The following is a 282,946-nucleotide window of genomic DNA, read 5'->3' on the forward strand; positions in this document are numbered from 1 at the left end:
TGTCAGCACAGAGCCCAACGTAGGGCTCAAACCCACGAACCATGAGATCATGACCTGAGCTGAAGTCAGACGCTTAACCGACTGAGCCACCCAGGCACCCCACTTTGAATGCCTTCCAAAGACCTCTTGGAGGTAGAAGCTCTGAGGTCCAGCATCGGTCCTGTTCCCTGAGAGGGCATGTGGGGTGCGGGCCTCTGAAGTCCCTAGATGCCTTACCAAACACTCAGACACAAAATCTGGGCCCTCCTTAGAGCCAAGAGCTGCAAGCAAAGCAGACCGCCCTGGAAGGGGAATTGCAGGAGCAAATTCTACTTGCTTTGCTGCCTCAGGGATACTTTTTAGACCTTTGAGAAAAGAGGAAAGGCCGGGGAAGGCCTTGAATGGATCGTGAAAGGATCAATATGGCAGTTGGGGGAGGGAGGGTATCAGCTCCTCATTCCCATGCCATGATTTCTCCTGCCCACATTACTATGATATAGTTCCTGGCTTAGCTGGGGGTAGCTGCTTTGGTTTAATTTGCTATTAATGCAGGGCGCCTGGGTGGCTCAGGTCATGATCTTGTGGTCCGTGAGATCAAGCCCTGCATCGGGCTCTGTACTGATGCCTCAGAGGCTGGAGCCTGCTTTGATTTTATGTGTATGTGTCTCTTTCTCTGCCCCTCTCCCGCTCTCACTCTGTCTCTCTCTTTCATAAACAGTAAAAATTAAAAAATATATATTAAAATAATTTGCTATTAATGCTTTCCTATTTCTCAGACTTCCGTAGCATATACGTGGCTTACCCTGGTAGGGATTTTCTGCCACCCTCCCATGTTGGAGATTCCTTCTGAAACCTCTCTTTGTTTCTAGTAGACAGTTCCATTAGGTGCTGTGTCTTTCAATGACAAATTTGCTATATGAAACAGACTTGTCACCAATCTTCCTGAGGTCCTTCTGAGCAGCTGTAGACTGATGTCCCACTTGTTTAAAAAAAAAAAAAAAACAAGAAGAACGTGTCTTCTGGTGCCCTTTGTTCTGGGGATACTTGGTGAATATTTACCAATGAGGGGGAAAGTAGGTCAGTAGTCATTAATGCCTACAAACGGGCACTATTTTCCCTGTGTGGATGCAGCGCATGTTTGCAGTTTGAAAAGTAAGTTTGATGTGCCTCCTGACCCCCTCTTGAAGGGGGCAATTTACCCCCAGTTGGAGTGTCCAGACCTGTGTACCTGCTAATCCTGGGAAGTAGATGTTATCCATGTGTTTGCAAATGAGAAAGTATGGCTCAGAAAGGTTACCCACTTAGCAAAGCCAGAACCAGAGCCAGGGAAAACACCAGCGGAAGCTCTGGCTTCTTCCTGCCACCAGCTGCCCCTGCTTTTCTACAGGGTGTTTTCTTGGTTTACAAACCTTTCTTCCTCTTTCTTACATTACACATTCTTGTTAGTTCCGTGGCGAATTTTTCTTCTCTGTTTGCTGCTATTCTTTTGTGTTTTTTATTTTATTATTTTTTTTTAATGTTTATTTTTTTGAGAGCGAGGTCGGGTGCAAGTGGGGGAGGGGCAGAGCGAGGATCTGAAGGGGGCTCCACCCTGACAGCGGCCAGCAGCATGCTGCAGGCCTCCAACTCACAAACCAGGAAATCACAACCTGAACAGAAGTCAACGCTCAACCGACTAAGCCACCTAGGTGCGCTCCCCCCTTTTTTTTTGAACAATAGCTTTATTGAGATAAGTTCACATACTATTAAAATACATACTCTAATTTTTTATTTTTTAAGCAATCTCTACCCTCCATGTGGGGCTCAAACTCATGAGCTCTCCGAGATCAAGAATTGCTTGCTCTACTGAAGGAACCAGCCAAGTGCCCCCAAATAAGTACTTTTAAAGCGTACAGTCCAGTGGGTTTTTGTGTATATACAAAGTTGTGCGGCCATCACCACTATTCCAGAGTTGTTTTTTCCACTTCAAGAAGCAACCCCGTACTCCTTAGCAATCTATCCTTTGCTATGTTTCCTCAGGCCCCACTAATCTACTTTATCTCTCTGGATTTACCTATTCTGGGTGCTTCATAGAGGTGGTGCCTTTTGTGCCTGGCTTGTTTCACTTAGCATAAGTGTTAGCACTTGTTTCTAAGGCTTCTCCGTGTTGTGGCATGTGTCTGTGCTTCATTCTTTATAGCGGAATGATATAGTCCATTGCATGTATATATCATATTTGTTTATCCATTTATCATGTGATGAATGTTTTATCTTCTTTTCATGCTGTATATCTTAGTCCGTGATTCCTACATCGTCTTTTGGAGGTTTGCTGGACTATGAAATTTTGTGGCAAATGAAAACATTTCTTACAACACGTGTATAATTTCCTTTGCTTTTCTTGACTACATTGTGCAGAATTGCTCTTTTCAAAGCATAAGAGGAATCAACCACAAATGAAAAATAAGGCAAACAGCTACATAATCTCACCAGGATTCCACAATACTTTTTTTTCTGCCCACATCTGATTTGTTTTTTTAATAAGCTTTGGATTTCAGCAGGGCTGGGACTAGGGTGAGGCGATTGAGGCCCTTGCCTCAGGTACAGAATTAAAGGGGTCATCATGCAGCGCCCGGATGGCTCAGTCAGTTAAGCATTCGACTTCGGTTCAGGTCATGATCTCATGGTTTGTGAGTTCAGGCCTTGCGTCGGGCTCTGTGCTGATGGCTTGGAGCCTGGAGACTGCTTTGGATTCTGTGTCTCCCTTATTCTCTCTGCCCCTCTCCTGCTCATGCTCTGTCTGTCAGAAATGAATAAGCATTAAAAAGGGGGGGGGATCACCAAAAATTCTAGATAATATTTTAATGTATTATATTTTTTAAAAATCAAAATGATGCAAACATCTATGATGAACAAAAAATACTAAAAATGTAAATATAGTATATCTGGGTACCATACAGAATGAGTAAGTTTATTATTGGAAATAGACTACTTCTGAGTAGTAATCCTATCTTAAAGAACTTTGAGTCTAGAATGCAATGTCTTGATACTTCTGTGCTGGTGAGGCCCCGGTTCTGTGAAGGCCAGGATGTAAGCAAGAATATTTGAAAAATACAGTTTGGCATGTTGGGATTGGGTAGAAAGAAGAAAGGGGGACTCTGTTGGTTGTGTCTAAGAAAAAAGATGGGAAAAGAGCATTGCAATAGTTAAAACAGGTGAGAGTTTATTTCTTTGGGAAAACAACCAGTATAATTAGCCTTGGAATCATCAGAAACCTATCAAAACCAAACCAGGGACCAAAAGAAAGAATGGTTTCATGTATATATACATATATATATATACACACACACATATATATATTTACTATATATATATTTATATATTAATGTATATATAGAAAGAACCATTTTTATATATATAACCATTTTTTGTTTATATATAAATTATATATATATATGTATTTTTTTTTAATGTTAAAACCTATTGCAAGAATAAGAAAAGTGTGGGGCACTTGGTGGCTCAGTTGGTTAATTAAGCATCTGGCTCTTGATTTCAGCTCAGGTCATGATCTCACAGTTCAGGGGATTAAGTCCTGAGTCAGACTCTGTACTGACAGTGAGGAGTCTGCTTGGGATTCTCTCTCTCTCTCTGCCCCTCCCCCACTCGTGCTCACCTGCTCTCTCTCTATTAAAATAAATAAGTATTTAAAAAAAGAATAAGAAAGTACAAGAATTAGAATAGTACAAAGAAATACCCCTATACTCTTTACCCAGATTCACCTATTGGTTTTTTAAACGTTTTTTCATTTTTGAGAGGCAGGGGAGGGGCAGAGAGAAAGGGAGACACAGAATCTGAAGCGGGCTCCAGGCTCCAAGCTGTCAGCCCAGAGCCTGATGTGGGGCTCGAACTCACAAACCAGGAGATCATGACCTGAACCAAAGTCAGACACTTAACTGACTGAGCCACCCAGGCACCTGGGGATTCACCTATTGTTAACTGCTTGTCTTATTTGCTTTCTCATTTGTGCTCTCTTTGCCCCTGAATCACTCGCTTTCTGGCATTTTCCCTGTCCGTGCAGGATCCAGTCTAGGGTCAGGTAGTACATTCAGTTGTCAAGTCTCTACCTTCTTTCTTTTTTCCCGTTTTCCTTCTTTGCCCCCTCTAGCCTCTTTTAACTGGAACTTCTTCTATCTTTAAAATACTGCTATTTTGGAAGAATACAGTCCCTCTCACTCCATTTTATTAATAGAACATTCCTCGTATTGTGCTTGTTCCCTCACGATCCAGTTCCGGCCGCGCGTTCGTGGCCACAGTACCGCAGAGGTGATGGTTCCTCCTTCCTAGGGGACACCGCCTGGAGGCTCACAGTGTTCATTTGCCCCTCACTGGTGATGCCAACTTTTGACACCCGTGGAGGTTGTCTGATTTCTCCATTGTATACTTACCATCTTCCTCCTTTCTGTTAATCTGCTATCTGTGGGAGGATACCTTTCACCTCATGGAGATTTTCCCTTGAATTCCATATTCTTTGAGGATTCTAGCTTGATCCAGTCTTTTCTAAGGTGGTTGTGAAATGCCGGTTTAATCTTTAAGTTGCCCAAAGGCAATGGAACAGAAAATGGTGGGGAGGGGGTTGAAGTTTTTGTTTTGATTCTGTCAGGACCTGCTAAGGGAGAGCCACCATGCTTTGCTAGGATCCAGCACAGTGGTCAAGAATACTGGCTTCCAGGGGCGCCTGGGTGGCTTAGTCGGTTAAGCGTCCGACTTTCGCTTAGGTCATGATCTCGCGGTTCGTGGGTTCTGGCCCCGCGTAGGGCTCTGTGCTGACTGCCAGCTCAGAGCCTGGAGCCTGTTTCAGAGTCTGTGTCTCCCTCTCTCTCTGACCCTCCCCTGCTCACGCTGTCTCTCTCTCTCTCCTAGAAATAAATAAAAATATTAAAAAAGAATACTGGCTTCCAGGTCTGCCTGCTAACACCACTTACTAGCTGTGTGACCTTGGGCAAGTTACTTGGTTTCTCAGATCTATAGCTTGCCCCACTACAAACGAAGTTGTTAGTATTTGACTCAGAGGATTCTAATGAAGTGTGACCATTAATTTGATGTCTCGACTTGCCTAGGCTAAGGAATGCCCCAATAACTGGTAAAACAGTAATTTCTGGGTGCATCTGTATGGATGTTTCCAGAAGAGATTAGCCTTTGAGTTGGTAGACTGAGTACAGTGGGCCTCATGTGATCCATTGAGGGCCTGAGGAGAACAAAGAGGCAGAGGGAAGGTGACTTGCTCTTTGTGGTTGAGCTGGAACATCTATCTTCTCCTGCCGCGGGTAATGGTGTTCTGGCTCTTGGGACTTCAGGCTCACATTAGGACGTACACCATCAGCCCCTGGTTCTCAGGCCTTGGACTGAATTACACCACCAGCTTTCCTGGGTCTCCAGAGCACAGATGGAAGGTCAAGGGACTTCTTGGTCCCCAAAATAGCATAAGCCAATTTCCATAATCTCTTACTTACATATATATCGTTTGGGTTCTGTTTCTCTTGAGAATGGTGAATAATAAACACATAAGGGTAGAACTACCCTATGACCCAGCAATTTCTCTACTAGGTATTTATCCAAAGGACTCAAAACTGCTGATTCACACTTGTGGGGATGAGCACTGGGTGTTAAATGGAAACCAACTTGACAATAAACTATTTTTTAAAATGCTGATTCAAAGGAACACATGCACCCCGATGTTTATAGCAGCACTATCAACAATAGCCAAAGTATGGAAAGAGCCCAAATGTCCATTGACAGATGAATGGATAAAGAAGATGTGGTATATATATATAATGGAATATTACTCGGCCATCAAAAAGAATGAAATCTTGCAACAACATGATGGAACAGGAATGTATTATGCTAAGCAAAATACTGTCAGTCAGAGAAAGACAAATATCCTATGATTTCACTCATGTGTGGAATTTAAGATATAGAATAGAAGAACATAAGGGAAGGTAAGCAAAAATAATATAAACACAGAGAGGGAGACAAACCATAAGAGACTCTTAAATACAGAAAACAAACTGAGGGTTGCAGGCAGGGTGTTGGGTGGGGGGATGGGCTAAATGGGTGATGGGTACTAAGGAGGGCACTTGCTGGGATGAGCACTGGGTGTTCTATGCAAGCGATGAATCACAAAATTGTACTCCTGAAACCATTATTACACTATATGTTAACTAATTTAGATTTCAAGTTTTAAAAAATAAGGGTTAAGTGCAGAAAAGGTATATACATCGCTTGGCACATAGCGGGCACCTAGTAAGATAGCAGTTGTTGTTGGCGTACATCCCAAATAGAAAAATCCTGTTTTTTAAACCACCTAAACATAATTCCAGGAAATTATGGATGCATCAGATGAAACCAAATGTTATCGTCTTTCTGTCTTACGTTATGCTATCTTAAATTTGGATAACAGTAACGTTGGAAAGAAGAGGGCTTACTGGTATCTATGTCAAAATGCTTAGAAATTCGCATCTTGAAAATGGGACGTTTGTAATACCTGCAGGGCAGATGCAGGCTGTGATGTGTGACACAGCCCATGCCCCTGGCACCAGGCGTCTCAATAAGATCTTTGTTGTTTTTACCGCTTGACATTCTTCTAGTGACATACTTAGGCAGGAAACATAACACGGGATGATCACACCCATGCACTTCCAGTGAACACAAATCTTCTGGAATAAATCAGAAATGTAGCGTTGACCCATTTTATGGATTTAAGGTAGTTTTAGGTATCAGACCAGATGAATGGCATTTACTTGTTCCTCAAATCCTTATAAAGCCGTGTATCTAAAATAGTGTAAAGAGAAACTCTACGTCCATATTGCTAAAGGACCCAGACCATGGTGAATGCAGGTAAACTGTGTAAACAGTAAGCAGTTCCTGGGTTACCTGTGCTATCTTCAATGGTTACTTGGCATCTAAGGTTTAGGAAGCATAGTTGTGATTGGACATGACCCTGACAGCTGTGACGTGGCTTGAGCATGTTGGATATTAATTTTTGTTTCTTCTTCCAACGTAATCTGCTTCAAGTCCATCTGTTCCTTGTTTTCCCTCTTCCTTCCCCTCATCTATCACCTCCTTTCTTCCACCCTCCTCCTTTCTTCAAACATATTTAAATTGTAAGTAGCAGGGTGGGGGCTGGGGTGGGAGGGTGCTAAGGATCCTTTACAGGTAGAGGGGCTCAGAAGACTATTTTATCTGAGCTTCACAGTGGCCAAGTACCACATGGTTAGACTTTGGATGTCCTCTCCCAGTGAAGATAGCTGTATACTCACACAGAAAAGTCAACAGGACTGAAAAAAGACAAAGGTTCAGTTTACGATATTTTCACTTATCGGGTACCAAGAACTGGTAGATGATAAAACCTGAAATTATCAGTGGAATAGCATACTTACATTACTTTGTGTTTGGTTTGTTCATTTAAAGTTATAATTTACTTCGGACACCTGGGTGGCTCAGTCGGTTGATCCGACTTCGACTCAGGTCATGATCTCATAGTTAGTGAGTTCAAGTCCCACAGTGGGCTCTGTGTTGACAGCCCAGCTCCTAGGAGCCTGCTTTCAATTTTGTGTCTCCCTCTGTCTGCCCCTCCTCCACTCGGGCCAGGTGCCTCTTGGGCCTTTTATCCTAAAACTTTTCCTGATCTCTTGAAATGAGTTGGGTAACACTGTGTTCACATGTGCGCATGCGTGTACATGTGTGTGTATGGGGGGGAACAACCGTGTTCCTGCCATAGTGCTTCTGTTCATAGGAGGCTTTCAAAGTCTTATATCTTTTTCCTTAAAAGAGTGTTCAAAGCACCTCATGGTTTCTTGTGTCAATTTTTAGGGGGAGGAGAGAGGAGGAAGAAGGGCTTACTATTAATAAGTTAACATTCTCACCTGAATCCATTGTCCCTTCAAAGATGAGAGCATTTAGTGTAAGGAAGGCCTTGATGAACAAAATCCCAAACCATCGAGGAACAGACTTCGAATCAAATTTAGCTATATTCAAATAGAAAACAAATCTTGAAACATCCTACGTGAAAAAGAACAAGGAACAAACGGAGATAATTAGGGTCAATTACTTTAAGGTATAAAGTGTTCTTAGAAGTCCATCAGAAAAATCCATAATCCAAAAAGGGGTTGTGGGGAAGGGGGACATGTGAAGAGAGGCTTAGCTTTTCTTACAATTAAAGAAATGCTCCTGTTTATCCCTCAGCGAGGTGAGCAGCAAGGCTTTTGGTAACACAGAGTGCTAGCCAGCAAGTCATTCTGTAACGGAAGGAACGTGCATCTTTGGGCGCTGCTGGAAATGTAAATTTGTGCGTCCTTGATGCAGGGCAGTGTGGCCGTGTTGAGCAAAGACACTAATAGCACATCTGTGTCCTACAGTTTGCCATATATTTGTGCCTCACAGTCAGATGTACGGCATTATTTAAAGTAGCAGAAAAACTTAGAACAGCCTAAATACTCACCTCTGGGGTCTTGTTCAATATTTGATAGTCATTCAACACAATAGGAACCCACAGAGCCAATGAAAAAGAACACTAGATTGGGCTCTTCGGTGGCTCAGCTGGTTTAGTGTCTGACTTCGGCTCAGGTCATGATCTCACAGTTTGCAGGTTTGAGCCCTGCGTCAGGCTCTGTGCTGACAGCTCAGAACCTGGAGCCTGCTTCAGATTCTGTATTTCTCTCTCTCTCTGCCCCTCCCCCACTTGCACTCTGTCTCTCTCTCAAAAATAAATACACATTAAAAAAAAAAACACTAGGCAATCTAAGCACACTTCTGGAGTATCTGGCACCTACAGAGGTCACTTTTAACGTCTTCCTTTTCTACACGACAAAATTATTTTCTGTAATAATCATGAAACGAAACAAATTACAAAGAGTTGTTGGAAAATAAATGCAGTGCAATTTGTTTTGTTGAACTTTGTATATATAAAATCATGCCAGGAAAACATTTCAAAATTATAATATTATAATTATATCATATTAAATGTATATAACTATAAAATAATTATTATAATGTAATTTACTTAATTATATAAGATAGTTATATAATTAAATATTATAGCACAAAATAGGGAAAGGAGTAGTGGCTGGTCCTTCATAATTACATTACTATACCTTTTGACCAAAGGGGGAAAATGTTCTACCTGCACATTTATCTGTCACAGCGTCAACAAAAACTTGATATGTCTTTAAGCCTTCTGCATAATGTGTCAGTGACTCCAATAATGATCCTTTTTTCTTTTGGCATATGTATGTTGAATAGACATGAAGCAATAGATATACAAGCAAGAAAATCTTTATTTTATTTTATTTTTGAGTAATCTCTACACCCAACATGGGGCTCGAACTCACAAGCCAAGATCCACAGTCATGAGCCCACGAGTGCCCTAAAGCAGGATAAATTTGGTAGAGACTCACAAAAATTCCTTTTTGCAGCACATTCCAGAAATGGCAGTATTGTTATTGATGTTTTTCTATCTTCAGATTAATTCTTGGAGCTTTCAGATGTCTCCATAGCCAAAAATTTCCACTGAAACAACTTCATTTGAGAGTTCACTACATTTAGTAAGCATTGCTCAAGTTTTTCTTCGAACAAAATTAGTTTATGGCTGATGGTTTCCATTTTGTTGGTCTTTGTATCTTTCCAATCAAAGGCTGTTCATTCAAGGCTTGCTGGATGTAACAAGGGCATCTACCTCCATCACCCATGTCGAGGCATGAGAATCTAAGGTAGACAGAGAAGTGGAAAAGCTTTGTAGGGCAGGTGGGGAGAAAGGAGGGCTTCGGGTAAGCTCAGAGTGGAGGCTAGTGGCACCAGAAGCTGGAGTGAGCTAACTAGAAGCAGGACCTTCCATGTGATCGGTTAGGGGGCTTATCTGACTTTCTCTGGCTGGTCTTCAGTTGGAAATGAGAACGAAAATGAGAGAAGCTTGGCAGCTGTGAATCTAGTCCTGGCCGTTTTGTGCCGATGGTGCCAGGGGGTGGTTGCTTGGCTTTCCTGGATTGTTACTAGAGATGGATAGCGGTCTGGCTCCTGGCAGGTCTGACGCAGCAGGCCAGCTTCCTGGGCTGCAGATTAGTCCATTTCCTGGGCGGATGGCTGCACGGTTGTAGGTCAGGGCTCTGTTTTTATATACGAGCTGGTCATTGTCTGTGTAAGTCAGTCTCTCATGATACCTTATTACATCCTTTGCTTCATTTTATTTTTTTAAATATAATTTATTGTCAAGTCAGCTAACATACAGTATATACTGTGTGCTCTTGGCTTTGGGAGTAGATTCCCATGATTCATCACTTCCATACAACACCCAATGCTCATCCCAACTCTATGCCCTCCTCTATGCCCATCACCCATTTCTCCCCCATTCCCCCATCAACCCTCAGTTTGTTCTCTGTATTTAAGAGTCTCTTAGGGTTTGCCTCCCTCTCTGTTTCAAACTATATTTCCCCCCTTCCCTTCCCCCATGGTCTTCTGATAAGTTTCTCAAATTCCACATATGAATGAAAACATGACATCTGTCTTTCTCTGACTGCCTTATTTCACTTAGCATAATACCCTCCCGTTCCATCCATATTGTTGCAAATGACAAGATTTTATTCTTTCTCAAGGCTAGTAGTATTCCATTGTATAGATAAACCACATCTTCTTTATCTGTTCATCAGTTGATGGACACTTAGGCTCTTTCCATGTTTTGGCTATTGTTGAGATTGCTGCAGAGAACATTGGGGTACATGTGCCCCTATGCATCAGCACTCCTATATCCCTTGGGTAAATTCCTAGCAGTGCTATTGCTGGGTCATAGGGGAGTTCTATTGTTAATTTTTTGAGGAACCTCCACATTGTTTTCCAGAGGGACTGCACCAGTTTGCATTCCCACCAACAGTGCAAGAGGGTTCCCCTTTCTCCACATCCTCACCAGCATCTGTTGTTTGCTGAGTTGTTAATTTTAGCCACTCTGACCGGTGTGAGGTGATATCTCAATGTGGTTTTGATTTGTATTTCCCTGATGATGAGCGATGTTGAGCATCTTTTCATGTGTCTATAAGCCATCTGGATGTCCTCTTTGGAGAAGTGTCTATTTCAGTCTTCTGCCCACATCTTCATTGGATTATTTTTCAGGTGTTGAGTTTGGTAACTTCTTTATAGATTTTGACATCCTTTGCTTTAAAACAAGCCTCTAGTTGGTGAAAATGGTAGAGGCATTTAAACCTATCATTTTGATTTCTACCAGCAAAACCAGCATCTTTCTTCTTTTAAAAAATTTTTTTTAATGTTTTATTTATTTCTGAGAGAGAGAGACACAGCGTGAGCAGGGGAGGGTCAGAGAGAGAGGGAGACACAGAATCCGAAGTAGGCTCCAGGCTCTGAGCTGTCAGCACAGAGACCGACACGGGGCTTGAACTCACAAACTGTGAGATCATGACCTGAGCTGAAATCAGACGCTTAACTGACTGAGCTACCAGGTGCCCCTCTGGGAGGGATCTTCAAGGGACAGTTGTAAAGGCTGATTCTGGCTCTTAATATTTTTTTTTTTTTTATGATTGATGAACTTCATTTAAAACTTCTATGAGAAAAAGAACTCCGAAAAGGAAAAAAAATACATATAGCTACCATTATTTCCAATCTATTGTTTAAGTCCAGAAACAGGTACAAAATACGACAGGGGCTGGACACACAGACCAGTGCCCAAAGTGAGCACAACCCTAATTCAACATGATCTTACTGTGAATAGGAACACAGGTGGCGGAGCCTGTGTGGTCTAGGAAGACCACGTAACTAGGAAATCCCCAAGTTCTACATAGAATTCAATGCCTTCTAAAAGAGAGTCCGCAAAACGTGCTAATTGGAAGCTTACGCATTCATTATTGAAACGCAATAGAAATAGTTGAGCTATAATCATTTAACACTTTGACGAACAAAAGATTCCTGTCCTGGTGGAGTATTTTACCCCTGACACTGTCTGGAATTGCTGGTGCCCGATGATGATATAAAGCAGACTGACTTGTAGTTGGTCCTTTTTTTTTTTTTTTTTTAATGTTTATTTTTGAGGGAGAGAGAGAGAGTGAGCGAGCGCCCGCAAGCAGGGAGGGGCAGAGAGAGAAGAATTAGAAGCAGGTTCCAGGTTCCGAGCTGGAACAGCTCCAGAGCCCAACACGGGGCTCAGACTCACGAACCATGAGATCATGAGCTGAGCTGAAGTCGGCTGCTTAACCCATTGAGCCACCCAAACACCCCTAGTTGGGTCTTCTTATGATTTGTAAATTCTCTGCAGACAGCTGGGTGCCCCTGTCATTCCCAGTGCCCCACCAGTATGCCTCTGGAAGCGTACCAACACCATGGAGTGATCACCAGGTGCGAGGAAGGAGAACCCCAAAAGGAAGGAGTACAGTGTGCATACGCCGTATGCTCTTGCTTGTGTATTTTAAGTGATGCACGCACTTCCATATACACGCGTATTCGAGCATGACCCAACTTGGGAAGATCATAGAAGACATTGTTCAAATGACTCTTTCAAGATGTCTAGGAAGGGGCGCCTGGGTGGCTCAGTCAGTTAAACGTCTGACTCTTGACTTTGGCTCAGGTCATGATCTCAGGTTCGTGAGTTCGAGCACTGCATTGGGATCCTGTCTCCCTCTCTCTCTGGCCCTCCCCCTCTTGCTCTCTATCTCTCTCTCTCAAAATAAATTAAACTAAACTAAAAAAAAAAAAGGTCTGTGAAACTAAGGGGTGGAGTGGGAGTTGGGAGTTCGTCTCTGTCTAGTTGATTCTCTGGTGACAGCTTCTGTTCGCTGAGGACAGAAGCTGGATCAGCTGAGAAGTCAGGAGCATCTTTACTTTTCCTTTAGTACCGCTCACTGAGGGTCCTGACTTTGATATTCGGGGACTGGTCAGGAATGTAGGTGACTAATCAGAGATCAGCAGTGGCTGTAACGTAATCTTGAGGGAGGTCCGGTTTCCAGTTCTTATCGGTTGCAAGCAGCCCCGTGTGCCACAGGTGGGCGGCCGTAGGGTGCAGTCACCACCTCCCGGAATGAATTATTAATACCGCCCTGCCCTGTGAGCTAGAATCGCATCAGACCTCACTGCTATGCATCTTGGGCTCAAGGATCATACAGCAACGGGGAGCAAGTTTTGAGCTCAGCAGAATAGCTGTTAACACCAGTGCCCTCTCCCCGCAGCATGGCACCCAAGGTAATGTGACTGGGACGTGGCCTCATTTTGGCACCTTCTCTTCTATCAGGAGCTGTTTAACCAACAGTAACAGCTGGGCCTCCGGGAGGGATGGAGCAAGAACTGGGATCCCGGATAAGATTCCGCATGTATTTGGTGAAAGTTTTATTTGAGATGATTGTTTGATGCCCCTCCCCCTTTTATTTGTTGGGGGATGTGATCCTTTGGGACAGAAGTTGTGGCGTGTTACCAGTGCATGTCGGATTGCCCTAGAGGCGTGCTGTCGACCAACCTTTCTGCGATTAGGGAAACGGTCTATAGTCTCCATGTCCAATACAGGAGCTGCTGGCCTTACGTGACTACGGGGTGCCTGCAATGTGGCTGGTGCCTGGGAACTCAACTGTCGATTTTACTTTTAATTAATTTGACGAGCCACATGGGGGGACAGGTCGCTGTGTTGGGCAACATGAGTAGGACCTTAAGTAATAGGCAAGTACCTCATCTTGAAGAAAATTGTGGGTAGCGATTGCCCTCACATTCGAGACCGTTTGTAAATTTATCCCACATGCACCATGTTTATACTTTTAGATGTGGTAACACCAAATTGTCCCAGGGAAAGATCACCTTAAGAAGTTAAAACTGAGCTACGTTCTGAGGCACGTAGACAATGGCGACAATTCTCCTGGCGCAGGGCAAGCTAGAATTCGAGCGTCAGACCTACTGGCTTTTTCCAGGAGTCCAGTAAAAGTATAAAGGTTTAGAAGGACAATTCTTTTTTTCCTGGCCTCTCTCTTTTCTCTTGCATGACCATGTCTGTTTAGAAAACAGGATCTGTTGGAGGATAATTTTCCTTCTCTAGACAGCCGGAAAGGTGACGGAAGCATTTATATATGTAGTGGGAATAATTTAGTAGCCAGCCACATAATCCTCACGCCCAGTGAAGAAACTCTAGCTCTGGCCTGTCACCGATCCATTCAGTCAATGATCCATTTCTATTGCACCTAATACTGTCGCCTTGGCAACTGGTAACTCAAAATGGCACTGTCCTTGACTGAAAGTGTATCTGAACTTCCACAAGGTCCAGGCTTTACTTAACATTCCCACATCGTGTCTCAGAATAGTAACTCAAGGAAGCACGATTCGCGGGGAAGAGTGACGTGGTTCATTGGAGAGGATTATTTCCTGTGGGGCAGGTCTTGCAGAAGAAATGGAGCAGGCCTATCCTTAGGCAAAGTGTCATGTAGTGTTTTCTTTTTTTTTTTTTTTTAATTTTTAATGTTTTATTTATTTCTGAGAGAGAGAGAAAGCGTGATCAGGGGAGGGGCAGAGAGAGAGGGAGACACAGAATCTGAAACAGGCTCCAGGCTCTGAGCTGTCAGCACAGAACCCGACACGGGGCTCGAACCCACAAACCGTGAGATCATGACCTGAGCTGAAGTCAGACGCTTAACCCACTGAGCCACCCAGGTGCCCCTTGATTGTCTTCTTTATGATTATAAAATGCCCCCCCTTTTTTGACACACCACCTTTCAAATACTAAGTACTTTGCCATAGTTCAAATATATTTTTGTGACTGTATATTTTTATGACTTTGTAGCCCCATCAGAGTCAAATAATTTTTTTTAAAACTTTATTTTAAAATAATAACAGACTCCCAAAGTTGCAAACGTAGCACATGGAGGTCCTGTGTCCCTCAGTAGTTACGTCTTACATAACTGCCATGCGATTTTAAACCGAGACAAGTGGTGTTGGCATGAGGGGTGTGAGGAGTGGCTCGCCGTTCTAACACATCTGGAGATTTGCGGAACATCTACCACCACGACCGTTGCCCTGCTTATCTTACGTCCTGATTCAATAAGCTCCTTATGCCTTTGGTGGACTCATTTTCCTGTCTGGGTAGGAGGCGGTTTCATTAGAAAGCAGGTGAAGTGACATCCAAGTAATACGTTGAATTCAGAGAGTAATTGGGTTCAGGAAGCTCTTTCCTCATATTTCTGATGCCTTCATTTAAATTGCAACTCATGTTGGTGTGGTGTATTTTTTTAAATAGTTTGTTGTCAAGTCGGTTTCCATGTAACACCCAGTGTTCATCCCCACAAGTGCCCTCCTCCATGCCCATCACCCCCCTTCCCCGCTCCCCCACCCCATCAGCTATGGCGTATCTTTAAAGCAAAGCTTCATCTAAACCAGAATGGTGGTGGTGGTGTATTTCTGTGTATACGTCTGTGTCTGTATTACTATAAAAACTCTTTTGAACATTTGCCTTCCATCAACTCCCACTATCCCATATCTTATTTTTTGATTAACAAAGTAAGCATTTTATATTGAAATCTTGAAGAAAAGCAAATTCACACACAGTTTGACAGCAGGAACTTATACTATTTTAAGTAACTTCCTAATTAGCCAATTTTTATTGGAAGCTGAGTAAGGGCCATTTAAAAGACTAGATAATCAGTCTGTAGTGTTGTTGTCTTTTTTTAATAATATAAAATTATTTATTTATTTTACTTTATTTTATTTTTGAGAGAGAGAGAGAACACAAGCAGGGGTGGGGCAGAGAGAGAGGGAGCCACAGAATCCGAATCCGGCTTCAGGTTCTGAGCTGTCAGCACAGAGCCTGGACTGGGCTCGAACTTGGGAATGTGAGATCATGACCTGAGTCAAAGTCGGTCACTTAACCAACTGAGCCACCCAGGCATCCCCAGGGTTGTCGCCTTCACTGTTCCTATAATTGTGTTTTTATTTCTAAAGAGATTGTAAGTTCCTGGGGACCAAGTCCTTCCCATGATGCCTGACACACATAAGCTGCTCAGAAAGTGGTTGATCAGGTGCCGTGCTCACATAGTTAGGATTTTGATTGTGCTCCTAGTTCCTATGTATTAGAACCACTCAACTTTTGGTGTGCCTGGCTGGCTTGGTCAGTAAAGCATGAGATTCTTGATCTCAGGATTGTAAATTCAAGCCCCACACTGGATGTAGAGATTGCTTATAATGAAAATCTTAAAACATAAACCTCTAAACTTTCTAACCACTCAACTAATCTAATCTAACTTTCAGATTAGAAAGATACAAAACCATTTGTAAAGGTACAAAACCACTCATTGACTTCTTAAGTTGACAATACAGATTCTATATGCAACATCTCCAATTGTTTTAGCTGGTTCAAGAAAGTTATTTCATTTTGTCTCTGCTTGAATCACACATCATTTAATGCAGAGTATCCCATGGTGGTCAGATAAGCTCGTTCTAATTATGATGTTTTCATCACTGTCAGAGAAGGTGAAACTCCGTTTTCCCTCTCATACAGTTTCCTAGATACTTAGGATTCTGTCAGATGAGCTTTGCTCTCTTTCTTTGGTGAAGAATTTGTTTTACTACTGAAGGAACAAGAAGGTTCTCTCCATATGTTACAGGAAATGAAGGGTTCTTTTTTTCATCTTCTCAGGAGTAGATCTCTTGTTACAGAAGCCTGGCTCTGTTCATTATTCCATTTTGAGTCTTTAAAAGATTATACTTATTGATTAGAATAAGCCTAGTTATTAGTATTGGGTACTTGACCAGAAGACTCATAAATAATACCATAAATTCTATGGAGAACAATCAGGAAATTAACTGTTGCCTGAATTTTGATTCTAATGTTGTCATTCTCACTGCTTCAAATCCAGATCACTTCACACTACATGGTGTTTCAACCATGTTATTCTTAATGTATAAGGATCAACCATGTTATTCTTTTTTTTTTTAATTTTTTTTTTTTTTATTTCTAGGAGAGAGACAGCGTAAGCAAGGGAGGGTCAGAGAGAGAGGGAGATACAGACTCTGAAATGGGCTCCAGGCTCTGAGCTGGCAGTCAGCACAGAGCCCGACACAGGGTTCAAACCCACGAACCGCGAGATCATGACCTTAGCGAAAGTCGGACGCTTAACCGACTAAGCCACCCAGGTGCCCCTCAACCATGTTATTCTTAAAAGATATAAAACATTATCCCAGTGGGGCACCTGGGGTGCTCAGTCGGTTAAGTGACTGACTCTTGATTTCAGCTCAGGTCATGATCTCACAGTTTATGGCACAAGCCCTGCATCAGGCTATGCCCTGACAGCATGGAGGGGATTCTCTCTCTCTCTTTCTGCCCCTCCCCCACTTATGTGCATGTGTGCACACTCTCTCTTGCTCTCTCTCTCTCTTTCTCAAAATAAATGATTAAACATGAAAATAACTTAAAAACATTATCCCAGTATTTTTATATACACCTATGCCTGGGATGAGGAAGACTAGGAAGGAGCATTTCAAAATGAAAACAGTGATAATTTCTGAATGGTGATGATTTTTTTTTTTGAGAGAGAGAGAGAGAAAGGGAGAGCATGCTGGGGGGGGGAGGGAGGAGCAGAGGGAAGAGGGAGAGAGAAAACCCCAAGGAGGCTGCATGCCCATCGCACAGCCTCATATGGGCTCAATCTCAGAACCATGAGATCATGACCTGAGCCAAAATCAAGAGTCGGGTGCTCAACTGACTGGGCCACCTGGGCGCCCCTAAATGGTGATGATTTTTACTCTCTTTATTGTGTTTTTCCAAAGTGTCTAAAATGAATATGTACTTCTTTAATAATCAGACAGCAACAAGATACCATTTTAAAAAGCTGATCTCCATGGGGGGCTTTTACACTTGATCTTAGCCAAAAGGCCGAGAAGCATTTTCCATGGGGGGCTTTAGTAGATATTTATTTAACATACTTGTCCTTCTCCTTTCCTTCTTTAATCTCATCATAAACCAGGGTTGACAGCAAAATCCAGAAAAGTCTTTTTTTTTTCTTTTAGTATAGCTCACACAGTGTTACATTAGTTTCAGGTGTAGGACATAGTGGTTGGACAAGTGTATACATTATGCTCTGCTCACCATGCGCCGCTACCATCTGTCCTATATATCACCATCACAATATCATTGACTATATTCCTTACGCTGCATCTTTTCTTCCCCTGATTGATTCATTCCATAACTGGAAGCCTGCATCTCTCCAGAAAAGTAAATTTTTAAAAAACTGTATATATTTGTCTTTATTTCACACATATTTGTCCTCAAGGGATCCTGTTCCATGGTGTCTTTCTCCTCCCTTCCCAGAAGCCCCAGAAATCCCAGCTCAAGATGCCCAGGGTATAAGTTTTTGGGGTATGTGCGTAAGAATTCTATCCTTTGTGGAATGAACGTTTCCAGAAATTTATCCAGCCCATGCTGAAGGGCTTGTACATTTTGTTTTCTCATTAAAAGTTAGGGGTGAGTTGCTCAGTCAGTTGAACGTCTGACTTCAGCTCAGGTCATGATCTCACGGTTCATGGGTTCAAGCCTTGCGTTACGTTCTGTGCTGAGAGCTCAGAGCCTGCAGCCTGCTTCAGATTCTGTGTGTGTTTGACTCTCAATCTCTCTCTCTCTCTCTGTCCATCCTCCACTCACGCGCTCTTTCTCTCTCAAATATTTAAAAAAAAAAAGAATTAAAAAAATTTGGGACGGAAAAGGTATGCTTCTTCAGAAAGAGGAATCTGAGAGACTGGAGGTATCTTTTTGGTTTGGGGTCTACCTACCCTTTTAGAGATTTGAGATGAGACCTTTTAGAACTTCCCCCTCCCCACAAGAAAATAAAGGGGTGGGGTGCGGTCTGGCATGCCTGGCAAGTCCTGGTAATATCACAAAAGGAAAAAAAACCTGGCTGGCATCGAGGAAAAAGGATTAGAAAATCTCGAATGAATTCCAGGCGCAGCCAAAGAGAGACCGTTGAACTTGAAATCTGCATAGGCTGAAATAAGCTTCTCAGGTGATGTTGACACTGCAGGCCTACCAACTGGCTTTGAAGAATGGGGTTCCAAGTATGGCCCTGGGCTACCCGGACCCATTCATTGGAATGGCCTGGGGTACCTGAGAAACACCTAGATTCCTGGGCCCGTACTCTGCAATTTCCCAGACTTCTCCAGGTGATCCGCTGCCATATTCAAGTTTGAGAACCACTGTCTCCAGTGGTTTCTAAATCTGCCAGAAGTCTTAGCTGTTTTCACCAGAGTGTTACTTAAGCACAGGTGTCTGAATGGGGAATAGTTAAAAAGCCACGTAGAAAGCTGTCTACTGTGTGACATCTATTAATTTCTCTATTGTCGCCAAAGTGTCATAGACTGAGAAGGAGGGGGAAGGAAATCCTGGGAAAGTTCCAAGCCACACTTTTGTATTTGTTGATCCAAATAGGTTTCAGTGTAATCCATGGTTTACACTGAAATCAGAATATCCAATTTCTCCTGAGTGTTTGTAAGGCTCCCAGACCATGAAATATCTTCTGTTCCAGGGAAAGCTAGCTGAGGATGCCGGGAAGATCCTCCTTAAGGCAAGACAATGACTCTTGTACAATATCATCTATAATCTCAAGGGAACGGGATTTCTGGGAATTTCCATGGACTTCTGGAAAGGCAGAAAGTAACTCAGAAAAATGTCCTCCACTTAAAACTGCCCTGATGAACCCCTGTGTTCACTGCAGCATTAACAATAGCCAAAATGTGGAAGCAACCTAAGTGTTGATCGATGCATGAATGGATAGTGTGTGTGTGTGTGTGTGTGTGTGTAATTATTCAACCATAAGAAGGAGGTTTTACCATTTATGACAACACTGACAGCATTACGCCAAGTGAAACAAGCCAAAGAAAGGCAAATACTGTCTGATGTAGACTCTTACAACAAACACAAAACAACAGAAAACAAGCATATAGATACAGAGAACATATTGTTGATTGCCAGAGGAGGAGGGTAGGCAAAATGGGTGAATGGGGTCAAAACATATAGACTTGCTGTGGTAAAATAAATAGATCCTGCAGATGTAATATACAAGCATGCCGACTATGGTTAATAATCTTGTACATTTGAAAGTCGCTAAGAGAGCAAATCTTTAAAAATTCTCATCACACAAAAAAAGAAAACTTTGTAACTGTGGTGATAGGTATTAACTAGACTTTCCATGATCCTTTCATAAGGTATACAAATATTGAACTACATTTGAGTTTACTATAATGTTACATGTCCATTACATCTCAATTAAGAAATGTGTGCAAAGGAGGGGTGCCTGGGTGGCTTAGTCGGTTAAGCATCCGACTTTTGCTTAGGTCATGATCTCTCGGTTCGTGGGTTCGAGCCCCCTGTCGGGCTCTGTGCTGACTGCCAGCTCAGAGCCTGGAGCCTGTTTCAGATTCTGTGTCTCCCTCTCTCTCTGACCCTCCCCTGCTCATGCTGTCTCTCTCTCTCTCCTAAAAATAAATAAAAACTTTAAAAAAAAAAAAGAAATGTGTGTAAAGGAAAAAGACTGCTATGAATCAATGAATTTCCCAAGATCTTTTTTCTTTTTTGAACATGTATTTAAGGTATAGTTGGAAGTTAGTGAGTTACCTTTAGGTCTTGCATTTGATATTTTTTTATTTCCTGCTTAGGCTGAAAAATACAGCCATATACTGTATCTGCAAATGTTTTTTCCCCCTGGGACTGCCACAGGACAATTAAGAACCCATGAACTGCTCTATTTTTTTTTTTTTAACATGAGGGGACCATCTAATCCCTAAGGTAATTTCGGAGCACTCTTCTTTTTGCTGATATTCATAATTATACTCATTCAGTAGTGATTAAGAGGCTGTAGCTGGATAATAAAACACCAACAGTCCCCTTGTTGTGAGATGAAAAGATGGTCCCTCATTTCAACCGCTGAGCTGTCATTGTTGAGCAAATCAGATACATAAAAACCGGCAGTATTACAGTGCTTTCATCGCTCAGGTTCGATCCTTGTCAGTCCCACAGCTAAGATCCTTTGAATCAAAATATCAGACCATGCTCTCTTGATGTACGTCTGATTTAAATTTTAGCTGCCACTGAGAACGACCATTCAGAAGTGGGGACGGCACCTTCTGAAGGGTTTCTTTGAGAGCCAGAGGTCAGTTTCTGGTGGTGGAACAGACACCATTGAGTTCTATGCTTGAAATTGCTACCTGCCGTTTGCCATTAATTTCTGGTTCCCGTTTGGACAAGTAAGAGACCAATGGGTCTGGGAAGGTAACAGTCTCCCCTTCAGAGTTCTAAGTGATGTTAATTTGCCAAGATTGTTAGGCGCTGGGAGTACAGAAAAGCTGAACTAAGAAGTATCACGCCTCCAAATTTGAGGGAGGTATCAAAAAACCATTGAACGCTTTTTTGGAAAACGTTATATTTGAAATTCCACTTGGCTTGTCTTTTTAAGAATTTTTCCACCTTTTTAAACTATTGTTGATTCAGAAGTCTGGTTCCTAAGGAAAAAAGGAATGTGGACTAACCAAGATGCAGAGCGGGGATCCGTAAGCTTATTCGGGGAAGATCCAGATGGTAAATACTTTAGGTTTCATGGATACAGCCTCTGTAGCAACTGCTCATTCCTGTTGTGGTGTCAAACCAGCCACAGACCTACGTAAACAATAAGCGTGGCCAATAAATGACACTGAGATTTGAATTTCATACAGTTTTCTCAGGTCATGAAATATTATCCTCTTGATTCCCCATCACCCATCCCCCGATCATTTAAACATGTAAAAACCATTCACAGCGCGTGACAAAAATAGGCAGCTGTCCGAATTTGGCCCACAGGACATAGTTTGCTATTGCCTGACCTAGAGCCCCCAAAACTGTTTTGTTTTTAGGATTTCATTGACCACTGGCCAAGCTTCTACAACCGGCTTCATTATGAATTTTGCTTTCTCCCTAAGTCCCCACTGATAATATCCGTCACATTTTTGCTGTTGGACTGTGGCCAGCGGCAGTTTCTAAAGCACGTCATGATGATCAGAAGCAAGTGTATGTTCAAACATCAGGATTGCTTTGATAGGCAGAAGAACGATACAGTGATCGGAGTCGTTTGTGATGATCTAGGAAAGCCAGTGCCTATTTGTGCCTGCTCTTTCCTTACAGAAACCCACAATAAGAATAGGAAAAGGTGGTAGAGCCCCTGCTCTCTGGAAACATCAGTAGGTCTTGTATACCCCATAAGCAGCAGCTTAGAAACCATAGTAGTGGTGTTTAGGTCTGTACGTATCCCCGTACGATTAGCTACATCCGTTAATCTGATGAGAGTTTCCAGAGAGCTAGAATTACACCCCCACCGTTTTAGGAAAGGATCCTCTGGTGTTAAACTATTTTGCCCCATCGAGAATGTCTTTTAAAAAAATGGCTCTCAGGTGGAGATTTCCCAACCTTTTCCACTAACAGGCTTCTAGGTCTTTTGGTCTGAGTTTACAGTTACATTTGTAAATATGGATATTACAAGAATATGCACCTCGCCCGTCAAGGGTTGGCACGTGATCCCTCCGTGATGGAGCACATGTTTGAAACTGAGGTTATTAAAGATGGCTTTTGGTGGCCGCCTGGGAGATGGCCCTTCACGACGGGGGCGGCCCTGCTGACTAACCGAACTGCAGGCCGGATTTCTGGCCTGAACCCAGACGTTTGAGCGCCTCATAGCTCATGGGGAACCTGACAGGCAATTGTATTATGAAAGCTGACGTGCTGAATGGCCCGCTTTTAACGATATTCTTTACCTGTCTCCTTGTGTTAAAGTGGGGACAAGCAAAGGAGCAGAGTTAGAAGGTCGGTGAAGGCGGGTGGGGGATGGCAGGTGGAATAAAATATCGGGTGGTTTCATGTGTGGAGCTGATGTAGACTGTGTCACAAGAAAGGGTCGCACAGAACAAATCTCTTTTGTTCCCTGTCATCTTTAAATGAGTGTCAAAGTAGGCAGGGGGGCTTTGACCGTTAACTGCACAATTTAGCCGGCCCGTTGTGTCCTGCGGGCCCCACCTCCTTGGAGTTTCTCAGATTAGAAAAGAAGGCCCCAGCCCCTTATAAATGGGCCATCTCTTCTTCTTTGTGTCCAGACTGCCCAGTGTGAAATCCACAGTGACGTTAAATGTTTTCTAATGAATAATTCCTGAAAGGAAATGGAGGACTATATGTGTAATGGATTGTAGCGCATTAAAATGTTTTATTTGGCGCACAAAAATGTTGTCCTTCACAAGCACCACGATTGTTGCCAAAAGGCCTTTGTGACGGACCTGTTTCAATGGATTATCTGCAAGCGTTTCCATCCCAAATGGGAATCAAAGGCCGCCTTTGGCAAACTAATGTTTTTCAAGATGGCAGCCATGAAACACATTTAGTATTTAAAGTTGCGGGTTTTAAAGGAATGTTTGAACTCAAGAGATTTTCTCACTTACTTTCTCCCCTTTTGATTTGAGAAAGTGAAGCGGCTCCCCCCGACCTCTGTCCTGTTCTGGCGGCCGAATGGTCAGCCTTTACAAGATTCTCGGAGCCTATTTCCTAGAGACAAGCAAGAGGTCCCAGGAATGGGTGGTGGGTGCTTTCTCTGCGGCTAAACTTCATATCTTTTTTCCCTCTTCTTCTTCTTCTGGATGGGCGTGGATAAATAGGAGACTGCAGGGAATTTCAAATGACACCTTGTTGTGAACTTGAGAAGTTCCCGGTGGGTTTCACTGGGAAAATGGTCGGGATCTCAGTGGCTCTTCGGTGTCTCACTACAGAGACGCTTGGGTTTATGCGCCAGCTCTGATCGGTTGATGACAAAACTAATGGGACTGTCTGTGCTTCTTGAAGCCGTGTAATGTCAGCTTCAGAGTTTCGCTGCTCTTAAGTTGCCAGTGAGCCAACCTCCGTGGCGAGGGTCTTCTCTGTGCCTGACTCTGTCTCTGGGACTTTACTAATAGTGAGGGAGCTAAAGACAGAACAGCCGTGGTTTGCTGATGCCGGCAGACTCAACTTCTGTGAAAGGTATAGTTTTCCAACTCTATGGTTATCAGCCTTTATAGGAGAGAGAGTCGATGTGTGTGTTCGCCAGAAAATGTCTGCTTGGCCCTCATGGAGGACGTGTGAAGTGTGGCCGAAAACATCGGTTTGAGTGGATTATCTGGAAGCATTCCCATCCCAAATGGGAATCAAAGGCCGCCTTTGGCAAACCAGTGTTTTTCAACATGGCGGCCATGAAACACATTTAGTATTTAAAGTCACGGGAGCTGATGTAGCCACCATGTAGCTTTCCTCCATGGGAATGATCATAATGAAGTATCGTCGGAGGAAAGAAACAAACATTCCTCTCCTGTGAGTTACAGACGTCAACAGAAGAAGGTCTTAATGCCAAAAGACTGCCTCACATCCTTGCTGATTGTTGAACTTTCGACATGGAACTACCACAGGGCTCCATGTTAGAGGAGAAATAGAAACAAAAGCCAACGCTTCTGGAAAGTACCACAGAGAGCAGATAGATTCTCTTTTCCAACACACGAATGTAATTCCGGTCCCCGAGGTGTCCTCTTTCGATTTCTCCTATTTGCCATCTCCACAAGCTTAAATGAATTTCCATATGAAACAAGACCTCTCAGCAATTTGGCTTCCCCACCTACAAATTTTTAAAGAATAAGTGAAAGCATGGAGTTCATCATAGAGACTGCTATGTCATATTCTTTTCCTTGAGAGGAAACAGCAGAATTAGGACGTGTGAGGTTTGAAAAAGGCTTTTTCTTGTGGGAAATAACCCACATACCGAAACGTGCAAAGCATAAACGTGCAGCTTAATTATTATAAGGTACAAACCTAGGCAACCACCACCTGGGTCAAGACCTAGAGCACGCTAGCACTCCAGAAACCCTTCACGTGCCTCTTTCACTCAATTTCCTTCATACCCACTAAAGATAAGCAACACTGGGATTTTCCTGATTTGCTTTTGAATCGTTTGCTGAGCACTTGCAAAAAAATGACAGCTTTAAAAAAAATTCAGACTGGTTTTACAAAGCAAAAGCCTCTAGATGAGTCTAGCTGGCACAGAGATTAATGTAGTTATGTCTTAGTGTGTATTATAAAAAATAACCAGCAAACCCAGTGCATCACTGTTTAGATACAATCACTTAGGACAAGATAAAAGTAGACTCTGTTCTTAATCCTGGCTCAGTGCATCCGCACAAGCAAAAATCCAAACTGGAATGAAAATAGAAAAGGTGAGACTTGGACACAGCAAATATCACAACTGAAACATACAAGATTCACTAGTAATTGTGGAGGGTTTTTTTTTGGGGGGGTGCATGTTGGATTGCTTTCCGTTTGAGGTTGGAAAGAGAAAGCAGTCATCCGATGGCGTTTATTGCTCAGCTACCAAAGATTTTGTAATTCCGTCAGCAAACATGAGAGCTTTTGCCCACAAAGTGCAAGTTGTGAAATAATCTTTGGGGAACATCAGGGTAAGTGGTGTCTTTGGTTATTTGGTGGAGGGAGGGTGGGGCTCTATTGTAAGATTTACCGAACAGACCTATCCCTATACTAAACGTATGGTTTTACAGTCTGAGCTCTAGTTAAAGCCAAAACATCCTCCTTTTTTCTTCTGAATTTAAATTTTATTATTAAGAAAACAAACAAACCCTGTATCCACTATGCTGTGTTTGATTTCATTGGTTGCAAACAATAGAAACGATCCTTACTCATTCCGAAAAAGAATTGCTTTTTTTTCCTTTTGATGTTAGATGCAGGCGGTGAAGATGGTGTGTCCCCCGTTCACATCACACAGTCACTGTGGTCTTTGTAAAACTGCTCTCCTGGTTTGTTTCACTTTATTCGCCTCCCCATTTAGAGATTCCCCAGCCCCAGTGCGTTTCGTATGCATCCTGAACTACGGCTACATCCATTTGCAACATGTAGCTTCGTTTTGCGGGGGAAATAACTGCACGTGAGTTAACGGGCACGTTTCTTTTTCCTTCATAATGCACCTGACCTCTCGCCACGATGCTGTGACACTGTCCCCCAGGGTGCCTCTCCCCTGCCTGGTCCCTAGCCATAGATCCTGAAGTTGCTTCCGAACCAAGACGTTGGCAATGGTTCTTTTCCTCCTTCACACGCCTGTGATTAAGATCTAAGTGCCTGGAGAGCAGAAACGGGAAGTCCGAGCTGTCTTCCACCTCCTCCTGGCTAGAGATGGGGACATCTCGTTGGACTGTCCCGCCTGAGACCTTCCAAGTCGGTAGGAGGACGGACCTCCAGGGGGGAGTCCGGGGAGGAGATACGGGTGCTGGGAGGACAAACACAGCTATCCAGCACCACAGTGGGAAAAGGAACTAAGGATTCTCTCGGGCCCAGTGTCTGCTCAGTCACTGGGGAAAGTAGATGCTAGAAACAGGAGTCCAGTATCTGCACCTGTCACTCCTGTAACTGCATCTGGCCCACGTCCCGGTCCAGTCTGGGTCTACAAGCATCCATATGCAGACATATTTTGTACTCAAAAGGCACAGGCCCATTTGTATTCTGTTGGCCTCACTTAAAAGGGAGAAGCATTGGTCATATAACCCTCATGGGCATTATTCCAACTTATGGCAATGTTGCCTTTCTAAGGGATGGCCGAAATGTATAAGGCTACTTGTACATTCGGTTGCAATCTCACCTCAGCCTTGCCAGCATTGTGTATTATTCTTTCCCTTTCTTGTCATTTTATGGTAATAAACATGGTGCTGTTGGAGTTTTGCTCTGTAGGCACGTAATTGATGCCGATGTTGAGACCAAAAGGCAATCTTTGGCCAGCAGGCCGGGAGCTGAACTGGCAGGAGCAATAATACAGCTCAACAGGGGGCATGCTCCCTTATTCTAATTTTATTGCAAAACTGAAGCTATTTCTCAGGGCGGGTGGTGGTATATAGGCAAAACCAAAGTAGATCAAGTTTCTTTTTTTTTTAAATTTTTTATAGTTTATTATTTTTGCGACAGATAGAGACAGAGTATGAGTGGTGGAGGGGCAGAGAGAGGGAGACACAGAATCCAAAACAGGCTTCAGGCTCTGAGCTGTCAGCACAGAGCCTGACGCGGGGCTTGAACTCACGGACCTGGAGATCATGACCTGGGCCGAAGTCAGACACTCAACTGACTGAGCCACCCAGGCACCCCTAGATCAAGTTTCTAGATAGAAAAGGGGCTTCAGGATTTTCTCCAGAGTCCTTTTCTTCCAACTCTTCTGTCCCTGAGGCATCCGGAGCCTCTCTGGAGATGGTGAGCTTGGAGCTGGGTGCAGGGGGTCCAGGAGTCCGGCTGTGGGCATGAATCCTGCCTCCCTCCCTCACCTCCTCTGCATCTTGGAGAGTTTAGCACAAGTTTTCCTTTTTGAAAAATCAAGGTGATAGTCATTACCTCACAGGGGCTTTCTGAGGATTTAATGAGGATTAAATGAAATGAGACATAATTGAGACCAACACACGGGGTGCATCTGTGGCCCATCAGCCATGATCGAAAGAGGGTGAGCTGCTTCTCTGTGAGCCCCCCGTCACCCAGATGTGCCTTCCCCAGAACTTCTCAGGCTTTTTCTTTTCATTTCGCTTCCTTTGCCAAAACTTCTTAAAACTGTGTCCCAGAAGCAGCCATTGTGGCCAATTTCTTAGGCTCTTTCAGGGAGATGTCATGAATGTGTAAGTATGGATGTATGTACATGTATATTTCTTAAAGTGGTAGCAACCTTTTCAGAAGATTGTTTACTTCTATAGTATCTTATTGTATAGCCTGTATCATAATTTAATTTACTTGTTCCTTATTAGTGGATATTTATATGCTGTCTAATGAAAAGGTTAGAGAGCATATCTATAGGATAAATATCTAGAACTGAAATATTGCCTTAAAGAATAGATTTAAAAATATATTATCAAATTATATTTCATAGAGTTTCAATAATGTATATAACCTCTCACAATAAATGCCAGTACTTCTTTGCCATATTCTCACCAAGTATGTTCTCAAACTTTTATTTGTCAGACTGCCAAAAATGAAAAACAGTAGCCCAATGTACTTTAGGAGCATTTTTCTTGAAAGCTGAGAATTTTTCTTGTGTTTGAAAGATAAATCTTCGGGGCACCTGGGTGGCTTAGTCGGTTAAGCGTCCGACTTTCGCTTAGGTCATGATCTCGCGGCTCGTGGGTTCGAGCCCCGCGTCGGGGTCTGTGCTGACTGCCAGCTCAGAGCCTGGAGCCTGTTTCAGAATCTGTGTCTCCCTCTCTCTCTGACCCTCCCCTGCTTACCCTGTCTCTCTCTCTCTGTCCTAGAAATAAATAAAAATATTTAAAAAAAAAAAAAAGAAAGATAAATCTTCATTTTCTTTGCTGTGAATTGTTTTTTAAGCTTTGTCTACTTTTGGTGTGTATATAAGTAGGGGTGTTGGACTTTTCTTATTGATTTATAGAAGCTCTTTATATATTAAGGAATGCAGCCATTGGTCTAGAATGTGAGTTGCAAATATTTTTTCCCCAAAATTCTTTTTGCCATTTGATTTTGCTTACATTTTTTTTTCTAGGCAGACATTTTTCTGTGTAGTTGAACTCATCATTTTTTTTCTGTGTGTCTGTGTGTGTGTAGCTTACTGGAATTTTTTTCCTCAGAAAGCTTTTCTTCATTGTGATTTTTTAAAGTTATTTTAAAATTTACATGCAAGTTAGTTAGCACATAGTGCCGTAATGATTTCAGGAGTGGATTCCAGGGATCCGTCCCCTACATAGAACACCCAGTGCTCATCCCAACAGACGTCCTCCTTAATGCCCATCATGCATTTAGCCCATCCGCCCACCCACAATACCCCGGCAACCCTCAGTTTTTTCTCTGTATTTAAGAATCTCTTATGTTTTGTCCCCCTCGTTGTTTTTATCTTATCTTTGCTTTCCTTCCCTTATGTTCACTTGTTTTGTATCTTAAATTCCTCAGATGAGTGAAGTCATATGGTATTTTTCTTTCTCTGACTAACTTCGCTTAGCATAATACACATTAGTTCTATCCATGTTGTTGCAAATGGCAAGATTTCATTCTTTTTGATTGCTAAGTACTACTCCACTGTATATACATATCACATCTTCTTTATCCATTCATCCATCAATGGACATTTGGGCTTTTTCCATACTTTGGCTATTGTCGATAGTGCTGCTATAAACATTGGGGAGCATGTGCACCTTTGAAACAGCACACCTGTGTCCCTGGGATAAACACCTAGTAGTACAATTGCTGGGTCGTAGAATAGCTCTATTTTTAATTTTTTGGGGAACCTCCATACCATTTTCCAGAGTGGCTGCACCCGTTTGCATTCCCTCCAGCAGTGCAAAAGAGACCCCCTTTCTCTGCAATCTCACTAACATCTGTTATGGACTGAGTTGCTAATGTTAGCCACTCTGACTGCTTCCTGAGTTTTTAAAAATCATACTTAGAAGAATACTTCTTACTTTACCTATATTTTCTTCTAGTACTTTTCTTTTTTAATTTTAGTTTTTAACGTTTGAATCTTTAACTCATCTGGAATTTGTTTTGGCATAAAGTACAAGACAGATATCCAAACTTTTTTGTTAAATAGAACTATTCAATGCCTTAATGCTAATTTTGAAAGTTAGACTAATAAAGGTATGATTTGTGTAGAGTAAAATTCATCCTTCTTAGATGAGCAGCTCTCTGAGTTTTCACAATTGTAAAATGCCATTTATTGAATAATTCATTTTCTCACCACAAAGCTAATGCTACCTTAATCATTTAATAAGCTCACCTATCAGTCTGGGACAAGCTCTACTTCTCTACTCAGTGACATTGCATTGGTTGTCCGTTCATGCGCAGTCATACACCATTGGATTAAGGTAGCTTTGTGTTTTAATATCTGTTTAGGCTGGTACCTTCCCATTGATCTTTTGTTTATTTCAGAAATTTCCTGGATAGTCTCACTTTTTCAAGATGAACTTTAGACTCAAATTTAGTGCCCAAAAAATCATGGCAGAAATTTTTAAATAATCTCTATGCCCAATATAGGACTTGAACTCATGACCCCGAGATCAAGAGTCTCATGCTCTACGGATTGAGCCAGCCAGGTGCCCCTCAGCAGTAATTTAAATGGGATTTATTTAGGGGTGCCTGAGTGGCTCAGTCAGTTAAGCATCCAGCTTTGGCTCAAGTCATGATCTCATGGTTCATGGGTTCTAGCCCCGTGTCAGGCTCTGTGCTGACAGCTCAGAACCTGGAGCCTGCTTTAGATTCTGTGTCTCCCTCTAACTTGCCCCTCTCCCACTCATGCTGCTCTGTTTCTCTCTCTTTCTTTCAAAAATAAACATTTAAAAAATTTATTTAATAAATGGGATTTACTTATTTTTTATATGAACTTGGTGGAACTGATACTGTGATGTTGAATCCTCCTGTACAAAAACATGGTATGTTTTTCTCTTTGTTTAGATCTTCCTTTGTGGTTCTCAGGAAGGTGTTAAAATTATTTTTATATAAACTTGACACATTTGTTGGTAAGATTATTTCTGTATTTCATCTCTCTTGTGATATTTTAAGTAGTTCCTTCTTTGGTTACAATTTCTTTTTTTATTATTATTTTTAAGTTTATTTATTTTTGAGAGAGAGAGAGAGAGAGCACGAGCATGAGTGGGGAGGGGCAGAGAGAGAGGAGACACAGAATCTGAAGCAGGCTCCAGGCTCTGAGCTGTCAGCACAGAGCCTGATGTGGGGCTCGCAGGAACCGTGAGATCATGACCTGAGCCGAAGTCGGACGCTTAACCAACTGAGGCACCCAGGTGCCCCCTTTGGTTACAACTTCTAACTAATAATTATCTGGGTATCTAAACCTATTTATTTCTGATGATTAACTTTGTATTTGGCCTGAATTAAATATCGTATATAATTTCTGGTTGATTTTCTTGGATTTTCCATAGAAGCACTCAATCTGCAAATGCTTTTATTTCTTTTTCCCCAATATTTCTATTTCTTATTTACTTCTCGCATCTAATTGCACTGGCTGGTACTTCCAGAACAATGTTAAATAGGATGATAAAGGACACACATGTCTTATTCCTTATTTATTTATTTATTTATTTGGAGAGAGCGAGCGAGCATTTGCATGAATTGGGGAGAGGGGCGGAGGGAGAGAGAAAATCTTAAACAGGCTCCGTGCTCAGTGTGGAGCCCAATGCAGGGCTCTATTTCCCAACCCTGGGATCATGACCTGAGCCTAAATCAAGAGTCAAGACACCAACCAACTGAGCCACCCAGGTGCCCCTTGTTCCTTATTTTAATCGGTATGCTTCTATACTTACGTACACTTCTGCATTTATTATCATGTATGGTGCTAGCTTTTTTTTTTTATGTTAAATATCTATATTTTTCTCTCAAGTTTTTATTTAAAGTCCATCTATTGTTTTTGGTAAATGTAATTATAAAAAATGAAAGTTGAATTTCATCAGGTGTCTTTTCCAAATCTTTATATAGGTATAATTTTTCACTTTTTAAAAATGTATTTATTTTTTAAATTTACATTCCAGTTAGTTAGCATATAGTGCAATACTGATTTCAGGAGTAGAATCCAGTGATTCACCCCCTAGGTATAACACTCAGTGCTCATCCCAGCAAGTGTCCTCCTTAATGCCCCTTACCCATCTAGCCCATCCCCCACTCACAATCCCTCCAGCAACCCTCAGTTTGTTCTCTGTGTCTAAGAGTCTCCTATGTTTTGTCTCCCTGTTTAATGAGTGAAGCCAGATGACATTTGTCTCTCTGTGACTGACTTATTTCGCTTAGCATAATACCCTCTAGTTCTATTCACGTTGTTGCAAATGGCAGGATTTCGTTCTTTTTTTTTTTTTTTTTAATTTTTAATGTTTGTTTTTGAGAGAGACAGAGTGTGAGAGGGGGAGGGGCAGAGAGAGAGGGAGACACAGAATCCAAAGCAGCTCCAGGCTCTGAACTGTCAGCACAGAGCCCGACGCAGGGCTCGAACTCACAGAGTGTGAGATCATGACCTGAGCCAAAGTTGGATACTCAACCAACTGAGCCACCCAGGCACCCCAAGATTTCATTCTTTTTAATTAGCTGTAATTTTTCGCTCTTGATCTACTGATATGGTAAATCTATTATATATCTTTTTAATTTCTCTATAACCTATTATAAATCTATTACCTTTTTTATTCATAGATTTTCTAATATTGATTCTTATGATAATTGATTTTATTAATAAATTAATACTGAATTTCTGAGCTAAATTCCACTGGGTCATGTTTTACTCTTCCTTTATTATTTTATTAGATTTTGTTTACTAATCATTTACTGGGGAAGTTAGTATTGATGTACCGAAGTGAGGTTGGTCTAGTTTCTTTTATAGTTTCATTAGAAAATAAACATTGAGAAGGGATATACAATATATGAATAAGTTAAGGAGTATTAAACACCTGCTTGCCTCCATCCAGGGTTAAGATACGATACAGAATCCTTGGTTTTCCTGATAGTTTTACCACCTGGGCATGCATCCTCAAACAATATAGTTCTTAATTTTGCTTGTTTGGGACAGTTGTTAAAATAGAATCAACCCATATATATACTCTAATATGACTTGCTTTCTTTGAACAAGGTTTGTTTTAGCTTAAACCATGTTGGTGAGCATAGCGGTGATTCGCTCACTTTCAGTGCTGTGTACAGCATAGCGGTTGGATTACACATCTTTGTTGAATCTTCCTGCCCAGGATTTGGCGTGTATTTCTATTTCTTTTGCATCCTTCTGGAGGGTGCTAAAATTAGCATGGATTTTGAAGTCGGACTCTCTAGGTTTGAATCTTGATTGACCTATACTAGTTATCTGGCGAGTTATTTAATCTCTCTGTACCTCAGCTTCACCACCTACAAGATGAGAGCCAAAATGCCTGTTGTCTCCTCCGTTCATTGACAGGTTTCAAGTGAATTTGTATATGAAAATATATGGCGGTTTTGACTTGCATTTTCCTCTTTCACTTCTTTTATTTAAACTTATTTTTTTTTTATTGGACTCCTGGGTGGCTCAGTCATTAAGCATCTGACTTTGGCTCGGGTCATAATCTCCTGGTTCATGAGCATGAGTGCCACTTAGAGTAACCATGAGCCCCACTTCCAGTCTCTCTCTCTCTCTCTCTCTCTCCCTCTGCCCCTCCTCGGTCTCCCTCTCTCTCTGCCCATTGCTCACTTGTTCCCTCTCTCTCTCAAAAAAAAAAAAGTTAAATTTTTTTCTGGAAATGTAGTTAACACATTGTCACATTAGCTTAAGGTATATGACGTAGTGATTCGATAAGTCTATACATTCTGATCTGCTCACCACAAGTGCCGATACCATCTGTCAGGATATAACGCGATTTCGGTACCATTGACTGTATCCCCTGTGCTGAGCCTTTGAGCCCCATGACCCCCCTCCCCCTCCCCCATTTTGCCCATCTCCTCATCCCCTCTCTTTCATCTCTTTTAATATACTGCTTCCCTTGCTCTTTTCTGGAGAAAAGTGTTGAAGAGACTGGTTAGTTTGTCCTGTAGAATCTCCCAGTCGGATTTAGGTGATTGTACATGGCAGCATTGCTTAAAATGTTTCTCATTCTTGGGGATGCCTGGATGGCTCAAGCGGTTAAGCATCCAACTCTCGATTTCTGCCAGGTCAGGATCTCACGGTTTGTGGGTTCAAGCCCCGCATCGGGCTCTGCTCTGACAGCTCAGAGATTGCTTGGGATTCTCTCTGCCCCTCCCCAGCTGGTGCTTGCTCACTCACTCACTCTTTCTTTCTCTCTCTCTCAAAATAAATAAACTTAAAAAAAAAGTGTTTCTCATTCTTTGTTATCCTTCAAATGGGAAGTTAGTCTAGGCCTTTGCTGCCTATTCAGGTTAATTGAAATTAAAATATCAATTCCTCAGTCTTACTCATCGTATTTCAAATGCTGGGGTGGGGCCAGGGACTGCTGGAGGAGACCAGGAAGCTACAGAACATTATCATCATCTCAGAAGGTTCTACGGGAGTGTTGACCTAGATGCTTGACCAGACTCAGCTTGGTATAACGGAAATCCTTTGAGATTTGCCTTATGAGCTTTGACCTTATGACCCTTATGTGGTCAACTTCTTGTAAATATTCTATGTGCTTTTGAAACAAAACATATATTCTGCAATGGTGGACTGCAGTGTTCTACTTGTGTTAGTTAATTCTGTTTAGATTTTCTGTGTCCTACTGATTTTTTGGCCATTCTTTTCTTTCAGTTTCTGAGAAAGGTTAGTTACGATCTTTCTCCGTGTGACTATTTGAATATAGTGGAGCACACACACAGTGGAGTACTTTGCAACTCTAAGAAAGGAATGAGGAATGTCATTATAAACAGCTTTGAAGCGGGAGAGAGTTCCCAGAGAAAGACAAGTTGGAAAAACAGAATATAGAATTTGCAAATATATGCCTAAGAAAGGAGGGAAACAAATTTACACATTTGCTAATATTTAAGAAACAATTTTAGCAGGGCGCCTGGGTGGCTCAGTTGGTTAAGCATCCGACTTCGGCTCAGGGCATGATCTCATGGTTTGTGGGTTCGAGCCCCGTGTCGGGCTCTGTGCTGACAGCCAGCTCAGAGCCTGGAGCCTGCTTCAGATCCTGTGTCTCCCTCTCTCTCTGACCCTCCCCTGCTCACGGTGTCTCTCTCTCTCTCTCAGAAATAAATAAAACATTTAAAAAAAGAAACAATTTTAGCATTTTAATAATTTAAAAAGTTTTTAAAATGTTTGTTTTAAAACAACCTGAGCCACCCAGGCGCCCCTAATAATTTTTAAACGGACATTACGGAACTAGAAAGGAATAGAGCTCAAGACACAGGGGTAGGAGCTAGTTCTGTGGATATGCCTTATTTTGTTCTTTGGAACCATTAACATGTTTACATAATTATAGAGTAAAATAACATTTAAAAAGTAATCTCAAGCAAGGAATAAAACAAAGGAAATAAACCCAAGAGTGTATTTAATTGTTGGCATAGCCACATAGTGATCAGCTATTTCAAAGGGACTTAAAAACACAGTAATGTGCCTGTACAACCCCAGCAAAATACACTCCAACACAAATAACTGAAAAAGCTTCAAATCATTTTATGGAAAAAAGCCAGTGAAAAATTGTGTCCTTGAATGAGGATTTTGGATAGAAAAAAGGGGAAGTAATATAAGAAAGGTAAGATGAAGTACAAACCCCTTAGTTACATATTTGAATTGCTATAATCAACTCTGCATGCATTTTGAGAAATACTTTGTTGCTTCCTTTTTTCTTTTTTTTTTAATTTTTTTTAATGTTTTTATTTATTTCTAGGAGAGAGAGAGAGAGAGACAGCGTGAGCAGGGGAGGGTCAGAGAGAGGGAGACACAGACTCAGAAACAGGCTCCAGGCTCTGAGCTGGCAGTCAGCACAGAGCCCGACGCGGGGCTCGAACCCACGAACCGTGAGATCATGACCCAAGCGAAAGTCGGATGCTCAACCGACTAAGCCACCCAGGCGCCCCACTTTGTTGCTTCCTTTAAGATGGGGAACAAGCCCAGGTGTCCACTGTCACCACTCATATTCAACATGATACTGGAAGTTCTAGCCAGAGCAGTTGGGCACTAAGAAGAAAGAAAAGCATCAGGATTGGAAAAGAAGAAGTAAAATGGGCTCTATTTGCAGGTGGCATGATTTTACATATAGAAAATCCTAAAAAACTGTTAGATCTAATCAGTGAATCCTGTAAAGTGGCAGGATACACAGTTGACCCACAGAAAATCAGTAGCATTTCTATACCTGATTGGTGAATTATCTGGAAGGGAAATAAAACCATCCCATAAAGAACACTTTCTCGGGGCATCTGGTGGCTCAGTCTGTTAAGTGTCCAACTCTTGGTTTTAGCTCAGGTCGTCATGATCTCCTGGTTCATGAGTTCGAGCCCTGCTTCAGGGTCTGTGCTGACAGTGCAGAGCCTGCTTGTGATCCTCCCTCTCCCTCTCTCTCTCTGCCCCTTCCCTGCTTATGTGCTTGCTCGCTTGCTCTCTCTCTAAATAAATACATAAATAAACAAGCTTAAAAGAATTCTTTCACATGCTCTCTACTGAGAAGACAGAAATTATGACCAACCCAGTTGCAGTGAACACCCCTAACGTCAGATTATGGTACCTACCACTTTCCCACAAAGAAACCATGCAAGGTCAGGGTTGAGAACATACAAGGTAAACCTGACACATCTTGGCATCCTGATAAGCAAGGGAGCTATCAAAGACCATGTCAAAAGGACACACCAGCCCACTTACTAGGTTCCCATTAGCTAAAACTAGGATACTCTGAACGTCAATAAAGATAATAATTCCCGTAGGATGAAACATTTCAAATACAGTTAAATCTGTGAGCTCAAAATGATCTTAAAAATTGTCCCCTTTGGAGGACACTATAGAACTGATTCATTATTCTGAAAACTGATAAATCAAGCTTTTATCCTGCCTTTCCAATTTAAATGGTACCTCGGGACATCCAAATAGTTTATCGAACTAATAAATGAAGAAGAAGCAGAACTAGAATATTACCATTTTTTGCAAACTCCTACAATAATGACCTGGATGGGAACATTGATTCCTTGAGAAAGACAACCAGACCTTATATATCTTATGCTGGAAGTACAATTTCCTGCCTATAAAGTCCTTTTGCCAAAGCAAATGAGTCCTGTATCTGATTGGGCCCCCAGATTAGGCTACCAGTTTTCAGGAAATGCAGGAGAAAGAGGAACATCTTAAATGAACTCAGAAGAAGACAATCAATATCCAGAATGTGAACAAACTCTCTAATTCCTTCAAGTGGCAAGAAAATCAAGGGGGGCAGGGGACCCTCTAGAACAAGAAACTTGGCAGACACATCAACTAAATGCAGTATGTGGACCTTGTTTGGATACTGATTTGAGCGAGCCAGTAGTAGAAAATAGAGAAATTTGAACCCTGGGTGTGATAATTAAGGAGTTTTGTGTAGTCCTTTCTGTATGACACTGATGTTTTGTACAGATATTTTGAAATAATTCTTTTAGAGCACTAAAATATCTATATTTATATTGATATTGATATTGATATTTATAAAGCGATGTGAGGTTTGTGACTTTGAACGAATCCATTGTTGAGAGGAGAAATGGGGAGGAGATGAAATATCAGAGGTGCTAGGTTGGTATTTATTGAAGCTGGGTACTTGATACATTGGCTTTGTTGTGCTTTTGATACTTTCTGTGTGTGAACACTTTTAAAAAATATTTATTACGGGGAGAGTGCAAGCTGGGTAGGGGCAGAGAGAGGAGGGAGCAGAGGATCTGAGGTGGGCTCTGTGCTGGCAGCAGTGAGCCCAATGTGGGGCTCAAACTCATGAACCTCAAGACCATGACCTGAGCCAAAGTCAGATGCTTAACTGACTGAGCCACCCAGGTGCCCCAAAGGGGAGTTTTGTTTTTTTAATAGTTATTGTCAAGTTGGTTTCCATATAACACCCAGTGCTCATCCCCACAAGTGCCCTCCTCCATGCCCATCACCCCCTTCCCTGCTCCCCCACCCCCAATCAGCCCTTTTGTTTGTTCTCAGCATTCAAGAGTCTCCCATGGTTTGCCTCCCTCCCTGGGGGAGATTTTTTTTAAGGGGAGAAAATAAGCCCTAGAGTTGCAGCTTTCAAAATTTTATGCTTCAGGACACTTTTCTCAAGGGAAGTCCTAAAAAAAAAAAAACCTCAATATATAAAATTAAGGAAAGCAAAGCCTTTCTATTTAAGGGAAGATCTCACCAGGCTACCCACGGACATGTGGGAGAGAGTCAGGGAACTCCCAGGGCAGAGGAGAGTTGGTAAAACCCTCTCTATCCCCTAAATCATGTTCGCCAGGCTCCCGTATTTAAGTACTTCCTTCAAACTTACAGTTGTACCTGTGCATCACTCCATATTATTCTTTAACTTCATAATTTCTTTAGTTTTTTTTTATCCTGCAAATATATATGGTTATAGCTTTTATTATGAAAAATGTTCACACACAGGAACCACTCATGGTTCGGGAGTTCGAGCCCCATGTTGGGCTCTGTGCTGACAGTATGGAGCCCGCTTCAGATCTTCTGTCTGTCTCTCTCTCTGCCCATCCGCCACTCACTTTTGCTCCCTTGTGCTCTCTCTCTCTCTCTCTCAAAAAGAAATAAGCATTTTTAAAAAATTTCCATTTCTTGGGGCACCCGCGTGGCTCTGTCAGTTAAGTGTCCAACTTTGGCTCAGCCATGATCTCGCAGTTTGTGGGTTCGAGCCCTGCATCGGGCTCTGTGCTGACAGCTAGCTCAGAGCCTGGAGCCTGTTTCAGATTCTGTGCCTCCCTCTCTCTCTGACCCTCCCTTGTTCATGTTGTGTGTCTCTCTCTCAGAAATAAATAAAACATTAAAAAAAAATTTTTTTTAAATCCCATTTCTCACCTTCCAAACCTTAGAGTTATAGCCAGGACAGTTGGTGGAGCTTAACATTCAAGAGCTGTGACTCACTTTCAAAGTGTTTTTATCCCTGTGGAAAAGCCCTTTTCTGCAGGTGTATGAGTCAGCATGAACAGCCTTCAGCTACAGTAACAAACAGGTCCCAGTCCTCAAAAGTTGGCCACAGCAGGAGTTTATTCTTGCTTACACAAAGCGTACTGTGGGTCTAGATGATTCTTTAGACCATCTCTCCTCCCTGTGAGGACTCAGGGACCTAGGCTCTATCAATTTTGTGACTCATCCATTCAGCCAGAACTTCCCAGTCACTGCGGCCTTGAAGGAGTCCAGATAACCCAATGGAGGAGCTGGTACAACGGTCACTTCTATTCACAGGCTGTTGGCCCAAAATAGTCATGTGACTCCACCTAACTGCAGGGGGAAATGTCAGGACATGTATGGAATGTGTGTCAGGCATTTCAGTCTCTGTCACAGCATCTGGCCACCTTGATATACCCTGTGCCTCTCCCCTACCCCCACCCCACTCACCTAGATGCACACACAGGGTCCAGCACGAGGTTATGTAGAAGGTGATATGGTCAGGTCGGCGCTGATTATATGTCGATGCTTCCAAAATCATGGTCCTCGTGGGGGCACCTCCTTGAATCTCCTGCCTACCGATAAGTGAATTATCTAAACCATTCAAGACAAAGGGTGACCAGCTCTCTTTTGACTAGTGCCCCCAGGCTATGTATGTGCGACAGGACTTTCCATAAAATTCTAAGTTTCTGACTTTTCTTGAGTAACTGGAAGGTCTGGCAACACGAGGCAAACATTCACACCTGGAGTCAGCAGAGCCAAGTTGGGGTGGCCCAGCTTCGGTGACCGTTCCTTCTCTGAACGAGTCCCCACCACCTATCAGCTTGACTCAACCCTAGTACCTGCCCAGGTCCCTGCCGGCAGCTGGGTTTGTGATCCCTCCTCTGCGGGTTTGCACGGCAGCATCCTCTACAAAAGTTTTATCACCCCAAAGATGTTCATTCGTAGCTGCCCTGCAAATTTCTCTCTTGAATTTCTTCCCTCTTATTTGGTCATTTCCGGATTTGATATTCTCTTCCTGATAAAATCTTTCAGCCCTCTTCTTTTGGGGCCAAGCCAAACTACTTGAATTGCTTTACTCCCCTGTCCCCTTCTACCCTGATACCCATCCCTTTGACTGTTTGCATCAATCTCCTTTGCTCATGCCCTTTCAAGATATTTGGAAATCAACTCGATAAAAGGAACCCAGCTATGGGAACTGAAATATTGCAGCAAAGAGAACTCCAGTCCGAAGTGGCCCTTGTGAGTTAAAATCACCGTCCCATCTCTTAATCTTTGAGGTTTATGCAAATTCCGTTCAGGCTGCCGGTCACAAAAAGCCCGAGGTACTACTGACTGCAAGGCTCACTCCGGTAAGCACACATCTATCGAACGGGGATAAGCAGCTTTGTAATTTCTGCGCCCTCCACCTGCAGAGATCTGACGGCAGCGACATTTGTGGGCACAGCTCCTGATATTTCAGACTCCAGCCCCCTCCCAATTCAACAGGGACTCGCCGACTACACACCGGCCCATTTTCTGCTTTGTTTTCTCGTTTCTAATCATTACTAATACAGTAATACTAATGAGGATAGAAGAAAGTGCTCACAGAGCTGACATTGTGTCTGGCACTGGGCCAAGTGCTTTCCATGGTCTGTTCAAGCCAACAACCCTGCCAAGTAGGTACAATCATGTTTCATTTTACAGACCTGAAATAGGTCCTTGCAGAGCAAAGGAGACTTTGCCAAGATTGTACTGTCAGGAGGCCACAGAGACTGGATTTATACTTGGGCAGGCTTGTGTTCCAGAGTCCTTGGACTGCCTGCCTCTCTTATACACACAGACACACTTTTTAAAATAATATTTGAGAGAGAGAAGAAAGGGTGAGCAGGGGAGCCTCAGAGAAAGACAGGGAGAGAGACAGAATCCCAAGCAAGCTCCAAGCTGTCTGTGCAAAGCCCAGTGCAGGGTCAAACCCACCAACCGTAAGATCGCGACCTGAGCCGAAATCAAGAGTCAGGTGCTTAATCGACTGAGCCACCCAGATGCCCCACCCACACTTTAAAATGGGGATATTTGAAATCACCAAAATACTCTTTTAAGATTCTTTTACAATTTAAATGCATGGCTTTCATCCTTGGAGAGCAGTATTCTAGCTCCATTTGACTAGTGTAGGGAGACACCTGGTGGCCATTCTGGTTTCTAAAACATTTTATTATGCAACATTGCAAATAATTACAAACAGATTAGTATAATCAATCCCCCTTATGCGCATCACCCAGCTTCAACAATTATTACCATTCTGCTCTCCGTTTCCATGTATGCCTCCACCCTCTCTCCATCCCCTGCACACTTATTTTTTTGGTGGTTCTTTTTAGAATAAAATTTGCATATGTGGAAATCTACCAAATCTTAACAAGGTATCTCGACAAACAGATACACCCACATAACACACAGCCCTATCAAGGCAGGGAATGTTTCCATCACTCCAGAAATGTCCTCTGCCAGACAATCCCCCTACCCGGGCAACAATTGTTCTGATTTTTTCACTGCAGATTAGTTTTGCTTCTAGAATTTCAGATAAATGGAATCATAGGGCATGCGCTCTTTTGTGTCTGAGTTCTTTCACTCAGCATAATGTCTGTGGGAGTCATCCGTGTCGTGCACACCAGTCCTTTCTCTTCTGTTGCTGTAACCTTTCTATTGTATGGATTCCGCATCCATTCTCCGGCTGATGGAAATTTGGATTGTTTCCAGTTTGGGGCCATTATGAATAAAGTTGCTGTAAACCTTTATGTTGGAGTCCTTTTGTGGCTATGTGTTTACACTTCTCCAATGTAAATACTTGGGAAAGGGGCTGTGGGACCAAAGAGCGGAGGTTAACTTTATTAGAAACTGCCAGACCTTTCCCCAAAGTGATTCTATCACTTCACATTGCACCCAGCAACGCAGGAGCGATCCGTCTGTTCCACGCTCTCGCTCATGGTTGATGCTGTCAGTCTTTTTCATTCAAGCTGCTCTGGGGCTATCTCGACGCCATTCTAACTTGCATTTCCCTGATGACTAATGACATTGAGTGGTTTCCTATGGGCTCATTGACCGTTTGTTTTATCTTCCTTTGTGAAGTGTCCGTTCAAGTCTTCTGCCCAATTTTTACTGGGTTTGGCTTTTCGTTGCTGAGGTCTATGAATCTTTTATCCTGGATACAAATCCTTCGCAGGTATATATTTTGTGAACACTTTCTGCCAGTATGTGGCTTGCCTATTTGTTTTCCTAATGGTGTCTTCTGAAAAAGTTTTTGATGAAGTCATATTTCTTATTTTTTTTCTTTTTCTTTTTAATTTTTTAAAATATGTATTTATTTTTGAGAGTGAGGCAGAGCATGAGTTGGGGAGAAGCAGAGAAAGCAGGAGACACAGAATCAGAAGCAGGCTCCAGGCTCTGAGCTGTCAGCACAGAGACCAGTGCAGGGCTGGGACTCATGGACCACGAGATCATGGCCTGAGCTGAGGTCAGATGCTCAACCGACTGAGCCACCCAGGCGCCTCATATTTTTTTCTCTTTTATAGTTCTTTCTTTCTTTGTCATAAGGAAACATTACCTTTCTCTCTTCTGTTTTCTCCCTGTAGCTTTACAGATGATGCATTTACAGCTAGGTCTAAGGTTCATTTCAAGCTTTTTTATATATATTAATTAAATGTTATAAAATAATAGGTACAACATATCATGTTTTTATAAATTTATATCTTTATATATTATGAGATAAGGACTGTTTATGTATAAAGTTCATATATAATAAAAGTTTTCTCTATGTAGTTTCATGTGTAAGTTTATATAACATATGGATGAATTTAAAAGGTTTGTTTTTAATTAATTTCTTTTGAGAAAGAGCACGCAAGCAGGGGAGACAAGCAGAGGGAGAGAGGGAGAGAGAGAGAGAGAGAGAGAGAGAATCTCAAGCAGACTCTGTGCTGTCAGTCCAGAGCCCTACACAGGGCTTGATCCCATGAACCTGGGATCATGACCTGAGCTGAAATCAAGAGTTGGGCACTCAACTGACTGAGCCACCCAGGTGCCCTGATACATGAAAAAAAACTTATATAGAGTCTTGTATATATGTTTATATATTATATAGATATGTCTTGTATATAGTCTTATATATAAATGCATATATATGCATAACATATAGATATATAGAAGTATTATACATAAAGTTTACATACTATATAGACAGATGTAAAAGTGTTACACATATAAAAGTTTAATATATAGATAGAAATTTATTAACATATGAACATGTGTTTTATAAATGTTATTAAAATACACTATTTTATTTTATTTTATTTTACATTTTTTAAAGTTTATTTTTGAGACAATGAGGAGGGGAGGGGCAGAGAGCGAGGGAGACACAGAATCTGAAGCAGACTCCAGGCTCTGAGCTGTCGGCACAGAGCTTGACATGGGGCTCGAACTCACAGACTGCGAGATCATGACCTGAGCTGAGGTTGGATGCTCAATCGACTGAGCCACCCAGGCGCCCCATAAAATACATTATTTTATAATATATAAGTATATATATTATGAAGTGGGGTTGATATGGACTTACTTCATTACAATACCTAGTTATTCCTGTGCTATTAGTTGAAAAGATTTTCCTTTTCGGCACTGACTTGTTTTTGGTATCTTTGTTAAAATCAATTGACACGTGGTCTTGATTACTTCCAGCGAGAATGCTGGAGTCCTCTAGTTTTGTTTGCCTTTTTCACGTTTCTTGTTTCAGCTATTCTAGAGCCTCTACACGTCCAAAGGCTCAGTTGTCAATTTACTGTCTCTTGTACCCGGATTCATCCTTCAGGACCTGCTCTGTGATAACAAACGGACCTCCTTGAATCTTGGTCACTAGAGGGCGCTGGAGGGACACTGCAATAGCTAGAGGTGTCTCTTCCAGGTTCCCTTTGCTAGGTTTTGCTTGTTCTTTTCAGCTGCGGCCACCTGCGCAGTGGAACGTGGTGGGACGTGCACTAACCGTGTGCTCAGAGCACAGTCCCTCAGTGCCCTTGCAGCCTGGGCCTGGTAATCACCCTGGGGCAATCCTCCCACCGCAGAGCTCATTCTCCAGGCCACCTCCCATGGCAGTGCCCCCAACTCTCTGTCTACAGGCTCCAGCCTCCAGCCTCAGCTTGGCCCAGACCTGGAGAGCTGTTCCCCACAGCCCTCCTGACTCACACGGTGCTGCACCAGGTCTCCTGCCCAGCGCCCATCTGACTCCCTTTGCTCAGCCGTGTCCATGAGGGTCGTTTTGCTGGCTAGTGACGGTGGACAAGCTCTGCCCCCTGGTATCCCGCTGAGATTCTCCACCTTCCAGTGGAGTGCAACTACTCCTTTTCCAGGGAGGTCTGAAGCCCAGTCTTGGAAGGAGGACCCTCCAGAGGTGTCCTTCCTTGAGAATTCCTCTGTAACAAGAAATTCCCATTATAACCAAACTCCTCATTCATCTCGGAATTACACAGCAAGTTTAGGTAACTAATGTTTAGTAAGTGATGGTCAAGAAAGCTGGCTCTGGGCTGGGCTGTCTAGGTTCATATCCTGCTTCTGCCCTTTGACAGAATTCAGACATGTTTTATAATGTCTCTGTCCTTAGTTCCTCGTCTGGTAAATGGGCACGATAATAGCATTTACTTCCTAGCATCAGAACGAGGGCTAAAGAAAATACAAGTCAAGTATTTAGCATAGTACCTGGCACGGTCACTGCTCAGTTGCCCTCAGTTGCTGCTGTTACTATTTCTGCTTTTATTACCATCTCCTTGTATCCCTAACCAGATTGTAGACTCTTAATGAAGAGAACATCATCTGACCTCAGCACTCCACTGTCCCCAGGGTACCTCGCTGTTTCCATATTAGATGAGCAACAGGAACTACAGAGTAAGCGAGCTGCTGAGTAATGTTCTGTTTGCTGCAGAAAGAAGAAGTGAGGAGGAGGCACATTCGTCTGCACATGGAAAGCGCGCTGACCGCCCGGGACAAGGTCGGGGTGCAGGATTTTGTGCTCTTGGATGCCTACACCAGCGAATCTGCGTTTCTGGACAACCTTCGAAAGCGTTTCAGCGAGAACCTCATCTATGTAACGTAACCGTTCCTCGGCTGTTTTCCTGGCGGGTGGCTCCCCTCCTGCCTGCCTTCACAGCCTTGAGGATGGTGAACACTATCTCTCTGTTAGGTCAGCCTTTAAAGGGAGGTGTGAAGGAACCACTGCCCGATGTACCCCAATTCTGGCTTCCAGGGACAGAGAGCCAGCTTAAATGGGCACAAGCCCCAAGACAGAATCTATTGACCCATGTCCCTTAAGGGTCCAGAAATAGATCTAGGGTCTAGCGTGATGATTCTCGCAGAGCCTTGAGGGCTCTTTCCCACCTCTCTGCTCGATTTTGCAAAGGTCTCTTTCTGGGGCGGACTTGCAAGGTGGCAAGGTGGCGAGGTCCGTGTTGGTAGACAAGAGAGTAATTCATCCCGGAGACACAGACATTGGTTAGCTCTGATTGGCCCATCTTGGGTCATGTGCTTACCTCTGAACCAATCCCCATAGCTAAAATGAGGAATATTCTGATTGGCCAGGCTATTTACCCAGGCCCCGCCCCGGAGGCAAGGATTTAGGCCAGTGCGCACCTTCCCATTTGATAAGACTGCGGTCCTCAAAGGAACCTGCTGGAAGAAGGGGATCCAGATGCCAGACAGGCAAACATAATGGATGTCCACCACATCCCATGAATCTTCAAGGGGCAGGGTTGCAACACACGGCCAGACTGTTCTTAGGGTGGTCCACTTGCTCCTAGTGGTGGTTAGTATTTATTAAGTTCCCCGTTTATCAGCCCACCTGGATTTGATGGGTCACATTTCAGGTAGATTCTTTTCGGGTAAACTCCACAGTGTCTCTGTGTGCTATTAAATTAACTTTCTTGAGATTTTATTCGCTACTGCTAAGAGTAGATTAGACAATGAAAAGCCATCTAACAATATTTATCTTATAGCTATTTTGTTTTTAACGGTACCATGACTTAATCTGCTTGTTGAAACCAAGGCTACTAGGAGAAATAAACATATAAGAAGTAAATATACTTCTTAGAGTATCTATTTTTAATTGTGGAAATAGATTTTATGCATAAGCAAAGGAGAAAGAGTGTGGTATGGAGCAGTGTACGTGCGATGATAGGACCATCATGAATAAACCATTTCTGGTTTGAACAGATAGATGTCAGCAACTATATTCTTCTACCCTGGGAGATTTCTAGGAATGGAAGCCATTGCAGAATTTTAGACAAAATACGGTGTTATCATCTGTTCTAGTTCTCTGTTTGACTTTGTTCTAGAGATTAGAAACATTCATTAGAATGATTTTTGCCTAATTTAGCAGTGACTTGAGAACCTCCGATATTGAGGCTCTGAAATGAAAACCAGTAACAAACTCAGAATTCGAAAATTCCAGATGTATTTTCAAAGGAGTCCAAACATTTCTTTTTTCTTCTATTTAAGAGGGTTAGAGCTTTGGTTATTCATAAGCCTATTCCAAGAAGCTTTTACATTAGCGGTTCTGTTACAATCATAAGTATTTGAGAAACTCGACCACTCATAGATTCCAACATTGCAATCCAGGGAAATACATGCCAATCCAGGGAAATCCAGGTGGGACTGTTTGCCCAGCTGGAGACAGCTGGGATGCCCACCTGCCCTGCTTTCACCCAGTGGCCGGAGAGACCTCCATGAAACATCAATGTAAATCAGATTGTGGTGCTTCCTTCTTAAAGCTATCCATTTTACATTTACAGTTTAAGGCAAATATTACTTACCAGCAGGGAGAGTGGTGTCCCCACCATGCACTGCATTTGGAATAAACCCTGGGTTCTTCATGTCCTGGGGAATCTGAACTTCCTTCATCTAGGACTTTATGTCTTACCATCTTCCCTTCCCCCTCCCTCGCTGGCCTCCAGGGCAGCCACCCTGCCCACACTTGGCCTCTCCGCCTGACCTGCCCTTTCCTGCCTACTTTTTTTCATCATTCAAGTCTCAGCTCAGAGCCTCCTCCTTAAAGAAGACTTCCCTAAGCCCACAGGCTAAGGTGGCCTTCTTTGGTCACTCTCTCTCTCTCTCATTACCCTTTGTACCCCTTTCTTAGCATTCTGATTGAAGCAGTCTGGAACCCTTGGGCTGGTTGTCTGCCCCTCTCCCCAGACGTGTGCACACACATGTAAGCTCCATGACAGCAGATACACCGCCCATCTTATTTACTGTTTTATATCCCCAGCACAAAATGAGCACATGGAGATCACAGCATGGGATGCTCTTTCACTGTAGCCATTTGCACCTGCAGTTCCTCACTAGTGCTTTTGTCCATTCTTCTAGACCTATATTGGGACCCTCCTTGTATCTGTGAATCCATACCAGGAGCTGGGAATCTACACTGTGAGCCAGATGGGACTTTATCAAGGGGTCAATTTCTTTGAACTGCCACCACATCTGTAAGTAGCACGTAGAGGGGTCATCAGTAGTGTTTCTCTCTCCCTCTTCTTTCCTCTTCCTTCTCTCCCTCTTTCCCACCCACCCATCCACCCACCCATCCATCCACCCACCCATCCATCCATCCACCCATCCACCCACCCATCCATCCATCCATCCATCCAGTCACCCCATCCATCCATCCAAATCCTTGATGCATCCTTATTAGGTTCTGTACCTCACTTAAACTTCTGCCTTCTTGGTAAATTCTTTCAACACGATAGAAATAATCAGATCATTGTCAAGGCTCAGTTTAAATATCAGGAGAGGTGGAATCTTTTATAACTGTTAACAGCTCCAAGAGTGTGGCTCCAGAGGGGTCTTTTCTGGGAAGAGGTTTGCTATAGCGCCATCTGCTGTTGTCTGAGTATCATGGCGGCAAAGGAGCATCCGTAGGACCAGCAATTTCCTGTGTGACCCATATGTCACTAGGGCTCTGCTGAATTTCTCAGTTCTCCCTGGTTGACTTCTGGGCTAATATTTAGGCTCTCCCTCCATTTTTATTGGTGACTTATCTATTCACCTCCTTTAAGTCATTTCTAAACCCTTCTGCACCATTACCACTACCACTAGTGGTATCCAAAATAGCCAGCTTTCAAACTCAGCCACATAGGAAGATTATACTCTTGGGAGACTTTCATGCTTTGGTTTCTGATCTTGAAGGTAAAGCCCTTATAATAGTTTTACCTCGTGTCCTATAGATATCACAGAGCTTTTAAGATTTTTTTGCTTTCTCATCTTGGTACTTTTACTAGGCTACGTTTTGAAGGAAAGAGGAAACTTGAGATCTTATTATAGCTATTAAGTGCTTAAAATATTTAGACAAGATTTTATTTCTACCTACAGTTAATAGAACGTCTCTTGGGGATATAATTTAGTGTCTGGTTTATTCTCATAAGAAATGTTGATGGGGGTGCCTTGGTGGCTTAGTCGGTTGAGTATCTGACTCATGATTTTGGCTCAGTCCATGATCTCACAGTTCATGGTACGAGCCCCATGTTGGGCTCTACAGTGACAGCCTGGAGCCTGCTTGGGATTCTCTCCCTCTTTCTCTGCCCTCTCCCAGCTCGCAAACACATGTGCTCTCCCTTTCTCAAAATAATAAACTAAAAAAAAAAAAAAGAAAGAAAGAAAGAAAGAAAGAGAAAGAAAAAAGAAATGTTGATGGATTTTTCAAAATAAATTCGTTACATTAAAAAAAATGTCCATTATTGGCATGTCTGGCTGACTCAGTCAGTTGCGGACCCAACTCTTGATTTTGGCTCAGGTCATGATCTCGTGGTTTGTGGGATCGAACCCTGAGTCAGGCCCTGAGCTGACAGCACAGAGCCTGCTTGGGATTCAATCTCCCCCTCTCTCTCTGCCCCTCCTCTGCACGTGCATGCTCTCTATCAGTCTCTCTCAAAATAAATAAACTTTTAAAAATGTCCATTGTTGCTCAACTTGTCCACCTTAACTCTGTTATCTGAGTTTTGATTTCTGGTACGTTTTATCTGTGATCAGTCAATGGATCTTGGTGAGAGTTTGACACCTGAGCTCAGTGTCCTTGTACCACAGCCTGGATATGGTTTCCTGGAGGCGGGGTACTTGGTCCTTCCGCTCCGGTGGGCATTGTGTACAGCCCCTTCCCACTCCTCCTCCAGCTACGCCATAGCTGACAACGCTTATCGCATGATGTGCTCCCAGCTAACTAACCACTTCATCCTCATTTCTGGAGAGAGCGGGGCAGGGAAGACGGAGGCCTCCAAGAAGATTCTCCAGTATTTTGCCGTGACCTGCCCAATGACCGAGTCACTACAAATAGCCCGTGACAGACTGCTGCTCTCCAATCCAGTGCTGGAGGTAAGTGATCCATGAGGACCTGTGGAGGGGAATTCTAGGGAGGTCATTAAGTAAGAAGAAACTTCTGCCTGCGAGGGCGGTCAAAATGGGCAGGTCGCCATCTGGGCGTTAAGCAGAAAGGACTCAAGGGAGATACTGTGGTTAAGGGGATAACCTTGAAGTCCAGCAGGCGTGGACACTAATCCCAGGGCAGCCACGTGCCAGCAGGCTTTAGCAAATCACTCCAGATCCAGATCCTGTTTCCCTATCTGTGGAATGGGTCTACTCATAGTTCCTACCTCTTAGGAGTTTCTGAGGATAAAACAAGATGAATGCATAAAAAGCACACAGCAGAATTAGTAAGCACTGAAGTCATGCTCTATTTTTAATTACCTTTCTAATTTAATTGAAATTATTTTGATCATTACCCCTGCTATTGCAATTCACTGATTTGTGGGATGATTTTGAACAAGTAATTTTATTCTGTGTTTTTGTTGCCCTTCATGTAAAAGGTGTTTGTGGTTGAAGGAATTTTCCCTGTAGCCCTATGGGCTGAACAGTTTGCCTCTTTGATAGAAAAAGGGGTCTGGTAATGGGTGCCATCAACTCTAGAACAGCAAGGGGCTAGGGGCCTCTATAGCTCTCCCTAGTCAGTCCTAGATTGGATGCTAGAGAGATCTATTTTTCCTTTTTTCTTGCTCCATCCTTGGTATTTGGTATCAAATCCTCTGAATTTCATCATTCCTTCTTAAGAAGATAAAGTATGGCTTTCATCTCTGGCTTCCCCTCCCTCCTCCATTTTCATAATCATTGCATTTGGGGTTAGGAATTTGATGAGCATAAATGACCGGGTACAACAGTTTGATTCAGTCTGTCCTTGTCTCCCTCGCTTTGTATTGCAAGGCTTTTGGAAATGCCAAAACACTCCGGAATGACAACTCCAGCAGATTCGGAAAATACATGGACATCCAGTTTGACTATAAGGTACACTGAAGTTCCTATTACTGGGTCATGGGGACCCCTCAGCCTGCCAGTGACAGAAACCTGACCCAAGTTCCCTTAAGGGAGAAAAGGCTTTATTGGCTCAAATAATTAAAAAACCCAGAATTAGTGGCATTTTGGGAAATGCAAACAAAGACCACAATGAGATACCATTGTATACTTTCTGAGTGAGCAAAAATTAAGAAGTCTGATCACACCAGCTGTTGGTGAAGATGTGGATAATTAGGAACTCTTCCACATTGCCGGTGGAGCTCACACTGGTGCAACCCACTTGGAAAACGATATTATTATCTTGTGAAGTTGAAATCACAGCATCTAAGGTGGAGCCATTCTGCTCTTGGAGACTTGCAAGGCTGCCCACAAGAGCCCTGCTCATGATGGTAAAAGGTCTGGAAACAGTCAACATCTGGAGAGGACTGAGTGTCCATCGACAGGAAAATGGTTAAATGGTGGGATGTTCACCCAATGAAAAGTCACATAACAGCAAGAGCATGTGAATGAAGCTAACACATAACATGGTCAAGTCTTAGGAAGGAATGTCCTGTGGGTCAGTATGATGACATTTCTTATAAAGCTTGAGAACAATCACATGGAAATGATTGTTTGGGTATACATAATCATATGGCATGGGTCGGCAAACTTTTTTGTTGTTGTTGTTAGGGACAGATAGCCAATATTTTATACTTTGTGGACCGTATGGTTTCCATCACAACTGTTCAGCTCTGACCCTGGAGGCGACCGGAGACAATATATAAGAGTATTGTCTGTTTACAGAATTTAAATGGGGCCAATGCAAGTGGGAAGGATTGATAGAGTTCTCAAGGACATAGAATTTCAGATGACAAAGTATCACTTAAACTAGAGAACAGTTGTTGGCTGAGTGTTGAGTGTAGTGATAACAGACTGGCTCAGGGTTTTCCAGAGACTGGTGCATGGACTTCTGGCGAAGTGTGCACAGACTCTGAAGAAAAGTTGAATAGTTATGTCTGTTTTTAAACTTCTTATTGAAATTCAACACATCTACTGAAAAGGAAGCATGACATGAGTCCAGTTTAATGAATTTTTACATGTGTATCTTCCTGTGATAACCGGCACTCAGATCAAAATATAACAATTTCTAGCACCTAGAAGATTCTCCTGCCCTTCTCTGACAGTACGTTGCCCTCCCAAAGGTTACCAACTGCTCATACCTCTATAATCAGATTAATTTTGCTGGTTCTTGGGCCTCATGTATGGAATTATATGTCCTATTTTTTTGTCTGGCTCTCTTTAATCAACACTCTGTCAGATTCATTAATGTCACTCCATGTTGGTCATTTTTTGCTTATGTGACCTCATCACGATTTTTCTGTTCTCCTGTTGATGGACATTTGGGTTTCCAGTTTGGGGCTGTTGCAAACAGTGCTCTGAACATCCTTGTAACGTGTCTTCGAGTAGATATTAACATCCACTTATGTTGGGCACACACCGGAAGTGGCATTGTTGGGTTCTTATCAAGAATGTTATGATAACTAATGATGGTTCCAGTTACCAGCAGGGTTCTCTGAACCCTTGAGAGCATCAGGTATTGTCAGTCCTTTTAGGTTTGAGGCATTCTGATGGACTAGAGTGGTTTCCCACTGTGATTGATGTTTGTATTTCCCTGAGGATTAGTGAAGTCTTGATAACTGGCCAACTAAAAAGTTTGTGGTAAAGCCTTTTACCCACTTTTAATTAGGCTGTTTTTCTCATATTGATTTGCAGGAGTTCTATATATGTTCTGGAATGCAAATCCCTTACTGGCTCTATTCTTAAACATAAAACCATGTGATACTGCCACAAAGATATAGAAACAGGCCAGTGGACCGGAATGGAGTCTACAAAGGCCTCCAAGTATGATAGAATTGCCTGACTTATGACCAAAGCACCACTGTGATCCAATAGGGAAAGGATTGCCTTTCTAGCAAATGGTGCTGATCAATCTAAAATCCATGTGACTAAAAAGCCCTTTGACCCCCTACCTCCCTCCGTACCCAAAAATTCAATAGTGATCGACCACAGTCCTAAATGTAAATGGCAAAATGATTACCCTTCTAGGCAGAAGCATAGAAAATCCTTCTCATGACCTCAGGGCAGGCAAAAATATTTTTAAACAGAAGACCCTAAGCGTAGAAGAAGAATCATTTGGAGTTCAGATTTTTCTGTTCCTCAGAAGACACCAGTAAGAGAGGGGCTCTGTTCTCATTGTGTGTTTTTTGTTCTGTTCTGAAGGGCATCCCCGTAGGCGGGCATATCATCAGTTACCTGATAGAAAAGTCTCGAGTTGTCTATCAAAACCAGGGCGAGAGGAACTTCCACATCTTCTACCAGCTGCTGGAGGGAGGCGAAGAGAAACTCCTTGCTTACCTTGGACTTGAACGGGACCCCCAGCTGTATAAATACCTCTCACAGGTCGGAAGGACCAGCCCTTGGCTTGGTGGCCCTTTGGGGGCAGGGATGAAGGGTGTTAGTAGGGGCTTCTATGGGATGGCCAAGAACTTCCTCATTACCGTTCTGGAGATATCCTATGGACTGGCTTCTTGACACCTATAACCCCTTTCTTTATGCCTGGCAGGCAGATCATCTCAGTAAAGTAACCAATCTCTGGGTGAGTGGTTCTCAGCCCTGGCTGAAATTAGAATCACCTGAGGAGGTTTTTCAACACACACAGACACACACATACACACACAGACACACACACACACACACACACACACTTGCACGCACATGCCATCTAAAGATTCAGATCTAGTTGGTCTGAGGTGGACATCAAGGCTGTGTTAAACACTTGCACACTCGCTGTGACTCTGGATAATTAAATGAATCCCTGGTGATTCTAATGCACAGCAGAAGTGAGAACTGCGGATCTGGGTGTGATATTAACTCACCGTCCATCTGTGTCCACAATCCGTGCTGCTCCCTTCTGTTTTCCAAAACTAGTTTGGAGAAGACTCTTCACCTTGCCTCCCATTCTGACAGTTGTTAACTGCAAAATTAATGGACCTCCTTACAGAAAGAGTTCAGGCCATTCCCATAAGCAACCGGTGTTGTAAAATGGACTTGGAGAATTTGACTCCCCACCATTAGTTTTTCTGCAGCCAGCACTGAGGTTCTAGAGGGTCCAGACTGTCTAGCACCTATCAATATATGAGGTCACTAGCACCTTTTTTCGCCCCAAGATTTTCAGATTTTTCACTTCTCTGCTGGGTCTGGCTTTGAATGGAGGTCACTTGGCAGAGTGCAATTGGGCTATCATTTGAGAAAGAGAATGAGGTCTTAGGAAGTGAATCTTGTAAGAGAAGGACCATCATTTCACAGTCACGGTGAAAGAGTAGACATGACCGAAATTTATCTTGAAATTGAAGCTAAATAATGAAGGTAAAAGAATCTCAATTGCCTTTTACAAACTTTGTGCTAACTGTGAGAATGAAGAGTAATTTAAATATGACATATCTTTTTCCTTTTAGAGAACCGAATTTTTCCGACAGAGCTGTATGGTAGCCTCACATTTGGCTCCTCGTGGCATGATCAGAGAGGGTCGATTTATAAAAATATTAAAGAGCTTCAGTCCTTTTCCCAAGGGCTTCTCCTAACCCTTTGATAATTCAAATCATTCCCTTTTGGAATGTATCTTGTCTTTATCTTTGCAGATTTTTTTTTCTGGCCGGATCTTCATGCCACAGTGGTTCAAACCATTCGCCAATACTATTTTGTTCAATTTCGTGTTCTCCCATAACTGTGGCAAACTCTGTGGCTTTACTTTGCAGTTTATCTGCACTGTGTCCCAGCCTCTGGGTGCTCTGGAAGGACTGACTTAAGCTGGCCCCACCCTTGGTGGGGGTGGGAGCAGATGTAATTGGTTGAAACGGGAGGGATATTTGGGAGGTTGCACATTGAACACTGGCCAGTTTGCCAGTGGATCTTTCCCTGGTATAGCCCCTCTGGTTTCCCCAGGCAACAAGGAAATCTTTTAACGTGACGGATCTTCAGATAGCCAGGAATCTAGGAACACCCTGTACTACAAAAGCAAAATCATAAAAACAAAAAGCAAAAACAAAAAAAAACCCTTCATCTAGACTATCTTCCCTTTCAATTGTGACCCTTGGTGGTATGTATCTTATTTAAAAGACAACTTCTAGGGACGCCTGGGGGACTCAGACGGTTAAGCATCGTGATCTCACAGTTTGTGAGTTCAGGCCCCCTGTCGGGCTCTGTGCTGACAGCTCAGAGCCTGGAACCTGGTTTGGATTCAGTGTCCCCGACTCGCTCTGCCCCTCGCCCACTCATGCTCTGTCTCTGTCTTTCTGGCTCTCTCTCAAGAATAAATAAAACATTTAAAAACATTTTTTTTAATTTTTTTTAATGTTTTATTTATTTCTAGGAGAGAGAGAGAGACAGCGTGAGCAGGGGAGGGTCAGAGAGAGAGGGAGTCACAGACTGAAACAGGCTCCAGGCTCTGAGCCGGCAGTCAGCACAGAGCCCGACGCGGGGCTTGAACCCACGAACCGCGAGATCATGACCCAAGCGAAAGTCGGACGCTTAACCGACTAAGCCACCCAGGCGCCCCTTAAAAACATTTTTTGAAGACAACTTCTAGAGTTAGTGGGAAGTCTCATCACATCTCTGCTGGTGCTTGTACCCACATAACCTTCATTTCTCTAAATGCCAAACTTTTCTTGTGTGACTGTCTCCTACGCAGGCCCTCACTGCAGTTTCTTCTGGAGGCTATAAGTGCGTTGAGACGGTTTTCTGAATTTCAGGGCTGTCCTCTCCCCACATATTTTAGCAGATGGTTACTGAGACAAACGTCTTCAGTTTATTTGGCAAATATGACAAGGAAAACAATTTTTAAAAAAAACGCATTCGAAGAGACATACCACTAATGCGTTCCTTTGAAAGTCTTCGCAGAGCAGAGCTCGAATTCCAAATAAATTTGAAGAAAGCAACAGTTGACCAATCATCCTCTGCTAGACGATAAGCTAAAACCTGCCTCTTTACAATTCAGAATATTCTAGAACTCACTGTTGCGTGTTTGTAGAGAAAACCATTTCGATTCGAGAATGGTTGGGTGTGCCTAACAATCCCTGTAAAAATGACACGAAGCAACTCAATTCTGTGTTAACAGGGCCATTGTGCCAAAGAGTCGTCTATTAATGACAAGAACGACTGGAAAACTGTTTCCAGTGCCTTTTCTGTCATCGATTTTACCGAAGATGACCTCAAGGTAGGAGCCCTGTGGTCACAACTGCCGGTGTGGTCTGGGATTGACAAAACAAACCTGGTGTCTTGGGGACCACCTGGTAGGGTTGCCAGACCCCGAAAATAAAAATACAGGACACCTGTCATTTTGGAGTTTCAGATAAGCGTGTCCTGATGAGACAAACTTCTACCAAAACACTAGTCCTTGCTTGTCTGAAATTCAGATATTACTTGGGCATATTCTGCATTTCATCCAGCTAAGATTTCCCAACTCTGTGAGCAAGGAGGACATCTTGTTTCTTCTTCCTCTCAAGTCCAATCTCAAATATATTTTTAATATTTTTATTTATTTTTGAGAGAGAGCAGGGGAGGGACAGAAAGAGAGGGACAGAGGATCTGAAGCAGATTCTGTGCTGACAGCAGAAAGACCCATGCAGGGCTCGAACTCTGAACTGTGAGACCATGACCTGAGCTGAAGTCAGACGCTTAACCGACTGAGCTGAAGTCAGACGCTTAACCGACTGAGCCATCCAGGTGCCCCACATCCAATCTCAAATATTTACATGCTCTGGAACTACAGGATTACTGTTTATTTACACTTCTGTTTTGAACAAACTGGAGAAAACTGTAGAATTTATGAACATGGTGTTTTTACATCTTCTTTTTTTTTCCCTTTTTGATGGTTAAAACTATTGCTTTTTCAAGGACTAGAATCATAATTTAAAATATTACATATTATAAATAAATAAATAAATAAATAAATAAATAAAATATTACATATTTAGGGGTGACTGGGTGGCTCAGTCAGTTGAGCATTTAACTTCGGCTCGGGTCGTGATCTCATGGCTCGTGGGTTCGAGCCCCATGTGGGGTTCGCCGCTGTCAGCACGGAGCCTGCTCTGCATTCTCTGTCCCCCTCTCTCTCTCTGACCCTCCCCCACTTGCACTCTCTCAAAAATAAATAATACATAAAAAGTAAAATAAAATATTATATATTTATATTAAATTAAATATAATTTTCATATGCGAATGCCATGATCCTATAGGCCATGATCCTATATATCTATATAGAATCATATATATATATATATATATATATATAGGATCATGGCATTCGCATATGAAATGCTTTATTGGTGGGAAGGGGGTGCGGAGGATCTAAAAAGAGAAGTGTCCTGCGCTGGAGACTGAAGGAGGCTCTTTCATCCCTCTGCCCTTAACATGTGAGGGGGGTGAAAAGCTGATTCCTGGGGAAGGGGAAGCTCGGAGCTTCGGGGCTGGAGTTGGGAAGAGGGAGGTTTTCCTTGGGCATCTCCCGTGACGACATTCATCGGTTTGGCGGCTGCCCTTCTCTCCCTGTCCTCCTCACCCTTTCCCACGTTTCTAGAATCTCTTTGAAATTCTTGCCAGCGTCCTACACCTGGGGAACATCTGTTTCGAAGAGAACCACCAAGGCTGCGCCACCATACCGGACACCCACGAGATCAAATGGATCGCCAAGGTGCTGCTCCACTCTTGAAGGGCGCAGGGAAGGCCCAGCCCCTCTCGGAGGCGGAGGGGCGGGAGGGGTGAGCTCAAGGCAGCTGGATGTCCAGGTCCCAAGCGGCTGACACCATGTCTTTCTGGCTGATACTGGCTGGGAGATTTAAAGCGCATGGGGGCAGGTGAAGGAGTGGGTAAAAGTAAGATGGGTAAAATCGGATTTGGCCCCTTTTCGCATTTAGGCAGGGTGGTCAGTCAGGGTGTATAATCCTGGGCCTGGAAATTGCGCCAACTCTTTGCAAGTCGGCAAAAATCAAAACCGATTCGCTGAATGGCATTTTGGTTTCCATTTGTTCAGCTCTTGGGGGTCCACCCACCCACCCTCCTGGAGGCTCTCACCCACAGAAAGATCGAAGCCAAAACTGAAGAGGTAAAAATGACACGAGGTGGAGATGGGCCTGCCCTCCCTGCTGTTTCCTGCCTCGTAGAAGAGCAGGGCGGTGACCCTAGAGGAGGCCGGACTCCTGCCTTCCAGCTCCTGCCTCACCCTCCCCACCCCCACCACTGCACCGTCACTAGCTTCCCACGCCTCCCATCTCGCCATGCCTTTCCCCCTTGAGGTCTTCGCACATGCTGTTCCCTCTACTGGAATACTGTTCCCTGTGCTTCTCTAATTAATGCTTTCTCAGCCTTCAGTTCCTGGGGTCACATCCTCAAAGAGTCTCCCTGACCATCCCACCCCGATGCTAACGCACCACAGCTATCCCCTCATACCGCTCTCAGCCCGCAGCACGACTGTATGATGTGTGAGTGTCCCGGCCCCCAACCTTGAACCCACAAAGGCTGGAACTGTGTGCCTTGGTCACGGCTGTGTCTCAGCAGCTCCAGGTGGTGCCTGGCATGTAGCGGGCACTCAAGAAAGAGCTACTGCCTGAACGTGTGCAGGTGGGGGTGGAGTCAACCCCCAGCACATAGCCCTTACTGGCCATCCTTACAGGCTAATTTGAAAGCTCAGGAGGAAATGGGCTTTTTTAATTTTTATTTATTTATTTATTTATTTTTTTGAGAGACGGCATGCGGCAGAGAGAGGAGAGAGAGAATCCCAAGCAGCTTCTGTGTTCAGTACAGAGCTCGACAAGGGGCTCAATCTCATAAGCATGAGACTATGACCTGAACCAAAATCAAGAGTTGGACCCTTAACCGACTGAGCCACCCAGGCGCCCCGTGGCTTTTTGTTTGTTTTTTAACTTCTCTAATGATGCCCCTGTTGTTCTCAGGTAATATGCCCACTGACACTGGAGCTCTCTGTCTACGCCAGAGATGCGATGGCGAAGGCCGTGTACGGACGAACGTTTACTTGGCTGGTCAACAAAATCAACTCCTCCTTAGTGAACAAGGTGAGGCCACCTGTTTTTGGATGACTCACTCTCACTAACGTGGTGACGTTTTATAACCAACCTCGTCATTTGAAAGAACTTGTGAGAATTGGCTGTTGGCCCCTGATGCCCAGGGACAATATCCTCCCACACAGTAGGCTCACAGTAGGCTCACAAAAAACGCATGCTGAGTGATTTTTGCAGTGTGTCCCAAAGTGTGGGAGACGCAGTAATTGAAGTATGCTGGGTGGCTTTCAGTGTCCGTGGAATTAGGTTTAACAGTAAGCATGTTTCAATATGTATAAGAAAAAAAAAATACAACAAATCCTTCAGATTCACCCTGGGCGTTTCCTCCAAACTAGAAAGTAAGGAAATGACCCCAATGTACAAGATATGTAGACATAAAACTCAAGGAGGTAGTATGTGAAGGACAAATTTGGAAGGCATCAGCCCAGGACACTGAACGGAATGCTAAAGTGTGGCCCTTTCAAAAAAAATACAGATTTTCTCTTGAAATAGTCATCTTTGTCTGACTGCACTGGTCCTCTATTTTTTTTTTTAATTTTTGTAAATGTTTATTTTTGAGAGAGAGAGACAGAGACAGAGCATGAGTGCAGGAGGGGCAGAGAGAGAGGGAGACACAGAATCCTAAGCAGGCTCCAAGCTGTGAGCCCAGAGCTGTGAGCCCAGAGCCTGACACGGGGCTCGAACTCATGAACTGTTAGATCATGATCTGAGCTGAAGTCAGATCCTTAACTGACTAAGCCACCCAGGCACCTGTGTCCTCTATTTAAAATAATATTTGTATCCCCACTCCTCTCTCCTGGATAAACATCTCCTTTGATGTGGACTTGGGAGGCTGAGAAGGCTTGAAGGAGGGCAGTGAATCAGAAGGGGAAAGTCACACTTCTCAGGTGATAGCTGTGGAACCTTCCATGGGATCCCGATGGGCTGCAGGCCAGAGGAGCGGGCTGGGAAATTTGTTTCCACCCTATGATTTCTCTATGAGCCAATGTGGGAGACAGAGAAGGTGTGAGCTTTATAAGCAAGTCCCAGCTTTGGGGGCAGCTCCCAGGTTTGAAGAGTCATTAAGTAAAAGACCTACCAATGAGCAGTGTGCATTACTTTGCCTAGGATCTCACCAAGAAGACTGTGATTGGATTGCTGGATATCTACGGGTTTGAGGTCTTCGACAAGAATGGGTGAGTTCGTCATTACTTCCTGGTCCTCTGTTCTTCTTTAAGAACATTGGGTGCATCTGGCTTGAGGCATCTCTGATGTTGTTGGAATTGGTTTTCCCATCTTTAGAAATTCTCTGAATTTCCGTAGTCACTAACTCATAGACTATTCCAGAATTGGAATAACCGTTAAACAATGTAAACATCTTCTAGCTTGGCTCTTGGGATCTAGTTAGTAAATTGTGTGATTAATAAGGACTTTCCTTTTTCTGTATTAAAAAGCATCTTTAAAAAATAACTAAATGCGGGGCACCTGGGTGGCTTAGTCAGTTAAGCGTCCGACTTTCGCTTAGGTCATGATCTCGCGGTTCATGGGTTCGAGCCCTGCGTCGGGCTCTGTGCTGACTGCCAGCTCAGAGCCTGGAGCCTGTTTCAGTCTGTGACTCCCTCTCTCTCTGACCCTACCCTGCTCACGCTGTCTCTCTCTCCTAGAAATAAATAAAACATTAAAAAATTAAAAAAAAATAACTAAATGCAGGGATGCCTGCGTGGCTCAGCCAGTTAAGCGTCAACTATTGATTTCGGTCCAGATCATGATCTCACAGTTTCGTGAGTAAGCCCTGCATTGGGCTCCATGCTGACAGCACAGAGCCTGCTTGGGATTCTATCTCCTGCTCTCTCTGCCCCTCCCCTACTCACGCTGTCTCTGTCTCTCTTTCAAAAATGAACATTAAAAAAATTTTTTGAGTAAATACAATTTTTTAATTGGTCTACTCGTGTAGCTTTAGTTATTTAAATTTTTGGCTTCTCTAGTTTTGAACAGTTCTGCATCAATTACTGCAATGAGAAACTCCAGCAGCTGTTAATTGAGAGAACTCTTAAGGCGGAACAGGCGGAATATGAAATGGAAGGTATAGAGGTAAACGTCTTAATGTTCCCTCCTCATTTGATTTCTTAATCTAGCAAAAGAGATCTGCTTGAGAAATAATGTTTCCCTGGAGAATTTTGTCCTCCTTAGTACTAAGAATTATTTTTCACTCCCGCCCAGCTTTTTTCCTGGGAAATTACTTGGACATTCAGAAAGTTTCTTTTTGTTTTTTAATGTTAGAGATTAAAAAATCAGATTTTGGAAAAATAATGTTGGAAAAATCAATTTAGAAGAGATCTATTTTCACCTAAATCCCCCGTGGAGAATTGTTTTCTCTCTGTCATTTTAGTGGGAGCCAATTCAGTATTTCAACAACAAGATCATCTGCGATTTGGTGGAAGAGACACACAAGGGGATAATTTCCATCCTGGTGAGAAAATTAATGTTTACTTGGAGTCCATTCCTACGGTGTCGCCACCATGCAGAATTTTTCCCCCAGGCTTAAAATGGGTTGCTTAGCACGAGCGAAAGCCAGAAACTACAAAGGGAGGTTTTACAAAGAATGTGCATTGATCCAGAGTTGAGACTCCTTGGGGTGCACCTGTGACTTTATCTTGACCTGTTAGAACTTCTGAGAACATCTATGCCCAATTGTTCCAGTTCAAACATCACTATTTTTTTTTTTAATGTTTATTTATTTTTGAGAGAGACAGAGAGGGAGCAGGGAAGGGGCAGAGAGAGAGAGGAGACGCAGAATCCACAGCAGCTCTGGGCTCAGAGCTGTCAGCACAGAGCCTAACGCAGAGCTCGAACCCACGAACCGCGAGACCATGACCTGAGCCGAAGTCGGACACCTAACTGACTGAGCTCCCCCGGCGCCCCCAAACATCACTTTGTAAAAATCTAAAGTGAATGAGAAAGTGTCTCTTTGCCTTTGGGATCTTTTCCCTTATAATGAAAATGACTGGTCTCTCTCCTGCCTGCCTGCTGCCCTCCCCCACCGAACTGTTGTGTGAACAAGGTTCTAAAGTACAGCAGGGAACGGAGGGTAACTGGTTGCCAGGAACATGAGCACGACCCAGATTCAGACACCAGCCCCATTGCTTGCTAGCTATGTAAACTTGGGTGCGTGTCATACCCTCTCTGAGCTCCAATCTCCTGGTCTTTAGATGGACACAGTGATTGTAGCATTTATCTCGAGGAACTGTAAGGACAGGTTGAGATTGTACATGCACAAGGCTTAGAATTATGCTGGTATGTGGGTCAGCATTCAGACTCTATCCATTCAACAAATATTTACCAAATGCTTACTTGGTGCCAACGATTGTGCCCTGTGCTTTGGGGCACAGTAGTGGGCAAAACAGGTCAAAACCACTACATTTGTGAGGCTTTAAATTCTAGCACCACAAACAGGTTCATGGGCAGAATAAATAGGTTGTACGATGAAGAAAAAAGCTCAAAAGATGCGATGTGCTGGGGAGGACGATTCGATTGTAGCCAAGGTGGTCTGGGAAGGGTCGTGTGGACATCTGGGGAAGCAAGTTCCAGGAAGCACAGACTAGTGTGAGCTCTTCTCTGTGCACTCGATACTCACGTGGATGGCTAGACTAGTGTTTTTAAATATTTTTTTGTAATAAATACTTGTTTCTATCTGGTTTTCCATAAATGGAATCTGAAAGGATAGACATGCTCCTTCAGAAGAGTTGTCTCACCAGCCTTAACCCCGGTTTTTTCTTGTCGTTTTCATAAAAGCTGAAGGGTTGATTTTAAAGATGGTCTCTTAAATGTTACCGATGTGAAGGACCCGAAATAAGAAGTAGAAAGACACAGCTGGAGAAATGTGAGAAGTTAGCTGCCCGGGGCTTTATAGCTTTCTTTCCACGAAGATTCTGCTCCTAGTCAGAGGGGATATGGTCTTGGTCAAGAGTGTCCGGTTAAGAGAAAACAAGGTGGCGTGTTCAAGTAAGCTGGCCACGGGAGCCGAAGAGCGTCCTTGGGAAGCCTTTGGAAACATGGCAGTCGGAAGGGTGGGAGAGGAGACTTTTCATGGAATTTCCAATCCCTCTGAGAAGCTAAGCACACGTGAGGGATCACTGCCCTCCCACCCCAAAGGTTCACCTGAACTTGTGTTGAGGCGACGGCATTTTAGTCCAGTACATTCTGCCACAGCTGGCAAAGGCATGTAAACTTGGAATTGGTGGTGTAAGATGCTGTGGATCAAGGCTTCTCTTTTTCTCTGGAAGGATGAAGAATGTATCCGTCCCGGTCCTGCTACAGACTTGAGTTTCCTGGAGAAATTGGAAGAGAAAGTAGGCAAGCATGCACACTTCCAAACGTATGTATCTCGCTTGACAAGCCGTTGGTTGGGGAAGCTCATCATTTATCCACTTTCTTGGGTGTGTGGGCAGTGGACCCCAAGAGTAAAGGTACCTTCTATCCAGAAACGTGATGCACCATAATGATACATCAACTCCTCGATGTGTGTACCTTTTGTTAGTAGAAATTAAACTCAAATTCCAGGAAGAATGTTCTAAGATTTTGTATTTTTTTTAATGTTTGTTTATTTTTGAGAGCAAGAGAGACTTGAGCGCAAGCAGGGCAGGGGCAGAGAGAGACACAGGGAGACACAGAATCTGAAACTGGCTCTAGGCTCTGAGCTGTCAGCACAGAGCCCAACAAGGGGCCTGAACTCACAAAACATGAGATCATAACCTGAGCTGAAGTCAGACACTTAACTGACTGAGCCACCCAGGCGCCCCTAAGATTTTGTATCTTTATGATCATTACATTGTGGATAGGGTCACATGCATGAAATAGTCTTCTTTTTGAAATAGTCTTCTTTTTATTTTTAAAAAATGTTTATTTTGAGGGAGAGCATGCAAGCAGGGGAGGGACAGGGATAGAGGGAGAGAGCCACCCAGGCTCAGTGCAGTCAGCACTACATGGGGCTCTACCTCCCAAACAATGAGAATCATGTCAGGAACTGAAATCAGGAATCAGACACTTAATGGACTAGGCCACCCAGGAAACCCAGAAATTATCTTTTTTTTTTTTTTAAGTTAGATATCAGATATAAAATACACACAGTGCTATGTGTGGATCTGAAGTGTACAACCCGGCGAATCTTCACGTTCGTGTGTGCTCCAACACTACCACGCAATGCAGAGAAGGAGTGTTTATATCATCCCAGAAAATCGACTAGAAATTTAACTTAGTCTTTGAGGCAAAGAGGAAAGAATCTAATCTCTCATGCTCTGGAATCCTAAAACCCTGGTTTTGAATCACAGCTTGGCCACTTATAAGACATGTGGCCAATCAGTATACCTGGTGTGTGGCATTGTAAGTGACTCCATAAGTCAATTTGTGGCTGTGGCAAAGGCCAGGTAAATGGTAGTAGCTTTATCAGAGCTTTTGCAGAATATTGCAAGAATAAGGAAATGAGTCAAAAATGGAAAACTGAGGGACACCTAGGTGGCTCAGAGTCAGTTAAACATCCTGCTTCAGCTCAGGCCACTCTCTCACGGTCCATGAGTTCAAACCCCACATCGGACTCTGCGCTGACAGTGCAGAGCCTGCTTAGGATTCTCCCTCTTTCTCTCTGTCTCTCTCTCTCTGACCCTCCCCTACTTGCATCCTCTCTCTCAAAATAAATAAACTTAAGTTTTTTTTAAATCTGCAAAAAAAAAAATGGAAAATTGCATTGCGTTACATTCACAAATGGAATAATTCATAGTGACGAGAATAAACAATCTGTAACTACGTGCAGTGATGCAGATAAGTCACAGAACATGCCAGCAAGAGGAATCAGACACAGGGACACCCAGGTGGCTCAGTTAAGCATCCAGCTTGAGCTCAGGTCTTGATCTCACGGTGCGTGAGTTCGACCCTCGCATTGGGCCCTCGCTGTCAGCACAGAGCCTGCTCCATATCCTCTCTCCCTCTGACTGCTTGTCCCCCATTCATGCTCTCTCTCAGAATTAAACATTTTTTAATTAAAGAGAGGAATCAGACACAAAAAGGTATCCACTATACAATTGCATTTCTATAAAGTATAAAAGAAGTGGAAAGGGCTCAAGGTGGGGGTGGGGTGGTTCTCAGGGAACCGTAATGTTCTGTTTCTGATCTGGGTGCCCGTTACCTGATGTTCATGGTGCCAAAATTCTCTGAACTGTATGCTTAGCATATCTGCGTCATCAGTATATATGCATATACATTTCAAGAAAGGTTATAAAAAATTAGGAATCCCCAGAATCTGTAAAATGATGTTTTATGACTCTTTTAGTCACTTAACATCACAAAAATGTAGTAAAATTGTTTCTTATTCATCACCTGGAAAAAGTAGGAGTTCTTTCATTGTACAAATCAGTGTGGCTCACATGTGGTTTTTAGTTCCTCAGTTCTCAGGGGAAGGGTCACATTTTATTGTTAAGTTTTTATTTCAATTCCAGTTAGTTAACATACAGTGTTATGTGAGTTTCAGGTGTACAGTATAGTGATTCAACACTTCCATACAATGTCCGGTGCTCATCACAAGTACAGTCCTCAGTCCCCATCACCCATTTCCCCCATGTCCCCACCCCAGTCCTTTCTGGTAGCCATCAGTTTGTTCTTTATAGTTTAGAGTTTGTTTCTTGGTTTGTCTCTTTTTCCCCCCTTTATTCATTTGTTTCTTAAATTCCATACATGAATGAAACCGCATGGTACTTGTCTTTCTCTGACTGACTGCTTAGCATTATATGATCTAGATCCATCCATGTCATTGCAAATGGCAAGATGTCATCCTTTTTCGTGGCTGGGTAATATTCCATTGTGTATATATACCACATTCTCTTAATCTATTCATCATTCAATGGACACTTGAGCTGCTTCCATAATTTGGCTATTATAAATAATGCTGTAATAGACATAGGGGTGGATATATCCTTTCACTATCTTTTAAAAAATTTTTTTAATGTTTTTATTTATTTCTGAGAGAGACAGTGTGAACAGGGGAGGGTCAGAGAGAGAGGGAGACACAGAATCCAAAACAGTCTTCAGGCTCTGAGCTGGCTGTCAGCACAGAGCCCAATATGGGACTCAAACCCACGAACCGTGAGATCATGACCTGAGCTGAAGTCGGATGCTTAACCGACTAAGCCACCCAGTCGCCCCTGGATATATCCTTTCAACTTAGTGTTTTATATTCTTTGGTATTGTATTCTAGTAGTGCAATTGCTAGATCGAAGAGTAGTTCTACTTTAACGTTTGGAGGAACCTCCCTACTGTTTCCCACGGTGGCTGCACCAGTTTGGGTTCCCACCAGCCATGCAAGGGGGTCCCCTTTTCTGCACAGAGAAAGATCTGATTTTAGAGAGACCTCAGTCTGTATGCAGATGAGCTAGGGAGCAAGGCTAGCATGTGTGTTTGTTTCCAGGGCGGGCCTCCAGCCGATTGTCACGTTCCTAAATGACTTGTCAAGACATCCCTTTTGCTCTTCGCTTTATATGCTGGTGCGTTTTGTTACAGCAAACTAGGAAGGTTCGGTCTGTGTCTTTTTCTGTCTTGTTGCAGCCGGAAGCTGGCGGGGCCGAAGGGCCGAAAGAGGATTGGCTGGATGGAGTTCCGGCTCTTCCACTATGCAGGAGAGGTCACATACTGCACCAAAGGTGAGTGTCTGGGGGCGTAGGTCACGGTCATGCAGGTCGTGCCACTTATTTCACCCATTTAAAGTGCACCATCCAGTAGTTTTTACTTGGTTCACTTTATAGTTACGCACCCATCACCATTTCACCCCAGTGAACACTTCACCCCCAGGGCACCTGGCGTGACTCAGTTAGTTAAGTGGTCAATGCTTGGCTTCAGCCCTGATCATGATCTCACGGTTTGTGGGTTCGAGCCCCAGGTCAGCCTCCACACTGATGGTGCAGAGCCTGCTTGGGATTCTCCCTCTTTCTCTCTGCCCCTCCTCTGTTAGCGTGCTTGTTCTCTCCCTTTCTCTCTCACGCTCTCTCTCTCTCTCGCTCGCTCAAAATAAATATTTAACAAAAAAAGAACACTTCACCCCAAAAAGAAACCCTGTTTGCATTAGCAACCACTCCCTCGTTTCCCAGCCCCATCCCCCACAGCTGTGAGCTAATCTATTTTCTGTCTCCGCAAATTTGCCTCTTCTGGGTTTATCATCTAAATGGAATCACACAACATGTGGTCTTCTGTGTCCGGCTTCTTTCCCTTAGCAGCACGTTTTCAAGGTTCATCCATGTTATTACTTTCATTGCCAAATAACATTCCATTCTATGGATACACCCCATTTTGTTTATCCATTCATCATTTGGGTTGTTCACACTTTTGAGCTCTTACTAATAATGCTCCTATGAACATTTTCTTTTGTCATTTCTCCTTTAGGTTCTAAATTATTTTCACTTCTTTTTTGTTTTTTACAGATCTTTTTTAAAGTAGGCACCACACCCAACGTGGGGCTTGAACTCTCAACCCTGAGATCAAGAGCCACAAGCTCCATTGACTGAGCAAGCAGGCACCCCTAAATTATTTTCACTTATAAATAAGGTTCTCGAAGAATATTTCAAAAGTAATGTTATATATTTTTTTTCTCTTGAATTCAGAGTGGTATAAAAACAGAAAACATTTCAAATGGGATGACTCTCTCTGTGTGGGTAATTGATTGCTTTTCATCAGTCGATAACATACGTCACACAAGAAGTTCCTAACGGTATGGAAAAGTCCAATAAAGGAAACAAAAAGTTCCCTTTACTCCTAGTTTCTCTGTAACCACAGGAACCAACAGTTTCTTGTAATTGCTCTCAGGAAAATAGAAATATCTTTGGCATATACTTAAATACGTGGGGCACACATACACATAAATAACACATGTATGCACACACATTTGAATAACACATACCCACACACATTTAAGTAACACAGATTATTTTGTGTTCTCTCTTTTGCTTTTTTGTTTTCTTTTAATGAAAATGAAAAAAATTGTTTTTTGCTTTTGTTTTAAATGTTTGTTTGTTTATTTATTTATTTATTTATTTATTTGAGAGAGAGAGTGGTGGGGTGGTGGGGAGAGCTAGGGGCAGAGAGAGAAAGAGAGAATCAGGGTTCACCTGAATCAGGGCTCGAGCTCACCCAATGTGGGACTTGAACTCATGAGATCATGAACTGAGCCGAAGTCAGATGCACCCAGGTGCCCTGAATGTTTGTTTATTTTTCAGAGAAATAGCGTGAGCAAGGAAGGGGCAGGGGTGGGGGGTGGGAGGGAGTGGACAGAGGATCTGAAGCAGGCTTAATGCTGACAGGAGAGAGCCCAATGTGGGGTCAAACCCATGAATCTCAAGATCATGACCTGAGCTGAAATCAGACACTCAACCCACTGAGCCACCCAGGAGCCCAAGATCATTTGGATTCCAATTAACGCTCACTACTTACTATAGGCCAGACACTGTCCCAGTCCTTCACCTCTGTTGTTCATTTAAACCTCACAGAAAACTTTTATTGTTATTATCCCCTTTTAATCTAAGAGGCAATTGAGCTCAGAGAAGTCAAGTAACTTGCTCAAGGTCACTCAGCTAGTAAGGGGCAGAGCCGGGATTCAGACCCCCACCTTTTGCCTCGACGCTCACATCCACTCTCTGGAGCAGCCAACAGATTGCACCCCATTTCTTCTGAGATGCTCCAGGCACTCCCTCTAGGGCTGTGTCCTGTGTTTGATGGACACAGCTTGTTTCCAGCATTGTTTCCTATAAACTCTGCCATAGTTGACATCCTTGCATATTCTGCTTGGCCAATCTGTGCATGTTATACACATAGCATAAATCCCCAGAAGTGGCATTGCTGAGTTAAAAGTTCTATCAGAAATTAGTTTGGGGGCGTCTGAGTGGCTCAGTCAGTGGCGTGTCCAACTTTGGCTCAGGTCATGATCTCATGGTTCATGGGTTCAAGCCCCGAGTCAGGTTCTCTGCTCTCAGCGTGCAGCCCACTTCAAATCCTCTGTCTCCCTCCCTGTCTGCCCCTCACCTGCTTGTTTGTTCTCATTTTCTCTCTCTCAACAATAAACATGTTTTTAAAATGTTTAGAAAGAAAACATTATGCTAAGTGAAATAAGCCAGTTACAAAAACATGAAACCCTGCACCATTCCCATGATAAGGTGCCAAGAGTGAGCAAATTCCTAGAAGCAGAAAGGTTCCCAGGGACTTGGCGGGGGGAGGGGGAGTTAGCACTTCATGGGGTCAGAGTTTCAGTTGGGAAGATGAAGTGCTTTGGAGACGGATGGTGGTGTGGCTGTACTTAACGTCGCCGAGCATGTAAAAATAGCTAAAATGCTAGATGTTATGCCTGTTTTACCACAAAAGGAATGTTAGTCTTGATAACTCCAAAAAGTCTTCTTAAAAGGTTGACTCTTAAAAGGTTGATGTCTTTGGTGCATGCCTTTTTTTAGTTGGTTTTGATTTTATAATGTCATTTAGTTACTAACGTAATTATGAGTAACTGATTAGGTTTTCAGCGAGCACTTATAAACCAAGTTTTAACATTGGAAATGGCGAGTTTCCCTTGGTAGGAAGATCCAGTCAGGTCCTTCTAGTCCCGGGGCTTCAGTTTGGCTTTCCTAAGTGGTAGGGATGCTTTTCTCACCTGGCTTCACCTGGCCACTCCTGACATTCAGTACCCCTTCACCATTCTGATGTTATTCCTTTTGTACATAGTTCTTTGCTACGGGGCAAGGGCATATATACAATACTTCACGTGAAGTCTCTACATTCGTGTGATAGCAAAGTGAGAGTTTAGAGTATAGTGTGTATGCCATGAATTCAATTCTGAGGACATCATTCTCTTTTTTCTTTTAATCTTTTTTAATGTTTTATTTATTTTTGAGAGAGAGAGAGAGAGATAGCATGAGCAGGGGAGGGTCAGAGAGAGAGGGAAACACAGAATCCGAAACAGGCTCCAGGCTCTGAGCTATTCTTCAGCACAGAGCCCAATGTGGGGCTTGAACCCACAAACCGTGAGATCATGACCTGAGCCGCAGTCGGATGCTTAACCAACTGAGCCACCCAGGTGCCCCTGAGGACTACATTCTCAACCAGGGACCAGATGACGCTTCCGGGAACATCTGGCAATGTCTAGAGACAAATTTGGTATTTGCAACTGGGGAACTGACATCTTGTGGGTAGAAGTCAAGGCTGCTGTGAAACATGCTGTGGTTTCCAAGACCCCACAACAAAGTGTTTTCAGCCCCAAATGTCAGTAGTGCCAAGGCTGGGAAACTCTGACCTGATCCTTAGGAGATTATTTTCAGGGTTTTCATTTGCAATCGCCAGGGATGGAAATGCATTTAAAAAAAAATTTTTTTAATGTTTATTTCTGAGGGAGAGAGACAGCGTGAGCAGGGGAGGGTCAGAGAGAGGGAGACACAGAATCCGAAGCAGGCTCCAGGCTGTGAGCTAGCTGTCAGCACAGAGCCCGACGCGGGGCTCGAACCCATGAACCGTGAGATCATGACCTGAGCTGAAGTCGGACACTTAACCAACTGAGCCATCCAGGCACCCCTGGAAATGCATTTTTAGGCAAAGCCACTGATTCAAAATTTTTCAACGTCTTACAGGTTTCTTGGAAAAAAACAATGACCTCCTCTACAGACATCTGAAAGAAGTAAGTGTGAACTTCAACTATGTGTGTTTCTCATGGTTATTCGATATCACCCATTACATGGATTTGGGGCTAGATTTGGCCCTCTGGATTTTTCTCTTCAGTACCTTATGGTAGAACTTCAGCATGTCCTCGCCAGAACAGATAGATATTCAAGATCATCCGTACGATGTGCCCCTGATCCAACGTGTCTATCCAAGTGTGTATGTTGCCCCTGCTGTGTGCCAAATTCTGAACCCGCTCTGGATGGTCCTTGTTCTCATGAGGCTTACCGTGGGGGTGGGGAGTGGCCGAGGATAAATACATACATTGACCCTTGAACATGATCCGCCAATCCTCCATGCTGTCAAGCATCCACATATAACTGGGGAGCCTGGGTGGCTCAGCTGGTTAAGCATCTGACTTCGGCTCAGGTCATGACTCATAGCTCATGTGTTCGAGCCTCACATCGGGCTCTGTGCTGACTGTGAGGAGCCTGCTTGGGATTCTCTCTCCCTCTCTCTCTGCCTCTGCCATGCTCTCTGTTTCTCAAAAATAAATAATTTTTTAAAATCCATGTATAACTTTTGACTCCCCACAACTTAACTATTAATAGTCTAGTATTGACCTTAGAAACCTTTCTGACACGTAAACAGTCAATTAACACATATGTTGTATGTTATATGTATTACATATGCTGTATTCTTGTAATGAGGTAAGCTAGAGAAACAATGTTGGTAAGAAAATCTTAAAGAGACTCCTAGATACAGAGAACAAACTGAGGGTTGATGGGGGGAGGCAAGGGGTGGGGAAAATGCGTGATGGGCACTGAGGAGGGCACTTGTTGGGATGAGCACTGGGTGTTGTATGTAAGCGATGAATCACAGGAATCTACTCCCAAAACCAAGAGCACGCTGTACACACTGTATGTTAGCCAACTTGACAGTAAATTATATTTTTAAAAAAAGGAAAATCTTTTTTTTTAATGTTTTATTTATTTCTAGGGGAGAGAGAGAGAGACAGCGTGAGCAGGGGAGGGTCAGAGAGAGAGGGAGTCACAGACTGAAACAGGCTCCAGGCTCTGAGCTGGCAGTCAGCACAGAGCCCGACGCAGGGCTCGAACCCACGAACCGCAAGATCATGACCTAAGCGAAAGTCGGACGCTTAACCGACTAAGCCACCCAGGTGCCCCTCAAAAAAGGAAAATCTTGAAATACATTTACAATACTGTGACTGTAAAAAAAATCTACATGTAAGTGGATCCAATGATTCAAATCCATATTATTCAAAGGTCAACTGTACATGGTAAGTTATCCATCAGTGAGTAATGCTATGAAGAAAATAAGGAAATATGATTGAGGGGGACATTTTTTTTAAGTTTATTTATTTATTTTGAGAGAGACAGAAAGAGCATGAATGGGGGATGAGCAGAGAGAAAGGGAGAGAGGGAGAATCCCAAGCAGGCTCCACACTGTCAGTGCAGAGCCTGACACAGGGCTCGAACTCACAAACTGTGAGATCATGACCTGAGCCAAAATCAAGAGACTGACGCTTAACTGATTGAGCCACTCAGGTGCCCCCAGGGAGAGAATCTTTTAATTAATTAATTTTTTTTTGAGCAAAAGCACGTGCATGCAGAGGGACGGGGTTGGGGGAGAGGGGAGAGAGAGAGAGAGAGAGAGAGAGAATGAATCCCAAGCAGGCTCCACACTCAGCATGCAGCCCAAGAGTTGGATGCTCAACTGACTGAGCGACTCAAGTGCTCCTCAAGTTAATTTTTTTAATTAAAGTAATACAGATTATTTTCAAAATGTGTGCACAGGGGAACAAAGCTGGCGCCATGTCACTATGTTTCTCTCCTGAGAGACAGCTGTTCTAGCCATTTGTCTGTGTGTCCTTCCAGGGAGGGTACAGACCAAGACGTGTGTATATCTCACTCTTGATCTTTTTTCTTCACACGATAATTGTATACTGTGCATGTGGTCCTGAATCTTACTTTTTTCCCTTAACACCGTATCTTGGAGATCATTCTTAAAGAGCCAGTTCATTCTGTAGCAGCTGGACTGGGCAATAATGATTGCTTCACCATGTCAGAGGGAAAACAATCAGCTGGCCTCACCGTGTAGATAGAGCAGTGGATCCAGTATTTAAACATTTCCTTCCAGGGCACCTGGGTGGCTCAGTTGGTTAAGTATTCGACTTCGGCTCAGATCATGATCTCGCGGTTTGTGGGTTCAAGCCCTTCATTGGGCTCTGTGCTGACAGCTCAGAGCCTAGAGCCTGCTTCGAGTTCTGTGTCTCCCTCTCTCTCTGCCCCTCCCCTGCTTGTGCTCCGCCCCTCTCAAAAACAAATAAATAAACTAAAAAATACCAAAAAAGTGAAGCTTTAAACATTTCCTTCCATGTTTGACTGTGTTTTCCCCCTTTTTCAAGTGCTCCTGAAGTAAATGGCTCTGGGACCTTGTGCACACTTGCTGAGCTTTCCTGAAGGCCCTGTAGTGGTTTCTGAAACACTGGATGTGGAGCTCATTTCTTTTACTTGCAGGTGCTCTGCAGGTCCAAGAACTGCATCCTGAAGGAATGCTTCCTGGCGGCTGAGTTAGAAAACCGGAGAAGGCCACCAACGGTGAGTGGGGAGGTGGGGGGAAAATGCTCCTGCAGAATTAGAAAGGTAGCAGAAATCAGCCAGAGGGCACAGTTACCCCCAGTTACCTATACATTTTAAGCTGTCCTTCCTTTTTCTGGAAATATTGCTAACACGTTCTATATACTTTCCAAGTGTAGCAACCAGTGTGTTTATTTGCACTCACTGAGTGCCTACTGTGTAGGGGGGCACAGGGCTGAGCGATAAAATGGACAAGGTTCCTGTTCTCACAGGTCTTATAATCTAGTGGAAGAAAGCATGGGAAAATATCATTAAAGAAATAAATAACTTAAAACAGTGTGTCATAAAGGAATCTTGGTATCAGGGAAGTGAGAGGGCAGTGGGGGTAATGGCCTCAATGGCGATACCGGCTCTTACAAGGCACTCATCACATATTTGTGAAGTGAGGGAAGACTTCTGGACAGGCGTTTGTTCAGCCTCTGCTTGACGAGTCTGAGCTTGTAATTCTCAGGCCAGGACACTCAGAGCTTTGTTTTAGTGGGCAAAATGGTAATGGGTAAGGCAGTCTGTCGGGAGCTGGGACCTAAAGGGCTAGCCAATCTTCTCTGTGTTTACTTGGAGCTGCAATATCTACTTAACTCATTCTCTTTCTCTCTCTCTCTTTCTTTTTTTCTTTTTTTTTTTTCTCCCTCTCTCAAGGTAGGGACTCAGTTTAAAAACAGCCTGAGCAGCCTTCTGGAAATTCTCATCTCTAAGGAACCTTCATACATCCGTTGCATCAAGCCCAATGAGAGGAAAGAACCCAGTGAGTCATGAATCATTCTGAACACTGAACTCAGAGAAATAAGGCTGGGAGGAAAACCAAGGTGGCAGTGGGTTAAAAATCCTAAAAAGACAAAACAAAACAAACAAACAAAAAAAACACCACAGCCTTGCTCTTTGTCCTCCAAAAATTATTTTCATTTTTAAATAATAGAAAGTAAATGAATGGGGAGGGGAGAGGTTTTGTTGGTGGTCCTGCGTGACCATTGCTCAGAGTGTGGCTGGTTTCAGGTGAGCCAGGCAGATGTCAGAGGGGAGGGGAGGTAATGTTGCCTGTCTCCAGCCAGTGAACAGTTTTCCAAATGGTCTGTGACTTGGGTGTCTTCCACGCCTGTGCCATGGTCAGCAACGCAGTTGTATAGCCAGAGGCTTACAGAAGGCAGGCAGGAAGACCCCGTGAGTGAAACAGGATATAAGGCAATAGGGAGTGGAGGGTTCCATGACAAACTGCAAAGGGCACATGCCATCTAAACGAGCAGTGCTGCTCCCATCCAGCTAGTTGCTGCCATGTGGGACCCTTCCCCAGAATGGCCAGATATCCTGGGTTTTATAAAGAGAAGCCAGAAATCCACGTTTTCCTGTAAATTCTCCATGAAAATAAAACAACACAGTTAGGACCTGACAAAATATGTCGGTGGCCAGATCCAGCCCACAGATGATCAGCTTGCAGCCTGTGGTCTGTCTCGGTTGAAACGGAGCCATGGGATCCTTTCCTCTCCCTTCTGTGTTTCCAAAGGCAAGTTTGACGACTTGCTCATAAGGCATCAGATCAAGTACCTGGGGCTGATGGAGCACCTGCGGGTGAGACGGGCTGGCTTTGCTTACCGGCGGAAATATGAGCATTTCTTGCAAAGGTAAAGTTTGTTTTGTTGATCCAAAGCTGGTACAAATACCTACCGTGTGGGGACTCTCAGGGTGTGGTGCTGAATAAAAGGCCAGCCCCCAGGCAACTCTGGTGGTTCTTAATTGCTGGAGCCTTGACTATGATGAATACTAACATTTTGGAGAATACGAAACTGATTTAGTTTGCCTCCTTCCCTTCCTTACCTTAACCCTGTAACTTCTTGGAGTCCAAGAAGCTCAAGGCTAGTGCATAGACCTGCCACCAGGGGGCAGAGTGGGCAGTGCACCACTCGAGTCTGTACTTCGCTGGGGAAGACCCTTCCCGTGGTGATTGTAGGTGCTAGTTTAGAGCCTTCAGTCTGGGAGCCACCCTCTTGGCCTCATGGGCTATCGAGAGAAGCAGGTGTAGTAGTGTGAACATAAGTTTATAAGGATTTAATGATAGAATCCCATCGCCACCGTCACTCGAATTGCTTGTGCATCAGTACTTCATTGGTGGGGGTTTCTGTGTGAATCTGTGCTACCAAAAAAAAAAAAAAAAAATCAACGCATTCTCACACTCTCAAGGGAAACATAATTAAATGGTTATTTTTGTGGGTCTCCATGGGTGAATACGCGATTTCATATTTTAACCTGACACTAAGCTGCTTTTGAGCTTCAGCTTTATAAAAGCCATGTACACGAGCTTACATTTTTCATCACATTTCTTGCCTTTTGCAACTTACGTCAAGATTCTGTCCTTTGAAACTTGAGCGTTTTCTAGCAGCTCCTCTTTTTAGCCCCTGATTTAGTGATCTCAGATCTTTCTCTACCAAGGATCATGTTTGTTTTTCTCCCATGAGCCTCGTGTCTTGATAAGTAATATCTGTTTATAGGCATTTATTAAGTACTAATCTCCTTATTGTTATGTTAATGATTTATATGCCTGCTGATACCCTTTAGCTGTAACCCTCTTATCTCCTTACCACACCCCCACTCTAGCTCTAAGCAGTCACTATAGATTTCCCTATTCTGGACATTTCATATGCATGAAATCATACAGTATGTGGCCTTTTGTGACTGGCTGCTGTCACTTTGCATAGTGTTTTCAAGGTTCATCTCTGCTGTATTGGTACTTCATTCCTTTTTAGGGCTGAATCATATTCCATTGTGTGGACAGACAGACCACATTCTATTTATCCATTATCAGTTGATGGGCATTTGGGTTGTTTCTGCTCGGGGCTATTATGAATAATACTGTTAGGAACGTACATGCATACGTTTTTATGTGGACATGTGTTTTTATTTTGGGGGGTGTATACCTACGAGTAGGTTGCTTGGTTGTATGATAATACAATGTTTGAGGAACTACCGGACTATCTATTTGACTTTTTTTGTTTTTGTTTTTGGAAGGTGCCTCCTTTGCACACTGTGTTTGCTCATCAGCTACTTGTATTTTATTCGCCACTTTCACATATCTGTCTTTTCTGAGTCTGACTTGTGGTGGAGATGGCCAGAATCAGCAGCCGCTGCCCTCCCCAACCTCCAAACACATGTGCACTTGATGTTCCCATTTTTTTCTTATTTTTTTTTTACAAATAGTTTATTGTCAAGTTGGTTTCCATGTATCACCCAGTGCTCATCCCCACAAGTGCCCTCCTCCGTGCCCATCTCCCCCCTCCCCCCCACACCCATCTGCCCTCAGTTTGTTCTCAGCATTCAAGAGTCTTTCATGGTTTGCCTCCCTCCCTCTCCCCCACTATTTCCCCCTTCTTCTCCCCCATGGTCCTCCGTTATGTTCCTCCTAATCCTCCTACAGGTGCAAACATGGTATCTGTCCTTCTCTGCCTGATGTTCCCATTTGTCTGCATTTTTTTGCACTTCACACATCTTTTTTTCTACTTTGTTGTTGTCTGAGGCTCCTGCGCTCTTTCCATAAATACTAGTGAGCACCTGCTGTGTACCAGCGCTGTCCTAGGTGCTGGTAACTGCAGGGGACAGGACAGACCCCACTGCGTCAGGGGGTTTACTTCACAGTGGGCGGAGCTCACTAGCTATAATGAGGTTATAGGAGGTCAGGTGGGGATATGTCTTTGAAGGGGGGAGTGAATCTGGGGAGGGGAAAGAGGGGCAGGGTAGAAAGGCAGAAGGCTTTACCTCTTTAGGTAAGGTATCTGAGAGTGAGGGAGGGAGCCATGAAGGTATCCAGGAAGGACAGTGATCCAGGATGGAGAGCCTGGAGGTGGGAACTGGGTGGGCTGGAGGCCAGTAGTCCTGAGGAGGGGCTAAAGATGATCGAATGTGCGTACCTGCCTGGCCTCACTTCCCTTGATCAGGAAGCAGTTGTATCCCACAGGTGAAGAGGATGGAACTTCCTAGTCTCACTCCTCTGCCAGCATTTGCGGCATCTCCTCATTCCCCATTGTTTCTGTCTAGCCCATGTTTGGACAGCTTTGATGGGTGCTGATGATGGGGGTGACCTGGACCAGCGGGAGCAGGGCCTGGGGCCATGCTGTGTTCCCTGGGGTGGGCATGTCCCTGCGCCCTTGTGCATATGTGGCTAGACTGAGAGTGGTGATGGGGAAGAACACGGCACACTCCATGCCTGTCTTCGTTCAGGCGGCTATAACGAAGTACCGTAGGCTGGGTGGTTTACAAGCAAAAGAAATTTATTTCTCACAGTTTGGGAGGCTGGAAATCTGAGCTCAAGAGACCAATAAGGTCATGTTCCAGTGAGGACCCTCTTCTGAGCTGCATGCAGACCCATTCTCTCCGGTGGGGGAAGAGGGCAAGGGAGATCTCTGGGGGCCTCTCTGATTAGGACAGTTACCCTATTCCTGGAGGCTCCACTCTCTTGACCTCATCGCCTCCCCCAGCCTCCTAAAGCCATCACACTGTGGGTTAGGGTTTCAGCGTGTAAACTTAGGATAAGGGGACGACGCAAACATTCAGGCCTTTGCCCTTCATGGACTTGCTCATAAAGTATAGTTCCTGGAAAATCCACTTTTAACAGCAAAAAATGTGGGATCCTGGGTGGCTCAGTTGGTTAAGTGTCGACTTCGGCTCAGGTCATGATCTCGCAGTTCATGAGTTCGAGCCCCGCATCAGCCTCTATGCTGACACCTCGGAGCCTGCTTCAGATTCTGTGTCTTCCTCAATCTCTCTCTGCCCCTCCCCTGCTCACACACTGTGTCTCTCTCAAATATAAACATTAAAACAAATTTTAAAAACGGTGTAAAATGTGATTTTGAAATAGTACGGACCATATAACAATATTAAGGGCAAGAGGCATAATAGGAAAAGCGTGGCCAGCATTTTTTTTTTAGTCTTGGACTGTGTCCAGTACTCTCCACAAATCTGAACCCAGGGAGTGTGGTCCCCGTCCAGCGGCTCTAGTTATATAGTTTCTGCCCAGGTGCTTTGAATTCTGCATTCTGTTATTTTGTTATGTTACAGACAGCTGTGGTTCTGTCTATAGTGACCACGTAGTAGAAAGGAGGTGGTTTGTCGTATGCTGACATCAGGTTCTTAAATCAGCATTACATCCAAAATTACCCTCGAAAAGTCCCTCGTCACTCACCAAGCACAGTACCTTTTCCTCCCGTGCTGGACCACGTTTATCGATTCACTCATCAGCAGACATTTGGGTCGTTTCTGTCTTTTGTCAATAATGGAGAACGACACTGAACGTTCGTGCATGAGCTTGTGTGTGGACGTATGTTTTCATGTCTCTGCGTATATACTTAGGACTGGAATGGAGTTTCTTGGGTGGAGTGTCTGGATGATGTCATTGTTCTGTGAAGACAGGCCAAACCCACCCTACTGAGACTGTTTCTCCCTTTTATCTTTCTTGCCAAGTGTATGTTATTGAATTCAAGGAAGTTGGTTTGATGAGTCGCTAGATTGTGCTGAGTGGCTGACATGCCCCAGCAGAGCACATCCTGAGCTCTGGAGGGGGCGGGGGTGGGGAGGGGTGGGTGTGAGGTCCGAAGGCTTTCTGGAAGGGCCTCTCCTCTCCCCAGGTACAAGTCCTTGTGCCCAGACACCTGGCCGCACTGGCACGGGCCTCCAGCAGAGGGCGTGGCACGGCTGATCCAGTACATCGGCTACACGCCCGAGGAGTACAAGTTAGGGAGGTAAGTGGCCAAGAAATCCCCGTTAAAAAGCTATGTGCGTTGATTCCTATGCATCTAGAGTCTGGAGCCGAATTTTTTAAGGAATTTCTGTAGATTTACAAGTAGATCCTTCCATCCACTCCATTAATGCAGCTTTGTAAAGAAAACACTGTGTACTTGCTCTCCATGCTTTGCTCATACTCATAACATTTCACAACATTTCTGAAAGCAGCTGAGTGTCCACAGTTCAGCTCAATTCTGACATTGTCTACCTAGGTAGTGTCCAATGCCCAAGGTAAGGACTCAGCCCCACAAGCCTGTCTACCCCTCCACCCCCCCATCCCCACCCTGCTTCAGATGCCAGTTGCAAGTCCTGCTGGTCACCTGTGGTTCTCACGACTGACTGGCTATCTATTGGAGGTTCCCAGGACCCCCTCTTTGGGTTCAATTGATTTGCTAGAGTGGCTCACAAAACTCCGAAAACATTTTACTTAAGCCCCTGCATGGCTCAGTTGCTTGAGTGTCCGTCTTCAGCTCAGGTCATGATCTCACGCAGTTCATGAGTGTGAGCCCCCACATCAGGCTCACTTCTGTCAGCACAGAGCCTGCTTCAGAACTTCTGTCCCCCTCTCTCTGTCCCTCCCCTACTTGCGCATGGGTGCTCTCTCTCAAAAATAAAAATGAAAGAAAAAAGAAAACATTTCACTTACTGGATTGCCTGCTTATTACAAAAAGATAGAACTCAAGAACAGCCAGGTGGAAGAGATGCACAGGGCGGGGTCTGGGGAAGGAGCCTGGAGCTGCCACGCCCTCTCCGGGGGCATCTAGAGCATTAAACCACCTCCTTGGGGGGGTGGGAGTATGTGGAGGCTTCATTACTTGGGCACGACTGATAAAGTCACTGGTCATCAGTTCAACCTCCAGCCCTTCTCCCCTACCTGGAGGTGGGGCTGAAAGTTCTCAGCCTCTCGTCTCAAGATCAGTTTCCCTGGCAACCATCTCCCATCCTTAGGTTATCCACAGGGCTTTGCACACATCACTTCCTTAGCATAAACTCAGGTGTGGTGTGGGCGAAAGGGATCTGTTAATGACAAGTAAGACGCCCATTTCACTTTTCTCACTTTGAAACCATTTCAGGAACAAAGTCCAAATATGACAAGGAAGTCGTGATCCTGGAACAAGACAGAGACTAAATATATATATTTTTTAATGTTTATTTATTATTTTCAAAGACTATGCACAAGGGGGAGGGGCAGAAAGGGGGAGAGAGAATCCCAAGCAGGCTCCGTGCTGTCAACATGGAGCCCAACTCGGGGTTCGATCTCAGGACTCTGATCAAGAGTCGGACACTTAGCTGATGCTTAACTGACTGATCCCCCCAGGCGTCCCCAAATACGTATTTTTTATTATGAGTCACAACGTCACAAGTTGCAAGTAGTTGGAAGGGCCGTATCAGTGCTTACTGGGAGAGATTAAGTTAGAAAGGAACCCTGTGTTCTGAGCCTCACTCGGGGCTGGGTTGAACTCTGCCTCCAAAATGAGTTTGCCTGGTCTTTTTATTGTTCAAATGCACACAGGACCTCTCAGAGGAGATGTTAGGACTTCTGTGAGGCAGAAGCTCCTCAGACACCCCAGAAGGTGGTGTTCTAGAACTGAGTACATTACTGTACTGGGGTTGTCCGTGGGCTGGAGAACTTTTGTACACGTTGGAAGCATTGAGGCAGAATTCAGTTTGTCCTATTAGTCATTTTGGTCAGGGTTAATTTGGTAGTAGGGAGCAGTGCCCAAGTGTATAGATGGGCATTCCCAGGCCACAGAGAATCCAGCTCCGGAGATCTCTGCCTTTGATTCACTCAGGGGCTTCGACTGCCGACTCCTATCTCCCACTCATATATAGATAGCCCTCTGTGGCCATCCTGGTCCCTCTCCATCCTTACGCTTCTGTCCGAGGACCTGCTTCAAGTATGAATTACATCTCTCAGCCAGATCCCTAGGGGGATGGGGCTTAGCACATGCTGAGGGAGGCAGACTAAGGTCATAGGTGGTGAGTTACCCTCACAGGCTGGGTAGGACAGGCAGTAAGTGATGGATATTGATAATTTAGCTTTGCTGATTGAAGGAATCTTTTTTTTTAAATTTTTTATAACACATTTATTTTTTGAGAACAGACAGAGCGTGAGTGGGGGAGGGGCAGAGAGAGAGGGAGACACAGAATTGGAAGCAGGCTCCAGGCTCTGAGCTATTAGCACAGAGCCTGACGTGGGGCTGGAGCTCATGAATTGTGAGATCATGACCTGAGCCAAAGTCGGATGCTTAACCCACTGAGCCACCCAGGCGCCCTGAGGGGATCTTCTTTTAAACTGAGACCCTTGGGAGTGCTGGGGGCTCAGTTGGTTAAGAGTCCAACTCTTGATTTCTGCTCAGGTCATGAGCTCACATCAGGCTCTGCACTGACAGCGTGGAGCCTGCTTGAGATCCTCTCTCTCCCTCTCAGCCCCTCTCCAGCTTGTACATGCATGAGCTCGCTCTCGCTCTCTTTCTCTCTCTCAAATATTTTTTAAAAAGATAAAATCTAGGGGCACCTGGGTGGCTCAGTCGGTTAAGCGTCCAACTTCAGCTCAGGTCATGATCTCATGGTTCGTGGGTTTGAGCCCCGCATCGGGCTCTGTGCTGGGGAATAGCTCAGAGCCTGGAGCCTGCTTCAGAGTCTGTGTCTCCCTCTCTCTCTGACCCTCCCCTGCTCACGCGGTCTCTATCTCAAAAATTAAAAAGAAAATAAAAATAAAAGATAAAATCTAAAAAACAAAAAACAAAACAAAAAACCTGAGACTCCTATAGGAATAGGAGTCTTCAAAGCCCAGGGAACTAACTTCATGTCAGATCAATGTAGTAGTTTCCTGAAGCTGATAATAAATGACCACAGACTGGCTGGCTTAAAACAACACAAGAATGTTCTAGTGGGGGGAAGGGGGGATGGGCATGGAGGAGGACACTTGTGGGGATGAGCACTGAGTGTTATGTGGAAACTAATTTGACAATAAACTATTTGTAAAAAAAAAAAAAAAACAACAACACAAGAATGTTCTCAAGGTGTCGGTGGGCTCTGGGAGGACCCTCCCTCGCCTCTCCCAGCTTCTGGTGGCTCCTGACCTTCCCTGGCTTGTGGCCACTTCCCTCCAGTGTCTGCTTCTGCCTTCACATGAACTTCCCTGTGTCTGTGTGTCCTTTTCCGTCCCTGCAACGCACACACACATTGGATTTGGGTGAACCCTACCCTCTGTCCAGTCTCCTCTCAGTCCCTATCTTGATGATGTTGGCACAGACCCTATTTCCAGACAAGATCACATTCTGAGGCTCCGGTGAGAGGACACTGTTCGAGCCAGCCAACTAATCACGACAACATTCTTTTCTTTCTCTTCTAGAACCAAAATATTCATTCGTTTCCCCAGAACTCTGTTTGCTACCGAAGATGCCTTTGAATTTAGTAAACATCAATTAGGTATGATTTTTTTTTCTGTCCCAATTTCCATAGACTGTGACACGAACCAGCTTAGCGTGGGTTCCATCTTACATGCGGTGTCTGATCTGATGGAAGAAGCACACGCTTGGGGAAACCCAGAACGAGAACACATGGGTTTCTATGCCTTAATGCGTGTTTGGAGGGCAGTCATGGATGTGCACAGAAACCTAAATGCTGGATTACCATCCTAGTTCTTAGGATCCAAACCTCAAATGAAGCTCTGAACACTTTGTTCATACCAGCATCTGATGCTGGAAGGTGTCTCCTCAAAAGCCTGCAGTCATGGCGTGGGGTGTGAACAGTGAATGAGAAAAGTTCTGGGGTGGAGGCTGGGGGTGCAAAAAATTTTTAAAACTACTGCAGTGGAAGGGGAGCTTCTCCCTTGAAATCTCAACTGGTCTATAGAGACAGACCCTGCTGCGCATACCTGGGTGCTTGCCGGGTGCGTTTTAAGTCCTCTGCCCTCAGGACCTCGCTGTGCTCTTAGAACTAATCTACACAACCGTATTCTCTCCACTTTACATTCAGGGGAATTGAGGCCCAAGATGTTGGCAACTTGCTGTAGGCGGCAGAGCTGGGGTTTGAACATGGGTCTTCCCGCCTTCAGGACCTGGGCTTGTAACCACTGTACTTTTTTTTGGACACTGACAGCAGTGGGCACCAATCCCGGGACCTGGTTTGTGGGCGGGTGCTGGCTGCAGGGGCGGGGGTGGGGGGACTCAGCATTTCTAATCACCCCCCAGGGATGGGATGCCACTGTCTGTGGGGCCCTCAATGAACTCAGTCCCCATAAAGGGAGGTGGATGGAGCAGCTCAAGGGCGAGTGTGTATGTGGCCCTACATCCCTGGGTTCATGCTCCTCCTTAGTACCTGCACTGCTCACGGGCCCCACCAGCGTCTCCACCACGGGAGCTTGCACGCCCGCCCATCGGTGGCATGCACATGGCACCTGGCCTTGCAGGGTTGGGGTGAGGATGAAATAGAGCCTGGCACGGAACCAGGGGCCAGCAGGATCCCAGGAGACAGACGGGGGTGGGGAGCACTAACCACTGAGTCTATTCTTTACCTGGGTTGGGGGGGAGGAAAGAGGGAGGGAGGGTGGACTCCACCCCCACCCCCACCCCTCCCATCTCTGCACTGGTCCCAGTCAGCTCTTCACTGCACACCCCAGGGCTGTTTCTGACCTGCCCTTGGAAAAGCGCCACCACCACGCATGTGCACAACCCAGAGCCCTTTCACCAAAACTTTTGTTTCATTTTAAGTCGCAAGAATCCAAGCCACATACAGAGCCTGCCTAGAAAGGAGAGCATACGTGAGAAAGAGACACGCAGGTAAGAAAGAAAACAGAAATGTGCCCGCTTGCAGTGCGCCAGGGCTCTGCGGTCTCTCTCATCCCAGCTGCACCTGGAACCCAGGCCCCTTTGTGGCTTTTCTCCCCTTATTCGTCCTTGAAACCTCGGGTGTGTTTCGTCTTTATTCTGTTGACCCAAGACTGTAAGGGAGTGACCTGTATTCCCCCCACGGATGTGGTTTATTTGATCTCACACCATGTGCATGTTTAATGAAGAATTTTTTTGAAAGAATGCTAACACCCGGAGTACCCTGGGAACCTGCCCCGTCACTCTCCGGTCCCTTCTCAACCCCGCCGCCCATCCCTCTTTGAAATTTTTCATTTCTCATTGCCTTTTTTTCCTCTGTAGCTTTACTATCTATGGATGAGTCTCTAAACAGCAGATTTATTGGCTGGCACATTTGGAACTTCCTAAGATTATGCTGTTTATATTTTTAGGGATGTTTTTGTTTCTGACATTAAGCCAGTCATTGTGTGTAGGTCTGGTCATTTGCTGTCATAGCTGTATTGGATTGCACTGTATCGCACTCTGGCAAACTTTCCTAAAGGCCAGATGGTACCGTCGACCTGGGGGCTACCTGGCCTTGGTCACGGCTACTCAGCTCTGACACCGTAGTAGGAAGGTACTTTAGGCAAGACGTAAATAAACGGGCATAGCTGTTTTGCAATAAACCTTTATTTACAAAAACAGGTGGCCCACGGGCTGTAGTCTGCTGACCCCTGTGCTGTACGAGCACTCCAAAATTCAGCCGTTCTGTGGATGGCTACCTGGGATATTCCAGTTGTTGATTTTTATAACAGAAAGTGGTGCTGCTATGAGGAAAACAAGGAAGTATTTTTTTTTATCAGAATAACTAGACAAAATCTGCAAAGCATTTAAACATTGGGAAACAAACCAGAGATCTGTGTGTCCCAATTTATGTATCTCAATTTTTTTAATTTTTTTTTTTAATTTATTTCTAGGAGAGAAAGAGACAGCGTGAACAGGGGAGGGTTAGAGAGAGAGGGAGACACAGACTCTGAAATAGGCTCCAGGCTCTGAGCTGGCAGTCAGCACAGAGCCCGACGCGGGACTCGAAACCACGAACCGTGAGATTGTGACCTAAGCGAAAGTCGGACGCTTAACCGACTAAGCCACCCAGGCGCCCCTATGTATCTCAATTTTTAAGTGGAGACAACTTAAAGCACACATACCGGTTGAGGCAAACTGAATGTGATAATAAGACTAATGTGACCCTCAGGAAGGCCCGGGGAAACTCTGATCCCCTCACATAATTATGGGGCTTCCCTTGAAGCTTCGCGCAGCACCCCTGGGGCTCCTCTGTCGCCCCGGTTCTGTAGTCTGAACCGCCCCCCACACCCCCCATAAGAACTGGTAACACTCCTCACCTTTCCATCTCGGGGGCCAGCAGAGTGTGTAGAGGGTGTCCAAATGTTAGTGGAGTGGGTGAGTGATTCTGGAAAAAAGCGCTCCGTATTTAAATGTGATTGTGCTCGCCTTCTAATGCCGGCAGTGAACTCTTTCAGCCATCAGACTTGAAGCCCACTGGCGCGGGGCCCTGGCTCGGAAGCTGGCCAAAAGGAGAAAGTGGGCTGTGCGGACCGTAAGAAAGTGAGTTCTCTGCAGAAGGTGGTTGCAGACTTGGCTGAGTTCTTTGGCTTTGTGCAGAAAGCCCATCTTCCCTTCAGGGGGTCAGCCCCTAAGAATTTAGCACCATGGCTTTGCTCTGACCTTCCTAATTTGACGGTGACCATGATTCAGTATGCTTGTCAGTTTCTGTTAATTCAAAAGTCACAAGGTCAGCTGCCTTCCAATGCCAGGCAGATAAAAGCAAGTTGCACGAGCTGGGATGAGACAATAAGGCACGGTGAGGACTGCGGCTAAGTCCATTGCTTTCTTCTGAGTTCCCTAATTGGACGGTGGTCACGTCCAAACAGTACACCTGTTAGTTTCTCTTTGTTCAAAAGTCACAAGGTCAGCTGCTTTCAAACACCAGGCAGGTAAAAGTGAATTTTATGAGCTGGGTTAAGTAATAAGGCATGGTGGAGACTGGAGAGCTCAGTTCACTCCAGAGGGGCAGTCACTACTTCAGCTGACTGCTGCTTTGGAGAAATGCCAGCTTAGTGTGGCCACATCTTCTTGCCCCCTCCCCCTTCCCAAAAAAAGCTGGAAACCTGGCTTTCATGTACTAGTTCCCAATACTGTTGTTAGCAATTCATTCAAAATTGCTCAAAACAAAACCAAAACTAGTGTGGATGAAATAGAATCCATCTTTGGGGACAGACCCGGCCTGTGGGCTATGTAACCATAGCCCTGAGTAGCAAACAAAACAATCTGTACCAGTTTGGCCTCCTTTGCAAACAGGTGGAGAGAGAGCCTGAGGCTCCGTGAAGAAATGAGCCAAAAAACTAACAAAAACCACTTGCCTCTTTAGGTTCATAAAGGGATTCATCGACCGCAACAAGCCCCTCTGCCCGGACAACGAGGAGTTTATCGTGTTAGTGCGGAAGAATTACATCTTGAATCTTCGGTATCATGTCCCAAAGAACGTCTTGGACAAGAGCTGGCTGAGGCCTCCTGGCATTTTAGAAAATGTAAGGATGACACAAAAATTCTTATTGCAAGTGACCCGGGCAGTGAAGGGGCTCAGCTTGTGTATCTCTGCACCACCTCCCTTGGCTCGAAAGGCTGTAGCGAAGCACTTGTTTGCAAGACTGTCACATGAGAAATCTCTCTCCTCTCAATTCACACTCTCACGCTAATGGAGATTTGTTAGCACAGAGCATTTGTAAATAGTGTTGTCTTTGGTGTAGCCTTCCCGATGGCTTATAATGACAGTCACCTAGAGCAGCGTTTCTCAAAAGAAGATCCAAGGATCCTGTGTCTGGAGCACAGTGGAGGCCTGTGAAAGATCCTGGGCCCCAGCCCAGGTCCACTGAGCAGTTCTTAGCGTCTTTTTTTAGCCAGGTCCCCAGGTGACTCCAACACATTCATAAGTTCAAGAAGCAGTAGCTTAGCAACAGTGAAAAGGTAATGTAAGACTGGAAGATTAGTTGCTTTCTCAGACTTTAAGATACTAATGCTGTATTGGGGCGCCTGGCTGGCTCCATCAGTTATGCATCCACATCTTAGTTTTAGCTCAAGTCCTGATCTCCAGGTTCGTGGGATTAGACCCCGAGTCAGGCTCTGTGCTGACGGCGAGGAGCCTGCTTGGGATTCTCTCTCTCCCTCCCTCTGCCCCTCTCCGCCTCTCATGCTTGCCCACTCGCTCTCAAAATAAATAAGTAAACTTTAAAAGAAAGTACTAATGCTGTACTTGAAATCAGACTGAATTCAACTTGCTTTCAGAGCTTCTGTCTTGGTGGCCACAGCCCAAGACGGGATCTGAGTGAGGCGGGTAGAACAGAAGTGTGTTCTCCACACAGGTCTCGGACCTGCTCAGGAAAATGTGCACAAGGAACCTGGTCCGGAAGTACTGTCGTGGGATCACGGCCGAGAGGAAAGCACTGGTAGGGACGGGAGCCAGGGAGGGCGCCGGTGCTGGATGGGCGGGGCGCTGAGGGGTGGGGGCGGGCGGCGCCTGCGGGCTGTCTCACCTGGGAGCCAGGGGTCGTCCTGGGCCCATGCCTTCTGCACGTGTGGGGGATTAAACAGAATCCCTTGTTCAAGGACAGACGTGTCAAGTGGTGCTGCTCACATGGGGTCACCCCCCCCCCGACGGGCCCTGCGTTGCACGGAACGTGGGACCCCTTCTCTGCCGGGGGGTTTTGCTGATGCTCGTCTGCAGGTCCGTAAAGCACCAGAGAGGCCTGTCTTAGGGGCTGTGGGCCGCACGATCTCTGTTGCAATCACTCCACTCTGTGAGCTGAGCAGGAAAGCTGCCAGACGCCACACACCAATGAATGGTATAGCCGTGCTGCAAAACACACACTTAGAAAAACGGCTGGATCTGCACACACACACACACACACACACACGGGCGATGCTGGAGATTGCAGACCTCTGACCTAGAAGGAGAAAACTGCGCTCTAAAATCTTGAAAATTGCCCTGCTGGGAAGGGAGTATAAGAAACCAGCACTGAGCGTCAGCTCCAGTCTCTGCCAGTATAATTCTTAGGGGCATTTTGGCCAAAGCCTGGAATGTGCTGGGATTTCTGGGCAGAGGTATGACAAGGCTCCTATCGCTTATCACTGAAAGTGAGCTACGCTGTGGACCTAGGGGGCCTTGGTCCCAAGGAGCCCCATGGCTACTGCTTTTGTACTTTCCTCTCTCTCTGTTACCAGATGCAGCAAAAGGCGGTTACAAGTGAACTATTCAGGGGGAAGAAAGCAGGTTATGCAGAAGCCTTAAACCAGCCCTTTGCCAACAGTCGGATCGGTAATTATGTTTTTCCGTCCGTGCACTCGCTTAGAGGCTCAGAAGATGACTGACTCCGTAGCGTTTCCTGACCACAGCTGAGGTCTTGGTCACAGAGATGTAGACTCAGCAGATTCAAGGGGCTTTTGCACCGTGATGCTGTTTGGTGATGATTCGCTGTGTTCTGGTTCCCTCCCCAGACGAAGGAGAAATTAATCCCAAAGTACTTCAGCTCATCAGCCATGAGAAAATCCAGGTAGGGAAGTGGTGTGCCCTTCGTCAGGCAGGATTCCCTTAGGAAGCATGAGAACAGGGGCTGTCTTCTGTATGAGGAGGGAGGCGCTATTTAAATGCAGGGGTGTGAGTCGGTTAGGTGTCTAGCTCTTGATTTTGGCTTGGGTTATGATCTCACAACTGGGGAGACTGAGCCCCGCATGGGGCTCTGCACTGACGGCGTGGAGCCTGCTTGGGATTCTCTCTCTGACCCTCCCTCACTTGCATGTTTTCTCTCTCTCTCAAAATAAACATTTAAAACAAAAAAAACAAAACAAAACAAAACAAAAATAAATGCAGTGGTGCGTGGGGGTGGGTCGGGCTCAAACTGTAATGCTCTGGGTATTTTTTTTTTAAGTTTATTCATTTTGAGAGCGACAAAGACAGCATGAGTGGGGGAGGGGCAGAGAGGGAGACAGAGAATCCCAAGGAGGCTCCGCTTTTGGCACAGAGCCTGATGCAAGGCTCGAATCGTGAAATCAAGACCTGAGCTGAAGCCAAGAGTCGGACGCTTAACTGACTGAGCCATGCAGGCGCCCCAGGGATGCTCTGGGTATTAACAAAGACTGCGGGGCCCACGTGACCACCAGGTACCTATTGGCTGTTCTCACCGTCCTTAGCTGTCACCCTAGGAACTGGGTTGGGTTCTTCTATGAAATTGAGTGAAACGGCCATGAAATCGATCGTTGAACGCCCCCTATTAGAAGCAGGGTCGGCAGAAGCCGACGTGGGCGTCACAACTCAGTAGCTGTGCGCCATCTGGGCAGGTTACTTACGCTCTTGCTGCCTTCGTTCTTCTGTGGGTGGGGATGGCGGGGGTCACAGAGAGGCCCATGGGGTCCATGGCAGGAAGCACCATGTGGGAACACCTGCTTATCTGAGCCTCTATTTGAGTGCTGGAAGCTAGGAACTGAGTACTCTGCCCTCAACCCCAAGAAGTCACCTTCGTCTCACAGTGATGGTAATCTCCTTGCAGTACGGTATCCCAGTCATTAAATATGACAGAAAGGGCTTCAGGGCACGGCAGCGACAGCTTCTCCTCACTCAGAAAGCAGCTTATGTGGTGGAACTTGCCAAAATCAAGCAGAAAATAGTGTACTCAACACTCAAAGGTAAGAAGCCGGCAACCTCATGACTGTTCATGGGGTAGACTTAGCTTCTGGGCACACCAGTTAAGGGAGACACCCTCCAGTGGAAGATGGTTCGGGGTGCCCATAAAGCCTGGGGCTGCTGGGCCTGGCCTGTACCTCTCTTCCTGGCATAAATATCAACAGCCACCCCTACGCTCCAGTATCCAGCTTGCATAACTGTCCTCTTCTCTGATGACCCGTGTCGTATTCTGAGTGCAGACCTTCACAGCCTCATGGCATGTGGATTGCTGGAGGGTGCCCTCTTTCCTGCTGGGCCCAGCTAGGGCGGGGGGTGGGGGGGCTAGGCGTGGGGCTGGGGCACCCCCAGGCATGCCTCCTCTTCTGTATTGACGTCAAGTCGTCCGGATCCTGGTCCCTAACTCTGGATCTGTCTTAAGGTGTCTCCACTAGCAGCCTAAGTGATGGGATCTTGGTCATTCATGTTTCGCCAGAGGACAGCAAACAGAAGGTGACTGCCGGCCACCCATCTCTGCCCACAGAGGGAAACCAGTGCTGCAATATTTGGTTGCCTGCCGCACAGCCTTGATATTGGAGAGTGTTTTCTTTTGAGCCACTGCTCCTGGGGCGCCTGGGAGGCTTGGTCGGTTGAGCGTTTGACTTGGCTCAGGTCATGATCTCACGGTTCGTGGGTTCGAGCCCCACGTTGGGTTCTGTGCTGATAGCTCAGAGCCTGGAGCCTGCTTTGGATTCTGTGTCTCCCCCTCTCTGCCCCTCCCCTGCTCATGCTGTCTCTGTCTCTCTCTCAAAAATAAAAATTTAAAAAACCCTTGTAAGCCACTGCTCCTGGAACAGCCGTGTCTCCTCCTCAGGGGGATGCCGTCTTACAGTGTGAACACGTATTTGAAGCCGTTACTAAGCTCGTCATGCTGGCGAAGAGGGGGAACATTGTCAATGTTGTCCAGGGGAGGTAGGTCGTCCTTTCCAGCGATTGCTTGTTCACATAGGGAGCGTGGTCTCACAGCCCTGTTCTCTGAGGAGGGCCTGATGCTCCTGAGGGAAGCGGTCACTGAGTGACCTCTGGGCCAGGGCACGTGATGGCCACACCTTTCCTGTTGATGCTTGTTGTTGGGGATGGTTGGCTGAGTGCGGTGGGCCAGAGCTCTGCAGGCTGCCTTCCTGCTGCTGAGGCTCCTATTAGGTCTCAAGTCACTGACCTCATGAGCAAATCCGTATGTGCGAGATGGGGAAAGGGAGAGGGGGCTGGTCTCGCTGGATCCCAGAGGGGAGACCCCCCCCATAAGAGTTTCAGAAGGACCATGTTCTTCAGACACCAAATTGGCCCCTTGAAGGACTGAACGTGCTAAAGTAGTTTAAGAATAACCACAGGAACGTGGTAAGCTTCTCAGTTACGGAAACACCGGTCTTTTGGGTACTCAAATACACAATAAAACTATAACGAAACAGGAATTTAATCTTGAAACCAGCAAAGCTACACCAGTGAATTTCTTCTGTAGACCAAAGGCAAAAAAGAGAATGTAATCGATGACTATGTCCATTTTCAGTTTACAGTTTTATATTAGCCCTGGAAAAGAAGGCACGATCGTTTTCGACACGGGACCGGAAGAACAAATCTATAAAGATAAAAATGGACAGTTAACAGTGGTGAGTGGCTGGGCGGGGGGAGGTGTGAGCAGTCTGACATGAGAATATAGCCCGTTCATTTCTCCCTCTACTCTTGATCCTGTATCAAAACAACAGGAAGGTACGGATACCAGAGGTGGAAATTCGCACACTGAACAAAAGGGGAATAAAAGCAAGTTCACCTCCCATTTTGGGGGGTTAGTGAACAGGAACTTGACATCAAATCCTCGGTTTTAAATGCCGAAGCTACCTTTTCACTGCGTGGCAAAGGCCTTCTGCCTGATCACAGTGGCTCTCAACCATCTTTCCCACACTGGAGTCTCCTGTGAGCTTCAAAAAGTACCAGTGCCGGAGTCTCAGCCCTGGACGCTGTGATGTGATTGGCAGGGGTGTGGCTGGGGCTTTGGAATGTGAGCACTCTTGGGTCTGATCACGTCCAGCCCAGAGTGCTCCATGCTCTGTCCTCCCCGCGGGGGCCCACCGTGCTCTCAACTGTCCTCACTGGCAAGTAGTGCACAGAGCTTAGTATGATCCAATTTTGCTAGGACACAACCTATCAAAACCCGAGCGGGCTCAGTGCTTAAGATGTATTTCGTATGTGTACCCAGTATTCTTAGTTGATGCAAACGAATGAGGAAATGGTGTTGAAATAGATCTTGTGCCTACTTAAATTTATACTCCCTTAACTGTGAAACTGTGTGGGGGGGATGTAAACAGTACACAAAAGGCTTTCGTAACAGAAGTGGCCCTAACCTCCTTCAGGGAGAAGTTGAAATCTTTAAGTGTTATTTTTGAATGTAAAGCATCAGAGGACTTCTCCATATACATGCTGTCTCAGGGGTGTGACCTTCAGGAGTAATTCTGTCCTGAGCATCCCATGGCCTGCCTGGCTCGGGCTGCAGAGGCCAAGCAGCCTGAGTGGATCTTTGTCTAGACGCCCTCTGCCGGGAGTCAGGGGGGGCTGGCCTCTCCCAGCTGGGCCTCGCCCGCCGCGGACCACGGGGTGAGGACATGGCTCTGAGCGCGGCTGTGGCTCTCTCCCAAGGTGTCGGTCGGCACGGCATCCTCCTGACCGCTCCCGTGGCTGCCTGTGCTCCGGATGAGGAAAGTGCCCAGAAAGTGGGAGGCTGTCCAGGTGGCTACGCCTTCTGGGAAAGGGGAGAGCGGCTCTAGGAAACGGAGATCCCATATGGAGAGACCGAGGGGCACCTGTCCCACTCCCGGCTCTCTGCTGCCCTGGGGTGTGGAGGTGAAGGGTCCTGTTTGGGAGGCCCAACCTCAAGTCGCCTACGGGGATGGTTTTCCGTGTACCTACCCGGACCTTCACTAGAAGGGGACATGAACATGTCATTCTAGGGTGGGCAACAGCTTCTGTGCCTTTGTCAAGGCTGAAGGAGTAGGTATGGCCTGAGAGGGAAATTTCATAAAGCTGCAGAATTTGCATTTTGTTTTAAACTCCCCCCTCCCACCCGCCCCAGACATCAGGGTGATAAAGCAGAACGAACAGAGGATTCGGGCCTTGCTGCTTTGCTGCAAACCCCACCGCACTGGCTTGACTGTGCCAGGTGTTTCTGTAAAGATGTGGGAAACATTTCAACAGAAGCATGACGTAACTTTTATTTCACACGTCCACAGATGCTTGTACAACACACAGTGACTACTTCTAATGTTTACAGCATTTTTTCCCGTAGCACAGAGAGCAAGGTTAGTGACACACAGGTGCGCTACAGTGACGCTGGGTGGAGCCCTAAAGGAGGGCAGAGCGGTGCGGACACCTGGGGCCCGAGCTGCCGCTGTGGGGTGCGGGTGAGCACGCACAAGCCGAGGGTGGGGTCCCTGCTCCTCGGCCAGGCTGCTCCTCTGCTGACCTGGGGGCAGGGGGAGGGGACAGAAGAGGCTACTCCAGATTGTCACAGGCACAGGCCCCCGGGCCCCACAGACAAGGACTTCTTGATGACAAGGGACCCAGAACTGTTCTACTTTAACTGTAAGCTCTTACAATGTAATAAAACACTTGACCGCATCTCAGGCCAGCGTTTTTACTTAGATGGTTCTCCCGTATAACTATTGACCTTTGTTTGCCCTTCGTGCTCACATAAAAATCAGTTCCTTGTAGAATACATTTGCCAACAGAGCTTGGACCAGCCAATGCTTCCTGTCAGCTCCTGGCTACACAGCTCACGGAATCCTTCAGCGCGGAATGTCTCAGGAACCTGTTCCGATCCCAGGAAAGCAAAGACTCAGAACGAACAAGTGTAGGAAAAGTGTAGAGACTGCCAGAAACATGAGCTCAGACAGTGTAGACACCCAAACAAATCCGATTGTTCCACAGACTTACTCTTCACAGAAAGATTTTAAAAAACAATTCATAGGATGGCTTTTCCATTCCTACAGAAAATGTCAGAACTGACATTTGCTTTAACTTTCTAAAAAAAGTTCAACCCAAATGCCAGGGTTGGTGTTTAAAACTGAAACGGTATATAAAATATTTACGAAACCGTGTCTAAGCCCCCTTTCCTGTGCACTTAAGAAAATCCAAAGGGCCTGGTAGGAAAGTTTCCTACACACAACAGTTTAAAAAGCATCGACCCCCATACATGATTTTTAGGTTCAGTCAAGATTGAGAGTTTTATTGGAGGCTTTGCTGCTGGATACAAAATAAAGGCCTATGACTGTCCTGAGAAGGGCAGCAGGTGCAAAGCCTAAGCCATAAAAACCATTTCAAAATAGAAACTCGTTTTTTTGGAATACACGGTGTCAAAGGCTGCCCACGTTAACACCTTTGGTATAAAACAGTTACATTTCCCTTGAAAAGCAGACAAATCCCATCCATTCCTTCACACGCGCTCACGTTCCCCTCTAACTACTCTACCTAATCTAGTCGCAGCCACATCAGCCACAACGCGCTTCTGTCCCTTCACGGGCGCAGAGGAGACTGGGAGGTAGGGCACCGAGAACGTCCGTCCTGCAGAAGCAACTGTGCGGACGGCCGGGCTCCAGCGCTGGCCCCCTGCACCCCACAAGCACACGTCCCCTCCACAGTCGCACACGTCCCTTAAACACGAACACACACTCGTAACCGGACCACAAAGGATCTGCACAGCCTTGCGCTCCTGCTCACCGTGGCCACACTGTAAAAATCAGAGGCAAAGACATGAAGGGGATCTCCGGGGGACGGGTGCCCGGAGATTGCTGGTGGGGGTGGGCTTCCTGCCTGGATGCCAGGCTCAGGCGACGGCCGGGCCACGTCTGCTTTCTAAGCAAAAGGCAGGGCTTCTACTTGAGACAGTGAGCCCAGTTAACAGAGAAGAAGGCCGAAGGCAGAGGAAAGGATCCCAGGAAGCAGTGGGGTGTGAGCTCACCTGGAACCAGGCCAGACGGCCTTCCCAGCATGGAGCTGGCCAACAGGGAGGGCAGGGGGAAGGGGCGGGAAGGGGTCGGGACTCCAGCCCTCCATGCCAGGGACAGTTCTGCCCTTGGCCAGGCATGTGGGGTCCCCATGAGCAGGGACCCCAGGTCAGCCCAGGTGGCAACAGGCCTGCCCCTGCCCCAGAGCGGGGCACCCAGAGCCAGGCCAGGCCAAGTTAGAGGCACGGAGCTCATGAGTCCTATCTTCCACGCCACAAACTGCAATCATTTACCAGTAAGCTATAGACGCAAAATCCTGCTGCCGAAGGGCTTTCAGCAAAACACCGGGCGGCTGCGCAGCTAGCACACAGGAGCCAGCAGCCAGTGTGCTTGGGGGAGGGGAACACAACCAAAAAGGATGCTCACGGGAACCTCTGGTGGCCACCGAGGCAGGATCCCCCTTGGAGCTGTCCAACTGAACCCCAAGGGAATGCCACCCCGAAGTTCAAATAGGTAGTCCACACCCACAAAAATAAATAGCGCAAACGACATTTCTCACATCCTCTTCACACCCATTCATACTTTTCTCCGAGAACCCAGAAAGCCTGGCTCCAAGGAGTCCCCGATTCCCGCGGAAGGGGGAGACCTTGGACTCGGCTTGCTCAAGAACTAGGGTGCATTCGCCTGGGGACAGACAGTCACCTGGTCAAAAAATATCAAAATAATCATCTGGCTTATTACAAAAGTATCTCGAGCCTCCGGGGAAAGTGGAAGGCACCCGGAGCCCGCAGGAGTCGGAGTGAAGAGCAGGGGAGGAGGGAGGTGGGAGGCGGCTGGCTCGCTCGCTCACTGGTGGAGGTGTGCCCGGTCGTCCGGCCGCTTGATGTGGATGCGCCGCACACGTTCGATGCGCTCGCGCTCGCGCTCCTCGTCCTCGTCCAGGTGGTGGGAGCGGCCGGCCGCCCCGCCCGTGGCCTCCAGGAGCGCGTTGTCAGGTCCTCGGCCGTCCTGGGCCTCGTACAGCAAGATATTGAGGGTCTCCTCATAAATCCGGGCCTCTGGGAACTCCACCTGCATCCCCACAACACACAAGGCAGGTAGGTTAGCATCACCCCCCCCCCCCAACACCCTTGCTACCTCCTGGGGCTGCCGGGCAGGGCTGCTGGCCCCATCGGGCCCGGGAATACCGTTTAAGGCGTCCTTGTTAAAGCAGTTTTTGTTTTCAATAGGCAATGCTTACACGCAGCACTTGACACAACACGGAAGAAAAGGGATGCGGTGCAGATAAACGTGCGTCTACACACACACATTCACACGCTTTAGAACACAAAAAAGGTGACCCACCACACACCCTTCACCTTTTGCTTGCCCCTAACATAGGAGATCCCTCCACATCTGGGAGCGTAACAGCGCAATGAACCAGCGAGGTCGTTTCCAGCAAGTTTCTCCTAACCCCAGACCTCTTCTCCTGCAGCTGCTCCCCGCCTCAGAGCAGCCTTTAAGGCGGTCCTCTCCGAGCAAGGACAGCCGGAGAGGACACGACCCCTCCTGTGTGGTGAAGCTCTGTGCCTGCCCTCGGGGCTACGGCGCCACGAACCAGGGTGGGGGCTGCACAAGGGGTCCCAGGCACCTGACTCACAGAGACTTGGCCTTCGAGGGCAGGATTCGGAGGTTCTGAGAGAAATGGGGAGAGTGCGCTCCACTCTGTATTTCCCACGGAGGCCACAAGACCGGGAGAGGGAGTGTGCGGTGGCCGAGGGCTGGGACAGGAATCATGGCGGCCAGGTTGGGGGGACAGACGTGTGGAGAGGCCTCTAACTAGGAGTGAGTTTATGGCTTCTCCCCCACCAGGACTGTCCAGAGGGAGGTCAATGCGGCCTGTGACCCCGAAACTGGCCTCAGCTCAGAGAGCTCGAGAGGGGCCACCAGAGTCTCCCAATGCCCAGAGAGTGGAGGAAAGTTCTCGGTTTCCTTTTTCCTTTTCCCCATCCCCTTGCCCCCCAAACCCACTCCACCCCACATCTTGTAGCACCAACAGCTGGAGCCTGGGGAGTCCAAACTCTGAAGGGGAACCTTCCTTTCAAATTAGGAGAACTGTGGTCTCATCAGGACGTAGCAAATCTGGGCTACGGTTTTCCTCTAGCTTCTTCGTGCCACTTGGCTCCAGGGCAGGGTAAAGCCGCAGGTGGTGTGGCAGAGCGGGGAACTGAAGCCCAGCCTTCTGATCAGGTGACTGAAAAGGGGGAGCCCCAGGGAAGCAGAAAGCACCAAACGATTGTGCAGGAGGGGCGCTCGGGAAAGCAGCTGCCTGAGGTTGTGCGTGAGCCCCTGGGCCTGAGCCCGGCTGCCAGTCTGTCCCTCGACAGCACGCACAGAACTGAGCCATGGGACAGAGCACTGCCGCAGACACCGACTGGACCTTAGTGCGGCTCGGACCTGAAGGCTTTGCAAACTGGACTGCCATTGGAACCGCAACCCACAGCTGGCTGGAACTTGTGACCTGAACCCAAGTGGGTACGCTGCCTACTAAAACAATAAAAAAAAAAAAAAAAAAGAAAATCAATGTTCTCTTTAGGATTTAAACAAGCTCTAAAGGGGCGCCTGGGTGTCTCAGTCAGTTAAGCGCCTGACTTCAGCTCAGGTCATGATCTCACAGTTCATGAGTTCGGGCCCCACATCAGGGTCTGTGCCAGCAGCTCAAAGCCTGGAGCCTATTTCAGATTCTGTGTGTGTCTCTCTCTCTCTGCCCCTCCCCCGCTCATGTTCTGTCTCCCTCTGTCTCAAAAATAAATAAACACTAAAAGAATTAAAAAAAAATTTTTTTTTCATTTTTGAGAGGGAGGAGGGGTGGGGAGCACAGAGGAGCCAAAGCAGGCTTGGGGTGCCTGGGTGGCTCAGTCGGTTGAGTGTCCAACTTTGGCTCAGGTCATGATCTCACAGTTCGTGGGCTTGAGCCCCAGGTCAGGCTCTGTGCTGACAGCTCAGAGCCTGGAGCCTGTTTCAGATTCTATGTCTCCCTCTCTCTCTGACCCTCCCCTATTCACACTGTCTCTCTCTCTCTCAGAAATAAATAAAACATTAAAAAATTGTTTTAAAAATAAACAAACTCTAAAGCCCTCTAACATTCGGAATATCCAGGATACAACTGAAAGTTCACAACATCAACAAACAACCAGAAACATCTCAACTCCTGAGGGCAAACAGAATCAACAGACACCACGTCCAGGACACAAGATGCTGGAATTAATCTGACGGAGACTTGCAAGCAGCTATTACAAAAACGTCCCCACAAGAAAGGGTGAACTCGCTTAAAGCAAATGCAAACATAGGCTTCAGCAAGGAAACAGAAGATAAAAGATATCATGTTACTGAAAAATACAATAACCAAGATAAACACACATACACACAAACTTACTGGAAGAGCTTAATAACAGAATGGGGATGACAGAGTCCGTGAACTTGAAGACAGAGCAACAGAAGTAACAGTCTGAACAACAGAACAAAGAAGACCAATCAAGGGCACAGCTCTGTGCTCTATTAACACCAAGTCCCTAGTGAGTCAGAATCGAGAACCAAATGGACAACATATGTATTAATTATTTGCTTAAACTTTAACTTCAGCAAGCCAAACCCTTTCCGGCTTAACCACAAAAGACAGTTAAACGATTAAAGGAATTAGTAAAGCACTTGGAAGATTGTACCAAGAAAGATCACAATTATACAAAAAACCCCCAAAGGAACATCAGTATAGTTACTTGAAACAACAAAATACGAACGTCCGCTCCAAAGCACAGTCCCGAAGGTGTGGGCTGGAAGGGACCTGCTCCCGCAGGGACAGCCACGGCCCCACATAAACCCCCTGGAAATCCAGGCATGTGTTTCCCCTGAAGAAGGGAAGGAGCCCTTGGGGACAGGAGCAAAGGGGGCCGTGGCTAGGGGCCCAGGCCGGCCACCTGAATCCCTGCCTCTAGCCAATTTCAAAAACACAAGCACAAGCTCACTCCAGAACCTGTTGGCTAAGCTATAAATGGTTGGGATCAGGTCAGGAGACCTCTGAATCCTTTGTTCCCTGCTGAAATCTAAAAACGTAAAGTCAGTATTTTGAAGCTTAATCAGATTAATATGATGGTCATCCTGTTAATATCCAAGGGCAAAGGCAACCTGTGCATATAACAAAACCAACTGACAAGGCGGGGAAGCTGATTATAAATGGAATTCATGGCTCTAAAGAACAGTACGCGGGAGAAAGGAGGCAGGTGTCTTGCCGATGTGGTAAAGGGAAGCGAGCGACTCTGATCTCCCTGCTACCTTTGAAAGAAAAAGAAACCTTAGGGGTTTTCCCTCCTTAGCTACCTTTAACTAGTATCCATCTTTCAAGACATATTCCAAATACCAATGACAAAATGTTTTAAAAGTTTAAAAAAGGGGCGCCTGGGTGGCTCAGTTGGTTAAGTGTCCGACTTCGGCTCAGGTCATGATCTCACAGTTCATGGGCTCGAGCCCTGCGTCGGGCTCTGTGCTGACAGCTCAGAGCCCGGAGCCTGTTTCGGATTCTGTGTCTACCTCTCTCGCTGACCCTCCCCTGCTCACACTGCCTCTCTCTCTCTCAGAAATAAATAAAACATTAAAAGAAAATTAAAAAGTTAAAAAAAAAAAAACGTTTACAACTCTGGTTTCTACTCTGTGGTCTCATGTTCTGCCCTTTCTTTGGAGGCTAGCTCTAGAATCCCACACAACTGTGTGCTCCCGGGGCCTCAGTGAGGACGGGCACCTGACTGGGTGACCTACAGTCTTGTGTGTGAAAACCTGTGAGGCAGACCCACCGCAGGTCCCTGGGAATTGGGATTCCCTTAGCAAGGTTCTGAAGGAAGTGACAGAGTATACTGGGAGATGTATATTTTGAAAAGAGGAAGAAAACCATGCTGCAGAGCCCAAGAAGGGTAAGCAAGCAAAAGACCTCCAGGGAGCTAAGTTCGGTTAACAGAGGACCAGATCTCCAACCACACCCAGCGGTATTGCTGGTTTGTAGAGGAAGATACAGAAGTAGGTCCACAGACTCCAGAGTCAGGAAGTGGTGTGCTCAGAAGGAAGCCAACAAACCTGGGCGCTATGGGATGCCAAGCAGGCCCCGTGTGGGTGCGGGGCCACTCCAGGTCAGTGGGCCAGAGGAGGGCAGACCGATGGCAGAAGTCGTAGGTCATGACGAGAAAGCCAAGGTCAAGCTCTTGAAGGTATCACCATTCCTCTGATGACTGAGATGGGGTGGGGCCACGCTGGGGGGAAATGGTGGTGCTGCGGAACACTGACCCATCACCGGCAGGAGTCAATGCAGGTGGCAGGGTGACAGTGGTACGAGGCTACATCTGAATCGACGTTTACAGCCAAGGGACTTAGGTGCCACAGGACCGTCCCTAGTTGCTAACCATCAGAACGGAAGTGCCATTCTGTTTCTCCAAGGCCTACAGTGGACTCTCCAGGGCCCATCAGACAATGAGTGTTTTCACAATGAGTGGTCGTAGTGCAGCAAGGAAAGCGTTTTCAAAGCCTTTCCCTTCTTAGGTCTATTTTGCTCAAGGGAAAGGGAAGTGGCATTTCAGATGGGCCACTCAGAGCCGTTCCCTGAAGCGCTTACCTTAGTCTGTTTCTTCTCAGTGGCATAGACGATGGAGGTACAGCAGACCTCGGCGATCTTGCGGCCCTGCCCATAAAAGGACCAGCAGCAGATTTCATCCCCAATGACGTCCTTTATGAACAGGACCCTTCCATTAAAGCGCAGAGAGAGCTTATCAAAGAGCTCTATGTTTTTCAACATATTGTCGTCAGAATTGCTGCAAAAGAGCATTTGGTAAGGTGACCTCAGGCTGGTCCTATCGGCAGCTGTGTTTCCCATCCCGTTTCAACCTCCCGAGGACCCCAGGAGGAGAGCACTGCAGTCCCCACTGCTCCACGAAGGAAAGGGAGGGCCGCAGAAAACGGGTAACTGCCCAAGGCCAACATGTCAGAGCCAGGCCTCAAGAGAGACAGCTCTGGCCCCTAAGCCCATGCTCCTAACCAGCATGCCAGAGGGGCCGCCAGGCTGGGCTCTGCTGCAGCTGGAATGAAACGTGAAAATCTCGGGGCCTGTGGCACAGGCACCAGGTGGGGGGAGCCCCGCGAGTGACAGGACGGGACTACACAAGGGACACTCTTCATCTTGGGTTAATTTCTGGGTCTTGAGTAACCTCATTAGACCCCCTACAACTGGGACCACATGGTCCCAAGAGCCAGAAGGCAGTCTAGAAACCTATATATATTGCCAGTGGGAATGTGAAATGGTGCAGGTGCTTTGGAAAAACAGTTTGGCACCCAAATGACTACAGCTAGGGTTGCCACGGGGCCCAGCAATTCCGCTCCTAGGTACACCTAAGAGAAATGAAAACCTCTGTCCACACAGCAATGTATGTAACGAATGTGCTATGAGCGTTCATTAGCAGTGTTCATGATGCCACCCCGCCCCCCCCAAAACAGAAACCCTGATCACACATCAACTGATGAACGGATCAACACGCAGGGGCTACCCACAGGATGGGGTATTATTCACCATAAAAAGGAAAGCAGGATTGATACACAAGGATGACCTTGAAAACAAGCTAAGTGAAAGAAGCCCGTCACAAAAGGCAACATATTGTACAAGCCCATTTACAGGAAGGGTCCAGAGCAGGCAAATCCACACAGAGGGCAGTGTCTGCCAAGGGTTGGGGAGGGGTGGGGCGGTGAAGAGTGACTGACATTGGGCTTCTTTCTAAGGCAATGAGAATGTTCACAGAGTAGGGGCGTGGCGAGGGCTGAACAAGTCTGTAAATACACTAAACATCACTGAATTATATACTTTCAAAGTGTGTGTGTGAATTCAATCTCCTGTCATCTGTCACCCTGGGCACTTTTGAGGTACAGACAGCCAGCCTCCCTGGAAGGTAAAAGAGGGGCTGGGTCCGTGTGGTAAGTGTGGGAAGCTTTCCTGGCGAGTGTGGACAGCCTTCCCCACTGACACCTTACCTGGTATACGAGTATTTGTTGTTACTTCTGTTGTAGAGCAGCTTCACAGCCGGCTGCGGGTTGTTTTAAAAAAGAAAGAAGAGAGTCACTTGGAGTGGAGGCACAGAGGACACGGGCTTCCCGTGGGGCTGGGCCCTGTCATCAGGCCCAGAGGCAGCTGAGCACAGCCTGCGGGCTGGGGGAGGGGGTGGGCAGGGAGGGAGACAGCAGGAGCCAATTCTGGGGGATTGGGTTCCCACTCTTCACCCCTTCTCAGCCTTTGCTCAGGCACTTACATAGGTTTCAGTTTCAAAACTTAGTCGTGACTTCAGCAGCCAAAGAAACACCACAGGGGTGCTTCCAACGTACCTTATTTGAAGTCGCTATAAGTTTCTGCTCTTCCTTGGATGAGGTGATGACGGGAACTTTGCAGAAAGGCTCATAAGTATCTTTGTTCTGCTGGAACAAAACATGCTTTCAGCCTAGGAGGCCTGCCCAGCATCGGATTAGTTAAGCTGGCCTGCTGGGTAAAGGCGGGCTCTGGCGAGGGAAGACGGGGCCGCCAGTGCTGGGAAGAGAGGAGGATTCTTACCACCAGTGAATTAGGGGGAGGGGGAGACGGCCGAGAGTCAAGTTCTCTAGTAGGTCTGCTCTTTGGTCAGGGTGCTCAGTAAATCCTAACAATGAGAACACATTTCCACCGCCCAGGGAGCCACTTGAAAATAAACTCTAGGGACAGTCAGTTGGCTCAGTCGGTTAAGTGTCCGACTTCTGCTCAGGTCATGATCTCACGGTTCGTGGGTTCGAGCCCCGCGTCGGGCTCTGTGCTGACAGCTCAGAGCCTGGAGCCTGCTTCAGATTCTGTATCTCCCTCTCTCTCTGATCCTCCCCTGCTCACGCTGTCTCTCTCTCTCAGAAATAAATAAAACACTAAAAAACATTAAAAAAAAAAGAAACTAAACACAGCAGATGAAATATGATAGTGTCAAAACACCTAACGCCCCACTGCAACAGCCATGCAAGAACTTAGAAAGTATAAGCCTACAAGGAGAAGAACGGGAGAGGGGAGGTCAGCAGACAAAAGATGTCAAAATTCTGAGGCTGGGGAGCAGATGAGGAAGAACTGAGGAGAAAGAGAAAGCTGAAATCTGCGTCAGCAAATGGGAAAGAATCTGGAGATTTTCAAAGAACAGCCCTGAAGGCTGGTGGGCACAGGGCCAGAGCAAAGGACTGTCAACCAGTCAGCAGAAACACCGGTGAGACCCCACACTCCCCAAATATATCCTCTTCCCCTGGCGGAAGAAAGGTCTACCTTCCTGGAGCAGTTTGTATGGGTGAGGACAGGGCTGAGCAGCTCTACTAAAAACAGGGGGATTAAGCGAACGGTCGACACACTTAACAGTGAGCCCCAGCCCCTAACTCGTTCCTCCACTCAGATCGCAGAAGACGGCCAGTCAGGCTTATACCCACCAGGCAGGAGTGGAGGATTCCTCCACAGGGAACCAATCTGTCCAGGAAAAGGCTTACAGATTGGACACTGGGGATTCCCATGGAAAGAGCCTTTTCATCCACCACTGAAGCCCTGACGCCTGCTGGATGAGGCCCACCCACGCACACACAGCTTTTCAGAACCCTGCTCTTCAATTTTAACAGACCAAAGATCATCAGATTATATGCAGAAAGCCTCTCAACCGTGAGACTGAAACCAAAACAAAGAGAAAAGGGAAGGGAAGGAACACGACGATGCAGGCGCAGAAAGAAAACTTCAAATAGTATTATCAGATGAAAAGCACATAGGGAATCCTATGAAATAAGATTGGTGTTCTATGTAAGACAGCACTCAGAGAACATGAAAATGCTCTTGGAAATTAGAAATATGATCATAGGAATGAAAAGTTAGAAGAGTTGAAAAGATAAAATTGAAGAAAACCTCTGAGAAAGTAGAACAGAAAGGTAAAAGTGACAGAAACTGGGAGGAGGTCAGTCCTAGAGGTTTAACTTCACACTAACAGAAAGGGAACCTGGAGGGCGTGTCTCTAAGACAAAGATGAAACCGATTCACTGGTGTGTCTAAACACACCAATAGGAGACCGACCTTTCTGACCATTTAGGGATGAAACAGAGGTATGTACTTCGAAAACCAAGCAGACAAAACAATGAGGCAGTCACTAACTCTGGCAAACCGAAAAGCGGCACAATAAAAATCTTCACTGTATACTCTGTGGCTCAACTGTTAACAATATTTAGACATTGCAATGTAAACTCTGAATACTGATTTAACCAAAGTTAAAGTTAAAACCTAAGTTTGGTAGTGGTTGGTGGTAGTGCATGAGCAAAAACTTAACTGTTGTATAGCAACACCAATAGATGATGTTGAAAACTGAAATGTCAATAAACAGCAGTGGAAGAAATCTGAAAGTAAACAGAGGTATGGAAAGAATTAACAGAGGAGAAAGATATGATGTACATACATTACTTCCACAAACAGAAAAATGAGGGGTGCCTGGGTGGCTCAGTCAGTTAAGCACCTGACTCTGAACTTCGGCTCAGGTCATGATCTCATGGTTTGTGAGGTTGAGCCCCGAGTCAGTGCAGAGCCTTCTTGGGATTCTCCCTCTCCCTCTCTCTGACCCTTTCTCTCTCATGCACATACGCGTGCATTCTCTCTCTCTCTCTCAAAATAAACATACAAACATTAAAAAAACATAAAAATTAAAGGCTACGGTATTTGGTTAGATTTACAGCGAGTTCACAGACTCTCAGGTAGAGGTGGTGCATAGAAACAACAGCTCCTCAAGGAGCTAGGCAGTATGGGTACTGTTTGAGTGGAGGGCCAGACAGACGTCTGAGCCTGAGGGAGGCACCGACCGACAAGAGCCTCATGTATACAGATCCAACTCCTGTGGCAACATGAAGGGACTCTTCGGATCCTCTGCCATGTTGGAACTTTGTTTGAAATAAATGACCGCTGGCTAGGTCTAGGGGCATTCTGGTCTTATAGGAATTCTGCTATCACCAGAGTTGACTCCAATGGTCCTAACCCAGGTCCAGCTGAGGAGTAAGGGGTGTCTGAGTCTGCAGAGATTATCCGAGGCTTCCAACAGTGACTGGTGGAGTAAGAGTAAGTCCCAAGATGGGTCCAGAAAACTGATCAAGTTTTACATCCCAAAGCTCAGTACTGAAGGGGTTCACTGTACATACGAGGTGACCCAGCACCACAGCGACTTAGTGCAGTTAGGTGGCCGAAGGGTTACTGGGAAGCCGCTATGGGGTCCCCAACTCAAGGAGAGAGAAGCTCCAGGGTTACTTGTGAACTCACACATCTCAGTGAGGGAGGAACTGCCCCCATTTTGCAGAGGAGGAAAAAGAAAAAGGCAGGCCGGCCCAGCACCTCCCCACCCTTCTGGGGAGAAAGGGGGATACCTACTTGTAAGGCTGCCTGGCACTCTTCCACCAGGCCCTGGACCAGGTAGTACTTGGCTTCTGCCAACAGCTCCTCGATCTCCCGGCGGCTCTCGGGCAAGGGGACCGCGCCGTCACGAAGGTAGTTGAGTATCGTGCCGAAGTGTTTCCCACACCGGTCGATAAGGATCCAGCCTGCGGCAGCACAAGGACAAAGGGAGAGCCTAGTTACATGGGCACGCATCTCCTGGAAGGTTCCGAGGACTGGGGTGTCTCTTGGCTTCCTCCCCCTCACAGAGAAGAACAGGACTGCACGGGGGCTACAGCCCCCCCAGTCCTCCCGAGCTGTCAGCAAAGGGCTGACTGAGTCCTGCCTGGGAAGCACCGCAGTGATCTCTGGCCCTGCTAGCTGGAGGCCACCACAACCACGCACTCATCTGTCCCAGGCTCTCGTGGATGCCAGGACTGTGGGGTCTAAAAGCAGGTTTCTAAAGTACTCTCAAAAATCCCTCAGATGTCCCTTGGACAACCCAAGAGTGCACAAAACCTGGATAAAATGGGACCAAATGACCACACCCCAATGATTGGGAAAAAGAGAGGTAAAAATACCTACTCCCTCTTTCCACGATGCTTTCAGACCATCAAATGACAGAGCCATTTCTAAGGAAGCAGAAGACCACAGCCTCTGATTCCCAAGAGGGACCCCCGATGCCCTCCCCCTCCTCCCACCCCCCCCAGCACCACCATGGGATGTTCCACCCTCGGCTCCCCAAACAGGCCCTTACTGCCTAGTGACAGCGACCCACAGGGGAGACGGTGAGCCTGACAGACCCCGCCTCAGGCAGCTGAGTGTAACACAGGGAGACAGAACTCGCTTTCACTAACTGTGGCAAAATGAGGTGATTGCTGATCAGAACCAGGCACAGTGAGACGCACCTGGAAGCTGAGGCCAGCAAGTCAGCCCTTCCTTCGGCTTCTCAATGGCCTCTTGAGTCTGGGCATTGGTCTGCTATGCCTCTACTAGGGACCCCCAGGTTTCCACAACTCATCTTCAGAAATGCAAATACCCCAGGGCAGGGCGGGGCAAGGTGGAAATTGCAGGAGGAAAAAAGACTGGAGCCTGGAAGTGGTAGTCTCCTATGTCTCAACAGAGGCCAGGAGGATCTGGAAAGAAGCCAGTAGAGGAGTGCGCCCTCCCAGGCCCACAGGGCAGGTCTCCTGTCCCCACTACCGGTGAGAGGACACCCGTGCACAGGGCAGTTGGGTCTGAGCAGGAACTGATAATTTTATGTCCCACTTCAATTCGTCTATTGCTCAGTCTGGGAGAGGGGCCCACGCTTCCACTCCTAACACCACGGCACCCAGGCCCACGTCCCCCTCTGACCCCCCACAAAAGCCCAGAGCACCAAAGACACCTCCTTCATATCCAGAGTCACAGGTCTGTCCACCGCCCCCTTCCCAGACCTGGCCCTGCCAAGTGCGCTCTCGGGGTTTTAGGGCACCGCTTGGTATTTGCCACAATCGCCAGGAGAGTTTGGAAAGAAGGCGGTTTCCGTATTCCCGTCCTACAAACTCCTTAGTCCAACCGTCCGGTCAAAGGTCTGGCCCTGCCCCTCCAGAGGCCTGCACTTGGCACCTCCACGCAGCCACGGTTTCCGGAGCACAGGGGGAAGCGCCCTTCCCAGGCTGGCAAACACAATGCAAACGGGTGGCCTGGAGGTAAACCCTGGCTTCAAGGAAGGAAGAGCCCTTCGCAGGCATGGTAAATCACATCACCCTGACGGTGACCGCGGGACATCATCCCACCGCTTCTTTCTACGTTTAAGACAATAAAGCAGGGTTGTCGTTTCTGCCACACAGCTCGGTGGCCTCTGGGGGCCGTGAGCAAGCAGCAGGGGTGAGTGGAGGTGGGCCGGCCAGCTGCCCCTGGGGAGAGGGGCTGGGTGGGGCTCTTCCTCGCTCCAGCAGAGAGGGCCAGACAGGAATGTGGGCCCAGGGCCGCGGGAGCCTCTGACATTCCAACAGAAGCCAGAAATGCAGGTTTCTCTGGGAAACCTCCCGATTTTTAAATAACGGTAAAGCAAGATGTCATTAATCCACTCTAGGGCAAATAAGACCTATCTGCAGGCCACCAGCTTGCGACCTCTCCCCTACCCTGGATGATCCAATGCTTTCCCTCCAGGGGGCGGACAAAGGGTAGAAGGACCATGCTGTCTTCCCAACAGTTCTTTCAGTGGGCTCCTCGCCCCGCATCGTCCACAGATGACATCAGAGGCTCAGAGACATTCCAAGCTGGGGAAGCAGGACTAGATCACAAAAAGCAAGTAAGAAATTCACAGGAAAGCTCCTTTTCACCAGAATTGAGAAGACAAGGAGAATCTCACTCTTCAGAGAAATGGCAACACGTTTAACTCGGCAACTCCGGGAAGAAAACGTCCACATTCTGCCTCTGATGCTCGGAAAGAGCAGAGGCCCCTGAAATCAATTATCCAAGTGACAGTCCGGAGTTTCCATAAACGAATAGGCAGACCGTGACATTGGGCGCCAGCTCAAGAATGCTGTCAGGAAATGCTTGTGGTGAAGGAATCATACTTTGGACAAATAAGGGCAAAGGAGCGAGGCGCGCGCGCCATGAGGTTTCAATTAGCATTTTGATCTTAAAATATTTTAGTTGCTTTCAAAGCCAGAATCAACCCCCTTAGAAACAGCTCAAATGCCCAGCGTGTAGAAAAGCAAATGGAAGTCCAGCAGCTCCTGGCTTGTGGGGTACCTTTCCTGACACCATGGAGCACGCAGGCCATTTTAGAAGATGTACAAATCAGGGCAGTCTGGGGTCTGGCGGCCCGTCCGGCAGAGCTGAAGAGCAGAACAGGCAGGCGCAGAGCAGGAGGCTCTGGAACAGTCTGGGAGATCCAATACAGCCTAGTGGTTAAGGGCAAGGACCTGCATTGGAAATCCAGTTCTGCCGCCTACTTGCTGGATGACACAAGTGTGTCACCAAACCTCTGTCCTAAAACTCGTACCCCACAGGGCTGGTGTAAAGGCACGCTGAGAGAATGTACTGGAAACACAGCACAATGCTGGGTCTGTTGGCAGCACTCAAATGAGGTCTCTAACAAGGAGCCGCTTATACACCTCTTCAGCATCGCTGGAGGACAGAGCGGTAGCAGTTTCCAGAGGGGGCACAGTCCAGCCCACAAGAGAGTCTGAGTGGCTTTCGGGGTAACCCGGGGTAGGCATCTCTCAAGGACAGGGGACTGGGCAACAAGGCCTGCCTCCTCGTGCTGCTTCTTGCTCCTTTCCCTGCCCCTGCCCCTGGAGGTGAGGGGCTTCACCGACCTCTCTTAGCAGCCTAAGCTATTTAAACCATTTTTGTGGTTCCCAAACTTGCCTGTTCATAAGGCACCTGAGGTACCTGTTACATATTCAGAGTCCAGGAAGCTGCCCCATTCCTGAACCAGAGTGTCTGGGGCAGGGTTTCTCCACCTCGGCACTAGCGACATTTTGGACCAGATAATCCTGTGTTATGGAGGGACTGTCCTGTGCATCGTAGGGTATTTAGCAGCTTCGATGGTCGCTACCCACCAGAGGCCAGCAGCGCTCCGACCCCCAAACTGTGACAACCAGCAAAGATCTCTGGACATTGCCAGATGTGCCCTGGAGGGGTCATCCATGCCTTAGCATCAATGAGATAGATCAAAGACCTAGATGTAAAAAAACAATGTAAAAATTCTGACATATCAAAAAGCACCATTAAAAATGCTGTCACAAGTCAGACTGGGAGAAGATATTTACAGCATAAAATCACAAAGAAATGGGATCCAGGTTATAGACTTTCACAAAGCAGTAAGAAAAAAAAAGGAAACAGGAAAATGTGTAAATAAGATGCAATCAGGCAGCTACAATGACACACAAATGACCCATATGCATAAAAAGATGCTCAACAGACTAGAAATTAGGAAACGTGACAGAACACCAGCTCATAACCCTCAGATCGGCAATAATTAAGAGGTTCGGCTGTGCCGGGTGTTGGCAAAAATTCAGACCACTGTGGGGAGTGTAAACTGGCACAACAGCTGATTCCTAGTCAGGCCAAGGATGCCATCCGGGTTTCCCTTCTGCAAATAAGCTCCAGGAGAGAACTCCCGGGGGCAGCCAAGGTCATAAACGCAGTGGCCCTGGCTCTAGAGCCTTTTCATTCACACAATAAGAATAGGGCTTTCCGTGTGTGCCACGATGTGGCAAAGGTCGGGGAGCACCGTCCAGGACAAGCTCACCCCGCCAGGGCATGTGTGAGAAGGGCAACACTGGAAGCCATCTAAACAGCCCTCACCAGAATACGGATCCATAAACTCCGGTATCATCCCCCAACGGAACACAACCCCCAGTGTTTGGACCAGGGCTGCGTATCACTCAGGGCTAGATCCCACGAGCACACGCTACAGTGGCAAAGAGGCTGCAAACAGCGTAACACCATTTGTAACCTGTTGGGAAACACACCAGCTCTGCAGGGACAGAAACAGCAAGAGGAATTCACTCCACGTTCACATCAGTAGCCCTCACCACCGGCCGCACAGCCAAATCCCCCGCAGAGCCCCTCAAAGCCCTGACGCCCCACAGCTGCCTAAGTACCCTTGGCTCTCAGGGGAACGGGGGGGACCCAGGACTCAGCTCCCAGGTGACTCACTGTGCGGCCAAGGTTGAAATTCCCTTAGTGACCCCAAAGTCAGGCCATTGGTTACCTCTGGATGGGAGGAAGGCAAACAAATAAGGTAAAGAGAGGCCACGTGGGCCCAGGCAATGTTTTATTTCTTGTGTGAGTGGGGGTGATGTGGAGGACAAAGGCAAAAGAAATGTAGAAAAAAATTAAATCTCCTTATAGCTTGTAGCCCCCTGACAGCTACTTGAGACAGGCAGGGTGACCTTCCCCCAGGAGCTCGGCTACCTCACGTTAATCCTTTGCTAGGGGCACAAGGCAACCTTAGTTTGACCCTAGCCTAGACCGCCCGGAGCCCGGATCCTGTAAGTCCTCGTTAACATATAAAAATCCATTTGGGGGGCTCCTGGGGCACTTGGTCAGTCAAGCATCTGGAACTCTTGGTTTCAGCTCAGGTCACAACCTCATGGTTTATGGGTCTGAGCCCTGTGTGGGGCCCTGTGCTGACAGTGCAGAGCCTGCTTGGGATCCTTTCTCTCCGCCCCGCCCCCCTCCCGCCACTCGTGTGCGAGGGCGCTCGCTCTATCTCAAAACAAATAAATACACTTAAAAAAAAATCCATTTGGAAACTTCATCTCCACCCCCCAAACACATGTGAGGAATCACCCTCCAAGCGCATGGCCCACTGATACACATCTGAAGGGTCTCCTAAGGTTTTAGGGGATAGCAGTCAATGACCTTACCTTAGCAGCAGCCCCTCAAGGTCCTAGAAGCCTTCCTTCCAAATTCCTTAGAGACTTACCCTGCTCCTGACCCCTCCCGACTTAAAAGTGCATAATCAGTCACCCCTCACAACCCCAGCGCAGCTCTCCCTGCCCCTGGGTCCTGACCCTGTGCTTTCATAAAACCAGTTTTTTGGAACCAAAGACGTCTCAAGAATTCTTTCCTGACAGTTCGCTCCCAGACCCTAACGATTCACATCAGGGGCACAAGGGGGTTTGTTTGACTAATCACAATTTACAAGCTCTCACCGAATTGCAGAATTTTACAGAAGAGTATATTCTAACTTAGGGCAGGAAGGCTGGAGATGGCAGGGAAGCCACCAGGTACTACACCTGACTTCCCCGCCGGCCATCTGGCCTTCAAGGAGATGTGCGCTGACAGTAAGACTGATGACTCCATTCTGGTTCACACGCTCCCTCAATCCAAGAACATCAGCAAAAGACCAGCAACCACGGGGGGGGGGGGGGGGGGGGGGGCGGGGAGCGGAGGGTGGGGAGGCGCTGTACCAAAGCAACAGGGGCAACAGGGACCAAACAGGTGACTAACTGCAGGCGAGCCCTAAGGCAGAGCCCTTGTTAAGGCAAGGCGCCAGATCAATCTGCGTCAAGGAGTCAGGTGAAAGTCCCAGCACTCCCAGCACGGGCCTTCCTGGGGAGGAGTCAGAGAAAGGCCTGCTCACTGCCAGAGTCCCAGCCGTCTCAGGAGAGCCACCCTTTGGGTGCAAAGCGCTCGTCCCAAAGGCCGAGGGGGGCCACTTCTCCCCAAGTGCTAAGTAAGACTTGCTTCTCCGCAGCCCTGCACATGGCTCCTCCTCCGCCTGGCCGGCCCATCCCGGCAGGACGAATCGGGAATGAACAGCGCCCATCTACGGGGTCTCCCACAGCTCCCAGCTCCACCAGGAAATTCCTATTGTTAGTGTCCCCCCTCAATCCCGTAAAGCCCTGAAATGCATCACCATTCACAGCTCTGAAAAGAGGGAACAGGCACAGAGAAAGTCACCTGCCCAATGTCCTACTACCAGTAAATGACAAATGAGCCTAAGTTAGCCTAGTGGCTGATACACACAGAAACAGCTCACTCCATCAACGTTAGCTGTGAATGTTTCCGTGGGACAGAGCCAGGCCTCAAACCTGGCCCGTCTCACTCCTACACCCAAACCCTCTCACTCCAAACCTCCCCGTTTAGGAGCTGAGCGGTACAAAACTCCAACAGGCAGAAGGGCAGGAAGCAGGAGCGAGTCCACCACCCATCCTGGGCCCCACATCCTCCACAGAAGTAACCGGTCTCTCAGGCACCCTTCAGATTCCTAGCAGCTCGATACACTCTACTGTGCGGCTCTGGAGCCCCGTCCCTTGGCCAGCAGGCCGCAGTGCTGGGTCCGCGGGTCTCACCAAGCCGCTCTGGATGTTCTGGCCCATTGGTGGCAAACCTCACTGAAGCCCAGGGTGAAGCTGGGAGATGCAGGGCAAGGGTGTGTGCGGGGGCAACACCGAGGCCCCCAGCCAGGCTGTGCAGTGTACTTACCAGAGGCCAATGGGACTGCCCTGCCTGGCATGGCGCGGGCTGGGAGACAGGACCCAAAGCTGGCAGGTGACTTATGAGGGCTGCCGTGCTCAGGTGGCCAGGGGGCTGGACCCCCAGAGTAAGAGCCAGCATGCCCTGAACTCAGTAGTTTTTGTTTTTGTTTTTGTTTTTTTTTAAGTCCCATAGCTTTTAAAATGTGGTGCTATGAGCTTTTCATGATAGGCAAGGGCTGGAGTGCTGGGAGAGCTCAAAGAAAACGGCCAAGATTGGAGTGTCCAAGACAGCCCTGCTTCCCTGCACAGGCTGGGTTTTCCAGGAAGCACTGGGGACAGGACGTCCTCTAGCAGCTGTCTGGAGGCCCAAGCGGGACCCCTGGAGTGGTCCCCGCGTCTCTCCCAGCTGGGGATCTGAGAGCTGGGGGACGCCTCTTCCAGAGCGTGGCATTAGGCCAGCAAGGAGATGGGGCTCTAACTTTACTTCCAAAGCTACTCTGCCGCTTTTCCTGATCCTCCCCAGAGACTGGGTAGGGCGGAAGAACAACTACCACGACCCTGGGTTCTCAGATAAGGTCTGTTTCCTTCGGCAGCTGGGGCGCTATTGTCTCAGTCTCCACAAATACTCCCGGGGCAATGCTGGGTGCGGCACAGCTAAGGGGATCCTCCCACTCATAAAAAGCTCTGAGCTTTCTGGGTGAGACACAGAAGGAAGCTCTGGGGTTCCAACCTCCTTCACCTGACGCCTGGCCAGAAAACCAAACTCACAGGAAGCTCAGGGACACAGACCCTCCAGCCGCGCAGCCAGGCCTTCTCCAGGACACAGGGGGAAATACCCTCGCTAGCGACCAGCTCAAGCTTCCTCCCTCGTAAGATCAGAGCTTGCACTCTGTGGCTAAGTCCCCAATCCCACCTACTTGTGGCAAAACCCGCCCACCTTCCCAGGGGGAAGGCAGGGGTAGGAGCGCAGAGGCCAACCTCAGACAGGTAAGGAAGGGGCCAGCCAGGTCATAAGGAACCTCCAGCCAAAGAAGTGAGCCTCATGTGACCTGCCTCGTGAACCCAACCAAGGGAAGAATGTCCCCCCTTGCCAAGTGCTCTTGGATTGCTCCAGGTGGGTAGGAAGCAGTTGCAGTAAGGTCAAGGTCACTTTATAAAGAATTCTTCGCCTTTTACTAACATGATTTTCCATGAGAAAAAGGTAAAAAGAAGAAACACGCCCTTAACATACACCTATTGAATACTAGGCACCAATAGCTCCATGAGGAGGGTATCACCAATGGGGAAATGGGAACCGGTTAAACAACCCCGTTAGGATCACCAGATACCAAACCCAGGTCTGTGAGTCTCTGTGAGGCCCCCATCCCAGGCGACAAGGGTCCACGGATCACATTTGTGTCTCTCTCACACTGGAGTTTCACTCTCACGTCACAGAATCGTCGCTTGAGAGGACCAACTAGGGCAGCTAGTCCAGCCACCATTTTACAGAGCTGTGGCCCAGAGCGGGCAAGTGACTTTCTCAAAGTCACACAGCAAATCAACAACGAAGTCAGGACTGTGAGTCCCCACCCAGGTGTCCTCAGTTCATCTTCACATCTCAGCTCACACATCACCTCCCTGGGGAAACCCTCCCTCACAACCCACCCTGGACTACATTTGTCCTCCCAGTTACACGCTCCCAAGAGCCCCTGTACACCGAGAGAACACGAAGCGCACCTGCCATTTAATGTTGCCTTCTGAACAAGGATGTCCTTCAGGCTTACCTTCGCTGTCAGTGAGCACCTCCATGCGCCCGCTGAACATGGCTTTCAGCATGGTGTCCTGCTTGGTCAGCGTCTGCATGGTGGTGTAGTAGAGGGCCCCGCCCACATTCAGCTTCACGTACTTGGAGCTGGGGCTCGTGCCCTTGAAGGAAGTGGTGCGGGTAGCAGCCGCTGGCACCGCTGAGCTCACCACACTTTCTCCTGACATCTCTTCCTGCCGGTGGAGAAGACACACGGTCACCAGGGTCACTACACCTGGGCTGGTTTACCTCTTTCAGCCTCTGGGCAGAATCTGGCCTCCAGGTGTGGTTTGCTTGGCCCAAGTGTACACTGCATTGAAAACTTCAAGACTGCTCCAAAGGTTGACGACATGGGAGAGTTCCAAATTTCTGGCTTCTCTTAAAATTAGAGGCCGAATAGGCCAGTAGGGCAACAATCTGTGCGAGGTGGTACTGGCCCAAACCCCAGCCAGAAAGCTCATATACCGGCGTCACCTGCTGAGCCCGTGCTGTCGTGGCATGAGGACTCCCTGCCTGTTCCTCATATAAGTGAACACCCAGGGCACATCTGACCGCAGCTTAGAGCACTGCCTGGGCCTCTCTCGGTCTCCTAATTGCCACACACCACTGAAAGGCAGACAGCGCTACGTCTCAACTGAACTACAAGTGAAATGAGCTTTTACCAATTCATTGGGGTCCCAGCTACCACTCCTGATACTTCCTGTTGGGGGGAGAGAGGAAAGTGTTTCTGGGAATGAAACAGCCATTAAAACGCCTGGAAGCAAGTTACTGCAAAATAGAGACTTCCTATAAAGTGTTTCTGAGGATGAAACAGATGTGAAAAACCCTTGGAAGCAAGTTATTGCAAAATAGAGACTTCCTGTACTAGCGCCTCCCAAAACAGCAAGACCCGATGACCGTCTTATCAGTACTGCCAGCTCATGTCCATCTCAAAGAAATGGACGCACTGCTTTAAGCAGGCCTAGGAAAGAGATTGGGAGCCGGCACATGCGTACTCAAAGAAAACATCTCTTGGACAGTAAGTCTCTGGCAGGAGAAGATGTCCGAGAGTGGGCTGAATCTTTCATTGATCCGGGGCTCAGCAAAGGGGAGGCAGCCTGACGGCCAGGACCTGGCCTGGCACTCCTTTCTGGGCTTTGATGTTCCCAGTAAACATGAACAATTCATAGCACATCACCATCTGACAAAGCCACTCAGTGGCTGATGGATCAAGACACAAACAAGACTACCCCATAATTATGCCTGAACACAGACAAAAACAAGAATGTTGCCCCAAAACACAAAAATGACCAAACATCCCCAGATCCTGACTAATGTGACTCACTGCTGCTGCTTTACCAGTTAGAGCGTTAGCCCCACTCCATTCTTCCCACCTCCAAAATAGGAATTATGGAGTCCCAGTCACAGTGTTGATCCTCCTTCCTGACAGCATTCAATATAGACCAAAGCCCTACTTCCCCAAATCTTCCCCCAAATCATGCCAGCAAGCCCCAACCCTCTTTCCAAGATGCTCTCTCCCTCACTGCAACTTTGACTATAGGCATACTCCTGGGGGCTTTGACAGCACAAAACTTTTTAAAAAACAATACCCTGATCCTGAAACAGCTAACATGTATCACATGTATGATGGGTAAAATACAAACGTTATTTTTCAATGGGAGAAGGGAATAACAGTGGCAGCCTACTGTCCATCAATCGGTAATGGCAGATGCAATGACCCTGTCGAACCCCCCCCCCCCCCCCAGCCAGAAGGACTCCCGTCAGGGCCCTGCAGAATGACAGGAAGAATGGTCTTCTGGGGAGAAAAGTGTTTTTTCAGAAAGGCACACTTTCAAAAGCTCAAGCTTACCTCACCTGGGGTCTCTGTGGCCTAATACCAAACATATAAGAGGAAAAGAGAAAGCAATGACCCCCCCCCCTTCAGCTTTCCTTTGAAATCAGTCCCCAGAAACCCTACACTAATGGTTATCAACAACCATTCCCCCCAGAAAAACTCTGTCCATGGGAATGATAGAAGTAGCTGATGAGAATAAAGAGTTTCTAAAAACTTACAGACCTAGGGCGGGGGGTGGTGGGAATGAAGGCTTATAGTTGTGGGGTTGGGAGGGGGTAGGGGGGGAAAGTTAGGAAAAATTGCTCCAAAATGGAACCACTTTAAGTTCCTTTTCAGATCTAATTTACACAAAAATGTTTTGGGAAATGATCTGGCATTTTGTAAGGCACCTACTATGAAACAGACCAAAAAATAAATAAATAAATAAATAAATTTTAAAAATCAAAGCATACTCCAATATACTTTTACTTTCTGATACTTTTTCAGAGATAACTGGCACACAATAAAGCATATTTTAGGTGCACAGCGTGATGAGCTTGGGCCAGTATATGCATCTCTATAGCCACTACTCTGATCCAGACAAAGAACACTTTCATGGTTCCAGAAAGCCCTTCCATGCCTTTTCCCACTCCTCCCTCCCAGAAGATACCAGCTTTCATCTCTACCACCACATACAACCATTCAAAATCTAAACAATGCTGGAAGACGGCTATCGTTGTTTCCACCTTGTACATTTGGTGACCACATCCCAGAGAAGTTCAGTCACTTCCCAGAATGCGCTGGTGCTGGAGGTGGGGTCAGTGACAGAGCAAGTAAAAGACATGGGCAAGTCCTGTCTGGCCTTGAGCCCACGATTTTATCAACATTCATGCTTGAAATACACAGAGGTATATACAGAAATATACAGAGCCTCGCCCTCCCTTCTTTGTGAAGTAAAAAAAAGCTTTGACATGGGACACCTGGGTGGGTGGCTTAGTGGGTTAAGCAGCTGACTTCAGCTCAGGTCATGATCTCAGCTCTTGAGGTCAAGCCCCACGATGGGCTCGGTGCTGACAGCTCGAGCCTGGAGCCTGCTTTGGATTCTGTGTCTCCCTCTCTCTCTGCCCTTCCCCCAATTGTCCTCTGTCTCTCTGACTCTCAAAAGTGAATAAATGTTTAAAAAATTTTCATTTAAAAAAAAAAAGCTTTGACAATAGATGGGAGGCAATGTGTGGTGAGGGCTTGGGTTTGGACATCAGACCTGAATTTGGGCACCCAGCCCTGCCACTGATCTGCTGCAGGAGCCTGGGCGAGTCACTAGAGTCTCATCTATCAAACAGGGACAACAGCAGCGTCTCCCTCCAGGACTGCTGTGAGGGGTGTCACAGAGCACTCAGCACCAGCACGGCCTCTGGCTCAGAGCAAACACTCAAACATGAACGACTCACACCATGATTATTTCAGAATGCTCTCAGTCTCAAATGACCTTCTCTAAAGACCACGCCCATCTCCACGGACACCCATCTGAATCACTAAGAGATAAAGGCAGAAACCATCCTGATTGTAGCCTTGAGATTCCAGAATAGACACACACACACACACACACACACACACACACACACAAGCAGCTCCTAACCTTTCTGGAGCCCAGCCTTCCAAAGGCCAGTCACCTCAGTACCAGTAAAGGCCCTGGGATAAACGGTTCTGACCGTGTTCGCGTCCCTGGGCCCACACTTACATACACTGAGCTAAGGACACAAAGCAGCAAGGGATAAACCTCTCCCAGCACACCTCTCTCTACAGAAGACCCCTGGCCATTGCTACTGGGACCCTGCTTTTTCACTTGTTTCAAAGATTTTGATTTCATTATGAATGAGGTTGGGGGTGGGGTGGGGCAGGAGAGAGCAAAACCGGTTATAGGAAACAAAGATGGACTCCACACTGGAGGTCTTGGTTACCAATCGTATTCCATCAGAAAAGCTGAATCCAATTAGGTAAGTCAAGGCTTCTCTCTTTCCCACTCCCCTAAGTCTCCTGTTGCTGATTCTGAACAGTGGCTCTCTGCTCAAAAAAAGGAAGAAAAAAAAAAGTACTGACAGCAGGGTCCTCTCCATGCAAAATCTGATGTAACTGATCTGGGGGCATGGCCTAGACAATAGTTGTTTGTTTTTTTTGTTTAACTCTGCTAGGTGTTTCCAATGTGCAACTAAGATTGCAACCCACTGCTCGAAGTAGTTCTGTGCACCTTCACGAGGCTACTATTAAACTCATCATTTTGGAGAAGCTCCCCATCGTCCTGTTCGATTTGCCTGGCGAATTCCTGACCACACGTAAAAATAAACCAAAGCATCATAAGCAAAAGCCGGCCCCCGATCTCACAGCTTCGGAGCCGCAGACAGGAAGTAACTGTATCCGTGCTTAGAAAATAAAAATCAGCCCAAGGGGGAAAAGTGGTGACTTACAAAGAGGCCACGGGCAGGTGCAATAGGAACAAAGGCACCAACTCTATCCCCCTCGGATGTTTTCTAAGCAGCTCTCTGTGGAACTGTCCCCTGTGTGTGCGTGCGTGCGTGTGTGTGCTGGGGGAGACAAGCACATGGAAAGTTTGATCGAAAGTGTGAGGAACCTAGGCTACAGTCTCTGTTCCACCCCTTCCGGTGTGAGGTTGAGACAAGCATTTTTCACTGACTCTGTTTCCTAACTTGTAAAATGAAGTGAAGACCATAATCGTCACAATAACTTTCAGGGAATGTTAAAGTACGTGGCACCCGGTCCTTAGCGTACTTTCACTTCTGTCCCTTCAAGCTTCCTTAAGAGGAAGTCCCAGGTCCTGGCTGTAACTATGGTCACCTAGGTGCACCCACGCCTGGGCCTCACCCCAGGCCAATGAATCAGAATCAAAGTAGGGGAAGGGCAGCTCAGCAGTATTTAAGAAGCTCTTCAGGTCATTCTATTTCTTTTTAATTTTTTTAATGTTTTTTATTTATGTCTGAGAGAGACACAGCATGAGCAGGGGAGGGTCAGAGAGAGAGAGGGAGACACAGAATCTGAAACCGTCTCCAGGCTCTGAGCTAGCTGTCAGCACAGAGCCCGATGAGGGGCTCAAACCTATGAACCATGAGATCATGACCTGAGCTTAACTGACTGAGCCACCCAGGCGCCCCTCTTCATGTCATTCTAATGTGCGGCCCCCACTAAGAGCCACAGAGCGAAGGGGTTCCTTTAACCAGCTAGATCTCACATCACTACCCAGAGGCTAATTCTAAAACTTCCCGAAGCTCAGGGCACTGCTGCAACTCAAAAAAGCCTGCTGTTCCATTTCCACCAAAGTAAACCAAGTCAGCCACATAACTGTAGCATTATTTTGCATCCAAAACTCGCTTAGAGGGCAGTGACCGCTATTTCCAAGCGTTCTGCCGAATTACATTCTCCTCCTTTGTGTTACCGTGCAAACGACTGGGCGATTTCTCATGGGATCTAACGAGGAAGAGAGGATCACCAATTCCACTTTTGGGGGCAGAAGATTAAGAATCAGTACTATACGGGTTCTCTGACTCAGGCCCCTTTCATTGTATAGCCCAAGTCCAGAAATCCCTAATCTCCTGCAGGGCTTGTTAAAACAGACTGACGGGCCCGACCCCCAGACTGATTGGGCAGTCAATGGGAGGGCTTGAACATCTGGCCATTTCTAGCGAATTTCCAGGTGACGCTGCTGCTATTGCTGGTAGTCTAGGGAATCAGTTTGAGAACCACTGGTTTAATGCCTTTTTCCCTCCCGGTGGTCCTTATTTTGCAAAAAATGGAGCCAAGTCCAAAGGGCTAAGTTTTCTTCAGCAGCGTCCTTGAAACTTATCTTCTCTAAAGACTGCACTTTCCGGTTAAAGACATGAGGCGAAGAAGTAGAAGAGCTAGGCAGAACTTTGGTCATTCCCAGCCAGGGTCGACGAGCTGTGCCAAGGGACAGACCCTTAAAGCATCACATGCAAACAGAAACCTTCCCACAGCTGGGTGACAGACAGCTATTCCCAGCTCCTAGCCACTTCGGGCCCCAACCGAAGTGACTAGATAGGTACCAAGGTGCCAGCTAAAGGCGCTGGACTCCATGGCTAAGGGACCCTGACCTCAGGCCCCTGGTATCCCTTCAGGCGCTGGGTGCACACCTGCCCTCCAACTTCCTCTATTTCTTCCCCTCGTTTCACTAACCCCTGTGTTCTGAAGCACCTGGAAGCCCCTTCCCCACTTCCCCGAAACCCAGGCGCTCAGCCACCATTTCCAAAACCCCCAAACGCTCCGCCCCAAGGAATCCCACGTCGCTCTCTCCTAACCTAACCATTCTCTTTCGCAACACCCTCCCATCATTTTCCACCCCGATGTCCGTCCTCAAGGACCCCCTCTTTGTTCTCTTCACGATAACCAATCCCATTTCCAATGACCACTCAGGACTCAGAGACAACCTAACTCACCCGCACACAAAACTACTCCCCCAAGCGTTAATGTTCCTTCCCGATCCCCAACAGCCAGGGACACCGCCCCCCCCCCGCCAAAAAAAAAAAAAACCCACACACATATACTATTATTCACCAAAGCCCTTCCCCCACCCCCGGCCTCGCCCCCCTCCAATCCCCCAACCGCCTCTCCCCTTTCGCGACTGCCCTCATCGCGACTGCCCCCACCCCCCTCGGCCCCTTCCCCCTCTCCTCTGCCTCGGCGGAGCTTTCGCGGCCGCCGGGAGCCCACAGGTAGTGGGCACCGCCCTCCCTACCATGAAAAGTCGGAGGACGCCGGAGTCTCCAAACCCGGACTGAGAGAGGCAGGAAACACCCAGCTCACGCAAGCCGGGCAGAGGCGGGGCGGGGGCGGGAACTTCCGCTGCCGCAGCCCGCTTCCGCCCCGCAGAGGGCAACTTCTCAAAGGGTCCGTCGGAAGCCCAAACGTTGGCCGCGTTGTTGCCAACCTCCCCGTCTGGAGTGGGTTGCATCTCCTCTCGGCTGGGTCAGAACCTTGTCCCGATCTTGAATGGTCCGCTTTATTTTTTTCAGCTTCCAGAAAGGAGGGCAAGACGGAGGGAGGTTGTTCTTGCCGTGTAAAGAAGCTCTGCGGAACTGTAGTTTCCTGGAACCGGAGTGTCGGATCCCAGCGGAGCTCTGAGCGCGGACACCCCGGGGCAAGATGGCAGTCGGGCTCCGGACGCTGCCCCGGGTCTGGCAGAGCTCGGGGGTGTTGGGCTGAGGCGGCGATAGCTTCGGCCCCGACCCGGAGCGCGGGGGCCTCGAGCGGATAAAGGTCTACGGCCTGCGGGTAGCGACTGGGAGCAGGGTTTTGTGTGTTTCCGGGTGTTGGGGGGAACTTTGAAGGAGCCGGTCCTTTGGCCGGGTCCCTGCCTCCCCAAGTCGCAGGGCGGGTGCTGGGGGCTGGCTTTCGTGCTCGGGGCGGGGGGGTGGTTCTCCGTAGCCGTTTGCACCCCTTTTCAGCTCTGGGGCGATAGGCCTTTATAGACAGACTAATGCTGGGTGAAAAAGATTTGTTATTGTTGATGCCGAGGAAAGATGCTGGGCCTCAGGAGTCCCCCAAAGCAAAGTTCGAATCCTAGTCACTCGCTGTGTGACCTTGGGTGAGTTCCTTCACCTCTCCGAGCCTCGGTTTGTTCCTCTGTAAAATGGAGTCATTGGCTCGTTTCACAGAGGGAGCTGTGTAATACAAGTTTGGGTACCTGATACTCTGCTCTCTCAGTAGAGGCAGCTGGAGTTATTGACTTCAATAAAGAAAATTTGGTCGTAATTTGACTCTAACTTAGCCTTATGGGCAGCCTTGCATGCTCAGCTTTTTTTCCCCCCTGTTCATGAGCTGGGGAGTCTCTGGGTCTTGTGCGTTTCACTTAAATAATTGCTTTGGAGTTAGAAGTGGCTTCAAATTCAGGAGCTTAGTGACCTCTCACAAGTCCTGTCCCCTCTATGTTTCATTTTCTCTGTGTGAAGGCGACGCTGGTGATAACACACATCTAGATTGGCAGTAGCCTTTAATAAACGATAGCTGTTCTTATTAATAGACTAAGTCCTATTGCCTGTTCTTTAAAAATAGGACCATTTGAGACCTTGTAGGGCTGTTGAGAAGACAGAATTGACAAATACCTGGTACATCTCTGATACATGATCCGATTGTATCAGATGGTGGTGGTCATTACACCTGCCTGCCCAGCTGTTCCCACCATAGGGGAAAAGCCTGCTGGGCTCAGGCAGCAGCTGGTATTTATGGCCCTTCACCTTTGGATGGTACCCTCTGGACTCTTTCGTAATTCTCCATGAAATTGATCTCATCCAGGGAAGACTGATTTTCAGCAGAAGTCATGGGAATATAGAAGTAGAGTCTGAGTCCTGTCAATTAGTATTAACATTCTGGCTCTGCCCTTCACTGGCAGTCTGAGGCAGACTGTGGGAGATACCAAGTGATCTCACAGGGTTGCTGTTCTCATATAGAAGGGACATGACACACAGTGGGTACTTAACTTGTTTTCCTTTTTGCTTTATAAGTAATCTTGGTGTTCTAGAGTAAACTAACTTCTTGGGTTTCTAATTTTTCCACCTATATCATTGTTTCCCCAACTGGATTCTAAGTGTGTTTTGGATTTTGTTGTTATCGTTGTAAGTCTGGATGATACAGTAAAGCCCAGTTACAAGCTATCTGCTTTCAGATACTCCTTGTTAATATTTTCCCACTTAATCCCAATCGCAGCGTCCTGATGACTAAATTGGGATACAAGAAGTGTAAATATTTCAGTTAATTCTTATAGCACCCCTAGGAGGTAGGTATTATGATCCTCACTTTACATAAAGAATCTGAGGTCTAGAGAGGATAAGTAATTTGGCCAAATGAGGTCGACTGAGAATTAAAAAGAACCAGGGTTGCTCTGTATGATTCAAGGCTTTTTCTACGACACACAGCCTTTTCTTTCTTTGATTAAGTCAAAAGTTTGTGTAATCTTTCCTTACAGTTACTTTGGTTACACACTTAAAAGACTTCAGAATGTGTTTGGATTGATAAACTGATAGATTTTAGGCAGATAGAAGAGGCGAATAAGAAGGAGTTAGAAAAACTGCCAAGTACAGCCTATTTTATATGGTGTAAACAAAACCAGCATATAGCATTGCTGAGGGGATGGTAATCTCTAGGAAGAGATCTTATCCTACAAGGCCACTTGGGAGAAGTGAAAGTTTTGAGAGAGTCTTTCAGGTACTTTGTCAGTTTGCATATGCAATCTCCTATTTTTCCTTTGAAAAGAGGCTCCCCCTTTTCACCCAACCCCTCCTCCCCCCATCCACCCCCAAATGAGAAACTCTCTGCCTGTTAAGGAAGAATCATACCATTGTGCTCAGGGCTTGGGCCCTATCTTCTGCAGCTCTCTGGAGCTTGAAGCCGTTAACCAATCTAAACAGAGCCATAGCCCAAGTGACAGGACTCATGAATCTTAGCGCACCCAGGGATAGGACAAAATGTAATGGGCGGGGGGGGGGGGAGAACGTAAGGGCCCTCAGCGCCTAGACAGATGAGAGCCCCTACCACAAAATTTAAGGAAAAAATTTGCATCTCTACGAAGAATACATCAAGTAGACTTAGCGTGTAATCTGTCAGTTACCTTGATAGGTATTTGATGTACATTGTCTCATTAAGTCCTCTTTAGCCCCAGCCAGCTGGCCAATGAAGGCAGAAAGGGTCTGAGACGTCTCCTTATGGTAGGTGCACGGCAGAGTAAGCAGCCCCGGCAGCACGACTCCAAAGCCTGCATGCCTCTCCCAGTGCCGCACGGCATCACTGCATGCTGTCCGCAGAGAGTTTGGGAAACTAGTTCAGGAAGCAGAACTTCCCATCGTTCCTCCTCCTCCAAACAACCATTCTCTACATATTGTTTTTCATTTCTCAGGTGTAAATGCTTTTCATTTGCATTAAAAAATGCCACACATAATTTTCAGCAGCTTCTTAACACTCCATTCCTCTCTGTTCAAGCTTAGTGTCATAAAGCATGTACAGCTTCAATTCAGCTTCTTTGGGATTGTTTTCAGTCTCTTCCCTTAAAATTGGAGGCCTGGGGAGGTACAGTATAACCGTTAAATGAGACATTAAGGGGTACCTGGGTGGCTCTGTCGGTTGAGCGTCCGACTTCTGACTTCGGTTCAGGTCACGATCTCACAGTTTGTGGGTTCAAGCCCTGCCTCAGGCTCTGTGCTGACAGCTCAGAGCCTGGAGTCTGCTTCCAATTCTGTGTCTCTCCCTCTCTCTGCTCCTCCCCTGCTCGTGTTCTCTCTCAAAAACGAATAAACGTTAAAAAAAAAATTAAATCAGACGTTAAGTAAAAATGAGAATACTAGTGTTCTAAACCAGAGGCACCTTTTATTACTTTTATTCAGTGCAGAAGATATAAGATGCCCTGCCTGTAAAACTTAACCCTGGATCTGGATTTTTTATTTTTCCTTCTGCTTCTGCCAGGAAAGACCATCTCCTCGGAAGCCAAATGCTGCCCTCGGCATAGCAAGTCCTATGCAACATCACTAATGATTCCCTGGCATTTCTGTGTCACAGGCAGGTCCTCAGGTGAGCTATTCAGGCTTCCGCTGGGCAGAGACAGGTGATTGAGAAGACTGCTACCTTTTCCTCCCCTGCCTTCTTGCCCTCCCTCCTGTGCCCTGGCCAAAGCCAGGAGGGCTTTGTTTATTTGTTTTGACGATTACTGGTGAGAGACCCACATGTTGCTGAACAGACGTGACTCCCGTGTTGAAAAGGGACCACAGAGGCCCCTCAGTATGTTGACGTGGACAGAGCCTCGAATGAGCTTTTTATTCTCGAAGATCTTTTCGTGTGGGCACTGTGTTGAGGGAGGTAACACAGCAAAGGGATGGTTTTCCAGGAGTCTGGATTTCTGAGTGATCTGTTTCAATAATTTTGTCAGCTGGGCCACTTATATATTAGGGATAGGATGACAAAGTTTGCAAGCATCCAAAAAAATCATCTCAGCGTGGGAGGCTCCGTGGCCCCATGTTGTGTGTCTGGGCTGATAGCCAAAGCCACGTGTTTGGGAAAAGACAGTTACTGGTTATTTGGATAAACGTGTAATGGCCCTTTTTCCAAAAACAAAAAAGAAAGGCTTCCTTTGTGCCGGACACAAAATAGGTATCAGTAAATATTTGTTGAATGAACAGATCAATGAAATAATGGTGATGGTTAATGTTCAATTTTTTTTTCCTTCAAGTCTGTACTTGGCAAAGTAAATTTGACTGTTCAGCGTTAGACTGATCTAGAAAATTCAAATACCTAGGAACCTTTGACCTAGAGCCTGCCTGGTTTGAATTAGAGTTTAATGGATGAACTTGAGAGCCCACATGCAATGGCAGATACTGTGGCCTTTCTCTTAAGAAGAAGTCATTATTTAATACAGGAAAAAGCATCACTGGTCTAGATGAGGGGCCTGAACAGAGCCGCTAGGTAGGAAGTTGGGACTCGTGCCAGGAGAGCTCTTAGCCCTTTTGGAGGGAACCCAGGGGTCCTGAGTAGCTCAGCTGCTGCCAACCCTTGGCTTGTGAGCCCCTTCCTGTGTGTGCTCTTCCTGAATGATCCATATCAGCCGCTCGCCATTTTCCTTGCAGGGTTGGTGCCGGTTTGCAAACATGTTCACCGTTTCTCAGACCTCGAGAGCGTGGTTCATCGACAGAGCCCGGCAGGCCCGGGAGGAGAGGCTGGTGCAGAGAGAGCGGGAGCGGGCAGCCATCGAGATCCAGGCCCACGTCCGGAGTTTCCTTTGTCGGAGGCGACTGAAGAGAGAGACCCGGTGGGTGCCATGAGCTCCTCAGCGCGTTGTCCCCTGCTACCAAGTCCTAGCAAGAGAAGACGGCGTTCTCGCCTACCGTTCTCGAAAAGCCTTCCAGCTGCTCTGAGCTCCTGATGTAAAATGTCTTTTCCCCCGTCCCCTTCCCCCTCCAGGAGAGAGATCGATGAGTTTTTTAAAGCAGATGATGTGGAGTCCAGTAAAAGAAGCGCACTTTGTGTTTTTAAGATTGCCAGGAAACTGCTGTTCGTGTTTAGAATTACAGAGGATAATGAGGTAAGATAATAATAGCAAACACTGTGCTTGCCCATCTGCCAGGTCTTTTGAAAGTAGTTTGCGAATACTGATTCATTTGATCCTTAAAACCACTCTACCGGATAGATTCTGTTACCGCCACATCCTGCCCTTTCTGTTCTCGGGACGTGTTTTGTGGGGATTATATCTTCTGAGAATCATCACGATTCTTTTTACATTGACCTTGACAAGCACTCCCGACTCAGATGCAGATGGGAGTGAGGCAGCTTGGGCAACTGAGCGGAAGAAGCCACTTACGGGAGAAAACATAACAAGAAATGATAATAACCAGGAGCACCTGGGTGGCTTAGTCGGTTAAGTGTCCGATTTCGGCTCAGGTCATGATCCCATAGTTCATGGGTTCGAGCCCCATGTTGGGCTCTGTGGTGACAGCTAGCTCAGAGCCTGGAGCCTGCTTCAGATTCTGTATCTCCCTTTCTCTCTACCCCTCCCCTGCTCAAGCTCTCTTGCGCGCGCGCGCTCTCTCTCTCTCTCCCCCTCCCTCCCTCTCAAAAATAAATAAACGTTAAAAGAGAGAAATCTTAGTAAGCAGTAGCTGACAGGAGGCGGTGGTGATGGGGATGCTGAGGGCAGTACAGGGAGAGACGGGGTGTGTGGCATGGCCACGCTAGGGGGTCAGCCACCCCTGGGCTCCAGCCAGCAGCGGACTGCCACTGTGGTTTCTGAAAAGAGGTGCTGGAGATCCTTGTGCTTCGTTTTGTAAAAGGTATAAAACTTGGTAGCTAATTTGCAATTTCTTTTAAATCCCGTAAGCCAAACCAAACAGGCAGGTTGCACTTTTGGGACTAGAATGATCCACCTAGAAACAGATCCAGGAAGTAGCAAGTCGTCTGTGATAGTCCTGATGATCCTGTCAAGGAGGGCCTCTGTGCTCCCAGGGGCTGGGCGCTTGTGCCAGACCCTCTTCTAGGCAGTGGGGCCCCAGAAGGAATGACATGGGCAGGGTCTCTAAGCCTGGGGAACACGTAGCCCAGAGAGAGGAGGACTACACAGGCAGGTGCCGTGAGGTGACCCCTGTTGACAGAGGAGACTGCAGTCCCCACCCTGCAGACGGTGGAGGTGGCTGCCCAGGGCCGAGGTGCTTTGGAGGGTGGGTCCAGGCCTGGTATAGACAGCGTAACTTGCTTCCCAGTTTCCACTTTCCTTCCTTTTGCATTTCGAGTTGTAAGTGACAGTGTGACAGGTTGTGGGGGGAAAGTCCGTGTCTGTGGTGCTTACAGAGTGGCCACCGGGAGAGCGTGACCCAGGGGACAGCTGCTGGCCCGCAGGAGCGCAGGCCCGGATGGCCAGGTGGATTGTGTTTTTCCCAAAGGAGCCCCGGGCAGAGACGCATGTGTAGGGCTCACCCAGCCTGCGGGTCGCCAGTCTGACCTGCAGTTCCTACCTCTGTAAGGGGGAGCTGAGTGTGAGCATGCACGCGAGTCACCTGGCCTACGTGAGTGCCTCCATGCGCAGGGGCCTGCGGGACGCTTGCTGCTTCCCCAGTTCACTGGGGCTTGCGGAAACATGTGACATACTCCCCTCCCCTGTCTCTTTGCAGAGATTTGAGAAGTTGTGTCGCTGCATCCTGAGCAGCATGGATGCTGAGAACGAACCCAAGGTAAGCAAGACGGGGGCCGGGAGGTCTCCCACAGGCTCTTAGGCCAACTTCTTTGGTTCTGGAAGCTCCTGTTAGATGTTACGACTTTGTTAGGTAGGAGTTTGCATACATGTGCACACACATGTGCCTTCAAGTAATGACTTGGAAACACGAACACAGTGCAGCTGGGTCTCTTAGTCTTTTCATTACCCAAGGACTACGTTCTCCTCTGCCCTCTTACTCAGGATGGCAAAGTCCCATACCAGGCTATTTTATCTCTGGTTTAGTGTTAAAGTGAGTCCTGCTCACTGCTTATTCACCTGTGCATCCCCACTGCCCCCTCCAGCGCTGGGCCCAGTGAACTGGTCCCGTCCCAGTAGCTAGAATAGAGGTAATTTGGTCCCTGTATCTGCCTGTTACAGTCTTCTTTGTCTTGCTTGTAGGTGTGGTATGTGTCCCTGGCTCTTTCCAAGGATCTCACCCTCCTGTGGATTAAACAGATCAAGCACATTCTTTGGTATTGCTGTGAGTTTCTTCAGCAGCTCAAGGTAAAAACAAAACGAGACACCTGTAAATATATTCTTTTCATTGTAAACATATTCCCTCTCCTTGGAGGCCTTTAGAGTATATTTTGAAAGTCCTCAAGATTCCTTCATAGGTTATCTCTTTGGAAGTTTATCAGTCTAGTAAAGAATTATCCAAGCCCCTATTCTAGGGGAGAGCAAGCTAGGTACTGTTATCAGTCCAAGCCCTTATTTCTTCCACAGATAACATTTTGAACATTGGCTTGTGCTCACCACAGTCTTGATGCCTAGGAATCTGTTGTCTTTTTTTTTTTTTTTTTTTTTTTTTTTTTGCTCTAATGGATAGTTATCATTTATATTATTATACTAGTCAGGCTTCTTGTTACAAGTCCAGAAACCCAGGGCACCTAGGTAGCTCAGGCAGTTAATTAAGTGTCTGACTTCAGCTCAGGTCATGATCTTGGGGTTCATAAGTTTATGCCCCGTGTTGGGCTCTGTGCTGACAGCTCAGAGCCTAGAGCCTGCTTTGGATTCTCTGTCTCTCTCTCCCTCTGCCCCTTCCCCACTGGTGCTCTGTCTGTCTCTCTCAAAAGTAGATAAACATTAAAAAAATTTTTTTTTAATAAAAAACAAGTGCAGAAACCCAACATGAGTGCAGCTGATAATACATACAAGCCAAGCAAGAAAGAGCGTTTTTTTAAATGTTTATTTGTGGGGGGGGAGGGGCAGAGGATCTGAAGCGGGTTCTGCGCCGACAGCAGAGAGCCCGATATGAGGCTGGAACTCCCAAACCGAACCAGGAGATTGTGAGCTGAGCGAAAGTTGGACGCTCAACCGACTGACCCAACCCAGGCGCTCCAAGAATACTTTTTATGGAATGTTCTCTGTAACATGGCAGCCAGGGATGACCAGAGCCGGAGCTTCTGGGATTCTCCCTCATTCCCTTCTCTCCTCCTGGCTCCCTTTTGGAATCACTTTGTTCTGTCCTGTTGTAGTTGCAGTAGCCGGCTGTTGTAGCCTCACATCCTCACTCCATCTTGACCAAAGGGAGAAGGGAGGCCTCCCCCGCTAGTCTAGAAATCAGAGAGGACTCCTCAAGACTCAGTGGCATCCTGGTCTCAACCTTGAACTAGTCACAGTGGCAAGACGGGGGAGGTGCTGCCACTGGCCCTTCTGGTCCTGTGTCCCCCCACCCCCACCCCCCCCCCCCCCCCCCTTAGGAGAAGGTGGGCAGAGGTGTGAGTGGCTGCAAACAGTGGACATTTTCACTTCGCACGTGGGGAGTGAGGGTTCAGGGACAGGCTTGACTGAGGTGGGAGGCGAGGGATGGAGATGTCCCCAGAGCCCTGCCTCTCTAGCCGTCTCTCTCAGGGCACTTGGGAATGACTCTCACAGCCAGTCAGCTTGCCTTCCAAGAGTTCTCCCTCTCTGTTCCCAAGGGTGTCTCGGGTTCCATGCTCAAGGGTTCGTGTGCCGGTGTCCTTGTCCCTGAACTCCCGACGTGGTCCTTCCCCAAGGGAACAAATGGGGCCAGTCCCGACTGGCTTATCGGCTGAGCGCGTGCATGCAGGCTGTGAGTGGCCGCTCCACCGTGGGACTCACACCTTCAGCTTCATCTCTCTGTTGTTTCCAGCCTGAAATCTTACAGGACTCCAAACTCATCACGCTGCACCTCACCATGCTCGTCACCTTCACAGACACTTCAACGTGGAAGATTCTCCGTGGAAAAGGTCTGTGGCGCCTGCTTCAAAATCTCTCCCAAGTAGCATTTGCATAGGGACCTTGGGGACCTTTTCGCCTTTTTAAGAAGCATTTTGGCGCCATGGCCCCAGGGAGGTACCGATGAAGGTGACCTTGGTGACCTTGGCGCTTCCGTCAGAGAGCACTGTAACACCCAGAATACGTTCAGGGTTGTGTGTTACAGTCTCACCTCTCTTTGAAGTTATGTTTCAAGGTGTGGTCCCTCTGAGCTCAGGTTTTAAAACTCCCATAGCACATCCGCCTCCAGGTGACAATATTCGCTCAAGCCTTGTCATTCGCGTCACAATCATCAGGCAGCAGATAATTCTATTTTGTCCGTAAGATTTGCATCGTGAAGCTCCCTCCTTCCCCGGATGCCGTCCTGAGCCTTCCATGTTTTGTACGTTTGCTTTGTCTTTCCGTTTGGCAAACAGCCTCCTCCGTGCCTCACACTGAGCGGGCACTGGAGATACAGAAGGCCGCTGCCCTCTGGGGGCCGCAGGTGCCGAACGACTGCTGTGCGCCCGCCCCTCCCAGAGCTGGAGTCCGGTGGCAGGGACGGGCACTCAAGGGAAGTCCCGTGCATGTGACTCTATGTGAATATAGAAAGGACTTAATGTGAACACACGCATGTCACGACAACATAGCGCTTGGAAGAAAGACTGCAGAGAAACAAGAACGTTGAGCAGACCGGGGAGGCCCTGCCTCGCTGTGCAGGCTCAGGCTCCTGCAGAAGTGATGTCTGAGCAAAGAGCTGGAGGGAGAGTTGGGGGGACTTTGAGAACACAGGCAACTGTAGGTGCAAAGGCTCCTCGTCAGAAAAGAGGGATTCTTTAAGGCGTGGACTGTGGGGCCGGGGCAGGTGGGTGGGCATTTAAAGCTTGGTGAGTTCTGACCTTGAGTTCCAGGGTGCTTCTATCCCCGCGGGGGGAGGTGGCCACAGAGAGCAAAAGGTGCCAGGCCCTCGGAGTGAATTAGGAAAGGTGTGACAGGTGCTCAGAAGCTAGGGACGTTACTCCTGGCTAAGGAAAATCATAGGACCTGTCACCTAAGAGGTGACAATTGAACCAGACCTTCCAGGAGAGAGAATTCTGGAGCTCAGCCTCTCCCTGTGCTCTGGTACCAAGCTGAAGGGGAGTAGGGAGACAGGCCTCAGAAAGTATGGCCTTGCGCCTGGGGTACCCCATAAGCCTCAGGCTGGTGGTACGCTATAAACAGTTCACAGTCAGGCCAGAGCCTTTTTTTCCAGACTCTTTTCTTCATTTAGGGGAGAGTCTTCGACCAGCCATGAACCACATCTGTGCAAACATAATGGGACATCTCAACCAGCGTGGATTCTATCCCGTGCTACAGGTTTGTGAGCTAGTCCCCTAACACGTGACCTCCGTCTTCAATACCTGAACTTGAGTGTTTACAGCTGATTTCGGCACACCTGGTGCCCTCTTCACAGAAACCTTTTTGCAGGAGGAGTTTAATGCTCAGCATCCTGTCCCTCCCCCCCGCCTTGAGTCGGTTGTGATCTGTGTTTGGGGGGGACGGTGGCACTGGGGTCCCTTCATTGTGCTACATCTTTGGCTATGGGAATAACCCAGCCATTTGACCTTTGAAGTTGAGAAGGGGGCCTCAGGCTTGGTTCCCTTGGCTTCCTTCTTGGGTGAGGTCTGGAGTTCCCTTTCTTGCTGTGTCCATACCGCCCCTGATTGTGCCAGCTCACACCCCCAGGGGATTGCCAGAACTCTCATCACAGTTTCAAAGCGCTTTGGAATTCTCAAGTTTAGAAGTAGCATTGATTGAGCCCTTCCTTCTGCCTGGTGCTGAGAGGGGCTCCTTCCTGATCGGGTTTCCTCTTCTCACACAAACCCTAGGCTGGGGGGGGGGGGGGCTGACAGCCGAAGGCAGTGCTGTTGACAGCACATCTCTGTGAGGAATCTTCTGGACGCCAGAATATAGGAGTAGCATACATGTGAAATTTTAAGTCTGGGCGTCTTTTTATTGGCTATAAACTTGTTTGGCTGTTTCTTATTTTAAAAATTTAAACACAGTGTTTAGAGAGACAGTGGTATGATGAAGGAGGAACCCTTTACTTTCCTCTCCATTTTTAGAAAACATTCTAAATAAGGTTGGTTTTTTTTTTAATCTGAAGCACTCATTTTACTTCTCAGCTGTTTTTTCACGTACAAGTGACTGTGGGTTGGCATTGGCCCCTGACCAGTTAAAATGTTCTTTTTCAGATGCTGTTAACCCGTGGCCTGGCAAGACCCCGGCCTTGTCTGTCCAAAGGCACTTTAACAGCGACCTTTTCTCTCGCGCTTCGGTGAGTAACTCACTGCAGCTGAGGGGCCGGCGTGCTTCGGGAAACTTCCTCCTCGCTTTCCCTTCCTCCTGTTCCTCGAGTTATGTGTGGGCTTGCCTGTTCTGTTCTCTTCACTGATGGGGTGCATCTGTGGCAGCTCTGTTTGTGCCTCTGCATTTTTTGCATCGTGATTTGAAAGAAGCTTTTCAAAGTGAATTTTATTGTGCCAGGGGCCCAAATCCAAAGCATTTTTCCTTTTGAACTTTTAATTGGTAAGATAAAGAGAGCCCCTCGAGTTGGAGGCCTGGTGAAAGGCAGAGCAGAGGGCAAAGGGAGTGGTGTTGTGAGCCCGGGTTTAAAATGTTAGAATCTGGGGTGCCTGGATGGTTTTGTCGATTAAGCGTCCAACTTCAGCTGAGGCCATGAACTCGTGGTTCGTGGGTTCGGGCCCTACATAGGGCTCTGTGCTGACAGCCAGCTCAGGGCCTGGAGCCTGTCTCAGATTCTGCATCTCCCTGTCTCTCTAACCCTCCCGTGGTCACACTGTCTCTCTCTCTCTCTCTCTCTCAGAAATAAATAAAACATTAAAAAAATAAATAAAATGTTAGAATCTGGGGCGCCTGGGTGACTGTTGGTTCAGCATCCAACTGTTGGTTTCAGGTCAGGTTGTGATCTCACAGGTTAGTGAGATCGAGCCCTGCTCCGGGCTCTGTGCTGATGGTGCAGAGCCTGCTTGGGATTCTCTGTTTCTCTCTCGCGCGCGCGCTCTCTCGCTCTCTCTCGTTCTCGCTCTCTTTCTCCCTCCCCCGCTCATGCTCTGTTTGTTTTTCTCAAAAATAAAGAAATAAATAAAGTACAATAAAATGTCAGAATCTGGAGGCCCAGAGAGATTGTACTGTTTGCCGTCACTTAGATTGGAGATAAAAAATTCATAAGGAGCTATATACTTCCATACAGAAATTGTGCCTGCAGTTCTGAGAATCATCCAGTGCACAAAGCTGTGTTTGTTAATGAGTCCGGAATATTCTTAAACCGCTGAGAGGAGCCCAGACTTAGAGGAGATGTTAATAAGATAATTTAACCATCTTAATCCCGAGATAATAACAACTTGGGGCACGGGGAGTGTTGTGGTTAGACGGCGATGTGGAGCTCCCTGCTCTGCCCCCTTGTAATCCCCAGGGGCACCTCGACCACAGAAAGCTCTTGACGAGTGCCAAGGTCTAAGAACCTTTAGGCTTGTTTAATCCAATGTTGGCCCAAACACCTCTGAACGTGGAGTACCCTCACTTCATTTTCACTGCTGGAGCGTGTCTGTCGGTAGACACGGACTCCCTCCCTGTGGATTCCTGGTTTAGCAAACCATGGTCTAGAATATAGGTTCGTCAAACTTTTTCTGTAAGGGGCCAGCTAATACGTAGTTTCACTTCTGTGGCCCATGCAGTGTCTATCACAACCACCCTGCTGTTATGGCACGGAGCACCTATAGACCATATGCACATGGATGAGAATGGCCATGCTTTGTTAAAACCGTGTTTGCAAAAATAGGCAAGGGGCACAGCTTGGCCTGTGAGGCATATTTTGTCACTCCAGGTCTAGACTGTGCTTTCCGCTAACCATTAGCCACTGGGGGTTGTTTAAATAGACGTCTCTTAAAATTAAGAATTCAGTTCCTTGAGGCATCTGGGTGGCCCAGTTGGTTGAGCATCCGACTTTTGATTTCTGGTCAGATCATGATCCAGAGTCATGGGATCGAGCTCCATGTTGGGCTCCATGCTAAGTATGGAGACTGCTTAAGGTTTTCTCTCCCCCTCTGCTTCTGCCCCCTGCTCACATTCTCTCTCTACCCCCCTCTTTAAAAGTAAAAATAAAATTAAAAACAAAGAAGAATTCAGTTCCTCAGTTCCATTAGCCACATTTCAAGTGCTTTGGGACCACATGAGCCTGAGCAGTGACAGCCTTATTGGACCACACAAAGAGGAAGCATCTCCACTATCACGGAAAGTTCTGTTGGACAAGGCTGGTTTAGAGCAGCCTTCTCTGCAATGAGAACCACATTTTCAAAGTCCAAAAAAAGGGGGAAATTGTTTAAAAACTGTATATCCAAAATAAAACCATTTCCACACGTAGTCAGTCTTTTAAATTCTTAATTTAGTTAAAATTAACTTGAGCACCTACTTGGCTCAGGCAGTTAAGCATCTGACTTCAGCTCAGGTCATGATCTCACTGTTTGTGGGTTTGAGCCCCGCGTTGGGCTCTGTGCCGACAGCTCAGAGCCTGGAGCCTGCTTCAGATTCTCTGTCTCCCTCTCTCTCTCTGCCTTTCCCCTCCTCACACTCGGTCTCTCAAAAATAAATAATAAACCTTAAAACAAATTAACTTAATCATTTATTTCTTTTCATACTGAGTCTTCAAAACCTGGTGTGTATTTTACCCTTAAAGCCTATCTGCATCTGAACTAACCACATTTTAAGCGGCTAGGAGCCACACATAGCTACTGCGTCGGACAGCCCATTCCTAGAGGCGAGATCCTTCCGAGAAGGAACGGGTCCGCCAGCAGTGCTGTAGTTACAGCAGTAGACCAGACTGCTTCAGAAACGGTTACACCTTCCTTTCCGACACTGAGAGGAGTCGTATTTAATGAGTCATGAGACGTAGGTGCAGACAGGTTTTCCAGCAGCGTCTCTCTCTGAGTCACCTTCTGGAGCAGCCCATTGCAGCATCGCCCACTCTCCCCGCGTGTCGGGGGCAGGGAAGGGTTGACACACAGGTGCCTGAGCTCCAGGGCGGGGCAGCTGCACTGCCACCTCCTCTGTCTCCTGAGGACAGAAGTCCTTCTTTCTGTTCCAGCGTCCCTCGCCCGTCCCAGCGTGTTGTAATTCAGAGTGAGTCACCGAGAAGGTCACATCCAGCCAATCCGGCATGTTCCTTCTCCTTTAAGAATATGGTTGCCTCCATCACCTTAGACTTTTTCATTCTGTACGTTAGAGCCTGTTGACTCACTCTGCCTGGGCAGCTCTCCAGCCTTCTCCTTAAATAATGTCCTTTTTCCCCTCTGAGTACTTGTATGTAATCGAACATGGCCAGGACCTTTTAAAACAAAACAGCTGGTGGCTTTGTCATACTGGGATGTACTACTGAAAGTCTGTGCAATCGTAAGCGATGCGTTTGGATGCAATTGCTAAATCCTATGATGCAAATAGCCAACATTTGTGGGCCACACGATTGTTTTAAGATTTTTACCCTCATTAACCGACTCCTCACCACATTCTCTAATCTTGGTTTTATAGATGAGGAAGCTCAGGCCCAGAGAGGTTAAGGCACGTGCCCCTGGTCACNAAGACTCAGTGGCATCCTGGTCTCAACCTTGAACTAGTCACAGTGGCAAGACGGGGGAGGTGCTGCCACTGGCCCTTCTGGTCCTGTGTCCCCCCCCCCCCCCCCCCCCCCCCCCGTGTGTTAGGAGAAGGTGGGCAGAGGTGTGAGTGGCTGCAAACAGTGGACATTTTCACTTCGCACGTGGGGAGTGAGGGTTCAGGGACAGGCTTGACTGAGGTGGGAGGCGAGGGATGGAGATGTCCCCAGAGCCCTGCCTCTCTAGCCGTCTCTCTCAGGGCACTTGGGAATGACTCTCACAGCCAGTCAGCTTGCCTTCCAAGAGTTCTCCCTCTCTGTTCCCAAGGGTGTCTCGGGTTCCATGCTCAAGGGTTCGTGTGCCGGTGTCCTTGTCCCTGAACTCCCGACGTGGTCCTTCCCCAAGGGAACAAATGGGGCCAGTCCCGACTGGCTTATCGGCTGAGCGCGTGCATGCAGGCTGTGAGTGGCCGCTCCACCGTGGGACTCACACCTTCAGCTTCATCTCTCTGTTGTTTCCAGCCTGAAATCTTACAGGACTCCAAACTCATCACGCTGCACCTCACCATGCTCGTCACCTTCACAGACACTTCAACGTGGAAGATTCTCCGTGGAAAAGGTCTGTGGCGCCTGCTTCAAAATCTCTCCCAAGTAGCATTTGCATAGGGACCTTGGGGACCTTTTCGCCTTTTTAAGAAGCATTTTGGCGCCATGGCCCCAGGGAGGTACCGATGAAGGTGACCTTGGTGACCTTGGCGCTTCCGTCAGAGAGCACTGTAACACCCAGAATACGTTCAGGGTTGTGTGTTACAGTCTCACCTCTCTTTGAAGTTATGTTTCAAGGTGTGGTCCCTCTGAGCTCAGGTTTTAAAACTCCCATAGCACATCCGCCTCCAGGTGACAATATTCGCTCAAGCCTTGTCATTCGCGTCACAATCATCAGGCAGCAGATAATTCTATTTTGTCCGTAAGATTTGCATCGTGAAGCTCCCTCCTTCCCCGGATGCCGTCCTGAGCCTTCCATGTTTTGTACGTTTGCTTTGTCTTTCCGTTTGGCAAACAGCCTCCTCCGTGCCTCACACTGAGCGGGCACTGGAGATACAGAAGGCCGCTGCCCTCTGGGGGCCGCAGGTGCCGAACGACTGCTGTGCGCCCGCCCCTCCCAGAGCTGGAGTCCGGTGGCAGGGACGGGCACTCAAGGGAAGTCCCGTGCATGTGACTCTATGTGAATATAGAAAGGACTTAATGTGAACACACGCATGTCACGACAACATAGCGCTTGGAAGAAAGACTGCAGAGAAACAAGAACGTTGAGCAGACCGGGGAGGCCCTGCCTCGCTGTGCAGGCTCAGGCTCCTGCAGAAGTGATGTCTGAGCAAAGAGCTGGAGGGAGAGTTGGGGGGACTTTGAGAACACAGGCAACTGTAGGTGCAAAGGCTCCTCGTCAGAAAAGAGGGATTCTTTAAGGCGTGGACTGTGGGGCCGGGGCAGGTGGGTGGGCATTTAAAGCTTGGTGAGTTCTGACCTTGAGTTCCAGGGTGCTTCTATCCCCGCGGGGGGAGGTGGCCACAGAGAGCAAAAGGTGCCAGGCCCTCGGAGTGAATTAGGAAAGGTGTGACAGGTGCTCAGAAGCTAGGGACGTTACTCCTGGCTAAGGAAAATCATAGGACCTGTCACCTAAGAGGTGACAATTGAACCAGACCTTCCAGGAGAGAGAATTCTGGAGCTCAGCCTCTCCCTGTGCTCTGGTACCAAGCTGAAGGGGAGTAGGGAGACAGGCCTCAGAAAGTATGGCCTTGCGCCTGGGGTACCCCATAAGCCTCAGGCTGGTGGTACGCTATAAACAGTTCACAGTCAGGCCAGAGCCTTTTTTTCCAGACTCTTTTCTTCATTTAGGGGAGAGTCTTCGACCAGCCATGAACCACATCTGTGCAAACATAATGGGACATCTCAACCAGCGTGGATTCTATCCCGTGCTACAGGTTTGTGAGCTAGTCCCCTAACACGTGACCTCCGTCTTCAATACCTGAACTTGAGTGTTTACAGCTGATTTCGGCACACCTGGTGCCCTCTTCACAGAAACCTTTTTGCAGGAGGAGTTTAATGCTCAGCATCCTGTCCCTCCCCCCCGCCTTGAGTCGGTTGTGATCTGTGTTTGGGGGGGACGGTGGCACTGGGGTCCCTTCATTGTGCTACATCTTTGGCTATGGGAATAACCCAGCCATTTGACCTTTGAAGTTGAGAAGGGGGCCTCAGGCTTGGTTCCCTTGGCTTCCTTCTTGGGTGAGGTCTGGAGTTCCCTTTCTTGCTGTGTCCATACCGCCCCTGATTGTGCCAGCTCACACCCCCAGGGGATTGCCAGAACTCTCATCACAGTTTCAAAGCGCTTTGGAATTCTCAAGTTTAGAAGTAGCATTGATTGAGCCCTTCCTTCTGCCTGGTGCTGAGAGGGGCTCCTTCCTGATCGGGTTTCCTCTTCTCACACAAACCCTAGGCTGGGGGGGGGGGGGGCTGACAGCCGAAGGCAGTGCTGTTGACAGCACATCTCTGTGAGGAATCTTCTGGACGCCAGAATATAGGAGTAGCATACATGTGAAATTTTAAGTCTGGGCGTCTTTTTATTGGCTATAAACTTGTTTGGCTGTTTCTTATTTTAAAAATTTAAACACAGTGTTTAGAGAGACAGTGGTATGATGAAGGAGGAACCCTTTACTTTCCTCTCCATTTTTAGAAAACATTCTAAATAAGGTTGGTTTTTTTTTTAATCTGAAGCACTCATTTTACTTCTCAGCTGTTTTTTCACGTACAAGTGACTGTGGGTTGGCATTGGCCCCTGACCAGTTAAAATGTTCTTTTTCAGATGCTGTTAACCCGTGGCCTGGCAAGACCCCGGCCTTGTCTGTCCAAAGGCACTTTAACAGCGACCTTTTCTCTCGCGCTTCGGTGAGTAACTCACTGCAGCTGAGGGGCCGGCGTGCTTCGGGAAACTTCCTCCTCGCTTTCCCTTCCTCCTGTTCCTCGAGTTATGTGTGGGCTTGCCTGTTCTGTTCTCTTCACTGATGGGGTGCATCTGTGGCAGCTCTGTTTGTGCCTCTGCATTTTTTGCATCGTGATTTGAAAGAAGCTTTTCAAAGTGAATTTTATTGTGCCAGGGGCCCAAATCCAAAGCATTTTTCCTTTTGAACTTTTAATTGGTAAGATAAAGAGAGCCCCTCGAGTTGGAGGCCTGGTGAAAGGCAGAGCAGAGGGCAAAGGGAGTGGTGTTGTGAGCCCGGGTTTAAAATGTTAGAATCTGGGGTGCCTGGATGGTTTTGTCGATTAAGCGTCCAACTTCAGCTGAGGCCATGAACTCGTGGTTCGTGGGTTCGGGCCCTACATAGGGCTCTGTGCTGACAGCCAGCTCAGGGCCTGGAGCCTGTCTCAGATTCTGCATCTCCCTGTCTCTCTAACCCTCCCGTGGTCACACTGTCTCTCTCTCTCTCTCTCTCTCAGAAATAAATAAAACATTAAAAAAATAAATAAAATGTTAGAATCTGGGGCGCCTGGGTGACTGTTGGTTCAGCATCCAACTGTTGGTTTCAGGTCAGGTTGTGATCTCACAGGTTAGTGAGATCGAGCCCTGCTCCGGGCTCTGTGCTGATGGTGCAGAGCCTGCTTGGGATTCTCTGTTTCTCTCTCGCGCGCGCGCTCTCTCGCTCTCTCTCGTTCTCGCTCTCTTTCTCCCTCCCCCGCTCATGCTCTGTTTGTTTTTCTCAAAAATAAAGAAATAAATAAAGTACAATAAAATGTCAGAATCTGGAGGCCCAGAGAGATTGTACTGTTTGCCGTCACTTAGATTGGAGATAAAAAATTCATAAGGAGCTATATACTTCCATACAGAAATTGTGCCTGCAGTTCTGAGAATCATCCAGTGCACAAAGCTGTGTTTGTTAATGAGTCCGGAATATTCTTAAACCGCTGAGAGGAGCCCAGACTTAGAGGAGATGTTAATAAGATAATTTAACCATCTTAATCCCGAGATAATAACAACTTGGGGCACGGGGAGTGTTGTGGTTAGACGGCGATGTGGAGCTCCCTGCTCTGCCCCCTTGTAATCCCCAGGGGCACCTCGACCACAGAAAGCTCTTGACGAGTGCCAAGGTCTAAGAACCTTTAGGCTTGTTTAATCCAATGTTGGCCCAAACACCTCTGAACGTGGAGTACCCTCACTTCATTTTCACTGCTGGAGCGTGTCTGTCGGTAGACACGGACTCCCTCCCTGTGGATTCCTGGTTTAGCAAACCATGGTCTAGAATATAGGTTCGTCAAACTTTTTCTGTAAGGGGCCAGCTAATACGTAGTTTCACTTCTGTGGCCCATGCAGTGTCTATCACAACCACCCTGCTGTTATGGCACGGAGCACCTATAGACCATATGCACATGGATGAGAATGGCCATGCTTTGTTAAAACCGTGTTTGCAAAAATAGGCAAGGGGCACAGCTTGGCCTGTGAGGCATATTTTGTCACTCCAGGTCTAGACTGTGCTTTCCGCTAACCATTAGCCACTGGGGGTTGTTTAAATAGACGTCTCTTAAAATTAAGAATTCAGTTCCTTGAGGCATCTGGGTGGCCCAGTTGGTTGAGCATCCGACTTTTGATTTCTGGTCAGATCATGATCCAGAGTCATGGGATCGAGCTCCATGTTGGGCTCCATGCTAAGTATGGAGACTGCTTAAGGTTTTCTCTCCCCCTCTGCTTCTGCCCCCTGCTCACATTCTCTCTCTACCCCCCTCTTTAAAAGTAAAAATAAAATTAAAAACAAAGAAGAATTCAGTTCCTCAGTTCCATTAGCCACATTTCAAGTGCTTTGGGACCACATGAGCCTGAGCAGTGACAGCCTTATTGGACCACACAAAGAGGAAGCATCTCCACTATCACGGAAAGTTCTGTTGGACAAGGCTGGTTTAGAGCAGCCTTCTCTGCAATGAGAACCACATTTTCAAAGTCCAAAAAAAGGGGGAAATTGTTTAAAAACTGTATATCCAAAATAAAACCATTTCCACACGTAGTCAGTCTTTTAAATTCTTAATTTAGTTAAAATTAACTTGAGCACCTACTTGGCTCAGGCAGTTAAGCATCTGACTTCAGCTCAGGTCATGATCTCACTGTTTGTGGGTTTGAGCCCCGCGTTGGGCTCTGTGCCGACAGCTCAGAGCCTGGAGCCTGCTTCAGATTCTCTGTCTCCCTCTCTCTCTCTGCCTTTCCCCTCCTCACACTCGGTCTCTCAAAAATAAATAATAAACCTTAAAACAAATTAACTTAATCATTTATTTCTTTTCATACTGAGTCTTCAAAACCTGGTGTGTATTTTACCCTTAAAGCCTATCTGCATCTGAACTAACCACATTTTAAGCGGCTAGGAGCCACACATAGCTACTGCGTCGGACAGCCCATTCCTAGAGGCGAGATCCTTCCGAGAAGGAACGGGTCCGCCAGCAGTGCTGTAGTTACAGCAGTAGACCAGACTGCTTCAGAAACGGTTACACCTTCCTTTCCGACACTGAGAGGAGTCGTATTTAATGAGTCATGAGACGTAGGTGCAGACAGGTTTTCCAGCAGCGTCTCTCTCTGAGTCACCTTCTGGAGCAGCCCATTGCAGCATCGCCCACTCTCCCCGCGTGTCGGGGGCAGGGAAGGGTTGACACACAGGTGCCTGAGCTCCAGGGCGGGGCAGCTGCACTGCCACCTCCTCTGTCTCCTGAGGACAGAAGTCCTTCTTTCTGTTCCAGCGTCCCTCGCCCGTCCCAGCGTGTTGTAATTCAGAGTGAGTCACCGAGAAGGTCACATCCAGCCAATCCGGCATGTTCCTTCTCCTTTAAGAATATGGTTGCCTCCATCACCTTAGACTTTTTCATTCTGTACGTTAGAGCCTGTTGACTCACTCTGCCTGGGCAGCTCTCCAGCCTTCTCCTTAAATAATGTCCTTTTTCCCCTCTGAGTACTTGTATGTAATCGAACATGGCCAGGACCTTTTAAAACAAAACAGCTGGTGGCTTTGTCATACTGGGATGTACTACTGAAAGTCTGTGCAATCGTAAGCGATGCGTTTGGATGCAATTGCTAAATCCTATGATGCAAATAGCCAACATTTGTGGGCCACACGATTGTTTTAAGATTTTTACCCTCATTAACCGACTCCTCACCACATTCTCTAATCTTGGTTTTATAGATGAGGAAGCTCAGGCCCAGAGAGGTTAAGGCACGTGCCCCTGGTCACGCAGCATCCTAGCAGGACGTCTATAGAAGGGGGCTCAAGTGCAACAATTGCAAAGCTTAAAGGAAGCGTTTTTTTTGTTTTTTTTTTTAAGTTTGCTTATTTTTCGGGGCGCCTGGGTGGCTCAGTCGGCTAAGCGTCCCACTTCGGCTCAGGTCATGATCTCACGGTTCGTGCATTCGAGCCCCGTGTCAAGCCCTGTGCTGACAGCTCAGAGCCTGGAGCCTGCTTCAGATTCTGTATCCCTCTCTCTCTCTGCCCCTCCCCTGCTCACGCTATCTCTCTCTCAGAAATAAATAAAACATTTAAAAAAATTTAAAGTTTACTTATTTTGAAAGAGAAAGAGTGGGGGAGGGACAGAATGAGCAGGGAGAGAGAATCCCAAGCAGGCTCCCTGCTGTCAGCATGGAGCCAGACATGGGGCTTGAATTCACACAGCATGAGATCATGACCTGAGCTGAAACCAAGAGTCAGATGCTTAGGCGGCTGAGCCCCCAGGCCCCCCAGAGGAGGTGTCTGACGGCTTCATGCGGGGATGCACAGAACAAGGCATTGAGGGAAAGCGAGTGCCTGGCCTGTGTGTGTGACCTTTTGAGACTGGCCTCCCTCGAGGCAGCCCTGCCTCCTTCCTGGTCGGTCAGACTGAGTCACTCCGGGTTATGGCTCAGGGTGGGGTCCTGCCCTTGGTGCCCCCTTGGTGACGCAGCCGTCCTCTTGGAAGTGGGAAGTGATAAGTCACAGCTTTGGTGGCATTCTCTTGAGGTGTGCTTTTTCCTCTGTCTAGGTGATTGCTTGGTCCTGATCTACACCTGTTTCTAACACACAGAAAAAAACTCGATCCCCTTTTTAGAGAATTATCTTTTGTCCAACTCAGCTCAGTGAACTTAGCTTGGTTGGACAGCCTCCTACAGACAGGTGGTTGACACAGACACTGATACGTTGAGCATTTCAGCCTCATGCAGTTTTCTTGTCCACAAATGTACTCCTGAAAGTGAAAGTTTATAACACAAATTCTGATTGTCTAAATACTGCTAACATACTTATCATTGCCATTGGAGCACATTAGCTAGAAGAGATCAGTTTCCTCCTGTACATTTGTTTTTTTTTAATTTATTGAAAGAGAGAGAGAGAGAGCGCACGCGCCCATGTACAAGCTAGGAAGGGACAGAGGGAGAAGGAGGGAGAGAGGCTCAAGCAGGTTCCTCACCCAGCGCAGATCCTGACAAGGGACTTGATCTCATCACTGTGAGATCATGAACTGAGCTGAAATCATGAGTCAGACACTTAACTGACTGAGCCACACAGGAGCCCCCCCATAAGTCCTTATGACCTCTTTTTTTCCTGCACAGCTTCTGGTGTTTTCGTAAATAACAATTTCTTTTGAATTGTAATTCACATGTCCTACCGTTCACTCATTTGAGGTACACAATTCACTGGTTTTTAGTACATTTGCAGAATTGTGCGACCATCACCAGAACATTCCAGAACATGTTAATTACCCAGAAAGAAATCCCGTGCCCATTAGAGTCACACTCCTTCCCCCACTCCCACCGCCCCCCAGAGTCCCCAGCAACCACTCCTCTTTCCCTCCCTCGGGATTTGCCTGTTCTGGACGTTCCACATAAATGGAACCCTGCACTGTGTGGTCATCCGTGCCTGGCTTCTTCCCCTTTGTACACGTGTGTATCTGCCTTGTAGAATGTACCAGTTCTTTGTTCTTGTTTACGGTTGAGTAATACTCTGTGGTATGGCTGTGCCACCTTTGGGTTGTGTCTGGTTTTTGCCTATCCTGAATGGTGCCGCTGTGAACATTTCTGCGTGAAGTTTTTTTGTGCGGACATAGTTTTCATTCTCTCCCATATATTCCTAGGAGTGGAATTGCTGGCTCATGGGGCCACAGTGTGCTTAACTCTTTGAGGCACTGCCAGACTTTTCCAAAGTCGTTGCCCTGTCTGACGTTCCGACTAGCAGTGAATGAGCGTTACGGTTTCTGCATATTCCCACCAGCACTTGTCTTTTTCTATCATGGCCACGTGTGGGTGCGAGGTGCTCCCTCACTGCTGTTTGGATCTGCAGTTCCCTGATAGCCAGTGATGTCAACCGTCTCATCATGTGCTCTCTAGCCATTTGTATCTCTCTCTCTCTGGAGAAATGTCTGTGTAGATACTCTGCCCATTGTTTAATTGGATTATTCATCTTTTGTTGTTGACCTCTGAGTTCTTTATATGTCCCGAATAAAAGTTCCTTATCAGGTGATCACTTGCAAATATTTCCTTCCTTTCTCCGTGTTGTCTTTTCACTTCCTTGATGGTGTCTCTTGAAGCGCAAACGTTTTAAATTTTATTCACGATCTTTGTGTCCTAAGAAATCATTGCCTCACCCAAAGTCACAAAGGTTTATTCCTGTTTTCTTGTAAGAGTTTTTGTAGTTTTAGTTATAACACTAGCATTTAGGCATATAATCCATTTCAAGTTCATTCTTAATATACTCGAGCTATATTATGAGGTGTATGAGGTAGGGGTCGTTATCTTATTTTAATAATGTTTATCTTTTTTTCTGATCCTGGAGGTTATACATGCTTACTGTAGAAAGCCTGGATAAAACAGAAAAATACAAGGAAGAAAAGATGTTTCTCATGATTCTACAACCCATAGTTACATTGTTAACATTTTCCTAAATCTGTCTCCTTGTGTTTTTACTTGCATATACATATGGGTTTATAGACATACACACACACAAATTATTATCATAATATATATTTAAAACAAATTGCTTCATTGAAGTGAGAATTCTTGGTGATTTGTCACATAGTAAACACACTTGCATAAGCACCATCCCCATTGAGAAATAGAACAGAACCAGCATTCCAGAAGCTCTGTTCCTTCCTCCCAGTCACTGCCTCCTCCCTGGTCTCCTATGAACGTAGTTTTTTCGCCTGCCTTCTTTAAAGTTCATTACAGCACTGGGGCGCCTGGGTGGCTCAGTCAGTTAAGCGTCCGACTTCAGCTCGGGTCATGATCTCACAGTTCGTGGGTTCAAGCCCCACGTTGGGCTCTGTGCTGACAGCTAGCTCAGAGCCTGGAGCCTGCTTCAGATTCCCTCTCACTCTGACCTCTCTCTGTCTCAATAAGAAATAGACATAAAAATTTCTTTTAATAAAAAATAAAGTTCATTACAGCATGAATGCTCTCTCATGTCCGTAAATTTCAAAACTGATATCTCATAGCAGTGCCCTCTGACTGTAGTGTCACTGACTCACCCCTCCCCCAGTGGATGTCCCCATTTTCAGCCTTTAGTTTTCCCCAGAACTCCTGGGAGGCATAATTTCAAGGGAGTTGGGGCCGTTGGCAGAGCGGTTCTTTGGTGCCGGAGCCACACGCAAACCTGTGTGAATAAGGCGACCTGTCTGTGTCTAGCCCTGTGATCGCCGCACAATTTTCAGACAGTCTGATTCGGCCCTTCCTCGTCCACATCATGTCTGTGCCTGCTCTCGTGACTCACCTCAGCACAGTGACCCCTGAGGTAAGTGGCTCTCTTCTTCCCCACCCCCAGTCCATTTTTGCCGTCTTCATAGAAATTAGAGAGTAAAATGTTTTCTCTGTTCGTTGCCACCTCTTCTACTGATACTCGTTCTAAACCAGCAGCTGCTGTAGACGCACCCGTGTTAGCAGCCGAGAGAGCCAGGGCCTCATCTTTGTTCATTTTCTTCTGACCACCGAGAGCATGCTTGGCATCTAAGTGTTGATGTGCAAACGATCAGGTTCATGCTCTAGTGGGAATCCTGCCCGTGGCTTCTACCTTAACACTCTGCAATTGTTTGCAGCGCCTCACCGTTTTAGAATCTCATGACATGCTTCGTAAATTCATCACATTTTTAAGAAACGAAGACCGATGCCGTGAAGTATGTGAAAGCTTAGAAGGATGCCATACGCTTTGTCTGATGGGTGAGTGTCTGTGGCTGGTCAGGAAAAACCCGAACGGTCTTGCTTTTCACTGCTCTGGAGATCGTGGTCTGTTTTTAGTAACGATTAGAAGTACTTAACAATAAAAGACATGTGCTCAGATACATAAAATAGACATGTAGAATTGAAAACTGATGGAAAATATAGCATCTGGAAAACCTGGTTGAGTGACAGTGTTAGGTGTCGGCCCTCAGCTTCCTGTCAGCCAAGAGACGACTGAAAATGGGAGGAGTCACCTGGGTGATTCTCATCTCAAGAGAGAAGGGAGGGCATGGCCGGGCGGTGTTTAGATCAGAGCCTGCATCATCTATTTTACGTTTTCCTTGTAAGTAAAGAAAGGACAAAAGAGAATGGATAGAGCTTAATGCTCACCACTTAGAAGTTGGGGTTTTTTTTAATATGAAATAAAGGTCCTTGGGCCAAATTTTAAGGGGGTTCATGGTGAGTGACTTCCCAGCACTCTCAGATGTCCTTCCAAAGGACACTTCTTACACTGACTCGATTTTCAGACCTTTGTGTCGTACCGAAGTGTTATATGCTAACTGAAGCTCACACACGCCTGCACATGAGTCCACACGTTGTCCTGACAGCAAGGGTAGGGATCATTATTCCAGTCTTCTAGATGAGGAAGCAGATTCGAGAGGCTGGTTGAGGGCCGCACAGCTCCTCTGCGGCAGGGCGGGCTCAGAAGCCACGTGCACTACAGAGTGGCCACTGCCAGCTGCCGGCTGCCTCTTTGCGTGGAATTTCTCCCTGCGCATGGACGTGGCCGTGACCACGAGAGCTCCCAGCAGAAGGCAGGGCTGTGAGGTGACGAGGTGGGTCTACCCGGGGTTCCATGCACTCGGCCCTCTCTCTTTGTAGGCAACCTTCTGCAGCTGGGCTCCCTCAGCCCCAAAGTGTTAGAGGAGGAGACAGATGGGTTCGTGAGTTTGCTGACCCAGATGCTGTGCTACTGTCAGAAGTACGTGTCCCAGAAGAAATCCAATCTGACACACTGGCACCCCGTCCTCGGCTGGTTCTCCCAATCTGTGGACTATGGGTAAGTCCTGGGGCAAATCACCGCCTTTCTTGTCTCCTGCCTGCCTCTCACCACCTTCCCCTTCTTCCTTCCAGCTTCCTTCCAGCTTCTGCTGTCTTGTTTCTTGTTATAAAAGTAATATATATTCACTGGATAAAATCTAGATAAGACCAAAAGGGAATAAAAGCCATCCCATTATGCTACCACCCAGAGACAACTGTGTGACTGTCCCTTTAGTTTCTTTTTTTTTTACCTGTAAATATCAATAGGGTTTTTTTTTTTAAGTTTATTTATTTTGAGAGAGAGCATGCACATGCTTGGGGGTAGAGACAGAGAGAGAGGGAGAGAGAGAGAATGCCAAGCAGACTCCACACCATCATTGCAGAGCCCAATCTGGGGCTCAAACCCACAGATTGATCGTGACCTGAGCCAAGATCAGGAGTCAGACGCTCAACTGACTGAGCCACCCTGGTGCCCCTCAATAGTTTTTTTTGAGATGGTTTTATTTTGTATTTCATTCTTTAGTCAGTTATGAACCTTATCTGTCAACCCTGGTTTTTTTTCAATATTACTTTTCCTGACTCCCTAGACTGCCATCTTTTGGAGATGCTAAACTAAGACATATGACAGAAAGTGGGTAGAGGTCTCCTCAGATCCTTTTCAGGAGGTGGAATATAAATTTTAAAGTGTTTTAACTAAAGGACTCAAAAACATTAAAAATGCTAGGCTAGAAGAGAGAGATTAAGTAAATGGCATCACAAATTTGAAAGCAAACCCCCCACCCCACCCCCCATGCTGAGATGGGGCGGGTCTCAGGAGTGAAGGTGGCTGGGGCTTCCAGCTCTTTTCCTGTTCACGTAGCTGCCTGGGTCCCTGGCAGATGCCTGTGAAACAAAGAATGAGCGCCGGGGGAGAAAACCCCCAGGAGAGTCTCCCTTTTCCTCGTACCGGAGTGCCATCCAGTTGGAAAGGCAGATGGCCAGCCGATGACAGGCCCCAGCGTGGTAGTCCAGCCTGAAGAGAGTGGAGCATGTGTGCGGGGAGCCTCAGGAGGGCCGGGGAGGCCAGCCGTGAGCAGCCTGCTCTGCTCCAAGCCTGAAACACGGGGGTCGTCTTCACAGTCTCGGATAGTGTTGTTCCCAAGGGTTGAAGGAGATGAGGCATGTGAAGGGCCTTCATCTAGGCCTGGCTTGTGCTCACGGGTGTTTCCACTGTGGTGCTGGGAGCCATGGATGCCATCTTAGGATCTTGAGCCGGGAGGTGATGAGGCGGCCGTTGGGAGTGTGAGTCCTCTGTGAGTGCTGCTGCGTGGAGCGAGGAGACTTTCAGGAGGTTGGGGGTCAGGGAGACTCACAGGCCAGGCCTGCAGGCTAGAGGTGAAGAAGCAGACGGTGCCGCAGACCGCAGATTGCTTCTGTAGTCTGGCGGTAAGTGGGGTGGGGTCAGAACAGAGATGGGGAGGCAGAGTATGGGGGGCGGGGCTGGCGGCCCTTGGGCGGCAGAGAAGACAGGCCAGTGCCGTAGGAGTCTAGGCCCCCGTTCTCTTACCCTCGCGCTCGCCTTGAGTGGCGGGTTGAAGCCCCTCCTCAGAGCGGAAGGCCCGCTGGGGAGCTGAGTGGGCTCTCCTTGGGCCATCCAGCAGCCAAAGCTGACCCCCGGTCCTGCTCTCTCCTAGCCTTAATGAGTCCATGCCCTTGATCACCAAACAGCTGCAGTTCCTTTGGGGGGTGCCTCTCATCCGGATCTTCTTCAGTGACATCCTGAATAAGAAGCTACTGGAGAACCAGGAGCCAGTGCATGCACAGCCAGCCTCCCCCCAGAACGTGCTCCCCGTGAAGAGTAAGTGCTCTGCCTGGCTCGGGCAGTCCAGCCGTCCCTGAGTGCCCTGTCCCCTCCGTCTTGTGACACGCAAACTCCCCCCACGAAGGTCTTAACCGCTGAGCCAAGTTCACATTTAGCAAAACTGCAGTAGAAAATCCTCGGGAATAGAAAACAAGGACCAGGGAAATTCCAATAGGTGAACGAAGCCGAGGTCACACATAGAGAAGAGCTCCCGCAGATGGACGGTCCACAAGGGCCTGGTCGTTGTCTCTAAACTTGCATTTGGCAAGTGCTGAATTTCTAGAAGCTAAAATGAAAAGGGGATGGGAGATCTTTTCTTACTCTTCACTAGCAGGAAGAAGGAAGGCCCGTTTCTTAAATTTTTAATTTTTTTTAAAGTTTATTTATTTTGAGAGAAAGAGAAAGAAAAAGCCTGACCAGGGGAGGGGCGGAGGGAGAGGGAGAAAGAGGGTCCCCAGCAGTCTGCGCTGTCAGCACAGAGCCCAGCATGGGGCTTGATCCCCAAACCGTTAGATCATGACCTGTGTCAAAATCAAGAGTGGGACCCTTATCCAACTGAGCCACCCCAGTACCCCCAATTTTTTTTATGTTTATTTATTGAGAGAGAGAGTCCCAAGAAGGCTCTGTGCTGTCAGCGCAGAGCCCAGTGTGGGGCTCCATCTCACAAACCGTGAGATCATGACCTGAGCTCAAATCAGACTAAGAGGCACTTAACTGACCGAGCAACTCAGGTGCCTTGGAAGGTTCATTTCTTAAGGGAAGTAGAGCCTTTCTGAGTTCCTAATGATAAAGGAAAGTCTCCCATGTGACAGTCCATATGCAGAGGACACTGGGGCACTGGCTTGCCCACCTCCACATTGCTCCTACAGCAGAATCAGTCATGGGTTCCGTGGAAAGGTTTTTTGTTGTCCACTCTAAGAAAAGTTCAGGAAATGCCAGTGACACAGAATTCAGTAGAGTTGCCCACCTGTGACAGATTTCCAGAGTCATGGTGACTTTTCTGCCAGCCAGCATGGTGCAGAGCCCCATCTTGCAGGGGCCCAGTGCTGCTCCAGCAGGATGTAGATGTAAGTGGGAAGGTTTACAACTACAGTGAGCACAGCCCAGACCAGGTATCAGTACCTGAGGTTGATGCCGCTTCCCTCTGAGAGCAGAGAACTGAGAATCAACCGGGCCCCCACCTTCACCCATCATCCCCTAATACAGTCGAATTTTTACCTGGTGGGTTCTGAAGTCCAGAGGCGAAGTAAAAGAATCCCCTGACGGAGACAGATGTGCCTGGCTTGTTCTGAAACAGTTTCTGATGTTCTGAGGAGGTTTTCGGGGCCCACCTAAAAGCCTGTTGTTAGTGCTTTTCTAATGTATCCCAAAGAGAGACCGTGAGCCAGAACAGCCGCCCTACTGTCCAGCCCTGGCTGTAGATGAGGCATTTTATCGAAAGGCTCCTACAGAGTGAACCTGGGCAGATGGCCGAGCGTCTGCTCACACACCCCTTCTCCTCTCCGTGCCAGACCTCCTGAAGCGCGCGTTTCAGAAGTCCGCATCAGTCCGGAATATTCTCAGGCCTGTTGGGGGTAAGCGGGTGGACTCTGCGGAGGTCCAGAAGGTCTGCAGCATCTGTGTCCTCTACCAGACCTCGCTGACGACGCTGACCCAGATCCGGTTGCAGATACTCACAGGTTTGGGGGCCTGAGGTGGCGTCTTCTGTCTCCGACATTTGGGGGATGGCTTTCCTTAGAAAAAGCTGATTTTCTTCTGGCTTCCTTGGCTCAGAGAATAGATTTTGAAGGAGGTCATTTTTGACCTCTTCCCCTTATAGGCTGGCACTCCTCAGCTAGGTGGCTCACGCTGGCCTCAGCCCTGGTGCTGCCAGCTTGTTCCTGTGGCCTGGCTCTTACTTTCATTGTGGAGTGCCAGTTGCTTTCAAACATTAATGTTTTTCCTGAGTAGAAAACCAGGGAAGAAAAAAAGAAAACCTAGACTGTATTTAATCCCATTGTCCAAAGATAACCACCTGTGCCTGAGTGAACTATACATGTGTACGTATTTAGACTGAAATATATAGTTGTACCCTTTACATTAATTACCGTTTCCATTAATCGCTTTAGAAGCACTTTATCCTGGTCAACAGTTTTTCCAAAATGTCATTTTAATTGGCCACATAATATCTTATCACATGGGTCTGCCCAGCGTTTTCCTTCTTAGCTGAGCAAGGAAGACGGTCCCCTGTCCCATGAGCACAGGGTGTGGGTGTTGGGGGCTTTCCAGTGCGGGGCAGGCCTTGCTCACAGGAACCGGTGTTATGAGGACAGGGCTGGAAGCCATAAGGCTGCTGACTACATAAAGGATTTAGAACTTTCTGTTTCATTTTACCTTTCTTTACGTCCTAAATTGCCACCACCTCTCTCTTTCACGCTTACCACCTCCTCATCTTCACGTGTCGATAGAGCACCTGTGGGTGCCAGGCCCTGAGGATACGGAGGTGACTAAGACAGCCAGGGTCCCTTCCCCAGGGGATTCGAGGTGTGAGGAGATGGGCTGTAAGCAAGGGAAGCACGTAGTTGCTGTCGTGACGGGCACTGTGACCGTGGAAGTAATCAGACTGTGGGCCTGGACTGAGCAGGGTTTCCCAGCCTCAGCCCCGCTGACGTTTCGGGCCCGATGATCCTTCGTGGTGGAAGCCATCCTGTCCGGTGTTAGGGTGTTGAGCAGCCCTGTCGTCATACCTGCCGGCCGTGCCTCCCCGTTGTGCGAACCCTGCCTGTCCCCGGACGCTGCCAGAGCTCCCCTGTGGGGCAGAACGGGACTGGCCTGGGGGCAGGGTTGAGAGCAGGGGCATCTGATGTGTTTTAGAAGTCGCGTCTACAGGTCCCAGAGGAAGATTGGACTTGGGTGAGTGACAGCTAGAGGCTTCAAGGGTGAGGCCGGACAGTTGGCCTGTGGACGGTGCTGCATTTGCAACTGGAGAGGCCAGCTGGGAGGGGCCCTGTTTGGCCGTGAGGAATGCGAGGTGCCAGGCAGGCCCGTGAGTGGACGGTGTGGGGACGCGAGCAGAGGCGTGTGCGTAAGGCCCTGGGCCCAGGGTTCCCTCGGGAGAGGGCAAAAGCAGAAGAAAAAGGGCCCAGACCAAGCCCAGGACCCCAGCACCCAGTGCGAGGCCTTGAGAAATATATTGAGTGATGTGATTTTGAGGTGATGGCCTGTGTTCAGCCTTTTGAGGTGACCACACATTCAGGCATCCCCCATTGTCCCAGTGAGGGAACCCAGAACTTCTCTTGGCTAACTGGAAAATACTTCCTTTTAAGAATGAGATAAACTAGTCTAAAGTGTTGGTAGAATGTTCGGTCTGCCTGTTTAGCGGCACACACAGCAGATCACGTGAGGTAACGCACTTTGCTCCCGCTCCTCACGTGCATGTGGCGGCCACATGCTGTCCCCTGGCCCAGCTCTCCAGAGCCCCACGTCTTCGCTGCTGTCGGGGTTGCTCCAGACACAGCCGTTGTTGAATCCAGGTCTGAGGCTGCAAACGAGCATTTTCGTCCCCACCGTGAGGACATTCCCAGGATGTGACAGTAGGTGCTCTTCCTTTATTGTCCTGTGGGAGTACATCTGTGGTCGCCACAGTGTGACTACTCACTCTGCTTCTGTCTCCATCTGTTTTTAAACTGTGAGGGTTCTGCATTCCATGACCACGTCCTGCTCACTTAAAAATGTGACCTCAGACCTTTAGGAATAAGAGCTAAGTGGGCACTCCTCTCTAGTTCCTTTAGACCCCCCCTAGTCTAAGCATTTAGCAGCACTGATTGAGTCCGTCATCTGCTCCTTCTCCAGGCTAATATATCTTCCTGAAGCAGTTCTTTGTTCAAAGCCAGGTGATTCAGAGTACCCTGTAAAATGAGGCCTATTATAAGGACTCCAACATAGAGTGAAATATAAGGAATCATTTGAGGTACACACCTTATTGTGTATTCAGAGATACATGGAATTTCAGAGCCAGACTCTGAGTCAATAGCTGTACTAATAGACTTAACATGTAACAGTGGTGTAGCCTGTGTGTGTGAGGCCTTGTAGCCATTGGGAAGTGTTCCTAAAATGTCCTGTGCTTCACCCAGGGTTAAGTGCTTGCATCGCTTTCCCATTTTTAACAAAGGTAGAATAGTACAGGAGAGGAAACTTTGCCAAGTGTAGGTGAGCCAGAAAGATGGTTTAAAGCAGGGCTCAGCAGACTTCAGCCTATGGGCCAAATGCAGCCCACCACTTGGTTTTGTAAATAAAGTTTTATTGAAACAGCCCATCCATTCATTTACATCTTGTCTGTGGCTACTTTTGTGCTATGCTGGTAGCATTCAGTAGTGTGGCAGGGTGTGAGGCCAGGCCCACAGAGCCTGAAAGTACTGACTCTAGGCCTTTCCAGAAAAAATTTGTGAATCCCTGATTTAAAATGTAAACACTGAGTCAAACAGACCTGGGTTCCTTTTCTTGGCTCTGATACTTACTGGACTGGGTGATTTGGGGCTCATTACTTCAGGTCTCCAGGCTTCAGTTTCTCCCCTTATGAGATAGAGGTAATGTTGTATCTCACGAGGTAGAAAGGTGGTAATGCACACAGAGTACTAAGAATGACATCTGGAACACGGAAAGCGCCATTAAACGTTAGCTGTTATTGCCGTCATTACTCTGGTGGTGACCGGATTCTTCTTAGTAACTGCACCTTCTTTCACACCCATTAAATGTCCAATAACAGGAGTAAGTGTTTTGTTCCCCCAGTGGGGAGGAGAAACTGGGAACCAGAGGGAGCCCCCACCTGAAGCTTGGGTTTTTCTGTCCTTTTCCAGGACTCACTTACCTTGATGACCTGCTCCCCAAACTGTGGGCGTTTATCTGTGAGCTGGGGCCCCATGGAGGGCTAAAGCTCTTCTCGGAGTGCCTCAACAATGACACCGAAGAGTCCAAGCAGCTCTTGGCCATGCTGACGCTGTTCTGTGACTGCTCCCGGCACCTCGTCACGTAGGTTGACTGCTGTGGTCCTGGGTTCCTCTCCTAGAACGTGGAGAAGCCCAGTTACAGTGTCAGTAAGGAAGTGGTTGCTGATGTGATTACCGCCATCCTCTGGAGCCATGTGGCAGGGTTATTAGACAAGAAAACGATTATGGAATAGGTGGCACATAGTGGGGGTTCAGCAGTTCTTAGTTCCATCCTTCCAGGGGAGCTGGGTTAGTACCACAGAATGTGGGCTCTGGGGTCTCCCAGAGCTGGGTTCAAATCACTGCTCCACCATTTAGGTTAGACAGTTACCTGGAAAGTTCCGCAGCCAGAGTGTGGGGATGCAAGTCCTGGGTGAGCCACTTCCTGAGACACCTTGGGCAAGGGGACTCCGCCTTTCTGAGCCTTTGGTTCCTCATCTCGAAGTGGGAACAAGAGTAGCACGTGTCTCTGGGCTATGCGGTGAGGATTGAAGGAGATAAAGCACAAAGTGTTTAGCACAGGGACACTTAGGAAGGGCTGTTATTCTTGTCATTATTATCGCTGACCCTAGGCAAGTTTCTTAACCACCCTGAGCTTACTCCTTCAAAGAATGGAAATATCAGCCATCTGATAGGGAGTACGTGAGAAAAGGAAAGTCAAGTTCTCAGTGTAGTGCTCAGGGTGGGGAACTAACAAATGTGTCCCAGTTCATTCTTTTGTTTTTTCAGCTTATGTGTCTGCTTGTGTGTTTGGTATTCTTTTCATTCCATTTTTTTCCCAAAGGTTGGTAAAGAATTATGAGAATGGGCCCCAGGCAGTTACATTCATGGCAGAAGACACTGGGTAGGAGGGTATCAGGGACACGTAGGTGGCAGATTGGGTAAGAATCGCGGAGAGAGGGGCTCCGTGAGCAGTTGGAGGCAAGAGCAAGGGTAATGACACCCTGAAGGGCTGGGTCCAGGGTGATCCAAGAGCGAATAGTGCTTTAAAGTGAATGGAGCAGACTTAGGAAATTTTCAGGTAGACCTGTACCTTAAACAGTCCATTTATTCACACATTCTTTCAAACATGTATTTATTTATTCCCTCATAAACACTCCTCCGGTACCTACTAAGGGTCACTATTGGCTGCAGCAGATGCAGAGGAAGATTCTACAGCTTTGCTCAGTGAGCACAGACTCTGTCAGGGTTTCTGGATAGGCGTGGATAGGCATGAATTAAGATGTTGCAGTCGGATCCTTATGAATAAGAAAAATATAGAGAGTTTGTTGTTTTCCTCTCTCAGCTGTGGCTTTAAAATTTTCACTATGGACAATTTCAAAATAATAGAAAGTGGAGAGGAGGGTAGAAGGACCCCTCACGTGCCCATTACCAGCTTCCACACTCATCCGCACGTGGTCGCATTTGCTTCACCTCTGCCCCCACCCGCTCTCCCCTCCAGGTTCTCCTGAAGCAAATCCTACCCATCAGAGCTTATTTCGTGAGCTTCTGTGTGTCTAATAAGAGATACACATCTCATTTTCCCCCTTTCCTCGGTGGGCGGTTGTGACTATCTTTCCATCTGATTCAGGATCCTTGACGACATCGAAGTTTATGAAGAACAAATCTCATTCAAACTGGAAGAGCTGGTCACCATCTCCTCTTTCCTGAACTCCTTTGTGTTTAAGATGATCTGGGATGGAATCGTAGGTAAGGTAAAGATGCCGGCCCTTGTGCCGCACGCGGTCCAGAACGTCGACATCATTCTTGGCGTCACTGCCCGCCACAGCTAACTGAACAGGCACGTTTAGTCACATGATTGGAAGTTTTACTTCTTCTGTCTGCGGCCTCTTAAGATAGTAGGTGCAAATACGGAAGTCTTACATCTCCCTTCAGGATGTACGTGTAGGTGTGAAGGATTATTAACAATGATGATTCTGCCCTGAACCTCCCTTTGCTTCTCTGAGTCGATTTCCGTGAAAAGAAAACACGTGTCAGGTCACGTGCCAAATCCGAGCTCACCTCCTAAAGTACTTCCAGTTTGCTTAGTACACAGCTCCTGAGATTGAAAAGGTCCTTGGGATGGCCTGCTAGTGGGAGGCAGTGGGGTGACTGTGTCTGAGACCCTAGGGTCCTGCAGACACTCAGGACGTACCCAGGACAGCTTTTATTCTGTTATTCCACGTAGACCCCAGGGCGAGGGAGACCAAGACCTCGGGGGCGGGGGGGTGGGGGATCTGGTGTCCAGCAGAGCCAAGACCCCGTCCTCCTCGCCAGCCCCGACCGGCTCTGTGCATATAGCTCTCCCATCTCTTTGGCCCACAGAGAACGCCAAGGGGGACACCTTGGAGCTGTTCCATTCTGTCCACGGCTGGCTGATGGTGCTGTACGAGAGGGACTGCCGGCGGCGCTTCGCCCCCGAGGACCACTGGCTGCGGAAGTGAGGAGCGGGGCTGGGCGAGCGGGGGTGCAGGGGCTGGGCTCCCCTCCGTCAGGCGGTCAGTCTCGTGCTCTGGGGCTGAGGGGTCTTCATCTCTCCCTCAGCCTCTGACCACCTGGGAGGACAGACCGCCTAGCAGTTGGTGTCTGTGAGGATGTGCTTACCCTGGGGGTGGTTAGAGCTCAGTAATGGTGACAAAGCCAAGCCACAGTTAGCAATCGGGAAGAAAGTTCTTGTAGCTAAACTAAGCGGCAGGTTATGAGAATTTAGGGTGGTTTTTATCAACTGAATGAGCAGGATAAAAACTACAGCTAGCTTTTTGGGGAGTAGGGTAAGGAAATTCACTTACAACTCAATGTAAGATGCCTGCAGTTTTGTTTTTTGTTGTTTTTTTTTAAGAGAGAGCAAGCTGGGGAGGGGCAGAGAGGGGGCGAGGCAGAATCCCCAGCAGGCTCCATGCTCTCAGCGCAGAGCCTGCCGCAGGGCTTCATCTCACGAACTGTGAGCTCATGACCTGAGCCCAGATGAAGAGTCGGACGCTTAACCGACCAAGCCACCCTGGTGCCCCAAGACGTCTGCGGTTTTTTATCAGTGACCTTTCAGCTCTTGTGTTGTGGCACTGGAGTGGGCTCTGGCAGACCAGCGAGTTAAGTCTTTTAGGCTTTGCAGACCATCATCTCTGTTGCAAGAACTCCTCTCTGCCTGTAGCGTGAGAGCAGCAGGGACGAGGCACAGTGGATGGGTGTGGTCGTGTCCCGCCGAAACCGCATTTACAAAACTGGCGGCAGGCTGGCCGCCCCTGCACTGGAGAGTGGCTGCCCTGTAATAACCCAGACCCGTGCCTTCCTTCTGAAGGGATCTCAAACCTAGCGTGCTCTTCCAAGAACTGGACAAGGACAGAAAACGGGCGCAGCTGATCCTGCAGTACATCCCTCATGTCATTCCCCACAAAAACGTGAGTCGCTCTCAGAGCTGGGCCCCGCGCATCCTTCTGCCCCAGCACCTGCGGGCGGAGAGAGGGTCTCCCTCCATGTTAGGCGTTCAGCCGAGTACAGAAACAGAAGTGTGAGCTGGCAGCTCTGGCCGTGGGTGCGTGTTACAGGGATGGGTGCTGCGGGAGCCCAGGCTGGGGCCCAGGGCCAGCTGCGAACAGGGGGAAGGGAGTCAGGAGAGGCCTCCAGTAGTTACAGGCCCGGCTGCTTGAGACTGCGCTCCAGTGGAAGGCCCGGTGTGTGGTCTGGCTGTGGAGGACGTGAAGGAGAGCCGGGGAGCCGAGGGTGGCTGTAAGGCTTGGAGCTGGAAGGACCTTGCAAACCAGGGGCAGAGCCGTTGGAGCAGTATCAGCTTCGGGGGCACCTGTTCAGAGCTGTGTTTTTAGAAGGTTCCTTCTAGGGGCGCCTGGGGGGCTCAGTTGGTTAAGCATCCGACTTCAGCTCAGGTCATGATCTCCCTGCTTGTCAGTTCGAGCCCCGCGTCCGGCTCTGTGCTGACAGCTCAGAGCCTAGAGCCTGCTTCGGAATCTCTCTCTCTCTCCCTCTGCCCCTCCCCCACTCACACACACTCTCTCTCTCTCTTTCTCTCAAAATAAATAAACATTAAAAAAAAGAATTTAGAAGGTGGAGAGATGATAGAATGAGAGCAAAGACATTCAGAGAAGGAAAGGAGAGATTCGGGTGGTGGGCGGGTTTCTGGCTTGGGCTCCCAGGCGCTTGGGGGTGTCATTCCCCAGGATAGGAGCACAGGCTAGAGGAGGTCTGAAAGGTGCTGGTGAGGTCAGCTTTGAGCAGGCCGCATGTGCGGTGTCTGCCATTGCTCGAGGCCATCAGACAGTGGGGTGGAGAGAGACCCTGCGTGTGGACAGTGTCCAAATCTGGCTGCACCCATGGACGCGGACAGGGTGATCAGGGAACCAGGCGGAGGCAGGCAGCCAGGGACCTGTCCTTCAGAGGGCCAGCATGAGGGGAGGACTCCTCAGAGGAAGGAAACCAGCAGCATGGCACCTGGACCCAGGGGACGGGAGAGTCTCGGGAAGGGTCTGGCCACACTCTGTGGCCAGAGTGTCAGGAAATGAGGGAAGGCACTGCCCACGTCCCTGGTCGTGGTGGACACTCCAGAAATGTCTGCCTGAAGCCGCCTTCAGAAGAGGCTTTTACAGGTCTTTGTGTGCCTTTCTTTTCGTTTTTCTTTTTCTTTTAAGTTTATTTATTTTGAAAGAGAGAGAGCACAAGTAGGGGAGGAGCAGAGAGAGAGGGAGAGAGAGGATCCCAAGCAGCCCCTGTGCCATCAGTGCAGAGCCCGACACAGGGCTCGAACCCATGAACTGCAAGACCATGTGAGCCGAAAGAGCCAGATGCTCAACAGATGGAGTCACCCAGGTGCCCTTCCTCCACCCCCTATTTTTTCTTTTTGGACAAAAGACATTTTTAGAAAAGAGCCTAAGTCACATTTTTGTAAATTGAACCTTATTTTTCAGAGATGCTTATTCCTTGCTGCTCTTTGATATTGTTCTGACCTTGATGTTAATACTCACATTGCCATTCTTTACTCTCAAGTAGTGATTGGCAGACGGATGTGGCTGTTTAAATTCTTATTGCACTTGATAGCAGAGCCTCTTAGAGATGAAGGGACCTTGTGGAGCTTACTTAGGGAACGTGTGCCGCCTTCTGCCCCGTCCCCCACCCAGGTGGGAGCACCTCCCCCTCCCCCCGACAGTACACCTGACCTTGCCTCAGATAGAAGACCTGCAGTCTCGCAACGCTGGCCAATCTGTTGCTTTACTCTTCCCAGTGATGGAATGTTCTTCCTCACCTGCAACTAATTTACTTCTCTGTAACTTCTACCCTCTGGTCCTTGAACAACCATTCCAAGGGGAATCTCTAAATCTTCCAAGATGTGCAGACAACACTCGTCCGCCCTTGGGTCGTCTGTGCCGTGGGTAGCATCCTTCCCCTCCCCAGCTACTCCTCCTGGACGTGCTTCGGGCCCCTCCTCCCCTAGGCCTCGTCCAGTTTGGTGCAGTCTGACTGAAAACACAGCACCCCGCCCTGGACCCGCGTGCCCTTGAGGTCAGCCCTAGACCGTGGCATTCCCGTCCCGTGCAGTCTGGGCTCACCGCCCCATGTGTCTGCAGGTCACAGACACCGTGCGGAGTGACCCTGACTTGTCACAAGGCATTTTCAGCATTTGAGAAGAGCATGGTGAGACTCGCTGGACACTCTGTGGGGCTCCAGCTCGAGCTCACGGGCTTAGCGCTCCTTTCGAAGATCCCCCATTTGCTATGCCGGGTTTTAAAAACAAAACTGAATTTTATTTCCACGTGCGTGTATTTTTAAAACACAACTAAGCTCTTTGCACATGAATATTTATCAAGTGGTTAGGACCCTCGCCATCTCGTAGATAGCACTGTTAGTATTTCTTTTGGCTGAGGAGTACTGTGATGGTCCTGAGCCCCTAGGGGTACTGAGCACAAGAAGCCTGAGAAGCTCCAAGTTTAGTTGGTGCAACTTGGGAGCGGGCTGTAATCTAATCCACGTTGCATTGTGCTGAAGAGTGCCATCCCAGCTTTTTGTCCTTGGTTCAGGAACTCTTTCTCTCATCTCTTGGAGACCCTTCCCTGACCCCTGGCCCCTGTCCTGACCCTTTCATGGCCCCAGCAGGTCCAGGAGGGCTCAGTATGTCATAGCAGCGAGGGCGCTGTCCCTTCCTGATGGGCACGTGCTGCACATTCTTGCCGGAGCACGTGGGGGGAGGGCGGTTAGAGTCTCTCCAGCCCTGCCCGTTGTCTTGCGTCTGTCACTGTGACATCTACCCTCAACGCCATACCTTTCCCTATTCTTGATATCGTTCATGTGTGTGGCCCACAAAGCTATGCTCACCTCCCTTCATGTTTCAAAGGCTTCAGCCCTGCCTCATTTGTGCACACAGCACTTTCTTCTCTGTGCTTTCTCATGTTGCTTTTGCACTTTTTTTTTAATCTTTTTTTTTTTTTTTTATTTCCAGGAGAGAGAGAGACAGCGTGAACAGGGGAGGGTCAGAGAGAGAGGGAGTCACAGACTGAAACAGGCTCCAGGCTCCGAGTTGGCAGTCAGCACAGAGCCCGACGCGGGGCTCGAACCCACGAACCGCGAGATCATGACCCAAGCGAAAGTCGGACGCTTAACCGACTAAGCCACCCAGGCGCCCCGCTGTTGCACTTTTATGTGCGATCGATTCATCCCTGACTGGGACTTGAGGCCTCTCTCCCTGGTTTTGGCCTGGAAGGCCTAGTGCCATGCAGGGTGGGCAGGGACTGTGTGGTGTGGTGGTCCGTGCCCAAGTCCCGGGGTTGACCATGGCCCCTGTCCACCAGCTGTGTGACTTTGAGTGAGTCAGTGTCTTCGTCTGCAAAATGGAGACAAGGACCCTTTTCCAGATGTCTGCTGCCATCTCAGACCCTTGAGAGCTGCTTACAGGTGCCCCCAACCTTCTCCTTCACGCCCCATGGAGACCAGAGCCCCACGCAGTCTCTCCTTGATTCCTGCCCTTCTCACAGCCACCTCTGCACTTCTGGTTCTAGGTGGATGTCTCTGCCCCATAGCAGATTAACCCAGATGAGAAGCTTTTCTCTTAACTTTTTTTAAATGATTATTTATTCGTTTTTAGAGAGAGAGGCACACGCATGTGAGTGGAGGGAGGGGCAGAGAGAGACGGAGAGACAGAAAATCCCGTGCAGGCTCCACAGTATCAGCGCAGGGCCTGACTCAGGGCTTGATCTCGTGACGGCGAGATCATGACCTGAGCCTAAATCAAGAGTTAGACGCTTTACCGACTGAGCCGCCCAGGTGCCCTGGGAAGCTGTTCTTCTACCTCATGTTCAGGTGATCCTGCTAAAGATTTGGGGTGAGAGCCAACAGTCGTGCCCCATGGCCCCACACGAGTTAAAGACCTGTTCTGGAAGTCTCCACTCCCCCTGCACAGACGAGAGACGTGGCAGGGCCCTTCATCCCCATCACAGCCTCCCTCTCTGTTGCTCAATCCGTTCTTCCCTTCCACGTTGTCCCGGAGCCCCGGGAGCCTCTGATACCATCCAGGGCACTTCAGCCCTTGTTCCTAGGCTCATGAACCAGCCACATCAGGCTGCTCCCCTGAGAAGTAACCCCTCTGCCAGACGCATTCCCCCTCAGGAGGCCGTCGGCAATTGCTTTTCCTGCCGCAGCCGTACATTAGCTTCATGGTCAGTGAGATGATCAAACGTAAGCACGCTAGCCTCTCCTGTGTATCATTAGCTCTCGTTACCACTGCTGGTGGTATCATCCTGACTGTGTTCTTGTATTTAACACATCTTTTGACTTTTGAGGGGATTCCCGTTTTTAAAAAACAACAGCAGTGATTAGATTGATTTCTTCATTCAGGTGACATCATCAGGGTGCTTTTACAGCAGTGATTCTCAAACCCAGGACAGGGTGAAGGGTCATGCTCTCCTAAAAGGGGCTTATCAGACTCTTGACCGTGGGGAGAGAGGATTCTTCTCTAACCATAATTGAGAAATATTACGGACGGGAGGGGGCCTATGATGTGCTTAAGGGTACGGACGAGGCTGATAAAAGGTCAGGGACCTTTATTCTGTGGGATTGTTTTTTGAAATTTCTGACAGTGAAAAAAATTATCTTTGAAATGTTTCTGTTTTTTAACTCCTAACATTGATTTCCTTTAAAGCAGGATAGCTATATAAAGCAGCCTCTGTATCGTCTTCTAGCACCAGGTTTTTACAGTGACTTATTGACTGAACAAGAATGATTTTCTCCCAGACCGTTCTTTTTTTTTAAGCTTATTTTTGAGAGAGAAAGCGTGAGTGGTGGAGGGGCACAGAGAGAGAGAGAGAGAGAAAGAGAATCCCAAAGACCCTCCACACTGCGTGGACCCCTGTGTGGGGCTCAAACCCATGAACTGTGAGATCATGACCCAAGCTGAAGTTGGGCGCTTACCTGACTGAGCCACCCAGGCACCCCAGCTCCCAGACCATTTTTAACCAGACTCTGACTGCAGCCAGAACACTCTTTCTGGGGCCTTTCTTCCTTGGCATGTACTCAGCTGTATTTCTAATTCCCAAGGGTGTTTTAGGGCCGTCTGCTCTTTGCCCAAGACACTTCTGACCCGTAGCACGTATTGGCGTCCTGTTGTGGTGGCCTGTCACGTGACTTGTTCCATTAGCCCCCTGCAGTGTGTCTCAGGGAATCATCAGCTGTTGACCCAGTTCCTGGTCTCACCTTTGCTCATTTTAGAGAGTTCTCCTGTTCCGAAACATGGTTACCAAGGAGAAGGAGAAGCTGGGGCTCGTGGAAACTAGCTCGGCCTCTCCCCACGTCACTCATATCACAATCCGACGGTCCCGCATGTTGGAGGTAAGAAGCCCATCACAAAGAGGCGTGCTCTCTGAGATGGGGAGTGGGGAAGTCAGGGGATGATCTATTGCCTCTGAACTGTTCTTGTCTCCCCTTGGTCCAACGACACTGAAATCAAGGCTCAGGGAGCAGAATGGGGCCATTTGCCCTGATAGATGCTCCAAAGAGCCACTTGAGTAAACATGTCCTCAGTGCTGGGAACCCGCAGTGCAGTGCTGCCCTTCCTTTCCCCATGTGGGCCCCTGGGCTGGAGCACTGAACACTGTGCCTCTTTGCAGTGAGGACAGGAGGTGCCGTGTGCAGGCATGCTCGAGTCTGTGCAAACTCCATTTGTCCTGGTAGGCACTCTGGCCAGACTCCCGACCATGAGCGTGGAGGCTGGGGTGTAGGTAGCAAGTTTACTGAGCCATCCTGGGAAGTGCTTTTATTACAGAGCTAGGAGTTCTTTGTAGACGTGAACTTGGGAGGAAAAAGTGGCTCCCCTCAGCCAAACCCAGTGTCTGCGGTTACTACTCTGTGGCAACTTCATGTGGACCGGAAATTAGTGCCTGTCCTCAGAATACTTTACCTCTATACATCAGAAAATTGTAATAATATATTGATTTTGTTGGAACAAGACGCCAACTACCATCTGCTGGAACGTTGTTATAATAAATGTATGTAACCGCGAGGTCTGCGTTGTGTGTGCCATACCCTCCCCCAGGGTTGTGCAGTGTGGCACCTGCCCACATGTGCTGATCCCACCAGCGGTAGTGGAATTGGTGACTGAGCCCCGAGCCCACAAGAGAGGCTGTGCTGGTTTATTTGCCCGTGCTTGCTCTTCAGACCTTTGATCTCGCTCCAGCCACCATTCCTCATTAGCGTGTCCTGCGGTGGAGGGCAGTCATAGGATCATAGGCAGTCATAGGATCATAGGGCATAGGATCATAGGGCAGTCATAGGATCCCAGGATAGCACATGGCCACGTGTAACTGGCCACCAGCCACTGGCCATGGCAGCAGCCCTTCCTCCCCGACACATTTTCATTTTCTCCCTTGGGGTATTCACGCTCCTTCCTGGAGAGCTGCTTTCAGTCCCCCCGGACGCTGGTGATTGACCCTGCGGTGTGCTGGGGAAAGGCACCAGATGTAACCAGATGACATTTTTGACATTCTTAAAAGCAGAGATAAGAAATGTAAGCGCCTACAAGGACCCCGCTGGTTGTGGGAACGGGTGAGGCTGGCCATGCGTGTCCACGCAGGAGCATCTTGTGTGCATGCCGAACAGCAGGAATCTTCTTCACTTCCCCGGCCCCTCGCCCCCGCTCCAAAACACGGCCCGCAGTTTTGGTCACTACTTAACAAAACGAGCCCCACTAATGAGTGTATGGATGACACATGGCATCCAGCCTGAGTGCCCTCAAGCAGTAGAGAGGGGTGGGCAGGGGGAGCACATGCCCCCCTAAAAGAGACCACCTCCACTCAGTTCCACCTGACTACTTCCATGCAGCGATTTAGGCTCCGCTATGCTCTGGGTGTTTTGGAGTAGGCCAAAATGTGGGAGTTTGTATGTATGAGATCCCCGAGCTTTTGTGCTGTGAGCTGATGGAATTTTGTAATGTGCCTGGAAGGCTAGATAATAGCTGTCTTCCCATTAAATTCAACTTGTGGGCCACCAGTTTGCAAGCTTTGCTTTGACTCCAAGAAGAAAGAGCCCCAGTGGGTTTGGAACCTCCCTTCTGCGGCACTTTCGTCATTCAGACCTGGACGCTCCTCCCCGTCCCTTATCATCCCCAGTCACCCTCAGATGTGTTCGGCCCTGCTGGGAAGGCTGGGCTTGTAGACCCGGGGTGTCCTGAGAGTGATGGAATCCCCGACTCCCTCAGGCGTCCCTCCGTATGGGAGGGTCACCTGGCGCCCCGTGACCCTGGGCCTGCTTTCTAACACAGCCATCGGTGTCAGAGGAGGGTGGCTGTCTCAGGTTTTAGGCCAAGTCCACTTTCCTTTCCACGTCCCGTTAGAGTCTGTCTCGTCATGAACCTGATCGCTGTTGTATGGAATTGGGAAGGGAGAGGGTCGTACGTGCCAGAACCCTAATCATTCTCCTTACCTGGTGACTCAGTTGTCAGAACTGGAGAGCGCGGCGGCATTTGCCCGATTCGGACACAAGGGGGCATCACAAAACTGATGTCAGCCGCTCCTATGATACCCTGGGCTTTTATTCTGTTCCCTCTTCTGTGGTTTGTACTGAAGGTACAGGCGGCTCAGCACTCCGCTTCCTGGTGTTAGTCTCAAGCCTTGCAGGAAGGTGTCCCCTCACACAGGGTGAACTGGGGCTGGGACCCTAGCCTCTCGGAACCAGGGTGACGCTTAACCACACTCGGCCCAGCCCTGTCCCCCACTCTGTTCAAAGGCGGACCTGAGGCCAGAGAGGCGAAGATTCGCAGTCAGCTTCACTCAGGTGTCGTGGGAGAGCCGCGCCTGGGAGCCAGCTCTCTCCCAGGTCAGGGTCTTTGAGACGCAGTAGAGAAGAGGAACGCCATTCTCCCACCCGCCTTCCAGAAGGAAGGACAGATGTAGACAGAGTCCATGGGCGATGCCGTCAGCTCCCAGAGGCTGTGGAGTGCAGCCGGCAGTTATGTCAGAGGCAGCTGCCAAAGCTCTCACTACAGCTCCTCAGAGAAAAGGCCAACGTGGGGCTGAAGAAGAACTGAGGGGCGCTCGGGGGCTCAGTTGGTTAAGTGTCCAACTCTTGATTTCAGCTCAGGTCATGATCTCACAGTTTGTGAGGTCGAGCCCCACGTCACCTGACAGCACAGAGCCTGCTTGGGATTCTCTTCCTCTCTCTCTGCCTCTTGCGCCCCACCCCTCTCAATCGATCAATAATAAATTAAAAATAAAAATAAGATTTGACTCCAACTAGCATTCCTTAAGTGCCTCCCATGTGTTCAGCTGTGTGCTAAGTGCTTGCACAGAACACCATCTCGTTTAATCAGAGGAAATCCTGCAAGCAAGCAAGAAGATGCTGGAATTCTCCCCCCATCCCCAAGCCAGTGCCAAGATAGTGATCTTAAATGGAGACTGGGCGGTTTAAACGCTGCCGCTGGCGCCGCCCAGTGACTTCCTGTTTCCCACTTCTTTGCAACTAACTTCATGGTTTTCAAACTCCCAAATGCATACAGAGTACTTCTCAGGCCTGTGCACCCAAAACCGTGGTCCTCTGCCTTCCAGAGAGACTTGGGACAGCCCTCTGCATTGCTAGACAAATGTCATCAGCAGGAAGGCGCCAAGGCTTTCCCAAAGCAGGTCCTACCGTTCTGGCCTGGCGTGCTTTGTGTCAAGGGGCCGGACTGGCAGACAGGTGGGCGCCGTCGAGATGCTCCGTCTCATGTTAGCAGAATGTCTGACGGCACCGTGGTCATGCCTGAGAGGGAGACCCACGGGGCAGCCTCAGTAGGGACGTTGCAGTTGATTTGTACCTTACGCGACAGGATCTGAAGAACTCGGTTTCTCCCCTATGACGGGGCCTCGTGTTGGAACAGAAGACTCTTCCACGGCCACTGTCCTGCTCACTGCTTCTGACAGTCACTGCTCTGAACCGAACGCCTGAGCGCCTATCAGCGTCCACATGCCAGGAACCTGGGAGACCGTGACACATTAGAATCAAGAGGCAGACGAAACAGGATGATTACAAGAACTCAAAAGTCGTGTCCTCGAGGTCTGCATGGGGAGGCGCACCAGAGGCTACATGCCTTGAGGGCTGGCTGCAGCCTTCTCTCCACTGCCCCCGCCTACCAATCCCACACCCTCGTCCCCTCCATCGGCTGCTGTGCCACCAACAACGATCTTTCTGGGAAAGCCAGCCACGTCGCTCCCTGCCTGGACTCTTCTGTGGCTCCCTAGTGCCCTCAGCATAGAACCTAAATTCCTCAGCCTGACTCACCAGCCCTTTTGTGATCTGGGGAAAGATATCAGGAGTTGAGCAGTGGCGGGGGTTGGGGGGGGGGTATTTAACTTTTCACCTTGTGGCAGTCTGTGAGTTTCACTGGTTGATTTTTTTTTTCAAGTTTCTTTTTTTTTTTTTTATACAAATAGTTTATTGTCAAATTAGTTTCCACATAACACCCAGTGCTCATCCCCACAAGTGCCCTCCTCCGTGCCCATCCCCCCTCCCCCCCACATCCATCAGTCCTCAGTTTTTGTCAGCATTCAAGAGTCTCTCCTGGTTTGCCTCTCTCCCTTTCCCCCACCATTTCCGCCCTTCTTCTCCCCCTTGTTCCTCCGTCAAGTTCCTCCTAATCCTCCTATACGTGCAAACGTATGATATTTGTCCTTCTCTGCCTGACTTATTTCGCTCACCATAACACCCTCAAGGTCCATCCATGTTGCTACACATGGCCAGATTTCATCGTTTCTCATTGCCATGTAGTATTCCATGGTATAGGTAAACCACATCTTCTTGATCCATTCGCCCGTTGATGGACACTTAGGCTCTTTCCATGTTTTAGCTATTGTGGAGAGTGCTGCTATGAACATTGGGGTACATGTGCTCCTATGCCTCAGCATTTCTGTATCCCTTGGGTAAATTCCTAGCAGTGCTATTGCTGGGTCCTAGGGGAGTTCTATTGTTAGTTTCCTGAGGAACCTCCACACTGTTTTCCAGAGGGGCTGTACCAGTTTCCATTCCCACCAACAGTGTAGGAGGGTGCCCGTTTCTCCACATCCTCGCCAGCATCTAGAGTTCTCCGATTTGCTCATTTTAGCCACTCTGACTGGCGTGAGGTGGTATCTCAGTGTGGTTTTGATTTGTATTGCCCTGATGAGGAGGGATGCGTTTCATGTGTCTGTTGGCCATCTGGATGTCCTCTTTGGAGAAGTGTCTGTTCATATCTTCTGCCCATTTCTTCACTGGATTATTTGTTTTTCAGGTGTGGAGTTTGGTGAATTCCTTATAGATTCTGGATATTAACCCTTTATCTGATATGTCATTTGCAACTATCTTTTCCCATTCTGTTGGTTGTCACTGGTTGATTTTTTACCATGAGCTAAATCAGCTACTCTTTGCATTAAAATAGGGTGGGATCTTGTCCCAGTTTCTTGCATCCTTTGTGGGACAGCCAGGAGTGTATCAACTCACCTTGCCTGGTTTCCGCATCTCGGTGCCCGGCATCATCTCAGGGACAGCCTCCCTTGCCACAGAGCAATAGTGGCACATCTCCAAAATGAGTTTTCCTTTTAACAAGTTCGTTTAAAAGCAGGTGAGACCTGCGCATCCCACCCCCCCACCCCCCCCACGGCCTAACTGTTTAATAGTCCCTCCGGGCGGGCCACACTCGGGAGCGGGGCCTTGGCGACCTCCCGCTCCTGACAGCTGCAATTCTGGCCTCGGCAGGATGGCTACGAGCAGCTCCGACAGCTGTCCCAGCACGCCATGAAGGGGGTCATCCGCGTGAAGTTCGTCAATGACCTCGGGGTGGATGAGGCCGGCATCGACCAGGACGGTGTTTTCAAGGAGTTCTTGGAGGAAATCATCAAGAGGGTGTTCGACCCAGCACTCAATCTCTTCAAGGTATTCAAGGGCAGCGGGAGCGGGGCTGACAGCAGTCAGGGTCTCAGTGACAAACGAGAAGTGAAGGGCTGGGCTTCCTCGTTACGAGGCATTTAACCTCCGTGCCTCTCTCTCCGTTCTTCCTCGCAGACGACCAGCGGGGACGAGAGGCTGTACCCTTCACCCACTTCCTACATTCATGAGAACTACCTGCAGCTTTTCGAGTTCGTGGGCAAGATGCTAGGGAAGGCGGTGTATGAGGTAGGCCCGTTCAGGGGCGTTGCCCGGAAGGGAAAACAAGCCCCTTGGGCTTTGTGCGTGCTGGTGGCCGGGCCTAGCCACATGAGGGGCCTGTCATTAGGATGGAGTCCCAGAAAGAGGGTAGAATGTCATTTCATCCTCTGGCCAGTGCTGCGCTGCGGCTGCTGTCCCATTTACCTGCAGGTGACAGAACTGAGGCATCCAGACACTCGTCCAGAGTCTCGGTGGAGGTTAATCCGTAGAACCCAACTTCAAACTCCAGCCGGCCTGGTCCCAGTTGTAGGAGGATAGCATTTTGTGGGGTGTGATCATTGTTAGGGCTCTTTGTAAATCTGTTCTTTTCAGAGTGAGTGCTTCAGAGCCAGCCCCAGGGGTCAGGTGGTGCCTACGGACAGCAGGACGGAGTCCACACCTCCTGGCTGAGACCCATCTTCCCTGGCTAGCTCTGTGACTTGCACATGCAAGTTGCTTTACTTTCCTTTTTTTTTTTTTAAGAGAGAGCACAAGCAAGGGAGAGGGGCGGGGGATAGAGATTTTTAGGCTCCACGCTCAGCACAGAGCCCGATTTAGGGCTCAACCCCGTGACTCTGGGATCATGAGCTGAGCTGATGTCAAGAGTCAGACACTCAACCATCTGAGCTACCCAGGCGCCCCGCTTTTATTTCTGTAGGCCCTTGTTCTCATCATAAAAAGTAGGGGTAAGAAAAGCCACGTTGTTGGCTGGCTGCAGATGGTTAAATGAGCTATTATAGGTAGAACACCTGTGCTGCCTGGCTCCTCGGTCCCGTGGGGTCAGGGTGGCGTGGGCTTGTGCGGGCTCCAGGCGAGGCCCCCACAGGTCCCGGTCCCTGTCTGCCGTGAGCCCAGCCAGGGAGCACTTAGGTCCTGCCCTTCAGGTCCTCCTCCCCAGGCCAGAAGTCAAGCTGCGGCAGCTCCCTGGGGCTGCCATTCTCGCAGCCTTCACGTGAGCTCCCAAGCTGCCTGTACAGCATCCCCCCTCTCACTCCAACACAAACCCCAGGAAGCCAGGGGGCCCTCCGAAGGCAGAGCCTCTGGCTGGGGCACAGGGAGGGAGAGAGGCCCTGTGACAGGCCTAGCAGACTTATTCGCTCTGTGTCAACAGCCTCCATCCACGGCCCTGGTCCCTGACTGTGGTGCGGTTAGGTGCCCTGGGCTGGTTGGGGGTCCTGGACTCCTTCTCTGATCCCCCCATTTCTGATCCCCCCATTTCTCAGTAGATTCCCATTTAAAGAAAAAATCCCATGAGCATGTGTCTGGCCCTATGCCATGTCTCCCCTTTTAAACACGAAGCTGCGCTGTGCCCCAGAAGAGTCAGACCAGCTGAGAAACATGGCTTTGTGGCTTCTGGGAACGTGCTCCCTGTTCCCTCCACGCAGCGTGTGTCTCCGTCTCCAGCAGTAACGGCACAGAGAGAAATTAGGTCATGCCGAGTCCATGGGGAGGAGCAGTGTGTGTGAACTCCTGCTACCCTCACAACCCTCCGAGTGACGCCATCACCAGGGCTGAGCCCCGTCCCTTCTAAATCTCTCCCATCCACCCTCTTCTCTCCACCTAGAACAATCTGCCCATTCTCCGCAGCGTACCACACATTCCCTTGCTGTATCCCCACCTCTTATTTTCTGCCTCTGGTCCACTCCCCATGTCAAGTGCAACCCTGCTCCAAGCCCTCCTGGGGGTCCCGACTGCCCTCGGGGCAGAGTCCAGGCTCCAGAGGCCTCTCCTTATCAGGCCCCACCTCCTCTCTGGCCTCACCCCTCACCTTTCCCCCCTTGAACACTGCTGTGCCCTGGGAGTTCTGTGTCCTCTTCCCAGAACACACCCGGGGGCCTTGTGCAAGAGACTTTGTGCTCCGTAGGACTCACTTGGATAGATCTTTCTCCCAGAGGCTTCCCCTGCCCTGCCTCCAGGTGGGAGCCGTGCTCTGCGCTCCTCCCCACCCTACTCATTTAATCCTTAAACCAGGGAGGTCCCCATTCACAGGTGAGCAAGCCCATGTCCCCGCAGCCAGGCAGCAGAGCAGCTGGGATTTGCTCCCTGAGTGGTACAGCTCCAAGGCCTGTGTCCCTATCTGCTGCACTGTGACGTCCCCCAGAGGCATCTGGTCGAAGAGGCAAGAGGTGCTGATCCACAGTGAGAGTCGAGGCCGTGTCTAGAGGTCTCCCTGGCATACCCAGAGCCCCGCTGCGGCCCAGGCCAGCCCAACAAGGTCGCTGCAATGGAATCGTGTGTGGCAGATGGGCAAGCCTCTGTCTTCGCTCTTGCAGGGAATTGTGGTAGACGTGCCCTTCGCGTCCTTCTTCCTGAGCCAGCTGCTTGGGCACCACCACAGCGTCTTCTACAGCTCCGTGGACGAGCTGCCTTCACTGGACTCCGAGTTCTACAAAAACCTCACTTCTATCAAGGTCAGTGGGGCTTGGCAGAGGGCCTGGCTGCAGGCCGGTGTGAACTCAGTGAGCCTGAGGCCCAGGGTTCTCAGGCGGTGGAAGGCGACTTCCTGCTGTGGTCCAGGGGCCGCTCTGTAGCCACTACAGGCCCCCACGTCCCCTGCTAGGGCTTCTGCCCCCTTCCTCACGGTGAGGGTAGGAGGGGAAGTGTTCAAGCCTTCAAGGATCTAGCCCTCCTGGGTCCCAACACCTGCCCCTTCTCTGTTGCATTAGCGCTACGAAGGCGACATCGCTGACCTGGGCCTGACTCTGTCGTACGATGAGGACGTCATGGGCCAGGTAGGTCGGCCTCGAGGGCTGAGCAGTTCTTCGCCACCCTCCACCAGCTTCCTGAGACCGGCCCACCACTTCACACTGTCCCCAGGAGAAGGTCCACAAACCCAGGCTGTCCGTTCTCTGGTCCCAGGCTCCCTCGCCCATCCCCCTTCTCCCTCCTCGCCAGCAAGGAGGGTGCTCCCCCTTCCGTTCTCAGTTGACCTGGCCTTTGCCTGCTTGACCCTGGGACTGCTGCCCACGGAGATTTGCCCATTAGTTCGCACTTTGGGCCATTCCTGATGGAAGCTCTAATTCCCCATCGGGAACACTGCTTTTCGTTACCGTGGTGAGGATTAGCTGCCACACACCGAGGCTTGTGGCTTGAAGAGGGGAAGAAGCCACCCGAGAGGAGGTTCCTCGGACAGAATCCAGTCCTAGCTCATGCTCGTCATAGAGCAGGGCAGGAGGAAAAGACCCTAGAAACCGTGCCAGCAGAAGAGTTTGCTCCCAGAGTTTTCCTTTTGGCTTTTCCCTGAAGCACCCTCATTGCCCTCCAGTTACATCCCAGGGGACATCTATGTGAGCCTCTGTGCCCGGACCATGGGCTTCATGGTGCCGAGCTGGCTTCCTAGAGCTGTGCCTGCATCACCTCAGAGCAGCCACTTAGACTTCCCGAGGCCCCACTGGCCTGTGAGGGAGAAACCTACTGAGCTGTGCTGGCCTCCACCTTCCCCGGCTTGCTGGGCCCCAGAACTCTTCCCAGGGGAAGAGAGAGCCATCCTCCAGTGGTAGCTCACAGATAGCCTTTCCCTGGAGCCCCTTCTGGGAAACCCCAGGCTGGGTGGTTGTCCAGAGGCCCTTCCAGCTTTAAAATTCTCTGGTTGCCCGAGGTGTCAGCCACAGAGGGCCTAGGGTACACCATGCTTCCTTTTTTCATCGTTAGAGACCTAGGGAATTACGTTAATAGAATTCCTGTTAAAATCAGCTTTAAAACTATGCATTCTGTGATTTTCAAGTGACCCCAGAAGTTCCCGAGGTTGAGGAGAACGCTTGATTCTATGGATTTCAAATCTGTAATCAGATTTTGAGCCTTCCTCCTGACAGTTTTCTCTCGAGGGTAAAAGTAATGCAAACTGCCAACCACAGAGCCAGCTGTAATATGAGCACAAAGACGAAAATGTAACCCCCTCTAATGCCAGTGCCAGGAGAACACCACTGTTAATGTGAGGTCTGTGTTTTTCTAGACTTTTCTCCCTGGGCCCGTACGTAATTTTTACAGTTCTGTTTAATCTCTGCACCTAGTATGGGCCTCGAACTCAATCCTGAGATCAAGAGTCGCATGCTCTTCCTACAGAGCCAGCCAGGTGCCCCTATAATTTTTTTTTTTTTTTTTTTGTAGAAATGATACCACACCATGCATGTTATTATATAATCTTTTTTTTTCCCCACCTGCTCCACAAATACACATTTTCATCATATTTTTAATAGCTGTGCGACATTCTGGGGGGTGGTTGCACCAACACGTATGTAACCATCCTCTTTGCCCCTAAATGCTCACACGGTCTCCTCCATGACATCGTGAAGCCTTAACACAAGCATTTGAAGGCAGATTGGATGAGAAGACACTTTCCATATTGATCATGCAGGGTCTGCTTGTCGCTATTGAAGCCCTGGCTTTTTGTGAAGATGATTGTTCCCAAACGTGTCCCATCTCGAGTCTGTCATTATTAGGGACGTTGGTGTCGGGCCCTCTCATCTTAAGAAAGCTTTATTTCCCCGCTAGAACTCTCTCGAGTCACTGCTCCCCATCTTCTCCCCCAGCTTGTTTGCCATGAACTGACTCCCGGAGGGAAGACCACGCCAGTCACGAATGCAAATAAGTGAGTATACCAATTAGATTTTTAAGGTCACCACTCAAAAAGACTTCATTCTGGCTTTCCGGGCTCACTTGGAGAATTTATTAAGATAGATCGAAGTAGAAAGAGGCCATAAATATCATCATGGAATTTACCGGTTACAGTTCAGAGGGCAAAATTGTATTAAATTCGATTTGCAAAATAAGAATTGACAATTTATTTTTTGCAGAAGCGCATCTAAGGTCAGAGGCACCCAGGCCGCGGTGTTCCTAGGAATTTAATGACAGCTTGAGATGCAGACAAATGGGTTCTGAGCCACTCAGGCACGTAGTCCTAAACCCAGAAGGCACGGAGGCGGAAAGACACCTTGGAGGGGCAGATCATTTTGGAATGATAGCATGTGGCAGTTGTATAAAACGCTGTTCTTGAGAAGACATGGTGATGAATTCAAATGCCACAGACAGGTCCTCAGACGCAGGGAGACTCCGAGGCCCAGCAGCTATTGTCACAGATAACAGGCTTTTAGAAATCTATCATAAATGTCAACCTCTTTGGTCCCTGGAAGCAAAACTCCTCAGTGCACTGTCTCCACCCGCACTATTCTCCCCTAATTAAAACAGTAGAACCTGGCACGGTGAGTAGATATTGGCCCTTTTGTCAATCTATCAATCTTCTCCTGCCGCCAGGCTCCGCGGAGCCTCTGAACTGTTAATCTGAGCATCAGTCTCCCAGTGACAAGTTAGAGTTCAGTCCCACCCGGTGAGTCATTTGGATCAGATGCACGTCACAGCCCAGTGTTCCCGAGCAGCATGTCCCTCCTGGGTCGGGTGGGTGGGTCATTCTGCATGCTTGGAGAGCTTTTATTTAGAAGAGCAGACCTCGTATCCATCATGACCGAAAGACAGCAGTTTTGACTCCCAGCCACAGGGCATCAGTTGGACAGTTGGGGAAAGCCCAGGGAGCTGTGGCTGGGAGGCACTGCCTGAGGGTGTCCCTTTGGACAGCTTCACGTGAACCAGCGCACATAACCTACCTTTCAGGGTGTGTGGCTCAAAGCGAGGCCTCGATAAATGGGAGCAGCGAGCATCACCACCGCCAGATGTGTGACAGGTCACACAGAGCCCACCACCCTCAGAGTGGCCGCGTTGGGCCAGGCGTCACGGCACGGGGCCGATGGTGGGAGCGGCGGGCCACGCAGCCAGAGGCAGCGGGCCAGGGCAGCCTGTGTTGGCGTGAAGGCCCCGTCCTGCCCGGAGAGCTGTGCAGGACGCCACCTCACAAACCCTCTTGCGTTCTTAGCGCCCAAGCTCAGTACAAGGGCCGGGGAAGCTGGTTCTACGGACGGCTTTCACAGGCCTGGGAACGCCAGCGCTGCCCTGCTTTGGGGTGACGTTTGATCTTGCACTTTCTGGGGGCTGGGGAGGTAAAATGGGAAATTCCCCCACAGCCCTTCTCTTTCGGTAAAATGGAACATCGGGAACCAGCTTCAAAGAGTTCAGGGAAGGCTAACAATGATGGAAACACCTTACTGAAGTGTATTAGGGTGTGAGTCTTCTCCTGGTTTAAACAGTCCCATCTTCAAGGTCAGTAACTCAAATCTGAACATCGTGGGATGAACTTTTTCTTTGGACTGTGCTAATCTGGGCTTTTGAGGGTTGTACTCAGGCTGGCCTCAGGTTGTTTCGCCTCTGAGTAAATGGTTTGCTGAGAAACCAGCGATGGTAGCAAGCCTGGATTTAACCCGTTCGAAAGAGTTGCACGGTTTTACGGTGTTGTAGAGGTCACCGTGCTCATAAAAACAGAACCAGAAGTCCATCCACTCAGAGCCGTTGTTCGTGCTCTGACCGCCGTCCATCCTACCTGTAAGCCAACTGCATTTGGTTACAACTTTTCGCAGGCTGACCTCTTCAGGGCTGAGAGTCTTGGTCCAGATTAGCAAGGCTTTGACTGAGATTCCTTCATGAAACCCGTTCTCTGCTTTAAAGCTTCTGTGAGGACTGAACTATATCTTAGCTGGTACCAAGAAGGGGCATGTCCTCAGCTGGAGAAGGTCTCACTTGAATTCTCGGTACAGTGGGGTGTCCCCCAATGTATGACCCACTGGTCCGAGGGAAGGAGTGAGATGATGCGCTCGAACGCACAGCGCATACGCAGTGGCACGCAGGAGAGTCACTTCCGTCATCATGGTCCTCACGATTGTTCTGGTGAGACGCCAGGAGCCACTTGTGTTTTTGTGAAATGGTTCAGAACTGACTGGACTCCTCTTTCATTCCCTTGGTAACAGCCCACCCCGGCCCTTTAATTCCCACCGTTTTCTCTTGTCGGCCACAGGATTAGCTACATCCACCTGATGGCCCATTTTCGAATGCACACTCAGATCAAGAACCAGACAGCCGCCCTCATTAGCGGGTTCCGTTCCATTATCAAGCCTGAGTGGACCCGGATGTTCTCAACCCCTGAGCTGCAGCGTCTCATCTCCGGCGACAATGCTGAGATTGATCTGGAAGATTTAAAGTAAGGAGCAAGGAGGTGGGGGGGGCGGGGAGAGGTGAAATCATGGGCCTCCTGGAAAGCAAGCTCTGCCCCTTTGCTGGGCTCCTTGCAGAGAGCTGTTTCCAGAGCCACCTCCAAGTGCACTCCTCCCTGGTCAAGGGTGAATCACCCTGGAGTGAGACAAGCTGAGACAAGCTCAGCCACTTGTCTGTCTGGAGACCGTGAAGTTGGTGTGGGGCCTGAGGAGGTCTTAGGGCCGCCAGCTCTCCAGGGCCCTGGGGGGATGGCCTGGCAGGATGCTAGGGGCTGCGGAGCCGGTGCGAGCTCCCCACCCTCCTCGCTTCCGGGGACATGGGTTATGAAGACACGGACTTCGGTCTTCACCCGGGCCTGCCCCGGTGTGCTGGGCCATTTGTCTGAATCCTGTCCCTGCCCATGTCTGTGAGTGCCCATGGGAATGCGTGGCTAAGCCCACTGTCTGGACTGTTTTCAGGAGGCACACGGTGTACTACGGTGGTTTCCACGGGAGTCACAGGGTCATCCTCTGGCTCTGGGATATTCTGGCCTCTGACTTCACGCCCGACGAGAGAGCCATGTTTCTGAAGGTATTTTGTATGTTCCCTACACGTGCATTCATAGATCTTCTCCTAGACCTAGAGACCTCTTTACACGGTAATTTACACTGGAAAAAAAAATAAAATTGTCAGAAGGACCTCGTTTTATCAGCATATCGTCTAGCATAGGCTGGCCTCCTTGGTAAGTCCAGTAGTGATAAGACAGCCCCGAGGCAAGGCTGAGTCAGGTGGGCCAGGACCTGCTGCACACCCTCTGCAGAGACATGCCTGTCGGGCCCTGCCAGCTGGGCTCCACACCCCGTCTTTCCCTCCGTCTTTCCCTCCGTGGGCGCTGGCCTTGCCCATTGTCTCCTTTCTTCCCTATAGAAGCCAACGGTGTTGATGACCTTAAAATACAGATAAGCAAACTTTTTCTTAAAGATTTTTTTTTAAAGTAATCTCTACACCCAACGTGGGGCTCAAACTTACAACCACAAGATCAAGAGTCACACTCTCCACTCACTGAGCCAGCCAGGCGCCCCCCAGACAAGCAAGCTTTTTAACAGTCTCCATTCCTACTCCAGGGACTGCCTCTGCGCACCCTTTTTCTCAATAATGAGACATGTGCAGTGTCACACACACACAGTGTCCAATAAAACACATGGATGAGGGGCGCCTGGGTGCCTCCATCAGTTGGCCATCTGACTTTTGACGTTGGCTCAAGTCATGATCTCACAGTTCACGGCATCGAGCTCTGAGTTGGGCTCTGTGCTTAGCGCGGAGCCTGCTTGGGATTCTCTCCCTCCTTCTTTCTCTGCCCCTTTCTGTTGGGAGCTGTTTCTGAACTCATAAGTTGAGAAAGAACTCCTTGTGAGGTTAAGGTAAGTAGCATGGACTCTTACGGGGTCAGATGGCAACCGATATCCACCCCCACCCAATTGTTACTGCTTGAGTACGAACCCCCAGGGCACCTTGTTGATTGGTATAGGAGTGAGCATTCTGGTCTTGATATGCTGATAAAGGAACTTACTGTGGGAACTTCTTTTGTGGTTATGGGAGCAACAGTGAATTCCTGAAAGATCCGGTTTTCTTAATACCTCCCATTACGCGATAAACAGGCTATTGACCCCTGCTCACAAAGAGCTAACTTTTGCCTTTATTATGCTAATGTCACCTCTGAGCTGTTCCCCATACCTTTTACATATCAGCGTTCTGGAAAGTTTTTACTGATAAAAGGATTTATCATCAGAATGCCACTTCTGTGCCTTCCCCCAAACGCTAAATCATAAAATAAAGTTGAGTCTCAGACAGTGCGGAGAGGCCTGGCTGGTGACCAGAAAGAATCTCATGCCTCTCTCACCCTCCCTCACCGACACCATCCATCTTTCAGGGGCCCCTGGACCCGGTCAGAGCGGGACTCCGGCACCTCTCCCCCGTTCGCACACACCCTCTCTCAAAATAACTATTTTTTTTAAAAAACACATACGGCTGAGGAGGCTGATAACAATGTATGTTTTTGCAGAGTGGCTAACGTGAACCAGTGCCCTTATACTGCTGTCTTTGACGTTGTAAACATTCAAAGCATTTCCTCGATGCCACCATGTGGTTCCCTGTTACTGACATCAGCAAAGTGCTTTGCAGGACACTGGATGATATTTACTTGTCTGTGTGTGTGTGTTATATATCCATGTGTTTTTATAAAAATGGAATCATCACTTTGTCATCTGGTCTTCTGTTTGGTATTTTGTCACGAAGATTTTGTCATATTCTGGGGATGAATTTAAGTGCCTTAAAATAACCTCCTTTGGACGTTTGGTTTCTCAAGTGGCCCCAGTTGTTGAAGCAGCAAGGACAGTATCTCCACCAATTGAAATGGCAGTGGGTTTTCTTCCTCCTTGCTTTGTCGCTGTGAGGAGAGTTTGTTCCCGTCAAGGAGGCCCCCTCTGGCAGGTTACAGAAAGGGCCTGGTTATCCCTGCAGGTTTCAAGGGCCTTGGGGTAGGCAGGTGGACCTCATTCCAGAAGGGGATTCTCAAGAAAATCGATCAGTTTTTCCAGCAGTGCTTCCTGTAGGCAAAACACTCTGCCGACCCGTAAAGCCGCTCGCCCTGCCTCTCCCAGAAAGAGAGAACCAGTGTGACAAGCGCAAGCAGCCGCTGTCCCACACAGCAGGCGTGTGTGTGTCTCCTGATAGCCTGTTGCCAGGCCTGCCGTGCCTGCTTGTGGGGCCTCCCTTTTCCATAGACGGGCCACGGAGTCAGGTGAAAGGCGCAATAGTTGTAGCAGCGGAGCGGATGGGACTCTGCCTTCCCTAGACGTAGGTGGCAGGTGGCAGCTTCCCAGGCCCCTGTTCCTCCTCCTCCTGCCCCGGGGGGTGAACGCCCGCTCAGTGCATTGAGCAGCCCCGTCTTGCAGCAGGTCCGAGCAGCCCGAACCGGGGTGGCACAGGCTCTCCCAGGTGCCTCCTCGACACAGAGCAAGCGCCCCAGCCTGCACGGAGTGATTAGACGCGGCCAGGCTCCCAGGCCCTCAGACACTGGCTTGCCGCAGCGTCCGGAAGCACAGCTTGGTGTCCTAGTAGCGGGTCCACACTTCCCCTGAAGAAGGGAGAGCATGTTTAGCTGACATTGAATTTTGAAAAGCAAATGGTTTCATAGGACTTCCCCCTGCAGGTCTATCCTGTGGGTTTCCAGGTTGCCCCGAGTCCTCTGTCCAGACTTGAGCTAGCACGCGGGGGGGGTGGGGGGCGCTGACACGGGTGCTGCCACCTGCTGCCCGCAGGCCCCGTTTCCAGTGCTGGTCTGTCCCTCAGCCTCGCTGGCCCTCGAGGCCTGAGTTTTTTCTTCATGCTGAGAGCAGGTTGATCTGTGAGAGAGGGGACCCGCAGCCAGGCTTACAGAGGTTGGTCTGTAAAGCTGGAGGCCAGGGCCTTAGGTGAGCGCACCCGCACACCCTCGCCTGTGTGGCCAGGAAGCTGAGCAGGAGGCCAGGTGTGGGGGGGAGCAGGGCCTCCCTCTCCTGTGCCGCGCTTAGTAGGCACTAAGTGCTCCCTTTGCACGGTGTCCGTGTAAGCAACGGCTGGTGTGTTGGACCCACCGGAGGTCAGTCCTGTGGGGGGGTTTGTGTTGTTGCTGAACTCTTCAGCTACACGTTCTCCACCCGGTAATGGGGTTGATGCTGGGTCACAGCCACTAGTGTGCCTTTCATGGGTATTCACCTTCGAGAGCAGCACCCTTAAGAGAGATGTGAGATGTGTACCGGCTCTTGGACCAAATGCACTCTCTGTCACCCTGCTGGTAGCCAGTTACCGGGACTGGGACCAGAGAAAGCAGAAAAGCGCAGCTCGCCTGTCAGGGGCCTATTTATGAGGGAGTGAGAGCCCCACTCTGTCCCCCATCCTGCCTTGTGTTGCAGTTTGTGACCAGCTGCTCCAGGCCCCCGCTCCTGGGATTCGCCTACCTCAAGCCTCCTTTTTCCATCCGCTGTGTCGAAGTGTCAGACGATCAGGTATCACTGCTGAGGGGGTGCGGGGAGAGTCGCCCCCCTCCCCTTGGTTGTTGTCGGCCGTGCCCACCGGCCGGAGCCTTAACCCAGTCCATGTCCACGGGGCAGACAGCGCGACTCCTTGGAGCCACGCGAGAAGATTCCACAGCCCTCTTGCCCAGAGAGCAGTCCAGCCCCCAGAGGATGCCCTCAGACCCGGCCTGCTCTGGGGCCTGAGCTCTCGTTACTCCCTCGGGGAAAAAGTACCCGGGGGCGGTTTTGGTAGCTGCTGGCCGGGCCTGGACTCTGGGCGTGAGGGGCATTGGGGGCGAGGGGTAGGGACAGCGGCTTAGGAATGGGGCAGCACAAGCCTGAATGCCAGCCATGCATGCCCAGCAAGCCGCTTCCTCCCCTCACCTGTGACGGAGAGCCAATGCCTGGGGGTTATCATGCTCTGGGGAAGGGGCGCTCGAGTAGCTGCCAGCAGTCAGTGTTAAAACTCTCACCCGTCTCCTCCCCTCCCCACCCGCAAAACCCAGTAGCCCCTGAGCGCAGCCGCCCTTCAGGGTGCTGCGGTCTGGGCTCCAGGTCCCTCGTGAGGCACGAAATGACCTTCAGTCCCCTTACTTAAGGAGCTGCCCCCACTTACAGTCTGCCCTGGGCCACCGCGCCGGCGGCAGGCAACGTTGGCTGCATTACACGTGTTTTTGTCCCTCGAGTGTTTCTGTGGTTTTCTGGCCATGTGAAATTGACGAGGTGCTAGCCGGAGGCCCCATCCCCCAGCGCCTGACCCCAAGTCCACGTGCAGGGCCGGGCCGCCCCCGCTGCCTCTGCCCGCTCAGCTCTCAGGGCCAGTCGGGCCGTGTGTGGGGGCTGGCCTCGGGCAGCAGCGTGCCTACTCACCGCCCAGCCGCCCTGCTCAGCCCTGGGGGGCCAGCTGGAGCCTCTCCCGGGTCGCCGGCTTTGGCACGAGCCCAGGCTCCTGCACCAGGGGCTGCCCCCCCAAGGCTGTGGTCTGTGCTTGCAGGACACCGGGGACACCCTGGGTAGCGTCCTCCGCGGCTTCTTCACCATCCGCAAGCGGGAGCCGGGCGGCCGCCTGCCCACATCCTCCACCTGCTTCAACCTGCTCAAGCTGCCCAACTACAGCCGGAAGAGCGTGCTCCGCGAGAAGCTGCGCTACGCCGTCAGCATGAACACGGGCTTCGAGCTCTCCTAGCACCCGCGTCCACCCTGGCCGCCTCTCGGGCCCCAGGCCACCGGCTCCAGGGGCCGCAGCGCCTGGGAATGTGACCCAGCCAGGCGACCTCTCACTTTCTACAGCCATGAGACGCCCCTGTGGCCTCCACAACTTGGGACGCACGTGACAACTCCATAGCACTCCCCAGGTGACGCTGATGGGAAGGGTGTTGAGAATAAACCTCCAAGCTCCGCCGGCGCTGGTCCTTTTCTCCTGCTTTCCAGAGGCCTGTGATTGCACAGAGCCTTCTTCTGGTGGTTTGGTTTTTTGGCGAGTCTTTTCTTTCCCTGACTTTGAGCTGCACATGAACGAGTCCCAGGAACTCCCAGGGTCCAGAATGGTTTTCATGACACAGGCCCAGTGTACAAAGCCTGCTACAGGTGAGACACTCTCCTTCCGTTGCTGAAAACTCTCTACTCAGGTAAGGCCTCGCCAAGCCTCTATGCACTCGACAAAGTCCTGCCCCCCTCGCATCCACCGTGGCCTCTCTGCAGCCCGCCAGGCCCACCCACCACCCAGGGAGGCAGAGGTGCCTGCTGGGGAGGCCGTGGGGCCCAGGAAATCCGCGGCGCCACCCCAGCCACAACACCACGCCTTCCACACAGCGGCAGCGCCCCCTGCGCCAGGCCCGTCCACACATGCTCTGAGCACTCAGCAGGCCTCAGCACCGGGGAGGCCTCCACCAGCTCCACCCCGTCTCGTGCGCTCACCTAGGCATCTGGCTTTGGGGGGAGAAAAACCCTTGGCCCTTAAGAGCAGTTCTGTTTCCAGACGGCGCTGGCTGTTCCCCAAAGTCTGCTTGATTCCGAAGGGGGCAGCTGCCTCCCCCCTCTGGTTTGCCCTGCTTGTTGTCTCGGAAACAGCAAATACTAGCCGACTTACCCAGCCTGCCCCAGCAGTGATCTTCCTCCATTGATGATAACATCACAAAAAACTTGCATCTTGCCGCTCATCCACCTTCAACGCAGGGGACCAGGAGCCCTTTCACTGACGGAGGCTCAAACGGCTGAGGAAACTCTGAGTTGGGTTTTTAGGGTTGTTTTTTTTTTTTTACTTCATTTTCTCTTCCACCCATTATGCCACCCCATCCCCCTTGTCATGAGAACCTCACTAGATCCAGGGAATTGAGACAGAGACCATGTCTGTGGTCTGTGTCGACAGCCATCCCCCCGCCCACCTCGTCAAGCTCCTCACGCATCCCTACCACCAAGATAGAAGCCAGGAGTGCCTGGCCCCTCCTCTGCCCTGCGGAGCCGGCTGAGGGCTGACCGCTCTCTTCCAAGCAGCAGGGCGCCTTCCAGCATATTGGTGGCAAAGCGGGCAAGACCTGTGTCCGTGGCCTCCATCAGAGGGTCGCGGCTGGGTGCCACGTCCTGCTTGGGTCCAAGCCCCTGCGCTTCTGGAGAACAGAGTTTTCCTTTGGTGGAAAGACGGCAAGGAATCAAAAGACAGACAGGAATTTATTCTTATTATTTAAGATCCGTTAGTAACCTCTAGTTCTATGGATTTACCACTTTAAATAGCTCGACTCTCCTGCCGCCGCCCTCCAAGTACGCGTGTGCACTGAGCGGGTTTCTGCGTTTCCGCTGCAGCTGATCACCTACCTGCACAGAGATGTGTCATCTCGGCCTTCAGTGCCTGAGAACCCACCAGGGAGGGGCTGGGGGAGGGTGGCCTCCAGGCACCAACACCAACTTCATGTGTTCTTTGGATGAGGAGGGGCAGTTTGTAATGTCATTTGAGTTCTCTTCAACAGCTGGAAATGTTGCACTAAAACCCCGAACCTGTACCCTTATAGCTGGTGTTCACTGACACCTCGATGGCTCTTGATGGCTCTAAAGAGTTGTGGCGTTTATTTTTGTGTGTGTGTGTGTGGTTTCATAGATAACCTAGGGATTAAAATGTGATCAAAGGCTTTATTAAATTTGTACTTCAGCACATGATGGCTGTGTTCTGCTTTTTATCTGAAGGAGCGCTTTTCAACCACGTGCCTGGATCGCTCACAATGGGGCTTAAAGGGCATGTAGGCTCCCGCAGTGGAAAGAAGGTACAAAGGATATGACAGACTCCCGAGTCTCACCCACTAAGTAGAGTTAGTAGCCGTTGACAGAGTCCTGTTTGCTTCCCGCACTGTTCTGAGAAGTAGCACACATCAGATAAAGCGAAGGCCGGCTCTGCTCCACCCAGGCCCTTGCCCTCGCACCCACCTCCCAGAGGCTGCCATCACCCTGGATTACGTGTCTTCCACACAAATGGATACAAGTGATAGATGTGTTTTCGCTGAAAATAATCCACATCAATTCACAAGCGTATGAAGGCAGACTTCACAGCCACATCTGGGTCCATTCAGCTTCGCTCCCTCGCCATGGATCGTCCTTGCTGCACACGCAGCCATGTCTCCCTCTGTTCGGCCCAGAATTATTTTGAGCAGAAAACCCAATCAAACCTGCCCATTTTCCCAGCTCATCCATGGTGGCCCCGGCCTCCCGTGAGTTCTCACTGCCTCCTCTGGCCTGGAGCCCGTGGAGGGTCTGAGTGGGAGGCCGGTCCCTTTGAAATCCAGGGACTCAGGAAAGATGTCTTGAAAGCCCGGTGGCCCTTTTACAACAGTCGGAATGCCTGAGCACCCAAGGGAGATCCGTGTGTGCCGGCTTTGCTCACATGGAGCATTTGTGGCGTGAAAGGAAAAGAATGCTGCCAGGCTCCCCAGGTACATCAGTAGTGTCCGGCGTGGGACACCCCGCCCAAAACTCCAGTGCCTCATTCTGTGACATTTTGGCCTTTAATTACAAGTTATCATGGCAAAGAGAAAGTTTTTATAACTGAGCAAAACAAAGGTGGTGGTTGTTTTTTTTTAATTTATTTAAATGATTTTTTTTTTAAGAGTGAGAAAGGGAGGGCAGAAGGAGAGAAAGAATCCCAAACAGGCTACACGCTCAGCACAGAGCCTGACCGGGGGCTTGATCCCACAATCCTGGGATCACGACCCGAGCTAAAACCAAAAGCCAGACGCTCAACCGACTGAGCCACCCAGGTGCCCTTAAATGAAGACCATCGTAATAACGCCGCCAGAACTTGTGAGTGCCTAAGGGTATTTAGATGGAACACAGTTTGAGGAAGACTGGTCTGGGCAGTGTTTCTGACCTCAGCAAAGCCATGAGCCTCTCTGTCCTGTTGACTTAGCAGATGTCAAACTACTAAAGGTGACAGGATCATGGACAGACAGGTTATCTCTAAGGCTGGTTAACACGTAGACCCAGGGCTCCCTTAGGCCTCGACTTACTTTCTGGAAAGCTCATAGGTTGCTAAGAGCAGCTGGCAAACTGTGGAAAGTGGTTCGTGTGACACACCGTTCCGAGAAGTGGAACGTGGGCTCGGGACCACAGGGATGCATGCACCCCTCACTTCCTGCTCCGTCCCAGGCCAGCCTCTGCACATGCCTCTCGAGAGTCTCCATGTCCCCTCCAGCGGCCACAGGGATTAAAGGAAGCAATGCGTGCTGCGCCGCCCACTCAGCTCCTGGCACCGAATCCACAGACTTCAGTCCCCTTCCTACATTTGCTCACTTTGCACTAGAAGGAAATGGGGCTGCCTGTGACCTGCCGATTAGGCCCTGGCCCAACCTCCAGGGCCTGCCACCGACTGACACTGCAGGGCGGTGGGAAATCATACAGAGAAGTGTGGTCTGCGATCTCCCTCTGGAACTTCTGCAGGATGGTGGGAAGTCACCCCCATGGGGGCCCAGCCAGGACCCAAGGGTGTCTTCAACTTTTGGAGTCCGAAAGAAGTCGCCTGTGCCTCATCATCATCATGAGGGCTAGCCTTTGTTGCAAGCCCGTGCTTGGGTCGTGACGGACTCTGGAGTCCGAACTGAGTGAGTGCACTGGACAGAGTAAGGGGTTTGGGGCCTCTGGGATGGGGCTCGCATCCTGGCTCTGCCATTCACTCACCCTGATGCCAGGAACAAGACCCTTGGCGTCTCTGAGCCGCACTTCCCTCTTCCACAGAATAGGCCTAGCCACAGCCAGCACGTAGTGTGTGGCCCAAAAGGCCCCAGCCTGTGCCAGGCCCTCTATGGACAGTGATACAGAGATTCATGGCAGGTGTAGCTGTCCTCTGTATTTTACTCCAGAGACCTAACTGACGTCCTCTCCGGAGTTCTCCCTTTCAGACTCCTTGCGAGGAGGCTTCCCTAGGTGTTAGCAGGATGTGCCAGGGGCTTCTGCAGGGGCTTCTGCTGGGCTTCGCCCTCAGCCTCCGGTTTTTGGCTCCTTTGCTGGAGTCGTCGCCGTGTCCTGAGCCTTCCACCATCCGGGACCAGCAGCTGCGTTCTGTTCGTGGCTTTCCCAGCCCTCAGCAGCGGGGTGGTCTCTGAGTCATGGGGAGACTCAGAGACTTGGGTAGACTGGGCTCTCTGCCATTTTACAGACCCTCCACCAGGAGAGCCAGACAGCGGGACCACTCAGTGGCCACAGGAGAGACCCCACAGACCTGACCTGCCTCTCTGGCCCCGGAGAAGCCTGCAGAGCAATTTGAAAGCATAAATCAAAATCCAAGCTTCCCAGACATCAATGTGCCCACGAGTCACCAGGGAGATCCCGCCCGATTCAGCAGCTCTGGGGGGCCCAGGGACCCTCCTTCCTGACAGCCTGGCGCTATACCATGGACCCCACTCAGGAGCAAAGGTGGGAGTGCATCATCCTCCAGGGCCCAGCGTGCAGACGGGTGGAGCAAGAAGACCATGAACTCAGCATGAAAAACTGGTGCAGCTCAGCTGAGTGATTCTGGGCAAGTTTCCAACTTCCTGAACCTTCTTTTCTCATCAGTAAAACCACAGATCACATCTCACCCAGGGCAGGAGCTGCCGTCCCCCAGACCCTCACCCCAAGCAAAGCACGGCACTCAACCTTCCACACTAGCTCTTGAACTTACTCCACAGGGGCCCTGGGCCCTGGGAGCGTAACTGGCCCATTCTGCAGGTGAGGTTGAGGTTCAAAGAGATGCATTCGCTTGCACAAGACCACACAGCTAGAAATTCCCAGAGGTAGGGTTCGGCCCTGGGTCCCTGTGATTACAAAGGGCCCCCTTCGACCTCTCCCAGCTTTGCTGCCACGGGGAACAGTCTGTACTGGATATCTCGTGGGTGGGGGAGCTGGGGAGGGCTAGGAGTCACTGGATGCAAACAGAGGGCTCGAGGAGAGGGCTCCCCCAGGGAAGGCAGGGGAGCCTGAAGTTGAGGGCAAAGACAGACGGGGGCAGGTGGGGGTGGCACATGATGAGTTATTCTTTGTCCTCTTAATATATTGCCTGTTCTGGGCACCTGTACCAGACACGAGGCTTCACGACCCTCTCCCCACAGGGCCTGGCCCCGCTGACTCACCAGCCTGCTTGTGTCCCACCCAGGGTCTCTGCCCGGGGAAGGGAGCATCACTCTGTGTGGGGCAAGTGGGGATCTGCCACCCGGATAGTGTTGTCACCATCACAGTGATGCCAGACGGACCCAGCAGCTGGCAGGGGGGCCAGCCAAGAGGTGGCCCAGTTAGACTGCCAGAGTTCAGGCTTGCCTCTGTTCACCCAAAATAGACACACTGGCTGCGCTGGATGCTGGGGGCACCACTCTGCCCTGCAGACCTCAACTGTCCGGTTGGGGGAGAGGCCTGACTAATCCAAGGAAGAGACGTCTGAGCACGTACTGTGATCATTCACTCGCGTGCCACACTGTTAGGATGCCTGCTTCACAGCTGGGAAAACAGGTTTGGAGATGGCAGCCCCCTTGTCCAAGGCCCTAGAGTCGGTAAGTGGCAGAGCCAAGATTCGAACCCTCGTTTGCCACACTCCAAAGTCCTTACCAAGGTTTGAGCAGGCAGAAGTGGGTGGGAGAGCCTTCTAGACAGTGGAGTCAAGCTTGAGCAAAGCCACAGGGGCTGTTCTGTCCCTTATTCAGAGCCTCCTGCACCTGGTGCTCATCCTTGCCCCCGTCTACCCTGAGGGGACAACTGGACACAGAATCGCACCCACTGTGAGGTTAATGCCCTGCAGGGTTTTTAAGGACTTGCTGAGGACCCCAGAGCTGTCGTCTCCCGAATCCTGGCCAACCTGGGAGAGGTTGCCGTCTGCAGAGCTGCACCGTCCTGGCTGCAGAGGTAAGAGGCAGAGCTGGGCTGGGAGCGTGCCTGGGCAAGGGTGACCTGCTCTGCCATTCCCTGCCTCCACCTCCCCCCTCAAAGCTCCCCCAGTGGCGGGTGGCTGCAGGGCTTTTGGGACCCCCACCGCTTCCTTAGCTCATCGCTCCAATCCCTTCAAGCTGAGCCCCTCTCCTCCCCAGTTGAGCCACCCAGGGGGGCAAGGTCAATGCCCAGAATGGCCCCTTCGTGCATCTGGGACCATGATCCATTTGGGGCTGTGGCGTCTTCTCTACAAAGGCCTTGCTCTCGGCCCCCGAACCATCTTAATAATGACAGTGAACTTGCCAGTGCTTCCACAGCAGTGGCCCGAGTTCCCTGGTCTTCCGTCTTGGGTTCCTGTCACAGCAGCCCCTTTCGAACGAGCCAGGTGGCTTGTCCCAACAGGTTCATGCTGAAGCTGAGAAGTTGGAAACGGCCCACCTCCAGCCACCCTCACGAGTGGTTTCTATCAGCTAAGGCTCAAGCTACAAGTGACGGAAGCCGGCTCTGCCCTGTGTAGACAGAAAAGGGATTTATCGGCAGGTCGGGAGGACGAGAGACCAGGGCTGAGCCGGAACAGGAGCCAGGGCAGCTCGGGGTCTTAGGGAGAGGCTGTGGTAGAGCAGAGTCTGGAGGACTTGGCGGGAACTGCTCTGCTCCAACCAGGAACCTATATTTGTTCCGATCGTGCCAGAATCTCCAGGGAAAATTCAGGGAGAGAAAAGATCGAGCAAGGCATTGATGTCACTCTTCCATTTATTCATTCAATAAATGTTCTCAGACGCCTGCTGTGTGCCAAGCACTGTTCTAACTAAGTGCGAGGATAGCGTGTACTTTGAGAGAGACAGACGCTATTGGGAAACGCAGAAGATCGCTTCTGATGCAGTGAAAACAGGACAGAGAGCTCCATGGAGATTGTATCCCATGGGGAAATGCAAATCCCCAGAAGGGAATGGAGGCATGGCTATCAAGAGAAGAGGGACCCGAACATAGCAAATACCCACAAGGGGTCTCCTGCTATATTCGGGACTGGGAAAGCCTGATCTGATGCCCAGGGCAGTGGCAAGGATTCGGATTCTGGAATTAGACCAGACTTCAAATCTGGTTCTGGCCACTTCCTTACCATGACCCGGGGCAAGTCACCTAATCTTCCCACGCCTACAAAGCGAAGAGGATGAGAATTCTTCCCATGTAGGGTCCCTGTGAGGTCACCTGAGGCCAGGCACACCCCTGCCTAGCATATAATGAGCACTCAATTTACTTCCCAGACCAGAGGGAGGCGGGGATGTGCGTGTGCGAGGTGGCTCACTGAGCCAGGTCCTTGACATTGGCGGTATGTCTGCTGACCTTCCAGTGTATTGCATTAGAGCTTTATGATCTTTTTTTTTTTTTTTTAAATATTTTATTTCTAGGAGAGAGAGAGACAGCATGAGCCGGGGAGGGTCAGAGAGAGAGGGAGTGACAGACTCTGAAACAGGCTCCAGGCTCTGAGCTGGCAGTCAGCACAGAGCCCGACGCGGGGCTCGAACCCACGAACCGCGAGGTCATGACCCGAGCGAAAGTCGGACGCTTAACCAACGAAGCCACCCGGGCGCCCCAGAGCTTTATAATCTTTTTGAAGTTTGATGGTTGATTTTTTTTCTTTTCTTTTTTTTTTTTTTTTAGATTTTATTTATCTTTTTAAAGTAATCTGGGGTGCCTGGGTGGCTCAGTCAGTTGAGCGCCCGACTTCGGCTCAGGTCATGATCTCACAGTTCGTGGGTTTGAGCCCCACGTCAGGCTCTGTGCTTACAGCTCAGAGCCTGGAGCCTGCTTCAGATTCTGTGTCTCCCTTTCTCTCTGACCCTCCCCTGCTCATGCTGTCTCTCTCTCTCTCTCAGAAATAAATAAAACATTAAAAAAAAATTTTTTTAAAGGAATCTTTACACCCAACGTGGGGCTCGAACTCACAACCCCGAGATCAAGAGTCACGTGCTCTAATGGACGGAGCCAGCCAGGTGCCCCGCCTCCCCCATTAGCTTTAACATCCTTCATTCCTTCCTCCTTCTAGCTAAGGTTTATTAAGGTACCTTAACTACAGGACTGCCCCTGCGCCCTCGAACCGCCCTGCAAAGCACCCAACACAGCTGAAGAAATCCTCCTTCCAAAACACCCGCATTTCCCAATGGTGTCTGTGCTCTGTCATTGCAATAGGACAATGTGACGTTGCTCAACTATAGGTGTGTTCCTAGCAGTGTTCGGTGGGAGGCGTCATCAATCAGAAACTCAAAGTGTTTGCCCCGACTCCATGCAGCACTGAGGGGGACTGGGGGAGCTGGGCCTGGTGCCTAGCACATGAGGAGCAGCACCAGTGGGAAACGACAGGAGAAACAGCCAAAGGGCTGTGGCTTCTAGAAGGACAGCCCCGGCCCTGGATCGCCTCCTGCTGGCAGAAGGAGGGGAGACAGAGATTGCGGCAGAGGTTGGGGGGTTGCGCGCTGTCCCGCTATTTCTCGCTAGCTTTAATCTCAGCTTTGCATGCTTTGATGTGAAATGTAATTACAGATTCTGAACTATGGTGGCGAGCTCGTCAGGGCTGACTCATCAATTAGTCAGATTTATAAGTATTCGGTTCTCGGAGATCTGTGCCCCTGATGTTGTCACTCAAAGCTCTGAGAAATCTGTCCTGCCAGCTCGCCCTCTTGGGGACCTGCAGGGTGGAGAGAGCCACTTTTGAGGCCGGCCTGGAGGGACAGTCTGTCCACACCTTGGCAGCCCAGAGACCACACCTGCCTCTGAAGTCCTCATTCTTTAAAATCTGTGAGGGCCTTGGCCTAGAAATCCAGAAATGTCCAATACATTTTTGTTCCACTACCTCCATCGGAAGTCATGCTGGTGGATTCTTAACACCTTCTGCCAAATCTGGACCCAGCCCAGCCTCAGACTCCATTTAAAAAAAAATTTTTTTTTAATGTTTTTATTTTTGAGAGAGAGAGAATGAATGGGGGAGGGGCAGAGAGAGAGGGAGACACAGAATCTGAAACAGGCTCCAGACTCTGAGCGGGGAGCCAACTCATGAAGGGGGAGATCGAGACCTGAGTTGAAGTTGGACGCTTGACCAACTGAGGCCCCCAGGCGCCCCTCAGCCTCCTTCCTCAGTGCGACCATGATCGTTTTTCTTCCCTCCTCTGTTGCCCTGGAACAGAAGCCAACTGTCTACATTCAGGCTGCGCAGGAACTGCACTCCAGACAGCCAGCCCTCTCCGGCAGAACGACCAGAGGCATATTCTCCAGGCTTCTAGACTTCGGTGAGGGGGCTCGTGGCTCTGGCTACCAAAGGGTCCCTCCCTTGGCTTCAAGCAACCTGAGAAAGGTAGATGATTTATGACAGGCATGGAAAGCGGCTGTCTGTTTCTCTTCTCTTTTGCAGTCATGTTTATTACACAAGTAAGCCTTTGTCAAATCTAACCCAAATTCATTGTTCAAAAATAAAAAAAGAAAATCCAGACAAATAACAATGAAACTTAAAACCACCCATAATCCCGTGATTTAGTGTAAAGTATTTTGTTTTTAATGTTTATTTTTGAGAGAGAGAGAGACAGAGCATGAGCAGGGGAGGGGCAGAGAGAGAGAGAGTCACAGAATCAGGCAGATTCCAGGCTCTGAGCTGTCAGCACAGAGCCAGACACGGGGCTCAAACTCACAAATCGTGAGATCGTGACCTGAGCTGAAGTTGGACGCTCAACCCACTGAGCCCCCCAGGCGCTCCTTAGAGGTAAGTATCACTAACACATGGAACAGACCCTCACATTTTTCCCTATGGTGTATATAGACACGTGTTTCTTTTTCAGGAGAAGAAATTTCATTCCATACATACTATTTTAAAACTTGTGGTTTTTTTCCCCTTAAAAGATCATAAACACTTTCTCACAGTAATAAATATATAGACACCATCAATGTCAGTAGTTTTATGTTTCTTTTTTTTTGAGAGAGAAGGTGCAAGTGAGCAAGGGGCAGAGAGGGAGAGAGAGAGAAGCAGGCCTCACCTGGGGCTTGTGCTCCCCAAAGTGGGTCTCGTGCTCACCTGATGCAGGACTTGAACTCACGGACCACGAGATCGTGATCTGAGCTGAAGTCAGATGCTTAACTGACTGAGCACCCCAGGCACCCAGTTCTGTGTTTCTTATAGCCCCTTATTGTTAAATATTTTCCTTAGTTAACAATTAGCTCCTTATTGTTAGACACAGGGTCCAGTTTTTCACTGTAATGGGCAGCAACATACCTATTTCCTTTGGAGAAATTCTTGGATGCAGAATCCATATGGATGCGTGTTTCTAGGACTTTCATACGCACTGCCAAGTTGCCCTCCCGAAAGGTCGTACTATCTCCAATTCCCCGAGCAGTGGAGGGTCCACGTTTCTCTCTCCCCGCTGAAGTCGCAGGTGGAGAGCTACAGGCTCAGAACTCTCTCCAGCTGCTGCGTCCTGTGGCTGGACCCCTGAGGATCCTCAGGTTCAAGTTCGTCCTCTCGCACTCAGCATCGGCAACCCCAAGTGCCCGAGAGAGAGAGTGTGTGTGGCCAGGAGGCGCAAGGGTCCCAGTGCCACCTGGCCTGGCCACTCACAGACCCCACCTCTCTCCTCTCCACGATGTGCCCCAATGCCTTTTCTCCGGGCGGGCTCCCCACACCTTGTGACGGGACAGCGAGCTTTTGAGCTATCACCAACCTTATTTCCCTCTACAGCTCCTACGGAGTTAACAGATGTACGCACGTCTGAGGCAGTCATGCGGCAAGAGACTTTGGGGCCAATCCTTCCCGTTTTGACAGTGTGTAATCGAGGTGAAGCCATAAATTTTATAAACAAGAATAAACGACCCTTAGCAACATATGTCTGCTCGACCCTTCCAAGGTGATCGTAAATAAAGGCACCTGCTGGCTGGGGGAGGGATGTGGGCGCTGCAGATATCCGGTGAGGAGGGCCGAAGGATCTGTGCCTTGGGAGGATCTGGGGGGGGCAGGTCACCCAGCCCCCCCCCAGGTCCTGAGTCAGCTGGACGCCTCTCTGCCATTTATTCAACCACTTCTCCAGGCCATCTTTGCCCCTATGCGCCCCCCCACCCAAGCTGATGCCTTCTTCTCACCCTTTCCTAGGGAGGTAGCTTGTAGCAGGGGTGGTAGGGGCCCGTCCACCAGGGTTTATGATTCCCTCTTCTCCCCTCCCCTACTTAGCTATCAATCACCGCCTCATCACCACTGTCCCGAGGTGGTCCCCCCTCCATGGGAACACTGAGGTTCTTGTCCTGGCTCTGCTGCTGCCCACGGAGAGGCCTCAGGTGGCATGAGTCACGGTGGAGAGGTTCAAGAACATGCTGGAGGTAGGCAGAGCCCAGTTCAAATCTGCGTTCGGCCTCTTCCTTGCTGCGGGACACTGGCCAAAGTGCTGTCTCCCTGTGCCTGAGTTTTTGTGTCTGCATCTGAAACAAAGATACCAATACTAACCTGGGAGGGTGGCAGGGGCTGTGGTGGGCAGCATGTGCCAAGGGCACACGGAAGCTGCCCTAGTATTGCTCAACAGAGTAGCCTGCCTCTCGCTCAAAAAGAGCTCAGTAAATGTCAGCTGTTTATTACATCACTGTAACCAGCATCATTGCCCCAGCAGGTACTGTGTGACTCTGAGCAGGGGACTTTGCCTCTCTGAGCCCCAATTTCCTTCAGCCTGTGAAATGGGGAGGATGTGTGTACATACCTCAGGGGGTTCTGAGAAATGAGACACGTTCAAGGTGGCCTCATGGCACAGCTGAGCATGTAGTTGAGCATTGAGTACATGGTTATCATGGTGTTGAGAGGTGTAGAGCCCTGATTTAAAGCCTGGCTCCACCTCCTAGAGCCATCTGACCTTAAGAACACCCTTTCTCCACTCGGGGTCTCAGTTTTTCCTCCTGTAAGTTGGAGATGACGGTCATGTTAACTACCGTCTTCATGGGCTGCTAAAAGAATTAAATGAACTGTTGCATGTAAAGTGCTTAGCAGGATGCCTGGACACAATTAGGACTCAATTTGTGGTCATTATTAATATTGACCCACTAATATTTATCTCTTGACCTCGGTTTCCTCATCTGTAAAATGGGAGCAATGATCCCTTTCGGCTCTCATTGCTCAGTGACTGAGTACCTCTCCCTTTCAGTTGGGAACAGTGTCCCTGGAGTGGTGCCTCCCACCCCATGACTGAGACCAGCACCTCCTGGAGCCCACCTGTGTCCCTCCAGCCTCAGCAAGTCCAAACAACACGGAGACGCTGCTTATTGGTCTTCTGTGCTTCACCCAGGCTTGAGCTACTTGTAAGTGCTTTGAAGACAGGATTCAACAATAGCTACTTTTTTTTTTTTTTAACTGCTGCTGTGTGGTAAACCTGTGGACTTATATCCCCGAACCCTTGGAAATTGAACCATCCCCAGTCATAAAAGGCGAAGACTGAGGAGCCGCCTGGGTGGCTCAGTCCGTTAGGTGTCTGACTTCCGCTCGGGTCATGATCTTGCAGTTCACAAGTTCGAACCTCACATCAGGCTTTCTGCTGCCAGTGTCAAGCCCATTTCAGGTCCTCTGTTCCCCTCTTTCTCTGCCCCTCCCCAGCTTGTGCTTCTCTCTCTCTCGAAGATAAACATGAAAAAAAAAAAAAAAGATGAAGTCAGTCGGTTAAGCATCTGACTCTAGCACCTGATTCTGGCTCAGGTCATGATCTCACAGTTTGTGGGTTCGAGCTCTGCGTCAGGCTCTGTGCTGACAGCATGGAGCTCTAGGAATTCTCTGTCTCTGTGCTTCACCATTTCTGTCTCTCTCTCTCAAAATAAATAAATAAACCTTAAAAAGGTGAAGTCTGAGGCTCAGCGGTGTTAAGTAATTTACTCGAGGTGGCTCACCTAGGAAGCCACACAGCGGGTCCCGGGTCATAACCGTAACGGCAGACCACAGGAGCAGCTAGCTTGCTGGGGGGCAGTGCCAAGTCCTTTCACAGACCGCCTCATTAGGCTCTCCCAGTGGCCTCCATCGATGAGACCGACATGATTGTCCTTCCCATTTTGCAGATGAGGAAGCAAGGCTGAGAAGGATGGAGTGGCCCTCCAGGAGTCAAGAGATGAGGAAGTTCCCGGGCTGGTCTCGAACCTGGGCCGGTGCACAGCTGCACTCACTGCCCTCCATGGTGTTTCAGGCATGGGAGGCTGTACAGCCGGCCCCAGGCAATGCTGCTTCTCACACTGCAAGGCTGGAGCTCTGCAGGCCCCAGGCCAGGCTGCGGGTCCAGCTGGCTCCTGGAAAAGCGGGCTACACTGGTTATTCTAGAGCAGGCCTTCCATGTTGTATGTGCACCGTGAACACGTGTGTGTGTGTGTGTGTGAAGAGGGTGTACGGAGCCTCCATCACAAGTGTCTGATTCTGTGGTGTGGGGGAGAGGAACGTGAGGGACATCCTCAAGGCCTCAGGTGTCCCCAGCCTGGCTGCCCACCCCCCCACCCCCGCCTCTGCTCCGGCTCCACACAGTCTTCCACGAGGGACTCCCTGAGGAGACTGCACCCCAGCAGGGCTGCAAAGGTGAGTCCTTGAGAAGCAAGGTTGGGCCAGTCTGGGTCCCGGATTGGCCTGGGGGGACGCCTGGGCAAAGGGAGGGAGGGATGGGCCACAAATCCTTCCAGGCACTGATTTATGTAGCATTCACGCAGAATTTATTATACACGGAATTTTATTCAATTAAACTTGAAGTACGTCTGGATTCTTAAAGGTTCAGTAGTGATAACTGGGACAGAGCGATCATAAAACTGGATGGGCTGTTGGGGGAAGGTGTCAGGGAGGAGGCGAGGGTGACATTGCAGCTGATGGGGGATTCAGAACCGGGACGTTTGTCATTGGGATATGTTACAAGTTCGGGCAGAGAAAATTACTCGGTGAAAAAATGCACATTAACAATAGCCAGGAGAGATCAGTTAAGGGAAACTAGGTTGAGAAATGAGACGGCAGAATCTATTAGCGTCTGACATTGTTCTCGACGGCCCAGGTCGTGATTAAAACGACTGTCAAGTGGCAGTGGAGGGGGAGACACCAGGCCCCGAAACGAGACCTGTCCCCTGAGCCTCAGTTTCTTCTCCTGCAAAGCCTGTGTCAGGGCTGCTGTGAGGTTTGAACAAGCTGGTGTCCATGGTGCCCCTGACCAGCCAGGCACACAGCCGGCCCCCAGCTCCTCTCTGGCAGAGGTACGAAAGGTGTCCCTGAGACCCAGGTCTGGCCCAGGGGCAGGCAGGTGAGCTACTTTAGTGGGTGCCAATGTATGGAAGTGCCCCAAGCCCCAGGAATCAAGGGAAGTGAAAGTTCCATGGGATGGTTTAAAAGATTAAAAAGATGCAGATCTATGATCAGGGTATCACCATTTTTTATTTTTTATTTCTATTTTTTAAATTTTTTATTTCTAGGAGAGAGAGATAGAGAGACAGCGTGAGCAGGGGAGGGTCAGAGAGAGAGGGAGTCACAGACTGAAACAGGCTCCAGGCTCCGAGCTGGCAGTCAGCACAGAGCCCGACGCGGGGCTCGAACCCACGAACCGCGAGATCATGACCTAAGCGAAAGTCGGACGCTCAACCGACTAAGCCACCCAGGCGCCCCACCATTTTTTATTTTTAAGTAATCTGTATGCCCAGGGCAGGGCTGGCACTCATGGCCCAGAGATCAAGCGTTGCCTGCGCCACCAACTGAGCCAGCCAGGTGCCTCAAGACATGACAGTTTTAAGTAAAAACAGCCTGCTGTTCCTTTCCCGACCCCCGCACTACTGCACAGGGGGGTGGCCGCTTGCGAGAGCGGCGTGCAGACAGAGCTGGCAATGTGGGCTTTCTCTTCAGTCACGAGTCTGCATGGTGGAGCTTTCCATGAACTTTCCCCACTGGGTTCGGGACACTGGAGGATGTTCTGCCGGGTGCGCGGCGCTGTGCCTCTCTTCTGCTTCTGGCTCCCGTGTGGCACCGCCGGAGGGCACGCGTCTCTAACCCATCCATCCTCTGGGCCCTTGGAGCAGGCTTGCTCTGCCTTTCCCAGCCTGGCAACACGGGAGACACCCCCAGAGGTGCCAGGTCTGCCCTGCACCCAGGCTGTCTCTCAGGGAGTGTGCCAGCCCAGGACGGGAACCCCCTGGGAAGCCGGGGTTAACCCCAGCCTGCCGCACCCCTCCCAGCAAGGGCTGCTGGGACAGGATTTGGCGAGAGGTGAGCTGCTTTGTTTCAAAGCATTATTTCATGCTGTATTTACCCAAAGAGCTTCTCCTGTCCGTTTCTAGGGAGTCTGGCCACGGCTGGGAGCGTTTCAGCATGTGTGTCCTGCCCCTTCCAGGAAGACTGTGAGGAGGGGGCAGGAGTGGGGGACAGAGGGGTCCCTGCAAACCTCGCCCTGGCCCGGCCTGAGCACGTGCAGGGCAGTTGGCCACGTCAGCCTCTCCTGAATGCTGCTGCCTTCAGGGTTTCCACCTCTGTTCCCAAAGTGGAGCACCCGCCAGGGACCAGGCCTGGGCGGAGGGCAGGGCAGGCCTCTGACACGGCCACCTCCTGGAGGGATTTCACCTTCGCCCACATCACCTGCACCTCTGCCCAGGCTCATGAGGGCTATCGCCTGCCGGGAGACCAGGGACCCAGGATGAAAGATACCTATTCCTTCAGTGAAACGTGCGGGCGGAGTGGTAAGAAATGAGAGCAAAACTCTACATGTGACCGATCGTGCTAACGTTCGCAGACTTGCTGGCAAAGAGGACAGCCGAGTGACCTGGCTTCCGGAGCCGAGCCGGCGCCCAATGCTAAGCAGGGGGTCCATAAGTGAACGACTGCCAAGCCCAGTCCACCAGGCATCCTGGCCCTGACAGTTAGCGAGAGCCTGCCCTTCCGGAGTCATTAGCAATTAGCAGCGCGCGATCTTCACGTTCTCGGGCTGCCTCCTCGCCCGGCGTAAATATCCCCTTCCCAAGGACACAGCTGGCACTGGCAGTGTCATCTCGCAGTGGGAGGGGGCGGCGGCGACAAGAGAGAGAAAATACAGCCATGGCAGGGATCTCAGAGGCCCAAGCCAATAGAGAAAGATGTCCTGCTCCAGGCCGGCCGCCCCTCGTCCCTGGAGGGAGGAAGGCTCCCCTCTGGGGGGAGCACTCCTGTCGTGCACCCGAGTCTCCACCGAGTCTCGAGGCCTCGCCTGTCAGCGTGCGGCTGCCCTGCCCCCACACGCAGGCAGGGGTGGTGGCTCAGAGGTGACCGAACTTCCAAACCCCATCTGCCTTCCCCTGTACAAACGTGACATTTACAGACCCTCGGGCCCAGCTAAACCCCAGTTACGTTTCCAAGGGCCTCTGTGTCCTTCCAAATCCTTATGCCACCTGAGCCGGCTACCACACGCACGCGCACACACACGGCTCAAGCTTTTCCCGCTTTTAATTTTTTTCTGTGTAGCTCTTCGTTGCCAAGATCACTTTGCCTTGTTTTCCCCGATACTGAATTCATTCATTACCACCTCTTCCAAGACCCAGGAGAGGCTAGCAGGGCGGGCAGGGGTCTCCACCAGCTCCCCTGGGCGAGCTCTTCAGGAATCAGGACAGGAAGGACAAACTCTCCACCTCGGAGGGGTCCACAGATCTCCCCCTCTGTGTTATTTCCAGGAGCCTCAGGCTCGGTCCGACGGGTCATTTTTCTTGTAGATTTTTTCCTGCTTCCCCTCTTTCATGGCTGCGTATCGGGCTAACGTGAAGAGATAGTCACTGAGTCTGGAGGGACAGAGAGAAGCAAATGGAATGATGTGAAATGAGAGATCAATGCTAACTGGGTCCTTCCCATATTAGCCTTCGAGGAGGAAACATAAATCACACGGCCCGGGAGCACTGGGCCTGACAGCAGGTGTGCAGCCAACTCGGGCTTGACGGATGGCGCTCTGGGCCGGCTTCTGTGACTCTGGCGCCGGGGCCGCAGCAGCTTCTGCCCAAAGAGGCCGCCACCCCCACCGGACCCCACAGGGCTGATGGCTTTGGGCCACTCCTAGTCTGGCTTGTGTACCCGCCACTGACCAGGACCGAGACACCCAGCCTGCCCTTCAGAAGCCTACAGGGAGTTCATGAAGCCGCCTGCCTTTCAACCGTCCCCTGCTTTTCGTTTTCACACCGAGCACTGCCCACCGCCCTCCTCCACCTCTCCCGGCCCCCGTTCCATGCCACGTCCTGCTGGAACCTTCCCTGACCACGCCTCCATGGGGATCGAGCCCCCTCTCCTCCTAATGCCCAGCTGTCTCTCTGGGGACAGGGTTCAGGGGCAGTGGAAGAGATTCTGCTCTGGGTGTCTCCCATTCCTGGAAGGTGGGGACATGCTTGTTTCTAATCTCCTTGCTAAGGGAATGAACGGGCTCGGCCCACACAACACTACGGGACTATAAGGCTCTCCAAAGGTCACTGGTGTGATGATGAATGGAACCTTCCTTTCTCCCTTCAGCCCACCCACCCCCCAGGAAGAAAGGGGCTGATCAGGTCACGTCCCAGTGGGCGGAGTGACCACAGTCAAGGGCCAGACCCTGGCTATGAGGTCACTTTCTGGACACCCAGGACGGCTCCCAGAGCCCCCCTGGTTCTCAGCCTGCCCCTGGGCCCTGGCCTTGCTCACACTGGACGGCATGAGGTGAGGCTGGAATGGAATGCAGAGGAGCCCTCCCGGGGCCAGCCCAGCTCACTGGGTCCTGGGCCCAGACAGCCCTGAGCTGGCTCTGCTCAGCCGCCTCTCGGCTCACACAGCCCTGGAGCCTTGTGGGGAGGGGCTGAGAGAGCGTCTCACCCCTGCCTGGGCTCCCTGGCCACTCGACCTACAAGTGGGCCCCCCGCTACTGCACTGTCCCTTTGTTCTTAGGCTGCAAGCTGCTGGTTTCCCAACGGCCTCTCCCAACGACACCTTCACCCCAGCAGGGACAGGGACGGGACCTGCCTCGCTCTCAGCTGCATCCCTGCACCCGACACCGCACCTGGCACAATGCAGGCCCTCGGTGGGTACGAACGTGTGGGGCCCCTTCTCTCATCGTTACTCCCCACAACGTGCCTAGCTTCTCTGAGCAGTGGGACTCTCCAAATTCCTTCGGGTACCTGTTTAGAAACTTGGCCACATTAGCGTCCGTCTCACCCATCTGGACGAGAGGCACCACCCTGGAAAAGGAAGAAACATCACATCACATACGCTGTGGGACCGGCACTCCGGGGACCCAGGGCTCTATCCACACCGGCACCTCGCAGCCTGCAGCAGCTCGACCCGGTGTCCTTGGCAGCCTGGCCACAGGCATCCCTCTGGCCTGGACAGACCTGCTGTCTGCCGAGCTGGCGACGTGGCAGGCCCTTGCCTGGCGGGTCACATAGGTCACCTCCCCCGCATAACCCTTGCTGGGAGGTGCTCCCCCCAACACCGAGGCTCTGGGTTTGTCTCCAGGGGGCTTTATCCTCCCACGGGAACATCTCCGCCTCCCTGCCTGGTGTCCCAAAGACCTCTCCTCTGCTCGACTAGGCCCCATTGCTGGGCCTTCGCACTTCTCCAATTTTTTTGCTATTGTGAGCGTTGCTGATATGGACAGTTTTCTACAAGGGACTGACATTTTTCTTTTGAAGCAGAAGCGCTGTGACCCAGGATCCCTTTGGGAACCACTTGGGTCCACGAGCCTTTCATGAGGGATGGAACCTGTTTGATGTGGGGCTGTGGACAGAGCTCAGGTCTGGAACCAGACCGACCTGAGCTCAAACCTGGACTCTGCCATGGACCACTCAGGTGACCGCCCTGGCCATGAGGTCACCTCTCCGAGCCCCTGTTCCCTGATTCCTGTATGCGGGGGCCTGCCACCCCCTCTCTGCCAACGTCATCCTGAGGCATCAGCGAAGTGATGATGGGCAAATGCCCAGCACAGCCCTGCCCATTGTACCGAGGTAGGGCTTTACTTCCGTTTCCCGGAAAGCCGGGTGGCAGCTGGTGTTACGAGTGGTGTGAGTGGAGGCTCTGCAGGGAAACCCTTCCCAAGTGTCTTTGAAAAGGCTGTCAGTAGCTTCCGGGGTCCTTCCTCTTCCTGACGTGGAGGTGTTGGGGCAGCGGATAGCGGGTCTCTTGAGAGCTCCTCCCTGGGGCCCCCACAGCCTTGTGGGTCCCTCTGGGCCCTTCTTTACCCATCAGCAGTAGAGTCCCTTCATGTCACCGTCATGCAGCATGACCTGGAGAGACGCTGTGTCCCCGGGAGGGGAGCTGTGTCCCCTCCATGTCCCTCACCGGCCTGACCACAGCATGGGGCTCTCCACTCATCCCTGCCCAGCTCCGACTGCCCCACTTACGTTAACCCCCGGGGATGAGGAGGCGGGGTGCAGGGCAGGGAGGACTCTTCCCCCAAAATCCTTTTGACCTCCCTAGCACACGAGCGCCAGAATCGTACATAACCAGCTAAACCCACCGGGGCCTCCCCCACCCTGTTCACCTACAACCCGCCTGTTTCTCCGTAAGCTCCGCTCTTGATGTGGTTACATCATCTGTCCTCTGTCTGCTCGCGGGCCACTGTTTCCACTGTTTCCCCTCCACCATGCAGGGCTCTGAGGACAGAGACCCAGGCTGGCCAGCATCTACCTGGAATGGCGAAGCGGGGGGGTGAAGGGCTGCCACCCCTTGTCCCGGGCCTGCCTGCCGCTCCGACCCAGTCCCCGCCGGCCCCCTTGGTCCCCTTACCGTCTCTCTGCTCGGCGGCACACGGCCCGACAGAAGTGGAGCGCGGAGCTGCTCTTGCCCCCAGACTGAAAGGACAGAGCAGAACAGAGCGTGTTGGCTGGAGCGGGGGGTGGGGGCGGCGGGGCGCCCAGGGCAGACAGGGAGCCCCCTGGACAGATGGACCGACAGACACAGGACCCTGCCCCCCCCCAACCAGCTGGCGGTGTTCTGCTTCCAGGGGGCCCTGCAGCGGGGCGCACCCCCTGAGCAGCCCCGTCCAAAGCGGGCAGGGCTGGGCAGGGGCCCCGGAGGGGACTGGGGAGGTTGGGGGCCAGCGTCTGTCACAGGCAAAAATTAAAGAGGGCACTTACTCTGCACCAGTGCGTTTCCAAGAACGCACGCGTGCGGCCACCCCCAGGTTGAGACCGCCTGGGACCTACCGGCAGGATAAATGCCGTGACGGGGGGAAGCTGGCTGGAGTATCTGTCGATCCACTGCTCCAGCTGCACGATGGGCCCCGCCTCGAACGCAGCACATCCTGAGGAGCCGAGAGGCAGGACACGGCCATGAGGCCCCCGCCCCCCCAGACCAAGGAAACCGCCCGCGTCCCTTCTGCCCCGAGGGCCCTGCAAACCACTTCCACCGGCTTGGGAGGGCCTTTCTTCTCGGGGTCCGTGGGCTAGGCTGACGGGGGTCCCAGAGGACCCTGGACAGAGCCCCACCCGGCCAGACCCGGGCCCCACAGGGCCCTTCCGCGTGCGCGCAGAGCGGGTTCAGAGAGAAAATTACTTCGGTGAGCCTCCCTGGCCGAGGAGCGCGGGGTCGCCAGGGCAGAGCCGACGTCCTGCAGTGAGCACTGGATCTGGGGAAGCAACAGAAGGCGAGAGTGAGGAGCCATTCCTGGCAGGCCAGGCGGGGACCACGTGCTCCTGCGTGCAGAGGCGCGTGTGCAGGGGCTGCCCTGCTGGGGCCGAGCGGACCTTTCATCAGCTGGCGCCTGCCGGCCACTTAGCAAAGTCTGCCAAACCCTGGACACCAACTCTGCTGAGCGGGGCCCTGGGTCCCTCGGTGGTGCCCGAGTCACACAGACAACGAGCGTCAGGGGTCCAGTGACGGTCAAGAGGGATCTTCTCTCCCCACTCTGCCTCCCTCAGCCTGGGCCCTGGGAGGCCTTTCTCCTTTTCTCTAAACTGAAGGCTCTGGTTTTCTGACCTGTGACAGCTGGGCCAAGACACCAAGCGTGACAGTGCCTTCTAAGCCATAAAGGACAAGTATCTGTGAGAACGTGGTCGACCCCTGCACGACAAACCACCCACAGGCGCCCGGGCCAGTGAGCCCCGTGAATGCAGCCTCCGCCTTTGTGCCCAGCCAGGGGCCGCTTGAGCGGGATGGGGCGCCATGAGGGGGAGTCTGACCTCTGCCAAGACGACCAGTGGGACGGCGTGCCAGGAGCAGGGCCCGGTGGATGAGGGCAGAGGCTGGAGCCAGGCACCCCCTTGGGCCGCCGACCGGCAGAACCTGGGCGAGGACCCTGGCGTCTCCTGAGCTTCAGGCAGACGGCCACTGCGGCGCTTACCCCAGCACGGGAGGAAGCCGGAGACAGTTCGGGAATGGATCCCAGCTCCCCTGGTCCCAGCCCGGGAGTCTGGGGCAGGCAGCCCTCTCCTTCAGGAGTGCATTTTGCCCCAGAACGTGGACGTTAACCTGTAGCTCACAGGCTTCTGGGAGGAGAGCGACACACCGGCTGTCCAGTGCTCTCCATGGGCCCAGAGAGCAGGGGCCTGGCTGGGCTTCCGGGCAAGGGGCTCACAGTCGGCACCCTTGGGCATCCAGGCCAGGGGGGACAGAGACAGATCAGACCTCGTGACACTCTTTGTGGCGCCTGCTGTTAGAGGTGGGAGCACAGGAGCTGTGGGAAGCTGGCACAGGTGCCTAACCTGGCCAGAGGCTGCACAAGGCCCTGGAGGAGGTGGCGCTGGGACAAAGGACAGGGGCCTAGAGCACAGCTGGACTCATCACGTCACTGCCCCCCCTTACCCTCTGCAAACCCCGCGCAGAGAGGAGCACACCGTGCGGAAATGACCACCGCGGACATGAACGCTCCATGGTGAAGCTGAAAACCACCCCCGGCGCACAGCAGGTGCCTCGTTCACAGATCGTTCTGGCACTGGAGGCCTCCCATCCTTCTGTGGCCCCCTCACTGCCCCCCGCCTGCTCCCAGGAGCCTAAGCAGGCCCCAGCCTGGCCCACAGGACTGAAGCGGGCCAAGGGCTGCCGTCCAGCAAGCAGCTTCTACAGCCAAAGGTCGACATGTAGACTGCAACCTCAGACACGTCCTGTGGTCCTGGGGGACGGCCCGGTCTCCACTGTTGAAGTCCTGTCTGTGGCTCAGTCTCCATGCCTCCTGAGGAGCAGAACACTAATACTAAAGACCATAAGGCCCCCTGGCCCAGGGCTTGCTGACACTGGCCTTCCAGAGCTTCTCCGCCTCGGGGCTACTGACACTCAGGCCTGGGGCATTCTCTGTGGCAGGGGCGGCACTGGGCACTGTCAGACATTTAGCTGCATCCCTGGCCTCTACCACCAGCTAGATGCCAGTAGCTCCCCCTCCACCTGTAACCCCCAAGAGTGACACCAGACATTGCCAAGCGTCCCCAGGGGGCAGAAGCCGCCTGGGTCAAGTCCACGGCACTTTATGTTTCCCCCTTTGGTGCTGTCTTCACCACTTGCCTGGGAGGGAGATGATCCCCGTGTCCCCATTTTGCAGACAAAGAAACAGAGGCTCCCAGACAAAGAGTGAGTTGCCCCAGGTGATCCGGAGAGGAAGTGACAGTCAGATGGCTAATGCAGTGATGGCCATCAGGCCACAGGGATAAAGAATCCCAACTCGGGATGAGACACTGTTACTCACTTTCTGAAGCTCTTCAGCAAATGGGTGGCCTTTTTCTGCGACTAATTCTAAAGCAAACCTACGAGGAAAAAGAAAAGAATCTGCCTCTAACACCAGTCCGTGGGCCCTGCTGTACATAAGGCACCAAGTTCCCATTTAGCTAATTCAGCTCGAACACCACAGTGTTCTTTTTCTTGCTGACAGTGAGAACATCATAACCCTTCATTCGGTTAGGCGTGTTTGCTGCTCAAAATGCCTTTTCTTACACTCACTACTCACCCAGTCAACACTTCCTTTCTCACTGCCTACTCTGGCCAGGTCCAAGCAATTCAGCGTGAGCACAAGGGACACAGGCTCTGTTTGGAAGGGGGAGGAGGTGTGAATTGGGCATCATACGACTGAAATCAGCGCTCTGGAGGAAAAGGCCAGAGTCCTGGGGACCTTGGCCTTGGCTGGAGTTCAGAGAGGGCTTCCTGGAGGAAGCAGTGCTCGAAGTGGGACTTTGAAGGCTGAATAGGAGTTTTTGGTAAGGCAGGAGGGACGGGGAAAGCCAGGCGCCCCAGATTCAGGTCAGGGCCCCGGCTCTGGCCTCCCTCCAGCCTCCGCCCCCTCTCTCTGAACCAGTCGGGGCCTGGCAGAGAAGAGTCGGCAGTGCATTCGCAGGGTTCCCGGGGGGAAGGCTGGCAAGGGGACTATTAACAGAGTGTGGAAGGAGTTAGGGGACTGGCAGCGGATGGCAAAGATTAGCAAAAGCAGGGGCCTGAAGGGGCAAGGGAGGGTCAAAGGCATTCCAGACCCGGGAGAGCTGGATTCTCGGTGGGGCCGCCTCCAGCAGCCAGGCAGCTGGCTGGGCTTGAGGAGGGGATGGGGTGAATGTGTCACCGCGCCATATAGGTCGCCTTCTGGGCACAACCAATGCGCCTTCTTAGTCCGCTTTACAGTCAGAACTAAACGGACAAACGTGTTAATTTGTCATCTAGTGCAGGTCTCCCACTTTGGACTGCAAGGGACAGCTCTATGGGAAGGACACAGTCTGCCCTCTGCAGAGTGACACTCTCTGGCCTGGCACCAAACACATGCTCAGCAATATCCTCAGTGAAGACACACCCTCCATGCAGGCTGGTTGGAGACCCTCCTGGGTGTGCGCTCCTTCAAGGCTCCAGCCACCCGCAGGTGCCCGTATGCTGTCTGCTCCCCCAGCGCCGCCAACACCATGGGCTCCGAGGCACATGGGGCAGACGCTCTCTGCCTGACTCTTGGAGGCGCTCGCTCACTCTTCGCAGTGGAGGTGCCCCCAGTCTCCTGTCTGGAAGGAGGGGTGGTGTAGGGGCGATGGCTTGCGGATTTGCTGGTCCTAAGCAGCTGATGCTAGCAGTCACCTTCCTTCCCCTCTGCCCATTCCATCTTGTGTCTGCCTCTCCAGGACCAGCCAGCGCTCTCGAGAGCTTCCTGTTAGTTGTTAGTTACGTTACTGATGCCGATTCAAACTCGGCCTCAAGGCCAACCCCGTCTGCCTTACCCAATGGCTGAGCTCAATTCATCTGTTGTTACCAAGGCTTCAAACACTTGGTCATCTTTAGGTCTCCTTTCTCCAGTAAAGGTGCTAGAAAACCCTGTGAAAAGATGTTGAGCCACCCACATTAAGATTTATTTTTCCTGACATGCTCTTTTTTTTTTAAACTTTCCACCGGAAGGATAACATATACACAGAAAAGCGCTCAAATCCTACGTATACAAGTCGATCCATTGCTACTGCCTGAAAATACCTCTGTGATCAGCACCCCCGAAGCCCCCAGGCATCCCTAAGGGTAACCACTATCATCACTTCTTTCCTGATGTGCTTTTACTTTAATCCTAAAAATCACGTACTAATCATTCTACTAATTATCACATAAGACATATAAAGGGGCACCTGGGGGGCTCCGTCAGTTAAGCATCTGACTCTTGATCTCAGCTCAGGTCCTGATCTCATGGTTCATGAGATTGAGCCCCACATCAGGCTCTGTGCTGACAGCATGCTGCCTCCTTGGGGTTCTTTGTCTCCCTCTCTCTCTCTGCCCCTACCCAACTGGCATGGGACGGCACTCTCTCGCTGTCTCCCAATAAACATTGTTTAAAAAAAGAAATAAAACTTATAGATACATATTATGTATATATTACAATTATATTTCACATAAAATCAAAGTCATCCATGGATCTCTGCCTGGGTCACAATTTCCCACCATGCTCCCTTAACCACGGAGAAGAGCGAACCTGCTCCTGGCGGCCAGGAGCTGGCCCGGCGCTCACAGGCTGGCTGTGGTGTTCCGTTGGGACTCGAACAATTCTGCAGAACACCATCTGGGGGCCCACTCTGACCATGACACAGCAAGCCCCACACAAGACCCTCTGTAATCATGTCTGAGCCCAGAATGCCGTCCAAACTGTAAAAATGACCAAATGTCCCAATTTTCTGGCTGATGTGAGGGCCTGTTGCTTCTTTATCCATGACAGCATCGGCCTCTCTTTGTCACACCCACCTTCTGGATAAAGAACGATTACCATACCCACCTAGAGAATTAATTAGCCCCACTTCCTGAGCATCCAATCCAGAGCCACACACCCCCCTTCCTGGAATCTGGCCCAGCACACCTAACAGAAGCCCGGTCCTGTACTGGGTCCTTTCCAGCGTCTTCTCACAGAGCCCATGGTGTGCCATGTAATGACCCAAGTGACCCCACTTGATCAGACTGTCCCTGGGCATCTCAGCTGGAGGGCATCAACGCTACCCTCTGTGGGTCATCCCTATGCATGCTCTCCTTCCGTTTTTTATTTATTGTGGTAACATACGCATAACACAAAACTTAGCATTCTAACCCTTTCTAAGAGTACAGTTCAATGGCATTAAGTATATAGCATGCATATCCTTTATACTTTTACCGCGTAAGCACATTACCCTCAAAATATACGTATACTAGTGACCTGCACAGTTTCTTTATTTATTTACCTGGAGAGAAACAGAAAAGGGGGGGGGTAGAAAGAGAGGGAGAGAGAGAATCCCAAGCAGGCTCTGTACTGCCAGCGTGGAGCCCAATGCAGGGCTCAATCCCACAAAGCCGCAAGATCATGACCTGAGCCGAAACCAAAAGTGGGACACTTAACCAGCTGAGCCACCCAGGCACCCCAACCTGCAGTTTTTTTTTAACGTTTGCTTATTTTTGAGAGAAAGAGCGAGAAAGGTGGGGGTGGGGGGCAGAAAGAGAGGGAGACACAGAATCCGAAGCAGGCTCCATGCCGGGAGCCGAACCGGCCTCTCTGGATGGCAATCACGGCAAGGAAGTGGCAATGTTTGCAGCTCCTGCCATGAGAAATGAAAACTGTGATCTCCTTCTGCTACCATTGGCTCATGTTGGGTATAAGCCTGCTGGTATTGACCAGGCCTCCCAATATTCCATATCAGGCCCATATTCTGAATACAGATACCTCATAAGGAAAAGCATATTCCTGCCTTTACAAAAGAGACTTTGGATGAAAGCTCTATGGGCAATTGTCAAAAGGCTCTTCCTATGGGCCTTGCAGACCCAAGGCTTAGATAATAAAGGGGGTTAAGAACACAAGAGTTACAACTGAACCTGGCCCGGAGACAAAGAGCCTATTTTGGGGTTAAGAGCAGAACACAGCTACTACATATATCTTTGCTAATTGGTGAAGCATGGCAGTCCCTTCCTCAAGGCCTGCATTCCACAAACCCCCTCCCTTACACTGGCAGCTGGGATGAGGATAGATAAAATAGCTAAAACATAAACCCAGGTGCAGAGACTGACACATTTAGGGCCCCCATGTTAGTTTCCACAAATAAACCAATTCAGCAACATTTATCTTCTTGAGAGCCAGACAGAATAACTCCTAGCTTATCTACATACAATTTAACTTGTATGTTATGCTGTTTTTCACTAAGAACATTCTGTTATTTCCTTGGTCGAAATAATTCTGCAATTGACATCATGAAAGGCCTCCCGTTGTAAGAAATTCTTTTCTCTGACCGCATGTTGTTGCTGAACTTTTAAATAAAGACACCAAAACCAACAGGACAGAGATGCCTGCCTGGTGATCAGAAAGAATCTCGGGGCTCTCTCATTCTCTTTCGCCGACACCGTCCATCCTTTAGGGACCCCTGGACCTGTCGGAGCCGGCTCGGCCTCCGACAGCTCCAGGCTCTGAGCTGTCAGCACAGAGCCTGACACGGGGTTTAAACTCATGAATTGTAGGATCACGACCCGAGCCAAAGTTGGATGCTTAACCAACTGAGCCACCCAGGCGCCCGTTACATAATTTTTAATGTACGCAAACCATTTGGAAGAACTTTCAAAAGGAGTCTTTTGCATGTTTCCTCTGCCCCTACCTTTGTCTCCTGTTTTGGTGTATATCTTGGGGATCTTGGGTGTCTTCAAGGAAGGCTGTTGCCTAATGAGAAGACAGACATCAAGAAATTGTGAGTGGGTGTGACCCCTCCTTCACCGAGTCACATCTTGCTCAATAACCTCAGAGGCAGTCCTCTACCCTCCTCTGTTTGAATCTCATGTTGACATCATTTTCCTTTCTTCCCAGTTCAGTCCTTTGTGGGCAAGCTGTGCGTCCTGCCCACATCTGTATCTGCAGAGCAGCTCATGTAGCGCACTGCTCAATGCGCACGCTCAGTAAATATTCACTGGGTTTATCGATCACTTTCCATAGTCTCTTTACTGCGCTAAGTGGATTCCTGGCAGTACCTCCTGGAATTATTCCATAGGCACTACCTGTGACCTTCCTTTTACTGTTGAAGAAATTGGAGCTCACAGGATGAGACTCCAGGTCACCGAGGAAGGAAGACAAGGGCTGGGATTCATGCCCAAGACTACCTTACTCCAGACCCCAGGTACCTCTGCCCTACAGACACCATTACTTCGACCCACCCAGACTCTTAACGTCCATTCCACCAGGTCAGGGCTTCTTGGAGAGAAAGTAATCTGGGCCATTTCCCTTCCCTTCCCTTCTTGGAGAGAAAGTAATCTGGGTCAAGTAGACTCAGGAATGAAGAACTGCCAACACGGAGTTCTACTTCTGGCATTTTCAAGTGGCACCATAACACCTTTAACGTAGGCTTTGACACTAACATATGGCACCACGAGATTATTCAAACGTTCAATTACTTGATCCATTACAAATTCATGGCAGGTTCCGGGAATGGGGTGCAAGTTTCAAGGTCGGTGAGGACAGCCGCCTTCGATCGAGTTGCTGTATCTGCGTCTTTGGAAATAGGTCAGAATCTGAATTGTGGCTCCACCTGACGGTGAGGCGGGGCAAGATGGCCCTCGGGGCCTCCAAGGGACGTGCTCTGCCCTAACGCACGACAGCTGGGCTTCGTTCTGACTTGTGCAAAGACTTGGGTCTCTGGCTGCCACGGTGCCCACGTGGCCACGATGATGTCAGGAGTAAGAGAAGGCGTGTCACCTGGCGGTTGCTGCGGTGACCTCACTGCGGAGTGACGTCACCATGGCGACGACACCACACTTCACCGCAGGTGTCCGAGTTACCCTCCCAAGCCAGGCACTCACCCGTCCCCGTCTTCCACGCCCTGGGGGCCGCGGCTCTGGAAACGGGAACACAGCAGCCTGCTGGCGCTGAGGCCCCCGCGCAGGCCAAGGCGGCCTCCCAGTCCCCACACAGCCATACGCCTGGCAACTCGTCCGCGGCTGACCCCGCCAGGCTCCCGTCCAGGTCGCAGGGCGACTCCACCTACCTCCGGCCGCACCACCGTTCAGCCACCGTTTTCCATTGGTCCTTGGCTCTCGATCCAGGGCGGGACACTCCCAGGGACTTGCTTCCCATTGGTTCACGGAGGGGCGAGGGGGGTGCCGGAACAGTTTGGTTGCAACACCTATTGGCCAATGTTCAAGCCAATTGGCAAGGGAACGCCCGGTTCCCGTGTTCTGATTGGCTGAGTGGAAGCACGCTTGTAGGCGTGGCGCCCGGGAGGACTTGGTCGCCGAGCAGACCTCGCTTTCGCTCATCCGGCTGGCGGAGACAGGTGAGGCAGTTTGGGCTCCCGCGGCCGGGAGGCGCCAGGTTTGAAGCTGAGACCTTGGGCTGGGCTCCCGGCTTCTCTGGCTTGGTCTCCCCGACTCTGAGGATCCGTCTCGAGCGGTCGGTAAGCTCGAATCTGAAGGGATTTGGGGCTTTGGACAAGCAGTCAGTCTCCCGGTTCCGTGCGTCCCTTTCCCCCGCTAAGAAACGGGGATCACGATAGCACTTAGCTCATAATGCGGCTCAGGTCTTACCATACGGAGGCAATGCACATGAGGCCTTAAATGGAGGGTAATTTTGCATATATAATGCACACACCTGTAGACCCAGCAAGTCACTTTCTAGGACTCTGTGTTGTAGAGATCCTCGGTTAAGTGTGCAGGAAGGGGCTTGGCATCTGTTTTCTGCAGCCTGTACTTTATCATCGTGACACATTGGAAACAGCCTAAAAGTCCAGGAAAGCTTTCCTGCTGCTCCATGATTTCATTTAAATTCTTACCGTCAATAGTAGTAGTAATAATAAAAGCTGGAACGGAAAACAGCGCCAGTAGTTAAGTAGCTACCAGTAACTGAATGATCATGATGTGCCGGACTCTGCCAAGGGGTCCTCTTGCATTATTTAACTTAAACGTTACAAATCCCACTGAGGTAAGTAGAGTTCTTGTCCCTGTATAACATATGAGGGAACCAAAGTTCTTGCCATTTAAGTGAATGAGAGACGGTGACCTCACCAGAGAGCGGAAGAGCTGGGATTTGAACCCAGGTCTTTCTGATGTGTCTAGTGGACTGCGCAGTCTTCGGGGCCCGTAGGAAGTGGTTGAATGGTAGATGTCTTTTTTGTTAGAATGGTGAGTTTGAACTGGGTACTCTCTAGTATCTCTGGGATCTGGGGACGTCTCATTCTCTCTCTGGCTTTTTCTCTCAGGAGCCATGTTGTCAGAAGCCCTGCTGGTGTCTGCCCCAGGGAAAGTCATCCTTCATGGAGAGCATGCCGTGGTCCACGGCAAGGTAAAGGCGCCCAGAGACCTTGAGAATTGGGCCCCTCTTCTCCCTGACCCTAATCTTAAGCTGAAAGAAAGCCTTGAGGCATAGCCTGGGAGCATATAAGAGAGGAGGTCAGTCCCTCCCCAGCGAGGCAGGGAAAAGACAGGGCTTATATCCCCCAAAGCGCTCCTCTGGCCTCACTCAGCACAAAGTGGAAAGGCCCAGCTGTGCAGGTGGAATGAGGCAACCTGAGAAAGCGGGCTTCAGCGGAGAAGAAAAGAGGTGGGAGCACTGAGCCCTGGGGCACCCCAACATTCAGAAATGGAGAAGATGAGTAGGATCCAGCAGACAAGTCTGAAACATGCATCATCTCATTTAAGTCGTAGGACTGCCCTCCGAGGTGAAACTTTTACCATCCTGTTTTGCAGATGTGGAAGCTGAGGCTTAGGAGAGAGGATTGGTAACTTGGCCAAGGTCCCATACACCTCGGTAGAACTGGGAACGAACCTCAGTCTGTCTGAACCCATGGCTCATGCTTCCTCCGCTCCTCTGCTCCGTCTTTCTTCATCTTCCTAACCTACATTTGTCTTTGATAACATGGTGAAGATGGGGAAGCCATTCCTTGGTGCTGAGGACCTCTGAAGTGGTGCATGGGGAGGGCAAACATAAGTCGATGCCAACTCCTAAGTGCTTGGTAGTGGCTGTGCCACATAGTGGGAGGCCGAGGTTACTGGGCCGTGTCTCCCAAGGGCATGGGTGGGCATGCCTTGTGTGCCCGTACTTGCCCTCTCTCCTCAGCGCATTGACTCTGACACCTGTTTTTATTTTAATGTGTTTTTTTTTTTTTTTTAATTTCTGAGAGAGAGAGAGAGCGTGAGCAGGGGAGGGTCAGAGAGAGGGAGACACAGAATCCGAAACAGGCTCCAGGCTCTGAGCTAGCTGTCAGCACAGAGCCCGAAGCGGGGCTCAAACCCACGAACCATGAGATAGTGACCTGAGCTGAAGTTGGACGCTTAACCGACTGAGCCTTCCAGGCGCCCCTGACGCCTATTTTTAATAGGAGACACACTCTGCCACTCATGCTCAGGCTCATTGCTTTTGCCCTTTAACCTACAGGTGGCACTGGCTGTGGCCTTGAACTTGAGAACCTTCCTCCGGCTTCAGCCCCACAGCAATGGACAAGTGTGTCTCAACTTACCAAACATTGGCATCAAGCGGGCCTGGGACGTGGCCAGGCTCCAGCTGCAGGACACGAGCTTTCTGGGTAAGTGCAGCGAGAAGGAACCAGGGGAAGGAGGAGCACCTGTACCCTGAACAGATGGGGGACACGCAGCTGGGTCATTATGCCCGGCTATCCCTGAGGGGCCCAGACACGTGAGCCATAAAATTAGCTTCACGTATTTATTTTTTTTTTAATTCAAGAGGCTAAAATGATGCATTACATGTACGTGGGCTGTGGTGGGCTGACGGTCAAGGCCGGTTGTTGGGTGAAAAAACAAAAGGTACAAACAGTATGTATCTGAGGAACGACCCGGATGAGGTATCAGCAGTTGTGTAAGTGCAGAGAGGAAAGATGGGGGATAGACTTCCAGCAATGGTTACTTACCTCTGGGGTCTGCGTGGACAAAGGGAGCCTTCCTTCTGTAAGACAGTTTGACAAGGAGAAGGTGGCCGTGTTTTGTATAATTGAAATCACCAGGAGCACCTGGGGAGCTCAGTGGGTTAAGAGCTGACTTCACCTCAGGTCCTGATCTCGCGGTTGGTGAGTTTGAACCCCGCGTCGGGCTCTATGCTGACAGCTCAGAGCCTGGAGCCTGCTTTGGATCCTGTGTTGCCCTCTCTCTCTGCCCCTCCCCTGCTCTGTCTGTGTCTCTTTCTCTCTCAAAAATAAAATAAACATTTTTAAAAAGTCATTAAAAAGAATGGGGTACCTAACTGGCTAGTCAGGTGAGCATCTGACTTGATTTTGGCTCAAGTCATGATCTCATGGTTCATGGGATCAAGCTCAATGCTCTCCTTCCCTCTCTCTCTCTCTACCCCTCTACCACCCGCAGGTACTCTCTCACTCTCTCAAGATAAGTAAATAAGCTTTTTAAAAGTCATTAAAAATGAAAGTAACATGCTTATTAATTGGAAAACAGAGTCAATATCAATCCACTGTGAGTTAGAAAAAAATCACCTATTGGCACTGACCTCTCACCACCCCTGAGACAACTCTGAACACTTTGGTATTAATCCTTCTGGACTATTTGGCAGGTGCATGGTTAGACTGAGACGCATAGGATATCTGTTCCTTAACCAAAATCTGATCAGGCCATACGAACTTTCCAGAAATGTGTGAGTTTGTTTGTTTGTTTGTTTGTTTTCCTTCAGGGTATCAGGCCTCTCTTTCCATGCCGGTAAAGAAAGACCCCCGTGCTAATTTTCGATGATATGGTGAATATTGTGTCCGCTCATAAGCAGATAAGGGTCTTCATCAGCAGGGTCACCGCCTGCGCCAAAGCTGGAGGGTGTTTTCTGTCCTCAGTCTGCTGTCTTCTCGCTGGGCTGAGGTCTCATTGCTGGGGCCGGTGGGGTTCCTCCAGGGGTCTTTTCCCACCTGCTCCCGGTCCCCTGTAACAGTCCACAGTAGGCCACTCCCAAATATGGTAGGGAGATGGCAGAACAGGCGAAACTCCCATTTTCCAGCCACTCATGCCTTGAAAACCCCCAAAGATTATTTTATTGTTGTTAATACAGACGGATCCCTAGCCCTGTCCCTCTCCCATTGAAAAGGGGGTAGAGATGGTAGGGGACCAGGTGTGTATATTTTGAAAGAAATTCTCACCTGGGTGGCTGAGTCAATTGAACGTCCAACTTTGGCTCAGGTCATGATCTCACGATTGGTGACTTCGAGCCCTGCATCAGGCTCTGTGCTGACAGCCTGTGGAGCCTGCTTCGGATTCTGTCTCCTGCTCTCTCCCTCTGCCACTCCCCTGCTCACATGCTGTCTCTCTCTCTCTCAAAAATGAATAAACATTGAAAAAAAAGAGAGAGAAAGAGGAATGAAGGAAAGAAAGAGAAAGGAAGGAGGGAAGGAAAGAAAGAGAGAGGGAGGGACAGAGAAAGGAAGGGAGGGAGGAAGGAAGGAAAGAAGAGAAGAGAAAAGAGAAGAGAAAAAAAGGAATGTCTTGGGTGACTCTAGGGACACAGGCAGGTGAAAACGACCACTGCTTCGAAGCAGGCCCCCGGCACACAGCCGCCCAGAGCAGCTGGGAGCGGACTGCTGCTTTGGGGCGTCAGTTGCACCGACGGAAGCAGGCAGGTGTCTAGCACGCATCCCGGGCCACTCTTCCTGCCTGTGTGAGCCTCAGCGGGTCGCTTAATGCCCCCGAGCCCGTGGGCAGAGCCGTGTGTCCCCCAGGACGGTTGCCGTGAGGGTCTGGTGGGATCAGAGGCAAGCAGATCCGGGGCTCTGAGTATGGGCCGTGAGGGCCGTGAGGGCTTGGAGTCACTTCTCCAAGGCGGGAAAGGAGTACGCACGTGGGCCCCGTTTTCCAGGAGGTTGCCCGTGTCTCAGCCTCCCAAATGTTTCTTTGGGCATCTGCGCGTGTGCCCGGCACTGGACTCGTGTGTCATATACATTAGCGCTCTTACAGTTCTCCAGCCTGCCCTGGAAGGAGGTGGCGGTATCCATCCCCATTTTATGGATGAGGAAATTGAGGCTTGGGGGCCGAGTGGCTCTGGTCACACGTCTTTGTTGGTGATGCAGGAAGGACTCAGACCCAGGTCTTTCTAAATTGTCCAGACTTTTTTTTTTATTTCTTAAAAATATTTATTTATTTAATGTTTATTCATTTTTGAGAAACAGAGAGAGAGTGGGAGCAGGGGAGGGGCAGAGAGAAAGGGAGACACAGAATCTGAAGCAGGCTCCAGGCTCTGAGCTGTCAGCACAGAGCCCAACGTGGGGCTCAGACTCACCAACTGCAAGATCATGACCTGAGCTGAAGTTGGATGCCTAACCGACTGAGCCACCCAGGCGCCCCAAATGTTTATTTTTGAGAGAACAAGGGAGAAAGAGAAAGTGAGAGAGCCAGTGGGGGAAGGGCAGAGAGAGAAGGAGACAGGATCTGAAGCAGGCTCCAGGCTCTGAGCCATCAGCATAGAGCCCGACGTGGGGCTCCCACGAACTGTGATGTCATGACCTGAGCCGAAATCGGACACTTAACGGACTGAGCCACCCAGGCACCCCTGCTCTGCAAACACTTTAACAAGTTGCCCCACTTCCTTCACAGAGCTCTGAAATTCTGTGCTCTCAGTAACACTGTCCATTGGCTCGGCTGCCTTTACTGGGTAATTATTTCGGTTAGCACCCTCTCCTTTTAATGAGTGCCTCACCCTCCGGTTTCCTGCTCATTCTGCTGTTCCCTTTAAAATTTGATGGGTGACTCAGGGAGTGGTTGGACAGGGTAAGCTGGCCAGCCCTGCCCAGGCCCTCAGCGGGAAGTGGCCCGGCCTCCCCCACGCGTGGGAGGAGAACCTGCTGTCTGGCCTCGTCCCGCTGCCAAGCAAACCTCAACACTTGACGTCTGGTTTTGAGCGCCCTGTCCTTGCAGATTATACTTCGGAAGAGGGACAGGTCCCAGGAATGATTTAATGCTGCCTTTGGTTTGGGTTTTGTTCTGTGGAGGTCAGAACCAGAATCGAGCTGGCATTTGCCTTGCGTGTGTGCGTGTTTCAAAACTACTGTTAATTAAGCACTTCCTATTCACCAGGAGCTGTGCTAAGGGTCTCATGTACCTTATTTGAGTTAATCTGGGGGGAGGTCCTATTATCATCCCTGTTCACCAGGGAGGGGAATGAAGGATCAGAGACGTTAAGTCACACACTCAAGGCCACAAAGCCATTAAACGGCACAGTTGGGACCCAAACCCAAGTCCACCTGAAGGCCGCTGGCATCTTGGCCCTGGTGCTCAGACCGCAACTCCCCGTCCGTCAGATTCCGATTCTCATGCCCACTCGGTTTTCTGCGTCCTGTGTCCTGTTGTCCGTAAAAGCACCCGAGGCGCTCTCACCCAGCCTCGTGTGCTCATCTGTGACAGGGCAGGGGGATGCCTCGGCACCTCCCGCGGAGCTGGCGGAGAAGCTGAAGGAGGCGGTGGGCTTGCCCGAGGACTGCGCCGACCCCGAGCGCGCGGCCGTGCTGACCTTCCTGTACTTGTACCTGTGCATCTGCCGGAAGCAGAGGTGCGTGCGAGGTCGGGAAAGGGGCCCCGCTTTGGCCCGCCCGGGGTGCTGGGTGCAGGTGTCCACAGCTTCGGCTGCCGCAGGTGCCTGTGCTTGCGTCTGGGGTTCCCACGACCACGGCCATCTGCCGTTGCCTTGTGTACCTGGCGCCAAGCCCGACCCCTGGTAGGCGGGCTGCTTTTAGCATCCACAACTCAGACGGGCGCCCTCATTTGGCACAGGAACGAGGACCTCACTGAGGGCCGTGCAGCTGCTTAGGAACCAGCAGGACTGGGAAATCAGCCCTTGGGTCCTAACGCTTGTGGTCTCCACCCCCCCCAACTGCCTCCTCTGGCCTATTCCATTTAGTCAGCCCAATGCCAGACTCCTGAATCGCCCCCGTGGCTTCCCCCTGCTGTGTCCACAGAGGCACCTCTGCTCCGCACCCACCGGATGCCAGGGAAACACTGTCTTCAACAAAGTGACACCTGTGTCCACCTCACCCCTTAAGATCGGATTCAGGCTATTTGCCCTCGGGGAGGCCAGCTCCCAGGGGAGGGCAGTACTGCTGAGACCACTGGAGAGAGTCGGACGACGTTGGTTCCAACTCTATGGCAGCCCACTTACTAGTAGGCCTCAGTAGTCTGCATCTGTGAAATGGGGGTAGTAATAATACCTACCTCATAGACTTCTTGTGAGCCTAAATGAGTTTATTTATTTAAAGCGTTTCACTTAGAGCCTGGCTTATAGCTTGAGAAACGTTAGCTGTTACTATTCAGAAGACTATTGGAGGATTAGAAATCTTCTATAGGAAAAGGGCCTAGCTCTGTAATTCACCCACTCTGATCTCCACTGTGATTATGTTTTGTCTCAAACCCAAAGGGAAAGCCGCAGGGGGCAGCTCTCCACTCGTTCTGCAGACACCAGCCGAGTGGGCGCTGGGTGCCAGGATGGTGCAGAGGGCATGTCCAGAAACGTCACCACTCTTGCTGTCCACTGTGGGGTTTTCAACGTGGGTGGGGCATGCCCCATCCGGGAAGGGGTGTAGATTTCAGAATCTGACTTGAGTGGGGTGGGCACTCATAGATTGAAAAGGCAGGTTGGGCATTATAGTTTTATATTTGGAAATCGGAAAAATTCCTTAATAGAAACTACCCAACACGAAGTTTGACTGTCCTTGCCTGGAGGGAAATACACATAAGGTGCAGTGATTCTGAACTTTCTAGTGATAGAAAGCAGGCCTGTGCTACACGCAGCTGGGCCCTGCTGGCCAGCGGGAAGGAGAAGGGTGAACACAGAGCGCATAGGATGCGGGCCGGGGTGGTACATAGCGGAGATGGTCAAGGGGAGCTGGGAATGGCTCTGTGGGTGGCCGGCGGAAGCGTCACATGGCAGTGACATTTGAGAAGGGTTTTGCAGGATGGGTAGGAGTCTGCTTGGGGGTTAAAGAGGTGCAGGGCTATCCCAGGCAGGGATGCAGGGAGAGTGGGGTCACGAAGGAGCCTGTGCAGGGGGCAAGAAGGAGTTTAGAGAAAGGGTTGGTGGTTCAGGAGGGAACGTGGTGCCCCAGAGGGAGATGGTTCTGGAATTTGTGTGATCCACCATGACCTCTGCCATGCGGGAGGGCTGCTTTGGGGACCGGAAAACGTCCGGGAGTTTGGAGACCGTGGCCGAAGGCTTGGACTCAGGCACTGGGCCTCATCCTCTAGTCCGATGCCAGCACCCGCCACCCTTCAGCAGAGTCCTGCTCCGCACCCACTGTGTTTCAGGGCCCTGCCCAGCCTGGACATCACCGTGTGGTCCAAGCTGCCCCCTGGGGCCGGCCTGGGCTCCAGCGCTGCCTACTCCGTGTGCATGGCGGCCGCCCTCCTGACCGCATGCGAGGGAATCCCGAACCCGCTGCAGGATGGCAAGTCTACCGGCAGGTAAGCGCAGCCCTCGCCCCGGTCACGGTCCTTCCCAGGCGCCTCAACCCCAGCATGCGTTCTCTCGCTGAGGACTCCCTGCCTCCCTGGGAGGCAGGAGGTGTCCATGGCTATTTTACAGATGGGGAAGCTGAGGCACAGAGGCCAAATGGCAGGCCCAAGCTACGTAGCTAGTGATGGCAAAACGAGACTTGAACCCAGGTGGTCTGAATCCAGGGGTGGGTGGAGGCAGCTTTTGTCAGGGGAAGAATCGGGCAGGTAATGAGAGGTGCCCCCGTAGGTAACACAAGGGGATGGTTTTCAGGGATTTCAGTGAATTGTGCCTGCTCACTTGCTGCAGGGCGCGGGGTACCCCACTTCCCCTCTGGGCTCTATTTCCTCACTTGGAAGTAAGGGGCTGCACCTGACGGTCCCCTTGGGGCCCTGCAGCCTTGACGTTTGGGGCTTCTGTGATGAGATGGTGCTCATTACCACATGCCGATCACCGATTATAACCCACATCAGTGAAGGCTTGCTTGCCCCGGGTCCCTTAAACAGACTTGTATATATGGGCCAGCAGACCAGCTCTGCCTTTCAGAAGGTATGGGGGAGGGTCCCTGGCTGGCTCAGGCATGTGACTTTTGATCTCGGGTGTGAATTCGAGCCCCACACTGGGTGTGGAGCCTACTTAAAATAAAAAAAAAATTTTAATTTTCGGGGCGCCTTGGTGGCTCAGTCGGTTAAGCGTCCGACTTCAGCTCAGGACGCTTGTGAGTTCGAGCCCTGCATCAGGCTCTGTGCTGACATCTCAGAGCCTGGAGCCTGCTTCAGATTCTGTGTCTCCTCTCTCTCTCCCTCCCCTGCTCATGCTCTTTCTCTCTCAAAAATAAACATTAAAAAAAGAATTAAAAAAATTAATTTTCAAAAGGCACGGGTGACTCGTGTGTGTGTGTGTGCGTGCGTGTGTGCCTAAGTGCGTGTGCTATTTCTCACGCTGATTCCTTAACATCCAGTTCTCCTGCCAGCCCTGGAGACCCAGTCATTCCTTCCCAGAACCTTTGGTGAGAATAGGCCCTAGCCCCTGCCCAGCGTTTCCAAATCAGACAGACCTGGAATCAGACCGGAATCCAGTCTCCTGTGAAGACTGGGTTGGAAATCTGAGCCCCCAGGGGACACACAGTGCACAGAATGGGAAGAAGACAGCTTTGTGGAGAGGGCTGGGCCCTGGGCTGGTCCAGCTGCCCCTTTTCCCTCTCGTTCACTCACCTTTTGGTTCCTGGAAAGGGCCAGCTCTTATCCGATTGCAGGTGCTGCCCAGCCCTGGTCTGGAAAGCTCTCCTTGCACGTCTTGCCTTGCTGGCCGTGCCCCTGTCCCCGAGTCCCTCCCCCTTTCCAGGCAGGGTGCACTCCAGCCTGCACCGCAGCTCCTGGGGCTTGTAGTTAAATATTGCTGGTTGGTGTCCACTCTCCAGGAGATGCCAGGCCTCAGGCAGCCGGGGACCATGTCTCGTTCGTTCCCTACTGTGAGCTTAGTGAGAGACACATGCAGACACTCTGTAAATATCAGACAAACGAGTGCATCCTGTTGGCGCCATAAAGCCCGGTAGTTGAGAGCCTGGGCTCCAGTCCACCAACGTGGTTCTGATGCAGTGGTGCCCAGCCCGAGGATCTGTTTGACCTGCCTGTGCCTCAGTTTCCCCTTCTGTAGGAAAGGGGCTAGTGATCACACCTTCCCTGTAGGGGTTTCGTGGGGATTACAGGAGATGACCATTTGAGAAAGGCTTCGGCACGGTGCTTGGCCCTTGGGGAACCTCACAATGCGGTGTGAGTGGCAGCACGGCCATCAGATCCTCAATCAGCAGTAAGGAAGGAGGCCCCACAGCAAACGGGCGTTGGACAGGCGTGCAGGGAGTCCAGGAGCCGCGAATGGGAGTGCATACAATTCCTGAGCATTTTACAAAGGCCTTGTGTGATCTTATCTCCTCTGTGACATGGACACAATTACCCCCATTTTACAGATGAGAAAGCAGAGTCGGAGGGGAAGCCATTGCTCAGGGATGCCCAGAGAGTTGCTGCAGAGTGGCCCCTGCCTACTCCACAGCCCTGCCATGGAGCCCCCTGTTTTATGGGCCGGGGGCCCCACAGAAAGGAAACAAAACCTGCAAGACTGGGGCAGAGGAGGCGCTGACCCTTTATCCTTGCTCGTTGCTCATGGGTTTGGGCCTTTTCACTCCAACTGTGAAGGAGCCCACAACCCTCCCGGGGCGGGTGGTGTAGCCATGTGCTTAGGAAAGACCCAGAGGTGGTGGGCGCAGACCTGACCCACAGGGTGTTTGGGGCACCTGGAATCCTTGTTCCTAACGTTTGGGCTTTGGGAAAAGTCACACCTGTGCTCATTCTTTCATCACGGCCAACTAGGTTCAAGGGCAGGTGCTTACATAGGGGTCTCTTACGGTGATAGCTGCTGTCGGCCTCACCGGCATTCAGTAGCCCGTAACTAGCCTTTGAGGAGCGCGACCATTCTACAGATGGGGACAGTGGGGCTCAGACAGGTTAGGTAAGGGGCCGAGATCACCCAGCTGGTAGGACCACGAGCGCCCAAAGCCTCGGCTCCATCCACTGCGCAGGTGGGTTTGGGGTGGGGGAAGGGTTTCAGAGGGAAGGAAAGGCATGGCACGCTCTGTGGCTGTAGACGTTCTAGGCTGTTCTCCTGTTTCTGAGCTCGAGGGCCAGGGCCCTCTGACTTGGGTGGTGTCCACGCGTCGCCCATGGATCCTGCCCCCCGCTGCCCTCGGCTGTGCTCCTCCACCGAGGCACAGACACGGACTTGCGTCTTCTTCAGGTGGACCGTGGAGGATCTGGAATTAATTAACAAGTGGGCCTTCCAGGGGGAGAGAATGATTCACGGGAACCCCTCCGGAGTAGACAACGCTGTCAGCACTTGGGGTAGGTGCTGCCACAGGCTGGTTTCTTTGTCTCATTTTATGAATCCTGTGACCGTTGTCGATGCTCAGGTTCTGTTGGTTGGATGGAGAAAATCAGCGGATTCTGAGGAAAATACTATTTTCCTGCTTGAGGGTGGGGGATGGGAGAAATTCCAGGGTCCTACCTCACCCCTGCTGAGCCCAGACCTCTGGGGAGTCCTGGGCGGGGGTCGGGGCAGGGCCTGGGGAGCTACAGCTTCAGTGAGGTCCCCACAAAGTCACTGCTACAGCGTTCGGCTCCCCTCTGGTGAGGACCCTGGCCTGCCGGACCAGCCACGGTCCCAGGCCCACCTTCACCACATGGCCAGGCAGCCTGGAGGGAGGGGGGTGAGCTCCCTGGCAGGGCGTGGGGTGCTACTGCGCTCTCCCGGACCTCTTGTAACTGAAGTTGGCATGACTGGTTAGCAGGGGTGAGGTCTGCTTCCTGTATGGGGCAGTACTCTTCCCCTACTCAAGCCCGGCCTGTCTCCCAAGGGGCAGCTTCTCCCACGGCCCTGACCCCCTGCTTTTTCTCTTTAGGAGGAGCCCTCCGATACCAGCAAGGAAAGATTTCGCCCCTAAAGAGGTAATTCGGGGGTGGAGCAATCGCCCCTGGCACGGCTGCCTCTACGCATCTAGTTATGGTTGTGTGGTAGCATGAGGGACAGCATCCCTGGGCTTCTTTTTTTTTTTTTTTAATGTTTATTTTTGAGAGTGGGGAAGGGCAGAGAGAGAGAATGGGAGAGGGACAGAGGACCCGAAGCGGGCTCTGTGCTGACAGCAGACAGCCCAGAGCAGGACATAAACTCATGAACCTCAAGAGCATGACCTGAATCCAAGTCAAACACTTAACTGACTGAGCCCCCCAGGCACCCCGTGCTTTCTTTCCCCTCTCCCGTGAGGCCTTCCCAGGCCATGGGCCATGAGGACACCCTGTTCTTCCCTTCTGTGCCGCAGCTCTTAAATTGCCACGAGATTAGAGGGAGAAGTCATGCGTGGCCGTGCCATTCACCTTCCAGAGAGCGGCTGTTCCCCCGACCCCTGGCTCCTCGTTCATTCCATTCATTCGGTCGGTCGTGTGTTCACTTAGCAGATGAGAATTGATATCTTCCTGTGTTCCCGAGGACACTGTACTAGGGCCTAGGGATGTAAAAATGAGTCTGGCACACACTTCTGGTGGCAGGCGAGTGGGGGAGGGAGTGGGGGGCGGGGAAAGCTAGCAGACGTGCGCACAAGGCCACCACAGTCGGGCACTCAAGGCAGAGCCAGGGCTCAAGCTCGTGAAAGGCTTCGAGCAGGGGTGACACTTGACAGTTTCTCAGCCTGTTTCCCAGGCTCCTTGACTCCCACCCCCCCACCCCCGCCCACCTTGGGAGCAATCGGGACTGCAAACACGCATGATAAACTAGAGCGTCCTCTGTGCTCTGTGGACTCCATGGAGAGGCCCCGTGCGGGCGGCGACTCCCAGCGCCACCGGGTGGCAGCTCCTCAAGCGCTCAATGGAGTCTGGCGCTGATGTCTGTCCCAGGGCACTCTGCCACCGAGGCGGGTCTCTCCACAGTGATGGCAGTGATGGGTCCCCACGGCGGGTGGGCAGCAAGCCCTGGCCCACTGCCCTCCCAGCTGGGCCACACCACGGGTGGCTCCTTGACCTGGCGTGACATGGTGCCGCGTTTTTGCTTCCGCCTACACCTCTGGGAACTTTCTGCCCAGCTCTGTTGGCTTCCACGGGTCATGCCTGCCTTTCTGGGGCTCTGCCCTGGCACCAGTGACACGATGGACTGGACGGTTGTTTATAGTGCGGGCGCCGCCCTGTGTGGCATGTTTGGGACTTTGAGCAGCATCCCCGAGCTTTACCCACAAGATGCCAGCAGCACCTCCCCGGTCTCCCAGTTGCGACAACTGAAAATGTCTGCAGACATTGCCAGTGTCCCCTGGAGGGCAAAATCCCCCTGGGGAACAGCCTCCACTCTGCACAGAGGAGGACGGGGGGGGGGGCGGGGGGGGGCCTGTGCCCTTGGGCAGTGAGGCCCCGGGCCGGGAGGCCCAGCTCTGCCATGTAGACCGACTCCCCTGCGGCAGCACCAGGAGTCAGCGTGGGACTCTGATGTACGGACGCAGGCCTGTCCGCAGGGCTCATGGCCCATCGGACGAGGCTGTCACCACTGCAGTCCTCAGCACAAAGACGCCTGGAGAGTTCTGAAGCTGCTGTCGATGACAGTGAGGGACGTCATGAGTCGGGCGACAGACTGGGGCGTCACAGGCAGTGGCATCTCGTTCAGCGTCTCCTGAGAGCTGGTTGTGTTCTAAGCACCGAGCTGGGCACCGGGGGTGGGAAACCAGCCAACCCGTGGTGGTGCGGCCTTGCATACATTCTCTGGAGGGCAAGGGGGGATGCATGAGGGTGCGGGAGGAGGGGCCCCAAGGTGTATCCAGCGGCCAGCTGGTGGTGGTGTGGTGGACAGAGACTTGGGGGCCCATGGCCCAGCTCTTGCCACTTTCGAGCTGGGTGCTCTTGAGTGAGTTGCTCTTCCTGAGGCAAAGACCTCCTTGTTTATATAACGAGGATCCTGAGCAGGAAATGAGAAACGGCACCTGTAGAGGGCTTTGCTCTTTGCTGAAATCAAATTTAATGCCACAGATATTATCAAGCAACTACCATGTGCTGGGTTCCGGGGCCTCAGTGGGGAACAAAGTCCCGCCCTCACAGAACTCACACTTCACTGGGAGGAGACAACCAGTAAACAAATGGTTTCATCAGAGCACATCGGGGGGTTGGATGGGATGATCAGGGAGCCCCCTGGATGAAACAACATCTGAGCAGAGATGTCATTTGGACCTGAATGGAACACGAGAGTCCCAGAGCTGTCAAGGACGGGGGTGGGTCCCTGGCAGAGGGAATGCAAGTGCAAAGGCCCTGAGGCAGGAATGTGCCTGGTGTGCTGAGCTGCAGCTACAGGGCCAGGATGGCTTGAGAGGCGCGAGCACCCAGGGAGGGTAGAGGTTGAGGGGTTGGCTGTGCCTGGCACGCTCAAGCACTCCCAGGGCACAGCCTGGGGGGTCCCTAGATGCCCTAGGAGCCTGGGGTTTCATGGGGCCGGCAGGGCTAGGAGCAGGCCTGTTTGCAGAGGACTTGTCTAAGGCAGATGAAGACACAGCATTCAGACTCCCCCTGCCCCGACAGACGGGAACACGGAGCAGACCGACCTCCACTGGCGGCTGCGGGGCGCCACGGTGACCAGATGGCTGATCTCCGAGAAGCCGGGAGGCCAGACACCATGTTAATCCTGCCACTGGCTTCACGAGGAGCCCTTTCTCCCCAACCACGCATGGTGCTTCTCCATTAAAAAAAAAAAACGCATTGTTTGCAAAGGGGATCAGGATGCAGCCTCCCAGAACACTGGCCTTTTGAGAAACGGCTTGTCTTTAAGGGGAAAAGAAAAGCCAAATAGAATGTTCATCTTTTGTAAAGTTGAAGGGGGAAAAAAAGAGCCGGCCTCCAAGGCTGGGAATCGATATTAATTTCATGGGCTTATGGGCGGTGAGATCAGGCAGGTTTCTGGCCGCCTTTTCCAGCCCTATTGGATTTTACAGTCTCGAGTTGTGAAAAGAAAAACGAATGAAGGCATCCGGGGGTTCCTGTCTCCTGCTGCCTTGGGGAAGAGCTCATCCAAAGGTTTCGTCCTCGGCCCCCAGCCTGCAGGGCTCTGAAAGGGCGTGGGATGCCAAGGCATGGGGCCTCGAGTCCCCAGGACAGCCAGCCATAGGGCAGTTGCGACTGCAACTGTGGGGGTAGCGTAGAGCTCAGGGCGGGTGAGGGCACCCCGCCATGGCCGCCCTGGGGCCTCTGTTCCCTCGCCTGGGGGCTGCAGGGACCGGGACTCCCTCTAACCGTATCTGGCCTCCGGCCATGGCAGCTGGTCTGGGGGCCATCGAGGCAGGGCAGGAATGGGCTCAGCCTGCGGGGAACCTCCCCTCCCCCCAAGCCTGCCCTCCTGCCCTGCACCCCTCTGCTTACCGTACCAGCTTACCTGGGCGTCTCCCCTCCCTGCGAGGACCCCCTCTGCGTGACCCATCCCAGGTCCCATTGCTTTTCTTCCGAAATCTCTTCCACGCCAGCAGCTCCGGCAGCCCTCATGACAGACCTCCACCCACCCCCACCCCCGCCCTGGTACCCTTGGCCGTAATGCCTTTGAACTCTAGCCTGGCAAGCTTGGCCAGCTCTGGGCGAAGCCCCACCCCCTCACATGCGCCCAGCACGTGGTGGGTGCCCAGTTGAAGTCAGGGGTGAGTGACGAGCGAAGGGACAGTATCCTCTCCACCAGGGGCTGGAGTAGAGACGCAGAACTTCCCCCCCGCCCCCCTCACTCTTCCCTTCCAGCCCACTGAGTTCCCCCCCTGGGCCTGTGCTTCCTCTTCTGTGTCAGGGTGGGGTGTGACGTCTGGGGGTGCCCCTACCCTGACGCAGCTCCTCCGTCCCGAGCTCACCGCGGACCCTCTTCACCCCACAGGCCGCCGGCTCTGAAGATCCTGCTGACCAACACCAAAGTCCCTCGCAGCACCAAGGCTCTGGTGGCCGGTGTCAGGAGCAGGCTGCTTAAGGTGCCTCCTGCTCCCTGGGGGGGTTCTGGCGGGGCCCCAACAGCCAGGGCTGGGGCTTGAGCTCTCCCTCTGCCCCGTGGGTTAGCGGCGGGGCGGGATGAGTGATGGGGAGCAGGGGAGGCGGTTTGGGGCCATCCCGGCCGGGAGGCAGGGCAGGGAGGACCAGACACGCTGGCTTGGTGGCGAAAATCCCCTCGCACCCGTCAGGGGCCTCCGGCAGGAAGGAGAGGGCCTTTCCTCAGACGGTGGGAGCGGGCCGTGGGGCCAGCCCCCTCCTCCCGTGGCTGGGGCGACTGTCTAGCACCTGCCTGCCCCTAGGCCTCACGGGCCCTTGCTTGCTGTCCCTCCAGTTCCCCGAGATCGTGGCGCCCGTGCTGTCCTCCATAGAGGCCATCTCCCTGGAGTGCGAGCGGACGCTGGGGGAGATGGCAGCGGCCCCCGCCCCGGAGCACTACCTGGTGCTGGAAGTAAGAGCCTGTCTGTGGGGTCCCGGCCCTCACCCACGCCACTGCCTGAGGCAGGGGCTCCCCCTCTACACTTTCAGTCCCCCGAGCTGAAACCTAGAGGCTGGGCCTCGCCGGGGGTGCTGTGTATGCACAGGCCAGCAAGCGTGCCTTCTTCTTAAGCCTTTCCCCAGGTGACTCCAAGGCATAGACAGAGTACGTGGCCAGTGCAGAGGGCAGTGCCTGGCCCATGCTGAGGGCGGTGGGCTGTCACTGGGCCCCTCTCCCAGAGGGGCAGGGGCCGTTCCCTGCACACCCGGCCCTCTCCTGTTTGCTAACTGCGTTTGTTTCCTCTGGTAACTGTCTGTCACTGGCGTGCTTTGCTCCACGCGTGCTCTGACACGGTTTGTTCTTCCCTGTTCCCCAAGCTGCTACCTTTTGCCTAATTCCAGTGCAGAGGCTGAGACCCCGTGCCCTGGCTTTGATTAGATCCGGGCCCGAATCCCAGCTCCACCCCCGCTGTGTCCCTGGAGTGCAGCAAGGCCCAGTAGAAGCCCGGTAGGCAGTGGGCAGTCACAATGCCTGATGAGTCACTGGCTCTATAAGCCAGAGGGCCCACGGTCATCCTCAGACATGGTCCATGAGGCCCGGTAAACGTGGATCGACCTTGAAGAGCCATCTGGCTTCCCCTGAAGAATGAGAGAATCTGGCAGGCCCAGGTGGTGAGGCTGGGCAGCATGTCAGAAGGTGCAGAAGGGGCCCCCCGGGAGGCCCTGTGGCCTCCATTTCTCCACAGTCCCCAACACTCCCTAAGTGTCACCCACAGCCACTGCAGTCTGCTTGGTGCCTCTCTGTCTGGCTGCATGCGTTCAAATCTGCAGCTCCTGTAGTGAATGGAAGCAGCTACTACACCAAGTGTCTTCACAGATGTTCACCTGAGCTAGGTTGATCTCTGTAACCACCTAGCTGTGAAGTGGGTAGGTTACCCCCATTGTACAGCTACAAATACTGAGGCCTCTAGAGCAACTTTCTGCAAGTTTCACCAGCTAGTGAGTGGCCGTGTCAGGTGTTAAACTGACTTACGGGTTTATTTCTTTCGCCAGCGGATCTTTAACGGGCACCCACCGTGGGCCCGGGGCAGTGACCCTCTCTCGTTTCTGTGCTTTTGCTCCCCTTTCCTCAGCTGTCTGCCTCCAGTCCTGCAGCCTTTGCCTCGCTGGCTTCAATTCCTTTCACGTAGAAAGGAGGGAACACAGTCCTCCTGAGCAGGAAATTAATAATGATAGAGTACTGCCTAAAATATACCCTGTTGAGCCCCCGGAGAATGCCACGGAACAGCACGCTGATTATACATTGTGTGTATTTTTGGCTGTGGCAGCCGCTGAAATGTGCAGCTCGCCTCCTGGACAGCTTTGTGCTCAAACCAGCGAGCTGTTCTCCTGTGTCACAACCTGTCATCCGATCCTTGACAGATTTTGGATCAGAATGTGACAGGTGTCTGAAACCTGCCTCGGCAACGTGACACCTGGTGCTCAGGCGCAGAGAGCGGCCCCCAGAAGCTCTCACTCGCATCCAGCCCCCTGGGCCGGGAAGAGTCACCCGGGGCCGCCGCTGGGCCATCACGCCTGTCTGCTCGTTTGTCAGAAGTGCGGGGGGGTGTGAGGCAGGCTGCAGGGGAGGGCCCGCCCGACTGCGCCCCACATCCCGGGCAGGAGAGCTAGGAGCGCCCGGTCGACAGCTCCGTGGTTGGCAAGCCTGGCGGCGGCACACATGCCCCCCGTGCCCCACAGCATGGCCACACTGTCAGCCCCGCACCGCGGCAAGTGGCGGCAGGAGTGCCCGGGGCGCTCTTGGAGGCGGGGCAGACCCAGTTTCCAAGGCTGGCTCAGTACCTTCCCAGCCCAGTGACCTTAGGCAAGTCACTTTCCTCTCCGAGCCTTAGCGGCTCCCCTTTGTAATATGAGGTTAACAGTGTTAGAACCACAGAAGCACTGCTGGCAGCTGACTTGCGCGGAGCCCTTGTCTCAGGCCAGGCGTCACATGGAAAACTCCTCGGATTCCATCCACACTGCAGTGAGGCAGATCCTCTTAGGATGCCGGTTTTCCAAGCGGGGAAACAGGCACAGGGTGACAGGTCTTGCCCAAGAACCTAGAAGTAGCAGGGCTGGGGCTGAAACGCAGCCCTCCCCCCCTCAGTTCCAGATCCCACATCCCACATTCCTTTTTTCAATGTTCCCTTATTTTGAGAGAAAGAGAATGCATGCCCAGGGGGAGGGGCAGAGAGAAAGAGAATCCCAGGCAGGTGCTATTAGCATGGAGCCCAACGTGGAGCTTGATCCCACAGACCATGAGGTCGTGACCTGAACCGAAATCAAGAGTCAGCTGTTTAACAGACTGAGCCACCCAGGTGCCCCAAGATCCCACATTCTTTTTAAAAAAATTTTTTTTTATGTTTTATTTATTTTTGAGAGAGGGAGAGACAGAGCACGAGCAGGGGAGGGGCACAGAGAGAGGGAGACACAGAATCTGAAGCAGGTTCCAGGCTCTGAGCTGTCAGCACACAACCCGATGCAGGAGTTGAACTCACAAGCCGCGAGATCATGACCTGAGCCGAAGTCAGACGCTCAACCATCTGAACCCGCCAGGCACCCTGCCAGCTCCCGCATTCCTAACTTGCCCACGACAGGGGCCATAGCTGGGTGTGCCTGCCGTGTGGAAGGTGTTTGGCAGACACTGATGGAGCAAGTGAAATGTAAATAGGGTGCCTGGGCTGTGATAACTGTCAGTTTTCTTATCTCATCAACCATCAACCTGCATCATTGGAGCCTCAGAAGAGCAGGAATTTTATGCAAATCAAAGAAACCAGAGAAACATTAGCTCCTTCCCCCACTTATAACCTTGTAAACCAGCTCTTATCCTGAAAATTGGAACCCCAGGCAGCTGGAGGATGGCGTATCACTTCAGACTTCTGCACATGATAAAAATCCATCTCAACCAGGCTTTAGCAGGAAAGGAAATTATTGGCTCATAACTGGGGAGATCAGCAGGAAGAGCTTCAGGCATAGCTGGATCCAGGGGCCAAAACAGCCTAGTCTGAAATCTTTCCATCTTCCACACACTCTCTGGTGATAACTGGCGGCTTACTTCTGAAGCCATCCAGTGTTAGCAGCTCGAGGGCAGAGGTGGAGGAAACCCAGCGAGGGCTGTGGTCGGCCCGGCTTGGGTCACAGGTCCATCCCCGAGCAGTCACCGTGGCCAGGCCTGGGACATGTGTTCCCCACCGGCTCCATCCCAGCCCCATGGGAGGTCTTGTCTTGCAGGAAGGAGAGGTTCTTTTACCAGTGGAGAGGGACCGGTGCTGGCTGGTCTAAGCCATTTGCTCTCCCAGACCAGTGGCTGTCACATGGGTGGGGTGGGCACTGGACCTTGGCTTCAGGCAGGCCAAGCGGGAACAGAGTGGCCTTTCTCCAGGAGCTCATCGACATGAACCAGCACCATCTGAACGCCCTCGGTGTGGGCCATGCCTTGCTGGACCAGCTGTGCCACGTGACCAGGGCCCACGGGCTGCACAGCAAACTCACTGGCGCGGGCGGTGGTGGCTGTGGCATCACGCTCCTCAGACCAGGTACGGGGGGGGGGGGGGGGGCAGCCTGGGCTCGTGCAAAGGTTCTCCCCAGGCAATTCCCTTGGGAGGAGGAAGAAGCTGGAGACCAGCCTCACCTCTGCTGTGTGGCCTCAGTCAAGTGAATTAACTCCTCTGGGCTGCTGCACTGGTAAAACAAGGATGCTACTATCTCGTTTATAAGGGTGTTTTCCAGAGGCAGGGAGAAAAGTGCATTTAGAAAGCCTGGCGCAGGGCTGGGCTGGGGGAGGGGCTCCCATTGCGGAGGCTGTCCCTGCCACCTCCTCACCTGCTGAGTCTCCCACAGGTTTGAGGAGTAACCAGGACATTGTCATCACCTGCTGTCACATCTTGACGTGGTCAAGATGGAGACTGCCCTTCCTCCAAAACAAAGGGCTTTCTCCACCCCCCCAACGCCACCCCCAGAGTCTGGGGAAGGCGCCAGGCCGGGTAATAGTACGAGGGGCTCCCGACAAGCTCAGTCAACACATCCCACTCCGTGCTCCCGCCTCGCCACCTTCCCTTTGCCCTCCTTCTGGTCTTTCCCTCCCTCCTCTGCCTTCTCCTCCTCCTGGGTTTCTCCCACCGCTCCCTGTTGCTCTGTAGTGAGCCCACAGTGGCCCCCCCGCCCCCTCGCTCTCGATGCGCTCCCGGACCTCAGGGAGTCCCCTTGGCCTACAGCCGGCTTGGACCATTGGCTCCTAGTTCAGGGTCAGTGACGGTGATGAGGGAGAACACTTCTGGGCACGTACGGCGTACCAGGCAGTGTACCAGGCGCCTTACCTGCCGTGCCTCTCAGTGACCCTCGAGAAGTAGGAATCACTATTGGCCCCGTTCCCAAACAAGGAGACTGAGGCTCAGAGAAGGGAAGTCACTTGCCTGTGGCCCCACAGCTGGTACCAGATGGGCAGAGTCCATGTGCCTCCGGGGCCCATGATTTTAACTGTTGTTCCATATCCACCCCCTGCCCCCTCCCCCAAGAGGGTGTGAGGCTTGACATCTAACGGGAAGAGCTTGTCCCGGGGAGCGGACGATGGTGTGGTGACCCACTGCCTTCTGTCCCCCCAGATCTGGAGCCGCCGGAGGTCGAGGCCGTGAAGCAGGCTCTGCGCAACTGCGGCTTTGACTGCTGGGAAACCAGCATCGGTGCCCCTGGCATCTCTGTCCACGCGCCCGCCTCCCTGGACGCTGCCGTGCGCCAGGCCCTGGGCGGCCTCTGAGAGGAGTCTGCGCCGCTGCGGCCCCACCCAGAGGCCCTGTCCTGGATCCTTCTGGGGGCTGGAGCCTCTGCTGGCCGCCGGCCTGTCCCAGCGGTGCGACCCAGAACCCGCAGCGGCAGGGCCCACAAGACCCGGTCTGCGTCCTGCATTCCCTGGAGCTGCCCAGGTGGTGGGGCCACGTGGGGCCCTCTGACACGTGAGGGCCACCCCCCCAACCTCCCTGAAGCTCCCACACCCTCATCCGCTTGGGCCTCTGCCTTCTTCCCAGACCCCCTGCGCACTTGGGTGGGCGCTCAGATGCAGGGGTGTGGTTCCCAAGCGGTGTGCCTTCCCCCTCCCCCCCCCCACCCGCCCGCCTCTGCACTTCCACCTGTCTCTCAGGGCCAGGTTCCTCCCACCTCCTCCAGGAAGCCTTCCCTGACCCCCAGCAGGGTGCCCCTCGCCCCCACCTTCTCCGGGCGCACCTCCAGTCTGTGTGAACCGTTCATCATTCTGCGTGGCCCAGACTCTGGGGGTGGGGGTGGGGAGGAAAGCCCGCCCTTCTCTCCACTAGACTGTGGGCTCCCGAGGGGCTGTCCAGGTGGTGGCCTTCGCCTTCTGCCCTCCCGTCACAGGGCTGGCAGAAGAGAAATAAAAGCTCTTGAGTAAACCAGTGCCTCGTCCTGAGTCCAGAAAGGAGGCTTCGGTCTTGCCCAGTCTCCAGCCTGCCTGCCTGCCTGCCTCCTCTGCCCCGCCCGGTCCAGCCCTTCCCCGTAGAGCTCTTACAGAGTGAAGGAGAGAAGGGCTGTGGGTCACTTGTGTGTGTGTCTCCAGGACAGGGTGGGGCTTCCCTAGATGGGTCATTCAGAACGCCCTGCCTGCTTTTCCAGAAGGGGGTCTTAAGCTTCCTGGCTCCTGGAGTCAGGAGCGGAACGAATTCAGACTTTTGTTAGCCCTGGAAACAAAAAACAACCTGTAGATCCTGGAATCCTTTTTTCTAAAATTCACTGGGTGGGGAAAAATGACCCAAGGGGTTTGTAGCCTCAGTGCCTGGCCCTATTTGAACTTCATAATACCAGTCAAAGCTCCTTCTGAACCCATCAAAAAGGACTTGTGGCGAGCACCTTGCCGAGTATAGTCCATCACCCGGGGACCCGCCAGAGGCACGCAGGCGGTGGGGGCTGGGCAGGGGGTTTTAGGACGAGGGCAAAATGGCCCTGCGCTTCTGCCCTTGGCCACTAGGGGGCAGCGGGTGCCTTTCCCAGGGTGCCGTTCTCAGGGAGACAGCCTGAAGAGCAGGTCTGAGCTCTGCCCTCCCTGCCCCCCACCATGCCAGGCCTCTGGTGCTGTGCCAGGGTCACTGCCAGGGACATGAGGGCAATACGAAGAGTGCCTGCCCCGGCATCACTGGGTTACCAGTTCCTTTTCAAAACATAAATCATGCCTAAGACAGTAATACTAGTCCTGAGCACTGACCTTGTGGTGGGCACTGTTCTACACACTCTTATTCTGCCTCAGTCTTGTAGAATAAGTGCTGGTCTCAGCCCCCTTTCACAGATCGGGAAACCAAAGCTCAGAGAGGTTGAGTAACACCCCACGGCTAGTCTGCATCAGAGGCAGGCTTCCCACTCCAACGACCTGCCCATGGCGCCTGCCCTCAGCCCCTGCGTGCTCCCGCCTGGACCCAGCGATGCTTGCTGCCTTCCATGCGTGGGCTCGTTCTGATGTACTTGGCCAGAGCAGGGCCGGGGCCTGCGTGTTTTCAAAAGTTCCCCACCCGATTTAAGTGAGCAGCCAGGGCAGAAAGGTGCTCTCGGTAGGCCGGGGGCGCCCAGAGATGCCCGCGGTGGGTGTCCAGAGGCCGAGGCCCCCAGAACCCACTTGAGACCCTCGCTCTGTGGGGCCCACGCATCACTCCCAGAGCAGAGGGCAACCCGATGCTCGTGACTCCACGAGCACCCACCTGCAAGCCTCGGCCAGCAGGCCTCCCCTCAGCCGCCACCACAAGCCACCTGTGGGCCGGGTGGTGCCCTCCTGGCCTCCGGCCTCTTCCGTTACCGTAGGGAGTGTCACCGCATCACCCCTTCTCCTTGCCTGCAAAAGAGGTTCTGCCTCCCAGCTGCACATCACCCCCGCCCCCCGCACCCCGCATGCCCTCCCCATCCTGTGTTCTGATTTCACTAATCACAGGACTCCGTCTTGGCTGTTTTTCAAAACCTCCCAGGTGATTCTTCTAATGTGGGGCCAAGGCTGAGGGCACTGAACAAGATGACCCCAAAGGTCCATTAAGCCCACCGGGTCGGCTTCCGTTCACCTCTGCCACCCACTCAGGTAAGCCAGGCCCCCTCTGGAGGCCACCGTCCCCTCATCTCGGAAGGTGGAAATAGTAATACCCACGCAATAGAGGTTTCACGAAGACCGAGTGAGAAAGTGCACGTAACTCCCTAGGCACCGTGCCTGGCACATGGTAGGTGCTTGTGAATGCTCGCTGTTATCGCCGTCCTGCGCCCGAAAATGGAGTGTCTCTCTGAGCCCAGACGTTTCAGGACAGTGCACAGCCCGGTTTGTCCAGACCCTGGGGGTCACTGCTGGAGAAACCCAGCCAACGCCCACTGGCCTTCCAGCCACCCTCCCGGCCCCCTCCCTGTAGAGGTGGCCCCGTCAACGGCACCCTCTTTGCCAGCCGGAGAATGGCAGTTCCTCCAGTCAGCATTTGGAGCGGCTCCCAGCCTCTGTGGCCCACTGTGGCGCTAACGCCCACCCATACTGCCTGAAGTTCACAGTTCCCTGGGTCTGTCAGAGGTCCCTCAAAGTGGGGACAGGCAGCAAATATCGTGACTCAGGGCAGCAGAGTAGCTGCTGCGGTCTGGTCCGTGCTCTCTGTTGGAGAAGGCTTTCTCCCGGCAGACGGCCAGCAGCCCGTCGAGGCAGGGGAGTTGGCGGCGGGTCGGCGCGCAGAGTCGGGCCCCGCTGCCCCTTAAGGGCTCCATTTTCCTTTCTGCCGCCCTGGCAAGAGCTCTCAGTGAGGCACCTCACTTGGGGTACAGCGTGCAGCTGGTTGGGGCCAGTCCCTGGCTGTCCCTGAGCACCTCCTGTGTGCCAGGCCCTGTCACTGTCTTAGATGAGGAAACTGAGGCCCAGAGCAGTTAAGCAACATGCCTACAATATGTTTGTACCCTAATTCCCAGGCCACAGTCACATTTCCTCCTCATTGTCCCCCAAACGTCCAGAATCCTGTCCAGGACCACACATCTGGCTGTTATGACCCTAAATTCTCACACACACACCCCTTTTTTTTCTTCACAACGTGGCTTATTCAGGAGACCTGGCCAGTCACCCTGCAGAATGGCCCCAGCGTCTGCATCGTCAACCAGAGTCCAGCCCCTGCCGGCGGCTTTGTCGGCTCCTGAATTGCTAAGAGGCAGCCGTCGGAGCACCTGCTATACGTCCAGCATGGTGCCCGGGGCTCTGTTCACCTTATCCTCTGAACCCGCTCAGGTCAGTGGAGTAGGTATGGCCCTTGTCCCCATTCTCTTGATGAGTAAACTGAGGCCCGGGGAAGGGAAGTGACTTGACCTGGGCCACACAGCAAACAAGTGACAGGGTGGGATTTGAATCCAGATGTTTGTGACCCAAGAGCCACTCCTGTGTTCTCCAGGAGGTGACCAGGAACCTCCCAAAGCCCCCTCTCCACTCCCTGCCTAGTTGTCAGAATGGAGGTGTCACTTCCTCTCTGGAGGCTCTGGCTCAGCCCCTGCTGCCCCCTGGGCCTCCCTTGCTGCCCACAGCTTGGACCCCCGTGGTCCTGCCGACACAGCCAACAGGCACCGTGACCATGCTGTGCAGGAGCACCCTGGGCTCTCCAGTCTCGGAACCGCCCGGAGCCACTGTCCCCTGAAAGCTGGGCACGGGTTGAACGAGAAGCACACCCTGCATCTTCTTGGAACAGAAGCGGACCAGGGCACTAGTCCTCACCGTCAGCCAGATGGTTGTAGTTAGAATCCAAAAGTGTCAGGGTCACAGGGACCCTCGCAGATCACACACTCCAATGTCTTGCTTGCCGTTGGTGGGGAACTGAGACCCAGAGAGGGCGACAGACCTGCCCAGGGTCACACAGGAGGCCACCTTTTCGTTTTCTCCTCCCAGCTGGGACATCACAGGAAGAGCACAGGTACTTGGGGTCCAGAGAACCGTCCACCTGCCTGACTTCATGGCCTGGGCCAGGGGCTTCTCTCTGGGCCTCAGTTTCATCAAATGCAAAATGGCAGGCGGTATGCTAAACCCCTCAGGTGGAGGAGGACCGAAGTCCCTTATCTGAGCCCCGGGGGCCGGGTGTGACGGATTTTCAGTTTTAGGGACAGACGTCCTGTGTTCCATGCATGGAGAATATGGAGGGAAAGGTCTGGAGAGAGTACAGATCGCCCACGTTGCGTGTGCTGCCAAGCTTCTGGGATTTAGAGCCACGTGGATTGTGGGCTTGGGGTAACTCCGGTTTTGCAGAGAGGCAGACACACACTCCCCCAGAGAGAAAACCAGTGACTCGCGCAAGGCCTCAGACCAAAGGGGGTGAAACCCAGCCTGGAGCACCATCCATCAGACTGGACGCCGCCTCCCTCTGGCTGGAGCCAGCCCAGTCTATCTATGCCCATGGACGAGAGAGCGCCCTGCGCCCCTGCGCCGGCCACACTGAGGGCCCGGGTACACTGGCTCTAGCCAGTAAATCACACCCAACTCATTCCATCTTACTCTTTCCCCACTGTAACGCTGTCAAGGCTGCAGGGAAGTGGCCTCATGGGAGACTCTCCGGGGTCTACTTCGTCCTATAAACGGGGCGGGGGTGGGGCACAGCCCAAGGGATGGAGAAAGGCCCTTCCTGTCTTCCCGGGCTGCCCCCCCACCCCCTCCCAGCACCGGGGAGAGATGGGGAGGCCCAAAAGCCGCAATCCTTGCCACCCTGGTGGGCTACCAGTGTACAGAGCAGCCTAATCACACACACAGGGGATTGTTGGCGTGCTCTGCCAACCCCCTCCCCAGCTCGGGAGATTAACTGAGTCTGTTCTCATACAGAGTTTTAAATCTGATAAGGAAAACATCCATTTCAAGCCATTTGCATAATGTACTGGCTGAGGCCTGCAATCACCTGAATGCTGATGGGGGCACCTGGGATGAACCTGACCCCTCGGGCCTCCTGGGCCTCCTTCTGGCCTGCAGACAAAGGAGCTGCCCTCCTCCCCACCACTGCCAAGCGCGAAAGCAGGTGCCGGTGCCAAGCCCCTGGATGCTGTTCATTTAGCAAATACTAAATGTGCACCTAGTACGTGCCAGGAACCGCACGAAGCCCTGGGAAAAGCAGGTGCCTAGTAGGGCTGCCCTTAGGCTCCTGGACGCGCCGGCCTGTGGCTCTGTGTGCCTTCACCCCCATGCCCTCCACCTGCACCCACAAATCCTATGAAGAAAGTGGGGGAGCATCTTACAGGAGACTGAGGCCTAGGGTGAGGGGGTCCCTGCTCCAAACCATGAAGTCACAGCCTGAAGGTACACCCTGATGGGTCTCTCTGGATTCCAAACACAATGCTCTTCCTCTGACACGCCAGCTGTGAGGAGAAAACCAGACGGCAGCTTGCTGTGGGAACTTAGGCAGGTCTCTTGCCCTCTCTGGGCGTCAGTTTCTCCATCCATAGGAATAATAGTGCCCTCCTGTGCCTGGAGCTTTGCCCTCGTGCCCTCGCTTCCTCTTCCCAGGGATCACTATTTTATGGCTCTGCGGTCAGGCAGGTCTGGCCTTGATCGTGGCCGATCACCTCTAGCTGTGCCACTTGGGCTGGCCGCATGCCCTCTCTGAGCCTCAGGTCCCTTGCTGTCAAGTGGAAATGCCAGGCTACAATGCACATCGTGTAGAGCCCGGAGCCTGGTGCGTGGAGTGAGCCTCCGGTCAGTGGGAGCCGCCCTTACCATCTGAGATGGGGAAACTGAGGCTCAGAGAGGTGACACGACCCCAGCCGGAGGCAGCCACGCTGGGATGGGAACCCCGCAGAGTCTGGCCGCAGAGCCCAGGCTGCCTCCACGTTCCTGTCAGGGGAGGCTGGTCTTACTGACTCGTTCCGCTTGCGGAGGGAGAAGGTGGGCAGGACTCAGGGCCAGACGGCAGGCTGGGCTCAGCGGCCTCACCCACAGTGGTCCCTGGACCAGTGACCCTCATGGGTCTGGGAGCTGGGGATGTGACCCTGGGAGAAGAGGCTCCCTTTGGACTGAGCGCCTGACTTCTGTCAGCAAGATGTAGCCCCGTTTGCTCTGTGCCTCCTCTGACTTTCACGGGGCAGGGGCGGGTCCTTGCCTTGGCGGGGCCAGAGGTGGGCCCACGTTGGCACCCCTTGGTGCATGGGGCTGGCCTGTCCTTGGTGGGCACAGACTGGAAGTGCTCTTGCTTACCCGCAGATTCCCATGTCCTACCATCTGCCGCGGAGAGGCGGGCCCTCTATTTGAAGGGGGTGTTCTTCCAGCAAGAAGGTTCCCTGAGGGACCCACACTGTGTAGAGGGGGAAATAGAGGCCCGTGGTCCCACAGTGTGTTTGTGGCAGAGCCGGGACCTGAACCCAGGCCCCATGACCGGCCGGGGGCGCGGGGTTGAGATGGGACATTGCAGTGGCCAGGGCCGCTGACGTGTCCCTGATTGTCCTGGACATGCCGGCGCCCAGAGCCTGCTCCCAGGAGGCCCGACCACGCAGGTACAGATACAGGAGTCTTCCCAGCTTTGACGGGGAGCGGGGAGGGGAGGCACGGTGGGCCAGAGTCAGGACCCCCTCCCTCCCCATCTGCCTCACGTGGTTGAGGAACACGTGGTCCTCGAGTTGCGAGATTTCTGAAATGCTGTGTGACTTAGACAAGGGCTTGCCCTCTCTGGGCCTTGGTCTGCTAACGTCCTGAAGATATTCCCAGCCCCCTAAAAAGTGCCCTGAGGTTTTCCGCCCACCCCTCGGCACCACGTCGAGGAACTGTCTGCACTCGGCGGCCTCACGTGGGCAGGACTTCAGGGACCAGGCTGGTAATGTCATAGGAACAGGCCACAGGGAGGATGTCGCACCTTCACCCCAAGCTCTGGCCGTTCACTGCCCTGTGGGTGGTGGACCCACTGTCCGCCAGCCTTCCTATCTAGTTTTTAAAGAGAATTCCGAATCTGGATGCGTGGATAAAATACCCTCGTTTTTTTTTTAAACTGTCAGCCAATAAAGAAAAACCAATCTTAAAAAAAAAAAATTCAAATGGCCAAATGAAGCTCTCCTGTGGACGGAAAACTGCCCCTGGGTGGAGACCTCTTTCAGAGACCATCTCCCCCTCACTTCGGAGAGGAAGCTGGGAGTGGGGCACCACTTGTGGGAGGGCACCTGCGTCCAGTGGAATCCGATCACCCCTCGGCGCCCCCAGGAAGTGGCGGGCGGGCAGGGGCGGGCAGGGGCGCCGGAGGTTGGGTTGAGAGCTCTTCCCCGGGAGGCACAGATGGTATTTTTTTTTTTTTAATCAGAGTCAGCATTGGCCTCTTTCTGCTCTGATGAATAGATTCTAAAGAGGCAGTGACATTATTCGAGATAACAGAGGGAACAGAAAAAGGGTCAGCAATGGAGAGAAAATGGCAGAGCCAGCAGATAAAGGGGAGGCCGGCGGGGGCGGAGTGCCCTGGCTGGGGTGCCCCCCAACCCTTTCACACACACCCCCAGCCCCACTCCCTGCAGCGGGGGCTGGAGCACCGACTGGACCTGAGCGGCGTGGCCCGGCCAGCTGCTGCCCTGCGCGCCTGCCCGCCCCGCGGCCCGCCTCCGCGGCCCGGCTGCCCATTCCGCCTTTTCAATTCGATTCAATTAGGCCTCCCCGCTCGGAAGCTTGTCTCCTCTGATATCCAGTTTAACTGACAGGGGATTAGAGCTGTTTGTATTACACACGCACTCTCGGCCGCTAAAGCTCCGGCAGGGCCCAGGGACCCGGGTTATTTATGGAGCCCACAGGACGGTGGCTCTCAGATGTGCTTCCTTTGGGGGGCGGGGTGCTAGGGGCCCTGCTGTCTGCTGCATAGCACACTCCCCCAACCCCCTACTGCCCAGACCCCTCCACTCCAGGCCCAGTGGAGAGAAAGAGCCCAGATAGAACTGGGTCCAAATCCTGTCACTTGCTGGCTGTGTGGCCTCAGGCAAGCACCTTCACCTCTCTGAGCCTCAGTTTATTCATCAGACAACCAGCCCGTAAAGTGGATATGTGGGGATGAAGTCAGGTAACAGGTGTAGGGCGCTTAGCACGGTGCCCGCGTATCCACTCTGTATTCACTCAACAAATGTGACTGAGTAACAACACTGTGCCCGGCGCTGGTCTGAGCCACCAAGGAAGGGGCCGAACAGACCCCATCTGTGCCTACCGAGAAGCTTACATTCCAGCGCAGGAGGTAGGAGCAAAACAGACTCACGGGGCTACATGAGTCCACATAGGGAGGGCCAGGCAGACGACAGCAGTGACGGTGAGCATGAGGACCATGGTGGTGACAATGATGATGATGGCCGAATCCAGTGCGACCACAGGGCCTTTGCCTCTGCCTTTTCCTCTGCCTGGAACACCCCCGCCCCCGCCCCTCCCATCTCTCCCTTTGATGTGTTTCCGAGCCCTGCGGGTCATCTGTTGTTATGTCACCTGTCACTGCAGTAAACTGCCAGCCCCCTGAGGGCGGGGGTCATGGCTGTCTCGCTCACCACTGTCCCCCCAAGTCTAACACAGGGCTTGCTGTTTTCTGAGTGAACGAGTGAACGAATGAATGAGTGAATGAGAAGAAGGAAAGTAGAAAGCGGCCCCTGTCGCCTGCAGTATGGACAGCTACCTGCTCAGCCCAGGGGACTGGGCTGCCTCAGCCCTCCCAGCCCTCCAAAGAGGATTGCTGGGACTGGGAATGGGGGGTGAGGTCTTGGTCAAAAAGGGGTGGGGCTCTTCCTTCTTATCCTTTCTTCACTCACAGGGAAAGAAGGGCCTGGGCAAACCCTCCCTGTGCCAGCAGCTAGGGCACCAGAGAGGCAAAGAGCATTTCTAAAGTCCTTTGAAGGGCTGGGCCTTCTAGAAAGCCCCAAGTGTAGGAAACACCTTCATTGTTGGGGAAGGGGTGCCGCTGCCAGCACCAGTCTGCGCCCCCTCCCTCACCCCGCTTAACAGACTTGGGGGGCCCTGGCCCTGGGGCTGCACGGGTCGGGCCACTCATCCAATTTGGCACAATCAGGTCCCAGCCTGTACTCCCTGTGTACGCTCCCCATGTCAGGCTCGACGTTCCTCGTTCTCAACACAGTTGTCTGCGGCAGGCGTTGTCCCCATTCTCCAGGACAGAAAACTGAGGCTGAGTTGCGGTGGATGCATGCCTGACTTCACCCAGTCAGGAAGGATGGAAGCTGGATGGAACCCAAGGCTGAGGTGAGACACCTGCTTATCTAACCTCTGCTGTGAACCAGGCACCTTCATGCACCTGACTCCTGACATCCTGAGGAGCGGGTGTTCTGTCTCCTATTCTACAGGAGGGAAGACTGAGTTTCTGCGAGGTGAAATGGCTGGTCCTCAGGCTCATGGCCTGATACAGGGAGAGCCAGGTGGAAACAGGGCCACCTGACTCCAAATCCAGTCTGTAGTCTCTACCCTGCAGCTTCCTCCTCAGCTCAGGCGCCCAGATTGTTCTGGATTTGTATTCAGTCCTGGGTGGGCAGTAAGAGTTTCTTTTTTTTTTTTTACAAATAGTTTATTGGCAGTAAGAGTTTCAAAGTGACCAAGCAGCAATAGTTGAGCCCCTCAAGAGCCAGGCCTTGCTGGTAAGGGAGCGGTCATCTAGTTGGACGGGTAACCTATTAAGATGTAAAGAGTTACAAGAAATAAATGACAGATAGAAACTTTGGACACTCACGCAAGGGTGCATGTATGATTCGTTATTCTGAGGAACTGGTCAGGGAAATTGGCCTTGAAGAACACATGGATTTGGGAAATGGAAACCCACAGGGTATCTTCTAATTCCAATGAATTAATTATCATTATAATGACAGTAACCATCCCTAATCACTGTAATCAGGCCCCAAGGTAATAGGTTTTACTGTTCCCATTTCACAGATAAAGATGCTGAGGCTCAGAGAGATGAGGTGATGTGCCCAAGGCCAGCCAGCTGGGAAGTAGGACTGAAGCCCAGACCCGCTGACCCCAAAGCCACTTTCTGTCTCCCTCTACCCTAGGCAGCGTCACAGGATCTCACAAACAAGAGACTGTCTGGCCCAGGTCTCAATGGCTGGGCCAACATTGCCCCCCAGAGCAAGTCTCTTGGTCAAGGAAGCCAGTGGACATACTACCTAAGCTCAAACTATGTGCTGGGCACCAGGGTCCCAGGAGGGAATGAGACCCTTCCCTGCCCTTCAGAGCTCACAGGGCAGAGCCAGGTAAGCAAACTGACAATGATAGTAAAGAGCACTAGGTTCTGAGTTACCCCAGGAGCCCAGGAAGGCATGGTGCACATCCCAGCTGGTGGGTGGGGAGGGGATCTGGGAAGGCTTCCTGGGCGGAATTCTGGCCGAGCTGGGAGGTGAGGGAGGACGTTGCAGGCAGCAAAGGCACTGAGGCGAGCAGTGCTGGACCAGGTGCAGAGAAGCCACGGGTGGTTTGGTGTTCGGGTGACGCCCGGCGCCAGCATGAGACAAGGCGTATCTTGAGAGTCCTGGGGAGCCAGAGTGGGAAGCAGTCACGGGGGGCAGGCCACAGCTGCGCTTTGGAAAGTCTCCCGGTTGTGGCGTGATGGATGGAGAAGGGCGGTGGGAGGTGAGGGACGGCACTGTCTAGGACGTAGCGGTGACATTAGGGACGGACAGAGAGGTGGCGACCGATGGGAAGATAACCAGGGTACCTGGAAAGGCCTTCCGGTTTGGGGGTCCAATTTGTCCCCTCCCTTCAAGGAGCAGGTACACCCCTTTTGTGATAGTCCCCTGCCTCTGCTGAGGGATAGGGCCTTAGCTCACTCCCTCGTTGCCTGGGTGCCTTTTATATTCATGTCCCAGGGCGGCCATGACAAAGGGCCACACGCTGGGAGGCTGGAAACAACACAAATATATTCTCACACGGTTCTGAGGCGGGAAGTCTGGAAGCAGCAGGCGTCGGCAGGGCCAAGCTCCTTCCAAGGCTCCGAGTGGAATCCTTCCTCGCCAGTTCCAGCTCCCGTAGCTGCCGCCAATGCTGGGCGTCCCCCTGGCTCTCAGCTACCCCCCTCCGCTCTCTGCCCCGCGGCCACACAGCGGCTTCTCCGTGTGTCCATCTCATGTGACATTTCCCCTCCTTATAAGGACACCAGTCTCAGGGGGTTAGGGCCACCCTAATGACCTGATCTCACCTCAATGATGTCCACACAAATCCCAGGGGTTAGGGCTTCAGCGTGTCTTTTGGTGGGGGACACAGCGGAGCTCGTAACTCTGTTCAGGGCAGGAATTTTTTGGGTTCACTTCTCCATCTCCCAGCCCCAGCGCAGAGCCTGGTGCACATCGTCACTCAGAGCGAGAGGTCATGGGATGAACAAGGAGCCGACGGGAGTCGGGGCGCCCCGCCTCTCCTCCGTGCTGACCCCCTGCTCCTGACAGCTGCAGCCGCCCCAGCCCGGCCGGCCGCTGAGTGAGACAGGTCTCCAGGCCGCCTTTCCCGGTGCGGGGGGCGGGGGGGGGGGTTGTTCTCTGAAAGAAGTGGTGTTGATGTCAGCAGATGTCTGTCACTTTCCTTCCCCAGCAAAATCTCAACTGTCAGAGTAAGTGAAATAGTCATTGCCTATCCCTGCGTTTGAGATTTTATTGACAGTTTCATTGTCACCCGAAAAAACCTCCTTTTCTCCGTTGGCATTTTTATCAGGTGCTCTGGGAGCAGGAGGAGGGCAAGGGGCTGGCTCCTGAAAACAGGTTTTGGTAGGCGGTGGGTGCTGCTTCCCCGGCTCGGGGTTGGCACAGGCAGGATACCCTCACAGTGGGCTCCGCCATGCCTCAACTCCAGCGGAAGCCTGCTTGGTACCCCCTCCAGGGGGCAGAAGGGAAATGAGAGATTGGAGGGCTCCTGGAAATAGCCACGGTGGCCAAACGGGGCTGCCCAGACCCCATGGTGGGTCTTTAAGCCCCTCTCCTGCCTTCCCCTGTGGGCATTAGGGAGGCATGGCGGGGAGGGGGGGTGAGAGCATGGAGAATCAGACCACCTGGGTGCAGTTCTCAGCTCAGCACTTTGCCCTACAGATCCTCAGTGACCCCATCTGTTAAATGGGGTCATCACAGGTGGCTTCCATTGGCTGAGGCTTCATCTGGACCGAGTACTCGTTACTGGGTTTGGTCCTCACCAGAACCCAGAGAGCCAGATGCCATCAGGATCTTCACTTGATGGTGCAGAGAGAGGCAAGGCAGCCTGGCCAAGGCCGTCACAGTCGGGAAGTGGCCGAAGTGGTTTGAACCCAGGCTGTGAGCCTCCCAGCTCACCTGTGACTCCACCCTGTGGGATCTGCGGGCGGTAACGTGACAACACGCTAGCACCCAGGAAGAAGCTGTCTGTTGTTCTTATCATCACTGCTGTTGAATTGGCCCTTCGACAGCCACCGTGTCCCTGGGCTCTCTAGACGCCCCTGGTTGGTGTTGGACCAGGGGACATGGAGGGAGCCCAGGGGTTGCTCGGGGGCTGAGGACCCAGATGGGAGTTCCACCCCGCTCCATGCCATGACCCCCTCTGCGTCCCCCTTCCCTGCCCCACAGCAGCGCTGCAGGTGGGACGGCTAGTCACCAAGCAGGCAAGAGCAGCTGGTGAGAGTGGCAGACCCCACGCCTTGCAAAGCCGCTTCACCACGTCCAAGCTACGCGGATGGGAAACGGGGCCCGGAGAGCCACCCCTGCTGGGGGCTGCCTGGCCGGGCAAGTGAATACGGCAGTTAAGTTAAAACAACGGATTCCCGAGTCAGCTGGGTCTGAGTTTGAGTCCTGCTGTGCCCACTGCTGGCCAGGGATGAGTCTTACTGAGCCTCACCTTCCTCCTCTGCCCAGTGAGATAACGGAAGTGCCCCTCTGAGAGGAGGGCAAGGCCTAAATGATGCCGACAGAAATTAGCACAATGGGGGCACCTGGGTGGCTCGGTCAGTTAAGCATCTGTTCGCTAGTTCAAGACCCGCACCAGGCTCTGTGCTGACAGCTCAGAGCCTGGAGCTGCTTTGGACTCTGTGTCTCCTTCTCTCTGCCCCTCCCCCACTTGCACTCTGTCTGTCTGTCTCTCTCAAATGATAAACATTAAAAAAAAAATTAATAAAAAATAGAAAGAAATGAGCACATTGCCTGGCACGCAGAGAAGACACACTCTTAGCCCACAAAGCCTCCTTGAAGATCTCAGACGCCAAACCCCCGTGGGTGCCCAGGAGGAAACAGGCCCAGGGAAGAGGAAGCCGGTCCCCAGAGCCGGAACCGGACTGCAGAGTTGGGGCTTGCTTCCCGCCCCCAGACTCCTGGCCCCAGGCTCCTACCGCCTCCTGGCCCACTTCCTCCGCCAGGCTGCTCTGGCCCTGCCTGCCCACCTCCCTGTGGCTCCGGGCTCCCGTGGCTTCGGGAGCCCGTGTGGCGGCGGGGCCTGCGGTGAGGAACGCCATTCCTCCTCTCCCCGGCACACTGAAGGTTTTGAAAGTTAAAGTATTACCGTCGGCTTTGTTGTTGCCTAACTGCGACAGACAAATTGAGAACCAGTTGTCAAAATGTCAGCTCACAACAAATCAACATGCAGAACAAGTCACAGCGCTCCGTGGTGTATAATTAAACAAAAAATCCCTTTTAGAAATTTCAGCGAGCGTTGGTTCCACTTTATATTTGTCTGTGTGATTAATAAAGGCAGCTAATTTTCAGACTTTAAAAACAGCTAGAAAATAGCTCCTAATTACATATTAGGTTCCTCGCAGCCCCCGCTGGGCTCCACCGGCATTGGTGGGCCGAAGAATTTGGCAGAGCCTTAATTGCATTCTGAGCATCATCTAATTTTAGTTAAATGTAATGTAATCAGCAGCAGATGTCTGAAATAAAATATGAATTATGAATATGATAAAATTTCATTCTTGAATAAAAAAGTAATTTGCTATTTAGTTCATTAAAGTCTTGGAGGTTTATTAGGAACAGGTATCTTCAGCCCGGCACGGTGGTGTGTTAAATGACATTTGGGAGGAAGGGGGACGCCCTAAAGGGACGGGGAGCTTTATGCGGGGGAGTCCAGTTTAGATTAATGACCACAGGGCGTCGGGGAGGGTCCTGCGTCCACCGCAGCCTGATGATGGGGTTGGGGCGGGGTGGGGGCTTCCCACCCAGAGCTAGAGTCCCCTGGCCTTGGAGAGAGGCATGTGGGGGGACTTGTTCCCGGTGAGGAGGCTGTATGCCAGGCCCTGCCGAGCTTGGTGACACCGTGCAAGGCCAAGAGCGGCCTTCTGGGTAACTGAGCAGGATTTCAGTCTTGGCCTCTGACGGTCTGTGCAACTTTAAGGCCTCAGTTTCCCTTTCTGTAAAATGGGGACAATGATAGCACGCATCAGACACTGCGAGCCGTACCTGGAATGTGGCAAAGTCACTGGTGTTGCCTGCTGCTGTCGGCGCTATTGTCATTGGCTGCAGAGGTCCTGGTAAATCAGTATTAAAACGCCTTCTTTTGTTCTGTCTTTAGAAGCAGCCTGGTGACACAGAGATGATGAATTCTATTTTGTTCTTCAGCTGAGGCTCAGAGAAGTTAAATAACCCATCAAAGGTGGCACAGCTAGGAGCTGCCGGAGCTGGGATCTGCACCCAAGACTAGCCCTGCAGAAGCAGGGAAGGCACTAGAAAGTGCTTTCCGATGCATCCCATAGCAGTTCTGGGAGAGCTCGCCCCCAGGGTCTTGGGCTGAAGATTCTGGAAGGGGGCTGGGCAGGGGGTGGGGCGAGTAGGCCCATTGCCCCTGATTCAAGGCAGAGAATGGCAAGTAAGGGACAGAGGCAGGGCTGTCCCTTAACTCTGGGCTCTGCCAGCAGCCACTCTGGGCAGTGGGGGGACAGAAGCTGCCTCTCTACCCCAGCGTCACACAAATCAATAATTTTCCGCAATTATCTGGAAAAGATTAATTAGCAAAGTGCGCCGTATTGACTCGAGGCTGCCCTGGCGATCGATAAACTCAGGAGCATCTCCCAGGTGAGAAAGGACCAGAACTTGAAAACGGGGAGGGAAGCCCGGCTTTGGCAGATCTGAGCCTGTCCTGCGGCCCCTGGGGAACACTGCTCAGCCTCCTGGGCTGGGGCCCAGCTCTGCACGGCGTCCTGTTGGCCATGAGCAAGTAAGACTGTTTGCCTCTCTAAGCCTCAGTTTCCCCACGTGTATAATGGGGGCCGGGCGGCCCTGAGCCACGGATCTTTCTTCCTTCTGGGAGGAGAGCGGGCTCCCCAGGGTGTAGGGGCCAGTGGGACGGCCGCTGTGGAGGGGACCCCTTTTCTCTCGGGCTCTACGTCCCTTTGCTGATGCGGCAGCCTCCTGGGGGCCGAGGAAGCGAGAAGGATCCACCATGGCTGCCTTTCCAGAGCGAACGAGAACATCTGGTCTTTGCAAAGAGCTGCAGGAGGTTCACAGGAAGGTCCACGGGTCGTGGCTGGGGCAGACCTGAGCGCTTGCTCCATGGTGGTCAGAAGGGCAGGACTGGGGTCAGGTGGGCAACTTTCAAATCCTGACCGCTCTCCCCTCCCCGCTGGGCGCCCCCCATAGTCTCCTGGCCTCTCTGGGCCTCAGTGCTCGCCTCTGAGGCCCAGCGGCTGAGAGCTTTTCCAAAGGGCTGGTGGACACCCGCAGCCCAGCCCCGTGTGTGGCCAATGGAGGCTGCTGTCACAGTGGACCACATCTCCACTCCTCCCACATCTGTGAGCATCCTGGCAGGACCCGGCGACCCATGGGAGGGCACAGGTGAGAGCTCAGGTGGTTCCGTGAAAGGTGAGTTCCGTTGAAAATGGCACGAACCCTCCGGCCCAGGAACAGGGACCCTTAGATCTGAAGGGACAGAAATGGAGCTCTCATTAGTTGGGGAGCCACAGAGGGAGTGCCACTGGGCAGGAGCCGTGGGGTCCAAGGGACACAGCCTCTGCCAATGAGTCAGCACAGAAGTGTCCCCAACCTCCCATGTTCCAACCCTCCTGGGCTCCCGGATGATCCCTGTGGAGGTGAGCTTCCCAGGGCGCGGAGAAGAAAGTGGGGATGGGTAGAAAAGGGGAAAGTCCACCACAGCCCCCTTGCCAGGAATTTGAAAAACTTTTGGAGGGGAGGCGGGGAAGGTGTCCAGGCGGGGGTAGAGACGAGGGAGTCCTGAGCCGGCACGGTCTTCACCCCATGTTGCTGACGGAGGATCCCATGTGCCCTCACCCCAGGGCTCCTCCCCTCTCTCCACAGGGCCTCGCCCTGCCCATGAGAATCTCACTCCATGCGCAGTGCTCCCCAAACAGTGCTCCCTGGGAGTTGGAGAGGATGGCCAGACAGGTCTGGGTTCGCCACTTCCCAATTGTCTTGTTTCCTGGGCTTAGCGGCTTTCCATCTGTGAGGATAGAGAGGCCACGTCAGCCAAGTCAAAGCACAAAGCCAGATGCTTGACATGCAGGAGGAGCTCCGTACCCCGTTTGCTGCCTCCCTCTCTCCGCCCTCTTTCCAATCGGCCTCCGTGGCGTCACGCGTTCGCCTCACAGCGCCCGGGCTCCCGCCACATCCCAGGCCCGCGCCGGCCCAAACCCGGGCTGCTGAGAGACTGAGAATCATTTGTCCTGCAATGAAACTGACAGAGCTCCTCCTATGAGCTCGGCTCTGGGGACACAGCAGTGACAAGGCTCTGCTCTTGTGAGGTCCACGGTATCTCAAGGAGGCAGACTTCACGCTGGAGTTTCCAGAGCCTGGGTGCAGTGTCAGGGTGACCCAGAGGGCGGCAGCGTGGGGGCCATGCGCATCGAGGAAAGAGCCCCCTCCGGCGTTCTCAGCCCAGGAGCTGGGAGGCTGTCCCCAGATTGGCAGGCATGGTGTGCAAAGCCCCGGGAGGTGGGTCTGGGCAGCCCTAAATCCCGGGCATGGAGGGTCCCCGGAAGGCTGGATGCCTCGCTCAGGTGCCTCCCCCTCCCCTGGCCTCCCCTCACTAGCCTGTCCCCCACTGCCTCATCTCCCTCCAGCCCCGGAGGCCGCCTGCCTGCCGCCCCCCAGCCACTCCCCAGTCCAGGTCAGCTGCCTGTCCCTGCTCTATTCATCAAGGGCATGACAGCTAAAATTCATTTGAAGATGAAGAAAGTGCCCGCTAATCCGTTCTGTGAGACATTGATAGACTAGCAGCTCAGGGAGAATCGCACAGCAGTAATGAAATTAGGCTAAAACTGCTGGCGGATTGCAGATAATTGCCCTTGTCTGTCACTCGGAATAACATCTCCCAAATCCAACATAAGGATTGTTCAACTTGCAGGAATTTCTTTTCTTTCCTTTTTTCCCCCCCCTTTTTTTTTTTTTTTTTTTTAAGAGAGGCACGGGAGGCAAAGCCACTTGGGGGCTTTGTCTCGCAGCAGCCCGAGGCAGGTGGAGCTGGTATCACTGCGTCCCCCTGCCACTCCTTCCCCCCACCCCCAGCCCTGGGAAGGACAAGGGGGCAGAAAAGGGGGCTGGGCCACAGTCCCAGGGCCCCTTGTGGGTCCCGCCCTGAGTCTGGATTTCTCCTTGATGTCCACCCCCTCCATCAGCAGGTTCTAGCCGGCAAAGCCCGAGGTGGAAAGTGGTCAGCAGGGACATCTTGCAGAACTGGGCCTACAGCAATGGATTTGGGGAGGGGGGAGCAGAGCCCGGTTGGAAGAACAGTCCCAGGAATTGTGTTCAAGTTGCATTTGCCTTCTGCTGAGGCGGCATCAGGACTTCGGGGAAGAGAATGGACGGACTCTGGGGGATGGGGACAGATAAAGTCTCCCTGTGCCACTCTCTGGGGCTGCCATGGGGATCTAGGTCCCTGGTGAGGAAAGTTCCAAGAAGGGACAGTTTATGGACTCCAGGGCTGTTGCTATGACCGGTACAAAGCTGCCACTCAACCCTGATGTCACAGAGGGTCCAATGTCAGCATAATGGGCCTTCTCACACATTAGCATTAGAAGCTGATGTCAATAGCATTGGATGATGTTACACAACATTTGAATGTCAACATCACGCTACGGTTCGAATGTCAGTGGCCTGGAAATCTTGAATGTCCCTCTCCTTCAAAGCTGAAATATCAACATCATGGACTCTTAGCACATGTGTATCATTGACCTGTGACATTTGGGAGCTGTTAAGGAGTCTTTTGGAACTGGCCCAAACTCTTCATTTCATAGATGAGGAAAACTTAACCCAGAGAGATTAAGTGATTTGCCAAAGGTCACACAGCAAGACGGACCCTAAATGTTAATTTTCATTAAGGTCACAGGTTTGTCCAGGTCGGTCCTTGAAGAACGCATAACCCCTTCCTCTTGTCCAGGCCCCGCCCATCCCCATCCCCCCAACAGTGCTGGTGCCTGGTGTTCAGCTGGGGGAAGGGGGAGGGAGGCCTGTCTTCTAGGATTCGTAGCAGGATCTCCCAGAGTCCTCTGGCCTGCTCACCACTGTCAGCCTGTGTCACTAATCAGCCCCAGCCATTGGCCAAGCCCCACTTTCCAGATCATTCCATCCAAAGGAATAGGTCTTTTAATGTTTATTTATTTTTGAAAAAGAGGGGAAGGAAGGGCAGAGAGAGGGAGAAGCAGAATCCGAAGCAGGTTCCAGGCTCCGAGCTGTCAGCGCAGAGCCTGATGCAGGGCTCCAACTCATGAGCTGTGAGATCATGACCTGAGCCATAGTCGGACGCTTAACCGACTGGGCCCCCCAGGCGCCCCAAGCATCACCTGGGTCTTTCAATAGCTGACTCTGTCTCTCTGAAGCAGGATGCAGGAAACAAGGTGAGGCTGGGAGGGAGATATTGAGTCAGAGGAGGGACACGATCTCCAAGGGTTTGTATTCAGGAAGGCATCAGGAAGACCTTGACTTTGAGGACGTTTTTAAAAGAACCAACGGGTTTTCACTAGCAGCTTGGGAATTAGGATTGATGGAGGAGCCGGGCACGGGGCTGGGGACACCTGTCCCAAGGGTGGGGAGGTGGCCACAGAGGATGGGGAAGGATGGTGGGACCTGACGAGTAGGGCATTTCGTTAAGGTCTTTTCAGCCACATCTTCCTGCACCCTTGGCGGCCCTGGGGCTGATCACCCTGAATCTGTGGTTCTCAAAATGTGTTCCGCAGACCTCTGGGGGTCCCCAAGACACTCTCAGGGGACCCGTGAGACCAAAACCACATTCGTAATACTACTAAGACATAATGAGCCTTTTTCACTGGGTGAGCGTTCGCACTGATGCCGTAAAAGGAACGGGTGGATACACTGCTGGCCTCAAAGCATGAATCACGGCCATGGCGCCAAACTATAAAACTGTAACAGAGATCATTGCTTTCTTTACCCCAAATACTCTCAGCTAAAACTAAGAAGCCTGTTTCAGTTAAGCATGCTCCTCATGGGAAGTAAAAGTTATTATCATTTTTTTTTTTTTTTACAAAATCTCAACCTTTGAGTACACATCTTTTTTTTTAAATTTTTTAAATGTTTCTTTGTTTTAAGAGAGGCAGAGCGCAGACACACACAGAGAGAGACACAGAATCTGAAGCAGGCTCCAGGCTCTGAGCTGTCAGCACAGAGACCGACATGGGGCTCCAACTCACGAACCGAGAGATCATGACCTGAGCCGAAGTCGGACAGTCAACTGACTGAGCCACCCAGGCGCCACATATTGATTTATTTTTTAAATGTTTATTTTTGAGAAAGTGAGAACAGAGGAGGGGCAGAGAGAGAAAGGGGGACAGAATCTGAAGCGGGCTCTGCACTGACAGCAGCAAGCTCAATGTGGGGCTCAAACTCAAAAACCACGAGATCAGGGGACACCTGCCTGGGTGGTTCAGTCGGTTAAGCGTCCAACCTCGGCTCAGGTCATGATCTCGCAGTTTGTGAGTTCCCGTCCTGCCTTTGGCTCAGAGCCTGGAGCCTGCTTCGGATTCTGTATCTCCCTCTCTCTCTCTCTCTCTCAGAAATAAAACATTTAAAAAAAATAAAAAATAATAACATTTTTAAAAACCTGCGAGATCAGGACCCGAACTGCAGTCAGTCAACCAGCTGAGCCACCCGGGCACCCCTGAGTACACATCTTTCAAATATGCCACACAACAGAAAAAGAGGGATGGCCAGAAGCCCCCCACCCTGTCATCAGCTGCTCCGGGACAGCGCCGTGTGACTGTGGGGTCTTGAGCTGCGCTCACCTCTTTTTTCACAGAGGACCATGTTCACGTGGAGCGATGACCGACGGACAATCTGGCAGGTATTTTCTCAAACACGAATGAAGTTGCCTGTCAACTGATTTGTTGCCAACGATAAAATTAGAATTTCAAGCAAAAATTAGAATTTTGGAGAACTTGTGTCTGCCACTGTGGGCTTGACAGCTTCCTGCTTCAAACCTTTCCTGAAGAGAATGTGACCTCTCTTTCTCTCTTTCTCTCTCTCTCTCTCTCTCTCGATACTGGAAAGTGAAATATGTCAACATTTGGAAGGGCTGCGTGACTCAGCAGACCACTATTTTCCCAATGGCCAGTACACGATGTCATGAAAATGACCCAGAGACCCATTCCACGTGCAGAATAGACCAGTGCATTTCACTTTCCTGGAGGAGGAAAGTTAAAGGATTTGTTTTCAGGTACCACGTTACACCTGACCTCCTGAGGAGTTTTGTTTTTGTAGCAAAGAAAGAATGTTGGTGATGATCTGAGAGAGAGGTTGGAATACTCCCGCTTTCAGGGCTCTATGTCTGTGTGAGGCCTGTGTTCCTCATGCCATCAACCAGAACTACATGCACCAGATTGAATACACAGAAGCAGATGTGAGAATCCAGCTGTTAATCTTCTGGTAAGCAGACTCTAAAGAGATTCGCAAATACATAAAGCCGTAACAGAATCCCCATTCTACAGATGTAGAAACCGAGGCTCAGAAGGCCTTGGAACCCCATGCCTTTCCCTGGCCTGGGCCCAGATCTCCCATCCTGGCCGCCGACTTCCAAGAACCTGTTGGGCGTGGGTCTTCCACAGCTCGTGCCCAGGCTGTGGGAGCCCCAGTTCCCCAGTTTGCCTCCTGTTGCCCAGGGCGGGTGGGAGCCAGGCCCGGGCAGCAGGCAGCTGGCCCCACATCCCTGGGGCAAGGGAGGAGGTGACCAGGGCCATTTGCAGTAATGGATTGCGGCCGGGTGGCGGCCGGGTGAAGGAGTGCGCCGGCCACGGCCCGTAATGCCTCTCGAGCCAGCTCTGGCACGGGTAATTTACTGCCGCCGACAATAACATATTTCACTTCCCGTCGCCCCGATGAAGATTAGTTGTGTTTGAAAGTGGCTGAGTACACAGTCAATTCCGCTTAAACGTTTACAGTCAACTGAGCACAGATAATGCCCCCTCCGAACATGTGTCTGGGCCTCCTGCGGCTTGGGGAGGGGCTCTGAGTGGGGGCTGGGGTTCCCCCCACCCCGCCCCCAGGAAAGGGCTGCAGCTGTGCGGAGGGAGGGGCTCTGGAGTTGGAGGCTGGGCAGAGATCTAGGGCCTCCTTCCGTCCTACTTTTCCCACTGTCATTCAAAATCATTCATTCAACAAACGCTTCCCAGGAGCTGGCCGAGGACGGCTGTGTAGGCTTTGGGCAAAGACAGGAATCAAAGCCATGAGTGCATTTGATCCCTGGGAGGCAGGTTTTATCCCTGGTTTCCAGTAGAACTAAGACTCAGAGAGGCTCATCTTAGATTTCTGGATGCAACACAGCCAGGTGGAGTCAAGATTTGAACCCAGGCCTGTGGGAATTTGTGAGTGTCGTCTAGTTCCTGGTGACCCTGATTGTGTGAGCTTGAACCCTGGGCCCCATGGAATCATCTGCTCTGTCCAGCAATGGCACAAGTCTCCTGGATCAACTTTGGACTCACCGCCACTGGGTTTGGGTCGGCGGGGCTCTGGGCCTCTGGCTTGGCATCCCTGGTAGTAGGGGTGGGGGAGGGGGGATCCCATGGCAGGACTGGGATGCCATGAGCCTGATGGGACTTGAGGTTGGACGGAGTCCCAGGCCCACAATGTCACTTGTTGGCTGCAGGAACAAGCTTCTTGCTGTCTTTGGGAGACAGACTGTTTGAGGGTGGCCGTGTCCAGTCCTGAACCCAGGTCCCCACCAGACCTGCCTGTGACACTGGGGTCTAGATGAAGGTGTAAACAGGGCCCTGGCACCAGCCCACCAGCCTTCTCTTCCCAACCTGGGCTGTGTCCAGGGCTGGAAGGGCATCACTCACACGCAGCTAGACACCAGCCTGTCGAGGCAAATTCGAACCACCCTGACCCTGTCCAGTGACCACACCTCGGGCCTGAGGGTGCCCACATCCGTGGCAGGTTTGTCTTGGGAGCAGGGACCTCAGATGAACCGTGAAAAGAGCCCCTCCAAGCCTTGGAACTGGGGTCCTGGATTCCTGCGTGTGGTCAGCAGGCATGCAGGCTTCCCATGGGTGCATCCCCTCGGCCCGTCGAGTCCTCCCCCGTGGGAATGAGCATGGTCGGCCCCCTAAGAGCGCATGACTTGGTCCAAGGTGGTGCTGCCACCAGCCGGCCTTGCTCGTGGTGGGTGAGTGGGTGGGCTGGCCAGCCCTCCTCCCTCCCTGCACTCCCAGCCTGAGGCTGGCCCCCGAGACCTGAGGGGCTTCCGGCCCCCCAGGACCATTTAGTAGACTTCACATCCAGCACCTGCCACAGAGAATCGGAGGCTCGTGTGCCTCACCTGAGGCTATACCTTCCGCATTGGAATAACAGACCTTTATTAAGCATCTGCTGTATGCCAGCCCTCTGCTGGACCTTGTGCGCACTTTTCTTCCTCCTCAGGCTTCATGGTAACCCAGTGGGTGCAGTTCCCTCTCCCCTTTCCAGAGGAGGAGACAGAGACCCAGGCTGGGCAGGAGGCACACAGGAGAGATGGGGCCAGGGTTCAACCCAGGACTGCATTCCTCTGGGAGGTCCTGGCCTCTCGGCTCCGGACACGCGGTGTGAGGGAGAACATGAAGGTGTGGTGGTGGCGGCCCATGTGACAGAGGGGTGTGTCCCACACTGTGTGTGACACTGAGTCTGGTGAGTCACGCCGAGGAGGCCACAGGTTCTGCATCTGCTGGGATGACGTGGTTCCAGTTATACTGTTCACCCATGACCAGAGGACGTGGCTGTGTGACACCATCTACCTGTGTCTCGAGGCACCGTCTGGGTGACTCCCCTCCATCTGTGTCCTGTGACACTGTTGGGTGACCTTGCTGTGCCCAGGGGGTGCTGGCCCCCGGGAGGGGCCACGGCTGTGCGTTCTCAGGCTCGAGAACCTGTGCTGGGTGCTGGGTGCTGGCGGAGCTCAGTGACAGATGGGCCACCTCTGCAGCCCCGGCCACACTGCCCAGCCACCCAGCCACACCCCCACTCCAAGGCTGAGCCCTGGAGCGGGGCAAGCAGCCACAGGGGCCACCAGGGTACCTGCCACTGGGCAGGGCCGACCCCAGGTCACCTTGTCACCCCTCCACACAGGAGGACATGGCTCACCAACACCCCTTTGTCCTCAGGAGCATCAGCAAGGGGGCCTTCCATCCCGGGCCAGACCGCATCCCAGCCATTTCTAAGTCTGGCACCCCTGTGAGGTTTCCAGGACCCTCCATCCATCCACTTACGGATCTGCTCTGATTAGCGGAGGCTGTTACAGACACCAGGGGATTCAATCAGATCGGGCCAGGAGGTCGTGCCCCCATTAGACTAGTCTCGGCTACAGAGCTGCTGCTGAAGGCCCCCCCACTCCCTGCTTCGGTGGGGAGAGAGAATGGGGGATGGGATCTGTGAGCCTGACTAATGCCCTCTTGCTGTGTGACTTTACATATATTGCTTAACTTCTCTGTGCTGAGACATGAGATGGTCATGTCAGTTTGGAAGTGCAGCAGAAACGGCAGAAGGCATGGCATGGCACAGGGGACTGTAGCATCTGAGGGCTGCCACCACGGCCTCCAGTGGCCACGGAGATGACAACGTGGGCTCAGCACAGGCCCAGGGCCAACATTGATTACTGTATCTCTGGGTGCAGGCTCTCTTCCTTTGCACTAAGGTCTTCTTTGTTCTCCCTTCCCTGACGTAGAAGCAGGTTCAGAGAAGGCAAGTGACTTGGCCAAGGCCACACAGCACAAGAGTAATAGAGTGTGTTAGACCCACATGTTTCCATAAAAGCCCTCCATCCCCTACCATTGTCTCCAATGTGGGTGGCGCATGGCAGACATTACCCCATTTTGCAGACAGAGGACGCAGAGTCCATCTCAGAGAGGGGATGTGATGTTTTGGGGTCTCTGGGCTTCCAAGCCAGTGCTCACTCCCACCCCATCTTCTCTCTCTCCCACCCTAAGTGCTAATCACTGTGGCCAGGGTGGGGGAAGGATGGGCAGGCACAGGGAGAGGTTCTGTCAGAGACAAGGGGCTGCTGTGGCTGCACAATGGTGACAGTCGAAGGCAGATGATAGACACTGGGCCTCAGGAGCAGCTTGGAGACCCCCTGCGGCTTCCTCCAGACAATGGGGAGCCTGTGCTCCCGGGAGGGGACAATAGGCGCCCGTGTTGAGGGCTCTGCCTCTCCCTGCACCACTCTGAGGAAAGCGATGGCCATAGTAGCCAGTGCCCACCTAGGAGCAGGCAGACGGGGGCAGGGGGGCTCACACGTGGTGGTGGGAGAGGGGAAACGGGGAGCCCACCCACCTGATGGGATTTGGAAGGCCTCTCTTTCCTGGCCCTTATTTTGTCAGCGTGCCTAAAAGTAGATAACTCTCCATTCCCTTGCCTTTGGACAAGCAACATAAACCTCTCAGACCCTCAGTTTCTCCATCTGTGAAAAGAAGTTGATAGACTCTACTTGGCAGAATTGCTATGAGAAGCGGATGAGGGACACAGAGGGTGACACATAGTGGTGGCTTGAGATGTGCCCATTCCTTTTCATGATGGATGGATGGTGGATACATGGGGGGTGGAAGGATGGGTCAGTGAGTGGGTGGATGGGTAGATGGGAAAATGAATGGGTGAGTGGATGGATGGGTGGATGAATGGATGGAGAAGAGAATAGATGGTGGAAGCATGGATGGATGGATGGGTGGATGGATGGATGGATGGATGGATTGAAGGGTGGATGGAAAGATGGAAGGAAGGAAGGAAGGAAGGAAGGAAGGAAGGAAGGAAGGAAGGAAGGAAGGAAGGAAGGAAGGAAGGAAGGAAGAGTGAATAGAGGGAGGGAGGGTGAGATAGTAGATGAGTGGAAAGATGGATGGATGAATAGGTGAGTAGATGAGCGAATAGGTGGAGGGTGGATGGCGGGATGAATGGATGGATGGATGGGAGAACAGATGAGTCAAAGGATGGACGGGTGGATGGATGAATATGAGGCTAGTGTCTGGGAAACAGGTGGAAGGAAGAGTGATGCCTGAGGTAATCAGGAAAGGCTTCCAGGCGGAGGCGAGCTACGCATAAGCAGAAGGGAGGGTACTGCATGCTCCTCAAGGGCAAACAATGTTCACCTCTCAGCTCTGAATCCCCAGCCCCTGGCCAAGGTCCCCACAGAGGACAGCTGCTCAGAGATCCTTTACTGAATTAATGTGTGCTGTGCTACCAGCAGGCCTGCCGGGTGGCCCCGGCTCTGAGTTCCAGCTGTGCCGTGCACTCGCTGTGTGGCTTTAGGCCCACCCCTTCCCCTCTCTGAGATTCAGCCTCCTCCGCTCCTCCACAAGGCATCCGCATCCTGACCTGCGGTTGTGGATAGCAAGATGATGTGGAGGGGAGTCCCAGCACGCAGTAAGATACACGGTACGAGGCTGGCTGAGGCGTGGGGCAGGGGAGAAGCAGATGGCAGGAAGGGGCTCAGGCCCCAGAGCCCCTGCTGGGCCTGACCTTTGGCCTCCTGAATCCTGACACCCCCCTGACCCTAGTCCTCCAGCCCCTGAAACCGGAAGGAGCCCTTGGGACATCTCGTAATATAAAGAGAACAAGCGGGGTGGGGGGAGGCGGGGGAGGCTCTTGAACCATTGCTGCCTCTTAATGGAATTACCAAAAAGGACTTTTTAATTAAAAACAAGAAGTTAGGGACAGGTTCGGATTCATAATTCAGGGCCCTGGCGCTGCAGCCGCCCATGGTTTCATTTTCCTCTATGCCTCACTCGCAGCGTGATCTATATTGTTAAAATCCTGCATGAAAAATGGGCCGGGCTTTTCAGGTGGAGCTGTAAATATTTACCCTGCCTGACATGGGTCGCCCTGTCGAGGGAAGCTTAGGGGCTTTTAAATGCAGCTTAAGACATCCCAGAGATGTCTCATTAGAATTTAGTCTTGCTTTTCCATCTGCTGTGATTAACGCTCACAGGGCACAGGAGGGGCAGCTGGGAGGGGGACCTGGAGGCGGCGTAGGAGGGTCAGGGGGCCCTGGCTGTGCCGGCCTAGTCACCCTCCCTCAGAAGTCTCAGCCACCCTAGCCCAAGAAGGGCCGACAGCACAGGGGAGCTGGCTCGGCCTCTGAGGTGGGGATCCCCAGAGCCCAGGGTCGACCCTGGGGGCCTGCGGCTTCCCCATCTCATCCCCTCAACTCCCTTCCACGGAGCCAGGGCTCCCCTTGAGTCCCTTCCTCCATCCCTCCCTCTCTTCCCAACATGCCACACTCTCTGGAGCCTCTAGGCTTTCACATCTGCCGTTCCCCCTGCCCGGAATACTTTTCCACTCCTGAGCTGCTCTATTGCTTTTTCGCTCCTTTGGGCCTCTGTTTACATCTTGGTTCTTTGGGAGATGGTCCTGGGCCAGAGCTGAATTAGGGACCCCTCCTCTCCGTGCTGGCCCTGATATAGCAAAGTCACTTCTGCCTACTGGCCAGCCTCCCCTCCTCCCCCTCCTCTGTCTGTCTGTCGGCTTCTGGGAGAGAGGGCACATCCCTTGCCCCCCAAGGAGCCCCCCACTCCAGTACAGGGCCTGGACCATGGAATGAGTTTGGCATGGTGGACAAGGTTCAGGATCAGTCTCCAGTGCTGGGTCCCTGCGTTACTTCCTGGGCTGTGCTTGACGGCCCCCCGCCCAGCTTCGAGGAGGGATCTGAAGGCCTGGGCTCTCCCCTGAGCGCGGTGCAGCCAGGGAATCACAGGGACCCTGGACAGGGGTCCACTCGCCAGCGCAGACTGGGTTTTGTTTTTCACAACACTTTCGTGAGATATAATTCACATATTTGAAGGGTGTCCAAGTTTTAGAACCGGTACCACGATTTTAGAACATTTCGTCATTGCTCCTAAAAGGAAACTCCTCCTCATTAGCAATCACACACACACACACACACACGCACACTCATACACACACACTCACACACACACACAGCCCCTGGCACCCACTCTTCGTTCTGTTTCTTGGATTTGCCTATTTTGGGCATCAGCACGTAAATCATACACTAAGTCGTCTTTTGTGTCTGGCTTCTCTAAATCGGCACAACGTTTTCAGGGTCCATCCGAGCTACCGCACGCATCCATGCCTCCTTCCTTGTCAAGGCTGCATAATAGTCCACTGTAAGTATGTGTTTTATCTATTCCTCAGGCGGGACATTGGGGTTGTACCCCTTTGGGGCTGTTATGAATATTCATGTACGAGTCTTGGTAGGGACATAGGTTTTCACTGCTTGGAGGTCGATGCTGGGGAGCGGAATTGCAGGGTCGTGCGCTTGGGTTTGCTGATGGCATTTTGGCCGATCTCCTGGGTGGGAGGGCTGGGTGAGGGGGTGGAGAGCAGAGCAGTTCTGGGCTACCTGCTGTGGCCTCTGGGCAAGTCACTCCATCTCGGAGCCTTGGCATCCCCATCGGCCAAACGGGGACGATGACAGCACTTCCCAGAGGTGGGCAAGGCCACACGAAATGACAAGGCTGGAGGGAGAAATCTTGCTGGGAAATACTTAAAAGTCCGGATTATCAGGTGCCCAGCACCACCCCTCACTCACCCAGAAATGGTAGCAGAGGGAGGGGTGTCCACAGGTGGGCGTGGTCAGAGGCCTGGCCTGGAGGGGCCGGGGCTTGGCTCCGCCCACCCGCAGGCAGTGCTCCGCCAGGGATTGGGCCCCTGGCCTGTGCAGACTGGGCTGTGGGCGGCGGGGGAGGGGGTCCGAGGTGTCCCCCAGACCAGACTTCCTGTCTCTGCAGCAGCTCACAGAATCATCCTAAAGGCGGCACAGTCGACTGTGGAGCTGAATCCCCTGGGGCTAAAGACTCCGAGCTAGTGCTTTGTCAACCTCAATGACAGGTCGTTGCTGTTATTGCGTTATTATTATTGTCAACATCCCACTGACGCACTTTGCAAAATGCTGCCTGGCAGAGAGAGAGTCGTGGGCTGGGAGTGAGGTCCCGGCCCCTAGCTGCTGTGGGCAGCCCGAAGGACCTTGACGAGTCCCACCACACACACCCCCTCCCCAGGGGCTTGAGCAGTCATCTGCCCCCGACAGCGTCCCACAGGGGCCAAGGCTCTGGTCGGGAGCCATGTCCCCGCAGGTGACCTTGTGCAGGTGGCTTGGAAACTCAGAGCCTCCACTTCCTCATCTGTAAAATGGAAAGAGTAGTTCCCACTCCCTGCATTGTGGTGAAGATGGTGAAGATCTGTCGCGATCACAGGGCGATGCCTGGCTCATGGTGGGTGGGCGGGGTGGAAGCAGGGCTAGAGGCAGACCTCTGGCCCAGAGGTGAGGCAGGCAGGGAGGGGAGGCTGGCACTCCTTGCCCTTGGACCCCTTGCCTGTGGCGACCACACAGGTAGATGTGTGTCACGCAGGGGCTGCCACCGTTTGTGTCATCTTCCAATCTGCCACGGGGAATCAAAGGCTCTGATGGGCCTGTTAGCGCCCATTCTCCAGGGATCACTCCGACAATTTCCGCTGCGCTCAGTGACAATGGGCTGTAATTAAGGTGTCAGCATATCATTTAGCCCTTTCAGTGCAAAGCCCAGAGACAGGCTGGGCAATCTTCAGACTCTTTAAAGAGAGATGCTCACAGGGAACAGAAGGGGGGAGGCAGAGAGGCCTGCGTGCATGAGAGGGGGCATACGTCCCCCTGATGCCTTCTCTGGCCCATGGGGATGGCTGCCCAGGAAGCAGGTGGGTATCTGAGTGGCCTCTGGGGTCGTGGCCATAGACGTGAGCAGGAAATGAGATGGCCTGGGGGAAGGAGCAGGGCACAGGGCGTGAGGGCAGGCCGGTCGGCTGGATCAAATGTGTCCGCAGACCCCCACATCCCCTGAAAGCTCTTGTGAGCTGCTCGGTCAGTTCTTGTGCTGCCTCACTCTCTGTTGTGGTGATGAGCTCCTTGAAGACAGAGCTCATGCCTGTCACCTGTCCCTGCATCTCTTCAGCACAGAGCTTGGCAGAGAGTGAAACCCAATAAAAACTTGAGGGTAAGAATGAAATAAAGAAGGTAGGAAAGAGGGAGAAACAGACAAGGGAAGAGGTACCCGGACAGGGAAATGTTTGATAGTCCACAGGATGGGGTATGGAAATGATGGGAGTCTGCTAGAAAGGTACAGAGGAAAAGAAGTGTGTGTGTGTGTGTGTGTGTGTGTGTGTGTATGTGTGTTGGGTTGAAGTGTGTCCCCCAAAAGGTATGTGCAGTCCTAACCCCCAGTTCCTGTGAATGTGACCTTTGCCAATGTCATCAAGTTAAGGTGAGGATGTTAGGGTGACCCTAATCCAATATGTCTGGTGTCCTTTGAAGAAGAGGAGAAAAGACACAGGGACAATGGAAGATGTCATGTGATGACAGAGGCAGAGACCGGAGGGGTAGCTGTCAGCCCAGGGATGCTGTGGATTGGCGGCCATCACCGGAAGCTAGGAAGAGGAAAGGAAGGATTCCACCCAGCATCTCGGAGGGAGCACGGCTCTGCTGGCACCTTGAGTTTGGACTTCTGGCCTCCAGCACTGCAAGAGAATACATTTCCATTGTTGGAGGTACCCGTTTGTAGTCCTGTTACGGCAGCCCCGGCAAGCGAGGGCAGCCTGTGTGCACGAGTGTGAGTAGGAAAGGAAAGGCAACAGAGAGGAGAGATGGACACGCAAAAGCATGGTGTGCGTAGAGCCCCAGGAAATCCGAAGCTTCTGCATAGCCTGATCTGACATGCTTTCTGTGCGGAGAGATCTCTAAGAGCAGCCCTACCATCGCCATCATCACCACGACCGTCACCACCGTCATCACCATCACCACCATCGCCACCATCACCACGCCCGAGTGTGGAAGGAGGAGAGAAGGGGAGAAGGCAGAGCCGCGGGGAACACGTGCATTCAGGAGACAGGGCAGGAGGAGAGGAGGCTGCACAGAGCACAGAGCAGACAGGAGGAAAAACAAGGGAGAAGACATCCCAGACTCAAAGGGAAGGGACAGTGGCAAGGAGGGGGTTAGAACAGCGTCCAGTGCCCCAGAGAGGCCTGTGTGATGGGCCCAGGGCATGTCCAAGATGGAGAGCTGCCCTCTGAGGGGATGAGGGCCAGAGTAGACAGCTGGGGAGTGGGGAGGAAGTAGGAAGTAAGAGTGAAGCCCCCAGGCTGTGAGTTGGAAAGGTGCCAGGGTTGGGGGGGCACGGATAGAGGGGACAAGCCTGAGGCAGGGACACTTGGAGGTGCTGGTGTGGTCCCCAGGTGGGCGGCAGCCCCATGTAGGGCTGAGGCTCAGGAGCATTGAAGGAAGAAGGCTGGACTGGGCTGGACAGCTGGCCAGCCCACCCTCACTCCTACCGGGTTAGCTCACAACCGAGCCTCACAAACCACGACAGCAGAAGGGTTGTCTCCCCGATCTGGAGGCCAGGGTCTGAAATCAAGGTATTGGCAGAGTTGGCTCCTTCTGGAGGCGCCGGGGTCAAAACTGCGCCATGCCTCTCTCTTAGCTTCTGGCGGTGCGGGTGGCCCTCGGCCTCCCTTGGCTGGCGGTGCGTCGCTCCCAGCTCTGCCTGTGCTATCACATGGACTTCACTTCTCTGTGTCCAAATTTCCCTCAACTTATCAGGCCAATCATTGGGTTGAGGGTGCACCCAGATCCGGAATGGCTTCATCTTAACTCAATTATATCTACATGGATTCGTTTTCCAAAAACGGTCCCACGCACACATACCGGGGGGTTAAGACTTCAGCATATCTCTCTGCCCACGGCAGCCACGGGTGTGCCGCCCATCGCTCCATTACTGGAGGTGTTGACTAAGCGCCTCATTGCCCCCAGAGCGGCCTAGGCACACGGCCCCTGGTCTCACGGAGCTCATGGTCCAGGACCAAAACGTGTGGCAGACACTTTGGGGAGCAAGGCTGAGCTCAGCAGGGAGTGGGGGGACACTCATTGGCTGTCCTCGGAGCAAGACTAGGAAATGGAGGCAGGAGGGGGTAGGGGGGAAGGGGCTGCAGCCTCTGTCCTGGCCCTTCCCTCGGTCCCTGGCATTTGGGTAAAACCCTCAGAGGAGCGCGTGACATCTGGAGCCTGTGTAAACGGAGCATAAATTAGCTCTAACAATCACATCTGCAGCCTCCACGCGGCAGTCTGTTTCCTGCTGAAGCCTTGGGGGGGGACTGGAGGGGACCGGGGTGGGAGGGCAGAAACTGGTCTCATACATGCCTGACCCCCACCCTTAGCTTCACTGTTTAGAAGCTTCTGCCAGAGTACTTTTGTGCCCGTGACACATGGGCACCGGCTTCTTTTCCCCCAGTGTGGACTCAGGGTATGAACAGATGTGGACGGAGAAGAGACAGGCTTTGTAAAGTGGAGGAGCGGGAGGGACACCTCCTGGGGGCGAGGGACAGTGAGAGCTGACCACGTGGCTGAGGGCGTTGGGGGGGGAGGGGCACGAGCCACAGAGCACCGTCCCACCCTTCCACTTGCTTCCTGTGTCCCCCACACCAACTTGGGAGCCCAGAGCCAGCAGGGGCGTGGGGAGCAAGGGGCCACCACAGGCCGGGCTGCTACACAAAGGAACTCATTTCACTTCACCTAATCTTGACCATGTCCGTAGGAGGGACATTTGTATCATCCCCATTTCACAAATGAAGAAACAGAGAGCCTCCCACTAAGAGGTATCTGAGTCAGGACCCGAACCTGGTGCTTTGACTCTTCCTCTACCTCATTGTCTCTCCCTGCACCTGACCAAGACAGGGTGTCACATGTGCATGAGCGTGCAGGTGTGAGCACAAGTATGTGCACAAGTTTAGAAGAGCACACGCACATGTGTGAGTGCGCATGTGATCATGTGTGGGGTCAGCCTCTCCCCCTCAACTCTAGGTCAGGATGGAGGAACTAGGACGTCCTCTTCCCCTCCTGACCCAAGCAGCAGGGCCACCAACCGATACTGAGCACCTACTGTATACAGGACCAGCACTCCCCACTCCTGGCCACACACCCAGTGATTCATTCAGTTTCACAGGCTTGAGCATTTCCTGAGCCAGGCTCTGCACCCGTCACTGGGGACACCGGATGAGTGAGACACAGTCCCTGACGCTGAGGTCCTCACTCCCCAGTGGGGAGGCAGCCCCGGAATCGGAATCACTGAACTTGGCAGCTGGCAGTGGCAGGTGTCCTGAATGAGGTTAAGGAGGTAGGCTTCCAGGAGGTGGCATTTGGGAATTTGCTGCTGGGGCCCAGGGACCAGGTCTGTGTGGTTCGTGCTGAGCTCCAGCTCCCGACACAATGCCAGGCCCACCACGGTCTTGCTGTACACGCTTGTTGAATTTTTTTAGCCAAGCTACAGTTGACACACAATATCCTATTTGTTTCAGGTGTACAGTATGATGAGTTGATGTTTATATACACGAGGAAGCACTCACCACGGTAAGTGTAGTTACCATCTGTCACTACACAAAGTTATTACAATATTATTGACTATATTCCCCACATGGCACTCTTCGTCTCCGTGGCTTATTTTACAACCGGAAGTGTGTACCTCTTCGCCCCCCTCCCCAATTTTGCCCATTCCCCCCACATCCGCCCCCCCTGGCAACCACCAGTGTGTTCTCTATATTTATGAGTCCATTTCTGATTTCATTTGTTTGTTTGATTTGTTTTTCAGATTCCACATATAAGTGGAATCATATAGAATTTGTCTTTGCCTGACTTATTTCACATGGCATAGTACACTCTTGGTCCATCCATGTTGTTGCAAATAGCAAGATTTCCTTCCTTTTTAAGGCTAAATCATATTCCATTGTATATATGTATAGATACCACATCTTCTCTATCCATGGATGGATACTTGGGTTCCTTCCATATCTTGACTGTTGTAAATAACACTGCAATGAACATAGGAGTGTATTCATCTCTTTGAATTAGTGTTCTCATCTCCCTTGGTTAAATACCCAGAAGTGGAATGGCTGAATTGTAGTTCTGTGTTTAATTTTTTAGGGAGCTTCCACACCATTTTCCGTAGTGGCTGCACCAATTTACATGCCGGCCCCTGCCTCTCTCTCTCTCTCTCAAAATACATAAGTAAACTTTAAAAGAGCAATAACGGGGTACAGGAAGAGGGCTGCTTTAGTTGCAGTGAGGGAAGACTCCAGGAGGGGGTGACCTGTGGGCTAAAATCTGATTGACATTTGAAGAACATTCCAGGCAGAGGGATGGGCCGCAGCTGACCTGATGGACATCACAGCCATGCATGGGGATGTGGGGAGAGGCAGGTGGCCCTGGAGGCCACACGAGAGGCTCTGATTTCATCCTGAGGGCAACAGAAGCTGTTGGAGGGGTTTAAGCAGAAGAATGGCATGGGGGGAGGGGATCTTGACTCATCAAAGATGTCCATGTCCTAATTCCCCAAACCTGTGAATGTGTTCCCTCACATGGCAGGTGGGGTTAAGTTGAGGGCCTTGAGATGGGGAGATTAGCCTGGTTTATCTGGATGGACCCAATGTCACCACAAAGGTACTTAGGGCAGTCAGTGACAGAGAAAGATGTTACAAGCGAAGCAGAGGTCGGAGTGACGAGGCTGGGGGGGGAGGGGGGGAGTAGGGCACACTGTGAGCCAAGGAAAGCAGGTGGCTTCTAGGAGCTACAAAAGGCACAGAGAGAGATTGCCCCCTAGAGCTGTCAAGAAGAACACAACTCTGCCCCTTGATTTTAGCCCCAGAAAACCCATGTGGACTTCTAACTTTGAGAACTGTAAGATAACAAATGTGCATTGTTTCAAGTCACTAAGTTCATGGTCATTCATCACAGCGCAACAGGAAACTTATACACATGGCATGCTCAGATTTTCATCTTTCTGTAAAATTTTTTTTAATGTTTATTAATTTTTGAAAGAAAGACAGAGACATAACATGAGCAGGGGAGGGGCGGGGGGGGCACACAGAAGCCAAAGCAGGCTCCAGGCTCCGAGCCGTCAGCACAGAGCCCGACGCTGGGCTGGAGTCCATGACCTGAGCTGAAGACGGATGCCCAAAAGACCGAGCCATCCAGGTGCCCCCAGGGTTTCATTTTTAAAAGAGCTGGGGCTCCCCTTTTCTAGAGATACAGAGATGATGTGTCAGCTGCCATGGATGGAAGACCCTGGGCTGGGCTCTTGCCCTCTCCATCCCTCTCTCTCTGCTTTGATGGGTCGGTCCCTGGGATCTCACCCTGCCTCGCACCCTAACCATCACGTATGTGTCGGATGCCCCGCACCCCCAAGTGCTGGGAACACCGTGTCCGGCTGGTCACTCAGCTTCTCCTGTGGGCACTGAAGACTCAGCACCTTCCAAACTGGCCTCTGGATGTGTCCTGGCCCTGCCTTGTCCCTGCCCCACCTTGTCCCTGCCCGGTGTTCTGCCTCCCAGCCATCCACCTCGCTGTCATCCTTGACTTCTCTCTTTGTCTCATACCACACAGCCAGTCCATCGGTAAATCCTGTCCTCTTGAGCCTGGGCCCGGGCCCTCCTGCTCCCACCAGCACCCCCCCCCCCATTCTATTGTCAACACAACCGCCAGACAGAGCCTTGGGGAGGCATGCCACTCTGCTGCTCAAAAACCCCCCTTGGCTCCCACCTCCTTCAGTGATCATGAAGCTGGAGCCCATCGAGGGGCCCTCGGAGCCCCACTGCCCTGGCCGCATCTCCCCTCTGCCCCTGCTCACTCTCCCTTAGATTCTGTCTTGTGCCTTCATAACCTGTGACTTCAAACGGTTTTTTAAATTGAGATGGAGCCAACATCTCAGAAAATTCATCCTCTTCAAGTCTACAATTCCGTGGCGTTAGTATATTCACCAAGTTATGCAACCATCACCAATGTCTAGTTCTAGAACATCTTCATCACCCCTGAGAGAAACTCTGCACCCATTAACACCCACTCCCATCCTGTCCTCCCCCAACCCAGCCTGGGCCAACCACTAGAGATCCACCCCAGAGAAGGGACTCTTGGAGTGGACAGTTTGGAGGAACTTTCAGCCCCAGCGGGGCCCCCTTCCCTCATACAACGCCTGGGGTCCCTCAGAGTGTCAGCCTGCAGGTAAGTGTGGCGTCCCCAGGAGGCCCCGCAGGAAGATGCAGGGACTCACAGTGCCTGGCCCCGGGAGCTGTGAGTGTGTGGACAGAGCCCAGGCGGGCTCTGGTCCCCTCCATCTCTGGGAGGCTGCCTCGGCAGGTATTGCCGCTATGCCCACATTTCAGATCGAGAAACAGGCTTATTTGTCAAGGACGGGACCACAACACTGAGCACCTGAGTGACTTAAGATTTCCCTGCCGCTTCTCGGAGGAGCCCAGACCCAAACCCAGGGGGTTCTGACTTCAAACCCCATTCTCTTCATCCCGCAGCGCTTCTTTGGACCCCTTTTGGGCCCTGGCCCGGCTGTTCGATTCACGGAGGGGACTGCTCTGACAAGGCAGAATCCCAGGCCTCGCTTAGTGGATCCAGGGTGGGATCCAGGACCCTGCGTTTCTAGCCAGCTCCCGGGCCATTCTGACGCTTCAGGGAGGTGAGACCCACTGTCCACGCTCTGCTCCTTATAAGGGTGTGGGACACAGGGCTCCGGATCCAGAAGTTTGATGGCAAGAGTGACCGGGGCTCTGCCTCCCTGACCGCGGCTGGTGGCCGCCTCCGGAGCCCCTGGAGCCCTGCTTGAGGGGGGCCTGGGCTTCTCTGCCTCCACCCGCCTCCCTCCACGGGGCTGCTGCCAGCGCACACGGCTCTGCTGGTAAAGTCTTTATCGGGAATGTCGCCTAATGCATTCATATCAAACAATAGCGCCTCATACATCATCCCTGCCAGAGGCCGCCCCCGCTAGGACAAGCACAGTCCATTACCCTGACGGGCGCAGGCCGTGCGCAAAACAGATAACGGGCCCGGCCGTGCGGGGGGAGTTGTCACAGGCCTGGCAAACACCCCGGGGGCCCCGAGCAGCTGCCACCCCGCAGTAGTTGGGTCACAGGGCCTCAGAGGTCCCAACCTTACATGGTGGTAGAGAGAACATTGCTTGAGAACCTAGCTCCGCACGCTCAGGGAAGTGACAACCTCTCTGAGCCTTGTTTTCCCCATCTGTAAAAGGGGGCTAAGAACAGAACTTGTGAAGCGTAGAGCTGTCAGAGGGTTTAAGTAGACCGGGCTGGTGAAGTGCTAGGCACGGTGCCTGGGGGAGAGAAAACAGTCGACAAATGGTGGCTCTGACTGTCACTCTATTACCAGGACCCCGTTCGGGGCACCTGCCGCTTTCCTGTGGGCCTGGAGGGACAAGTCACCGGCTCTAAGTCTGGCTCCCTGGACCCTGAGACAAGAGTTTGACCGTAAGTCTGTTTTGGAGATGAGGCTCACACCAGGATTTCTTCCTGGGAAAGAGGGCAGGGAAGGAGGCGAACTGCTGTAAAAGACGCATTATGACCAGAGGGTACACGCAGCTCTGGGAGCTAAGAACCATCACTGGGGTGGCCCTGGGGGCACAGATTCCCCACCACTTCCAGCTACTGGTGACAAAGCAGGCTTCAGGGAAAGCCTTCCGGCAGAGAAACGTAGGGGCTGGACTAATGTGCAGCTAGCTGATAAGGGGCTGAATTGTGTCTCCCCCCCCAATTCATATGTTCAGGCCCTAACCCCTAGGACCTCACTATGTGACTGTATTTGGAGAAAGACCCTTTACATAGAGAACTAAGGTAAAGTGAAGTCATGTGGGTTGAACCTGTTGTCCTTATACGAAGATTGGGGGGTGGCCGGGTGGCTCAGTCGATTGTGTGACTTTGGTTCAGGTCATGAGATCACGGTTCATGGGTTCAAGCTCCATGTCGGGCTCTGTGCTGACAGCTCAGAGCCTCGAGCCTGTTTCGGATTCTGTGTCTCCCCCTCTCTCTCTGCCCCTCCCTGACTTGCACTCACTTGCACGCGCTCTCTCTCTCTCTCAAAATAAATGAACTTTAAAACAGTGATTAAGACATAGAGGCACACAGAGGATTCCGTGTGAAGACACAGGGAGGAGCAGAGGGCCATCTCTACAAGCCAAGGAGAGAGGCTCTGAAAAACCAGACCCACCAACACCTTGACCTTGGGCCTCCAGCCTCCAGAACCGGGAGAGAATACGTTTCTGTGTGTAAGTCCCGCAGTCTGGTATTTTGTTAGGCAGCTGAGCTGACTGCTACGGGCCTGAGAGTATGCCACACCAGCCCCGCCTCCCTCATTGCTGGCCAAGAGTCGTAAGGCCAGTCCGAGGTATGATGGATGGTGCTTGTCCCCTGCTCTTGATCCAGCCCTTCAGCCCGTCTCTTGATTTCCCAAGGCTCCTCAGTTCCTTTCCGCCTCAAGAGCATTCTTCCCCCTTCCCCCCAACCTGGATTGCCAAGCCCCCAGGTCTCCACAGGGCTGGCTTCCCGGCCTCCCATCTCGGCCCCCTGGCCTGCTCCATGCAGAGGTCCTTCCTGACCCCGTGATCGCTCCCTTTCACATCCCCCTGTTTTATTTTCCTCCGAGCACTGTGGTGGCCCCTCGCTGTTGTCCTCTCCCTTCGCCAAAGGTAGGAACCCTGAGCATCTAGTTCTCTGCTGTACCCTCAGGGCCCACAATGGTGCCACATGCATAGTGGGGCCTCAGCACATTTCACCGTGAGTCCAGGAGTGGAATCCAGCCACCCAGTTCCCCACGTGTAAGTTCTGTCTCCCCGGCACACGATGCTATGGGCTACCCCTCCTCGCCCCCAAATTCCTATGCTGAAGCCCCACCCCCGGTGTGATGGCATTTGGAGGTGGCTTCTTTGGGAGGTGATTAGGTTTAGGTGAGATCATCAGGGAGGGACCCTCATGAGGGGGTTAGTGCTCTTATTATAGGAAGAGACATCAGAACTTTCCCTCTCTCTCCCTCTCTTTTCTTTCTCCCTTCCTCTCTCCTTCTCTCCCTCCCTCCCTCCCTCCCTCCCTCTCTCTCTCTCTCTCCGTCATGTGAGCACACAATGAGAAGGCAGCCGCCACCTCTCACCAGAAGCCGGCCATGCTGGCACCTTGATCTTGGACATGTAGCCTCCAGAACTACAGAGGAATAAAGGTCTGCTCTCACAGCTCCCAGTTTACAGCTTTGGTTTCCGCAGCCCGTGCTGACTAAGACCCATGGTAAGCCAGTTCTTAAGGCCGCTTCAAAGTTGTTCGCATCCCCTCCTTCCGCCCAGCACTGTACAGGCGCACAGTAGGTGCGCAATGTGTCATTTTCAAAATGGAAGATCTGAGGGCACTTCTTTTTACTTGCCTGCATGGCTGGTAGGTTTTCCCTGTTTTTTGCCTGCAAAGTTTCATGCTGTGCACTTGCCTTTCCCATCTTTACCTCGGCCAGGAAGGGAGACCGGGTGGGTATGGAAGGGGCAAGGAAGCAGATCCCTGCGGCTCAGGACGAGGAAGTACAAAAGACCATTGGATTCTATCAGAAGGGTTGGGGCAAGAAAAATAAGCTAGATTGGCCGCTGAGGACCGCGGGAGGCTCTGCCGATACTCCTCAGGGAGGTTGGTGACATTTGTGCCCGGGGGGGGGGGTGCGGTAAGAGCCCTGCACCTGCTTGTTCTCACTCGCTCTGGGAGGCAGCCTGGGCTGGCGGCCGACACAGGGACTCCAGAGCCCCTTCTCTTGGACTCCAATCCCCAGCCCTGCAATTTACTGGCCGTGTGTCTTTGGACAGGCTTGTGAAACTCTCTGGGCCTCAGTTTATATCGTCTGTGAAATGGGAGTAAGGACAGCTACCTCAGATGGTTGTTGCAAGGACCAGAGGTAAAAGCAGATGGTGTATGACTATAATAGGACTTGCTCCTGCAAACTCCCTGTTGGCTGGCTCTAGTCATTTGGGTGACATCACGTGTGGCCCATTGAATACTTTAGCTCCACTTTTCAATATTACAGGAGGCATTTTGCTGCATATAAAGCATTTGCACAGGACTGCGTCAGTGCTAGCTGTTATTATCATCAATCCCATTTGAAAGATGACAGAACTGCCGGCCGCTGGCAGAAGTCCAAGGGCAGGGGAGAGCATTTGGGTGCCCCCTGAAATATGAGAACCAGGGGCTCCAGATTCCTCGGCCCTCCCCAGGGGCCGCAGCTTCATTACTCACCCAGATCTCCACACATCAGCTGAGCGGACTGAAGGGCTACACAGTCATAAACTGGAGTTTCGTTAGCTGCGCTACCGGGGCTGGGCTGAGCTGGGTCTCCTCCGTCTGGGCCCAGAAGCCGAGAGTCTGACCAACAGCCACTGGCCATGCGGCTCCGAAGTCCCCGGATAATCCGGGACATTTTACCTAGAGCAGACGGCAGTGGAGGCAGGCTTTGGGGTTCCACAGCAGCCCTGAGAGTAGGGAAGCGGACCAGGCTCTTAATAGCAAGTGATTGAAGACACCAGTAATTGCGGCTGACGGGAGACTCATCCCCAGGGCTGAGCAGGAGGGGGACCCCAAAGCCCAGATGTGGCCCAGGGTCGGGGGCTGACAGGAGTGGGGGGAGCATTCCCTTAGAGCCCCTGAGCAGCAAGTTCTGTGGTTCTAGAAGATGGTGCCATACATCACACGACGCCTTTCCGTGGGACCGGCCTGGCTGACAGCAACCATTTATCTGAATGTCATTGGCAGTAAACTGGTGCAGGGGAGGGTGGTGAGGCAGGAGGGGTATAAGGGGGGAGTGAGGGGCTCCTTGGGAATTTCCTAGAGGCCAGCCCACAGCCCCAGCCTGGGGGAGGGGGACAGCTATAAGGCAAGGCGGCCGTGTGACTCTGTCTGTGGTTCTGAACCCTGTCTGGTGCCTTTCTCACTGGCGATACTGGGGGTGCAAGTGGGGGAGATGGCAAACTTAGGGTGTCCTTGGAAGTCAAACAGGACCTGGGGGCCGCTCCAGTGGTGAGACAGACGCTCTGGCAAGGCAAGGGAGGGAATGAGGTAACCCTGGTGGTCATATGGACGTGGAAGGAGGAACCATAATCCTGGTGTGGTCACTCATATAAAGTATATGTATTTATCAAGAGCAGGTCCCCCAGGGCATAGTCCCTGTGGATGTCAGTCGAATAGTCATGCAGCCTAAGGTAAAAATTTCAACACTAGTTGTGTGACCTTGGGCAAGTTACTTAACCTCTCTGTGCCTCAATGTCCTCATCTATAAAATGAGGGCAATAATCACAGCCATTTCAGAGGGTGAGATAATGTAATCAAAGCGCTTAGCACAGAGCCTGGCCAGTGGAAAGTGTCCAGTAAGTCTTAGCTAGCATTACTGTCATCATTAATACTAATAACATGGGGGCCAGGCTTTGTGCAGAGAGCCAGGGGAGGCCTGAAGGATGATGAAGGCTTGTGTGAGGGAGCGTGAAAGGCAGTCCAGGAAAAGGGGACAGCATGAGCAAAGGTCCTGAGGTAGGAGAGGGGCAAGACTCATCAAACAGCTAAAAGGAAGACAGAGGCACAGGCCCTTGGAGGGCAGTGTAACAGCCTCAGTTTCCTAATCTGTTAAACCTTTTGCAGAGCCCGAGATGGTGTTCGAAGTTGCCAGCCTGAGGGCTGGCTCAGTGGAAGGATTGGTTAGATCCCTGGTTCCGGCCCCAGGGAGGCCAAATTCTATTCGCCACGCCTCTCATTAAAGCTTGAAAGGACATCAGAGGCCATTCATTTCACGCAGGGGCAGGAGGACTTAGAGATCGGGTGCAAAGTGGGGTTACCGGGGCTGCCTGTTCTGGCCTCACCTGGGGCAGGCAGTGGAAACAGGAGGGGCTTGGGGGACTAAGGGCTGGGGTTAAATCCTGACTCCAGTGCTTCCCTGTTGGGGGATTTGATGGGATGGATATAAGCTGGAGGCACTCAGTTTCTTTATCTATAAAATGGGGATAATAACACCATCTGGCCCACATTCCTGATTATAAGAGGGGTGAGCACTGGGGCCCCCACAGGGGCCAGGCAGCAAAGTAAAGGCGACAGGAGGGCTGGGTGGGAACTGGGGGACAGGGGAAGCAAACTCCCGCTGAGCACCCAGCAAGCCTGTGGGACAGGGAGCTCAGCACTGCCTTGTGCTCTGACGTCTCAACAGAACCCCAAATCCTGATTCTACGTGTCCCTATTTGTAAGTGTCAGAAAACAACTAATTCAAGCTTTTTGAAAGCACCAGAGGGTGGGTGCCTGGGGGACTCAGTCAGTTGAGCGTCCGTCTTTAGCTCAGGTCATGATCTCACAGTCCATGGGTTCAAGCCCCGCATCGGGCTGACAGCTCAGAGCCTGGAGCCTGCCTCGGATTCTGTGTCTCCCTCTCTCTCTGACCCTCCCCTGCTTGTACTCTGTCTCTCTCTCTGCCTCTCAAAAATGAATAAACATTAAACATTAAAAAGAAAGAAAACACCAGAGGGGCTGAAGAAATTTGATCTATGGACTACCAGTTTGCAGCCTCCAGTGGAGTGGAATGCACTTAGTAGGTGTTCAATTAATGCGATCCCTTTCCCTGCAGTGGCCTCCCTGACCCTGGTCTCCAATGCCTGTCAATCTAGGACACCAACTGCCCGCTGGGAGCCCACACCTTCCTAGGTCAGGCTGGGGCCCAGGACCCTAGACCCAGAGCCCTTGAGACCAGGGAGGGATGGACCGCCCCCCCCCCCCCACCAGATCTCAGCCTCTCCCCATCCTCATCCCACCGCTGTCCCCACCCTGGCTGCTCCTGTCTTGCCAGGAAGGTGCTGCCTGCCAGGGGACCCGAGAGCATGAAGCACGCAGGCGGCTGGTGTGGGAGGCGCCTATCACAGCCCTGTCACCACCACGCCTGCTCCCTCCGCCTGTCGGTGGCGTCAGGAAACCCCGGGAAGCAGGTGATACAATTCCCCAGGGCTGCACCTGCCTCGGGGAGCGGCAACCGATGCAGATGCTGATGGATGTGCTTGCTGGTAAAATAGGCAGAAACAGTGACGCAGAGCTGCGTGGGGCCTGGGAGGCCAGACCGATGGTGTGCAGTGGGGAAACTGAGGCCCGGAGAGGTAGTCGCACAGCAAGGTGATGGGGTCCATGTCCACTGACTCATGATCAAATGCTCTTCCTTCACACCTTCCTGCCAGACCGAGATCTAGAGCCGGGGACAGTGGAGCCTCTGGGGCGGGGTCGCCCGGCCTTCTGGGTCACAGGATGAAGCTGGTGCCGGGGGCCTGGTTCTGCCACTTACGGTGTGTCCTTGGGCAAGTCTCCTGGCCTCTCTGGGCCTCAGTTTCATCGTCTACAAAGTGGGAGTAAACCTTTTGCCAAGGTGAAACGAGAACTTGTGCAAAATCATGCTCCATAATGGATGCTTAAAAGCCTTTTTTAAAAGGTACCTAGAACTGGCCTCATTTCAAAAAAAGGCTTAGAAGCGCCTTACAAATACACAGCACAATGTGCAAACAGGAAAGGCCTGGGCGAGCAGACCAGGGTGGGACGTGACGGGGTAAGTTCCTGTATGGTTGTGAGTAGTGGGCTCAGAGCTTCCTCGCAGCCGAAGCGAAGAGAGAAATGTGACCACTGTATGACTCAGCGGCCATGAGCGGAGAAACTACCAGTTACTTAGGGGGGGAAATGTGGCTTTTGGGACTAATGAGATGTGAACCATTTCTCAGGCAAGCCTTCCAAAAAGGGCCCCGTGGGGAAAAGCTGTTCTTTCTCTTTCCTTTCCACCCCCTCAGGCCCTTGTGCGGCTATTCCCGGGGGTCACCCACACCCTACAACCACAGCTGATGGCATAACGATGAAGAGGCCAGGTTCCTGAAGACAAAACCAGTCTCTACCACTGTGCAGCCTCGGGCTAGAGACCTTCCCTTTCTGGGCCTCAGTTTTCTTGTCTATACAATGGGAGGGTTAATAATAACCACCTCACCAGCTTGTCCCGAAGATTAGAGGAGAGACCATCTCTAAAGACCTAGTGCTGGGGTGCCTGGATGGCTCAGTCAGTTGAGCAACTACTCTTTTTAAAAATATATATATTTTTATTATTCTTGAGAGAGAGAGAGAGAGAGAGAAAGCATATGGGCAGGGAAGGGGCAGAGAAAGAGAAGGGGAAAGAGTATCTGAAGCGGGCTCCACGTTGACAGCAGAGCCCGATGGATGCGATGCGGGGCTCTCGAACTCATGAACCTGTGGGATCATGACCTGGGCCAGAGGCAGACGCTTAATCGACTGAGTCACCCAGGTGCCCCAGCGACCCACTCTTTTTTTTTTTTTAATGTTATGTATTTATTTATTAAAAATTTTTTTAGTGTTTTTATTCATTTCTGAGAGAGACAGCATGAGCAGGGGAGGGTCAGAGAGAGAAGGAGACACAGAATCTGAAACAGGTTCCAGGCTCTGAGCTAGTGGTCAGCACAGAGCCTGACACGGGGCTCGAACCCACAAACCGTGAGATCATGACCTGAGCCGAAGTCAGGCACCTAACCAACTGAGCCACCCAGGAGCCCCTGTTTTTTATTTATTTATTTTTGAGAGACAGCGTGAGCAGAAGGTCAGAGAGAGAGGGATATACAGAATCCAAAGATGGGCTCCAGGTTCTGAGCTAGCTGTCAGCACAGAGCCCGATGCGGAACTCGAACCCATGAACCGTGAGATCATGACCTGAGCTGAAGTCTGGCGCTTAACCGACTGAGCCATCGAGGTGCCCCAACCCACTCTTGATTTCCTCTCAGGTCCTGGGATGAGCCGCGCATCAGTCTCCTTGCTGAGTGTGGAGCCTGCTTGGGATTCTCTCGCTCTCTCCTCCGCGCGTGCGCTCTCTCTGTCTCTCTCTCTCTCTCTGTCTCTCTCTGTCTCTCTCTCTCTCTCTCTCTCAAATAAAAACAAAAACAAAAGCCTAGCAGTGTCTGGTACACAGCAAGTGCTCAATAAATAGTGGCTGCTCTTCGTCCAGCAGGAACTCAATAATACTCAGCGGATGGCCATCACAGGGCGGCAGAGGCATTTTATCTCCCAAACTGTTACTCGGGTACTTCTCGGCAGCAGGCTTTCTCCCCAAACCAAACTGCAACTGTGTGTGTGTTTTAATCAATTCCACGGTTTGTGGGAGCCAAAAAGCCCAGGTTAATGGAAGCCGGCTGAATCCCCCTGTGAATTTCAAACCCTCCTTGAGAGGCCTCTGCTTTTTCCTGCTCAGCCACTGGGAAGCTGCTGCCTCCACTCCGGGTGGAGAAATTGAATAATTGATGCAATTTGAATAACACTAGGATTTGTAATGATATTGAAATGTAAAGATAAAAAAGGGGCGTGAACGGTGCCGATAGCGGAAGCGAAACGTTGTTAATAGGCACTTAGGGGCTCGAGTGGAGGGGGGCTGTTGCACTGGAGACCTGCTGGAAAGGCATTTAAGAGAGGAGGCGCCTGGAGGGGGGTGGCTGGGAAATCTCCACCCGATGAGGGGGAAAAACCATATTCATAAATAAGATGCGGAAATTTCTCCCGACTCAGCAGCACTAACAGTTAGAGAGTGGATAATTATTTAAATGCCAAATCATTCCGTTCATTAGAATCCCAAATCATATCTGAAGAAACTGATTGCCCAGGGCAGGCTTGGGGCGGGGGCAGGGGAGGAGGGACGTGACCAGGAAGGTCTCCCCACCTTGTGGTCCAGGCTAAGGGAAAGATGGGGCAGAAAGAAGGGTATTCTAGGAGGGGGGGTTAGCATGTGGGCTCCTGAAAGTCAGACAGATTCAGGCTCAGGTGCAGAATCTGATAACTTCCTGGCTGGAGGCCTTGAGCACAGTACCTTACCTCTCTGAGCCTTGGTTTGCCTAGCTGAAAAATGGGGCTAATGCCAAGATTTACTTTGCGGGCAGTGAACCTGGGAGGCAGGACTGAGCATGAGTGGGGGAGGGAATTGGACAGGTGCTTAGGGAAGATGGGGGAGAAGCCTCAAAGGAACCCCAAGTCGGGCTCCTTTCTTCTCTCCCACCTCCGGCCCCCAGGCAGACACAGGAGCTGACTTGAGGGACCCAGAGGGGGTAAGGGGACCCAGCAAGTCAGTGGCAGAGCCAGGAACTCCCGAGTACACACATGTCCTATAATCCCCATGGCCCCCCAGCTCTCAGCCTGTTCGGGCCACCATCCAGGGTGCCAGGAGGTCTCCCAGGTGGGAGGCAGTTCAGCGCCTGGGAGCCTTATCATGTCTGTGGGCCAGAGTCACAAGGGCACGTCAGTAACAATTCAATTACGCCGAGCAATTCCCGGCTGGCTGGCGCCCCCTCCCCCGGCGGGCGACCGCACTGCCCCTTAGACACAAGGGAGTGAGAACCCTGGAGCAGGGAGGGCCACAGGAAGCACTGGCTGGGCTCAGCTGGGACCCGAGGCCCTGACACGGGTAAGCAACGTGTGCTCCTACGCTCCCAATGTGACAGAGCGGTGACACGAAGACCACCACGCACCTGCCAGCACGATGGTGTCCCTGCTACGGACAGGCCCTGTGCTGAGCATTTTGTTGCATTTAATTGGTCACAAGAACCCTGGGAGCAGGGACAGTGGGGAAACTGAGTCCCAGCCAAGTGTGGCTCCCAGTTCACGCAGCCCAAACACCGTGCAGCTAAGGTTTGAACCTGTCTGCCTGAAACCCAAGCCTCTAGAAGTAACTCTGGGCAGCACTCGAGCCCGGGTGAGCGGCTGGTGCCTTGCTCTGTCCTTCACCATGGCCGTGGGAGGCCCCTAGGTGCCTGGTTTTAGGGGAGACGCTGCCTAACCCCACAGAGAGTTGGTGAGGGAGCGGGGATTCAGACATAGGTTGCTCTAATTTCGATCCCTCGCAGCCTTCCATCTTCCCTTCTCTGGAGCCTCAGAGCCGTGTTCTGGCCTACCTTGTGGGCCACCCCCTGCCCCACTGCACCCCCATGGCCCCATGGTCAGTGTGGAGGGCTGTCCTGCTGCCGCTTAATCAATTCCAGTAAATAGGACTTCAGACAGCTACTTTCCCCGTCCAAGAAGCCAGAGGAACCAGCTACAGCCTCCTAGGTGGGCTCCCCACATGCTTGTTTAAAGTCCCCCCTACACTCATGCTTAGCTGAGGTTGGGGACCAGGCCTGCCAAGGTGTCCCAAGTGGTCATTGAAACGTTAGCCCTGTTAATATTTCAGTGGCCCAGGCTTGCCTGTGATACCTGCAGCTCAAGCTGGGTCCTCTCCCTCCTCATGGGGGCCAGGCGGAGACAGCTGGGGAGCCCTGAGGTCAGGGGCAGTCAGAGGATTTGGGCTAGAGCCCCCCCTGCCTCTCTGTGTGGCTTTGATCAAGTCCCTTCCTCTCCCTGGGCCAGGTCTGTAAGCTGGAGATAGCCAGCCAGCCTCAGCGTTACCGGGATTAGCTGGGGACATAGCAGGTGCTCAGCCAGCGCTTGACAGTATCCAAGGGACCAGTGTGTTCCCAGGAGAGATACCTGACCTACCTACTCCAGAATTGTACGGGGGTCTTGTTGCAAATACAGACGCCTGGGCCCCACTCTAGGGTGTTGGGGTCCTGGAGTCTGCATTTGTGACAAACACACCTAGTGACTCCCGCATCTGGCACTCCTGGCACCCCTGAGTCCAGTGAGGGAGAAGGAGCCTCGGTTCGGGGCAGACAGCTGAGCCTCGATCTTTCTTGTATGTAAATGGGAACAGAGACATTCTGCTCTGGAGGATTCTGGGGAGAATGAATGAGACAGGGAGACTGGCACATAATAGGTCTTCAATAAATGAGATTCACCCTCCCACCACCCGTCACCCTTTGGTAGAGGGCGGGGTGTCAGCCCCTTAGAAAGGGGACGAGGGGGTGTCCTGTCCCTTGGGAGCCTCGTCAGCAGGGCCTGTTCCAAATCGATCTCTTTTCCCCCCATTTTCGAACCCGGTGTCAGCATCTCTTGGGGCGGGCGGAGAAAATGCCAGCATCAGCACACCGCGTGCCCAGCCAGACACCGCTGCTCTTTATTAATTAACCGCCAGATGTTAGTTTTGCATCTTTTATCAGAGGGAGGTTTATCACTAGGACCCTGTATGTCAGGCCATTAGGGAAAGGCAAGCAAACATCCCTTGGGGGGCCGTGCCGGCGGCATGGCGCCAGGTGTCCAGCTCCCCCCCTCCCCCCAGGGCACGCAGCCACCGGCCCAGAGCACCTCTGTGCCTCTTGTCCCATACACAGCCCCCCAAAGGGCGCCCGTGGAGCAGCTACCCTGGTGGCGATCCAGAACAGCGGGGCCACCACGATGAGCAAAACGGATACGGGCCCTGCACCCCGAAGCTCGCAGCCCGCTGCAGAGGCAGCCACAGCCCAGTAAGCCCAAATAAATAACATTAGGATAAATTGTGATCAGTACCATGAAGGAAACTGACAAGAGGGCAAACAGCTAGCAGTGGGGACCTCATTTAGCTGGAGCAGCTTCCCTGGGGACATGACATCTCGGTAGCAGCGTGGAAAAGGAGCCGGGGCAGAAGGTTGCAGGCAAAGGGCGCAGCAAGGACAAAGGCCCTGGGGCAGGAACCGCCTTGGCATGTTTAGGGACCTGAAGAAAAAGCTGAGAGGCTGAAGTGTGGCAAAGGAGGCCATTGCCAGTCTGCCGAGGTCTGGGGCACGGGGAGGAATGTGGATTTCTTTGTCTGGAGGGCACTGAGGAGCCACAGCAGGCTTTTGAACAGGAGAGCGATGTGATTGTGGGATTTTCACATTAGAAAGAATCCTCTCAGGGGCGCCTGGGTGGCTCAGTTGGTTAAGCATCTGACTCTTGATTTTGGCTCAGGTCATGATCTCACAGCCATGAAATCAAGTCCTGCATCAGGCTCTGCGCTGACGGTACGGAGCCTGCTTGGGATTCTCTCTCTCTCTGCCTTCTCTCTTTCTCTCTCTCAAAAATAAATAACTAAATATTTAAAAGAGATTTTTTTTTTCTAGGAGAGAGAGAGAGACAGCGTGAGCAGGGGAGGGTCAGAGAGAGAGGGGTCACAGACTGAAACAGGCTCCAGGCTCTGAGCTGGCAGTCAGCACAGAGCCCAACGCGGGGCTCAAACCCACGAACCACGAGATCATGACCTAAGCGAAAGTCAGACGGTTAACCGACTAAGCCACCCAGGTGCCCCAAGAGATTTTTAAAAAAGAAGAAGAGAGAGCCCTCTTTGCTTCAGAGGGTGATGAATGAACTGGAGGCGACAGAGAAAAGACAGGGAAGCTCAGGAGTCATCAGTCTGTGACAGCTGGTGAGCCCGAACCAGGGCAGAACGAGAACAGCACTTACCAGGCATTTCCAGGGTGCCAGACAGGGCTCACCTTCGGAAACGCTAAGGAAGCAGAAATGGGAAGTGAGGAAGAAAGGTCTGGGTGACTCCAAGCGCCTCCCTCCAGACACACCTGAACCTGCTCCTCCTCCCAACACCCAACAGGACTGGAGTCATGATTGTCTTCAGTTAACAGCTGAAGCAATGGAGAGCCAGAGAAGTGCAGCCGCGTGCTCAAGGTCACACAGCGTGCAGCGGCAGGTCCTGCATTTGCACCGGTCGGCCTGATGTCCAGGGTCTTTCCTGCAAACAGCTGTCCAAGCTCAGCAGGCAGCAGATAACTGCTAGTCCTTACCCTGCTATTTTCTGAATGCACAATTAATTACCTGGTAAATGCCACCGGGACAACCTGGTCAGGCAGGGGGTCAGCGGGTCCCAGGGCCAGCCCTTGACGTGTGCACAGGTGACAATAAATCCAGACCCCAGTCTATGGCGTCTTCTTCCAAATAGATACGGCACCATTACCCCGGCTTATTATTTTCCACCCGATCTGCACACCATCTGATAAACAGGTGATTACTTCTCCCAGTTCACTTTCTGATTTGCATACAATAAATATCATCCTCAGGAAGTGTGTGCGTGTGTGCATGTGTGTGCGTGCGTGCACGTGTGTGTTGAGGGTGGAAAACAGGGCTCATGTCTTATTTATGAGAAATAAACAGGAGCGCAAGCTCACATAATCAACACATATTTAATCCGGCCCTTACTCGCCCTTTTGACTCTAATCAGGCCGGGTGTGTGAAGAGCTGTGGTGTGTGTGTGTGTGTGTGTGTGTGTGTGTGTGTGTGTGTGTATGCTGCAGGGGGATGCCCTTGCCAAGATCCTCATTCCATTCTGATCGGGGTTGGTGGTCAGGGCATAGGATGCCCCTGGCCCTGTGTGTATGCTTCTCAAGGGGCAGCTTGAGAATCTAGGGTCAAGACACAGAGGGTGGCATTTGCTCCCGGCCAACAACTTTGCAGAAGGAAAAACATTTAAAAAAAAATTTTTTTAGGGGCGCCTGGGTGGCTTAGTCGGTTGAGCGTCCGACTTTCGCTTAGGTCATGATCTCGCGGTTCGTGGGTTCGAGCCCCGCGTTGGGCTCTGTGCTGACTGCCAGCTCAGAGCCTGGAGCCTGTTTCAGTCTGTGACTCCCTCTCTCTCTGACCCTCCCCTGCTCACGCTGTCTCTCTCTCCTAGAAATAAATAAATAAATAAATAAATAAATAAATAATTTTTTTTTAACGTTTACTCATTTTTGAGAGACAGAGAGACAGAGCCCAGGCGGGGGAAGGCCAGAGAGAGACAGAGACACAGAATATGAAACAGGCTCCAGGATCTGAGCCAGCTGTCAGCACAGAGCTCGACGTGGGGCTCGAACCCACGAACCATGAGATCATGGCTTGAGCCAAAGTCAGACACTTAACCGACCGAGCCCCCCAGGTGCCCCTGGAAAAATTTTTTTAATATTGTCAAAACAAGGGGCACTGGGTGGCTCAGTTGGTGAGGCGTCCGACCCTGGATTTCGGTTCAGGTCATGATCTCACAGTTTGTGAGTTTGGGCCCTGCATTGGGCTCTGCCTTGACGGTGTAGAGCCTGCTTGAGATTCTCTCTGTCTGCCCCTCCCCTACTCGCGCTCTCTCTCTTTCAAAATAAATAAATAAATAAATAATCATTAAATATTGCTGAAACATGTTTGAACCATCAAGAGTACCAGCAATATAAATGGTGCAGTGTTAGCCACAGTTCTGTTAGCAATGACATCTAACATCACATATTTTTCATCAAGATAGAAAAGTAAAAACTGGAGGGGGAAAAAAAAGCATTGCATGGAGGAATCAAGGTCACATGCTCATAAATGCCACAGCCAAGGCTTAAACATATGACCCTGACTCCAAAGCCCGAGTTATACCTCCCATGACATTGCCTTCCAGACATGACAGGTGAGAGATCTGGGGGAAGCCACTGGTGTGGTCACTTACTGCCACCTGCCTCCTGCTCCACACGTAGAAAAAGTGAGGCCAGAAAAGTAGAGGGACTTGCCTGTGGTCATGCGCAAACCACGTGAATATGTGTGTGTGTGTGTGTGTGTGTGTGTGTGTGTACAACGATTTTTTTGCGTATGTTGACCAAGACAGGACACAGCAAGAACAGCTTATGTTTGCCCACTGGTGACTGGGTCCTAAGTTGGGTCCTTGAATGACTAGGATAGGTGTCTGGGGCCCCAGTTCTGGCTGTCAAATGGGCCCCTTTGTTCTTCTCCAAGTTGCATATGCTGGGGCTGAGCTCTCTAAAATGGCTCTTACACGCACATACATATCTGCTGCCCTCAATGGCTGGGCTGCAGGAGCGAGTGGAATGTCCCCTTTCTCTTGGTGCAGCCTCTCCATTGAGCCAGCTTGGGCTTCCTTGCAGCATGGCAGTCCCAGAGTAGTCAGACCTCTAATGTGGTGGCTGACTGTCACCAGGATAAGCATTCTGAAATGTTGACTTGCGTTTTTTTATTTTGGTATATATCCTTGGTTTTTTTTTTGTTTTTTTTTTTTACAAATACGTTGTTTTTATACAAACACCTATGAGCGATATGGGGCATACAAATTCAAACAATATGGAAAAGTGCAAAGATTCAAGAAGAAAATCATTCACAGGGTGCCTGGCTCAGTCAGTTAAGCATCTGACTTCGGCTCAGGTTCTAATATCGTGGTTCGTGAGTTCGTGCCCCACATCAGGCTCTCTGCTGTCAGCACAGAGCCGGCTTTAGATCCTCTATCCCCCTCTCTCTCTGCCCCTCCCCTACTTGCACTCTCTCTCAAAAATAAACATAAACATTAAAAAAGAAAAGAAAAGAAAATCATTCACAATTCCACCATCCAGAAATTAACATTTGGTGAATCTTAATCAATGGGTCTTCCAACCACAGAAAATAAAGAGGAGGATGGATGGGAAAATGGATGGGTGGATGGATGGATGGATGGATGGATGGATGGATGGATGGGTGGATGGATGGATGGGTGGACAGAGAGGTGAGTGATGGGTGGATGGATGGATGGGTGGATGGGTACAAGGATGGATAGATGGATGGATGGGTGCATGGTGGGTGGATAGAGGGACAGATGGATGCATGAGAGATGGATGGATGAATGGTTGGATGGATGAGTGTTGGATGGATCGATGAATAGATGGGTGGATGGATGGATGGATGGATGAGTGATGGGTAATGGATGAGTGAATGGAGAAAATAAACGCAGAAGAAAGTAATTCTGACTGTTGAGGGTTCTAAGAGTTAGAGAGAGAGGCAATTATGGTTCTGGCTGCTGGAAAAGTGGCATTGGAGAGGCCCATCTCTCCAGATCCGCACTCCATCCACACAGCAGCCATGACTGAACCTGATTGACTGCAGAGTAGTTGCTAATGGGGTGGTGTGATATTCTGGAAATGGACCACTTCCCTCAGGTGAATTACTTAAGAGGAGACCGTCAGGAACGAGGGCCCAGCACCTCACAATCAGGACAGGCTAGCTCCCTGCCCACCTCCATAGCAGTCACCTTCCTGAGAGTTCTGGAACTCAAACTATCATCCTTTCCTTTGCTTCAGTGACCCCCTCTGCCTACCAGTTAGACTCTGAACTATTAGTACTATCACTGCCACTACAGCTACCACTGTTACCACTATTGTTACTGTTACTGCCACTAATACTACTATTACTAACATGGTTACCACTATTGCTACTGTTGCTATTTCCGCTGTACTGTGACTCCCCCCCCCCACCGCCATTTACCATTACTCTTACCACCAGCACTATTTCCCCCACAGTTAACTGTTACTACCACGATTACTCTTACCCATGTGGTAAGAGTAATCACTATCATTACTACTTCTTTTTTTTAATGTTTTCTTTATTTTTGAGAGAGAGAGAGAGAGCACAAGCCGAGAAGGGGTAGAGAGAGAAAGGGACAGAGGATCCAGAGCAGGCTCCATGCCGATACCAATAAGCCCAATGAGGGGCTCAAAGCCGTGAACCAGGAGATCATGACCTGAGCCAGAAGCCGGATGCTCAACCGACTGAGCCACCCAGGCACCCCCTGTTACTAGTTCTTATTCTCCCTCTTTTTTCCCCCCACAGAATTGTGATTGTTATTTTAAGAGTCTTATTATAACGGTTAACACAGATGCATTAGAGAAAATTTAAGAAATTTGAGACAACGTCAAAGAGAAGTTAAAACTCACTCCCAAATCAGCCCCCTTCCGGTCCCCATTCCTCAGCCAGGTCTGCAGGGCCCTCAGGGGTAGGCCACTGGTCACCTTCCCATCCCATCCCCTCTCTGACCATGCATGCGCTGTCAGATCAAATCTCTAATGCCCCAGACCCACCTGCCCTCCTTCTTCTTGCCCCTGGGCCTTTGCATCTGCTGTTCCTTCTGCTCAACAAGTCCTTCCTCCTATACTCTGTTCGGTTCGCCCACACACACTCTGGGCTCTGAGCATTGACATAGACCCTCTAGGGAGCCTCCTCTGAGTGTCCCACCCTTTAGACAGGGACAGGGGCCTCCCCTGGGCCCCAGCCATCCCAAGTGCTCCCTGCTGAAGCACACGGCACCCCATCTCGTTCCTGTTTCCCTGTCTAGTTTCACCATGCAGAAAGCTGGGGCCATGTTGAGCCACCTCTGTGTGCCCAGCACAGGCCTGTCACATAGCAGGAGCCACCATGTGTGTTTGGGGGAGTGAATGAGTGAAGGGTTTTCTAGAAGATGTGACATTTGAGCCTTGCTCTCATGGTAGTGTCGGGAGGGTGTAGCGCCAGACAGCATTCTCTGCACCGAATGATGCGTCTTCTGCATTGACTTCCGACCTGAGCTGTCGCTCGGGCCCAGGAGCCCCACGCCTGTACACTCCCAGCCTCCTGGTGGCATGTTTGAGGCCAGGCAGCTCCCGCCCCATCCACACCACTAGACAGACAAGCTCAGACGCGAGGAGCACGATTGCCTCTGTGTGCTATTGATTTTTCATAACCGCCCGCCGACAGACAAGGTGAACAGTTCACTTTTATGAATCCTTGTTAACAGTGTGTTGAGAGATATTTCACTTTAAGTGCCCCCTTTTCACAGCAAAAGAAAAAAAGAAAAATAACAGAAAATGTAAATTATCTCATTATGGAGAGACGTTGAGGGTTCTGAGCTGCGCCTTCGAAGGAGACCAAGCAGAGACAGGCTGGAGTACGAGGAGGGGCTCCCCCGGTGGCCCAGGGCCCTTCCCAAAGCAGAGGTGGCGGCAAAGCCAGAGCGGGCACAGGGAGTGTGCCCACGGAGCTGAGGGCTGGGTAGAGGTG

At 50.8% G+C, this 282,946-nt stretch overlaps 5 protein-coding genes across 9 annotated transcripts; 3 read left to right on the top strand and 2 right to left on the bottom strand.

Moving 5' to 3' along the window:
* The first annotated feature begins 44,502 nt into the window (after positions 1-44,502).
* On the top strand, positions 44,503-91,391 carry MYO1H (myosin IH). Its single transcript, XM_039241492.1, has 31 exons — positions 44,503-44,628; positions 46,902-47,017; positions 48,698-48,896; positions 49,779-49,859; positions 52,128-52,307; positions 55,021-55,119; positions 56,482-56,595; positions 56,935-57,006; positions 57,854-57,973; positions 59,087-59,154; positions 59,944-60,049; positions 60,348-60,428; positions 62,242-62,333; positions 65,549-65,643; positions 69,598-69,644; positions 72,166-72,246; positions 72,925-73,030; positions 73,784-73,901; positions 77,892-78,005; positions 81,407-81,483; positions 82,767-82,835; positions 84,383-84,467; positions 85,291-85,450; positions 86,282-86,365; positions 87,141-87,234; positions 87,414-87,469; positions 88,463-88,598; positions 89,015-89,085; positions 89,447-89,544; positions 90,140-90,239; positions 91,194-91,391. Exons 1-31 carry the CDS (start codon positions 44,503-44,505, stop codon positions 91,389-91,391), a joined length of 3,243 nt encoding a protein of 1,080 aa, XP_039097423.1.
* Positions 91,392-91,809: 418 nt separating this feature from the next.
* On the bottom strand, positions 91,810-119,369 carry KCTD10 (potassium channel tetramerization domain containing 10). 2 transcript variants are annotated; one of them, XM_039247175.1, is made up of 7 exons: positions 119,298-119,369; positions 112,703-112,916; positions 104,008-104,177; positions 100,950-101,036; positions 100,602-100,654; positions 99,199-99,394; positions 91,810-94,637 (listed from the first exon to the last, which is right to left on the bottom strand). In XM_039247175.1, the coding sequence occupies exons 1-7, from the start codon at positions 119,298-119,300 to the stop codon at positions 94,413-94,415; spliced, it is 948 nt and encodes a 315-aa protein (XP_039103106.1). In that variant the 5' UTR covers positions 119,301-119,369; the 3' UTR covers positions 91,810-94,412. The 2 variants fall into 2 exon arrangements, with proteins under 2 accessions (XP_039103106.1, XP_039103038.1); XM_039247107.1 differs by having other exon boundaries at positions 100,950-101,039.
* A 309-nt stretch (positions 119,370-119,678) lies between these two features.
* Positions 119,679-181,065, top strand: UBE3B (ubiquitin protein ligase E3B). 2 transcript variants are annotated; one of them, XM_039226646.1, is made up of 28 exons: positions 119,679-119,833; positions 123,014-123,118; positions 124,168-124,349; positions 124,502-124,622; positions 126,202-126,261; positions 126,684-126,788; positions 128,398-128,494; positions 129,772-129,857; positions 130,736-130,818; positions 143,819-143,924; positions 144,226-144,346; positions 145,229-145,406; positions 147,061-147,224; positions 148,739-148,906; positions 152,063-152,234; positions 153,762-153,880; positions 154,496-154,610; positions 155,466-155,565; positions 160,871-160,990; positions 166,361-166,537; positions 166,667-166,777; positions 169,063-169,200; positions 169,456-169,521; positions 171,319-171,377; positions 173,685-173,867; positions 174,340-174,451; positions 177,814-177,906; positions 178,910-181,065. In XM_039226646.1, the coding sequence occupies exons 3-28, from the start codon at positions 124,189-124,191 to the stop codon at positions 179,099-179,101; spliced, it is 3,207 nt and encodes a 1,068-aa protein (XP_039082577.1). In that variant the 5' UTR covers positions 119,679-119,833; positions 123,014-123,118; positions 124,168-124,188; the 3' UTR covers positions 179,102-181,065. The 2 variants fall into 2 exon arrangements, with proteins under 2 accessions (XP_039082577.1, XP_039082504.1); XM_039226573.1 differs by lacking the exons at positions 119,679-119,833; positions 123,014-123,118; positions 124,168-124,349; ... (4 more) ...; positions 129,772-129,857; positions 130,736-130,818 and adding exons at positions 134,521-134,767; positions 136,045-136,130; positions 137,009-137,091.
* Positions 181,066-195,697: 14,632 nt separating this feature from the next.
* On the bottom strand, positions 195,698-207,618 carry MMAB (metabolism of cobalamin associated B). 2 transcript variants are annotated; one of them, XM_039216950.1, is made up of 9 exons: positions 207,446-207,618; positions 206,254-206,315; positions 203,392-203,485; positions 201,894-201,951; positions 199,772-199,844; positions 199,423-199,520; positions 199,004-199,068; positions 197,354-197,457; positions 195,698-196,044 (listed from the first exon to the last, which is right to left on the bottom strand). In XM_039216950.1, exons 1-9 carry the CDS (start codon positions 207,559-207,561, stop codon positions 196,019-196,021), a joined length of 696 nt encoding a protein of 231 aa, XP_039072881.1. In that variant the 5' UTR covers positions 207,562-207,618; the 3' UTR covers positions 195,698-196,018. The 2 variants fall into 2 exon arrangements, with proteins under 2 accessions (XP_039072881.1, XP_039072815.1); XM_039216884.1 differs by having other exon boundaries at positions 197,398-197,457; positions 207,446-207,615.
* A 146-nt stretch (positions 207,619-207,764) lies between these two features.
* On the top strand, positions 207,765-228,956 carry MVK (mevalonate kinase). 2 transcript variants are annotated; one of them, XM_039229723.1, is made up of 11 exons: positions 207,766-207,918; positions 208,840-208,922; positions 210,015-210,162; positions 213,980-214,124; positions 215,873-216,028; positions 218,850-218,953; positions 219,511-219,556; positions 223,482-223,572; positions 223,923-224,039; positions 227,487-227,640; positions 228,706-228,956. In XM_039229723.1, exons 2-11 carry the CDS (start codon positions 208,845-208,847, stop codon positions 228,855-228,857), a joined length of 1,191 nt encoding a protein of 396 aa, XP_039085654.1. In that variant the 5' UTR covers positions 207,766-207,918; positions 208,840-208,844; the 3' UTR covers positions 228,858-228,956. The 2 variants fall into 2 exon arrangements, with proteins under 2 accessions (XP_039086345.1, XP_039085654.1); XM_039230414.1 differs by lacking the exon at positions 223,923-224,039 and having other exon boundaries at positions 207,765-207,918.
* The last annotated feature ends 53,990 nt before the right edge of the window (positions 228,957-282,946 follow it).

Source organism: Hyaena hyaena, unplaced genomic scaffold, assembly GCF_003009895.1.
Source record: "Hyaena hyaena isolate Hyena2069 unplaced genomic scaffold, ASM300989v1 scaffold_0, whole genome shotgun sequence".
NCBI lineage: Eukaryota > Metazoa > Chordata > Mammalia > Carnivora > Hyaenidae > Hyaena > Hyaena hyaena.

Bases quoted from the DNA above. Each gene is read 5' to 3' on its own strand.
- MVK (XM_039229723.1), top strand. From the start codon at position 208,845: ATGTTGTCAGAAGCCCTGCTGGTGTCTGCCCCAGGGAAAGTCATCCTT. The intron at 216,029-218,849 runs GTAAGCGCAGCC...CGTCTTCTTCAG, and splicing joins GATGGCAAGTCTACCGGCAG to GTGGACCGTGGAGGATCTGG. The intron at 227,641-228,705 runs GTACGGGGGGGG...CTGTCCCCCCAG, and splicing joins CATCACGCTCCTCAGACCAG to ATCTGGAGCCGCCGGAGGTC.
- MYO1H (XM_039241492.1), top strand. From the start codon at position 44,503: ATGGAAAGCGCGCTGACCGCCCGGGACAAGGTCGGGGTGCAGGATTTT. The intron at 73,031-73,783 runs GTGAGTCATGAA...GTGTTTCCAAAG, and splicing joins CAATGAGAGGAAAGAACCCA to GCAAGTTTGACGACTTGCTC. The intron at 84,468-85,290 runs GTGAGTTCTCTG...TTGCCTCTTTAG, and splicing joins GCTGTGCGGACCGTAAGAAA to GTTCATAAAGGGATTCATCG.
- MMAB (XM_039216884.1), bottom strand. From the start codon at position 207,561: ATGGCTGTGTGGGGACTGGGAGGCCGCCTTGGCCTGCGCGGGGGCCTC. The intron at 203,486-206,253 runs GTAGGGGCAGAG...ATCTTTTCACAG, and splicing joins CACCAAAACAGGAGACAAAG to GGTTTTCTAGCACCTTTACT. The intron at 199,845-201,893 runs GTGAGTAACAGT...TTGCTTCCCCAG, and splicing joins TTGCTGAAGAGCTTCAGAAA to ATCCAGTGCTCACTGCAGGA.
- UBE3B (XM_039226646.1), top strand. From the start codon at position 124,189: ATGTTCACCGTTTCTCAGACCTCGAGAGCGTGGTTCATCGACAGAGCC. The intron at 148,907-152,062 runs GTTTGGGGGCCT...GTCCTTTTCCAG, and splicing joins CCGGTTGCAGATACTCACAG to GACTCACTTACCTTGATGAC. The intron at 152,235-153,761 runs GTAGGTTGACTG...CATCTGATTCAG, and splicing joins TGCTCCCGGCACCTCGTCAC to GATCCTTGACGACATCGAAG.
- KCTD10 (XM_039247107.1), bottom strand. The intron at 101,040-104,007 runs GTAGGTATCCCC...GTTTTGTTCCAG, and splicing joins AGTGCCAGGCAGCCTTACAA to CAGAACAAAGATACTTATGA. The intron at 94,638-99,198 runs GTAAGCGCTTCA...GTGGGGATGCAG, and splicing joins CTGAGAAGAAACAGACTAAG to GTGGAGTTCCCAGAGGCCCG.